This window comes from Schistocerca gregaria, chromosome 1, assembly GCF_023897955.1.
Source record: "Schistocerca gregaria isolate iqSchGreg1 chromosome 1, iqSchGreg1.2, whole genome shotgun sequence".
Lineage (NCBI taxonomy): Eukaryota > Metazoa > Arthropoda > Insecta > Orthoptera > Acrididae > Schistocerca > Schistocerca gregaria.
In genome coordinates this window covers 242967587-243196476 of record NC_064920.1, presented here as the reverse complement: position 1 = coordinate 243196476, position 228890 = coordinate 242967587, and the positions used below count along the sequence as shown (strand labels likewise).

At 40.1% G+C, this 228890-nt stretch overlaps 2 protein-coding genes and 1 pseudogene across 3 annotated transcripts; 2 read left to right on the top strand and 1 right to left on the bottom strand.

Annotated features, from left to right (window-relative positions):
- Positions 1-47954: 47954 nt before the first annotated feature.
- On the top strand, positions 47955-48072 carry LOC126288512 (5S ribosomal RNA; annotated as a pseudogene).
- A 35458-nt stretch (positions 48073-83530) lies between these two features.
- LOC126339068 (spermatogenesis-associated protein 22) lies at positions 83531-209376 on the top strand. Of its 2 annotated transcripts, XM_050001601.1 has the most exons (7): positions 83814-83896; positions 83978-84054; positions 144844-144931; positions 176085-176604; positions 178752-178860; positions 189809-189950; positions 209138-209376. In XM_050001601.1, exons 2-7 carry the CDS (start codon positions 84006-84008, stop codon positions 209298-209300), a joined length of 1071 nt encoding a protein of 356 aa, XP_049857558.1. In that variant the 5' UTR covers positions 83814-83896; positions 83978-84005; the 3' UTR covers positions 209301-209376. The 2 variants fall into 2 exon arrangements, with proteins under 2 accessions (XP_049857557.1, XP_049857558.1); XM_050001600.1 differs by lacking the exons at positions 83814-83896; positions 83978-84054 and adding an exon at positions 83531-83672.
- On the bottom strand, positions 119207-127776 carry LOC126339052 (uncharacterized). Its single transcript, XM_050001598.1, has 2 exons — positions 126322-127776; positions 119207-121704 (listed from the first exon to the last, which is right to left on the bottom strand). The coding sequence occupies exon 2, from the start codon at positions 121700-121702 to the stop codon at positions 119810-119812; it is 1893 nt and encodes a 630-aa protein (XP_049857555.1). The 5' UTR covers positions 121703-121704; positions 126322-127776; the 3' UTR covers positions 119207-119809.
- Positions 209377-228890: the final 19514 nt, after the last annotated feature.

The window sequence follows — 228890 nt, the reverse complement described above, 5'->3', positions numbered from 1 at the left end:
AGAAATAGAGAGAATGGTTGTGGTGGTGGAATGACGGCTGTGTAGTGCTGGAATGGGAACAGGCAAGGGGCTGGATGGGAGAGGACAGTGATTATTGAAGGTTGAGGCCAGGAGGGTTACGAGAATGCAGGATGTATTGCAGGGAAAGTTCCCTCCTGCACAATTCAGAAAAGCTGGTGTTGGTGGGAAGGATCCATATGGCACAGGCTGTGAAGTAGTAATTGAAATGAAGGATATCATGTTTGGTAATGTGTTCAGCAACAAGGTGCTCCACTTGTTTCTTGGCCACAGTTTGGCAGTGGCCATTCATGCGGATAGACAGCTTGTTGGTTGTCATGCCTACATAGAATGCAACACCGTGGTTGCAGCTTAGCTTGTAGATGACGTGACTGGTTCCCCAGGTAGCCCTGCCTTTGATAGGATAGGTGATGTTAGTGACTGGACTGGAGTAGGTGGTGGTAGGAGGATGTATGGGACGGGTCTTGCATCTAGGTCTATTACAGGGGTATGAGCCATGAGGTAAGGGATTGGGACCAGGGGTTGTGTAAGGATGGACGAGTATATTGTGTAGGTTCGGTGAACGGCGGAATACCACTGTGTGAGGGTTGGGAAGGATAATGGACAGGACATTCCTCATTTCAGAGCACAACGAAAGGTAGTCAAAAGTCTGATGGAGAATGTAATTTAGTTGCTCCAGTCCCAGGTGATACTGAGTTACAAGGGAAATGCTCCTCTGTGGCCGGATGGTGGGACTCTGGGAGTTGGTGGGAGAGTGGAAAGATAAGACACAGGAGATTTGCTTTTGTACAAGGTTGGGAGGATAATTACGGTCAGTGAAGGCTTCAGTAAGGCTCTCAGTATATTTAGAGAGGGACTGCTCGTCACTGCAAATATGATGACCAAGGGTAGCTAGGCTGTACGGAAGGGACTTCTTGGTATGGAATGGGTGCCGAAGTGGATGTATTGCTGGTGGTTAGTAGGTTTGATATGGACGGAGGTACTAATGTAGCCATCTTTGAGGTGGAGGTCAATATTTAGGAAGGTGTGTTGTCGGGTTGAGTAGGACCAGTTGAAGCAAATGGGGGAGAAGTTGTTGAGGCTTTGGAGGAATGTGGATAGGGTGTCCTCACCTTCGATCCAGATAGCAAGGATGTCATCAGTGAATCAGAACGAGTTGGGGGATTAGGATTCTGGGTTTTTAGGAAGGATTCCCCAAGATGGCCCATGAATTGGTTGGCATAGAATGGTGCCATGTGGGTGCCCATAGCTGTTCCCTAGATTTGTTTGTAGGCAATGCCTTCAAAGGAGAAGTAATTGTGGGTGAGGATATAGTTAGTCATGGTGACTAGGAAGGAGGTTGTTGGTTTTGAATCCATTGGGCATTGGGAAAGGTAGTGTTCAATAGCGGTAAGGCCATGGGCACTAGGAATGTTAGTGTACAGGGAGGTGGCATTAATAGTGATGAGCAGGGCACTGTGTGGTAAACGGACAGGAACTGTGGAGAGTTGGTGGAGGAAATGGTTGGTGTCTTTTATATAGGAGGGTAGGTAATAGGTTGTAATTGTTGGTCTACGAGAGCAGAGATTCTCTCAGTGGGGGCACAGTAACCGGCCACAACGAGGTGTCCTGGGTGGTTAGGTTTATGGACTTGATCCTTTCTGGGATGGGGTCACAGTGGCAAGGTTTGTAGGTGAAAGTATCTGACAGCTGGCTGAGTCGTTCCGCCAGGTACTCCTTGCAGTTCAAAACAACAGTGGTGGAGCCTTTGTCCACAGGTAGGGTTAGATGGTGGTCAGCGGTTCTTTCTTCTGATGTAAGGTTAGTTTGCATGTTGAGAGATTTGGGGAATTATGGTGAGGCAAGATTCAAGGTAAAGAAATTCTACAAGGTTAACAGAAGGTGGTTTGGCGGAAAAGGGGGTGGATCACAGTTGGATGGAGGAGTGAACTGAGCTAGGCTAGTTTCAATGTTGATCTTTGGTTGAGTCTGTTGGTAAGTTGGTGGCGAGAAAGTGTTTCCACTGTAGGGACTGGGAGAAGCAGAGGAGGTCTTTAACAAGTCCTGCATGATTGAATTTGGGAGTGGGGCAAAAGATGAGGCCTTTGGAAAGGACTGATATTTCTGTGGGGCTAAGGCTTCTGGAAGATAAGTTAATGACTGTGTTGTGGGTCTCTTTAGGTTCTGGGATCTGTGTGGTGGTCGAAGGGAGTTTGAGAGGGTGGGGTAAGTGTAGTAGGTCTGTGAGACATGGTTTTTCAGCTATGAGGGGAAGTGGAGGTGGTTGTAGAGGTGGTGGACAGTGGTACTCCAAGGCAGGAGTAGGAAGTGAATGGGATGGAGAAATTTTTGAGGTGGCATTTTTCATGTTGCTCAAGTCCCTGCAAGTCAAGAATTTCAGTGTCTGTTATGGGTTCCAGGAATCTGGGATTTCATAGGAGGAGGGTTTTGCGAATGGAGAGAAAGTAGTGCAAGAAGATTTTGGGCTTGGTTGATATGGTGTTGTAGGACTATATTGGTGAGGGCTAATGATTGACAGAATCTGAAAAGGCAGGAGGAGGGGTGGCAGCCAGAGATGGGTAATTTGATGGTAAGGCCATTAGGGGGGATTCCATGAGCCAAGCAACAATGCAGAAATAGTATGTATGACTGGGCTCTGGCTAGGAATAAGGAAACTTTTCCGTATTGACGCAGATGAAAGGAGCAAGGATCCATGGTGGTGAAAGAATGCAAAAAATAATGTAGAAGTATGCCCGAACAATTTCACAAGAATACACCCAAATATGTGTGAAAATTCACGAAAAGTATGAAATGGGTGCAAAGGGGGAAACAATATGAAATCTGAGGGAGTCGACGATAACGAAACGCGAAAACCTTCTAATGTGTTGGTCGTTGACAAGCACCTTCAATGGTGGCTCTCCTGAAGTCATCCCATACGTGAGGAGAGTTCCGGCAACAATGCATTTGTGGTTCCAGTTCTTCTCAATGATGTTTAATTGGGTTTCTCAGCTCGTATTGCAGGCCATTCAGTTCCATTTTATTGATTGTTGTCTCCAGGATGTTGTTCACATATTGGATGTGTTGTTCCCGTGCGTTATCGTCTTGAATGGTGAACCCGTCACTGAAGTTTTACATGTAAGGCTGGACAAACTGTAGGAAAATGCTGCCCCAGTGCTGCCTGCACAGCCCAAAAATTATGTTTAATAGAGATGAGAGGCACCAACAACAATATGTAATACTCACTGTACCATCTCCCTACAGAACCGGAACTGCATGCCTGAGACATTCATTGTATTCTGCCACCTCCACACTCGTTTGCAGTAACATTCAGGTGTCAAACATATTCCACACTTGTCTTTGGAGCTAACCTGACAGCATTGCTCAGTTTTCATTTGTGGTGTTCTCTTGCCAACTTTCTCTGAGCACTTTGGTACTTGAAGGTTTGTGCTGTTGTTTGCAGTGCATACCTAGAGGCCAAATTGATTGTTTGGAGACAACTGTATACTGCCTGGGTTGACACAGCTGTCCCAGTCAGACCTGTGCATACTGCCACATTTACCCCCCTGAGCCCACATGGGCCCAACTGGGAACAGAGTGCATAAGCCACAATGCACCATTGAGGCCCTCTTCTCGTTCGGGTAACAGCCCGTACCTGAGAGCCAACAGGATGTGGTGCAGCACAAAGACAGGCAGCACTGGGAGACGGAAATGACTGGCTGCTGACAAGTTGATTAGCTTTCTGAATCATCGGCGCTCCTTTGAGAAACATAAAGGTTTGAGGATGTTCTTGATGCCTTGTAAAGGAAAATAACTTGTAATGTAAAATAATGGATGTAACACAATAATGTGTAATACTATAATGAGTGTAGCATAAGTAACTTTTTATTGGTTTATACAATTGTTCCTTTAGTTTATCTGCTTATTTCTAGGGCATCCACCTTTCTGAGATCTTTCCTGAAACTTGATCTTAAGTAGCTAATTTCTTATTACGTGTTGTTCCACAGTTGGAATATCACCTAAAAATGTTTTTTATGTTTTTGTTCATGTAATGTTCTTGGGTCTTTTTCCACAAGCTAGTTTTTGTGTGGTACAGCTTTATAAGTTTTTGAATGTGATCAGTGGTCCAGCCCTTTGACATACTGAAAGTGGATAGAACTTGCTGTCGCATGAAATCCACAGTATAGCTCATGGAATTTTCAAATGTTAATGAGGCTAGATCAGTTGTTCTGAGAAATGTTGTCTGCCTCAAAATCGTGCCTTCACTAATGCACAGGCATAGGTTATGGGTCTTCCAGGATCTGTGGCCCATCTCTAACACCCACTTGTGTGGCCAGCTAATGCAAGTCTATGCAGACAGTACAGCATGAGACACTAAGGTGATCAGTGTGTAAAAACACAACAATTGTTTTGGTTTTAGTTTGGGTTACTGTACATTATAATTATAATAATAATTATTATTATTATTATATGTCAGAAATACATATCAAACAGAAAAGGTCCTCCCGAAGTCTAAGAATTAGAAAATGTATGGTAGAGAAAAAAGAACTTTCCCTGGAACTAAAAAAGGAAACTTACACCCATCTGAAGATATCAAGAAATAACATGGTATGGCAAAACTATACATAAGTTATAGATGCTTTGATGGCAGTTATCAGTACTCTGTTGCGGCACCTGAATATCCACAAAGCTTCTCTTAGTAATCAGATCAATAGTAGTAGCAACCTTTTGGTGGAAGTGAAGGTAACCCACTGCATGTGTGAGAGATGCGCTTCTCACCCTTCAACATCTCTCGCAATGTAAACAAAAAGGCTGATGAATGTTGTGTGGCTATGATCCTCCAAATGTCGCAGAATATGAAGGATGGTACATGGGCATATACAACTGACATGTGGGCAGATGTCTACACTAAAGGGGTTATTTGACTATGCATACACTCTTGTGAGGGTGACTATGCATGCACTCTTGTGAGAGTTGCAGTGAAAATATCGGGTCCTGTTTATTGTCGAGTTCCCGTTTGATATGAAGAAAAGTGCTGCATATATGTATACGGGGGAAACTGAAAGTAAGGTGAGTGTTTTAATTATATTTACAAACCATAAGTTGAGTGTTTTATCACCAATCAGGCAAAAATGTACAAAAGGTACTTGAGAATGATTGTCTCCTTCCATGAACAACCACTCTCATAGTGCTGTTATATGCCACACCCTTGATAATAAATGGTTGCAGGATTATAGTCCAAAAGTTAATATATTGTTGGAAGCAATGAAAAATGTCTTATTTTGTTTAAAAGGAGTGGCCATGTAAAAAACTCATAGCAGCAGTTCACTGAAAAGCAGCTTATTGAGACTTGCTGGAATACTTTGTGTGTTATGCTAAAATCTGGGTTAATGTAGCATGACAAATTACTGAAGTATTCCATGAATTTGGGAAAATGCACTTACTTAGGAACTGGAATCACCAGGTAGCTGACAAATTAATTCAGCTTTTCTAAGTTTTTCAACAGGCTGTCAGGGCTATGGAAGCTGACAGTAGTATGAGACTTTAGTTGATTGTGACATGGTTGTACCAGCAGGAACACTGTGCTAAGAATGTGATGGACAGTGAGGTGAGCACTCCCCTATACATAAAACAATGCATTTATAAACAAATAAAATTTAACTATTTGGTTAAATATTTTAAACACCCGGAACTGGATAAGAGTTTTTCCAAGTCCCTCCAAATGTTCTTTAATCCTGTTCGTGACAATTTCGTCTGAAATAAGTAGTAGTTCTATTGTAGAAAATAGTAAAGAGTATTAAAGCACTCAATTTGATTGGAATTTATACAGATTTCCCTAGCTGTAAGGTTTTTAATCAATGATTCAATATGGTCTTGCACAGTACAAGGGTTTGTGTTGGGTCCCTGAAGTAATAAATTTAAAACTGTTGATTTTTAAGAAAATGGATGCGAAATAAGCCAGATTATGAAGCCAGATTTTCCTTGGGAAGGGCATACAGTGTTACAAAAATTCGATAATTAGTTGGATGAACTTTAATAAAATTAATTATTTTCACTGTATCGTAAAGTACGCTGTTTTTTAACATGCACCTAACAATACATTGATTTAACAATTAGAAACAGTGAAAGAGATTTAAGGTATCATCTGTTACCTGATGTTACAGCCACCAGCCAATTCAATATCAACCAGAAGAGAAATACTGTGTGAAGTAAAAAACTACTTGCAAACGGGCCACAGAGATTTGGTTTCATGCTCACAACTGTGTAGTGCCTGGCGGGCATGCGACTCAGTGAGCAGGTGACTCATACGGACCCGTGGCAGGACTCAAGTTCTGGCAGGGCACTGCGCAGCCTGGCGGGCCTTGTTGCCACTCCACCAGCTGACCAGGCAGCCCGAGTCGAGGCTCCCCTGGCAGTCGTGGCTACTAGCTGCCTCCAAAAAGGCAGCCCGAAGTTGTGGCACTGTCTTCATGGTACTTAAAGAGCCAAAATTTATAGATGGCAGTTTTAACCGCTCATGACCACTAAGTCACATTTCCAATGTTTTGCATGGTAGCAGTTGAATGCCGAAGTGACATTGCTGTTGTGTACGCCAATTTGGTGGGCAGCTTCACATGTTACCAATCCCTATTCCCATAAATTGACAATGTGTGTATTGTCATGCTTGAAATGACACTTCAGGCCATGTTGACAGACAGACAGCATACACAAGTTGTTGTGCCATATTCTCAACTGTAGACCTTGTGTGTGTTACGGGTCTGCACTGGGAATGCAGGTTTACTTAATACCCACATTGAAATTTGACAGCCTGCAAGGCATATTTGTTTCAAGATGAAACTAACTGGGCCAGAGTTAGAAATGAATCTACCCTAATATCAGTCTGCAGGGTGCAAACATTATAAGCTGTCAAAAAAAAATCCTGCCAGTAGAACACAAGTAATTGATTTAAAAATCTAGTAACATATTTCTCCATTTCCTACGGTTGTCTTGGGGGAAAGAGGAGGGGGGGGGGGGGGGGGGGGAGATTCATCTCAAGGCAGTGTTTTTGGACAAGTAGACTCTGGACAGTACACCCGTATTAGATGTGACTTGTGTAAACATTATGCACAGTAGACTGGGGAATTCATTAAACAGGATCAAAACACTACGGGGTGCCTGCTCTGCCCACAGGTGCACTTACGTAAGCAATTGGATCATGTTATTTACTGCTGTGCTTACTGACTTCGTGAGCATGAGTCGCAAACACATAGGCAACTACAGCTTGCTTGGTTGAGTCGTAGTAGCCTATTGGTGGCAGATGTTAAGTTACCTGTGCAGACATTATCACAGTTGTGTTCAACATTAGGATGTAAGGGAGATTAACTAATGCTGAACTACACGATTTTTCTTTAAAATGCACCTTCATAGTCACAACCACAAGAAACTCTTTTTTTTTTTAAAGGAGGTTACCTGTTTCAGTGTGTTTTAGACAATCTTCAAACCTATCACCAAGATGGTAGATGGTGGCGGTACACGAAGCATGCATTACGACTCCACAAATACTAACTTCGTGTGCCAAGTAGTAGCATCACATATTCAGTGTTACTTTTCCGTAAACTTATGGGCAGGTATAATTGAGGATTACATTATTGGGCCTCATGTTTTACCTGCACAATTGATTGGTAACAATTACCAAAACCCTTCTGGAGGAAACATTGCTACTGACTTCATTAGAAGATATTCCATTAGCTGTACATTAACATTTCGTTTCTCCATAATGATGCTCTCCCCCCCCCCCCCCCCCCCCCCCCCCCCCCCCCCCCTCCCCACATTCGTCTCAAGAGTACCAAGATTTTTGGGCAGACAATTTTCAAGATGGTGGAGAGGACTTTTTGGCCCATGTCAATGGCCATCTCGTAGTCCTGATTTAAGTCCACTGAATTTTTACTTTTAGGATCATATGTAGGGATTTATTTCTGCTCAGTAAGTAAATAAAGAGGACGAACTTACACAGAGGATTTTGAAGCAGCTAGTACCATAAATACAAATGTGCATGTGTGAAAATGAGTGTGTTGAAACTGATTTCACCATAATAAAGCATGTGTCTAATCGAATGGTGAGCATTGTGAACACTTATTGTAGTATAGGTGTAAGAGGAAATAAGGTAATGTGGGTTTCATTATGGTAATGTACAAAAGGAAAGTAATTTGAATTTAATGTCCATTGTGGTACTGTTGTAAAAAGAGGAAACAGTTGATTTTAATGACCACACATGAATTATGAGGTAGCCAGTTGATTTTGTATTAAGGGAAACATGTTTTGTTTGATGTTAGCTCTGCGTTACTACCTCGACCTTCCTTATGATAATGTTGTAAAACAGAAAACATCTGGTTGTACTTAATTAATTATTTATATAAAATGAATTACGTGTTGTTGAAAACCCAATGACTATTTTCATTGCCTGTTTCCTTAGCGCCATATCGCATTGGCATACACATCCAATGTTCACATTGCTGCAGTTCGTCTGTTATCTTTCTCAGATTGCTGCATTAATGTCGGTAACACACAAGCATGGTTGTATACTATCAGTGTGTGACTACTAGCAGTCTTCCAGATATACAGAAATAAAGAACATCATACAATGGAATTTCATTAAACTTTTTTTTTTTTTAAGACACACCAAGCTGTTGTTGTTGTGGTCTACTCTATCCTGTGCAAGCTTCTTCATCTCTCAGTACCTACTGCAACCTACATCCTTCTAAATCTGCTTAGTGTATTCATCTCTTGGTCTCCCTCTACAATTTTTACCCTTCAAGCTGCCCTCCAATACTACATTGATGATCCCTTGATGCCTCAGAACATGTCGTACCAACCGGTCCCTTCTTCTTGTCAAGTTGTGCCATAAACTCCTCTTCTCCCCAATTCTATTCAATACCTCCTCATTAGTTATGGCATCTAATCTTCAGCATTCTTCTGTAGCACCACATTTCGAAAGCTTCTATTCTCTTCTTGTCCAAACTATTTATCGTCTATGTTTCACTTCCATACATGGCTACACTTCATACAAATACTTTCAGAAAAGACTTCCTGACACTTAAATATATACTCGATGTTAACAAATTTCTCTTCTTCAGAAATGCTTTCCTTGCCATTGCCAGTCTACATTTTATACCCTCTCTACTTCGACCATCATCAGTTATTTTGCTCCCCAAATAGCAAAACTACTTTACTACTTTAAGTGTCTCATTTCCTAATCTAATTCCCTCAGCATCACCCAACTTAATTCGACTACATTCCATTATCCTCGTTTTGCTTTTGTTGATGTTCATCTTATATACTCCTTTCAAGACACTGTCCATTCCATTCAACTGCTCTTCCAAGTCCTTTGCTGTCTCTGACAGAATTAAAGTGTCATCGGCGAACCTCAAAGTTTTTATTTCTTCTCCATGGATTTTAATACCTACTCCGAATTTTTCTTTTGTTTCCTTTACTGCTTGCTCAATATACAGATTGAATAACATCGGGGAGAGGCTACAACCCTATAGCCTTTCGCTCCCTTTATTTTACTCCTGCCACCTTCAGAATTTGAAAGAGAGTATTCCAGTCAACATTGTCAAAAGCTTTCTCTAAGTCTGCAAATGCTAGAAATGTAGGTTTGCCTTTCCTTAATCTTTCTTCTAAGATACATCGTAAGGTCAGTATTGCCTCACGTGTTCCAGTATTTCATACATCTTGCTCACCAGATGGTAGAGTTTTGTCAGGACTGGCTCTCCCAAGGACGTCAGTAGTTCCAATGGAATGTTGTCTACTCCGGGGGCCTTATTTCAACTCATGTCTTTCAGTGCTCTGTCAAACTCTTAACGCAGTATCGTATGTCCCATTTCATCTTCATCTACATTCTCTTCCATTTCCGTAATATTGTCCTCAAGTACATCGCGCTTGTGTAGACCCTCTATATACTCCTTCCAACTTTCTGCTATCCCTTCTTTGCTTAGAACTGGGTTTCCATGTGAGCTCTTGATGTTAATACAAGTGGTTCTCTTATCTCCAAAGGTCTCTTTAATTTTCCTGTAGGCAGTATCTATCTTACCCCTAGTGAGATAAGCCTCTACATCCTTTCATTTGTCCTCTAGCCATCCCTTCTCATCCATTTTGCACTTCCTGTCGATCTAATTTTTTAGACATTTGTATTCCTTTTTGCCTGCTTCATTTATTGCATTTTTATATTTTCTCCTTTCATCAATTAAATTCAGTATTTCTTCTGTTACCAAGCTGTACCGTCTGTATAATTTTGGCTGCTTATATCAGTTATGACCCATATTTTGTGGAGTGCCACACACACACACACACACACACACACACACACACACACACACACACACACACACACACACACACACACACATGATCAGATTTTGAAACAAAGAGGAAAACATAATGAAGGTTTGCTGATGATTGCCCCTTGAGAATATTGTCATGGTGATAGTCTGGAAACTACAGTTATTTTGATATAACTATTATCTGTTAATGGTCTGTAAAATGGCTTCTAGTGACAGAAAAATACTCTGTCTAATGATCAACATAGTTGACAAATGAGGCACTGAAGCAAGAGTGAACTAACCCACATTTGATGTCGTGTTAAGTTACCTGCATGAAATGATGCCTATGTGAAGTATAAACACCCTACAAGACCACATATATAAATTCTGTATGGTAATGCACGCTGAGGCTTTGTCACATTTTCATGGAGCAATAGTGGACTATGATTCAGTAGTCCACTGATGCACTGACAGCAGTTCCCTGAACCACCCCCAGCGTTCGCTAGGTGCAGTCATGCCAAGCGCTTTGCGACGATGTTGCCTTGTGTAGTAGTTGCTAATTCGCGTCACTCTGCATTGATTCACATCACGTAGTAACAGGTGTAGCGTGTTGGTTGGGCAATAGTTGTTGTAGTTACAATGATGGATCAAAACACAAAACCTAGAACTATAGAAGAACAATTACAAGGAATGTTGTTATTGTTTGTGTGTGCATGTTTGACATTGAACTTCACATATATGTTTCAATCGGATGAGGAAGGTAACGATCAAGAACCTGATACAGAGGGGCTCAATGTTAATGACAGTTTGGAAATGTCCTCAATACCAGGACCATCTGCATCCTCATCATCCTCTAATAATGTGAACAGTATGAAAGGCAAAAAGCATTTGAGGAAAGAGAGACATTGAAAACGGAATGTAAGAAAACAGAGATGAGCCAAAGACAAAGAATATGTAAATGGTAAGGGCAAGATTACAACTCAAAAAGAATGCCGAATGGGACCATGTTCTTGTATGAAGCAATGCCACCTAAAGATAAGTGCAGACGGGCACTTTTTATGGACTGGCGAACTTTGATTTGCAATTGGCCTTTCTATTTAACAGTATCCGTGTTTGTAAAAAATCACGAATGTATACCACATTCCTTTCTCAACGGGAAATACCAGGCAATACTTTTTGCTTGATATTCATGGTTATGATGTGCAAGTGTGCAAACCATCTTTTCAGAACACATTGGCAGTATCTGCAGGACGAATAGACAGAATATTGAAGCAGAAAGGTGTTAGCGCAACTGCTCCACTTGAACGATGAGGACAATGTGAATCTGCCAACAAAACACCGTCAAATAAATAGCTGAAGTGAAGTATTTTGCTGACAAATATCCAGCATATGACAGTCACTATGCCGTACACAAATTGAGTAGAAAGGATTTGTCACCTGATTTAAGTATCAGTATTATGTATTCATTATATTCCAAAGAAACAGAGAACCCAGTATCCGATCATATGTTTTGCAAAACCTTCAATGCACAGTTTAATTTATCTTTCCATCCACCTATTTTGGATTCATGTAAGAAATGTGATTCTTTCCAGCTCAAAATAATGGCTTTACCAAACGACAGTTCGTTCATCTCGGAGAAAGACGAACATTTGAGGACAGCTGAGTGTGCACATAAAGGCTTGCAGAACGATACTTTGCTTGCTGAACCAAATGATGATATTACAGTTATGATATTTGACCTGATGAAAACTTTGCCTACACCTGTATTGTCAACAGGGGTATGCTGTTACAAAAGGCAAATGTGGACCTATTGCCTCAGTATTCATAACGTAGGGAATGATGATGTTCACGTTTCTTTGGAACGAGTCAATAGCATCTAGAGGTCCTCAGGAGATTGTTTCATGTTTGTTGTACTATGTGAACCATTTTGTGAAATCTTCCCAGTTAATTATGTGTTCGAATCAGTGAGGAGGTCAAAACAGGAATATTAAACTCTCACTTATGTGCCAGTACATGATTTCCAATCCTATTTACATAGCAAATGAAATTGATCACAAATTTTTAGTCAATGGTTATTTGTATTTACCTTGAGATCAAGATTTTGGCTTGATTGAAAAACAAAGGAAGTATTTTAAAAGTTTTTACATTCCAGAACACTGGAATGAGATTATTGACTGGTAGGAAGAAAAAGTCTTTCTATTTAGTTCACAAGGGTAAATGTGACTCTTTTCAACCAAAACACTTGAAAGGAATATTACAAAGTGCAAAATATCAGTTGATCAAACCAAAGTATAGAGTTTTTCAGGATCCATTGGCTACGATTTGTGGAAAATCTGCCTTTTGATGTACTTTTTAAATATAGCAGTGAAACAGGTGACATGTTTAATAAAGTTGATGTGCCGAGCGGACATCAATTCTTATAAAGGAGTTAGGACAGCTGTATCCAGAAGGTAATGCCATGAGTGAACTGAAGAAGAAACATTTACTGAGTCTACTGGACTTTATTCCACCAGTTCACTGTGATTCTTATAAGAACCTGAGGACAGCTGTTGCAAAGCCTGCAAATATGTTGCCCATATCATATCTTGATAGTGAAGATTATGATGTGTAATAACAGTTTGTGGAAACCTTTGTAGTTGTTGTAATCACATTATTTCATGACATTGTTTCTTAAAGCTGTTCAATGATGTAAACAAACTATTTGTATTCTCGCTATTTTGTAGCTGTTTCAATGAGTACATTGTATTTCATTCCTCATTGTATTTGCTTATGTCGATGTTTTCATACTTGGATTGGAAAGAACTCAGTCTGAAATACCTTTGAATCCAAAAGCAAATAGAAATCCTTTTGTGAAAGAGGCTGTACACCTAATGCAACAGTGACTATCTGATGAAAGTCACGTTATGTGTAATGCAAAAGTGGACTAACCCACATACAAAACGGGAATTTTAAAGGTCAAGATGTAATTTGGTTGTACAATCCACTTAAGAGTCCTGCAGTACTCCTAGAAGCTAAAAGTTGTAACATACAATGACCAGGTAAAGAACAGAATATGTTTGCTAAATCCAGTATCTTTCTACCTTGATTATCTCTGTTGGAGGAAGGTTGGGGTTAGTCCACTATTGCTGTCAGTGCCTCAAATACAAGGTGAAATCTGGAGGGGTCATACTTCTTTGTCACAATGAGCTTGAAAGGCGGCAACTAATGATTCAGAACTTCCAGCACCTATCCAAGAACCTAGGAGGAGAAGGAATTTGTCTCCACAAAAAAGAAGAGTAGCATGACTCGTGCAAAGTGTTAAGTTCTCATTTTCCGTTTTCCAGCCTTTTATGAGTCAGTAGAACATTGGTCTTTTCATATGTGGTCCAAAATTTCCAGTTGATTCTTGAAGATAAACATATTGCACAGATAGCAACTATTCAGCATTACTGTGCATGAATGACACTGTGAGAGCAGTCCCATCTTGTCTGTTTCCCCTCTTTGAGTGAAAGTGTCCTTTCAGCTCTCACTTTTTCAAAATTGCACTGATGTGCATTGTATATGCAAGATTCACTAAAAATAGCAATCTCATGCTCTGCATTTGTCATCAGTTAAAGGGAGTTAGAATGGGAAAAAAAATTTCACATTTTTGGATTTTTACCTCATTATAAAATTTGCAATTTTCCAAATGAAATCATATAGATATCACTTATAAACTCACATATGAAGAATTTTATTTTATTTTTTTAAATATAATCTCCACCGGTTGAAAATGTTAAAATTTTTACGTGCATTACATGTTTGTATTGGTAGCACTGTCAAAAACAGTATCTATCATTTCATAGTATAAAAACGCACTGTGTCATGCTAACATTTTTCCGAGGAAAAGTGACGAATAGATTGCTAAATCTCTCAAAAAGTAAAGTGTGATACCAAAACTAGATGTTTTTAAGAAACGTGGGTTTCATGGTAATAGATTTTCGAATAAAGGGAAACATTGTGTTCAGCATGTGGTGTGTGAATTTACAATCAAATACAGGCAAACTCGTCAGTATCTGGAGAGACACCTACTAGTGCTTCGAAGATTAAAATAAAATGTTCTTGATAAACATTTTTCTCAAAGTGATGTAAATGGTAAGTTACCTTATATTCTGATAGATTTACGCATCCTAACAAGGGTGTTCGGTGAATGTGTATATTGTAAAATATATGGAGGGCCAGGTAGTTTACATGAAGACGATGAGGTATCAAATGGACTAGCCAGGAAACTTATCATTAATGTACCAGTTGTAAATATACTTATTCATTTTGGAATTATGATAAGTGTAAAGATAATTATTTTGAAGTAAATGTTAGGTGGTTTTATGGATTGAGAGCTATTGGCAAAGGACACACTGCAGCAGAAACAGTGTGTGCCATAATGAATATGCCATGCCCACCTTGTAAAATTGCCAAGTATGCAGGATTTATTGGAGCTACTGTGGAATCTGTTGCATGTGAGTCAATGAAGGGTGCTGCAAATGTAGCTGTTGAAATAAATGATGGTCTGACTGACACACCAGTAGCTTTTGATGGCACTTGCAGAAGTGTGGCTACAGTTCTAAGAATTCTGTTGCTATGGTGACCAGTGTGGATAATGGAAAGGTAATAGATTTCCAGATTTTATCCAAACATTGTTATAAGTGTAAATCAGGGAATGAAGAAGGGCATATCTGTCACAGAAATTGTGAAGGAACAGGTGATGGTATGGAGGTCTGTGCAGCTATTAAAATTTTTGGTCGATCTGTGAATGAAGGGTAAGTGTGTTACACTAAGTTATTAGGTGATGGAAACACAAAGCATATAACAGTGTAGTAGCCGCTCAGCCTTATGGTGAGAAGATTATCACAAAACTGGAATGTGTTGGTCATGTCCAGAAGAGGATGGGCACCAGGTTGAGGAAGTAGAAACAAAGTTTGGGAAACAAGAAACTTTCTGTTGGCAAAACCATAAGAGGCAGGCTGACAGACAAAATGATTGTTGAACTACAGCAGTATTGTGGGATGGCCATTAGAAATAATACTGAGGATTCGTTAAAAATGAAGCAGGCAGCATGGGCTACCTTCATCCACAGACTGTCAACTGATGAAAAACCAGTACACCACCTTTGCCCTCCTGGACCTGATTCATGGTTCAATTACTGCAATGCCCAGTACCCAAACAGCTCATACAGCCATAAACATTCCATCCCAGCAGCAGTCGTGAATAGCAAACCTGTGTATAGAGACCTGGCAAATTCTGAATTTCTGAAGAAGTGTCTGTGTGGTCAGACTCAAAATCCTAATGAGTCGTTCAATAATCTTATATGGACTCGCTTACCAAAAAATGTTTTTGTTGGAATGAAGACACTAAAGAGGAGGGTCGGTGACGCTGTTATTGATTTTAATGATGGCAACATTGGTAGGGTAAAAGTGCTACAACATATAGGAATTAATCCTAGAGCAAACTGTATCAGAGAACTTGAATGATGGACAAGGTTCGCATTGATAAAGCAGAGTATGCAGCACAGTTGGCCACTAAGGAGTCCATAAAGAAGGAAAAACCTTGAAAAAGATCAAGAGGATGATATACAGTATGGTGCAGGGTGCTTCTGAGTGACTAAAAATAAAAAAAAATAAGTATATAATGATTTCCAGTCTTTTGAAACTTTCGAAGCCATTCCTAAAAATTTACATTTTCTGTTGCATTTTTCCCTAAATCTCAGAAACCACTTCGAGTAGAGTATTCAAATTGTCAGGGAGTAATAACATACATATCCTAAGTCTACTGAACTAAAAGAACAACATAATGTTATGTATAACTAAAATTATTTAGGATAACATACCAAAAAATACACACAATTTTAACTGTGTAATTAAAAAATTGTATTTCCAAAAACAATGGCTGAAATGCAATTATTGTAGCTCAGTAGACTCAGAACACACAGTTTAATGTCCGGTAAAAGTTTCATGTCAATGGCTACAGAGGTTCTTGAAATACAGGGAAACCAAGTAACTAAATATGACATTGTCGGAATAGGGCATTCCAACTCCCCTTAACCAATTTGAATAATTTCATTTTCCAACCTGTTTCAAGAAACTAATTTTGTTATGTAATTTTAAGTAGTTCTATGTCATTTTGAAGCCACTAATCTAACTGTGAGGAGCAGTAAATTCTTTTGGACTTATCTAGTTAGCAATACCTAAAGCTGTGTCACGTAAGGTGATATCGCTGAAACTAAGAGACTTTTGCCTGGTTTTGGAATAAAAGTTCAAAAATACCATCAAATGGTGTGAAGTGGACTGAGTGCAGACTTTAAACTTAAATATTTCTGAAACCAGTAGATTGATTTCTCTTTCAGAGCATGAGTTTACTACCATTTGTTCTAAGAGGCAGAAAAATGTAATGGAAATAATCTGCACCTGTCTCCTTCACCCCACCTGGGCGTCAATTTGAGCGATGACTTGTTACGTGATAATTGTGAAGTGTTTTACGGGAAATAATGTGATCACAAATATGTTTTATGAAATTATAAGGAAGCTCACAGGAAATATGTGTTCAATGTACATTGAACCCAAACATGGCAACCTCAAAATAAAAATTTCCCTTCCTTTAACTATTGGGTTTGTCAAAATTTTTACATCTGAAACCTCAATTGTGTGCATATCGTCAATTACAGGACACACAAAATGTGTAACTTTTGTTGCAGAATTTAACATTTGGCTGTCCGTGGCATTTCGTAAGAACTTTCCTCTCGTTGTGTTTCACTGCTTCTTTGGAGTAGTATGAACCTACCCATTCAGACTGATTTGGAGTTTTGATCTTGAAAGAATATATAAGGAGGAGGAAATTTTTTTTACAAGCAAAGAAAAAATAAGTAATGAACAGCCACCTCTCTTACTTACCACTATCAACTCCAACACTTTCTTCATCTTCTCCATCATAACTCGAAGAGCAATCCCAACAGAAGTTCCTTTGAGCATTCTCAGTGTCTGAACTATCACCTTTGGAACCAGTGGAATAATTTTTCACTAGAATGGCCTCAGTTGGAATTGGAATTGTGTTCAGTTTCTTCCTTTTCATTGATGTGATGTCCTTGTTGATCTGTCTCATTTCCTGTAGGTATTCACTCAGTGTAGTCTCAACATTCGTTGCACTTAGGATCAGTGCCATACGATGCTGGTAATCTATTACCTCTTGTTTGTTAAGTAGGTGAACACCACAAGCTGAAGATCCACTTACAGCATTCTTCTGAATACTTCAATTCCCCTAGGATGCATAAAGCATTTCCTCAGCATTAAACAGCAAATGAGGCTGCATTTACTTGCATTCAGTCTGTTAGAATTTTCCTCCAGCATTTCTTGAGAGTGAAAAGAAGAAAAGAACAAAATGTCCAGAGGTTGACAGACATATGTTGCATCAGATGGTAAACATACAAATAATGTATTATGTTCTTCACAGCCCATAAAATGGGATGACAGATTATTTCCAATTAAAAGTTTCTGTTCCTCAATTTCACGCATGTCAAAAATACTTTCTGGGACTAATCACTGAAAGTTAACAAAACTATCCTTGAAGTGGTACAATTGTTACCTGACCCTCTTGAACAGCAACACTTTGTGCAGAATGAAGCACCTTTTGGACCTCCTTCATGCCAGAAATACCACAATGTAGCTGTGTTTATACACAAAACAAGAGGGCAATGCTTCACGCAGGTATCACATCATAATGATTACCCAGCTCTTTAAGTAGTTTAACTACATTCAGAGGATTTTTGACACCTCTTTTTGAAATGAGTGTTTTTTCCTCGGTGTGATCACTTCTTAAGTTCCTCTCATTATAGTTAAAATGGCATCAAGACTTAACCCATTCAGTGAAACGTAAGTTCGCCATGGAAATCTGACAAACTAAGAGTGACCCACACCAGCTCTAGCTGTCTTTAAAAGCTTTGGCTCATTAAAAAAGTTAAAAAAGAAATTCCTGAAAACGATTAGTATCTAAATAGAGGTTTGGAACACTATACATTTATCTGTTGCCACAAATTAAGAATATTCAAACAGTAAATGTAAGTCAAATAAAAGAATTTTCTTCTTTTTGAATAGTAACTGTGCATTTTTTCCTACTGTTATTGACCCAGTACACCTCCCTGCTATTTCTTTGTCTGATAGGTAATTTTAGTTTTGAGCATTTCTTTTGGAGTAAATTAATAATTAAATGTGTCACTATCACTCGATAATTCTTTACAATTATAACTCCCTTCATTTTCTTCATCGCTGGTGGATTAACAGTTTGCAACATGAACTGTTTCAGTGATTTCTGATCATACACTTGCCCTATTTAAACACCATTTCTGATGTCACATAATCAGCAAATATTTTCTGCTGATCCCTTGAATAGAAAAAATGTTAACAGAGCTCCCCAGCACCTGCTGGGTGAGATTGAATGGGCAAAATATTTTTTAACTCTTAACTAGGGACAGAAAGTGTATTTCAAAAAACTCATTGAAAATCAAGAGAAACAGCTCCAAAAATCATATTTACCTTCCCTTTGTAATAAACTTTTCAAGCAATATTCCTCACCAACGAATGCTGCACTGATAACAAGACAGCCGCTCTTCATGATCATGTAGGGAAGGTTTGCCATAATGACAGCTATGCTGATCCCAAGCAAGGAAGTAACAATTTTTGTGATGTTTTTTAGGTAACTTTCAGTTCTAACTGAAGTTAGCTATGAGTAGCCAAACAACCACATCTAGTATATACAGGGTGAGGCAGCTAAATCATACCACACCTTGTGTCTCCCCAACCGTAATAGATACAAAGATGTCATTTGGACAGTGAATTGCAGGGACAGGGGCTACTTGAATATGTCACATTTCATGTTTGTACTAATTTTTTTTATTACAGGGATATGAGGCCATCTTTGACTTTTTTTTTTTAAATAGAACCCCATATTAAATTTTAGCGCAACATGATGGGCTTAAAAAGGCGGTTTGAAATATGTTTATATTATAATATGTAGGTAAAACTTTTTTGAGACACAGATAGGTTCTCATATTGTGTTCATCCTTTGAAGCGGCGGCATCCAATGCGACCTTTCCTGTTGTGTTGAATACATGGTAAACATCACGAGTCCTTCCTTACACAAACACGCCCATTTACCTGTCAATAGTAATACAGTACTGCGATATTTTGCGCAAAAATTAACTGTGATGTCACACAAATATTATTCAGTTATTTGACAACTGTGATACCAAAATAGGTAGACAACATACAGTATTAAAATACTACAGGATGTTAATAGATTTTAAGTAACAGAAATACAAATTTAAATGAGGAGGCCCTTATTGATCACAATTATTTTGTAAGTATTTGTTTTTTATTTGAAAATATTTACTATTGATCACGATATGAAACAAATAAACACAAAGATGCTAAATACACACTGTACGTGATACAAAACTTTACTGAAGCATGTTCTTGAAATACTTCTACAATGCTGCAATGCACATTTGTAGTCGCCATTCGAATGGTTTGTGAACGGCTGCTATGTGAGTTATTAGCGCACGCTACGATAATACGTTGCTTCATATCGTCTGGCGGACTTGGTATTTGAGCATACACTTTATAGTTGATTGCTTCCCACAGAAAAAAAATCAAGAGGGGTCAAATCAGGAGACGGGACTGGCTACTTCACTTCAGCACGTCGTCCTATCCAACAATCTGGAAACTTTTCATTTAACAGCTCTGTAACCGCGAGAAGAGTGAGTAGGACAGCCATCATGTTGGAACCACATGCACTGACGTGTAGTTAGTGGTACCTCTTCCAGCAAAATGGTTAGAACGTTTCGCAGAAACTGTGCGTAGTTATTGCCATTTAGTATTCCCGGAATTACATGGCCCCACAATGACATTTCCGAAGATGACACACCACACGTTAACACTCCACGGTTGCTGATGCTGTACCTGTCGAAGCCAATGAGGGTTCTCTATTGACCAGTAATGCATATTATGCTAATTCACTTTACTGTATGTGGGACGCTCAGGATCAGGATACAACTCTCCATATCGCTATATGGCTCTAACAGCATTTCTTCTGCTTTTGCCATACACTAGAAGCATATCCAACTTTTCTTCATTGGTGTACATCATGTCTGCTCCAAGAAACTGTGGCAGAAATGCAATGTCTCGTTACCCCAGCAGCACATTTATACCCTTCTCTCCAGCTACCTTGTGCATGATCTTGCAGCGTTATCGAGAAGCAGGAAACAAGGCGTTCCCTGTTAAGTACCTCAGTGGTGAATAGGAAAGGTTGCATTGAACAACACCGCTTAAAAAGGACGAATACAATACGAGAACATATCTGTGTCTCAAAGGGTTCCATTAAAAAGAAAAAAAATACAAGATGGCCTCATATCTCTGTAATTAAAAAATAGCACAAACATGAAATGTGATGTATTCAAGTAGCCCCTGGTCCTGCAATTCACTGTCCAAACAGCACCCCCATTCATTTACAGACAGCAACTTCGTGTGTGTGTGTGTGTGTGTGTGTGTGTGTGTGTGTGTGTGTGTGTGTGTAAAAACAGTGGATGAGAAGGCTGAGATACCACATGTACCGGTATGTAATACTAAAAAGATAAGTTACAGTAATGAATAAGATTTGTTTTTTTCCTCAGAGTATTACGGGAACATATTAGTATAGCACAGAAATAAGTTACCAAACTGTACTTCAACATGTCAGAAGATCTGAAAAGATATAAATGCAGTAACAAAGTATGTGTATTGTCAGATTATAATCATTAAATGACAATTTACAGCTAGATATATAGTAGAAAAGAAATAGAAATTTGGGAAAGACTTCATAGTTGCATTCATAGCTATACAAAAGGGTTGTGACACTGTTGGAAGGGTAGAGGGATGACGTGGTCTGATTAGAGTGGAACTATCAAAAAGGACTGAAACTTGGAATCAGAAACACTAACAACAAAAGCCTGGATTTTGTTATAATAGGTGTCAAAAAATCAGAATGGTTTAGAATAGATGGAAGTGTTGGATAAGGATGTGTGCTCTTCCCAGTGCTTTTCAGTGTACCACAGAATTATGAGGAAAGTTGGCAATAGCTCAGATAAAAGGAAAATCAGAGCATAAGCATATGCTCTGATGATATGGGAAGACATTGAGCAGAAACTGGAAGAACTACTGACTACCTGGCAGGGAGTAATTGAAGAAGCAGCAATGGAAATATTCTTGAAAAAAGTGGTTATTTAAGTCAGCAGGGAAATTGAAGGATATAAGTTGTAATGGAAGTATTGTTTAAGAAGTAGATGCTTTCATGTACCTATGAAGTAAGGTAAATGGAAAAGGAAATGTCAAGAAAGAAATTTCAGAGAGGATAAAAAATTGCTCAAGATTTTATTATTGTATATCAGACATAATTAGGAATTGGAAAATACCTGCCAAAGCAAAAATCATGATATACAAATCATATTACCTACCAGTGTTGACCTATGCATCAGAATGTTTGATCTAAACAAAGAAAGGTCTCAGTACAATGTAAGCGATAGAGATGCACTTTCTACAAGGGATCCTGAATGAGACAAGAATGGACAGGACAGGCTAAGAAACGAAACAGAGAGAGAAAGAGGCTGACATGGTTTGGCCACATTAAAATAATTGGAAAAGAAAGACTGCCAATAAGACCTCGGGAATGAACAGCACCTGAAAGACCACAAACAAGATGGAGAGACAATGTGAAGAATGATGTGAATTGGAGAGGACTACAATGGGGGCAAATGAACACCTCTTTTTTAATTATTTCTTTGTGCAATTATTTGATCCGTTTAAATTTGGATCTGAGCAGTTTCCTCTTGCACCAGAACCCTTGTTGATGGTGGATGTTGAGGGGTAGATCATCAACCTTTTTTAATCTTGTTTTTCTCTTTCAAGCTTTTTTCGCTCTCGTTGAAGTTGGGCCCTTTCAGTATCTAGATTGGCACTTAGTTTCTGGATGTGTTCTTGGCCCTCTTAGAAACACTGAACCACTCAAAAACTTACATACATGATAAACAGGCTTCACAATACCCTTCTTTTACTAAAAAGCTAGGTTTCAGTTGTAGTTTTTCCAAGTTTCATGTGGAACTTAATGACAACTTGTTCTATTATTACCCTTACCATTTTTCTGGCAAAAACAAAATGACAGCTGTTACACAAACAAAGGACAGACACCAGAGATGCCACTTTAAATTGAAAGGGCTTTGCACTTCACAGCTATTGGTTATTCATCTGTTGCGCATGTTTATTTACTCTCTGACAGCATCAGTCCCGTTATTTGATAGCCATATGTAGACTGCTAGAGTCTGTAGACAGTTTGTTGGGGAAAATTCTGAGGCAGTTGTAAGCTCTGCACAATTTTGCCTAGTACAGTGGATACATACCATCAATGTCATTTCTGCGATTCATGTTTCTGACAACATTATAATAGCACCATAGAAGAAAGATCTGGTGAATGAAGTCAGTAGAACAACAAATCCCACCTTGTCAAACTAACTTGTTTCCATGGTCAACAGCTATAGTAAAATAACAGACATTTTGCCAGTAATGCAGATTGTAAATTTACGTGCCGTATGATCTACTTTACACCTAGGAAAGTTCACAAGTGTGTACTGCAAATTGTATGAAGTAACTATGGAAAGCTGTGTACAAGTGTGTGAAGTCTGTAAAAAATAACAGGAATTTTTGTTTTTTGGGAAAAATTGAATTCATTCCCTCCACCTCAATGTTATCCCCTTCAAAATAGTCCCCATTAGATATTGCCCACTTGTGCCAGCAGTTCTTCCAGTCCAAAAAAACATGCCTGATACTTGATTTTGGGATAGGTTGTAGCACTCTCAGCAATGAATTTTTAATCTCACCTATGATTGTAAAACTATGCCACTTTAAGGTTTTCTTTATTTTTGGCAACAGAAAACTGTTGCATGAGGCAGTGTCTGAACATGGAGGCTGGGGCATCATTACAGTATTGTTTTTGGCCCAAAAATTCACGAACAAGGAACAAAGGTACATTAGTGTCGTATAGAAGCCATGAGTTGTTTCACTGGTACGGAGTACGTGTGGTTTTCTACCCTCCTCAGAACTGTTTCCCACAAACAGCTTTGTAAGTAGTACTTCGTACTGATTGATTGCCCTTGTGTCAAAAGCACATTGTGCACCATACATCTGACCGCACTTATGCTTTTTTTTTTTTTTCAATCGTGGTGTTCCAGATTGCTTCCATTGGAATAATTGAGACATAGTTTCAATGTCTCATCCATAAACACATGTTTCAGTAGTTCTGCATTGTTGTTAACTTCATCTAACAACTCATGAACCACTTGCATTTGTAGCTGATTTTGTTCGAAATTCAACAATTTTGGAACAAGTTTTTCTGTCATACATTTAATACCCAATAAATTAAAAAAAAAGTCATTGTGTGAGGCACCTGATTCACCATCATCAGCAGCAGCTTCGAAGACTGTGATTCAGTAATCATTCATAAACGTTTCTTTCACTTTTCTACGATTTTGTCAGTTTATAATGTACAGGGGCACCCAAGACACTCACCTTCAATATCTCCTTTGAAACACTTACACTGCTTGGAAACAATGCTTGTACTCAAAGCAGACTACTAGAAGCAATAGTTTATCATTTCTGCTTCAATTTCAAATTCTCTGGCCAATTTTTATATCAAAAAATAATTGCCAAAATTACCAACACAGACAGAACCTCTTCGGCAGCTGACAATAGGTTGCATATCTGATATAGTTAACACTGCTGCATAGATACTCATATTATTTCAAACTCCAGAATCAAATTCAACCATATTTGGCACACAAACAGCACATTTCCTGACTATCAGCACTGTGGGGTTTATAACCACCTGGCTCCAGTAGAAACAGAGATTTGGGCGCACACACACATTTTTTCACTGTCTGCCATATAACCTGTTCTGCAGGACTGGCATGTTGTGGCAATATACCTCAAAGTCACTCCCCCAATCACCGTAAAGTTGGCAGTATAACAGACAAACAAGTGAAGAATGCGAGGTGTTGCATCTTCTGAACCAATAACAGCACCGAACAAAAGTTGGTTCCAGCGTCGATCCTACCATGTGCCGGCTTCCATGTAAACACTGTATGTTAGTGTGTGAACGCCTGCTTTTTCTTGTGTCGTGCAGTGTTACCATCTCGACTACAGTTTCTGTTTATTAAACAATGGACAGCTGTTAAATAGTCGGGCTTTGGAATTGCTATGGAGGATGTGTGAGTTTTATAAGTAAGAGTCGATTCCTGCCAATAAAGTTTTAGAGCGTACCTAGAAAACTGTAGGACTTAGTCAAAGAACTGTTATAAGGAAAGGAGTACTACTTCATGACTTACAAGACACAGAAGTAAACAGTGTGGAAGAAAGCACCTGTGGGAGAAACAGTGTGTTTTTAAGTACTCCAGGATAGAAAAAAAACAGCCTCATTCTTTTACAAATATTGATTCTTTCCAATCGATGCAACACATCGGCACATGTATGGATACTATAGAAGGAAAGAATAGCCCACAGTAGTGAAGTTGCCAATTTCTTTAAAAGAAAGTGAACTTTTCTCAGGGGAGAAAAGTCACTTAAGATGGCATTAAAAAGTGTGGACTTCTGTTTTAAAAAGTTAGGTGGACGAAAAGTGTTTCTTGAAAAAGCTCATGTCATTGCAGCTTGTACTATTTTCATACACAGCATTGTAGGGAAGGTCATACACTCAATCATATGGTTAGACGAAAACTGCATCAACGCAGGAGAATCAGTTGGGAAATGCTGGACAGATGATACTCCAAATAGCAGTAGTCATTGGCCAACAGGAAGAGGATCCCGATTAATTGTGGCCCATGCAGCATCTTCAAACGGCTTTGTGCCTGGTGGACTTTTAGATTTTCAATCGAGAAAAACTGGTGACTATCATGAGGATATGGACCACCCATGGTTTCTACAGAGGCTACAAATTTGTTGCTCCACTTTAGTGTTGAAACAGTGTTTGCAGTGGACATTCCATGATTTTAGATAACTACTACCACTAGTGACCGTAAAGGAACTAAGGTGCAGTGGATGCAGGCGACAGACATTGCTGTGGACATGAGCATGACAAAGCTGCTGTTATAACTGCTCATAAAACAAAATAAGCCTGCAACACCCAAATATGTTTTAGATGAAATTGCAAGCAAACATGGTCACTTGGTAATTGGGCTACCACCTTATCACTGCCATTTTAATCCAATTGAATTGGTTTGGAGTGAAAACGAGGTGTGCATTAGAAGTAACAACAAGACAGAGGGTGGGCTTACTGGTAGTTGGGAGCTCAGAGGGTGGGCTTACTGGTGCTTGGGAGCTCCAACGTCAGGCGCGTAATGGGGCCCCTTAGGGATATGGCAGCAAGAGAGGGGAAGAAAACCAATGTGCACTCCGTGTGCATACCGGGGGGAGTCATTCCAGATGTGGAAAGGGTCCTTTCGGATGCCATGAAGGGTAGAGGGTGCACTCATCTGCAGGTGGTCGCTCATGTCGGCACCAATGATGTGTGTCGCTATGGATCGGAGGAAATCCTCTCTGGCTTCCGGCAGCTATCTGATTTGGTGAAGATTGCCAGTCTCGCTAGCGGGATGAAAGCAGAGCTCACCATCTGCAGCATCGTCGACAGGACTGACTGCGGACCTTTGGTACAGAGCCGAGTGGAGGGTCTGAATAGAGGCTGAGACGGTTCTGCGACCATGTGGGCTGCAGATTCCTCGACTTGCGCCATAGGGTGGTGGGGTTTCGGGTTCCGCTGGATAGGTCAGGAGTCCACTACACGCAACAAGCGGCTACACGGGTAGAGGGGTTGTGTGGCGTGGGCTGGGCGGTTTTTTAGGTTAGATGGCCTTGGGCAAGTACAGAAAGGGCACCAGCCTCAACGGGTGTGGGGCAAAGTCAGGACATGCGGGGACCAAGCAGCAATCGGTATTGTAATTGTAAACTGTCGAAGCTGCGTTGGTAAAGTGCCGGAACTTCAAGCACTAATAGAAAGCACCGAAGCTGAAATTGTTATAGATGCAGAAAACTGGCTGAAGCCAGAGATAAATTCTGCCGAAATTTTTACAAAGGTACAGACGGTGTTAAGAAAGGATAGATTGCATGCAGCCGGTGGTGGAGTGTTCGTCGCTGTTAGTAGTAGTTTATCCTGTAGTGAAGTAGAAGTGGATAGTTCCTGTGAACTATTATGGGTGGAAGTTACACTCAACAACCGAGCTAGCTTAATAATTGGCTCCTTTTACCGACCTCCCGACTCAGCAGCGTTAGTGGCGGAACAACTGAGAGAAAATTTGGAATACATTTCACATAAATTTTCTCAGCATGTTACAGTCTTAGGTGCAGATTTCAATTTACCAGATGTAGACTGGGACACTCAGATGTTTAGGACAGGTGGTAGGGACAGAGCATTGAGTGACATTATACTGAGTGCACTATCCGAAAATTACCTCGAGCAATTAAACAGAGAACCGACTCGTGGAGATAACATCTTGGACCTACTGATAACAAACAGACCTGAACTTTTCGACTCTGTATGTGCAGAACAGGGAATCAGTGATCATAAGGTCGTTGCCGCATCCCTGAATATGGAAGTTAATAGGAATACAAAAAAGGGAGGAAGGTTTATCTGTTTAGCAAGACTAATAGAAGGCAGATTTCAGACTACCTAACAGATCAAAAGGAAAATTTCTGTTCCGACACTGACAATGTTGTGTTTTTATGGAAAAAGTTCAAGGCAATCGTAAAACGCGTTTTAGACAGGTACGTGACGAGTAAAACTGTGAGGGACGGGAAAAACCCACTGTGGTACAACAACAAAGTTAGGAAACTACTGCGAAAGCAGAGAGAGCTTCACTCCAAGTTTAACCGCAGGCAAAACCTCTCAGACAAACAGAAGCTAAATGATGTCAAAGTTAGCGTAAGGAGGGCTAAGCGTGAAGCGTTCAATGAATTCGAAAGTAAAATTCTATGTACCGACTTGACAGAAAATCCTAGGAAGTTCTGGTCTTACATTAAATCAGTAAGTGGCTCGAAACAGCATATCCAGACACTCCGGGGTGATGACGATGGCTTTGAAACAGAGGATGACACGTGTAAAGCTGAAATACTAAACACCTTTTTCCAAAGCTGTTTCACAGAGGAAGACCGCACTGCAGTTCCTTCTCTAAATCCTCACACAAACGAAAAAATGGCTGACATCAAAATAAGTGTCCAAGGAATAGAAAAGCAACTGGAATCACTCAACAGAGGAAAGTCCACTGGACCTGACGGGATACCAATTCGATTCTACACAGAGTACGCGAAAGAACTTTCCCCCATTCTAACAGCCGTGTACTGCAAGCCTCTAGAGGAACAGAAGGTTCCAAATGATTGGAAAAGAGCACAGGTAGTCCCAGTCTTCAAGAAGGGTCGTCAAGCAGATGCGCAAAATTATAGACCTATATCTCTGACGTCGATCTGTTGTAGAATTTTAGAACATGTTTTTCACTCGAGTATCATGTCGTTTTTGGAAACTCAGAATCTACTCTGTAGGAATCAACATGGGTTCCGGAAACAGCGATCGTGTAAGACCCAACTCGCTTTATTTGTTCATGAGACCCAGAAAATATTAGATACAGGCTCTCCAGTAGATGCTATTTTTCTTGACTTCCGGAAGGCGTTCGATACAGTTCCGCACTGTTGCCTCATAAACAAAGTAAGAGCCTACGGAATATCAGACCAGCTGTGTGGATGGATTGAAGAGTTTTTAGCGAACAGATCACAGCATGTTGTTCTCAATGGAGAGACATCTACAGACGTTAAAGTAACCTCTGGCATGCCACAGGGGAGTGTTATGGGAGCATTGCTTTTCACAATATATATATAAATAAGTGTCGGAAGTTCCATGCGGCTTTTCTCGGATGATGCTGTAGTATACAGAGAAGTTGCAGCATTAGAAAATTGTAGCAAAATGTAGGAAGATCTGCAGCGGATAGGCACTTGGTGCAGGGAGTGGCAACTGACCCTTAACATAGACAAATGTAATGTATTGCGAATACATAGAAAGAAGGATCCTTTATTGTATGATTATATGATAGCGGAACAAACACTGGTAGCAGTTACTTCAGTAAAATATCTGGGAGTACGCGTGCAGAACGATTTGAAGTGGAATGATCATATAAAATTAATTGTTGGTAAAGCAGGTACCAGGTTGAGATTCATTGGGAGAGTCCTTAGAAAATATAGTCCATCAACAAAGGAGGTGGCTTACAAAACACTCGTTCGACCTATACTTGAGTATAGGATTGGGTTGACGGAGGAGATAGAGAAGATCCAAAGAAGAGCAGCGCGTTTCATCACAGGGTTATTTGGTAACCGTGATAGCGTTACAGTGATGTTTAACAAACTCAAGTGGCAGACTCTGCAAGAGAGGCGCTCTGCATCGCGGTGTAGCTTGCTCGCCAGGTTTCGAGAAGGTGCATTTCTGGATGAGGTATCGAATATATTGCTTCCCCCTACTTATACCTCCTGTGGAGATCACGAATGTAAAATTAGAGATTCGAGCGCGCACGGAGGCTTTCAGACAGTCGTTCTTTCCGCGAAGCATACGCGACTGGAACAGGAAAGGGAGGTAATGACAGTGGCACGTAAAGTGCCCTCCGCCACACACCGTTGGGTGGCTTGCGGAGTATAAATGTAGATGTAGACTTTTACTATAACAGAAGGGGAAAGACTACATGAAGGTCTTGCTACCGATGGTAGTGAAGGAAAACTGGATGGAATTGCACCATTGACATCGTAAATTAGTGAGTGTAAACGTATACAGAATTAATTCTCTCTCTCTCTCTACAATCGTATAGGCTACAGATCTTTTGCTTTATTTCTTTCTGTGAGTGTGGATAGCGTGTTGCATGGTATGCTTAGGTTTATATTATTGTAGGATTTTTTATGTGCAGCTATTACAGTAACAGTTTGGAACGACTTTTCATAGATATTGTCATTAACTTCGGGTGTTTTTATTTCCCGGTTTCTTATATTATCAAACACTTAGTCTCCATCTTCATTCTCTCCATAGTTAAAAAAACATATTTTGTTGCACTTGTGTATAAATGTTGATTGTAGCTTACATTTACAAAGCATACTTCGGAGTTGTGGGCATGTGGCGGTGGCAGCTATTGCAACCTTGCAATTGCAGAATAGCTAACTACATGCGAGCCATGAAGTGACATGTTTCACTGGCCCAGGTATAGTATTGGCCTGCATTATCAATCTGCTATGCAGTGCATCCTACTAGTCGGGCAGAAAACTATTCTCAAGCTTCCTAACATGTCAAGCATTCTGTGGCAATAGTATCGGCCAGCTTTGTCAACCTGTTTAGCAGGGCCTATACACTGATTCGCCAAACTCTTATGATCGCTGCCCAACGTGACATTGGGTGTCACCTGGTGGTGTTGCAGGCACGTGACACGGCTACAAATGTTTGTAAGCAGAGCACACATGGCTGGGGACAATGTAACAAAAATATGAGCTGCAGATGGGGAAATCCATTGAGATAAGTGACATTTATAAAGGAATGATTATTATTACACAGAGAGTGTGAACGAGTATCTCGAATACGGCAAAACTGGTGAAATGTTTGTGCGCTACTGTTGTGAGTATCTACAGAAAGAGGTAGGAGGACAGTGAAACTATCACTAGGCACTAGGAGATTGTGTGTCCTTGTCTCTTCACAGAACGCATGGTTCGGAGGCTTGTCTGCTCTGTAAAGTAGGATAGATTGTGATCTGTGGCATCTCTGCTGAAAGAGTACAATGCTGATAAGAGCACAAGTGTTTAAAAGCACACTGTTCATTGTATACTGTTGAATATGGAGCTCCACAGCAGATCACCAACTTGTATTCACATGTTGACCCAACAACATCGTCAATTATGAATGCAGTGGCTACAGGACCATCGGAATTCGACCGTTGAACAAAGAAAATGTGTCAGCTCTGTGAGTGAATCATGGTTTTGCTACACTGGGTCGATGGTCACCTCCACAGACACTTGTTATCAAGGTGAATGGCAGCTAGAAATGTGTAGCACGCTACAGAGAGAGGCTGCGAACAACTTGCATTGCTTCATGCTTGATGTCTTCCCCAATGGCTGCGTCATGTTTCAGCAGTGTAATTGTCCGTATCTCGGAGCCAGAACTGTGGCTACAGAGGTTTGAGAAGCAGTATAAACAATTCTTGTTGATGTCTCGGTGAAATTCATCCGATGTAAATCCTATGGAAGCCATCTGGGTTGCTATCGGGCACCATCAAGCGAAATATATGAACTATGTGCCTCTAATGCCACAAACCTACCAATATACTATCGGATCACTGATAAATGGAATCAATGGTGTATTTCATTCCAAAGACAGACAAAAAAGCTATTAAGCAGGTGATCATAATGTTTTGGCTCATCAGTGTATGTGCCAATGGTCATGGCTGGGCCAAGTTCAAGGTGGGTAGATGAAGTGAAAACAGAGGGTAGATGTATAGGAAAAGGGGATGTAGGAGGCGATAGAGGGTGCAGGAATGGATGGATAGAGAGGAGTGGAGGAGATGGGCAGGGGGAGGAGGAGGAGGAGGAGATGAAGAAAGAGGGGAAGGGGAGTAGATGGACAGGGAGGGGGGAGGATGAGACAGACAGAGAGAGGGGAAGGAGGAAGGTGTGGACAAAGAGAATGGGGAGCAGGATATGAGTCAGAGAGCAAGAGGACAGTACAGAGGAAGAGGAAGGAATGGCAATATGCATATGTGGCAAATTCACAAGGGAAAGGCATACAAGGGAAACATTTATAAAACCAGCAAACTGCAGGGACAGGTTTCTGATTGAATATGAAGGGGAAAAGGTTCTGTGAACATGGAACATGTGCTTGGAAATGAATGGTGTGCATGCAATGACAAGTAGTCCCAGAACACAGTACAGAACTGCACCGTATCCATGTCACAACAAATGTTCATGGGACTGTGGGTGACAGGGATAGTAGTGGCTGTCATGCAGGATATACAGGGTGTTTCAAAAATGACCGGTATATTTGAAACGGCAATACAAACTAAACGAGCAGCGATAGAAATACACCATTTGGTGCAATATGCTTGGGACAACAGTACATTTTCAGGCAGATAAACTTTCGAAATTACAGTAGTTAGAATTGTCAACAACAGATGGCGCTGCGATCTGGGAAACTCTATAGTACGATATTTTCCACATATCCACCATGCGTAGCAATAATATGGCATAGTATCTGAATGAAATTACCCTTAACCTTTGACGTGTCTGGCGGAATGGCTTCACATGCAGATGAGATGTACTGCTTCAGCTGTTCAATTGTTTCTGGATTCTGGCGGTACACCTGGTCTTTCAAGTGTCCCCACAGAAAGAAGTCACAGGGGTTCATGTCTGGCGAATAGGGAGGCCAATACACGCCGCCTCCTGTATGTTTCGGATAGCCCAAAGCAATCACACGATCATCGAAATATTCATTCAGGAAATTAAAGACGCCGGCCGTGCGATGTGGCCGGGCACCATCTTGCATAAACCACGAGGTGTTCGCAGTGTCGTCTAAGGCAGTTTGTACCACCACAAATTCACGAAGAATGTCCAGATAGTGTGATGCAGTAATCGTTTCGGATCTGAAAAATGGGCCAATGATTCCTTTGGAAGAAATGGCGGCCCAGACCAGTACTTTTTGAGGATGCAGGGACGATGGGACTGCAACATGGGGCTTTTCGGTTCCCCATATGCGCCAGTTCTGTTTATTGATGAAGCCATCCAGGTAAAAATAAGCTTCGTCAGTAAACCAAATGCTGCCCACATGCATATCTCCGTCATCAATCCTGTGCACTATATTGTTAGCGAATGTCTCTCGTGCAGCAATGGTAGTGGCGCTGAGGGGTTGCCGCGTTTGAATTTTGTGTGGATAGAGGTGTAAACTCTGGCGCATGAGACGATACGTGGACGTTGGCGTCATTTGGACCGCAGCTGCAATACGGTGAACGGAAACCCGAGGCCGCTGTTGGATCACCTGCTGCACTAGCTGCACGTTGCCCTCTGTGGTTGCCGTACGCGGTCGCCCTACCTTTCCAGCACGTTCATCCGTCACGTTGCCAGTCCGTTGAAATTTTTCAAACAGATCCTTTATTGTATCGCTTTTCGGTCCTTTGGTTACATTAAACCTCCGTTGAAAACTTCGTCTTGTTGCAACAACACTGTGTTCTAGGCGGTGGAATTCCAACACCAGAAAAATCCTCTGTTCTAAGGAATAAACCATGTTGTCCACAGCACACTTGCACGTTGTGAACAGCACATGCTTACAGCAGAAAGGTGACGTACAGAATGGCGCACCCACAGACTGCGTTGTTTTCTATATCTTTCACATCACTTGCAGCACCATGTGTTGTTGAAAATTGTAACTACTGTAATTTCGAAAGTTTGTGCACCTGAAAATGTACTGTTGTCCCAAGCATATTGCAACAAATGGTGTATTTCTATCGCTGCTCGTTTAGTTTTTATTGCCGTTTCAAATATACCGGTCATTTTTGAAACACCCTGTACATAATCGTACTCTGGCTTACACCATATTGGTGGGCCACTTGCCTGGAGATTGAACTAGGATTCGTCTCGACACCCTGCAGAACTTGGCCCTCCAAATCCAGTGTATGCATAGCCCACTGCCTCTCTGCACATTTGTCAGTCTGAAATGACCTATGATCACACAAACACTCAAAAAGAGCTTGAAATGCTGTGTGATGTGGGTTGGTGTCTGTTAGGGTTCTTGTTTTGATATAGCTGTGCTGCCTCTCGACTGTTTCCATCTGTGTGACTGTACACAAACACCATTTCAGCCTGTTTCCTGACCATTGTGCTGCTTACAGTACACTGCCTCAGTCACAATACCTGGTCAGAGGAACCATCATTCGTCAGCACCATCTACCGTGTTAATGATGCATTTCTGGACACATGTTCATAGGACATTTTTCCTCCATTTCCAGTCTGGAATCTATCCCTGCAGTTTGTTAGTTTTATTAATGTTCATGCTGTATACAGAATGAAGAAAAAATGCTGCACTTGGTGTTCAGCATCCTATTCCTCATCCCAGCTGTAGGCAAAAATGTATCTAGCAAAACCTAGACCTGCCAGTCGGTTTAATAGAAATGTAATTTAAAAAACGAGGCTCTGACAACTGCTTGCAGTACGGCCAAGAACAATTGTTTAAAGTGATCACTTTGCTTTTGCTAACACTTCGCCACTCACTGGATCATACTTAGCTGGACCCTATGCAACAAATTTGCATCCACCAATGCTGAAACGGCAAGCACGAGAGCTATTAGGTCATATAAATAATTGGGTAGAGTATTATAAACTTGTTTCTTCAAGTGTCCTCACAAATAAAAATCTAGTGGATTAAGGCCTGGGGAAAATGGAGACCAGAATATTGGACCTCCAGGACCAATCCATTTCTCTGGAAATGCTTCATTTAAATAGTTATGCACATTCGTTCCAAAGTGCTGAATACTGAGTGAAATGTTTTCTATAACATCAGACGAAGTATTGTAAAGAAATGTACAACACAGGAGTCAATTCAACTTGTCCAGCAGTAGGTAAGGGCCCAGAAGCACTCCTCCCATGATTCCAGCCCACAGGTTTAGCCAAAGCATGCCTGAAATCAACATTAATAGGCAACATTTAGGTTGTGTTCCAGCCAGTAATGGCTGTTGTGAGATTGAAAATACCTTCACAAGTGAAGTTAGATTTGTCAGTCCATATCACATTATTTATAAAATGTTCATAAGCTATTCACAAACTGTACTTCACAAATGTGATCTTCTGGCTGCTAGGGTAATGATATGAGTGTAATAACATGGATGCAGTTCTTCATTGTACAACACATCAACAACCAGTCTGAGATATCTGGAACTGCCTTGCAGTATTACAGGTACAGCACTGAGGTGATTGGTGAATGATTTCAAGAATCACATCCTCAGTTTGTGGAGTATGTCTAGTCCTTGGATGACCTCTGTCCATTACTTATGGACAAACATTATAGGTTTCCCAAAGGCATTGCTCCTAGTGGGAACATCTTATCAAGGTGGCGCATTTGAGGGTACTGCGCAGTATGTACAAGAGTAGCAGCAGCAGCTAGGTTATAGGATGCACCCAGCATCAAAAGTATATCGACATATTCATCGTTTGTGTATTCCATCAGGAAGCCGCCCGATATGAACTTGACAGAACCAGTTACAGTGTGCACCACACTGTTAGTAGACACATGCATGCAGTTTAATGAATCCCTCTTGCATGTGATAGGTTACTGTCATGTGACAAAATGATGGCCTGCTTATAAACAACAAGAACAAGTGAATGGACGTCTAAAAAGTGAAAAGGAGCCTTACGAGGATTCAAGCCATAGCTCCGTAGTGGATTTGGGATTGACGTCCCAACAGCCTACTTGGTGAGCTACGATGGCAGTGAGGGGTGATGTATGTTCCTCTATACATTCCAATGCACTGCGTAATGTGACAGTGTTGCCAACTCCTCGTTTTCACACATGTGTTTTCAAAATGCACCCAATGTCATTTTGCTTGACAAGCTTTTGTCTTGCATCTGGATGAGCAATCACATGCTGACCTCCAAGTGCAACAATTTTTCTTCACCTCATATATAAAGCAACGCTGCTTATGTAAGTTCAGGATTTCCTCCCAAACCCCTGAATCGATTTCAGCCAAATTTGGCACACTAACAGCAAACTTCATGAGTATCAGCATTGTGTGATTTATAAATGTATAAATAGGATGGAGATTGGGCAAGAAAGGTTTTTTTTCAGTCGCTGCCATGTAGGCTGCCCCCCATGGCAGGTGTGTGGTGTGGAATTAGTATAACCCTGCGTTATCGAACTGCTTTGCAGGGCTGCCTACCTGACATGAACAAAAGCAGTTTTCAAGCCTGTAACACATATACTGAGCCGCACAATAGGTGCGGCTGTGGGAATAGTTTTGTCCTGCTTTATCAACCTCTTACGGAGGGACTACATATGCGGGTGGGATTGGCTGGGAGAAGTTTGAGATGAATAGAGGAGAGGGTGGACAGTGACTGGGGCAGGATGGAATGAATAGGGAGAGAGGGGGCAGGAAAGGATTAATAGGAAGTGAGCGGACAGGAAGGGATGCACAGAGAGATAGCAAAGAATAAGATGGATAGAGAGAGATACATGGATAACAGGGACAGATATGGGTGGGAGGATGCAGACAGAGACAGTGGGAGGAGGAGGTGGACAGACAGAGTGGAGAACAGCTGACAGGCAGAGAGGGGTTATTATGTGATGCTCACTGTCAGGAGAAGGATGAGATGGGAGACGTGGACATAAGGAGGATGGGGAGGAAGACATCCACAAAGAGATGGTGCAGGGGGGGGGGGGGGGGGGGGTTCAAACTCTTCACAACTGGGAACACTTGAGATGGGTTTCAACTAAGAAGAACAATCAACTAAAAAATCAAAATTTTATCCATTGGTGTACAGCATGAGCAACACAGGAGTTTCCACAGAGACGTTTGTGGCTATGACTTAACCAGTGTCATGAGCCAGGCGCATGCTGCTTTTGCACCCTGCAGGCTGTATCAGACCCTATTCATTTCACACCGCCATGACAATATGATTATGTGTAAGGTATTAATAAACAATAACTTACGCTTCTGTGTTCCAATGTAGCATTCCTGAACCCATACAAATGCACATTTCTCACAGCTTGTACATGCAGTACATCACAGTACTGGCACACACCAGCAACAGCTTACATAAGCATTATCCATTGTCATAGCTCCAGCCTCACTAAGGAGTTGACCCTGAGATGTCCACACACTTGCATCATGTAATTGGAACCAGGTGCAAGTAGAAGCAGTGCTACACCCACTCCACCTCTGGCATTGCATGACAACTTTAGGAATACATACAAAATAGCAATATACGGCTGCCTTCCACTTACTTTTGCGTCTTACCATTTCTTGCATCTTAAAAGACACTGCTGCCATCACAGTGCCCTATGAAATGTATGGCAACCAGGAAGTGTGTCCATGGTCCAAGAAATATAAACAAGAACACAGACAATAGTATCCATGAAATGAATATAAAATTATCAAAGCTGTGTGCCATGGCCTCCACTCGTAGAGCCACGGAGATGGACCAATAGCGTGGCACCCACTTACAATATAAGAGACAGTACACTGCTGCATCCTGATCTTCAGAGCCAGTGGAACAGCATGAAGCAAGTTTATGAGACAGACAGTGTCATCCTCTACAGCCTCAGAGACATTACAGCAGTATGGGACTCGACTACAAGCAATGAGAGAGACAGCCATACGAACATGAAGTTTCACATTTATACTTATAATAAGAAGGCTTCCTCTATGATCCCAGTAGAGATATTGTGATCCCAATAGAGATTTGGTGTGGTATGTTGCTGTAACCATTGGGGAAATGAATACATTGTTCGTACTGTAAGGACAGAATGTTTGCATCAGACCTTCCTGGCATTTGTTGCAATAATGGTAAAGTAATTGTGTGTCAGCTGCAGTCTCCACACTACAAGAACTCCTTGACTACACATCACATGATATGTCCCAGTCAATGTGTTTCCTTCATTAGAAAATACAATTCCTGTTTCCATTTCAGTTAATGAACAGCCCACATTTTCAATTCCATATTTTACAATACAGGAGCAGATTTATTACGGAGTGGGTTTGCTGATGCCAACCACCGAAATTTCTTGAGCTGGAGAGAGGAAATGGAAAAGGACAAAAACAGGTGTGCATACACTTCAGAACAAGACCTGAAATTGTGTTAACAGTACAAAGAATATTTCATGAACTTAATGATCTCATCAAAATGTTTACAACTGTATTGAAACATATGCCAATAAATGAGAGCAAAGCAGTCATACAGGCTGGTCAGTGGTCACCAGACAAATATGAATGGTATGGGTGCTTCAGTATGCCCCATGTACATGAGGTTGTGATGGTTATCACAACAAATGTTTGCCACCACTGTGATGTCATACTCCAATGCCTTAGTGATGCATCACCCAGCAACCATATGACAGTCAACAGTACACCCAGGTAACCCCCCCCCCCCCCCTTGGTGAGGATAGCTATCACTCCAATGTAAGAGAGGTGAGACTGTCAAATGGTGAGTCAACCAATAAAAAGGTGTCTGTTATGGAGTTTTATCCATACTGACTTATGACTCAAGATAATGGTCCGAATCACATATTAAACTGCCAACAACAAACAGCCCACACAAACTGATGCTGTAATATCCACTGATTTCCCACACCCCACACAAGATCCTGAACTATCTGAGCCAGTAACGTAGCGCTTGACCCACAGTTCTTGTGGCAACATCAGTCCATAATCACTGTGTATGAAGGATTGAAAGTGTTCCATGGAATATCCACAAATGATGGTTGAGTGCACGCAAACAGGAATTGAGGAGTATCCAGTATACAGATATCAGTGGCCAGACAATGTAGGATAGGGTTCACTGTGAGAATAATACATGCAGCTACACAGAAATTGACAATAGGTTAATTGTGCCACATTCACCACAACTGACAAAAATTTTCAACGCACCTATTAATGTGGAATAGTGCAGCACCATAAATTGATTAACTGCTTATGCAAATATGTGACCAAAGGTATCAACATATAAGTTTTTGGTATTTGCAATGAACAAAGACTAGATGAAATGATGCTGTATCACTTGGGGAGGTACACCAGCAACAATGAAGCCATTTGGAGAATACTTGGATTTCCAGTTCACACAAATGACATGCAACTGTCATTCGCCTGCAAGTCCACTTTCAAAATGATCAAAGAGTGTATTTCATCAAAGAAAATGCCCTGAGTGTGATCGATATCTCTCCATACACAATGTTGTTTCATCTATATCAACAGGATTCTTTTACAAGGGCTTTATGTATCCTTACAAACATACGCCCAAGGACTCATGATGCTAAAGAGACTACAGCACACATATGGGATAACATTCCCACGCCGCACTTACACAGGGAATAAATCACAAAAAGTATTCTGCAGAAGAAAACTTGATGAACCCATCCCCAGAAATGATACTCTCAAGAGTGCGCATTGAGTACAATGTACCCAGTTCACCCCAGTAACACACTGCATATGCTTCTGCACTCACTCTGAGCACCAAAATCCTTCAGAAAGCTGAAAACAGTAAACGATAAGGTCTGCCAAACATTTAGGGAGGTGCATCACAAGTTGGGATTACTGGAAGGGATTGGGATGATACATTGCACATTGCTGAATTTGTCTCCCTTCCTTAGCACATAAGAAACCTTTTCAGTATAATATTGACAACGTATAGTCCATATAATCTGAATCTGCTGTGGGAGAAATCTAAGGAGGCAATGAGTGAGGACAGGTGATAGTCACTGGGTGCCATGTGGTGACTGTAGGGTGGGTGGGTGATTATGTTCCACTGAAACTGCTGCAGGAGAGCAACGGTTTGCCGAGTGATGTGTGGGCGAGCGTTGTCATGGAGAATATGTACGCCCTTGCCCAATATTCCTCTTCTCTGGTTCTGAATTGCCTGTTTGAGTTTTTCAGTCTCTCCCACTCCTGTGGGAGAATACAACACTAGCTGTTATGTTTGGTATGGACATTTTCAACACTGCTTTGATTAAAATTGAGTCAACAAAATGTTACCTCAACTCGGTGTGCTTGCACCAGTATACGATCAACAACAGATCTTCGTACTGATTATATATGGGAAATGATTTACAATGTTGACAGTTTAAGTGGATATGTAGTGAACAAGAAACCACAACTGAGTGATGACCAAAAAAATCAAATTATCATGGATTCCATATTGCAACAACAGGATGGTATAATTTTTCTTGATTCACACAGAGGCACAAGGTAAATGTTTTTAGTAAGTTCTGCCCACAGTCAGAGTTCAGAGAAAGGTTGCTCTTGTTATCACCACTCTGGCAGTGTGGTGACATTACTAGAGGAACAGAGGACTGCCCATTCTGTGCTTAATTTTCCACATGATATAGCAAGACACGAAAATCCATATTACAACATAAACAAAGCAAGTGGTTGTGTTTTGGAGCTAAAGTCATGTTAAATCAACATCTGAAGTGAGTGCTCCAAGACACATGAGAAGCTACCAAGATGCTGTATGTAACTTTGAGAGATTTTAGAGTTAACAACTACACGATGGAATGAGCTGTGGAACTCCTATTAGGAGACTTTCATCAAATTTTACCAGTCATCGCAAAGTTGAGAATACAGATGTGGTTCATGCACGATGGCGCACCGGCACACTTCCGTCACAACACAATCAACACATGAGTTTTTTTTTTTTTTTTTTTTTTTTTTGGCAAATGTGAAAAGTAACAATGAAACAACACATGAGAGTACATCTAAGAGATGACACTGCACAATTGTTCTCCAAAAAGCTAATAGCAATTGGAGAAGGAAGAGTTCCCAGTGATTCATTCAGCACTATACAACTGACATCTGATTTCTGCACTTTGACATCTTCCGTTGTAGAGCACACAGGCAGGGTAATCCCAAAAGTAAGGTCTCATAGTTTTTTTTATAAGTACAGAACTCTGTTTTTGTGGCAGTTGGTCACACTGTTATGAAGAGTGCTTCATGCACAGTGTGTAAACAAGCGCACACTACGCTGAGGCGCTCGGTCTTGGTTTGGCAGCCGTTGAGAATGGAGCTCCTGTTGGATGTTACCACCAAGTGCGAATTGCACGCAGTTATTCAGTTTTTGAACGCAAAGGGCACTGTGCCAATTGAAATCCATTGCCGATTGATGGAAGAGTGTGGTGAGACAAGCATGGATGTCAAGAATGTTCATAAATGGTGTAGAGAGTTTGCAGCTAGTCGCACCAAAATTCATGACGAACAAAGGAGCAGGAGATCGGCGGATCACCCCAGATGATCTCTGCACATTGGTTCCTGAGGTTTCCCAAAGCACTGCTCACAGAATTTTAACAGAAACATTGAACTACCAGAAGGTGTGCACAATATGGGTGCCACGCATGCTGACTGAGGACTACATGCAGCAACAAGTTGAGGCTTCCCACAGATTTCTTCACTGCCTTGCAGCCAAACAGGACAAATTTCTGGACTCAATTGTCACAGGTGACAAAACATGGGCATACAGCTTTACACCTGAGACCAAGCAACAATCACGCCAGTGGCAGCATCCTTCTTTGCCAAAGCCACAGAAATTCGAACAAACACAGACAGCCAGTAAAGTCATGAGAATCGCTTTTTGGGATCGGAAAGGGGTATTGTTGGTCGACTTAATGCCCACTGGGGCCATAATTAATACTGAGAGGTACTGTGAGACTCTGAAAAACTCAAACGGGCAATTCAGAACCAGAGAAGAGGAATATTGGGCAAGGGCGTACATATTCTCCATGACAACGCTCGCCCACACATCACTCGGCAAACTGTTGCTCTCCTGCAGCAGTTTCAGTGGAACATAATCACCCACCCACCCTATAGTCCTGACTTGGCACCCAGTGACTGTCACCTGTTCCCTAGCGATTCATCTCCGACAGTGAGCTGAAAGAAGAGGTTCATAACTTTCTGAATAGCATGGCAGCAAGCTGGTATGACATGGGCATACAAAAACTGCCACAGTGTCTACAAAAATGATCGATATTTTGAATAACTTCCACACTATGCATTGGTTGCCAGAGAAGGCCAGTCTTGTGCCTATAATTGGTGCTGTTAATGAAATAAATCACAAAGTACCACCCATGTTATCAAGTGCAGTTACTGAGTACTAGTCTGTTCACACTGTGGTAGATGCTGATGAGACCATGCAGTTCCCAACAGAGTTCCTGAAATTACTTGATCCTGCCATTTAGCTGCCTCATAGTCATTCCTCGAAGTGGTAGCACTGATTACAAACACTACGGAAATCTTGCAACAGAACATGGCTATGTTTCTTAAGAAGGCATAGGTCATTCTGATTGAGAATGCCATAATAATAATAGGAAAGGGACAGAATAGGGTACATACCACAGATACTGCTTATTCCAATTGACCTACTGTTTGCCTTCCAGAGAATGCAATTTCCTCTGTGACTTTGATTTTTGATTGTAAGTAAGACAAATGGGCAGTCTAGAGTGTTTGCTATCTCTGTGTTTCAGCCATGGACATCTATATGTTGCTTGCTCTAGGTTGGCTCGCGCCAGAATCCTTGCACCTGGAAGGTCTTGGGTTAAATATATATTACAGTTGGAAGAGAGAGAGAGAGAGAGAGAGAGAGAGAGAGAGAGAGAGAGAGAGAGAGAGAGAGAGAGAGAGAGGGGGGGGGGGGGGGGGGAGGGTGGATAGACAGAGAGGAGGGAGGAGAAGATGGACAGACATAGAGGGGCAGGAGATGGAAAAATAGGGGTGAGGATGAGATGAACAGATACAGGGGAAATGGACACAGAGAGCAGGCAGAGAAACGGTGCAGAGAGAAATATACAGAGAGATGATGGTGGAGGAGATGGACAGACAGATGGTATACTATTACATGGGCCACAGATACATATACTGTAGTTGATAAAGTGTAAGGAACAGCTGGGAACACTTCAGAAAGCTTTCAGCTATAAAGTGCTGCTGACTAACAAAAGCAAAATGATGTTGAACAAAATAGCACCAGCAACACTGAGACATTCACAAATTCACTTCCTGGTGTTCTGTGGCATGAGGTAGCAGGACCCTGCACACGGCATCTGCCTATATTCAGGTCCCTGAATTCAGCCACCACAACAATATAGTTATGTCCAAGGTAATAAGAACTGGATTAACTATTGCTTATTTGTTCCGACATGGCAATCCTGTATCAATAAAAATATCATTCATTCCACGCAGTTGTGCATGTTGTACACATCACTGTATAGCCAGGCACATACGATAACATACAAACCATTGACCATCGAAGTAGCTCCAGCAACACTGCGACCTGCACAAATACATACCTTTTATTTGGAAGTGGAGGTCACATCTAGAAGTGGTACCACACCCACTCCAGCTCTCTAGCTTCATATCATGTCAATGAGACCACTGTAGTTCATCTGAGGAACGACACTGCACAATTGTTCTCCAGAAGGCTGCTAGCAGTTACCAGGTGCAGTTACTGAGTACAAGACTGTTGTTACTGTGATAGATGCTGACGAGGCCATTCCATTCCCAATTATGTTCGTGATCTCACTTGGTCCTGGCGGTCTTCCACTGTATCACCTTTTGCTGAAAGCGAGAGCGCCAAATACTTTATTTCGAAACCGTGATACACTGAAAAGTTGCAATGGAACATGGCTGTGTGTTGTGAAGATGCTGGCCAATGCGATTGAGGCTGCCATCTCAATATTCCAGAATTTATACATCGTAGCACCTGGAGGTGTTACAAAAAGATTGTGTAGAAACATGTCAAGTTAAATAAACATTCCAATCAGATTTACATATTGCATACTACTTACCTTAAGTCGATATTTACCTACAAATGTGCTCTTCAATCTACATAACTCTCTCTGTGAATAGTTCATATTTTCTACATTTCCATCTCAATTACATGACATTTTTTTGATATCTCAGTACAAAGACAGTTTATATTATTTCATTAACAAATGCAGATTGGAATAAATAAACGCTCCACATCTCCTGCACAGAGAGACAGATGGAGGAAGAAGTGGACATAAAGAGCAAGAGGAGGAGTGTGGGGCCCTGACCACTCATCTCTTATAGGGGACTAAAGGATGCCGCTGCTTTCGCGGATAGCTACACAACAATTCAAGCAAATCACATTAATGGCTTTCATTACAATGAAGGAGATTGACGATACTTAACTTTGGTTTACAATGGTGTCACAAGTGATGGGCGACATGCAATTAATCAATGTCCTTCAGTATGTACAATGTCCATGCAAGTAATGGTTATGGATCACTTTTCACAGGTTTACTAGTGTCCGTCTTCTACTGTCTGGCTGAAGCTGGCAGGAGTAGCGCTTGTATCTCTTCGGCTAGAGGCCACTCCTGTTATGGTGTGGTCCTAGTTAGCAAACCATTGGCTGACATTGTCACACAGCCTTCTCTGTTCTTGCAGTCTTCATCTTCGTATCGTCACTTGTTGTTACGCCGGAACAAGGAGATATGGCAATATATGAACTGATCAAAGCTGAAGGGCATTAAGTCCAAAGTTGCTTTTCTTTGTTGAACATCATGAACTACTTGGAGAAGAAGTATTGAATGGCACTGAAAACCATTAAGTCAGCCTTCTGCTTTTATGTTAAACTCATGCTGCACAAAACGTGTGCAGATCAGAAAAGTTTTAAGTCACAGACTTATTACCTTTCAGCTCCATACCATTGTGTATGTTGTCAATGCTGTTAGGTGCTGATTCCAAGGAATCATTTCCGCATGGTTTCATATTCTATCATCCACTATGTTCACATGAGGCTCCCAAAACTGAATTTTGTAAAAGAATTTCTCAATACCACTTCTGGTTGGTCGTAAAACACTTCAGAATAGATTCTGGAAATCTGGTTCTAGCAGCTGGTTTTCCACTTCCACAATAAGTTTTCACTCATGTGTAAACACAAAGGCTTTTTTGAGATGTGCTTAAATTGTCAGGTTACATCTTGTTTTTAAAAATGTTTGGCTAACATGGATGGAGTGACTTTTTCTGCAGTGAAAGAAAAGTAGAATTAAACTGCCCCCGAATGTGTCTACATTTTTGACTAGGCTTACTAATCCACTTCAGGCCATAACATGTAAACATGACAGTGAAAAATCATTTCTGGTATTCTGTTTTCATATTCAGGAAGATGTGTCGCATGTAAACATAGTGATTCAGTTGTTATTTGTTTGTCATGCTAAAGTCAATGTTCCACAATGTTGCCCAAAAGAAACATAAATGATTCTGCTCATAAAAAAATGTAATAAAGCAAGCCATTATTAAAGGTATCATACCTTATACCAGCGACAGTGGAAAACATGTCACAGAAAAGAAAACAGGAGAATATTGCAGGTCAGTAGAAACTTTTCTACAGCAGCATTGATGATAATAAGCTTTATTTCCACCATACCATTTTCTGGTGCAGAATTAGCTATGCTGGTATATCCTGTATTCTTTTCCAATGTATGTTTAGAACACTTGATGAAATATATCAAATTTTTAAACAATTGTTTTGATTGTAGGTGGCAGAAAGGCTCTTTCAAGACCATCAATGACATTGATGGAATTGATATCCTGGCAAACCTTCTAAACAAAGATACTGAAGATCTGTCCCTCAAGGCCCTTATTGAAGCATGTGATGTCAAGAAGCAAAGATCCTGGAAATTAGATGATGATGAACAAAATAAGCATTGTTCCTGTTTGAAAATGTTTTGCAATGTGTGTGCCACATAGAGTGTAGGTGTCTCAAAAACATTTCATAATTTCCATTCTGTAGATATGATGAGTTTTCTCCATAATTCAAATGTTAATAAATGGGAAACTATCACAAGATGAAAGTGAAAAGACCAAAAAAAGATACAAAATTCCTGAAAACAATAGGTGACCATATACAATCTTTTCATCTGCAGCTCTCGTGTTACGATCGATAGGAAATTTAGTACTTGGGTTCTTGGCTGTTTGTGAAAATTATTTATCCAGACATAGCTGTGAAATACAACTTCTGCAGGGCAGTGCTTTTGGGAATATTATGATTATAAATTCAGCAGATGACAGGTATAGATGTTTGTTCTCTTTGTGAAGAGCTTAAGGCAAAGTTAAAAAGTCCCTGTTTGTGTGGAGCTTAAAAACTTGTAGCTAAGACAGGTTTGCAGGCTCATCTTTGAAGTCCAAAAGCTTCACAAGTTCCTGTAGGAATTCAAGTCCCAGTGTCTTCAAAATGAAGAAATTGGTGCCATTCTTTGCCTATATGCAGAAATTGAACTTAGCAGAAATTCATGTGCAAGAAATGTTTTACATGTAGTAACTATGGATAAATGTGTTCAATATTCACAGTTTAAAAGATGATAGCACTATGGCTCATCTTTATCATAAGTGTGATGGATGAGAAGGTGCTAATGATGTGTGTATTTTCAGACATTATCAAAGATCTCTGCTTGTTCTCAGATGGACATAATGGCCAAAACTGAGATCACATTATGGTGAAAAAGTATATGGGACTGACCACAACTGGCAGATTTTAATCAATCATACACAAAAAAATGTTATAGAGGTTATAGTCCAAAAGCATATGTTGAATTAATAGCAAACAGCAGAAAAAAATGTGTGAGTTCATGTTGCAGAATATGATGAAACCACTAATTTTTGTAAATGGTGACCCTCTTACTTTAAGAAGACTGTTATATCCAGGGAAAGTGAAGTATTCCCAAGGGATAAGCAGCAGGCATTCTCCCCCTTAAAATTCAACTAATTCAAATACCACAACAAGACTAGACTGGTTAAAACATCTGCTGACATCATATCTCCTATTAAACAAAGATGTTTTACTCGGAAAGTCAAGGACACTGCTAAATATTACTGTGCCATCTGAAAAGGTATACAGTACAAGGAAAAAGTTCCTATAAACTTTTAAAAAATACAGGATGTAGTAAATATAGTAAAATATGATCAACAGGATACTATGCAGTTTCATGAGAATATAATGAATTGACCAAAAACAGGTAGATAGTGTAAATGAATCTGTATAAAACCACAGGTAGTCTAAATGAATCTGTGCCAAAAGCATCCCTAATGAGTCGTGTGTTTGTTTGTTTATTTCTTCATGAGTTAAAATTACTTTCAGTCACACTGACAATACATTTTATAATTAGCATTACTCTTCTCCATTAATGTGTATTTCATAAACATAGGTATCGGCATACCTTATCAAATTTACTAATTAACACAGGTCATGAATTTACTAGTGATTATGGAGCTGAAAAGCACTAAATCCATTTTTTAAAAACAAAAATAAATGTTAAATTGTATTTTCTCTATGAAAGTTTATGTTCAAGGAAATTATTTTATACATAAAAGCATTAATAAGCTATGTTTATTTTGTTTTGTTACATTTATGAAGTTTTACCTTCTCCTGAAAAGTTTTAAAACTCGACTAATTCAGCTCCAATTGAATCATATGAGTCAACTTGTGGGTGGAGCTACAAGGAGAGGTCAGTTTCTAATAAAGAAGAGAGTAAGACAGTCATAGTATGTAGAATAATAAATTGTGTTGAATTTGACCAGTTTAGGCCGATCACAAGATACAGGTACCCAGAATTAAATGCCAAATTACCATTATTAAGTAGTTAGTAAGAAATGTTGTATTATAGTTGGATCAGCACAGCATGCTTTTTCTCTTATTACAATGAGGTTGCGTGAGGTTTTTCCTATAAATTATCCTATTATTTACTTATCTTTTTTCCTAAACGTTATATGTATACTTATAACTAGTTTATGGAAGGAAAAAAACACACACTTTATGCTGGAAATGCACCTCTTTACTGGAAACTATATCTATATTACTGCTTCTTTTTTATTGCTACTTAGTTTCTATGATATGAAGAATAAATTTATTAAGTCCTGTACAGTACACCATTACAGTTTGTTATGTGGATTATCGTTTAAATACTCCAAGGTCCATACTTTCCCCTACAGCATCACAAATATACACAAAAAGTATTGCATTTAATAAAATTAAACAAATACTATTAGGTTCCTAACCTGGTGGAAGCCCATATCAAAACTTCACAGTGGCAGCTGTCATTTATGTTTCATTATTTACTCACAGACTACAAAAGTCATCAGATAGCAATATGCACATATACAGATGATTGTAATATTGCTTATACAAGATATAAAAGAACAGTCTATTGGCAGAACTGTCATTTGCACTCAGGTGATTCAAGTAAAATGGTTTCCGATGTGATTATGATTGCACGATGGAATTCATAGATTCTGAACATGTAATGGCAGTTGGAGCTAGATGCATGGGACATTCCATTTTGAAAATTATTAGGTACTTCAGTATTCTGATAATCACAGTATCTAGAGTGTGCTGAAAATACAACATTTCAGGCATTACTCCTTACTTCAGACAATGCAGTGGCTGGTGGCCTTCATTCAATGACCGAGAGCAGCTGCACTTGCATAGAATTATCAGTGCTAACAGACAAGTAACACAGCCTGAAATAATCACAGAAATCAAAGTGGGTTATATGACAAATATATCCATTCTGACAATGTGGCAAAATCTGGCATTAATTGGCAATGGCATCAGATGAATGATGCAAGTGCTTTTGCTAAAACCTCAAAATCACCTGCAGCACCTCTCCTGGGCTCATGAACGTATTGGTTGGAATTAAGATGACTGGTAAACTATGGCTTGGCCATATTAGTCCCAATTTCAGTTGATAATAGCTGAATAGCTGGTGGTTATTAGTGTTTGAGTGCAGGGCAGACCCCATGAAGCCATGGACACAAGTTGTCAACAAGGCACTGAGCATGCTGGTAGTGGCTTCATAAAGGTGTGAGCTGTGGTCACATGTGCCAACAGCCTTCCTGCAGTGGTAACACCGGTTCCCATCAGATCACTGAAGTTAAGCACTGTTGGATTGGGCTAGAATTTGAATGGGTGACCATCCTGTCTGCCGAGCGCTGTTGGCAAGTGGGGTGCACTCAGCCCTTGTGAGGCAAACTGAGGAGCTACTTGATTGAAAAGTAGCTGCTCTGGTCTCGTAAACTGACATACAAGCGGGAGAGCAGTGTGCTGACCACATGCCCCTCCATATCCACACCCAGTGATGCCTGTGTGCTGAGGACGACACGGTGGCTGGTCCGTACCGTTGGGCTTTCCAAGACCTGTTCAGACAGAGTTTAGTTTCAGTGTTTCATGTAATGGACTGGAAATTGTTATATTTGGCTACTTGGAGACCATTTGCAGCCAGTCATGGACTTCATGTTCCCAAAAAAGGATTGAATTCTTGTGTATGACAATGTGTCATGTCAAGACATCACAATTGTTCACTATTGGTTTGGAAAAAATTCTGAACAATTTGTGTGAATGCTTTAGCCATGCAGATCACCTGACATGAATCCCACCAAACATTTATGGCACATAATCAGGAGGTCAGTTTGTGGAGAAAATCTTGCATCTGCAACACTTCCACAATTATGAACAGCTATGGAGGCAGCATGATTCAATATTTCTGCAGGGTACTTCCAGAGACTTTTTGAATCCATGCCACGTTAAACTGCTGCACTATACCAGGCAAAAGAAGGTGCGACACAATATTAAGGAGATATCCCATGGCTTTTGTCACCTCAGTATATGTTCTCAAGCAGCATCTCATTTGGTTTCATGTGGCTATATGGACCCCATTCCAGAATCCCTCACAGCATAAAAATTGTTTTTGATTACTGGAAACTGAACAATGGACTACTCATTCACAGAGGCCTTAGTTGTACTAAATTCAGTTTTTTCATATTCACATCAATTGATTGTTATGGTTCAAATGAAATAATTTATTTCCTTCAAGCATTGTATGGTATTGCAAAAGTTTTACGGTACCATATTACATATATACTATTCACTGTGAATAGAGGACTAAACTTCCAAGTATAATCAGGCACTGTTGCTTGCAATATCTTGTCATAAGTGTAATAATAATATAATGTATGGGTTAGATTCAGAGGCTTTCATTTCTATGATATATTGAGAAATGAGAAACTCTTGGTAGCTACAAAATCATTGTTGTTTGATTTCCTAAACTAAAATTTGTACCTGAAACCATGCTAATTACACTGATGAGCCGAAACATTACAGCTGCTGCCTACCGCAAATTAGAATGCAGCCTGATGGCATTACTGGCACATGATGCATTAAGAAATGTAATAAGCATAGCAGATATGACCAGGGAATCATTCTAGCCCCAATACAAGCTACAACTGAGTAAATCCATTGACAGAAGCAACTTCAACAGAGTGCAGATAGTTATGGGCCAGCACCTGGGAATGAACAAAATAGTAAAACTTGTCGACTATTCGTGTGCTTCTGTTGTGAGCATCTACAGAAAGTGGTTGAAGGATGGTGAAACCACAAATAGGTGACAAGGTGTAGAACATCTATGCCTCATCACAGAAAGTAAAGAAAAGTAAGCAACATTCTATGTCATGTCTGATGACAGAGTACAGTGCAACATTCTGCACCAGACCTGACGACGGAGTACAATGCTAGAGCGCAAGTGTTTCAGAGCGCACTTCAGTGTACCCGGTTAAACATGAGGCTCCACAGTAGACAACCACTACATGTTCCCATGATCACCCATTGACGTCATCAATTACAGTTGCAGTGGGCATAGGAATATTCAGATTGGACCATGAACCACTGGGAATGTGTCACCTGATAAGATTACTCATGTTTCTTTCTACACCTGGTTGATGACCATGTCCAGATATGCTATGACCCAGGTGAACAGCTTTCTTCAAACATGCATCTCAACAAGGATACAGTCCAGTGGGAGCAGTAGTGTGCTCAGATGGACATTCATCTGGGTAGTAATCAAAGCAACATGACAGCTATGGATAAGGTGAACAATACTAAGGACTATTTGCATCCGTTAAAACTTCTGAAGCCATCCTTGACTGTGATGGCACCTTCCATCAGGATAACTATGTATGTCACAAGGCCAGAATCATTCTACATGGGTCTGATGGGCATGCTAGTGAACTCATGTCGATGTCTTGGCCACCAAATTCATCTCATCTGAACTTGGTGGAACACATCTGGTACACTATTGGGCACCAGCTTTGTACCCACAAATGAATGGTTGTATTTTAATGGAATTATTATTATTATTATCTAAGTAAATAATTAAGTTTGTATGTGTAGACATCTGGTGCTACATATCTCCAGAAACCCACCAAGAAATTGTTGAATCTATGCCACACAAAATCACTCCTGTACTGCGTTCCAAAGCTGGAGCAACATGCTACTAAGCAGGTGGTCATTATCTTTCGTCTTGCCAGTGTTTTAACACTGTTCCAGTTTCTAGAGTATGTCTTAGTTATCACCACCTTTGGGTGGAGACACAGCATATTACTCTTTACTTATAGCACCAAACTGTGTTAAAACATATCAGGTATGAAAGAATTAATGTTTTATTCAACTCACATCAGTGATGCATGAACAATGTTCTGCAAACAACATGAATGCTATCCTGTTTCTTCATAGGGTAGGCATGTTAATCTAACTCTGATCATCACCCCCCACCCCTACATTCCCAAGCTCACTTCCCCTGGGATGGAATTTGTCTGCACAACCACACCCCCTTCCCCTGAGATGAAATTTGTGTACCAGTACTTCATCTGTCTTCGTCTAGTGTTATCTAATGTGAACGTTTGGGAACATTTTCAGAGTGTTTGAGAATTGTTTAACAAAGGCAATCACCTAATCAGATGTGGTCAAGTTTCAGTCAGAAGAAGCAAAGGTATAAAAACCTCAGACACACTAATAAGATTTTGTCCATTGACACACAGACACTGCAGCTCATACTCTTTAACACTCCCACTTTTGTTTGCTGGATTTAAATACACAACTGATAGTTATCTATAATTAGTTTGGTGTTTTTCTTTGGTAAGTGCTTTTGTTAACACCTGCCAACTGATCTTCTGTCATGACACAGGATAGAAGAATAGAGCTATAATTTATCTTTACATCAATTTAATGAAACTTCATATCCATATGTTTAGTCCTTTTGTTGTGATGTTCTTTATTTTTTAACAATTGTATTGCACTGTGGTTGTCCACAAAGAAATGTCGGTTTTTCCACGATGACACCGAGTTCCTATGAGAACATGCAAAGCCACATTGTTTCAGCAGCCATGTCAGATGCTGCAACATAACTCACTTCCATTGCAGATCCGCCAACAGAGCCCCCAGGGGGATCACATCTCTTTTGTGAGTATGTGCTTGGCCAGCATAGAACCCCAGCTCTGCCGTTTCCCTTTCTGTGCTACAATTCCATACCCTTGACCAATTCACTTATCAGGAAACTATGAAGAAATATGTACATTCGCATTCTGGATGTATGACAATGATATTTGCTATGGCTATGTCGTCACCTTTTCTAGTGACAGTACCATCACCCACTGTGCATTCTTTATCAGACTCTCATGATTGCTCAACTATAACTGTTCCCCTTGATGGCCAGAGGCCCTACTTCTTCAGCTCCTCCCACACTCACTTTGGAAGTGTTGACTCCTCATCCATTGAGCACATAGATCCCCAACCCCCAGGCAGAGAAACAATACCCTCTTCTGCCATTCCTAACTCGGAAGGGGCCCTTGGGATGCTTCTTCCCATGATTCTGCTGACCTGCAACCAGAAACGAGCCAGTTGTTGAAAGAGCGACAGATCGCTAGTTGTAGAGCTTTACATTCCTCCTCTGTCCCTGAAACTAGGGCAGGCAAACCTTCGCAAACAATGAAATCATCCAAGGAAAAAAGAGACAAAAAGAAGACCTCCAAGATGAATGAGGTTCTGGTGGTCTCTGTGCCACCAGACCTCACATGTTCTGACTCTGTAGCTGAGATGAAGTGCCTGCTGATCCCTGTGGTACCAGATCTCCCTAAAAAGTCTGCTTTAGAATTGAATGTGCATTGATGTCATATCATTGTGTCTGGTGGCAGCTGGTAAAAAACCTAGAGCATGACCTGCCTCCTTAACCATTTGTGCCCCGTAAGGGTACTGATAGTGTGTTCCTCCAGTGGAACTTTAATAGTTTTCTTCCACCAGCTGGCTCAGCTATTATATCTCCTTCCCCGCTTTCTGCATTGTCCTCCAGGAAATCTGGTTCAAATACTAACAAAGAGATAGAGGGGCTGGCCAGTACTTACCTCAGCTCAGTACAGCCGATAGATACACAAAAAAAACAACCGAAAATTTACGTTCCTAGCTTTTGGAATAAATTTTCCTTCATCAGGGAGGAGAGAGGGGAAAGAAAGGGAAGAAGGGAAAGTGGATTTAGTTACTCACAACCCAGGTTATGAAGCAACAGGTAAAGGAAAACAGGGAGGGTAGCAAGGATGGAGGCATGGTTGTCAGAGGGCCGTACTGAGCTGAGGTAAGTACTGGCCAGCCCCTCTATCTCTTTGTTAGTATTTGTTTCACATCTTTATATGAGATTTTTCATTAATTATTTAGGAAATCTGGTTCCTATCATTGCGAACCCCTACCCTCCACAACTATTGGGGCTATGTTAAGAATCGAGCTGGCTGTGACATAGAGGCAGGTGGAGTTTACAAATACGTTGTGGACTCTTTCTACAGCAAACTCACACCACTCGATACAACTCTGGAGGCTGTGCTTCTTTGTGTGAGGATGTATCTGGATTTGACTGTGTGTGGTGTGTATCTTTGAATTGAATTGAATTGATCCTGTAAGATTAGATTGTGTACAGTAAATGTATGTGTAATATAGGACATGTCAAAGTGTTAACATTTCTTATCACTTATTTTTCTACACCTTTAGCTTACATTTTTACATTACTGATAATGAGTAACAATATATACAAATTTAATGGCATAAGTATTCTGCAACACTGTAAAATTCTTTTTCAATGAGATAGTCTTTAAGTTTCTTTGGAAAGTCATTGTGAAGTACACTATCTTTCAGGGTTTTGGGCAGACTTCTTAGTAGTCTGATACCAAAGTACTGGGGTCCTTTTTCTAGCATTGCCAGTCGGTGGGGTATGCTCCGTATTTCATTCTTCTTTCTTGTATTGTGGGTGTGTACACTAGCATTTGTAATCCAGCCCTCACTACCTTTTGTGACGTCCATTATTGTTTTGTATATATACAACGATGAAAAAGTTAAGATATTTAAATTCTTGAAACAGTTTCTGTATGTTTCAGAGGTCTTTCTTCTTAAAATGGTCCTAATTGCTTTTTTTTGTAATGTGAACACTCGTTTTGTCTCTTGTTTGTTTGAGTTTCCCCACACAGTCACTCCATACTGTAAGTATGGTTCGAAAAGTCCATGATACACTGTACACAGAAGGTTCTTGTCTGAATGCTGTGATAGCTGCATCATTAAGAATATGAGAGAGCTCAGTTTCTTACAGACATTATTAATATGTTTTTTCCATTTCAGTTCATTATCCACAAGAATACCTAAGAATCTAGCAGATTCTACTTCTTCCAGTCTTGTTCCATCAACCTCTAAATCCATGTCTACAGCCTTTTCCTTGTTTTTAAACACTGCATACATAGTATTTTTTAGATTTATAACCAGTTCATTTTCCAACAGCCATTGAGCTGTGACATTTGCAGATATGTATGCTCTTCTCTCAAGCTGTTCCATATTTTGGTCACTATTTAGTATTGTCATCAGCATACAATATTTTCTTTTCTTCCTCCTCAACACCTATATCATTAACAAATACATTAAATAACAATGGCCCCATTACCGAACCCTGCGCCACTCCATATTTGATGGATTTGGTTTCTGATTGGTACGAGTTTCCTAATGATACATACTGCTTGCAGTTGCACAAGTATGATTTTATCCATTCACCTGGTTGCCCCCGAATGCCATAGTTGCTTAATTTTTGTATCAGCATTTCATGGTTAATGGTGTCAAATGCCTTTGAAAGATCCAGAAACATTGCAGAGACAACCATTTTCTCATCCAAGGACTGTAAAATGTATTCTGTTAGACTGACAATTGCTGATTCTGTAGATTTACCCTTTCTGAAACCATGTTGTGTTGGCATGAGAATGTTATGTTTGTCCAAATAGTTAACTAATCTGGTATACATAAGCATTTCTAGGATTTTTGAGAAACCTGATATCAGTGAAACTGGTCTGTAGTTGTTGGGATCATCCCTACATTCTTTCTTGTACACTGGCACTACCTTCGTTATCTTCAGTTTTACAGGAAAAATTGCATATCTGAAAGAACAGTTTGCTATGTTCTTCAGTGGTGTTATTATCTCCTCACATACCAGCTTTATCATATGATTTGATATTTCATCATCACCAGCTGATTTCTTGGACTTCAGTTTCTGTATAGTTTTCCGTAATTCATCTTCTGTGACTGGTCTTAAGAACATAGTACTGCATGATCTTTTTGGTACCTTAATATCATTCTGTTTTTGACTATTTCTTTCCAATTTTAGGTTTTCTACTACACTGATATAGTTATTATTCAGAATGTTTGCTATTTCCATACCATCTGTGACCACTGTGTTGTCTATTTTAATTGACCTAATACCTTTTTCTTTGTTTGACCCATCTTTTTTCTTTCTTTCAGCACTGATTGCATTCCAAGTTGCCTTTGCCTTGTTTTTTGAGTTTGCTATAGTGGTGTCAATTGCTCTTGCTTTCGCTTCTCTTATTGTTTTTCTATACTTCTTTTTTAACATTTTGTTTTCAGCTTCGCCCATCCGTCTCACGTCCTGAAGCTTCCTTCGCTGTTCTAGTATTTCACTGGTAATCCACTGTGTTTGATCTTGCTGCCTTCCTTGTCTCTTTACTTTGGGAAATGCTACATTAAAATGGTACTTAATTGTTGAAATAAATGCATCATATTTTTCATTTACACTCTGGACCTGTAGGGTTTCACTCCAGGTTTCCTTACTTAACATTGTTCTAAAGATGTTGATATTTTGTTCACTGATGATCCTAATTTCTTTGGTTTTTTGTTTTGTTTCTGATACTGAGTCATTACTTCTGCAAAAGCTGATTAGTTGTCCATGATGATCAGATATTTCTGTCTGAACTACTTGTGACTCATAGTTACACATATTAGTAATTATGTTGTCAATAATTGTCTCACTTTGTGAAGTCACTCTTGTTGGTGCAGTTACTGTCACTTTCATGTTATGCTGTATTAACAGTTCTTCAAAATCCTGTCTTATTTTGTGTCTTTTCCCATGTCAGTGTTGAAGTCTCCACATATAATAAGAGTTCTCTTCATGTTCATTCTCAATAGGCTAGCAATTTTTTTTTAGAAAGATGCTAATATTGCCACATGGTGACCTGTACACACAAAACACACTAAAATCCTCTGCCACTATACCAGTAACTTCAAAGTCTTTTTCTCTAGCTATGGGAAATGTAGCAGCTTCACTGTTTACATTCTTTGATAGAGTACCTGTTTTAATATACATACAAACGCCACCACCCTTATATTTAGATCTGCAGAAGTAACTAGCTAGTTTGTAGTCCTTTATTGCCACATTATGTATTTTACTTTCAGTTAGTCCATGTTCACTTATGCATAATATATCTGCTCTTACTCCACTCAGGAGTACTTCTGCTTCTAATTTTTTGTTACCAAAATATTGAATATTTTGATGAAGTACTTTTATGTAATTTTTCTTTTGTTGGTGAGCTGTATTCTGGTGCAAATTCTTTAGTATCATCTTTTTTTGTATGGTGCTTATATTTTTCCTTTCCAGCTGGAGTGTATGATTTTTCACCCCCTGCAGGCCATATTAGTTTCCCTTGCATCTAATGATTTTGCAGACATCTGCAAACATTCTGCTGAATGTTACAGACCCCAGTCTATTTAAATGAAAGCCATCCTTCGCTAGTGAAGTTTCACATAGGAATTTGTTTGGGTCTATAAAAATTGCCCCAAGACGATCACATTGCTCTTTAAGAGCACAGTTTATTTTGTCGATATATTTTTCACTCACCGACCTTCTGTTTATGATTCCGCTAAGTATCAGACGAGATCCTGCATACATATTTCTTGCCGAACGGATCATGTTTCTTGTTTCCCTTGCCATTTCTTTCTCACTGCTGCTCCTTAACGAATTTGTTCCAACATGTATAAACACCCCATTATAGTTATGCCTGGTTTCAGAATCTGGTTCTGTAGTATCTTGTCTTGCATTTACCATATTTTTAAAATGTTTAGCGAGTTGATGCGTTCTAATACCAGGTCGTACGTCGATCTTGCAATTGGGGACAGCTATATTCTTCGGCAGCGAATCGCCAATTATTAAAAAGTCATTTTCCTTTTGTTGCGTATCTGTCGCCTTGTATTTCCTTTTGCTGTATGTCACCACCTTCCATTTATATTTATCTTCCGGTTTTTGGCTTACTGAGTTTACCGAGACATCAACGGGAACACTCGAAATAGTGTTTTTAAAGTACAGTATGATCGGTCATTCGTATTTTCGCGATCTTCTTGCTTTTCCGTTTGATGGCTTTTACACACACAGGACTTCTTTTCTTGTATTAATGTATCGTTTTCTTTCTTGATGTTCGAAAGTTCGGTTTTTAATACCTCAATGTCACTTCGTAGTAACTTTATAATATCGTTTTTTGTATCAACTGCACTTACAAGATCGGCCGTTTCGTCACGTAAACAACCATGACATGTCCACGAAAAATCATCGCTGACGAACTTTAGATTTACTTTCGCGCACTTTTCGTGTAACCAGAAGTTGCATTTGATACACAGAATACCCTTCATCACACGCTTTTTACATTCTCTACACGAATAACTGTTCATTTTTTGCCTTTTAAACGAGAGAGAAGCGTCTCTACACTTTCCTATCGGCTCCATCTTCAATATGCCACCCAGTGGTGAAATGCTCTAGAATATCTCTGCACTGATTTCTCAGCTCCCCCACATTTCCTCATTTTGGGTGACTTCAATGCCCACAACCCTTTTTGGTGTAGATATACAATCACTGAGAGTCATAAAGCTTTCAAAACTTTGCTCCCAGAGCAAAATCTTTGTCTCTTAAAAACCAGTATGTCCACATACTTATGTGTGGCAATGGATCTTATTCAGCTATTGATCCTTCCATTTGCAGCCCTGGTCTTATTCCCTCCATCCATTGGGGAGTCAATGATGACTTGTGTGATGGTGATCATTTTCTGATCGTTCTGTCCATTCCTCAGTGTCAATTGTCTGAACATCCACTCAGGTAGCCTCTCAACAATGCTATCTCGGATTCATTCACGTCTGCCATAGATCTTAGCACCCTGCCATGTAGAGGTATTGATGCAGCTCTCCAGAGCATAATTGTAGCCATTCACTGGCAACAGTCTTAGTAAAATCCTATTCCTTGGGATCCCGATGTTGGAAGACAATACCTAGGTGGACTTCTGAAATCACTGTAGATGTTACAGATTGCAGTGGGTTCTCTAATACCTTAAGTGACATCCATCAATGACAGAAACAACAATGATGGGAATGGTATGTTACTACCATTGGACTGTGTACCCTTTCTTCACAGCTTTGGGTAAAGTTTTGATACCTCAGTGGACACCAAAGATGTACCTGGTGACAACCTGAATGGTGTTGTCTACGCTGACCCAGATGCTGTCACTTAACATTTTGCTGTGCATTACAATTGAATCTCTACATCTGATAATTATAAGCCTGCATAATATATCAACAAACAGCAGGTGGACCACATGCACTTACCTTTCACTACAAGTCACCTGGAGCCATATAATGTTCCAATCAGCGAGTGGGAATTACTCAGTGCCCTAGCTCTTTGCCCTGACACAACTCCAGGGCTAGATTGTATCCGCAGTCAAATGATCAAACACCTATTGGATGGCTGCCTGTGTAAAATCCTTACTACTTTCAACCATATCTGGAGCAAGGGAGAGTTCTTGTCTCAATGGCAGGAAAGCATGATAGTCCCAGGACTGAAACTTGGCAAACAGCACTCTTGAGATGGACAGGTATCACCCAATTAGTCTCACTAATGTTTCCTGCAAGTAGCTCAAGAACTTCGTTTGCTGGTGACTGTGTGTTGCCTTGGTATTTTGGCTGCATCTCAGGTTGGTTTTCACCATAGCCACTCTACTGGTGCCAATTTGGCCTGTCTGGAATCTGCTGTCAGGTCTGCTTTTGCCTGGTGTCAACACCTTATTACATCTTCTTCAACTTGCACAAGGTGTCACACATCCTCATTACCATATATGAGTGGGCCTGCTCCCAATTTTTGTCAGAACTTTGCACACACTATTTTCTGGGTTCAAGTTAGTACTTCCCACAGTTACCCCCATTTTTAAGAGAGTGGGGTCTGTATTGAGTATGCTCCTTTTTTTTTTTTGCCAATTATCAATCATCTAGCTACAGCTGTGGTGCCTATAGTGTCTACATCACTATATGCTGACGAATTTTGCATTTACTTTTGCTCCTTAACTGTGGCTTTTGCTGAACCTTGACTGCATGGTGCCATACAAAAGGTGCCGTCCTGAGCTCTCACCTGTGGCTTCCAGTTTTCACCCATCAAGACATGTGTCAAGCACTTCTGTCACCATCATACTACCCATGTACTACTGGAACTTTAACTCAATGATCAGATGCTCAATGGTGGTGGAGTCTTAAGGCTTTTGGGATTGGATTTTGATGCTAGTTGATGTGGCTTCTCCATCTTGGCCAACTTAAGCAAACATGCTGGTCATACCTTAATACTCTCGGCTGCTTCAGTAACTCCAACTGTAGTGCAGACCACTCTACACTTTTGCACCTATACACAGCTCTGATCCTGTCCCATCTTGATTATGGTAGTCTGAAATATGACTTGGCACAGGCTTCAGCATTGCAGACGCTGGACCCAATACACCAGTGTGACTGATGTGCGTCAGGTGCCTTTTGGACCAGCCATGTGAACTGCATATTCACACAGGCTGGCATCCCTTCACTACAGACCAAGCGGCAACAACTACTACTCAACTATGCGATGCACATTCACTGCTGCCCTGAGCATCCAAACTACCATGTCCTTTTTCCTGGTGGGAAGCTCCAACCTCCACAACAGTGGCCCAGGACTGAAGTCACGATCACAGCTTTTATGTAGTGTCTCTACTCCGAACTCCGACTGCCCCCACTGTTGCCTCTTATCAGTGTGCAATCACGTACACCCCCATGAGCATACCCTATTCTTGGATCTGATTTGATCCATCCTTTGATCCAGAAGACTCTATTGATCCTACGGTGTTTCAGCACTACTCTTGGATGTCCTTGATGAATTTCCAGGTTTACAAGTGGTATATACTGATCACTCCATGATCAATGGATGAACGAGTTTTGTCTACACACATGCAAGATGTAGTGAACTATGCTACCTGCCAAATGGATGCAGTGTTTTCACTGCAGAATTGGCGGCCATCACTGAAGCCTCCTCCTGTCATGTTCATTTTTGCATTGGTGAGACATTCTTAATCAGCAGTGACTTCCTGAGTAGTGTTTGGGTTACTGACCAGGGCTACCCCAACACCCATTGCTTGTGACTGTCCAAGATTAAGCTGGACAGTTGGTCATCTTTATCTGGACACCAGGTCACAATGGGATCCTAGAGAATGAACATTCTGACTGGTTGGCCAAGTTAACTATGAAGATGCCTGCTTTTAAATGGGAATACAGGAACTGTCTCTGTCGTCTCTACACTGACAATTGTTGCAGGCTTGGAACATGGAGTGAAGTGCCCTGTTTTTGCTGAACAAACAACGAGCAATGAAGGGGGACCATGACCATATGGCAGTCTTCCCCTTCATGCTTCTCACAGGGCATGTACTGATCTCTGTTGGTTTTGCATTGGTCACACATGACTAGTCCTTAGCCACATTCTACAACATGAGGATCCATCCCACTGTTGATGTGATGTCTGTCTGATCGTGGCCCACATCCTACTGGACTGCTAGAATTTGGCCACCTGAAGCAAAACCTTAAACTTGCTGACATTCTACCTCTGGTGCTAGTGGATGGCGAAAGTGGATGATTTTGTGTTACGTTTTATGCAGGAAGGTGGTTTGTACTCCTCTCTGTAACGAAGGGGCACATTATCCTCATCAGATACTTGAGGGATTGGAGAGACGCCCCATAGCTCGCTCTTACCCAGGGGGCACACTGCCGCCCTTGTTCAGTTGCCCAGCCTGGCTCCTCCCCTTTGCATTTAATTCTTCTTAGTCTTTTCCACCTGTTGTTGGTTTCCTGTCTCATCGTTTTTGTTCTCTCTCTGAAGATTTTGTCAACTTGTCCATATTGCTAGTTTCTTCTGGTAATGTAGGGTGAGGAAACACTAAGTGGATGCAGTGGGTATGTTTCCCGATTCGTAACATCCCAGACGTCTCTAGCTGGTTTTTGGGTGGACCAACTCACCCTCTAACCCCTCTCTCATTTCTACATCTTCTCCAGCTTTATTTTATTGATTCTCAGTTACATTCATATTCATGAGGATTTGTTTTCTGTCCCTTCCTCTCTCAAGGCTGTTCCCAGCATGGCACATATAGGATGAAGGGACTGATGCCCATGTAGTCTGGTACCTTTAATCATATCAGTCCAGTCAAAGCAAATCCAATCTGACAAGACATTTTTGTGTATGACTTGTCCCGGTTACAGGTCCACTAGTTAATATACTTATGTAACCTATTGTTGAATGATAAATATCACTGTCTCCAGCCAAATAACCATTGTGGGTAGGAAGTTCTCACTTCATATTGCTTCATGTCCACATCACACACTCCAGCCAAAGATAAAAGAATACAAATTTTTTCATATCTAACAATAGATAAAAAAAGTTTCTCCATAATCAAAAGTCAAAATTTCTGGGAATATCCTTTTGCCATAGTCTAACTTTATTATACTACCATCTGGTTTAGACATTTCATCTTTCATTGGTTTTTATTGCTTCTCAGAGTTTCTGGATGCCTTTGGCTCCTTGAAAGATTGTGATTCATCAGTAACTAGTATGCAAGCCACATAATTTTGGAGACGAGCCAGAGGACAACATTCATCATCATTTATTTAATCTGCAACAAGCTTTCAGTAACCTTGCTGTTAAATTATCGAAAATCAGCCATTTTTTGTCATAGGAGTCTCAAGCAGTAACAAATGAACCACTGCTTTCCAAGAGTCCGCCTAAATCATTGTCAGTCTTATCTGTAACTCTCATTGGTTCATCTACATCTGCAAGAGACTCTGCTTCAATTTTACTAATGTGTTATGCAATAGTGTCAGAATGCGAGATTTTACAATTGGAGAACTATTGTTTCAATGTAACTTATTTATTGCACAGTGCTCTCCATGTATTATCTTAAGACGAATCCACATACATTTTGCTGTAGCACATGACGTAACAGTTTGCAGCTGGTCAAATTCTATATCAGGCAAAATAAAAAGCATTGCTTTTGTATTAAGCCCTTTCAACTAGTTGTGTGCATCTGTGCCTCGAGGTTGTCTTACTTTGTTTCTGTCAACAATGTCCCACAATTTTTCAATGTGGGAGATAATTTACATTTGACATATCTGTAGATGAAAATTACCTTCATTGAATTTCTGGATACAGTACTTAAGTTTTGTTCAACCTAAGTTATATCTTTTCACTTTCCAAATGAATAACTTCGATGTTGTTCAACTCACAGTTAGTGCAGATGGTATGAAACCATGGTTTATAAATCCATTAACAGGTTAAAAGTACATATTCTGTTAGATGCTTGCCACATGAGAAAACTGGTAAGAAATTGTTTTGCCACAAAAGGGGCTATTTCAGTAAAGAAGGCCCAATTAAATGAGGTTATTTTGTGGAATTGCAAAAATTACAGGTGCAAGAGGGTTTGCATTTGGGGACAAAACTCGCATCAATTGGCACAAAGAGAACCCATGAAGGTTAAACTTCCTGCACAAACCTTTTGTGAAAGTGTAGCCAATGTGCTTACATGCTGCGACAAAAATTTATTGAACATATATTTATTGGACATATTAAACAGTAGGACATATTAAACAGTAGGAAATTACTTTGCAAGGGATTTAAAAGACCCTTGGGTCCAACTATATAGAGTGATGTATGCAAATATGCAAAGGAAGTGAAAGATTGCCTGTTTACATTAAAATTATCTGTAGTGGGAACATTACTGGAGCAATTCACAAGAAGAAATGGGCTTACTGGCATTGTCCTTAGTCTGTATTCATACTTAGCTGTGTATGAGGATATTACAAATAAATTTTGCACTAGGAATTACATTTATATTGACATACAACCTTAGTCAAGGCCATTAATCCCAAAGCTCGACAATTTTGAAGCTGCTTTCAAGAGACCTCTGGTGTACATCCAGATTGGAACACCTACATTTTGCAAATTGTTCTGCCATTGATGCTGCCACAGTTCTCAGTGTAACATTAACTATACTCCATTCATCATAAGAATAAACCTCACGTAAACATAACTTCATTCGATTTCGTTTCACACGGAGCGGACGCCAAGCTGCCTCGAATTTACTTAGGTACATAATGAGGATACGTTTTATGTTGTGCGTTTCATGTACATCGACTAAGCGATGATATGGGGAACAGATTTACCGACGCATTTAACTTGGACGACACTGGTCAGACAAGTGAGCAAACTAACCTGCAGGGATGTGAACAGTTGCAGTAAAGACGTAAAAAGAGACGAGTAGAGAAACAATACAGCTTTTCATTTATTATAATGTTGTTCTACCAAGAACCGACGGAAGACTCTGTTAACATGAAAACAATGCAGCTTTGAACATCATTAAATTTATAAACAAAAAGAAATAATATATGACAAAACTTGCAGTAAAGGCGTAAAAAGAGACGAGAAACAATACAGCTTTTCATTTATTATAATGTTGTTCTACCAAGAACCGACGGAAGATTCTTTTAACATGAAAACAATACAGCTTTGAACGTCATGTAATTTTAAACAGAAAGAAATAATATATGGCAAAACTTACGCGATACGCTTCTGAGGTTGACCGGATGAAAAACATAACATGCTCTCGATCTCAGATAAAATAGTATTGTAATTAAAAACAAGAGTACTGAAAATTCCTGATTTGTGACAAGGGTAATTTTTCTGCATGAGCTAAGTGAGGCGTAAAAGCTCACTGTTGATTTCCCACGCAGTTAAATATTGAAGGTATCACAGTCAGTCGTCTAATAATATCTGCACTTAGTACGCTCCTTACATATCGGACTGAGGAATACGGTACATTTCAGTACAGCTACGTTGATAACGAGGCGATCAGCAACAGAAACCGAAGCCATCGAAAATTCCACATCTCCGTGCTGTTCTGTATTTCGCAATCGTTCGGCAGAGACGTGTCATAAAGCTTTGTGCATTAGTTCCAATACGTTTGGCAGCTTAAATGTCTTATTATTCCTCACAAAAGTCCCTTAACTTGGCTCCTGATCGGTTCTATTGTGTTCACATTGCAGTAGTGCTGGGCAGGAAATCGCGTATCTGTTAGAAATCACAGTGATTGAGAAGTCACAGATATCACAGTAACAACTTTACTAAATCTAACTGCGATTTCAGTCACAGTCGCAGTAGCATTTCACAATAAACGCCGTGAGCCATCTGTTGGCCGAATTCCATACTGCTTTCTGCGATTTCAGTAACAAATCGCAACTAAGAGTCGCAAGTAGCAACTAAAAAGCGCAGTTAACAGTGCCATCTGTTGGCCAAAATCGTACCACGCTCATCTCTGCGACACGCTATCGAGTCTAACTGCGATTTCTGTGACAAGTCGCAACTAAGAGACGCAAGTAGCAACTAAAAAGCGCAGTTAGCAGTGCCATCTGTTGAGCAAAGCTCATACTATACTACTCGCTACCGAGCCATCTGCGATTTCCGTGACAAATCGCAACTAAGAGTCACAAGTAGCAACTAAAAAGCGCAGTTTTCCTAGTGCCATCTGTTGAACGACGTACGTACTTCGTTATAATAGCCTTGTGCCTCACGAGATCGGTGTGCTGTGTGTACGTATGAAGGACTTATTTCATTAGTGGTACAAGTCCATTTTTGTTCATTTTGAGATACGGAGTCGTAAAGTTAAATGAGCGCTGAAAAATCTACAGTTGAGATACCAGAAATATTCAAGCATATGGCATCTTGCTAGAAATGAACCTTTATTAATGTTTGTTTGGATCATTAATTTCAGAAGCATTATAGACAGAAAAGTGGAGGTAATGGACTTGTACCACTATTGAAATAAGCCCTTCCCATTATATGACGACATGCACATTCAGCATCAGTTATGATTGCTCAAACATAGCTGTGACTCTGAATGTATTATATTAATAAGAAGCAACATTGCCTTTTTCTCCTGAAAATATCAAGTAACGTAAAAAAATGTTATTCTGCTTCCAATATGACAATTTTGGTTAATACTTCACATGTCTACAGGACTTTGCAATGTTAACACAGCAGAACTCAGACATCTGTATAAGTGTAGTAAAATGAAAACAGCATTATTGAGTCATATGAATGCCTCACTTTCATTCCAGCACAGTTCAAGACTCGGGATAAAAGTTTTGCCCCTGGTGTTCTACATGGCAACTTCACACACGCGAACTTTTTGCCAACACTACAACCACATACATAAGTAAGCTTTTCCTGTGTTACTTTCAAGTACTGCACTTAAGCTATTCCTGATTTAACTGGAAGATCTGTACTTCCCACTTTCATATCAACAGCCTCAAAATGCATATTCTACACCTCGGGCTATGTTGCAGGTCAGTGTCACACCAAGATTGTAGAGAAGGGGTGGGAAGGGGGGGCGGGGGCGGCGGCGGCATGTCACTCTTGAACTAGTGTTTACCAGTAAATATGTGGCGGAAAATTACGGGAATAGGAAGGCTTAAACATGTGGAAAATGAGATTTTCATTATTCAGTCACTCTATTTAACATTTATTATTCCTTTAAAATCGCATAACAACTTCAATAAAACACAGTTTAATCACTCATCTGCACACTTATTTCACAATTATGTAACTTTTAAACTGCAAATCCTCTAAGAGCTGTCTTGAATCTTCACGAGTCTCTCTCAATAGCCTTGATGTGGATAGATACGTACAGCAACCAGTAATCAAGAGTCAGAACTGTGTCTGCCAAATCACAAGGATTATTAAACAATTTTTGCTGTCACTAATTACAAGCAATATAATTGACAGAGTAGATTGCTAATATTTGCTGTAATGAAAGCCACTCAGTGGGGTATATTTCACATTTGCAAGAACGATCTCACTGAAGTAATTAAGTCCATCGAAACACTTAGAAACTAACCTCTCGTCTGATGAAAACCGTCTAAAGACGGAGTGGCAATTTCTCCGGATCTGTTAACAATGATATTTTGAGTTATTAATTTACTGAGTGACTGAAATGTAGTTCGGGTACCTGTGAACATAACAATATGTTAGAATTCATTTTCTAAACACTAACTATTACGCTACTTACATATTAATTACACTATTAATATTTTCACAGTTGTTTCTTTAATACATAATTAAAGCCATCAGAAGAACAAACGTAAAACTTACTTACCAATGACAGATTTGTTGGGATGCAATTTTCTGTGTGGACAGATGTAACTTTTTCATACGGTGGTAAATCGCAGAAGCCACAGAAATCGCAGAAGAAGCAGAAGTCACAAAAATCGCAGAAGTCGCAGAAATCGCGGAAGTAGCAGAAATCGCAGAAATAGCAGTGGCGGAGGGATACGCGACCCGCGTTCCTTAACTGCGACTCTTAACTGCGACAAATCACAGTTAATAATAGCAGATACTGAAAAGTAGCATTCACAGAAATCACTGATATCGGAAAACCGCAGTTTAGCCCACCACTACATTGCAGTGTTAGGGTGACAACTGTAAAAATGCAGCATTTGTACATGTGCTCGACGCCACGAAAATTATTGTTTTCCATGTTTCTATAACGCTTATCACTATAAATCGTATGAGACCATATCTGTCCTACAAAACAATGTGTATATACAAATTACGAGTATTTGATTTTTCATTTTTCTCCAAAAAATTTAATTGTTTAATGTTTTCTTAACTTCAACAATCTTTTATAAAATACCGTTAAATAAGAATGCATATCTGCAATGACAATCTGAATATTAGGTTAATTAAAATGTAATTGATGAATTTCATATTTAAATGTGTTGGGTATTCAAACCGACTTTTTTTTAAATTACAACGAGTTCCGAACTGCCACACATATAATAAATATACGATTTCTTATATTCATTACATACTGTTACTGGAAAAACTTCAGAGCTCATTTTTCCTTGTAATCTTATGAAACATATAAAGAAAGACTTATTTCTCTCTGTTAACGATGTTCCACGTGCGTTTTGCACCAGGGTGCAGCGTCATCCATCTCACAATATTGAATACTGAATAGTGAATACTGATGAACAGTGAGACAGAGCACAAGTAGCATTTACAGAGACTGTGACAATACACGATTTTTGAAATAAAAATTACATAGCTAAAGTATAATTAAGAAAAAACATTAAAGCTGTTAATACATCAGAATGTCTTAAAGGTTCATTTATACTCACATAGCAAGAAGATATTAATATGTAAGTTGGGTCTACTTGCAACAGCGGAACAACACCAGTGTTCGATAGATATAGCTGCTGACCAATCATCTCGTTTCTGTTTGTTTACATCAGCTTTACTCTTGTGGTGAACGAAGTATAATGATCTAAATGAGGACGTTGAGTGCAATAAGTTGCCATCTGTTCCAGGCGTGGCATTAGTAACTCGTGACCATTGTTATACTGCATTCAGCTTCCCTCACTTTGAATATGAATGGTGTGGTAAAATTCGTTGCTGGATTTGCCGCCAGGAATGTCATCAAAGTAGTGAAGCGTAATACTTGCGAATGGACACTACGTCCCAATGTTCCAGGCTGAGGGGTCTTGAACATAAAGAACAGAGGTAGCTGGTCTGTTGCATTGCATGATGTTATTTATCTCTGTTAAAGTGCCGTCACATTGAAAACCAATTCCAACAAACTCTGTTGACAATTGTTTTCAACTCGAAGTTGGGGCTAGTGAAGCAGGGGATACAGCCCGTCGGATTTGACCAATGACGTCAAGGTATGAATTCGTGCAGGACGTCATACAATACTCATAAATAATAATGTCTTCACTTTCAGCGATAGATAATACACTCCTGGAAATGGAAAAAAGAACACATTGACACCAGTGTGTCAGACCCACCGTACTTGCTCCGGACACTGCGAGGGGGCTGTACAAGCAATGATCACACGCACGGCACAGTGGACACACCAGGAACCGAGGTGTTGGCCGTCGAATGGCGCTAGCTGCGCAGCATTTGTTCACCGCCGCCGTCAGTGTCAGCCAGTTTGCCGTGGCATACGGAGCTCCATCGCAGTCTTTAACACTGGTAGCGTGCCGCGACAGCGTGGACGTGAACCGTATGTGCAGTTGACGGACTTTGAGCGAGGGCGTATAGTGGGCATGCGGGAGGCCGGGTGGACGTACCGCCGAATTGCTCAACACGTGGGGCGTGAGGTCTCCACAGTACATCGATGTTGTCGCCAGTGGTCGGCGGAAGGTGCACGTGCCCGTCGACCTGGGACCGGACCGCAGCGACGCACGGATGCACGCCAAGACCGTAGGATCCTATGCAGTGCCCTAGGGGACCGCACCGCCACTTCCCAGCAAATTAGGGACACTGTTGCTCCTGGGGTATCGGCGAGGACCATTCGCAACCGTCTCCATGAAGCTGGGCTACGGTCCCACACACCGTTGGGCCGTCTTCCGCTCACGCCCCAACATCGTGCAGCCCGCCTCCAGTGGTTTCGCGACAGGCGTGAATGGATGGACGAATGGAGACGTGTCGTCTTCAGCGATGAGAGTCGCTTCTGCCTTGGTGCTAATGATGGTCGTATGCGTGTTTGGCGCCGTGCAGGTGAGCGCCACAATCAGGACTGCATACAACCGAGGCACACAGGGCCAACACCTGGCATCATGGTGTGAGGAGCGATCTCCTACACTGGCCGTACACCTCTGGTGATCGTCGAGGGTACACTGAATAGTGCACGGTACATCCAAACCGTCATCGAACCCATCGTTCTACCATTCCTAGACCGGCAAGGGAACTTGCTGTTCCAACAGGACAATGCACGTCCGCATGTATCCCGTGCCACCCAACGTGCTCTAGAAGGTGTAAGTCAACTACCCTGGCCAGCAAGATCTCCGGATCTGTCCCCCATTGAGCATGTTTGGGACTGGATGAAGCGTCGTCTCACGCGGTCTGCACATCCAGCACGAACGCTGGTCTAACTGAGGCGGCAGGTGGAAATGGCATGGCAAGCTGTTCCACAGGACTACATCCAGCATTTCTACGATCGTCTCCATGGGAGAATAGCAGCCTGCATTGCTGCGAAAGGTGGATATACACTGTACTAGTGCCGACATTGTGCATGCTCTGTTGCCTGTGTCTATGTGCCTGTGGTTCTGTCAGTGTGATCATGTGATGAATCTGACCCCAGGAATGTGTCAATAAAGTTTCCCCTTCCTGGGACAATGAATTCACGGTGTTCTTATTTCAATTTCCAGGAGTGTAAAACAGTTCTGTGTTCCGGATAAGCACTATCATTGTACATTAAAATAATTGAATGTGATTTTAAAAGAGATCGCTACATATTGCTCGAAATATTCTTCACATACATTTGTTTAAATAATTGGTTATTTGCAATTTATTTGGTACTTAATTTCATTCTTAGTGATATTGAAGTAATTTGGACTATTAGTTTCTTATTTTACGAAAATTTTTAGTATCTCATTTTCGTTTGTAGGTATGGATTTATCTGTGTGATGAACTTGGATGGTTTGAGAGACGCAATGGGCGTAGACATGTTGGCCACGATTTGTTTTCTACAAATGTGTGGTCTCGTTGCCGAGTATGTTCGTTGTCGTGAGTGCGACGAACATATGCGCCTCACAAGTGTATCTCGTCGTCGTACTCACGACTTATTCGTTTGGCGCTGCAGCAAAGACCGGCTGTGGCGGTCCATTAGATGAGGAACGTGGTTCGAAAAATCTAAGCTCGCCTTGAGAGACGTTATGAAAATCACGTACTGTTGGTGTTTGAGATATCCTGTGTGGCTGTGTGTCCATGAATGTCGTGTGAATAAGCGTACAGTTGTGCATTGGTACTCGTTTTGTAGGGACGTTTGTGGGAAATACATGAAATATAGGGGGCCGGATGTTATGGTCGAAATTGACGAGCCGCATTTTAGCAAAAGGAAGTACAACAGGGGGGAACCTCCAGTGGGATTATGGGTTTGGGGGGGGGGGGGGGCTGTAGTTTCAGTTCAAGAGTGTGACGATATAGTGTTTAAAGTAGTACCCAATCGAATGAAGGAAGTTTCGGTCAGCTTGTTTGAAGATCACGTTGCAGAGGATTCCATTGTAATTTCAGATCGTTTTTCTGCATATAGGGATTTAGGGGAATGCGGTTATCAGCATCTCATAGTTAATCACAATACTGAGTTCGTATCAATATCCATAGGGGCTTGCACAAATAGCAGAGAGGTTATTGGTCAGCTGTGAAATCTCTTGTAGGGAAGGGGAAACGCCGAATTTCCGCACTTCCAAGTCACTTAGACAAATATTCATGGAGACGTAGCATTCCCCAAACATATTGCCCATTTAAATCTTTTGCTAAACGGGTTGGGCAAATGTACCCCCCCAAGTATGTTAGCTAATTTCACATTAGGATGGGGGGGGGGGTGAATGTGTGTGTCTGTGTGTTTATATGTGTCCGTGTCTGTGTGTGTGTGTGTGTGTGTGTGTGTGTGTGTGTTTTAGTAATGTTTTGTTTGTTGTATATATGGGTATGTGATTTTTGTTGATGTCTTTCTAGACGTATTTCATTGTTGTATTACACCATTACGTTTGTTTTCGTGTGCTCTAGTACGTAATAGAAATTTCGCAGCTGTCGTTCTTCTCTCATTTCTCATTACTAGTACCAGTACGATTTTTTCGAATCTGTACTAACAATGTTAAAGGCGAAACGCCCGACACAACTAAAATTTGTATCTTCTCCTTCAGTTGACCTGTACACTGACACTACCTATTCGAAAAGAACGACATATGTAACATTGATGAGATTTACCTGTATATGTCAAATGGAGAGCAGGATACAAATGTTGTGTATAGCTACATAGCTCAACTAAAGAATGGGATACTTTTGTCACTGTTGTGATCAAAACTGTAACTTTCAGTCGATACTATTAGCATCAAAGGTGAAAAAAAAATTACGGCCCATAGTGAGGTATGGGATACAAATTGTATATGTGTCGTCTTATTGCCTCTTCGCATAGTATAGTTCAACTGACGCACAGGTTGCAAATGTAACGTACGTCCATTTCCACATTTCGTTAGTAGTATTTGTCAACAGAAGTATAGGATGCAAAAATTATGCACGAGCTCCTTCTGCCATAGGTAGTACTACTATCTACGTAAGAACAGATTATTGGTAGTAGCGGAGGCGGAAGAAACAACACATGTAAAATTTGTATCCCATGTTTCAGTTGACCTATATAGTTCAGCTGAATGACAGGATATTAATGCTAATGAAAACGAAGAAATCGACGTTATGCTAAACTTGTATCCCGTACTGCAGTTAACCAATACAGTTCGAATGAGGTTCGAGATACAGCCCATATATATTTGACGTCAGGTATTCTATGCTACCAATATTTCCATCCATTTTTTCCCCTTCACTTTCCACAGAAATAATACGACTACAAACACGCGATATTCTTAACGTGCAAATACTGCTTGCCTTGATGTATGTAAACTATATTTTTCGCCTCTCGTACTAGCAGAGTTTTAGATAGCAGTTAGAGGATGTTTCCACAAAATAAAAATCTTCAGAGAAAGGGAGGCAATGCAGGAGGAACCACAAAGAATTTAAGGGATGAATTCGCAATATTTTGTATCGGATGTCGGTAAAGTGAAATGGCAAGAGAAATATGAATAAATAAAGATCGAGTGAAAACACAAAACCCTTATAGCTTTAGTTATCAAGAATTTAAGCCATTAATTTACAAACTACTTTGTATCAGATGTTGACAAAATGATATGACAAGAAAAATGAAAAAATTCGAGTGAAAATGTAATTGTAATTACAAAATCTCCGACCAAAAGTCTTACGGCTTCAGTTACGCTAGTAAATGACATTTTCCTTACGATTGTAAATATTTTTCTCCCTGGCTTGACCGAGCGAGGTGGCGCAGTGGATAGACACTGGACTCACATTTGGGAGGATTATGGTTCAATCCCGCATCCGGCCATCTTGATTTATGTTTTCCTTGAATTCCGTAAATCGCTCCAGGTAAATGCTGGGATGGTTTCGTTGAAAGGGATTGGCCCACTTCCTTCCCTGTCCTTCCCTAACCCAATGAGATCGATGACCTTGCAGTTTGGTCTCTTCCCCCAAACAACCCAACCCAAGTCCTTGGCTTGTTCACGCCTTCCAAATACTTCATATACTGGTATAATATCATATTTGTCCATTTCCTTTCACTTTCTGTGAGTGGTATACCAAGTTTATCCAAAACTTCTTTCAACAAATACTACCTTTTATATCTGTCTTTATATGCAGAATCAGAAGGATCCTATAAACGTTTCCTCATTTTAATTTCCTACAAAAACCGAATTGTTGTATCTGTTGTCGACTCGTGAGCTGCTATTATCGAAAGAAACACAGCAGATGAAGGAAGAAACAGCAGATAACACAGCAAATGCACATGTGGAAGTCACATAACTCTGACATGTTTTTGCTCACTGACCATAACTAAAAACTCGAGAACAAACTTCACTCAACTAGTTGTTCAGATTCGCACCTTCAAACAGCTGTTGACAACAGTTGAAAACTAAGTCAAACTTCGAGTTGAAAACAGTTGGTTGGAGTTGGTTTCCAGTGTGAAGGTTTCTTAAAATGGGAGTGAAGGTGTTAAAGCAAACATCAACTATAAATGTGAAAAACCACTTGAACAAATTGTTCACAGCAGTTTTGCAGTACTTAGGGAATGAGGTTTTTCTTCAGTTGAATGAAAATGCCACAAATTGTCCTCTGCCCAAGAAACAGATTCACCAGTTAAAAAAAGTTGTACTCGGTGTTAAAATAAGGCTGCATTATGAAATGAGACTCTGCAGCAGGAGACTACATGAAGCTTGGATTAGGAGTTCCTACACCAAAATAATATTTTTTTTTTAAATTGGTGATTGTGTGTTTTCAAAATGACTTAATTATTGGTCCTGCTTCACCCATACACGTTTTCCACAGTATCGAAGAAAAGAAATAAATAAAATTGATTGTAAAAGATTTTTCTTAAATGGTTGAGTAATACAAAATTTCCACAATACAGGGATATAAGTTTAGCATAAGTGCTGTGTTAAATTAAATACTTGTTTCACCCTTATGCGGTCATGAGGCTTTCGTAACATTAACTGTCATGCGAGGTGTTGCTAACACTCCAAATAAAAGTAGCTATAATGACATTGTTGCGCATTATGTCACTGATATGAATATGTTTACTTCACACATGGCTATTTAGAATGTTATCTCCTGGTACGTTATTGTTTTATTTAATATTACCTTAGTATCAAATTGGGTTATTTGAAAAGCGAAATAATTCCCATTTTCTTACAATATTTTGTTTAGTTATTTATTTCTGTTATTCTTCATACTGTATTATAGGTGTAAGACATTATACATATAATTAAACATTTATTCAGTCAACTCATACAAATATTTTATGAAATCAGTCACTATCACTGGCTGCAAGAGGTGTGTTATCGTAACACTTTCCAAACACATTTCTCATGTGCTTTACACACATAACATTCAAACATCGAGCACAGTGTGATTTAACTTGTATATCTTTACTCTGAGGACAAACTGTGCAGCGCCTGGGCTTAAGTATTCTTTGTTCCAACGGTGGTACATTGTTGCAATCTTCAATTCCCATCATTATAGCGGCTTTCTGCCTAACTTGTTTAGTCAGGGATTCAGTGGCTGCTCTCTAGCACACTTTGGGATTTACTAATGACCTTTTGACATCACGTAAAAACATTCTTCGGGAAATCCTCTCATTGTTATTATTTGTGTATATGTTGAAAGCATTAATGCAAGCAATGTCAATCATTCTAAAAAAATAGGGCAAGCATCTAGTTTTTCTTGAGGTTGAATGAGTAGTGCACATGTCATCTATTGTGTCCGTACCTGTTTTGGTCTTATTGTACATTTTTATAATTTCTGGTTTCTTTTCCTCCTCATTATTAGTGTCAGTGGCACCATATAGACCCAAAGATGAAAGGAGAATAACGTTTCTGCCCTTCTTTGGCACATATGAAACTATGGTTATATCCTTTATGAATCCAAAAGGGCTGCATCTAAGTTCACAACCTCTTGTTCAAACAAAGTCTGGAGGGAGCTCCCTCTTATTCTTTCTAAGAGTTTTTACCACTGTAAGTTTCTGTTTCAAGTGCTCTTTACCCAGTGGTATGGAACAAAACCAGTTGTCACTTTGCATCGTGTACCTTCGATACTCTGGACAAGTCTATTTACTATCTCCTTAGGCGAGTATGACAGTGCAAATGGACACTCTGCCTGTTTTCCAACAGATAGATTTCCATCCCAAAAGTATACCATATTCTTGCATCACATAATGTGAATATTTTCAAACCATTTTTCGCAGGCTTGCTTGGTATATACTGTTGGAAACTGCAATTGCCTCTAAATGCAACCATTTTTTCATTCAGTGTCGTATATTCAGACACAGTATAATTACAGACGCAGTTTGATATGAATAATTCAAACACTAATCTGAACGCAACTAGGCATGTGGTCTGTCTCAAATATCATCGAATCTCAAACAACGCAACAAGAAACGAAAACACTGTAAACTCATTAATGCATGAAATATTGCAATTCCAGAATAATTTGTGTCCCAGAAGTCTTCCAGATTTTGGTGTCCTGCCCCATAATGCCCAGCCAATATCAAAAGACCCAGAAGAGGTTTGATTTCTTCCTCATTTGTTGGTTTGGCATCAAGGCCTCTTGTGAAATTTGATGCAATGTGTTGTATGTAAAGATTTGTGCACGATGTAATCGTACTAATTGTTATGTCATTTATAAATATCGAAAAACAGACCACAGCGGTTTTCACAGATTTTGGGATAGCTTTCACACCAGGATGATGAAAAATGAGGTCTACATTTCTAGTTCTAACGTTGCTACTAGGACAACTTTTCATCCATTTTGTAACCTTATCCTTACCAATAAAAAAAAATCATGCTTGCTTTCATTATCCACTGCACTTACCTGCGGTTCCAGTTTCAGGTTGTCTTCATCCTCCGTTTTCGTGTCACTGTGATGAGAGAGAACCTCACAGCTGTCTGTTTCCTCCTCTTCCTCTTCTCCTCCTCCTCCAAAAGTTTCGTCTAAGACTCTTCCATAAACTTCCACGCTCTTTCTTGTTCTGTTTCGTAACGATCCATAGCTGTTTTAACTGCACAGAGCGACAAAATACAAGCAGCTCCTACAGAACACAACTGCGTGCTTTTTCACAGCACTGCAACATAATGAGGCACGTGGGGTGCTGACCACACCCCAGAGCACATTATTGCGTGTTTTCTTGGAACTTGCGCTTCCATTGTAGATTCTGTTGTTACTCAAAGCTTTCATATTACGTCTTATGAAGGTACCAAAGAACATGACGTTATGTTCCTATCCATTATGTAATAATCCATTGGTGACTGGGTGTTCTGAACACTCCGCACGACCCCTTAAGGGTTTATTTCATCAATACTTTCATTTTTGTCTTATGTTAAGTGTTTGTTTTAGAATTCCATTCAACTTTTTGGCACCATGTCAGGAAGTGACAACATTGTTATCAGAAATTCACTCACCCTCCCCCCCCCCTGACATTTTACCAGACAAAGTTGCAACCTAAAACACATAATATAGCCTCTTACAGATCCTAAAGAAGGTATGAAACTGATAATGATCCTGTTAAAAAAAGGGTGTTTACCTTATTCTTTCAAGAGAGCAGGTCATTTCTAAGAAATATACAAGACTATTAAAACAAACATCGTGATATCAAGCTTGATAAATATCTCCATAAAGTGTTTAGGGTGTACATTGATGTCTGTATAAATGATGATCTTTTTTAAGAGGGGGAGACGTTGGACATTGGTGTCGTCATATTTTCACTGTGGTGTAAAGGAATCCTCTGAAGCAGAGAACTTTAAGTAAATAAATTCCTTGGGCATATGCAGTAAATACAGTGTACTCAACACAAGTGAGCAGCACGATTATTGTGTAAAGCAAATTCTACACATTCTGTAGAAAGCTTTTTAAGGCTTTTGACTTCATACTCCCTAATATATGTATTCCTTAATGGTTTTTCTTACTGACAACAAAAACAAGTTTCAGCTGAACTGTGATGTACGTAACACAATACAAGGGAATGAAATCATTTTCATGTGTACTTTGGATTCTGCATGCAAAGGTATGGTATTCAGCAAGCACCCATCTAACATAAAGCAAGAAATTGGGAATTTCTACAATTCAAAAGAAAACTATACTTAAATGAGCTACTCTTTTTATTACTTGAAGATCTAGATTCAATAACTAAAAAGTACTGTTTGTTGCTAGGTAGGTATGAATACATGTTGAACGATATATGTTAAATAGTAATGCACTGCAAGCAAGACTCAGTTTTTGGAGACATAAGTATTTTGTCAAAAAAAAATCAAGTTTAATCAAGTTAGTAGTAAGCAACCATTGGGAGGCAAACAGCAAAGCAACTATTTAGTGTAATTGAGGATGAGGCAGCTTTTTCAATGTAGCAACCTTTTTTTACTTTAAGTAATTAGCTGCTGTAGGTATCAGTATAGATACATTTAAATTAATGTTCAGAAAAAGGTCTACAATTGGTTTGTTGTTACTCCAGATCCTGATCATTCCATATCGCTGAAGATATCTACAGTGTGATTTTGTTACAGATCAAATTTTGCGTTTCACATCAGCAGAATAATTCATTTCCATTGTATATACCCAGAGATGTCTTCTTTTGACCCTACACATTTCAAAAACGGTTGAAAATCTGAATTGTGAAAGGGAACTATTTCAAAATCCTTGCAGTGGTATTTCCATGAGTTGATAGTAAGGATGGATGTTGGTCTTTGGATGTAAAACTCTATGAATGACTAAGATTTTGAGACAACATATCCTTAAGATCTAGCTCACTGTACAAGTATAACCAACATTTCTTAATACACTGGCATCCAAAATTAAAGCAACAAACCATTATTTCTCTCTTCTGTGTGTAATTTACGATACAGTCATACAAACTGTCAACAGATTTCCGATCGTGTTCTGCATTGAAGATGGCATTCCAGTCAATGTACAAACACGCCAACAATGACGTTAGGACACCTATCAAACAGGGTAGTGTTTTGTGTACACAGCCATAGACGGTGCTGTATGGCACAGTGAAGATGCCTCCTAGACTCTCTGCGGTAGAGGGACACAGGAAGAATAGAAGCAGGACACTTGGAAAATGATTTGGTTCGATGACTTAATGTGAATCGTTTCATTGTTTTTCAGATGTGGTGACAGTTCATAGAGACTGGAACTGTATCCCAAAAAGTAGAGAGAGGCTGACCACGTGTGACATCAGAAATATACGACCATTATTGGACTGTAAGAGTACGGCATCTGATTTTGCAGCAGACCTGCCATATCTGCACCTCTGATACATCTTCACAGAATGGAATGTCTAGAGTGGAACTGTCAACGTGCCACATGGATAGTTGAACAGTGGGCTAATGTTCTTTTCACAGATGAGTCCCGATTTGGTTTGGAAAGTGAATCCTGACTGATTCGCATCTAAAGCGAACGTGGAACACGATTTCAGGGCCCAAACATTGTGGAAACAGACCAATATCAAACAGGGTCTCTAATGGTGTGAGCAGGATCTATTTTGACCACTCAGATGTTTCTTCATCAATGTGTACTGTTAAATTGGCAAGGTTTAACTGCTCCCAAGTATTGTGACGATATCTTGGGACCTCGTGTGGGGTTGTTGTCAGATATTGTGGGTCCATGCTTCATACTGACAGACGATAATGCTCGACCTCATAGAGGACAGGAGGTTGACACTTTCTTGGAAATGGAAGAATTTACACTCATGGTGAGGCCTGCTCGCTCTCCAGATTTGAGCCCATAGAGCATCTCTGGGATACACTAGGGAGGTGAATTGCGTCACGTCAGCAACCACCAACCATTCTCCAAGACTTGTGTACAATGCTGCACGAAAACTGGATGTTATTGCCCCAACATGAGATTGATGACATCATTTACAAGCCTGTACTGCTGCTTGGGGTGATCACACCCCATACTGAGCATATTAACCAGTTGTCGGAATATGTGTCTAAATCCAATGAAAATATTTGTCTACTGTTATGCATGTTGCAGTTGCTTAAGTTCTGTATTTTTTTTTACATTGTTTCTACGTCACGTCTGGGATTGACGGAGGACATCGAAAGGGTGCAAAAAAGGGCAGCTCGTTTTGTATTATCGCGTTATAGGGGAGAGAGTGTGGCAGATATGGTAAGCGAGTTGGGATGGAAGTCATTACAGCATAGACGTTTTTCGTCGCGGCGAGACCTTCTTACGAAATTTCAGTCACCAACTTTCTCTTCCGAATGCGAAAATATTTTGTTGAGCCCAACCTACATAGGTAGGAATGATCATCAAAATAAAATAAGAGAAATCAGAGCTCGAACAGAAAGGTTTAGGTGTTCGTTTTTCCCGCTCGCTGTTCGGGAGTGGAATAGTAGAGAGATAGTATGATTGTGGTTCGATGAACCCTCTGCCAAGCACTTAAATGTGAATTGCAGAGTAGTCGTGTAGATGTAGATGTAGATGTAGATCATCTGCTGATACTGATTGTGGCAAAATAAACAAAACTTTCGAAAACTTCTGTTTCTTGCTTTAATTTTGGACATCAGTGTATATTATGCTTCTTATCTTGATACTGTTTTGCTATCTGTACTGTATTAAGTGAAAGTCAGAAAATATATGCACTTATTTTGTGTAAGTACATAGCATTGTGCTCATAAACGAATTTCCTTTCTTACAAAACCATACTAAAATATTTCACATGTATTCTTATGGAATCATTATAAAACTAGAGGTGCATGCGAAATTATTTTTTTGTCTTCTCTAGAGCTTCAACTTGTATCCGCTTGTAACTAGCCCTAAAAGTGTAACAAGGCCTTCAGAAAGTGTATAGATATTTTCTTCATGAATATACGAGCCATAGATACAGATGTAATTAATGTCGACCTAGGAATATCCATTCACCATGCACTAATTCTAAAAATTGTCACAGTCCCGGTGACTAAAGATTTTTCACATCAAATGTGCAAAAGAACTTTCTCCTCTAGCATTTGCAGTCATTTCGTAACACACTGGTTAACCAATCATCGGCAGAAGTATTGTTTAAACAAGCACAAATGCTGCAGATAATGTTTCCTCTTCCCTCTTTATGTTAAAATTCGATACGTGTTTTCCTAAGAATGTTTGTCTGAATAAAATCATATGGGCATTTACATACTAATTCCTAGATTACAATATATATTAGAAATTCCTCCCAGACAATGAAAATGCTTACCTCTAAATTGAAACCATATACTGGCCCCAAGTTTAAAGTACAAGTAATAAACTACCAAAAATATAGAAAGGTAACTATAAAAGCAAACTTACTAAGAATTGATATATTAAGTTGGAAATCAGGCAATAAATTAAGAACTACTTGGGAAACAGTGAAAAGGGAAACAGGTAAGAGTCTCATGGAGCACAAAATAGTGCTAAAAATAGTAAAAATGTTCAGTTAGAAGATGAAGCTCTGGCAAAATACATTAATGACTATTTTAAGTGTACCTGTGTCATTAAACAAAAACTTTACCAGGCATAAGAAATTGGCAGCTTCAAAAGTAGATGACAGTATGATGTTATTTATTAAAGGTGGCAAAAAGTCTGAAACCAAACATGTCTGCAGGTGTTGATAAAGTGCCTGTGCCACTAATTAAAAAAAGTTACCCAATAAATTGTAAAGCCATTAGTACATATTGCCAGTTTGTCATTCAGCGAAAGGGGTGTTTCCATAGAGGTTGAAAATCTCAAGGGCTAGACCTCTGTTTAATGAAGGAGATCCATATATGGTAGAAAATTACAGACCATTTTTCATTCCTCAATCATTTTCCAAAATTTTAGAGAAATTAATTAAAATCAGACTCATAAATTACTTAGATGCATACAAACTTCTGAACTACTATCAACATGGCTTCCATTCAGGTCACAAAACAGAATCAGCTAACCGTGGCTATAGTGAAGAAAATGTCAAGAATCTGGATAAAACATGTGTAGTGGAAATATACTTTGATCTAACTAAAGGCTTTGATACAGAAAATTAACAAATTTTGTTAAACAAAAGGGAGGCAACAGGAGTAAGAGGAGTTTTTGGAAATGGTTTGAACCTTATCTTCAAGTCAGAAGTCACGTTGTAGAAATCATTTCAGATCATAACATCCAGAAGATCAAGTGGGTTTCAGATGCAAAAAATGTGGAAATAGGCTTCCTACAGGGCAGTGTTATTATTTTTGCTTTATATAAATGAGATATAGAATCCAAATATTGCTACCACAATCATTTTGTTTGCAGATGACATGAGCATAATTGATGATAAAAAGCTTATCCACTACAACTGACACAGTCCTGAAATATTTACATCAGTGGCTACTGCAAACGAATTAACACTTATCTTAAGCGAAAAAAAAATGATGTACAGTATGGCAAAGCAAACCACGGGAATGACCTCCAATTACAACTCAATGACACATAAATAGAGAATGTGCAATCCACAAAGTTTCGGGGTATGCACATTGATCAAAACTTAGGCTGGAAAGAACATACAAAGTATTTATCCCACAGGATCAATTCGCCTTGTTTCACATTGAGGATAATATCTAGAGTTTATAGCATAGAGTGTGCTTGATTGCTAGATTAGTGTAGCTTGTATACTTTCAGTCTATTGTGCCTTATGGTATAGTATTATGGGGTAAAACTAAATCACACTTAATAGATACTTTGAAATTACAGAAAAGAGCCATTTGATTTATAACTCACAATTCTCCAAGAACTCACTCTGGCCCCTCTTCAAACAATTACAAATACTCACAATACTATCACTGTTTATGTTTAAAAGTATTCTGTCTACAAGAGCACATCTGAACAATTTATGTACCAATGAAGACTGTCGCAATTATAATACTCGCAATTGTAAAAATTCACATGTAGAAAAGATAAAGATACCACAAACCCAAAAACGTGTAAGAAATTTTGGAATAAAACTTTACAATGGTCTTCCAGTGTAGACGAAGGAAATAACAGATTAAGTAAAATTTGAGATAGGCAGAAAAATTACCTTTTAAGCAAAAGTTTCAATGAGATACATAAGTACTTTGAATGTGTCTAAAACTATTGTCTTAACATTTATGTACATGTTCATGACAAATGTTGAACTCACAAAAATGCATTGAAAATAGCTATTTAGCGATATTCTGTTATTATGTTTGTATTACATGTACTTAGCATTGGTTAATTACACTTGTGGCAACACCTGCATCGTGTAAGCGATTTACATGAAGATGAAGTGAAACTGAGCTCACTGCAATTAACACTATTCCTGCCATCACACAGACATAGCTTAGGTCGATATTACACTATCATTTTACTTTCTTAAAGTTGATGTGTCAAATATTTATGTCAAAGGAATTTAATAGTGGAATAGAAAACTTTCTCAAATCACCCCTTTTATCAAATAAATATCATCAAATCTAGAGCTTTGCCATAGATTGTATCATAAAAGTCGTTCATCTTCTATTCACTGCAATGTGAAATGCAATTGTTTGGAGCGCTATTATCGCTACAGCTATTTGAGGTCTGTATTGTGTTTGCAAACAGGAATAGGGATGAGGGAGTGAGCAAGGGGCACACTGCATGTTATTAAAAGTGTGCTGTAGGGTAGATAGGATATGCTGCAGTTACAGCCATCCATCTCTACATCTGGAAACGTCTAAGCAGTTTTTCAGCAAGCAAGAATAGAGGACAACACACTCCAAAATTCTTTAATTCTTTTTATTCTCCATTCTAGTTTGTCTATTTTTGAACTCTGGATGCCACAAGTTAATACTGCCTCATGTGTTTCGTACTTTTGTTAATTCTTTAATAACTGGTATGCTAATTCAGTTAATTAAATTATTCAAAAATAAAAATATATATCAAGGCCCATACAGTGAATTAAACATATATTTGTCTTTGGCTATTTCTACTTCAGTGCTTTATAAATCACTTCACACTTTTCTGGAATTATTTTAGTTAATGTGCTCTGTGGTATTCAAGTGCTCTCTACTGTAACAAGAAATCACAGAGCAATGGTGAACATGTCTTTCGGGAATATAGCATTACTCAGGTGAGTATTTTGCTCTGTAGTATGAGGAGCCACTTTACTGAGCAAATACTGAACTGTATTTTCCTCCATTCGTAATTTATACAAGACCTGATGTTCTACTCTTGTAGCTCTTGTAACAAATTTTGCTGAATGTTTTTATTGTCTCGACATAAGACCCACAGCTTCACCCCAGTGTATTTCCTGTTTTACCACCGCTTCTCTTCCAGGTGCACATACAATCCAATTGTGGTACAAGCGACTATAGCGTATAATAAGTTGTTATTGTCTAGCTAGCTTGAATTTGACGAAAAATACCCCTTTTGAGCGTCACATGGAAGATCTTTGTCAAAGAAATTTGACGAATATTTGATCATAATTCTTTGTCAAAGTAATATGATAGTGTAAATACCCATGGAGGTAGAAAAAGAATTGTGGTGCATTACGTCACAAACTTGAAGCCGACATGCACCATCTTGACTAGCTCAAAATATTAGGTTCACCACTTTCATACCCCCATAGAACCGCGATGACACTTCCCCGTGAGGCTGCTGTGACTGTCGTATTACCAGAGCAAATAGGCATTCAAGAACAGAAAATCGTTCGAAATTGTCTTTCTGATGCTTCACCGAGCGAGGTAGCGCAGTGGATAGACACTGGACTCGCATTTGGGAGGATTATGGTTCAATCCCGCATCCGGCCATCCTGATTTATTTTGAAGCACATTTAACTGACAAAGAAAAGATAGCACTGGACTCTTTCAAGATGATGTCAGAAAACTTCCTCGGAAGAAGAAAAAATACAAACTACAAAGCAATGGTGAATGACAGGATAAAGCATATCAAGATATGGGGTACAATGTGTCTTGAAGGTACATATGATTGACTCTCATCTGGATTACTTGACTGAGAGTTGTAGTGACATATTGGATGAACTTCTGCGACCTTGTCGTAAGCAGTTGTTACTTGTGCTTTCTTCCATCTAATGGCGACGTTTTTTGTTCGAGAGATCTACGAAAGACCACAGTTAAAGAAAGGGCTAACTCTTCCATAAATTGGGTACAGAATCTGACAGGGATTCCTTTGGGACCTGGATCTATGTTTAGTTTTAACGATTTTATTTGTTTCTCAGCGACACTGGTACTAGTACCTATTTCGCTCATCTTTTCAGTGGTACTGGAATTAAAATGGGACCACACTTAGGTGTTTCCCTTTGTAAAGAAACATAGAAAAACAGAGTTAAGTATTTTTGGTTTTGCTTTACAACTCTCAGTTTCAATTCCTGTCTTGTCCATGAGTGACTGGACACTAATTTCGGTGGCACTAACTGAATGGTAGAAATTGCATGGCAAATTGCTTGTGTGCTAGGGGGTCTAGCCGTGTGACCGATTGCAGCGATATCGCTCGTGGCCTATCGCTGCTCGTATGTGGGGCCCTTGGTTCAATATATTAATCGTTCCTTCTGCATTTATGCTCGATTTTAAGGAGGAAGAGACAATTACTTCTAGGAAACCAACTGCTAGAAATATTTTTCTGTATTTGTCCGGTACGCTGATGAATCTGAAACAATTTATGGTATTGTTGAGATGCCAAAATATAAGTAGGCAATATTTATAAATGTATGATACAGAAAAATCTTTCTATACATGTTACTAGTTCGATTTTTAATCTATTTTCTAAGGAAACAAGAGTTAAGAAAAAAAATGTGAACATTGTGTTTCGATTGTGTTCTTTCAGGTTGGTACAAGACCAAAGTAGTTCAAAAGATATGTATGCAGTTGGTTCCTGGCATTAGTACGGGAGGCGCGAAAATCGAATTGAGGACGAATCTGATTGTTGTAAAGAAGAACTAGAAATCAATTATGACTTTTAATTTTCCGTCAAATCAGTCACCAGGCAATTACTTTAGGCAAGGTAATTAATATTTAAATATTAAAAAAGACGAAAAATGCGTTTGATAGTTTTTAATATCGTTATCACAAAGTGTTAATTTCAAGGCATTTCACGAATTAAGACCTTATGCTATTTTATTTGTCAAAATACACTAGTGCTCACGTTGTGTTTGTGGCAAGAGAGATTGAAGCGATGTAGACTTGAGTAATCATTAGTCTACGCGAATATTGGGTCTTTTGAAATTGGTAGGACGTTACGAAGTTGAGTTTTATTGTATATGGTCTAATTCGTATTGGCTTACTTTTGTATTTGTGATGTTAAAACAGATATGAAAAGGGTGAAGAGTACCGTAGAATGAATGAAAAGTCGACCATCTTTTGTAAGTGGCACATTCTGGGTACAGGTAGGCAGATTAATATTTCATTTGCGCTCATTCCAGTTATAAGTGAAGCAAGTGCTGATGATATTTTTAATTATAAAGAATTGCTGTACATTATGTCAGTCAAACATTTACTTGAGAATGTTCTATTTAAGATTTTAACACCTGGAAATGTTCGGAATTTCACCATGCCCATAAGACATAAATCTGTAGACAGTTTTTCCTGCGATAACGCAGTCAGGATAAATATCTAAAAAGTGTTATAAAATTTTACTTACTAACATATTTTCGTAAAAATTTATGAGTTGTTTCCTGAAGAATAGACAAAAAAATTGGCTTTTGGCTATCTGGTTATGGCGGTTTATGAGCTTAAAAGGTGACTATTGACTTGCTTTCTTGAGGCAATTTATTGTATAACCTTATATAGTACAGAAATTGCACTCTTATAGGTCCGGTTTTCTACCTGTACAGTCCACAAATTTGCTAATTACAGTGTGTCAAGGAATCCAGTGTCTCAATGGATAGCCTTTGATGTTCTAATTGCTTATGCATTAACAGGTATAATTACCTCACAGTTATAAACTAGGTAATAGTGAAATAGAACAATAATCTGTTGCAACTTATTTCTTCTTATACATGAATAATGGATTAAGCCTTCTATCCTTTATAATTAATTGGAAAAGTGTGAGTTGACAATGGCCTTGTACATAAATGGGCAGTGACTGAGTAATAAGAGCATCATAGTTCCCAATAATGTAATATTATTTGCCTTCTACTGCGAGTTTAATATTCTAATTATTTTTGTATAAGTCCTCTGTAAGAGGCAGAAGAAAGAGGGAAACAGAATCACTGCTGGTAATATTTCACTATTATTACTGATAGCTTTAAGTCTGTTGCTTAAATGCTTGCTTGCATTTTAAAAATAAGTATTCAAGTCATTCACAGTAGAAAATTGTGGTCCATTACTGCCGGTTTGCTGTTCACTACTCTTGTTATTAACATTAATTATATTTCTAGTCTCTTTGTTGCCTTTTCTTGGCCTTACTGCCTTGTATCAGACAAGTTTAACTTAGGTCATGTGTGATCTGCCTATCCTCTCTCTGAACCTACCAATGCAGCATGTTTGCATTGACTCTTAACGTAATAATGATCTGCTGTGTGACATCATACATGTGTAAACAGAAAGAGAACAGAACACTGACAATATTTTTTTCTGTTTATATTAGTTTTTGGAATGTAGATTGTGGTGACAGACTGATCTGTAGCATAACCCAAGTTCTAGGATAAGCTAGAAGGTGAAAGTTTGGTCGTGAGTTGGGTCTCGTTTTTCAAAACGTGTATTGAGATTCCAGCATTTACATCTCATATCACTTGGTCACCTAATTTTGAGAAGCGGTGGAAGAGTATGAGTCTACATAATTAGGCCATAATGGAGTTTTCAGAATTCACTCAACATTTTATCAGTAGTCAGTCATTAAGACCTTTTACAGCAACCGTTTTGTATTTCTAATGTCATGTTACTCCAGATGCAGATCTTATTGATCACTTCTAAATCTTGAAATTCCTTTCATCCATAATATGTACTGTTGTTTTTGGATGTGGCAGGACTTTTTCTTCCAGCCATTACTTTTATAATATTTATTTGCTGTGCCCTTTCTGCTTCCTTCCACCTAATGGCAGACCTACTTCCAAAAGCTTGTGAATGAACATCTAACTTTTCACTTGGCTGCTGTTGGCTCTTATCCACTATTTGGTAATTAGATAATCCTTTGTCCCAAATAGTGTTCAATGAATCATAATGTATTGTTCTATGGAAGTAACACTGGCAGAAGGGAAACAGAAATATATGTTGATGTTCATACATAAAATGAAGCATATGTGTAATTACAAAGAAGGTCAGTGCTGACAAATGTGAGTACGACAAAACAATCAGTTTAATAAGTAATGATTACAAAATTCTGACACATATTATTTACAGAATAATCGAAAGACATAGAGAAGCCAACATCAAGGATGATAAGTTTGGATTTTAGAGAAATGGAGGAACAATGGAGACAATAATGTATGTACAGCTTACCTTAGAATATAGATTAGACCCAATAGAAAGATAAACCTCTATTTATAGCTTTTGTGGATTTACAGAAAGCTGTTGATAATGTTGACTGGAAAAAAATTGAAATATGGGATGAAGTACAGGGACTGAAAGATTATCTAAAACTTGTACAGAAACAAGACTTCATTTATAAAAGCTGAACATCAAAGAGAAACAATAATTGAGAGGAGGAGCCTGTCTTCGATGCTATTCAGTCTGTATATTAAGTAAGCAGTAAAGAAGACCAAGGAGTCATTTAGAAAAGGAGTTGAAGTATAGGAAGAAGGAATAAAAACATTGAGTTTTAACGACGACATTGTAATTCTGTCAGAGATTTTGAAAAAGTGGAAGATAAGTTGAATGGAATGGCTAGTGACTTCAAAAGAAGCATAAGATGAATATCATCAAAAGTGAAACAAGAGTAAAGGAATACAGTCAAATTAAATCAGACCATGCTAAGGAAATTAGATTAGGAAATGGGACACTAAAAGTAGTAGGCCTTGATCAGATTTGCTCTTTGGGCAAGAAAATAACTCAGAGTGAGAGAACTAGAGAGGACAAAATTCGAGAAAAGCTTTCCTGAAAAGGGTAATTTGCTAACATTGAATACAAATTTAACACTAGAACAGTAAAAGGGTTCAGAAGACCCCTTTCAATCTTTATTTCCACAATAATGAATTCCATTTTTAACATCTTTCCGCCATACCTTTGTTACTTCTCCTCATTTCTTCTACTTTTGGCAAAAGAGTACAGCAATTTGATGAATTTTCGCAATTTCATGAAAATTTTATGATGTATACCTAGAACAATGGGAGGGGTCAACTGAGCTCTTGTGTAACTCCTTTTTATAACGCTTCTGATCTCATATTTACAAAAATACCTGCATTTCCTCTTGCTTTGGTCAACCATCACAGCTTTGAATGATGATATGCTTACTGTTGGAAAGTTTTCTGGTGCTCAATGTTGTAATATAACTTTAAGGTGGAGTTTTGTGTGTTGCTGTTGTTACATGTCTCAACAGTTAGTTCATTTCCACCCCCCTCTGTAACAAGCATTTTCAATTATTTTGCGTCAGTGTGGTCTTACTAATGAAACTATTTTGTGTGCTCTGGAGAACTTAGGTAGTGAATCAGAAAGTGACTCAATCAGATTCAGATGGCAATTTCCTGTTAGAGACAACTGATAATGGAAATAGTGAGACTGAGGAGGAGTTATTATCGATAGATGACTCCCCATCTTATTTCAAACTACTGTCTCAGGAAGCTGACTGTTAGAGATGGAACAGAATGGAAGACTGCTAATATGGAAGAAAGGCTGATCTGAATGTGCTGAAGCAGAAAGGAGGCCCACTGCATGTGCCTGCCACCAAGTGGGTCACTCCCTCACCAGTGCCTTCTGACCTCCTCACGTATTTTTGATGAATCATTGATGTATATCAAAACACAAAGGTTCAAATGCTTGGAATGAAATAAATAAATAATAGTAATAAAATACTACTTGTACTGTATTTTGGAGAGATAAAGCAATGATTGGTATCATGTATGCTGCAGGTGATTTGTGTGCTAGAGTTGTTTCCATGAATGACCTTTGGTCAGGCTGTTTGGGGGCCTAATTTTGTCAGGGATGAAATGACAAGAGACGTATTCCACTAACTTACTCTATTCCTCCACTTTGATGAGGATTCGTCCCAACGTATACCTGCTGACAAACCCACTCCTGTGTCTGAAATATGGAACAAGTGTGTGCCACCACTCTTACTGCCCTGGTGAAAATATTACAATTGAGCAGTTACTACAAGCTAAGCAAGCTGCAGTTTCATTCTGTTTATGCAAAACAAGAGTGAGAGATAGGGACTCCAGTGTTGGGTAGCTGCAGACATAGCATCTAGTTACATTTGCAATGCCTTGCTGTACCATGCTAAGGAAGAAGGCCAACCAGACAACAACAGGTTATGTCTCTGAGTCGCTCATTTCCCTTTAGCAAATTACGTTCAATCCTCTGTTAAATTTTTTGTCTTGGACATGGAGATAAGGTGGTTTGTTATGGATTTTATATTGACTGTGGCACGCTTCCTTGATCGTGTTGACAAAGAACCATGTTTACAGATGCAGGCCACACCACCTGCTTTAATGGGTGAAATTACAGTGTTGTATGGAATGTCTGCCACATTCATTCAGCCACACATCATATTAAGCCCTAAGCAAATCCCTGATAAAGTCATTCATTCATTCACTGATCATATGAAGCAAATCCTTTGGTGAGCATTCAGGGATTTGGATTGAGTCAAGTTGTACCGTAATTTTTATCACATGACATTTGCTTCTCAGTAAAGGCATCAACTGTGAAAAGTTTGAGATTATAATCATTACATCGATCTGGAGGGTTCAAAGTTCTTTCCTGGATGTATGAGTGGTGAACTTGAGAACCCTATTGTTTTAATGTTTGCAGTGCTACTTTCTTTTCTATGCTGCCAATCTCTATTTTTTAGCCAGGTGTTTGAGCAGAGTAAAAACAAAACTCCCCGTAAATTACAGAATGGGTTATTTTACAAATTTTTGTTGCCAAATGAAGCGTGGGAAATGGACTAATGTGGTATTAAATTGACCAACATGAGGTCTGGTTTTGCAAAAAAGTGTTTATTTTCTTGAATATAATAAGAGTAATTAAAAAATAATTAGTGATGTGAAGAAAAATTATTGTCTGAATTTTCATAGTCAAAAGAAGAGTGGGCAGTGAACAAATGAGGTATCAGAGTGACTAGTGTGGCGTGTAGTAGTACAAAAAAATATTTAAGTGCTTGAAAATAATCAGGGCAACCGAGAAAAAATTAATTTGTGATTGGGGCTAAAATCAAGATGCTTGTGAGCAGCTGCTGTTAGCTATGTAAACGATGTACCAAAAAATTTATCTCTTCAATTCCTACCTATTTTGCGCATAAAAAGTTACATTGGTGTGCTATTTTACTGTCAAAACATTACTTCAAATCAAATTCTGAATTTAAGTCTTTTGTGAACAGAAAATGCCAGGAAAGCAAATGAGGTGTCAAAAACTTTCTCTCTTCAATGCTTAGCTATTTTCCATGAAAAAGTTGCGTTGGTGTGGTATTTGATTTTTAAAATGGCCGCCTTTGAATCAAATACTAAATTTAGGACATTTCGAGAATGGCAGACATGAAAAGACATATGAGGTGTCAAAAAAAAGTTAATTTTCTCAAGGCCTAAATATTTTATGTGTAGTTCACATAACTATTGAGGAGGTATTGACTAAAACAGGGAAGAAGAGAAATTTGTGGCACAATTTGACTAGAAGAAGGGATCAGTTGGTAGGACATATTCTGTGGCATCAAGGGATCACCAATTTAGCATTGGGTGGGGAATTGTAGGACACCTCTAGATAGGTCAGGGGTGCTCTACACAAAGGAAGCGGCTACTCGGGTAGAAGAGTACTTGTGGCACGCACATGGTTTTTTTTTAGGCTAGACTTTAGTGCGAGGTGTCTTGATGAACACTCACCAGTCGACATGCAAGCAGAGAAATCAGGGCACGCTCAGTGTAAAGACACTTCAGCTATCAGGATATTAGCAATAAATTTTCAGAGTGTTCCTAAGAAAGTTCCTGAATTTACTGCCCTCCAGGAAGCGTGTGGCACACAAATTATTCTTGGGACTGAGACCTGGCTGAACCATGAGATAGGAAGTTCTGAAATATTTAGTGAGGTTTGGAACGGGTATCGGAAAGACAGATTAGACGGCGTAGGAGGTGGTGTCTTCATTGCAGTTGACAAAAATATTGTGTTTACTGAGATCTAAGTAGAGTGTGATTGCGAAGTTATCTGGACATGTTGAACAAGACTAGGGGAAATAAAGTTAATTATGGGGTGTTATTACCGGCCACCAAGGTTCCACCGTGACAGTTCTAGAATCATTCAAAGGGAGTCTACATTCTGTATCGCAGAAGTACCCGGATCATGCTATATTAGTCGGAGGCAACTTCAACCTACCTAGTATAGACCGGGATGTCTATGGATTCATTACAGGTGGTACAGACAAGCCATTGTGTGAATTACTTTTGAACACATCATCGACAGTGCAGCATGTGACTCAGCTTTCCATTTCCCATGACTCTAACATAGACACGAAAACAATTCTCTGGATCAGGAGTGCAAAATATATTATTTGTTTGGACACTTTTAAATTATGCAGAACATTGCTAATGACAATTTCAGAAAGCCAATTCCTGCTTCCTTAACATTAGCTTTCATAATTAGCAAATCCTTTGAACAGTGGTGGTGAATTACTTAACCTTCAAATATTCTGGTAAAAGATAACCACCTCAAGAGATGTAAGACTTGTTGTTGTTGTTGTGGTCTTCAGTCCTGAGACTGGCTTAATGCAGCTCTCCGTGCTACTCTATCCTGGGCAAACTTCTTCATCTCCCAGTACCTACTGCAGCCTACATCCTTCTGAATCTGCTTAGTGTATTCATCTCTTGGTCTCCCTCTACAATTTTTACCCTCCAATACTAAATTGGTGATCCCCCGATGTCTCAGAACATGTCCTACCAACCGATCCCTTCTTCTAGTCAAGTTGTGCTGCAAATTTCTCTTCTCCCCAATTCTATTCAATACCTCCTCATTAGTTATGTGATCTACCTATCTAATCTTCAGCATTCTTCTGTAGCACCACATTTTGAAAGCTCCTATTGTCTTCTGGTCTGAAATATTTATCGTCCATGTTTCGCTTCCATACATGGCTACACTCCATACAAATACTTTCAGAAACGACTTCCTGACACAAATCTATACTCAATGTTAACAAATTTCTCTTCTTCAGAAACGCTTTCCTTGCCATTGCCAGTCTACATTTTATATCCTCTCTACTTCGACCATCATCAGTTATTTTGCTATCCAAATAGCAAAACTCCTTTACTAGTTTAAGTGTCTCATTCCCTAATCTAATTCCCTCAGCATCACCTGAGTTAACTCTGCTACATTAAAATCAAATAGGGGTAATGCAGCATTAGGTTTAATAATGAATAGGAAAATAGGAATGCGGGTAAGCTACTACAAACAGCATAGTGAACGCATTATTGTGGCAAAGATAGATACGAAGCCCACGCCTACTACTGTAGTACAAGTTTATATGCCAACTAGCTCTGCAGATGACGAAGAAATTGAAGAAATGTATGATGAAATAAAAGAACTTATTCAGATAGTGAAGGGTGGCGAAAATTTAATAGTCATGGGTGACTGGAATTCAAGAGTAGGAAAAGGTATAGAAGGAAACATAGTAGGTGAATATGGATTGGGGCTAAGAAATGAAAGAGGAAGCCGCCTGTTAGTATTCTGCACAGAGCATAAGTTAATCATAGCTAACACTTGGTTCAAGAATCATAAAAGAAGGTTGTACACATGGAAGAATCCTGGAGATACTAAAAGATATCAGATAGATTATATAATGGTAAGACAGAGATTTAGGAACCAGGTTTCAAATTGTAAGACATTTCCAGGAGCAGATGTGGACTCTGACCACAATTTATTGGTTATGATCTGTAGATTAAAACTGAATAAACTGCAAAAAGGTGGGAATTTTAGGAGATGGGACCTGGATAAACTGACTAAACCAGAGGTTGTACAGAGTTTCAGGGAGTGCATAAGGGAACAATTGACAGGAATGGGAGGAAAGAAATACAGTAGAAGAAGAATGGGTAGCTCTGAGGGATGAAGTAGTGAAGGCAGCAGAGGATCAAGTAGGTAAAAAGACGAGAGCTAGTAGAAATCCTTGGGTAACAGAAGATATATTGACTTTAATTGATGAAAGGAGAAAATATAAAAATGCAGTAAATGAAGCAGGCAAAAAGTAATACAAACGTCTCAAAAATGAGATAGACAGGAAGTGCAAAATTGCTAAGCAGGGATGGCTAGAGGATGTAGAAGTGAGTATCACTAGGGGTAAGATAGATACCGCCTACAGGAAAATTAAAAAGACCTTTGGAGATAAGAGAACCACTTGCATGAATATCAAAAGCTCAGATGGAAACCCAGTTCTAAGCAAAGAAGGGAAAGCAGAAAGGTGGAAGGAGTATATAGAGGGTCTATACAAGGGTGATGTACTTGAGGACAATATTATGGAAATGGAAGTGGATGTAGGTGAAGATGAAATGGGAGATACGATACTGTGTGAAGAGTTTGACAGAGCACTGAAAGACCTGAGTCGAAACAAGGCTCCCGGAGTAGACAACATTCCATTAGAGCCTCTGATGGCCTTGGGAGAGCCAGTCCTGACAAAACTGTACCGTCTAGTGAGCACGACGTATGAAACAGGCGAAATACCCTCAGACTTCAAGAAGAATATAATAATTCCAATCCCAAAGAAAGCAGGTGTTGACAGATGTGAAAATTACCGAACTATCAGTTTAATAAGTCACAGCTGCAGTACACTAACGCGAATTCTTTACAGACGAATGGAAAAACTGATACAAGCTAACCTCGAGGAAGATCAGTTTGGATTCCGTAGAAATGTTGGAACACGTGTGGCAATACTAACCCTACGATTTATCTTAGAAAACAGATTAAGGAAAGGCAGACCTATGTTTCTAGCATTTGTAGACTTAGAGAAAGCTTTTGCAATGTTTTTTGGAATACTCTCTTTCAAATATGAATGTGGCAGGGGTAAAATACAGGGAGCGAAAGGCTATTTACAATTTGTACAAAAACCAGATGGCAGTTATAAGAGTCGAGGGACATGAAAGGGAAGCAGTGGTTGGGAAGGGAGTGAGACAGGGTTGTAGTCTCTCCCTGTTGTTATTCAATCTGTATATTGAGCAAGCAGTGAAGGAAACAAAAGAAAAATTCGGTGTAGGTATTAAAATCCATGGAGAAGAAATAAAAACTTTGAGGTTCGCCGATGACATTGTAATTCTGTCAGAGACAGCAAAGGACTTGGAAGAGCAGTTGAACAGAATGGACAGTGTCTTGAAAGGAGGATATAAGATGAACATCAACAAAAGCAAAACGATGATAGTGGAATGTAGTTGAATTAAGTCGGGTGATGCTGACGGAATTAGATTAGGAAGAGACACTTAAAGTAGTAAAGGAGTTTTGCTATATGGGAAGCAAAATAACTGATGATGGTCAAAGTAGAGAGGATATAAAATGTAGACTGGCAATGGCAAGGAAAGCGTTTCTGAAGAAGAAAAATTTGTTAACATCGAGTATAGATTTAAGTGTCAGGAAGTCATTTTTGAAAGTATTTGTATGGAGTGTAGCCATGTATGGAAGTGAAACATGGACGATAAATAGTTTGGACATGAAGAGAATAGAAGCTTTTGAATTGTGGTGCTACAGAAGAATGCTGAAGATTAGATGGGTAGATCACATAACTAATGAGGAAGTATTGAATCGGATTGTGGAGAAGAGAAGTTTGTGGCACAACTTGACAAGGAGAAGGGATCGGTTGGTAGGACATGTTCCAAGGCATCAAGGTATCACCAATTTAGTATTGGAGGTCAGCGTGGAGGGTAAAAATCGTAGAGGGAGACCTAGAGATGAATACACTAAGCAGATTGAGAAGGATGTAGGTTGCGGTAGGTACGGGGAGATGAAGAAGCTTGCACGGGATAGAGTAGCATGGAGAGCTGCATCAAACCAGTCTCAGGACTGAAGACCACCACAGCAACGATTGCATCTTTCAACACGATTGAGCACCTGTTCATAATGCATGGCCTGTGGCGGAGTGGTTACACGACAATAACATCCCTGTAATGGAATGGCCTGGAGAGTCCAGACCTGAATCCTATAGAACACCTTTGGGATGTTTTGGAACGCCGACTTTGTGCCAGGTCTCATCGACCGACATTGATACCTCTCCTTAGTGCAGCACTCCATGAAGAATGGGTTGCTATTGTCCAAGAAACCTTCCAGCATTTTATTGAACATATGTCTGTGAAAGTGGAAGTTGTCATCAAGGCTAAGGGTGGGCCAACACCATATTTAATTTGAGCATTACTGATGGAGGATGCCACAAACTTGTAAGTAATTTTCAGCCACGTGTATGGATACTTTTGGTCACATAATGTACATGAAAGTAATAATTTTCACTTAATTAATGTTGTTCTGTGAATAATTCGTGGTCCATACACCAGTCAAGTTGTCTGGCCATATATACTTAATGGTACCAATGCTATGCCAGGCCGGGTTGCTTATTGTATATAATTTCAAGTTGGCTCTTTGTGTCTGTCTCTAGGTGCAGACTAATCTCAGAAACTACTGTAGGGATTTTGATCCAGTTTTCACTAATAGATATGCAGATTCATGAGTACATTTTTGTATATAATTTATAAATATTTTGTACAAGCTGCCTGAATTATGATGAATTAAAGCTATACATCAAGTAAAATGAAAATGGGTTGCAGATTTGCTTTCTTTTAAGTGAAGAATGTTTGACAGGAGAATGTTTGACAGTATATGACTCAACTTTCAGCTTTCTGCTTTCCATGAGTCAAACGTAAATGCAAAAGTAATTCTCTGCATATTGTGTGAAAGATATTATTTATTTTGACACTTTCAAATTATGCAGAACACTGGTAAACAAATCTCCATTGGTGAAACATTTCAAAATATGACAATTTCAGGCAGCTAGGTGCTGCTTCCCTCACATTAACATCCACAATCAGCGAACTCTTTGAACACTGGGCAGTGAGTTACTCAACTTTCAGATATTGTAATAAAAGATAACCACCTCATGAGATGAGAGACATACAATTTGCAATTTTGGCAAACATTTTTGGAATACAGTGATAAATAGATTATTATATTTTAACTAAAGTTCAGTCTTGATCACAACACTTATGCCTCAATAACATAGGTGACCAGTTTCGGTTATATTTATATAACCATCTTCAGACCCATGGCTTCCTTGGAGGATGGTAGTTGACTTTGTAGCAACTGAGGAGAGCTCTGCCTACCATCCTCCAAGTAAGCCATGGGTCTGAAGATGGTTATATAAATATAACCGAAACTGGTCACCTATGTTATTGAGACATAAGTGTTGTGATCAAGACTGAACTTTAGTTAAAATAAATACGATTTCAAATAATAAAATATTTTTAACCAATAGATTCCCTGCAGTTTTTTGATAACAGTTTTCCGAAAAACCGCTGTAGCAACTTTGCTTTTTTTCTCTCTCTCTCTCTCTCTCTCTCTCTCTCTCTCTCTCTCTCTCTCTCTCTCTCTCTCTCTCTCTTTTTTTTTTTTTTTTTTTTTTTACGTGCAGTATATTACTTCAGCAGTGCAAGAGATGATTCAATTTTGAGTTTTCTGCTTTCATTGAATCAAACCTATATTTAGACATGATTCTCTGTGTGACACTGTGAAGAAGTTGGCCATAAGGAGCCGTGACAAAGAATTGTGGCAATGAGTCTCAACAGCGCATCACAGTGCATACTAAGCTTCACAAGAAGTGTGCTGTAACATGACCTAAATGTGTACATCATGCATGTTATTTTTCTTTTTTCTTTTATTGTGCCACCTTAGCCAACCTCCAGTACATATTAAATCACCAACACACACATAACTCATGATTCACATACAGTATTTACAGTGGTTCCTTACAATACAGTGTGCTCCCATCATTGCTGTGAGATGCCTCTCCAGATGCTCATTCTATACGGAACACGTAATATTCATGGCTCCAGTTTCCTTGCCGTGCCCTGTTTACATCACATAAGCTATATGAAAGTGATGATACTCGCTTACTTAATGTTGTTCTGGGAATAATTCATAGTCCATATACCAGTCACGTCTTGCGGCCATAGAGAATTAATGCTGTGTGTTTGAATCTGGGCCAAGTTGCTAGTTATATACAGATTCAAGTTGCCTCTTCATGTCTGTCTGTAAGTGCAGGCTAATCTCAGAAACTGCTGTAGGTATTTTATCTGGCAGCCAGAGACTGTGCTCATGTGTGTGTTAGTTGCTTTTGCGTGTGTGTGTGTGTGTGTGTGTGTGTGTGTGTGTGTGTTTTACCTAATTGTGAGAAGGCCTGTTTGACTAAAAGCTTCATTTGACAGACTTTTAGTTGTTTCCATTTGTAACTGAGCTTCCCTCCTATATGGTGAGTAGCAACTACCCTTTTCATAATATTGTCATTTATAAATATTGTGTACAAATTGCCTGAATTATGATGGATAACAGTTAAGTTGTAAAAATGGTGTCACTCCCACCTAGTGAACACCAGTCATAGCTTGAGAGAGAGCAGCGCCTTGAGGCAGCAGAAAGCATGACAGAATTTGCATTTGGTATGATGGTCTGGTGCTCAGTCAGGGTTTCTGGGTGATTGGCATACGTCAAGGATTTAAGATAGCCCCATAAGGAGAGCCATAGGAGACTAAATGTGCACATGTGCCGGCCACTGAAGATCATACCTCAAAGAGATGAGATGGTTGTGGAAGTGCCATGTGTGCTGTGGTGCTGTCTGTTGGATCCAGACGTTCCCCCCATCCATTTCTTCAAGTTTGGGAAGAAAAAACTCCTCAATAATCTGGACAGAACATTCAGGAGTGACCGCAGCTATCCTGTCATTCTTTGTGAAAAACCATGGGCTAATAATGCCAATTTGGGATAATGTCCTCCAAATAGACATACATTCTGTATGCTGGAGCTGCTCCTGAAGTTCTCAGGGGTTCATGTCACTCCGAAAGTGTATGGTTTGTTTATTTATGCATCCAGTCACGAGGTATGTTTTCGTTCAAGGCATCACATGCATTTTTTTGTGAAACAAAATTGTGTGGATTAACTGTGTGAACGACTGCCAGTTTGTATGGATGAAATTTCAGGTCATCATGAAAAATTCATCTCCCAGTGCAGCTGCATGTTTGCATGCAGGTCACTTGGGGGAATTCAAAATCGCCAACCTTACTTTCTTGATGTTTTCTGGTGTCCTTGTAGTTCTGGAAGGCCCTGGTTTCTTTTCATACACACTACCAGTATCCATGAACATGTTCACCCACATAAAAATTGATTTTTGATCAGGAACACAACCTGAAGTGCATTGTTGAACAGTTCTCTGAAAGCACACTTGGTTGTGGTGAGTGAATGGCCGTTGGAAGAGTAAGTTGCCACGGCGAACATGTACTTCTCTCTCATTCACTGCATGATCGCTGCTAAACTAACCTAAAATAAAAAGTTAGGTTCTGCCATTTCAAATGTGCTCAACCCCACACGGCACTAAATAACTGCCACTGTGTCGTATGTATTTCAAATAAGTAAGTTCCTGTGCTGCACCCTGTACACACTGAGGTGATAAAAGTCTTGGAATACCTCCTAATATAGTGTTGGATATCCGTTTGCCTGGCAGAGTGCAGCAACACAATGTGGCATTGACTAAGAAATCAGAAGTCCCCTGCAGAAATATTGAGCCATGCTGCCTCTATAGCAGTCCACAACTGCGAAAGTGTTGCCACTGCAGGATGTCAACTGTGAATTGACCTGTTTATTATGTCCCAAAGTGTTCAATGGGATTCATGGCCAGATCATTCGCTCGCATTGTCCATAATGTCCTGCAAACCAGTTGTGAAAGTTGTGAACAGTTTGTGGCCTGGCACATTCTCATCCATAAAAATTTCATTGTTGTATGGGAATATAAAGTCCATGAATGGCTGCAAATGGTCTCCAAGTAGCCAAACACAGCCATTTCCAGTTAACAGTCAGTTCAGTTGGACCAGACGACCTAGGCCATTCCAAGTAAACACAGTCCACACCATTATTGAGCCATCACCAGCTTGGACAGTGCCTTGTTGACAGCTTGCGTCAGTTGCTTCATGCAGTCTGTGCCACACCCGAACCCTACTGTCAGCTCTTACCAACTGGAATCGGGGCTTATCTAACCAGGCCATGGTTTTCCTGTTGTCTGTTATGCAACCGATATGGTCAAGATCCCAGGAGAGGTGCTGCAGGTGATGTCGTGCTGTTGGCAGAGGCAATCACATTGGTCATCTGCTGCCATAACTCATTAACATACAGTGAGGCCATCAGTCCCATCGGATTGGGAAGAAGAGGGAAGAAAATCAGTTGTGCCCTTTAAAGGGAACCATGAAAATGCCAGTTATTTGTTCATTAACAATATAATAAAGTATTAACACTTCGTCTACAGGCCACGAGTGGCCTACCTGGACCATCCGACTGCCGTGTCATCTTCAGAGGAGGATGTGGATTGGAGGGGCATGGGGTCAGCACACCGATCTCCCGGTCATTACGATGGTATTCTTTACCGAAGCTGCTACTATTCAGTCGAGTGGCTCCTCAATTGGCATCACGAGGATGAGTGTACCCCAAAAAATGGCAACAACGCATGGCAGCGGGATGGTCACCCATCCAAGTGCCAGCCATGCCCAACAGTGATTAACTTTGGTGATCTCATGGGAACTGGTGTATCCACTGCGGCAAGGCCGTAGAATAAAATATTTAAATGGCAAAATATCACCTATTAATAACATCCAAGTTCAGTTCTTCAGCATCCTAATAAACTTTGTTATCTTCGTAGGCATTTTATATTTTAAACTAATGTCTGTTGGTGGTATATGAAATACTAATAATGTGGGAAAGAATTGTTTGTGTTGATAATGCAAGTGGCATAAATAAGTTGATCATAAATGTACTTCCGTAAGGGTTGATAACTATTACTTAATTCAGACATAGCACAGTTCATGTGGATCTGTACAATATAGTCTATAATTTCAACAAAACCAGTAGAAACAAGGCAAGAAGGCAATATGTAAAGCAGAATGTCATATTGTTAAGAACTTCACAGGCATCTGCTGGTGGAAATGGAAGGAGTGGGTCAGCTGGGAGGAGCAAAATCCAGTGAGACAAGGAAAGGTTGGCAATTATAAAACAGAGAGAGAGAGGCTGGGATGGAGTGCAATATCAGAACAGGAAAGGAAGAGAGATATTGGCTGGGAAATTAAATGAGAGGAAATGATAGAAAGTTCTGGGCAATTGAGTGCAAATTGGTGGCCAAGGGTAGAGAGTTTTGGTGACTTAGGAGAGTGATTGTGTGAATGAAGAATGTGATGGAGAGATAGTTCCAACTTGAAGAGGGCAGAAGAGCTGGTGCTTGGGATGGGTAATTGAGTTTGCATTTTATCACAGTTTCTTGGTGGCCATTCAGACTGGAAGGCAGGAGGTTAGTTATCAATTCACATAGAACACTGCATGACAATTGCAGTATAGATAGTTTGTAGCATGGCAACTGTAACAAGTGACTCTTCTTTTGATTTAATATGAAATTCTTGTGACTGGATTACAATAGAAAGGTTTTTGTGGGATTGGCCTTGCACCTAGGTCATTCACAGAGGTGATTCGTGAGAGGCAGGATTGGGAGCAGATGTGGCATAGTGACAGACTTGGATGTTACATAGGATAGGCAAATTAAGGAATACCTATTTGGGAGTTGCAAGCAGGATTTTGAGTAGGATATCTCACCTCAGATCTCAAGATGTAGATGAAGTTCTGGCAAAGGGACTGGTTGAACTTTTCATGGCCAGAGTGATGTTTGGGTAACAGGAGGAATATAGTTGATTATTGGTTCATACTGGTGGCTGGTTTGTTGGCAGTTCAGGAAGAAATGGAGTTGGAAATCTTGTTTGTGGACTAGTTGGACTGAATTCAACAGCTTGTAGAGTCTGGTAAGGTTGTCTTCATATTGAGATGACTCCTTTCTTCTCACTACAAACATGGTTCCTGTAGGTGCCAAGAGTGTAGGGGAGCTTGTTTTGTTTACTGATGAGATGAACATGGCAATAAATAGCAAATCGAGTATAGTTTTAGAAAGATCAACTAATGATATTTTTTCACTAAAGTTTGAAAAGACGTACTGTGTAATGTTCCATGCTTGTAAGAGGTTTCCCCCAGTATATATCTAAAATATAATAACAGCAGATAAAAGAGGCTGAAGTGTTAAATTCTTGGGATTTCTACTTGATAGTAAATTCAGTTTATTTTTCGACGTAAAACCCCCCCCCCATGAACCATGGACCTTGCCGTTGGTGGGGAGGCTTGCGTGCCTCAGCGATACAGATGGCCGTACCGTAGGTGCAACCACAACGGAGGGGTATCTGTTGAGAGGCCAGACAAACGTGTGGTTCCTGAAGAGGGGCAGCAGCCTTTTCAGTAGTTGCAGGGGCAACAGTCTGGATGATTGACTGATCTGGCCTTGCAACATTAACCAAAACGGCCTTGCTGTGCTGGTACTGCGAACGGCTGAAAGCAAGGGGAAACTACAGCCGTAATTTTTCCCGAGGACATGCAGCTTTACTGTATGATTAAATGATGATGGCATCCTCTTGGGTAAAATATTCCGGAGGTAAAATAGTCCCCCATTCGGATCTCCGGGCGGGGACTACTCAGGAGGATGTCGTTATCAGGAGAAAGAAAACTGGCGTTCTACGGATCGGAGCGTGGAATGTCAGATCCCTTAATCGGGCAGGTAGGTTAGAAAATTTAAAAAGGGAAATGAATAGGTTAAAGTTAGATATAGTGGGAATTAGTGAAGTTCGGTGGCAGGAGGAACAAGACTTCTGGTCAGGTGACTACAGGGTTATAAACACAAAATCAAATAGGGGTAATGCAGGAGTATGTTTAATAATGAATAGGAAAATAGGAATGCGGGTAAGCTACTACAAACAGCATAGTGAACGCATTATTGTGGCCAAGATAGATATGAAGCCCACACCTACTATAGTAGTACAAGTTTATATGCCAACTAGCTCTGCAGATGATGAAGAAATTGAAGAAATGTACGATGAAATAAAAGAAATTATTCAGATAGTGAAGGGAGACGAAAATTTAATAGTAATGGGTGACTGGAATTCGAGTGTAGGAAAAGGGAGAGAAGGAAACATAGTAGGTGAATATGGATTGGGGCTAAGAAATGAAAGAGGAAGCCGCCTAGTAGAATTTTGCACAGAGCACAACTTAATCATAGCTAACACTTGGTTTAAGAATCATGAAAGAAGGTTGTATACGTGGAAGAACCCTGGAGATACTAAAAGGTATCAGATAGATTATATAATGGTAAGACAGAGATTTAGGAACCAGGTTTTAAGTTGTAAGACATTTCCAGGGGCAGATGTGGACTCTGACCACAATCTATTGGTTATGACCTGTAGATTAAAACTGAAGAAACTGCAAAAATGTGGGAAATTAAGGAGATGGGACCTGGATAAACTGAAAGAACCAGAGGTTGTACAGAGTTTCAGAGAGAGCATAAGGGAACAATTGACTGGAATAGGGGAAAGAAGTACAGTAGAAGAAGAATGGGTAGCTCTGAGGGATGTAGTAGTGAAGGCAGCAGAGGATAAAGTAGGTACAAAGACGAGGGCTGCTAGAAATCCTTGGGTAACAGAAGAAATATTGAATTTAATTGATGAAAGGAGAAAATATAAAAATGCAGTAAATGAAGCAGGCAAAAAGGAATACAAACGTCTCAAAAATGCGATCGACAGGAAGTGCAAAGTGGCTAAACAGGGATGGCTAGAGGACAAATGTAAGGATGTAGAAGCTTATCTCACTAGGGGTAAGATGGATACTGCCTACAGGAAAATTAAAGAGACCTTTGGAGAGAAGAGAACCACGTGTATGAATATCAAGAGCTCAGATGGCAGCCCAGTTCTAAGCAAAGAAGGGAAGGCAGAAAGGTGGAAGGAGTATATAGAAGGTTTATACAAGGGCGATGTACTTGAGGACAATATTATGGAAATAGAAGAGGATGTAGATGAAGACGAAATGGGAGATACGATACTGCGTGAAGAGTTTGACAGAGCACTGAAAGACCTGAGTCGAAACAAGGCCCCCGGAGTAGACAACATTCCATTAGAACTACTGACGGCCTTGGGAGAGCCAGTCATGACAAAACTCTACCAGCTGGTGAGCAAGATGTATGAGACAGGCGAAATACCCTCAGACTTCAAGAAGAATATAATAATTCCAATCCCAAAGAAAGCAGGTGCTGACAGATGTGAAAATTACCGAACTATCAGTTTAATAAGCCACGGCTGCAAAATACTAACGCGAATTCTTTATAGACGAATGGAAAAACTGGTAGATGCAGACTTCGGAGAGGATCAGTTTGGATTCCGTCGAAATGTTGGAACACGTGAGGCAATACTGACCTTACGACTTATCTTAGAAGAAAGATTAAGAAAAGGCAAACCTACGTTTCTAGCATTTGTAGACTTAGAGAAAGCTTTTGACAATGTTGACTGGAATACTCTTTTTCAAATTCTAAAGGTGGCAGGGGTAAAATACAGGGAGCGAAAGGCTATTTATAATTTGTACAGAAACCAGATGGCAGTAATAAGAGTCGAGGGGCATGAAAGGGAAGCAGTGGTTGGGAAAGGAGTGAGACAGGGTTGTAGCCTCTCCCCGATGTTATTCAATCTGTATATTGAGCAAGCAGTAAAGGAAACAAAAGAAAAATTTGGAGCAGGTATTAAAATTCATGGAGACGAAGTAAAAACTTTGAGGTTCGCCGATGACATTGTAATTCTGTCAGAGACGGCAAAGGACTTGGAAGAGCAGTTGAACGGAATGGACAGTGTCTTGAAAGGAGGATATAAGATGAACATTAACAAAAGCAAAACGAGGATAATGGAATGTAGTCAAATTAAATCGGGTGATGCTGAGGGAATTAGATTAGGAAATGAGACACTTAAAGTAGTAAAGGAGTTTTGCTATTTAGGAAGTAAAATAACTGATGATGGTCGAAGTAGAGAGGATATAAAATGTAGACTGGCAATGGCAAGGAAAGCGTTTCTGAAGAAGAGAAATTTTTTAACATCGAATATAGATTTATGTATCAGGAAGTCGTTTCTGAAAGTATTTGTTTGGAGTGTAGCCATGTATGGAAGTGAAACATGGACGATATCTAGTTTGGACAAGAAGAGAATAGAAGCTTTCGAAATGTGGTGCTACAGAAGAATACTGAAGATAAGGTGGATAGATCACGTAACTAATGAGGAGGTATTGAATAGGATTGGGGAGAAGAGAAGTTTGTGGCACAACTTGACAAGAAGAAGGGACCGGTTGGTACGACATGTTCTGAGGCATCAAGGGATCATCAATGTAGTATTGGAGGGCAGCTTGAAGGGTAAAAATTGTAGAGGGAGACCAAGAGATGAATACACTAAGCAGATTTAGAAGGATGTAGGTTGCAGTAGGTACTGGGAGATGAAGCAGCTTGCACAGGATAGAGTAGCATGGAGAGCTGCATCAAACCAGTCTCAGGACTGATGACAACAACAACAACAACAGTCTCCTTTTAGACTTATACACTTTGTACAGTGCTGTTCTAATTTGTTGATCCGTTCCGAATAATAGGAATTGTCCAAGTCTGCATAATAGCTATTAGTTGCTGCAATCACCTCCTCGTTTGAATAAAATCTTTGTCCCGGCACCCATTTCTTCACATTGAGGAACAAACAGTAGTCTTAGGGAGCCAAGTCTGGAGAATAGGGGGGATGTAAAATGAGTTGGAATCCTATTTCCATTAATTTTGCGACCACAACTGCTGAGGTGTGTGATGGTGCATTGTCATGATGGAAAAAGACTGTTTTGCGTTTTTCTTGCAGCTCGGTTTTCAGACAGTCCAATAATGATGAATAATATTCACCTGTAATAGTTTTACCCTTTTCCAGATAGTCGATGAAGATTATCCCTTGCGAATCCCAAAAGACAGTCACCATAACCTTTCTGGCCGAAGGAATGATCTTCTCCTTTTTTGGTGCAGATTCTTCCTTGCTCTCAGGAGTATAGTAATGTATCCATGTTTCATTCACAGTGATGAAATGATGCTTAAAGTCCTGCAGATTCTTCCTGAACAACTGCAGACCGTCCTTGCAACACTTCACACGATTCAATCGCGGAACGCATCTTGCGGATAGCTTTCTCATGTCCAAATGTTTATGCAAAATATTATGTACCCATTCATTTGAGATGGCCACAGCACTAGCAATCTCACACACCTTCTCTTTAGTCCCCTGAGGCATTTTGCGTATCATAAAGTAATATTTAATAACCACACAAATTTTTTTTGTCTAATTTTTGACAATTACTTGACTTCCTTGATTCACACGAATGCCAAACACAAAGAAATAGACTAATTTGGCTGAAACGTGGTGAGCACGCTCTTCAAAAACGCTACTAATTAAACATGTCCTTGATACGTGCCATTGGTGCCATCTGTCGGACTTAACAAATGCCCCTCGTACACGATTAATCTTCAATTCATTCTTAAATGTTGGGCAGGGGGTTTGTGGAAGCACTTTCAGACTATTTCTCTACTGTTCCACACTTGAATAGCATGAGAAAAATGGATTTCTAAATCTTTCTGTGTGAGATCTAATTTCATTTATCTTATCAGAATAGTTATTTTCCATATGTAGATGGGAATTGACAAAATGTTTTAGCATTCAGAAGAGAAAGTTGGTGATTGTAATTTCATAAGATATCTTTCTGCAATGAAAAACACCTTTGTTTCAATTATCATGACCCCAGCCCACTTATCATATCTGTGACACCCTCTCCCCCCTCCCTTTTTTTTGTAATACAAAGTGAGCTAAAACTTCTATCCTGATGCACTGTAGTCAACCACTGTGTATAAAATTGTACACAGCCTTCAGTAGAAAAGACAAGCTGGGGGGAGGTGTAGCAATTTTGACTGTAAATGAAAGTAATTTTAATGTTATTGATGTGAGTGTCTTCTGCTTGGAAGGAGTTTCAGAATTTGCTACAATGAACCTAAAATGGGGTAGAGATAACATAACAGTTATCGGTGTTTACAAACCACCTGCAGCAAATACAGATACCTTTTTTTGTTAATCTTTCTGACTTGCTCGTATATATAGACACAACATTTTCTGGGCCAAATGGTCATGTAAATTTTATAGTTACAGGGGATATAAATATAGATTTATTAACAAACAATGTCAGCACCAAAAAGTTTCATCTCCTGTGTGATGAATTTAACCTGACCCCACTTATTCGGGAACCCACTAGAGAAATTGGCAATAGTAAAATGTGACTTGATAACATAATAACAAACATGACCTACCTATCCCACGACCAAACTGCATGGTAGCGTGTATAAAATGGTTTGAAAATAGTACCTTTTCATATGATAGCTTTGCTGCTGACTTCTCTTACTGCTTTGATACCACATGCCCAGTTGTAATCACAAAAATGAAACAAACAAAAAAATATAAACAAAAATATTTGGGTAAATTGAAGCTAGACAAAAATTAAAATGACTCCACAGTGCAATGCTGAATAATAGAGAGATTCCTGAGCTAAAGGAAGCCTTCAGAATATATCAAGCACACTATAAGGACTTACTCACACAGACCAGGAGCAACTACATTGCAAATAAGCACCAAAACTTGCACAACGTAACAGCTGGCACCTGGGCAGTCATAAACACTTTTAGAACCTGCTATTACAAATCCTGTATGGACTTTACTATTAACCACAATGGCATGCTGATAAAAGACCAAATGGAAATTGTAAATATTTTTAATGAATATTTTTCTTCCACATGGGAAGCCATAAATGACAAACATAAAAACATGCACTATAGTTTTAAGGTAATGCATGTGACCATAGTATATATCTAGCCCCCACAAACTGTGCAGAAATAATGGACATCATTAGCTCTCTAAAACCCTCTAATTCAGCTAGGCATGATGGCCTAAATATTAAAGTTTTAAAAGCCTGTAGCCAAAATGTCTCTGTACCTCTGTCTGTAGCAGTCAACAATATAATAGAATCTGGCGCCTTTCCAGACAGACTAAAAATAGCACAGGTAACACTCGTTTTTAAAAGAAAGTGATAATAACAAAATAGAAAACTACAGACCAGTCTCAATCCTTCCTGTCTTTTCCAAAATAGTTGAGAAAGTTATATACAACAGGATTATAAACTTTCTTAACAAACACAAACTGATGTTTTAAAATCAAAATGGATTCCTAAAAGATAAATCAGCTAGCACTGCAGCTGCCCAACTAATTGAAGAAGTGTTAGGGGGTATCGAAAGCAAGGAATATGTGGCGGGTGTATGCCTAGACCTGGAAAAAGCCTTTGATTGTGTGAATGTTGACATCCTATTAGACAAGCTATGGAACATGGGCATTAGAGGTACTACTTATGACCTGTAATAGAAAACAGTCTGTTCTGCTTGAAATGGAAATTGGTGTCTACAAATCAGAGTTCACTTACATAAAATATGGCATGCTCCGGCTCGGTGTTGGGCCCACTTCTGTTCTTGATCTATGTAAATTATATTAAATACTGTTCTATAAATTCAAAAATTATTCTGTATGACTATGACACGTCCATTGTGTGTAAAAAGGAATCATGTAATGAACTAGACACCAAGTGTAATAACGTGACAAAAGAAATTGTACAGTTTTTAAATGAAAGCCACTTAAATGTAAGCACCAGTAAAACATGTTTGATGGAGTTCAACAAAAGTAGTTTTAATAATGAAATTAAATTATACATTAGCAACAAATTGGTATAGAAAGAGCCTAGTGTAAAATTCCTCGGCCTAACAATCCAAAGCAACCTGAAATGGGACATACTTATTGGCTCCCTAGCAACTAAATTGTCAAAAAATATATTTGCAATCAGTACTATTAGCAAGTTCTGTAAAGACACTGTAGTCCTAAAGACTGCATACCATGCTCCTTTCTCCTCCCACTTGATCTAGGGTATTGAAATTTTGGGGGCAATGACCAAAGCTAATCTAGATAAGCTACTCATTCTTCAAAAAAGGGGTGTGAGAATAATCTGTGGAGCAAAATATAGGGAATCTTGTCACAACTTGTTACTAAAAACAAGGGTGTTAACTGTTATAAACACATACATTCTAAAAGCCATATTGCTTGTGAAAAGAGTGCACCCAAACACTTATTTGGATTTCCACCAGGACAATACTAGAAATAAAGATTTTACATCGGCAGCCACAGAACAGCACTTTACGAAAAGGGGCCTCAGTATGCAGGTATAAAATTAGCTAATGCACTGCCTAGTGCAGTCATGGATCTTCCTACAATTAAACTGAAACATCAGCTTAAGAAACTTTTAGTAAAACACCCTTTCTACACATTACAAGAGTACCATACTTATATGAAGAACAACAAATGCTTTGTGAAATTATGTAAATAGAAAGCAGTAAACATCTTATTGTAATTTTGTTGTAAATTAATGACGTATTCAGAAGAATGTGTCTTGTGTATCGTGCAAATAACTGTAATCATAACTGTTTCTTTGTACATGCACAATGTACCATTCGACCTTGAATAAAGCTATTATTATTATTATTATTATTATCTTCACTGCATCAGTCCTGTCTGGTTAGGATCCCATACTGTGCAGCAGTACTCCAAAAGAGGACAAGTGTGGTGTTGGCAGTCTCTTTGGTAGATAAGTGTTCCACCAGTCAAACACAGTCTTTGGTTTGTCTTCCCCACAACATTTTCTGTGTGATTGTTCCAGTTTATACTGTTTGTAATTGTAATCCCTAGGCATTTAATTGAATCGACAGTCATTTAAGTTCACACAATTTATTGTGTAACTGAAATTTGATGGAGTATTTTAGTACTCATGTGGAGGACCTCACAATTTTTCTCTTTTTTGTGAAGAAAGAATAAGCAGCCAATCACGTACAAGACAGAAGGTTTATTTAAAGCCCTTGACCATGGTTTAACATCTGCTAGTACATATAGGTACCCAGCTAACTACACAGTGAGTCTGAATAATTTTCGTATCCGTGACGAGTTACAATTGTTCCTGTACATACATCTTAACATGTATCCACTGTTAACCTGGTAAGGTTGTAACTAATATTCTTCTGAAGGAGACGTTTTTATAAATGATGAAACAATGGTCAAAAGGTTTAAATAAACCATACATTTTGCACCTGATTAGCTGCTTATTACTTCGCCGTGAAGATTTCTTTCTGTGGTTGCTGCTCCAGCAGTGTGATGTACAAAATTAAAAAAAATTTCGTTTTATTGTTCAGGGTCAATTGCCACTTTTAGCGTCATGAAGATATCTTATCTAAATCATTTCGTAATTCTTCTTTGATCTTTTGATGAGTTTACCAGAGGGTAAATGACAGTATCATAGGCAAACAGTCTAAGAGTTCTGCTCAGATTGTCTCCTAATTGTTTAGATTAAGAACAGCAGAAGGCCTTTAACAATTACTTGGAGTACCACAGATATAACTTCAGTTTTACTAGAGGATTTTCCATCAGTTACTGACAACTGTGACTTTTCTGACAAGAAATCTTGGATCCAGTCACACAGTGGTAATTATACTCTAATTGGCACATGATTTGATTTGAAGTCACTTATGAGGAACAGTGTTGAAAGCCTTCTGGAAATCTAGAACTATGTGATCAAGTTGAGAGTCCATGTGTATAGCACTCATTACTAAGAGATAAAGAGCCAGTTTTGTTTCATAAAAATTATATTTTCTGAATCCATGCTAGTTATGCGTCAATAGATGATTTCTTCGAGGTATTTCATAATCTTGAAACACATTATACAATCCAAAATCCTAATGTGAATCAATATCAGTGATATGGGACTATAATTTAGTGGATTACAACTATCTCATATCTTTTTATTAATGTGACCTGTGTAACTTTCCAGTCTTTGGGTACAAATCTTTCGCCATGTGAGCAATTGTTTATGATAGCTAAGAATGGAGCAATTTCATCAGCATTCTCTGAAAGGAATCTAATTGGTACACAATCTGGACAGGTAGCCTTACCTTTATGAAGTGACTTAAGTTGATTTGCTTCAAGGAGGATATCAACTTGTAACTTAACTTGTGTTGGCAGCTGTTTGTGATTTGAATACTGTTTTGTTTGCTGCATCTTTTTGTGAAAGAATTTCTTGAGTGGTGCTGTCATCGCTGACATCACTGCTATCACACTGTTGAGGCATTGATGGTGTCTTGCCACTGGCATACTTATATCTTTGGAGTTTTTGCCAGATTTCAAGACAGAGTTTCTTTGTGGAAACTACAAAAACCATCCTGCATTGAAGTTTGCTAAGTTTAAGGCATCTGTAAACTATTGCCAGTCATGGAGATTTTGTGTTCTTTTAACTGTAGTATTTGTCAAATATTGTGCGTAAAAATTGAATTAAAAATAACTGTGCACTTGCCACTCTCTTGGAATATTGCAGACAAGAAAAAATGAAGTTAAAAAACAATAAAAATAAACAACTTTAGTAAAAAGGTAATACAGATAGATACAATTAACGGACTGCACTGACCAGCCAAAATTAATATTCAGTTCATAAACAGTTCACTAACATGTAAGACTGACTTTTGGTGTCATCTGAGTAGTACTTGACTCGAGTAAGTAGACTGCATTACAGCCAGGGTTGGCCATCTGAATAGGGCGCTGTCGACTGAGTGATAACATCACTTCATCCAAAGTTTCAAATAAATTAGAGAGCATCTTCTCTGGCAGTGATCACAATACCTTGAATGGTGAAGCTTGGGGACCATATTGATATCAAGACTGTGTCAAATACTCTCCTGAATGGGTCTCGAACATATGGCAAGAAATGGACAGGTTTCTGTCAGGGGATGTAAAACTGTTACATTGGTTGCAGGATGATAAGAACCACCTCACCCGGAGGTGCTGATGGTTCTAGAGTATTTGTGTCACTGTAGTTGAAAGTCTCTGACTACCTGGAAGGAGATTCTGGACCTTTAAGGGGGCACGCCACTGGTAGGGGTGCCCAAACCAGCAGGGGAAGTTACAGACAGTTTCCTTTTACTGGATCTTTGCTGGTAGCCATCATGTATTCTTGGCCATGTTGATGGTGCCTGACCAGAGCATCCGGTGCTTTGTGGCTGTGGTGCCAGGGGGCCACGAATGATGGAGGTGCAGTTGGTGTTCACATAACTGTTATGTGGAACACTTATTACTACAAGGTGTACAAATTGAGAATTGTGGAGAGCATTTTGTCAGAGGTGGTAAATGAATTTAAAACCTTCTGCATACCACTTCTGAAACTGTGCACCACGTGTGCAGCATCATTGTTAGACTCACTTTTAAAAGATGTCAGAAAGGGTAAGTGATTTCCAGGTCAGTTATCAGTTGGAATTCTACACTGTAGCAATAAAAGTGAAATTTCTGGATCATGCAAATGATGGCCATTTCCTCTTTTTCAGTCTACGTGTAATTCCATCTGCTGGGTTTAATACTTCAGATATATGCAGCCTGTGTAAAAAGTATCCGACCTTTGGCCAGAAAAAATATTTATAGTACCTGACGGGGTTGGAACCCTAATCCCCATCAAAGTAGGCCCATTGTGCTTGCATACACTTAGCCCACTGAGCCTTCCGCTGCTGGAAACACCTCTGAAAGTCTTCTTTTGGAATGGTATTCAGCTCTGTCATCATGTTCCGCATTATCTCTTCTCTACTCTCAAAACGGGATCCTTTCAGTGGCGTCTTCAATTGTGGAAACAACCATAAGTTGTAAGGTGCCATGTCTGGAGAGGAGGGAGGTTGATGAATGGCTGTAATTCCATGTTTGGCTAAGAAATTTTGTATCAAGTGGGATGAATGTGCGAGGGCATTGTCGTGATGCAGTTACCAGTTTTTCGCAGTCCACGTCTTGTCTTTTGTGCCGAACTGCGTCATGGAGTCGCTGGAGAACATCTTGATAGTATCCCTTTGTCACTGTTTGTCCTTCCGGTGCATATTTGAGATGCACAATTCCACGGACATCAAGGCAGACAGGGAGCATCACCTTGATTTTGCTTCGCACCTGCCGCACTTTCTTCGGCCTTGGAGACTCAGGATGCTTCCATTGCGATGACTGTCTTTTTGTTTCTGGGTCATATCCGACACCCATATCTCATCTCCAGTTATCACGGTGTTCAGAAACCCCGGATCAGTGTTGGTAGTGTCCAGAAGGTCCTGTGAAATGTCAAAACGGAGGTCTTTTTGTTCTGGCAACAACAACTTGGGCACGAATTTTGCAGCCATTCAGTGCATGTTCAAATCATCATGCAAAATTGCATATGCAGAATCTTTACTCACTCCAACCTCTTGGGCAATCTCCCGCACAGTCAAACGACAATCTGCCATCACCAAATTTTGCGGCCTCTCAACAACAGCTGCACTCCGAGCAGTTTGGGGCCTGCCAGAACGTTGGTCACTCTCCGCTGATGTGCAGCCATTTTTTAATTGGTTTAACTACTCCTTAATTTGTGTTACACCCCTTGCATTTTCTCCAAATATCTGCTGAATCTTATGAATTGTTTTGCTTTGAGAATCACCAAGCTTTTGACAAAATTTGATGCAGTATCTTTGCTCAACACGTTCAGTCATCTTGAGAGAATCGATAATCCGATGAACACATTGCATAGCACCTCACTGAGTGACCGATAGGCAGCGACTGACACGCGGGAAGGCGGGGACAAAATTCACGCATGTGCATAAAGGTCTCTTACTTTACTGTGTACAGTGGCGATACGCTGTCGTCTCTATTTTGGGCGGGAAAATCAAAGGTCGGATACTTTTTAGACAGACCTCGTATATGCTGTGAGGTTCTAAAAATTTGATCTGGTTTCCTATTAACAAGAACTTCTCCTATGCCATAATCTGATGTGTCAGCAGCTATTAGAGAGGGCATGACATGGCTACACAAAACAAAGACTAGTGTGGATTTTAATTTTAATTTCAGTGTCTGAAAATCATTTCAGTAATTGACACACCCAGGAAATGGGTGAATATTTATGTATTTAGTACTTTGGTCATCTATAGAACAATGTACAAAACGGTAGTGGACTTAACTCTAGTCATTGCGGAGAACAGTTTTCAAGATGATATGTATTTCCACAAGTTAAGTGTTACAAAAGTTACTGATCCATGCATTCATGGTAATTCAGTATTTAATTACTGAACAAAAACAACAGTACTATTGATATTCTGTAATAGATCTCTAGAAAGTATTAGTATTTAGTATACATTTTATATCATTTGGCAACTTATTGAATAGTTTAATTCCCATATAGCATGTACCTTTCTGTTACAAACTTTTATTGCCTGGGAAAAAATGTAAGTTACTTTTTAATCTAGTGTTATGATTGTATAAGACACTATTTTTCTAATACTATTATCATTTCCAATTACATTTTTAAAATATGCATTAGTGTGTCAGGAATAGCATGATAGTGGTAGAACTTCCAGTGTTTTAAATATGACTGTCTAACTCTACTGCATAATAATAATCCTAATGGCTCTTTTGAATTCTCAAGACTCCAGAGTTGCTGGTGATTTTCCCCAGAATATGAGTCCATCTTTTAAATGTGCATTAAAATGTGTGTAATAGGTAGACACTAGTACCTATGCATTTATGTATCCTTTTAGAGCCCTCAGAAGATACGAGCCTCCACTCAGCTTGGCATTAATATGTTCAAAATGCTTGTCCCATTTGAGGTCACTTTACATTCAAATACCAAGAAATTTTGTTACCTCTTTATTCACAATGGTTTTGCTGGTTGTTGGTGATATTTGAATAATGCAAGTTAGTGTTTTGACAATTATGAAAATCTAACGCTGCTATTTTCCTATTGTCTATTATAAGCTGATTCATTGTTGGCCATTTACTTAGTTGATCTGTAATCAGCGTTGTGGGTAAAATCTTCTCAGGTATTGTTGAAAGGAAAGGGCGAGTATTAGTTGAGGACCAATTGGATGAAAATCAGTGTGGGTTTAGGCCTCTTAAAGGTTGTCAGGACCAGATCTTTAGCTTACGGCAAATAATGGAGAAGTGTTATGAGTGGAACAGGGAACTGTATCTATGCTTTATAGATCTAGAAAAGGCATATGACCGGGTTCCTAGGAGAAAGTTATTGTCTGTTCTACGAGATTATGGAATAGGAGGCAAAATTTTGCAAGCAATTAAAGGTCTTTACATGGATAGTCAGGCAGCAGTTAGAGTTGACGGTAAATTGAGTTCATGGTTCCGAGTAGTTTCAGGGGTAAGACAAGGCTGCAACCTGTCTCCACTGTTGTTCATATTATTTACGGATCATATGTTGAAAACAATAGACTGGCTGGGTGAGATCAAGATATGTGAACACAAAATAAGCAGTCTTGCATATGCGGATGACTTTGTTGTGATGGCAGATTCGATTGAAAGTTTGCAAAGTAATATTTCAGAGCTAGATCAGAAATGTAAGGACTATGGTATGAAGATTAGCATCTCCAAAACGAAAGTAATGTCAGTTGGAAAGAAATATAAATGGACTGAGTGCCAAATAGGAGGAACAAAGTTAGAACAGGTGGACAGTTTCAAGTACTTAGGATGCATATTCTCACAGGATGGCAACATAGTGAAAGAACTGGAAGTGAGGTGTAGCAAAGCTAATGCAGTGAGCGCTCAGCTATGATCTACTCTCTTCTGCAAGAAGGAAGTCAGTACCAAGACTAAGTTATCTGTGCACCGTTCAATCTTTCGACCAACTTTGTTGTATGGGAGCGAAAGCTGGGTGGATTCAGGTTACCTTATCAGCAAGGTTGAGGTTATGGATATGAAAGTAGCTAGGATGATTGCAGATACTAGTAGATGGGAACAATGGCAGGAGGGTGTCCACAATGAGGAAATCAAAGAAGAACTGGGAATGAACTCTATAGATGTAGCAGTCAGGATGAACAGGCTTAGATGGTGGGGTCATGTTACACACATGGGAGAAGCAAGGTTACCCAAGAGACTCATGGGTTCAGCAGTAGAGGGTAGGAGGAGTCAGGGTAGACCAAGGAGAAGGTACCTGGATTCGTTTAAGAATGATTTTGAAGTAATAGGTTTAACATCAGAAGAGGCACCAATGTTAGCACTGAATAGGGGATCATGGAGGAATTTTATAAGGGGGCTATGCTCCAGACTGAACACCTAAAGGCCTAATCAGTCTTAAATGATGATGATGATGATGATGATGATGATGATCTGTAACAGAATTTGCTTAATGTTGGATATCTTCAATTTTTTTGCTGCTTTTACTAATACCATTGCGTCATCAGCAAACATGATTATTTTGTGTGATTCACCATGTACACCCAGGTCATTGATATACAGGGTGAGGACAAAGTCTTGCCCTGATTATAACAATTTATTACAGAATAACCGTTTGACATAATAATTTACGTTTGATGGGTTAGTGTTACTAGCCTTTTTTAAGACCACTTACGTTAGTAAACTTCAACGTGTGGTCCCTTGGTAGCTCGAAGAATTTCAAGGCAGTATTCCAGTTCCCGCCAGGTGTTTCGTAACGTGTCCTGTCACAGTATCCACAGCAACTTGTATCCTAGCCTTCAATTCGTCAACGTCACCAACTGGTGTGATGAAGACTCTGTCCTTGATATAGCCCCAGAAAAAAAAGTCAAGGGGTGTAATGTCAGGAGAGGAGAGTAATGTCCAGATCAGTGGATTGGAAGGATCGGGAACGGTCCAACACCCTGGCTACCCCGCTCTCCAGACATTACGCCCCTTGACTTATCCTTCTGGGTGGTATATCAAAGACAGAGTCTTTGTCACACCAGTTGCTGACATCAATGAACTGAAGGCTAGGATACAAGCTGCTGTGGGTACTGTGACAGAACACGTTACGAAATAACTGGCGGGAACTGGAATACCATCTCGACATTCTACAAGCTACCAAGGGAGCACATGTTGAGGTTTACTAATGTAAGTGGTCTTAAAAAAAAAACTAGTAACACTAACTTATGTAATGGCATCAAATATAACTTATTATGTCAAACTGTTATTCTGTTATAAATTTTTATAGTCATGGCAAGACTTTGTGCTCACCCTCTATATGAAAAAAAGAAGAGGTCCCATTACTGAACCTTGAGGTACCTCATAGACTGGGCACTCTTCTGACAGGTATTCAGAGACAATTTGTGCTTTTTCATGAATATGTCTAATGCACACTTTTTGCTTGAGGTCACTGAGAAATGAAGGAATCCATTCAAGCTGACTATGTGTGGGATGCACAAAAGGACTTTTTAGGTTAGGTGACACTCCATCCAATTCAGATAATGTTAGCTGTAGGGAACACAGAAGTATCAGTGTAAGATTGAAAGAAATGCCTCACATAGGTGATAGTGCTAAAATCCCAATGGTAAACTGCCAAAGCATTCGCAACAAAGTGCCAAAGTTTGAAGTGCACATAAAAGCAGTGAAGCTCACACAATACTAGGTACGGAGAATGCTGAAATCTGAAATTGATAGCAGCGAAATTTTTGAAGAAAATTTAAGTGTATATTGAAAGGATAGGCAACTGGGAAATGGAGGTGGTATATTTGTTGCATTAGACAAGAAATTCAGTTCCATTGAGATAGAAACTGAAGTTGCATATGGCGCTTGTTTGGGCAAGACTTAGTCTCAGGGGGGGCATAAAATGATAATTGGACCCTTCTATCGCCAACCATACTCGTCTCCTAATGTAAGCAGAAACTTTAGAGAAAACCTTATTTCACTTGTACATAAGTTCTCCAATTATACTGTAATCATTGGTAGACACTTTAGTCTTCCAACAATTAATTGGGAAAATTACAGTTTTGTTAGTGGTGGGCGTGATAAGATATCCCATGAAACAATACTAAATACCTTTTGTAAAAACTACCTAGAACAGATATTTAGAAACCTCACTCATGATGGAAACATATTGGGTCTAATAGCAACATATAGACCTGATGTCTTTGAGGATATTCACGTCAAAATTGGTGTCAGTGACCATGATGCGGTTATGGAAACAGTGTTTACTAAAATACAAAGGACAACTAAAACAAGCAGAAATATATATATATATATATATATATATATATATATATATATATATATATATGTTCAGAAAACTAGATAAAAAAAAATCAGTAATGCCATATCTCAATGAGCAACTTGAAACTTTCAGCACAGGGCTGGAGCATGTAGAGGAGCTATGGCTCTAGTTGAAAAGAATTGTTGACCAAGCACTGGATAGATTTGTACCCAGTAGAAAAGTCCATAATGGGGTGGAACCTTCATGGTATGCAGTCAGTGTAAAGAAACTTCTGAAGAAATAGAGATTACTGCATAATAGGTTTAAAACAAAGCATATGACTATTGATAGAGAGATGCTGAATGAAAAACATTTGGCCGTCGAGAGAGCAATATGTGATGCCTTCAGTGACTACCACAGCAGAATATTGTCAAATAAGACACAAGCAGACATTTGTAAAGGCAAGGTAAGTCTTTCAATAGAAGGAAACTTCCACATGGGAAAAATGTATTAAAAACAAAGATTCCAAGACTTACCAAGCAGGAAAGTGCCGGTAGACAGGCACAATAAAATAACACACAAACACACACACAAAATTACGAGCTTTCGCAACCGGCAGTTGCTTCGTCAGGAAAGAGGGAAGGAAAAGGAAAGATGAAAGGATGTGGGTTTTAAGGGAGAGGGTAAGGAGTCATTCCAATCCCGAGAGCGGAAAGACTTACCTTAGGGAGAAAAAAGGATAGGTATATACTCGCGCGCGCACACACACACACACACACACACACACACACACACACACACACACATATCCATCCATACATACACAGACACAAGCAGACATATTTAAAGGCAAAGAGTATGGGCAGAGATGTAAGTCGAGGCGGAAGTGTGGAGGCAAAGATGATGTTGAATGACAGGTGAGGTATGAGTGGCGGCAACTTTAAATTAGCGGAGATTGAGGCCTGGTGGATAACGAGAAGAGAGGATATATTGAAGGGCAAGTTCCCATCTCCGGAGTTCGGATAGGTTGGTGTTGGTGGGAAGTATCCAGATAACCCGGACGGTGTAACACTGTGCCAAGATGTGCTGGCCGTGAACCAAGGCATGTTTAGCCACAGGGTGATCCTCATTACCAACAAACACTGTTGGAATTGGCCAACTCATACAGATACCTAGGTGTAACATTCTGTAGGGATATAAAATGGAATGATCACATAGGCTCAGTCACGGGTAAAGACTTCAGCTTATTGGTAGAATACCGGGGAAGTGCAGTCAGTCCACAAAGGGGATTGATTACAAATCACTCATGTGAACCATCCTAGAATATTGCTCAAGAGTGTGGGGCCCATACCAAATAGAACTAACAGCAGATATTGAACACATACAGAGAAGGGCAGCACGAATGGTCACAGGTTTGTTTTATCTGTGGGAGAGTGTCACAGAAATACTGAAGAAACTGAACTGGAAGACTCCTAAAGATATATATAAACTATCCCGAGAAAGTCTATTAACAAAGTTTCAAGAACTGGCTTTAAATGATGACTCTAGGAATATACTATAATCCCCTACGTATTTCTCACATAGGGATCATGGGACTAAGATTAGAATAATTATTGCATGCACAGAGGCATTCAGACAATCATTCTTCCCATGCTCCATACGTGAATGGAACAGGAAGAAACCCTAATAATTGGCACAATGGGATGTACCCTCTGCCATGCACCTCATGGTGGTTTTCAGAGTATAGATGTAGATGTAAGTGCAAATTTGCTGTCCCCTGTTGCCATAGTACTCAAGCTTGTTAGAAGAATTCTGCAGTTTACCATGTCGAAAGATTTAGTCAAGCCTAAAAGTGTACCTGCTGTTTTCTGTTTTTGGTCAATAGCTTTTAAAACAGTGGTTATGCATTCATCGATTGCCGTCTCAGTTGATTTCTTAGTATGAAAGCCATGGCTAATACTCCATTTTTGTTCATAAACCTTACTAACTTATTGCACATTATTTTTTCCAATACTTTTGAAAAACAGGTTGTTATTGGAATGAGACAGTTGTTTATCACTTTATCTTTGTCACCAGCTTGTATATGAATAACTTTGAATGCTTTTAGCTGATCAGGAAAAATGCATGACACTCATAAGCAGTTACACGTATGAGTGAGGGTGTCAATTATATGTTAGAGGGAAAGCTGTAAGATTCTGGTGAGTATAAGCTGTACTAAGGAGTATTGAAAGAGGAAGTACCGGCCACACTGAAATGGACCCTCTGATACTGAAATAGGCTGAAAGAAGTATTAACTACAAGAAAAAACTTAAATTTTGCATCCAGCATAATATGGAGGTTCACAATTCATAAATCTATTGTCATATAACATGTCGCGTCCCAAGCGTGGGTTTTGCGAGGGATTGAGCGACACGGTTCGTAAACGGGAATTAGCCGGTTGACCTAATTGAGAGGGAGACTTTTGATCTGGCTAAGATGTTAAATTCCCTGGTGTGAAGGTACAAGGCTAGGATGTTGGTAGAAGTAAACTCGTATGGACGTTATAAAAGTTCTAATTTATTCATAAAGAATACAGATCACCCTAACTGCGTAGTGATTGTACCTACAGAATAGCCAAGCCCATTACAGAGACGGTGACTGACTTCCACCGTTCTGGCTGCCTGATAGAACTTTCCAGCACTTTGCTGCCCACACTAGCACCCTACGTCAGAGTCCCGCGGTCGCTGCCTAAACGCTCATCGGCGACTATCTCCAACTGTCTGCCTGCAGCCCGCCCTCAGCCCAAGTCGGCTGCTACTCACGCTGACTACCGTCGCTGCCTAAACCCGAGAGAGAGAGAGCTCCCCGGAGCGGGGTGCCTCCGAGTTTTGTTAGCTCTTCCCCTTCGACCCCGCCAGCGCTTGGCATGACGTAGCGTCGAGTGCAACTTTTCCTTATTAGGGATTGTTTTAGTATTAACTTCAGTACTTTTCTTCAGAAGCTGGGTGGAGGGGTAGAGGGGCCTCTCCCTATATGGTCACGCACTGCGTCCTGAGCCCTTCATTGGCTCCTCATGACGTAGTGCGGTCCCCACCTAGGGCCCTCTTTCTTTCTCTCTCCGCTCCCAGACTTCTCCCTCTAGCCAAGAGTGTTGATACTGCAAGTTATTGTTTATTAAGGGACCTGCCCAGAGCGCCCTGTTTATCTTAATAGCTGAGTCTGCTTCCTTGCTTATCACGCACAGCTGCCTGGCCGCTTGGACCGCCGCCTCGGCTATATGGCTGCGTCGTTATCTTTTGTGACCCCTCTGACACGCCTGGCGTCCCCTGTTAACTCTATCTCCCCGTATGATTTCTGGTGTATCGTCTGAGAACAACTGCATTTAGACTTGGCTTTTCTGCGGTTACAACACCTCCCCCGCCAGGGAAATTGGCGTTACTCCTCAGAGTAGCGTCAATTGTGACTCTTTTATTATTTTTTTTCCATTACATGCTTTACAGATTTGTTTATTACATTAGCATCTGATATGTTATATTTTTCATTTTCATTTAGTAAAGTCAAATTCATTAAACACACAATAATACAATTACATTATACATGCCTAACATTCAGTTATGTCAAAAGCATTTGCATTAAAATCAAAAGACACTTTCATTGATACATACATTCACATTTCAATTAGAATTACATTTCAAATACAGTTACATTTCTATTACATATTTCAAATACAGTTACATTTCAATTACACATTTCAAATACAGTTATTTAACGTCTGTTTCTGAAAGCGACCGTATCACCTTGGTCTTTTCCACATCTTTCATAAATTACTGTCTCTTCAGTTTCTTTATTACTGTGTCTTCTAGCTCAACTAGTCTCTGGGTATTGGTTCACTATGGTATTTCTTATACATACTTTTCCACAACAATCACTGTCTTCAAAATATTTCCATATACTTTTAAAACAGTCTTTACAACATTTACAGTTTTTACAACAGCATGTTATTATGATTAGAATAACTATTGATATGGCTACATACGTAGTTATGGAGTAATGTGTGAAGTACCTGGAGTACTGCATTTCCTCCTCTTGTCTCTCTACCATCTTCTGGACATCATCCAGTCTTTTTCCTGCGACTTTCAAGTCGTCTAACTGTGTTATTACCTGGTCCAATGGCAAATCTAATGCTAACGTTGAGACATTCCTTTTTTCCTTGTTTACCACGCAACAATCGAATTCTAGATTGATCTGCGGAACTATGTCTTTCTTCGTCACATTACTCTGAATCACTCTATCTGTTTGTATGAACACTCTAGTGCCATACCCCTTACATTTACTGTAAAAACTAATTTTTCCTACCCCTTTTATTACTAGGTCCTTTGGTGGTTCCCTTCCACACAATACTGTTAAGCCTTCTTCCTTCGGTGCTACATATAGCCATTCGTTACTGTTTAGATGAGTCCAAAAACTCTGATTCAGTGCGACTATTTTTCGCACACAATCTTCCGGAATTTCTCTTACCGGTTGCAACAATTTGGCTTCGCACTCTTCGTGGTCGAATGTTGACAGCAAGGCGAATGCTTGTTTGCACAGTCTCCTATTTTTACTTAGCTCCTTGCATTTTAGTTCCTCCGCAGAAAGTTTCGCGAACTGCCTTTTGGATTCATCTATTAGTAAGAATTCTTTCTCTGGCTGTATGTACACATATTTACCTTTCATGTTTGGAATTTCTTTTGGTAGTGGGAGTACTCTATACAAATTGAAATTGTTATTATTTATTAATGGAATATTAATTACATATCCTAGTATGCTACCCGAGATGAAAACATCTAAATCAATTATTCTTAACAATAGATAACCTGAGGACTCCGTAAGAGGAACAGGAAACTTTACATCTTTTAGTTCTTCCCGTATTAAACTTAGGTATTTTACAATTTGGACTGGATTAATTATATGAGGCTGTAGTATTCCCTTCTGAGCATTTACAATGGCATTTATCATTTGTTCGTATTCCTCTTCGATCTGACCAAACACTGCCGATAGTTGTAATACTTGCTCTGTTACTGTGGCGAAGGACGCTACACGTTTAAACCCTATATCGGTTTCCTTCACGTATTCCGTCATGAATCGTTCTAGTCTTTGCATACCTGTCTTCAGAACGTGCTCATTTGACTCTAGTGTATATACCGTCCTGTTTACTCCCGCCAATGTGGCTCTTACCACTGCCACCTGTTCCTTTGTTAGCCTCAACAACCCTTCTGAGTTTTTCTCCATAGCGTCTATTCTTTCCTTATAGTATGCTGCATCTGCTTCGTCCAACGTCCCGAACAGTATTTTACTTACCTGCCCGACGAAGTTGAATACTCCTCTCTTCCTTCTGGTCTCGTGTTTCGTTAGCTGCTGTACTAAAAGTTGCAATCCTGTGATTTTTTCCACATGATGGGTTACTTGTTGGTCTAGGACCCTGCATTCTATTAATCCTACATTTAATTGTGTTAGTGTTTCTCGGCACCTTTGTACCGCTGCCCTACCATACCTCTCTGCATCCTGAAACCTTTCTGTTATTATATCTAGATTTACGTATGTGACTATTCTCCATGTGGTACTGTATATTTCTACCTGTCCTCTATTATCGTAATATAGTCCTGATGAACTCGGAAATGGCGTCACTTGGTACTCATTTGTTGCATGCTCTGATGCAGTGATGTAGTATGCTGTTATCACTATGACGAATTTCACGACCTGCCACTTGAGTGCCATACCTGAAATTTAAAAGAATTGTTTCAGCCTGTTGGCATGTACTTTTGTTTCCTTATTTCTTTTAACTTTTATTACTACGTTAGGACCTTCCACTTTTACTACTTCAAATGGACCTCTCCATTGTGAATCTAATTTCCGAGATCTACCCCGTCTCACCGACTCATCGTGCAGTAATACTTTATCTCCTACCTTGAAGTTTTTTGGATTTTGTTTCATGTCATACTGTTCCTTACTGATTTTCTTACTTCTTATAATCGAGTCTCTGGCCACTCTGTGGGCTTCCTGCATTCTCGCTCTTAGTTTATTTACATACATTTCATAATTGTAACTTACCTGCTGTGTTTCTTGCTGCAGTACTCCTGGTATGTTAACCTTTCTTCCGTATAGTAATTCAAATGGTGTGTATCCTGTGCTGCTGTGTGGTGTAGTGTTGAACACAAAAATTGCATACGGTACCCATTTGTCCCAAGAACTTTGATCTCCTGTTACAAAGTGTCTGAGATACTCAACAATAGTTCTATGACTTCTTTCTAGTGCACCATTTGATTCAGGGTGGTACGCTGTAGTATTTATACGCTTTACCTTCAACAATTTACATACACTTTTAAATACATCACTCAGAAAGTTAGACCCTTGATCTGTTAATAATACTGATGGAATTCCATACCTTAATACTACGTTTTCCACAAATGCCTCAGCTACTGTTTCGGCATCTTGTTTGTCAATTGGGATTGCTAAGGTAAATTTACTCAGATCGTCTTGGAATGTTAACATGTACCTTTTTCCTGTATTAGATACATCTAGTGGACCCACTATATCCATCGCACACTTTCCGAATACTGTTTCTGCTGTGTCTGTAATTTCTAAGGGCATCCTAGTTTTCATTTGCGTGTTTTTATTCTTTTGACACGATGGGCATTTCCTAATGTAATTTTCAATGTCACGCTTCATTCCGCGCCACTGCTTGTATGCTTTAATTCTTTCGAGTGTCCTGTGCATTCCTTGGTGACCTCCCAAGGGATTGTCATGCATTTCCTTTAGTATATTTTCTTTTTCTTCGGGACTAATTTCCTCACCACTATCCGTTTCCTGTTCTATTTCACTCGACACTTGTGCTTGCCGCACGTTTACGGAACTTTCTTCCCCATTTGCTTTTGCTGCCGAGATCTCTGTCTCCACCTTCTGCTCCGCATCTATCTCTTCCTTCCCTTCATGCCTTATTCTACTCAGCGCATCCGCATTACTATTTAACTTTCCTGGCTTGTATATTACTTCATAATCATACTCCTCGAGTTTCAGTCTCCACTTCAGGAGTCTCGAACTCGGATCTTTGACACTAAATATCCACGTTAGTGGCTTATGGTCTGTCACTACAGTGAACTTTCTGCCATATACATATGGTCTGAACTGTTTTACTGCGTAAACTATAGCCAACAACTCTTTTTCCGTTGTGCTATAATTTAGTTCGGCTTTGTTCAATGCTCTGGATGCATATGCGATGGGCAAGTCTTCGCCAATCTTCTTACCTTGCGATAACACTGCACCCAAGGCTGCGTTACTCGCATCCGTTGTAATGATGAACGGTTTCGTAAAGTCAGGGTACTGAAGTAACGGAGGGTTTATTAATTTCTCTTTTAGTTCTTCGAACGCATTGTTCTGACGTTCGCTCCATCGGTACTCCACTCCCTTTTTTAAGAGCTCATGGAGAGGTTTCGCAATCTTGCTGAAGTTAGCAATGAAACGGCGGTAGTAACCTATCAATCCGAGAAACCCTTTTAGTTCCTTAGTTGTCTTTGGCTGTGGGAAGAACTTCACCTTCTCCACCTTCGCCATATCTGGTGATATTCCTTTGTCAGTGATGCAATGACCTAGGAAGATTACTTCCTTCCTCAGGAATTCACACTTGTCTGGTTGCAGCTTCAAATTGTGCTCTCGCAACCTGTCAAATATTTCCCGGAGCTTTTCGTTATGCTCCTGCAGGTTTTTCCCATAGCATACTATGTCGTCTAGATATACAAAGCATTTCACTCCTTGTAAACCTGCCAAGACTGTATTCATCAGTCTCTGAAAACATCCTGGGGCTCCCTTCAGTCCCATCGGCATTCGTTTGTATTCGTAATGCTGATAGTTTGAGCTAAATGCCGTTTTCTCTCTGTCCTTCTCGTCCGTCAATATTTGATGGTACCCGCTTGCGAGGTCAAGCGTCGAGAAGTACTTAGCTTGCCCTAACTGATCCAGTATCTCGGAGATATTCGGTAGTGGAAATGCATCGCCTACAGTGATATCATTTAATCGTCTGTAGTCCACTACGATTCTCCATTTCTGTTTACCACTAGCGTCTAGCTTCTTTGGAACTAACAGTAACGGTGCGTTCCAAGCGCTCTTACTCTCGACAATTATGTCATCTCTTAGCATCTGCTCTATTTGCTCCCTTAGCACTTCCTTTTGCGCTTCCGGGATCCTGTACGGTCTAGCGTTTACTACCTTTCCCGCGTGTTCCGGTGCGATCGGTATTCTGTGTTCACTGCGGAAGTATAGGACAGGTTGTCCCCTGGTAGATGAAATACATCTCCGTATTCCGCGCAAATCTCTGCTAGAGCGCTTTTCTCTTCAGCGTTCAAATGATCCATTCTTAATTGCCTTCGCAACACACTAGTACGACTTTCTGTCTTTCCTATGACATTAGTACAACATTTTACTTCGCGTATTTTCTCTACTTTTTCTAATTCTTCCGTCATTAACCTGACGTTTCCTAACTGCACTCTGTCTTCTGACAAGTTTAATGCACTTACTATGCATTTCCCATTTCGCACTTTTACTAACGCTTCAGGTACATGTACCCCTTGTGCAATCTCCTGCCTAGGAATAATCATTTCCTTTTCGATTCCCCTTTTTACATTTCCTTCCACCTTTAATAACATTATTTTTTCCTCTCGGGGCCCTATTTCCCCGCCTACTTCTGAATCTTGTTCGTTCTCATGTCCCTTTGGCTCTTCCTCTACTACTAAGGGTATATCTCGCCCTTTTAGTCTCACTATTTTACCTGCATAGTCTAACTTAACTCTATGCTCTGTCAAGAAATTTCTGCCTATCAGTCCGTCGTACGGAATATCTAATCCTCTCCCGTACACGTGAAATTTTTGCCCTACTTGCTCAGAACCGTCCACACTTAAGTGTACCTGTACCGTACCTATTGTGCTGACGGCCTCACTGGTTACACCTTTTAGCCGAAGCCTTTCCGCTTCATTAATTGCAAGTGTACTACTTATCGGAATACTCGTTCTCTTGAGCAGACACAACTGTGCTCCAGTGTCTATTAGCAACTTCAAATATCTTTTTAATTCTATGCAGTATAAAACCAAAACGTCATTTTCTGTTGCACAGTCGATTACCCCAACTGAGGGTTTACCTATCGCAACAAGGCCCGACTGTGCGGCCTTGCCGCCTCTTAGTTTCCCTGCACCACTTTACCGGTTTTGCTCGATACTGGCACCCTGCCTTTTCTCCATGCGTGCCAGGGCCCTGCGTGACAATCTTTCGCGTAATGTCCCGGCCGCTTACACTTGAAACAAGCAACGTCTTTTACCCTCGTACACGGAACTCCACAGTTCCCTGGTAGATTACATTGTGGGCACCTCCACTCTCGTAACCCTCCATCAGCTTCCCTATGATTTCCTCTAAAGTCTCTTGTATCTATCGGTTGAATTTTTCTTAATCTTACCCGGCATTCCGCGTCTGTATGTCCTGGCTTGTAGCACCCGTAACAAAAATTCGTAAACTCTTTGCCCGTCATTATCCGTACTCTTCCCTCTGGCCTATTCTTTCTACACTTGCTTGCCATGTGCCCTCTCAATCCACAATTGAAACATTTCAAATCTCTAATATCTCTGGTATTCTTCACCGTTTCCTTTCCCCGGTTGAAAGTTACTCTTGGGGCTAGTCCCCGCTCTTTCATTGACAGTATTGCATTTTCTTCTTGCAATGCTAGTTCCACGGCCGCTGCTAGCGTGATTTCATCGCCTCTACTTCTTACCATCGTCTGTATTCTATCATTGCTTAACCCTTGTATAAAGCATGCTCTTCCTAGTGAATCAACCAGTTCTATTGCGCCCTTTAAGTTCTCCCTAGCCGTAACTCTGCTTACTGCTTCCCTGAAATCCCTTTGCATTTCATCTATTCGGCTTGCCCATGTCGCAATTGGCTCTCCTTGTCCCTGTCTCGATTGAAATATCTTGCACGCGTAGTAGTCAATGGTACGCTTACTCGCATAATTTTCCTCTAGAACATGTTTTACTTCCTGCCATGTCCCCGTGCGTTCCCTTACTTGCAGCCTCGATCTGGCCTCTCCGGTTATTTTGGCTTTAACAAACTTCAGTAACGTTTCGTGTTCCTCCGGTTTCACAAGTTCAAATGCAGCGTCTACATTTTCAATAAACTCCCTAAGATCTCTCTTATTTCCTTCGAACACTTTTGGAACTATACACAAGGCTTCTTTCACTGATATCTTACCGCTACTGGAGGATGACGGAACTTCGTTAGTTTGGGCCATCTTACCAACTTAACTATGTTAGCACTTTACAATACAAGATACAAAATTCTTAATATAATTTTATATGTACCGCTTCTCTTGTGGTGCGCCGTCTGTTCCGCTGATCCGCGTTGTCCCGCGTTGTGCCGCGCAGCTCCGCGCTGTCTCTGTGCTCTCTATGCCCGCGCTGTTCCGCGCTGCCGCGATGCGTCGGCCGCCGCTCTGCTGGGCTGTGCCGACCCCGTCGCTCGCCTCGGCTGCCGCTGCTCGGCCCGGACCCCCGGTCTCGAACGCTGGCTGCTTAGGCACCTCTGTGCCTCGTCGCTCCGCGTCGTGCTGCCGCTATCCTGCGTTGCCCTGCACCCGCGAGGACTACTTCTCTGGACTCTGTCGTAGTGGGGCTACTAATGCTGAAAGTTGCGAGTCGCCACAACTTCCTGCTAATTGCCACAGTCGCTGTAGCAAAATCTGCTGGCTCCTATCTCCTTTTTGCCTATATGCCTTTGTGGTACCCCACACCTGACACCAAAACTTTTATTTATGTCGCGTCCCAAGCGTGGGTTTTGCGAGGGATTGAGCGACACGGTTCGTAAACGGGAATTAGCCGGTTGACCTAATTGAGAGGGAGACTTTTGATCTGGCTAAGATGTTAAATTCCCTGGTGTGAAGGTACAAGGCTAGGATGTTGGTAGAAGTAAACTCGTATGGACGTTATAAAAGTTCTAATTTATTCATAAAGAATACAGATCACCCTAACTGCGTAGTGATTGTACCTACAGAATAGCCAAGCCCATTACAGAGACGGTGACTGACTTCCACCGTTCTGGCTGCCTGATAGAACTTTCCAGCACTTTGCTGCCCACACTAGCACCCTACGTCAGAGTCCCGCGGTCGCTGCCTAAACGCTCATCGGCGACTATCTCCAACTGTCTGCCTGCAGCCCGCCCTCAGCCCAAGTCGGCTGCTACTCACGCTGACTACCGTCGCTGCCTAAACCCGAGAGAGAGAGAGCTCCCCGGAGCGGGGTGCCTCCGAGTTTTGTTAGCTCTTCCCCTTCGACCCCGCCAGCGCTTGGCATGACGTAGCGTCGAGTGCAACTTTTCCTTATTAGGGATTGTTTTAGTATTAACTTCAGTACTTTTCTTCAGAAGCTGGGTGGAGGGGTAGAGGGGCCTCTCCCTATATGGTCACGCACTGCGTCCTGAGCCCTTCATTGGCTCCTCATGACGTAGTGCGGTCCCCACCTAGGGCCCTCTTTCTTTCTCTCTCCGCTCCCAGACTTCTCCCTCTAGCCAAGAGTGTTGATACTGCAAGTTATTGTTTATTAAGGGACCTGCCCAGAGCGCCCTGTTTATCTTAATAGCTGAGTCTGCTTCCTTGCTTATCACGCACAGCTGCCTGGCCGCTTGGACCGCCGCCTCGGCTATATGGCTGCGTCGTTATCTTTTGTGACCCCTCTGACACGCCTGGCGTCCCCTGTTAACTCTATCTCCCCGTATGATTTCTGGTGTATCGTCTGAGAACAACTGCATTTAGACTTGGCTTTTCTGCGGTTACAACAAACATTCACCTCCTTTGAGGTGAAAGAATAAATATTATGTGCAGATTGAGCATTGATTTCTCAAAATAACCACATAATCTGAATGACATAATCCGTATCACTTCAGACACAGGGGTTACCTCCATAGTCTTGGATGTCATTGAATTCAGCATATGTTAAAATTCAGGAGTAAGTAAGAAACACGTGTTTTTTTTGTTTTCTTCAAAAAAAATTCCTGCCCCGAGATACTTTCTGTTTCCAAAGATGACACTGCAAACACCATTTTGAAGATGAGAATTTGAGAAAAATTTTGAAAACGCTATGTCTTTGTGAGGTGGATGCTCGATTGAGATACACCAAACAACACCTTATAATCAGGAGTTCATTTATTTACCTCTTCACACAAGCAGGCTTACAGAGAACTGAATGGCGGAACTACACAAAGATAAAGTTTTGCTATGTTCAAAGATGATGCTCAGATCGATACTGGTGTCGATCTCATCGGTGCCACATAGGACCCACCTCCCACCTCCCCTTCCCCCCTGCAGTACGGAATGCTCCTGAGAGGCAGGGGGGGGGTGTGGGGGGGGTGACTATGGCATCGGCAGGAGTGGTCCGCGGTAGCCGAACCACGGTCAGCTCGACAGCGTCGTTGGGGAGCTGTGTTGGTAGATGAGGTGAAGGAAGGTCCGACCACGGAACCTGGAAGTCGTTGAAGTGCGCCGAGCGTCGTACAGGGCGTGCTGGTCGTGCGGTGACAGGTAGGCCGGCAGTTTGCGGGAGGAACGGATCGATGACGGATCTATGACGAGATGTCTCCAGTGGGCGTGGCGAACACACGAAGCATGTCCAGGTTGACGTCGGGCGAAAGGGGAACACATTTCACCAGGTGGCAGGGAATGGCGGAGGTTGTGTCATGAGCACCAGATGAAGGGAGACATACGACGAACAATGTGTCATCGCGTAGTATTGTCGCATTGTCGTGGATTATTTCTGGGGGGACAGGCACAAACACAAACACCTTGAGCGAGGGCACGTTCAAGATGGGGGGGCGTGAGAAACCTCGACAGGGCGAGGCAGGCGACGGGGGAGAGGTCGAAGGGACTGGAGAAGGGCCCGGCGGTGAGGGCGTGATAGTAGGTAAGCTCGACTTGGGGAGCATGTGATCACTTGACGAAGTGCATGAGACTGGAGTAGAGGGTGAGGTCGTAGAAGAGCTTGACAATTGGAGCTGGAAGTCACTCGACTGAGTGTGTAAGTCCGACGTGGAGAGAGTGGTCGGAGTGTTGTGAGCCACGACAATGAGTGGCGTGGTCGTGGCCTGAAGGGGGGTAGAAGTGGGCTTGACATGAGCAGGCCTAAGTCTGTTGAGAGAGACTGTAACAGCTGAATCTTTTATCTGGATGTCATAGGTGTTGGCTGAGCGTTGGAGAACTTGGTATGGGCCAGTATATGGGGGTTGGAGGGGAGCACGGACAGTGTCATCTCGGAGCATGACATTTTGGGACATGAACCTTAGGGCGGGAATGGCTAGCAGGTGGAGGGATGTGGAGGTTGATGATGTGGCATCTGACGCGGTCCACAAAGGAAGGTAAGTCAGACTGAGGGAGAGAAGCGGAAGGGCCCACAAGTTCGCTAGGGAGAACAATATTCTGGCCGTATACGAACTTGGCTATTGTGCCTTTGAGGTCTTCGTTATAGATCTCATGAATGCCCAGTAGCACGAGTGGAAGGTCCTCCGTCCAAAGAGAGTCGTAGCATCGAAGAGCTGCCCTGAAAGTGCGGTGCCAGTGCTCAACTAGCTGGTTACTTTGCAGGTGATATGCTGTGGTATGGATGCGCCGGATGCTGCAAATGTTACAGATCTCATTGAACAGGGCTGACTCAAATTGTCTGCCCTGGTCAGTTGTGATGATAGCTGGACATCCGAAACGCGATACCCATGACTCGACGAAAACTCGAGCAACAGTTTCTACCATGATATTGGGGAGGGGGACAGCCTCGACCCAGCGAGTTGTTCAGTCGATAGACGAGAAAACATAACGAAAGCTGTTAGAGGAGGGGAGAGGGCCGACAATGTGAATGTGAATATACTGGAAACTCCCAGGAGGGATCGAAAAGGCGCCGTGGGGGGGGGGGGGGGGGGGGGGTGGTAGGGGCAGTGTTGGCGCGCGACGCAGGAGCGTGCCCATTGCTGGCAGTCCTTATTGACATTTCTCCACAAAAAGCGCTCCGCTACGAGGCGGGCGGACGCACGAACACCGTTTGCAGTGCATTGAAGACACCTCGACGGAGCGTGGTTGGGATGAGAGGGTGTGCCCGTACTGTCGTCGCACCAGATCTCACCAGAAATTCCAGGGAAGGTGGTGCGGACGAAGTGTAGTGAATAGGTAGAGTCTGAAATCAGGGAGGTCTAACAGCGAATGAACGGCGTCGACTCGTGAAAGGAAATCAGCAACTATATTGTCAGCACCCTTTATGTGTCTGATATCGGTGGTGAACTGAGATATTAAGTCCATGTATCTGAAACGGCGAGGAGGCGAGTCAGCTGGCGGATTTGAAATGGCCGCAGCCAGGGGTTTGTGGTCTGTTAAAACATAGAAAGGGCGTCCCTCAACGTCAATCTTAAAATGCTTGATCTCTTCGTAGACCCCGAGCAACTCCCTGTCAAACGTGGAATATTTCCATTGTGCATTGGTGAGCTTGCGCGAGAAGAACTGCAGAGGCGAAGTTTGGCTGTCGACTGTCTGGCTAAGGACAGCACCGATGGCAGTATCGACCACGTCTGTGGTGATGAAAACCTGTGCATTGGGATGAGGACGCGCGATGTTGCAGGCCTCGGCAAGAAGATTTTTGAGGACAGTGAAAGAGTCAGTCATAGCAGGGGTCCAAGGAACGGGCCGAGATCCAGAAGTCTTGGTGCCTGCCAAGGCGTCCGTCAGTGGAGCCTGAATCTTCACAGCCTGAGGTAGATGACAGTGATAGTAATTAACCATCCCCAGAAAGCGCCAGAGCTCTTTGAATGATAAAGGTCTGGGTAGGTTTAGTATTATTTGTACTTTGTCAGGGGTTGGTGAAATGCCGTCGGCAGAGACCCGAAAACCAAGAAAAGTGACAGCAGGTTGATGTAGCTGCAATTTGTCCTGGTTGGTCTTGATGCTAGCTGCCACGAGAGTGTCCATAACAGTTCGCACATGTCGAATGTTGTCCTCAACAGAGGAGCTGAACACAAGAATGTCATAAAGATACGCAAAGCAGAATTTTAGGCTGAATAGCACTTCATTGATGAAGTGTTACCAGGTCTGGGTTGCGTTTTTTAGCCCGAAGGGCATGAATAGAAACTGAAATAACCCGATTGCGGTTGTGATTGCTGTCTTCTCGATGTCTTCAGGAGCCATGGGGATCTGGTAGTAGGCCCGTTTGCAATCAGTGACAGAGAACGTGGTCGCACCTGCGAGGGAACTGGTAAAGTTGGCAGTGTTGGGAATTGGGTTGGTGTCCATAATTGTTTGTGCGTTTAGTCGACAGTAGTCTCCGCACATGCGCCAGGATCCATCTTTGTTGGGTGTCATATGAATGGGTGTAGACCAGCTGCTGGCAGCTTAGAAGTTCAGAAATCTGCTTTTTAAGGTTGGAAAGGCACTGGGGACAAAGTCGATGTGGTTTACTGGAGATCAGGGGGCCTGGCGTGAGGCGAAGCTCGTGAACCGTGCCGTTGGTGACGACAGAAATGTTGCCGGAGGCAGTTTGTTTACAATGTGAAGCGGGCGGGGCAGGCGAGGCGAGGTCGTGGTGTTCGGAGCCACTCGGCGGATTCGACGGGAGCCGAGACGCTGAAGTGTTCCAGGAATCAATGTGACAAGAAGCGGTGGCACCGTGGTCGCATGAGCTCGGTAGAGCTCGTGAAGCATTAGTGAGTCCATTGTCCGAGGGCGCGGCCTGTGGCAGCCGGGTCGCGGGCGAAGCACTAGGCGCGAGTGCACTGTTTGTGTTGTCAGTGGCGTTCGCACGGCGGCGCGCAGGAGCCGAAGTTGCATAATTTGAGGTGCTGTCTGCGAGGGGAAGGGTAGGAGCTGTCAGTACGGGATAACGTGACGCTTGTTGCACATGCGCACTTGTGTCCGTCCAAGTGTCAAAAGCTGCCATGTTAGGGGGGTGGGGTCCTGTGGAACTGTCCGTACATGTTATGGTAGACTTGATAGCACAGTTGCGAGGGGTAGTGGGAGGTAAGCACACGGAGGATCGATTGCTGGGACTACAAACAGATTCAGCACACTTGCTGACCTTGCTTTGTCCTTGCTGCAGTGTCTGTAATTCTTTTGCTGCGTCAGATAGCTGGAGCTGAGTTTCGTGGAGCCGGAGGGAGAGCTCGAAGTTTTTCTTGCGTAGGCGAGCGACGTTTTCAAGCTTGACAAGGCACTAGTGTGTTGTTCCTTGTAACGTCGTCAACAGAGCCGAGCATGTACGGATGAGATGAGCCCGGACCGACGTGTCATGAGGGGGGGGTTTGCTCGACAGAGTACAAGGGAAGTGAGCATTGGACGGGTGATGAAACGTGGTGTTTCGCAATAGGTCTGGTGAAAGTTTGTGGTGTCGTAAGAAGTCAATGCCTAGTATAGTTTCCTCAATATTGCACACTAAAAAAGTCCACTCGAGTTATCAGTTTGCGGAGAGTGAGATGACGTGCGAGGTTGAACCCGAGCATTGTAGTTTATTAGAATTCACAGCTTGCAGTGAAGTATGATGAGGGCAGCAGCGAAACATCATCCGTAACTATCCGATGGTTCCCGGACAGAATGGAGCACTGGGAGGTGCCTGTCATGTTGTGCACAGGAGGCGGCGTCCGGACTTAGCTGCGATTTGTGTTTGGGAAGCAGCAGGGTGGCCTGCAGTTCCATGCCGCCTCACCAAACCGTGTGTGGAAGTAACAGTATGTGTAGTGCGGCTGCATTTCTTGTGGAAAGTTCGTTGCCAGAGGCGGTGGCCATGGTTTGGAAGCCACAGCCGGTTCGGTTGCAGGAGGGGGCGTGACCGAGGGCGGAGCCAGTGATGTCCAAGCTGTTTGTATACTGCGTCCCGAGCGAGCAGAATGGTCGGTACAGTGCGGCCCCGGCCGCGTCTGGGCTCAGGACGAGGAGCCTGAACCTGAGACTTGCCAGGTAGGCAGTGGCTGGCAAAATAGAGCAATGATGCCTCATGTAGTTTGTTAGCAATTGTCATTCGTTGCTCGACAGGTTCGGGAGACCTCCGAGCCAGAGCAAAGCGGATGTGAGGAGGTAGTTAATCTCTCCAGATGGCGAGGAGAGCTATGTCAGAGAGTAGATCGTCGCTGACCGGGGCCCGTAGCCGTCTCCAAAGTTGTGAAGGGTTGTCATTGCCTAGTTGCTCTACGTGGAGCACTTGCCATATTGCTGTCTCAGTTGAATGCACAAGCCGACGTAGAACTGTCTTTTTGGCTAGAGTTTACCAGGCAGCTGAGTCCGGGGTGTCGACCAGGTCAGCAATCAAGTCTTCCTGGTTGTGCAGGTTAGGCACGGGTAACAAGCCATTGTTCCTGTTGCAGGCCAAGGTATTGAAGCAGGAAGGCATGTGCTGTTGCCGAACCGAGGCAGGCGCGGGCGTGGTCGGATGCTGAGAAGGTTGACCTGTGAACAAAGCAGTTCTGGCCATGTGGCAGGAATCAGCGTGGTACTGCACAGATTGCAAATCGTTGTCCTGGCGGTGGTAGGTTATCCAACGGAGCATTTGTAGAAATCAGCATTGATCCCGCACTGCATGGAGATCTGTAAGAGGTAACTGCACATTTGATGAGGGACGCACATGTGGTGGGAACAAAGGCATCTGATAGCCGGAGTCATGCACACTCCTAACCTCACTTATTGTTGCAAGCATGAAAACATCTGGCGAAATTGGCGTATTCGACGAGTGAGAGGCATCATGTTGCAGTCCTGGCAGGTCTACATCGCTCGCAACACGATGCATGTCGCTCACAAAATCCGGCGTTAGGCGTTGGGCCGAAGCCATTGTTCGAATGTTGTGTTGATGTAATACACGTGAAAATAACCGACGCGGAGGCTGCGGACACAGTAAAACGGTGAAAACGGAATACGTTACAACTCGGGGTCACCAGTGAGGTGGATGCTCAGGTGATATACACCAAACATCACCTTATATTCAGGAGTTCATTTATTTACCTCTTCACACAAGTAAAGGTTACAGAGAAGTGAATGGCGGAACTACACAAAGATAATGTTTTGCTATGTTCAAAGATGATGCTCAGATCGATACTGGTGTCGATCTCATCAGCGCCACATCTGTAACAGTTCTAGATATTTAGTTAGAGTTTATTTGAGAGAGAATGTCTTTATGATTACAATGGTATCCTCCATTTGGACATATCTGTCAAAGTTCTTTTACAGTCACCTTTTGAATTTATTTTTATAATTTACAGAAAAGTGTTTTTTTCAAAAATGCCAATCTAGAAAAGTTCAATTTTTTCTGTTGATTATTACCATGTACTATATTCTCTGTAAAGGAGAGCTTCCTCTTTCAAGTTGGACAGGTTTTATTTTAAGACATCATTTTTTTTAACTTTCAAGGGTAATGTAGGTCCTCACCTAAGTTGTTACTTACTAATTTCTTTGTTACAAGGATTATTTCTATTGTCTTTGTTGCAGTTGTTTCTGATCACTTTCTTTGTTGCAGCTATTTCTTTTCACTTCCATTTCTGCAGATATTTCTTACCCTTTGTTGTAGTTTCTTGTCACTTTATTTGTCGTGGTTGTTCATTACAGGTTTCTGTATTGTAGTTGTTCAGTGCTAATTTGATTACTGAAGAGGCTTCTAAGAAGTCTGAGACCATCCAGTGAGTTTTTTTTTGTTTTTGTGTGGTATTTGCCAGTTGACACAGTTGCAGTGGGTTTTGTGAAAAGGACTGTTAGAAATGTCTTCTGACTGGGACCACTGGAGAGCGTAGTGTGCTGACTATCTGCATTTCCGTAAAAGAGTGGTTAGGAATAAGTGTTCTCATTTGAAGACTCTGTTTGAGAGTGAAGATGTTTTGTGTTCTAAATGTTTTGACAGAATAACAGCAATGGTAGTATCTGAACAAGGTGAAGCCTCCCACGGTGCATATGATGCAGATTTTGAACCAATAGAGGAAGAATTAAATACCCTGAATCAGTCAACTACAGAGGTAGGTGTTAATCCTGTTAAGAAACCGTGGTCAGTGATGTCGAGTCATAAGCTCTATGCATCAAGAAAGTGCAGAGAAACTACTTAAGCCATGGATGAATACACTACAGCAAAACTGACCACACTCTTCAAATTAGAAATTCCATCTTCAGAAGAAAATGAACCAAAGCACTCTTGCACCTTTTGTCAGGAATTTCTTACAAATATCAATTCAGCTGTTGAATATTGTGCATCCTACAGTGAAAGGTGCAAGTTTTAACTGTTACTCGAAAGACTTTTCAGAGGAAACAATTTTGAACCAAGTTCCATCAGTATCAAAGTACATGGTAGATAAATCAAGAAATGTGGGGTCTGTAAAAGGAGTCTTTGGAAGACCAGATCCCTATTACGGTCATCCTCCAGAAACAGCTCAAGTTCAAATAGTGCAGTCATTTTATCTGGTATATAAGTGGGACTGTTCTCGCCAGAGTGCCAACAAAAAAGACACTATAACTGTAACAGTTGAAGGTCAAAAAGTTGTGAAAATGAAGAGGTACATGACTCGCAGTATTAACGAAACTTTTGCAATTTATAAGAGCAACTATACAACTTCACATATTGGAAGATCAAAATTTTATGCATTACAAACTAAGTGGGTAGTTCAACACCTACCTATAGATGTCTGTTTACGTGTATAGTGCGCGAATTTTGAACCTTGTTTGGTAACTTTGAAGAACTTACTGGAGCACGTGACATATGACACCTTGGTTGGGTGTGTGAAGTCATTAGTAGTCTGTGATGTAAAGTGAGAGATGTGTTTGTTTCAAGAATGTGGTGACTGCCCTGGCACGAGAGGACTGTCTTTACAGACACTTGGCCTGGAAGACGAAGCAGGTAACTCTGCAGAAGTTACATATGTGACATGGGATGAAAATAAACTAATTAAGGAAAATGTTGTCCTTGACAGTTTCCTTGATGAACTTGATAAATAGTCAGTGAAAGCAGTAACACACCAGCATCTGATGAAATTGCAACAACAATACATTGCTGAAGTGAAAGGGTGTATCTTTTGAGTAACCACCACGTTTCATTTTTTACAGGAGTGACATATTTTCAAAACAAGACCACAAGTGCTGCAGTTATAAGCAATGGCACAGGACATGACTCTGTAGATGTTTTGCTACCAATGCACAACATTCTTCAAGTGCAAACAGGGGCAGAGAACATCATCATTATTTCTGATGGTGCTTCTAGTCATTTTAAAATTCGTTACCAGCTGTTTGAATTGAGTAATTTGCTTGTGCAACTGAGAGGGTGTACAGTGCTATTGGTCATGGGAAGGGGCCTTGTGATGAGGTATGATGTAGGAGGCGTGCTGAAGGACTGTGCTACAAGACATACTCTTTCCAGACCAAATACAGCTGTGATTCAGCATGCTGAGGATTTTATGAGAGATGTGAAATCTTACTCATCCACAGATCTCATTCTTTTGACCAAAGATGGAATAAAAGAATTCTGTTAGCAGAAAAAAGACAAATGGTCCAAACAAACTACTCCTGTGAAAGGAATTCAGAAGACACATTTTTGGACTCAAAGTGATGGGCGGACTGTTTTTGCATGCCCTTTACAGAGCAAGAAAGAAGAAATTTCGTTTGTTTGGCCATCACCTCAGGAACAGCAGGATAATATTCAGATTCACAACCTGAGAAGGGGGAGTTCGTGGCGTGTGTGTATGACTGTGACTGGTGGATTGCAGAGATTATAGACACCAGTAATGAGTTAAACGAAATTGTAGTGAACTTTATGCTACCACATGAACAAGCTGCTGGATATAGGTTTCCAGCTGAAGGACAGCAACAACACCATCAGTGCTCATTTCCTGTTCATAACACTTTGGATATTGTAAGTGCTCTAGTTCCTATTGGTTCAACAGGAAGGCATCGCTCTATATCAAAGGAAGATACTGACACAGTGGAACACATTTTTAGTTCATTGACTGACTAATTTCAGCATAAAACAGAGTGCACAGACGTTGTATAAATTAAAACCTTTAAGTCTTTGGACCTTACATGGGGAGAAGTGGAAGAGGCACTGGGCAAGATGAAGGGAGGGAAGTCACCAGGTCTGGATGAGCCAAGTGTAGAGATGGCGAGAGCAGCAGGAGAAGTGGGGATACAATGGCTATATTGAGTAATGAAAATTGTGTGGAGACAGAAGATGATCCCAGAAGACTGGAAGAAGGAAATAATTGTCCCGATCTTTAAGAAGGGAAATAGAAAAGAGTGCAAGAACTATTAGGGGACATCATTGATGAGTCATTGTGCAAAGATTTTTGAGAAAATTTTGAAAGCATGAATTCGAGCAAAATGAGAAGGAAGAATGAGAGAAGAGCAATATGACTTCAGAACAGGAACGTCCACGATGGATCTAATTTTTGCTGGATGACATCTGCAGGAACGGGACTATAAATATGGAATAGATCCACTAATGACCTTTGTGTACATTGAAAAAGCATACGATAGTGTACGTAGAAGTAAAGTGTGGAAAGCTCTGGAGAATAGAGGAGTAGCAAAACAGATATTTGGAGGATAAGGGAAATGCACCATGGAAGTGTGAGCTGTGTGAAAGTGGGAGGAGAAAGATCAGATTGGATTGAACAGAGGAATGGCTTGAGGCAGAGAAGTGAACTTTCATCATTAGTCTTCATTGTAGTGATGGATTTTATAATGAGTTCAGTAGCACAAGTAATTGGTGAAAGGAAGATGAAAGCTATGGTGTTAGCAGATGATCTGATGATTTGGGGGGATAAGGAGGAGGAAGTACAAGAGCAGAATGAAATATTCACTCTGCAGCGGAGTGTGTGTTGATATGAAATTTCCTGGCAGATTAAAACTGTGAGACTTGAACTCGGGACCTTAGCCTTTTGTGGGCAAGTGCTTTACCAACCTGAGCTACCCAAGCACAACTCACACCCCATCCTCACACCTTTAATTCCACCAGTACCTCGTCTCCTACCTTCCAAACTTCGCAGAAGCTCTCCTGCATACCTTGCAGAACTAGTTCTCCTGGAAGAAAGGATATTGCGGAGACATGGCTTAGCCACAGCCTAGGGGATGTTTCCAGAATGAACTGTTCACTCTACAGTGGAGTGTGCACTGATATGAAACTTCCTGGCAAAAACAGTGTGCCGGACCGAGACTTGAACTTGGTACCTTTGCCTTCTGTGGGCAAGTGCTCTGCGAACTGAGCTACCCAAGCACAACTCAGTTCGAGTCTTGGTCCTGCACACAGTTTTAATCTGCCAAGAAGTTTCAGTACAAGAACAGTTGGATGTATGGGAATGAATAGTACAAGACTATGGGATGAAATTTGGTATAAGTAAGAGTGAGATGAAGGAGAAGGGGACAACGGGAATAACAGTTGGTGGGGAACGATTGAGGAGAGTGGAGAGTTTCAAGTACCTAGGAAGCCTGATACAGGAAGATAGAAAAAACAACAGAGAAATAAATGAGCGGGGGAGAAAAGCAGAAGCAGTTCGGAAGAATGTCAGAAACCTGATATGGAGCAATGATGTACCCCAAATCAGTAAAAAGGTTATATACCAGTCATACTATGTCCCGATCCTGACATATGCATCAGAAACCTGGGTTATGAAAGGAAGAGAGAAAAGCAAAGTACAAGCTAGTGAGATGAAATTCTTGAGAAACAATATTGGAGTGACAAACATAGACAGGTTAAGAAATGATAGGATCAGAGAGTTAATGAAGGTGGAACCGTTATGGGAGGGGATAGGGAAATCAAGGCTGAGATGGTATGTACACGTTAAGAGAATGGAAGAGAAGAGGATTCCCACGAGGATGTACGAGATGAAACTGGAGGGAAAGAGACCAAGAGGAAGACCGAGAGACAGATGGCTGAAAGGAGTAGAGGAATGCGTCCAGAAGAAAGGAGAAGACTGGACCAAGGTGAAGACAGAGAGATGGTGGCAACACAGAAGACGATGGAGAGGCCTGTGTTCCTTACAGACTTGTTCAGAGGCTGGAAACTATCCAAGATGATGATGATGAAGTCTTTGGACCTTTCACGTACATTTTTGAATCAATTAAAATGCTTGAGTAATGAGTCTCTTCCTCATCTTTCAAAACTAAAATTATGTTAAATGAGGCTAGGTTTTGATTTTTATGAGCCTTTTGTGTGATAATGTGGTAATAAAACAGGTTTTATGTATGGCAAAAAATTCAGTTGTTCATAAACCTGTTCAACCTAAAAGTGGAAGCTGTCCTTTTCAGAGAATGTAGGACTATATGGTACTAACCAACAGAAAAAAAATCAAAATTTTATGGATTGGCATTTTTGAAAAAAACAATTTCCATAAATTATAGTAAAAGTTCAGAACGTTATAGTAAAAGAAATTTGACAGATAAGTCCAAATGGAGGATTTCTTTGTAATCATAAAGCAATTACCTTTCAATTAAAAAAAAAGCCAACAAAATATCTAGAACTGTTCCAGAGATACAGCATTTTAAAAATTTTTCCAAAATTCGCATCTTCAAAATGTTATGTGCCCTTTGGAGGGCTATATCTTGGAGTAGAAATTTTTTTAGAGGAAACAAAAAAATACATGTTCCTTATTCAGTCATTCATTTTAACATACGCTAAATTCAACAACAGCCAAGACTATGAAGGTAAGATTTTTTCCTAGCCTACCTGAATTGATATGGACTATGCTGAACCATTTTGTTTACAAATCACTTTGACGGGTGCCAGCCACTGGCTAGATTGGAGTGGACAAACAACCTTTCATTCTGGTTCAGTGTAGTTCAGCCATGTTCATGTGTTACATGAGGAATAGAATGAGTCTAAACAAACTATATTGTAGCTAACTCTTACATTGTAATACACTCCTGGAAATTGAAATAAGAACACCATGAATTCATTGTCCCAGGAAGGGGAAACTTTATTGACACATTCCTGGGGTCAGATACATCACATGATCACACTGACAGAACCACAGGCACATAGACACAGGCAACAGAGCATGCACAATGTCGGCACTAGTACAGTGTATATCCACCTTTCGCAGCAATGCAGGCTGCTATTCTCCCATGGAGACGATCGTACAGATGCTGGATGTAGTCCTGTGGAACGGCTTGCCATGCCATTTCCACCTGGCGCCTCAGTTGGACCAGCGTTCGTGATGGACGTGCAGACCGCGTGAGACAACGCTTCATCCAGTCCCAAACATGCTCAATTGGGGACAGATCCGGAGATCTTGCTGGCCAGGGTAGTTGACTTACACCTTCTAGAGCACATTGGGTGGCACGGGATACATGCGGACGGTGGCACGGGATACATGCGGACGTGCATTGTCCTGTTGGAACAGCAAGTTCCCTTGCCGGTCTAGGAATGGTAGAACGATGGGTTCGATGACGGTTTGGATGTACCGTGCATTATTCAGTGTCCCCTCGATGATCACCAGAGGTGTACGGCCAGTGTAGGAGATTGCTCCCCACACCACGATGCCGGGTGTTGGCCCTGTGTGCCTCGGTCGTATGCAGTCCTGATTGTGGTGCGCACCTGCACGGCGCCAAACACGCATACGATCATCATTGGCACCAAGGCAGAATCGACTCTCATCGCTGAAGACGACACGTCTCCATTCGTCCCTCCATTCACGCCTGTCGCGACAGCACTGGAGGCGGGCTGCACGATGTTGGGGCGTGAGCGGAAGACGGCCCAACAGTGTGCGGGACCGTAGCCCAGCTTCATGGAGACGGTTGCGTATGGTCCTCGCCGATACCCCAGGAGCAACAGTGTCCCTAATTTGCTGGGAAGTGGCGGTGTGGTCCCCTACGCCACTGCGTAAGATCCTATGGTCTTGGCGTGCATCCGTGCGTCGCTGCAGTCCGGTCCCAGGTCGACGGGCACGTGCACCTTCCGCCGACCACTGGCGACAACATCGATGTACTGTGGAGACCTCACGGCCCACTTGTTGAGCAATTCGGCGGTACGTCCACCCGGCCTCCCGCATGCCCACTATACGCCCTCGCTCAAAGTCCGTCAACTGTACATACGGTTCACGTCCACACTGTCGCAGCGTGCTACCAGTGTTAAATACTGCGATGGAGCTCCGTATGCCACGGCAAACTGGCTGACACTGACGGCGGCGGTGCACAAATGCTGCGCAACTAGCGCCATTCGACAGCCAACACCGCGGTGCCTGGTGTGTCCGCTGTGCCGTGCGTGTGATCATTGCTTGTACAGCCCTCTCGCAGTGTCCGGAGCAAGTATGGTGGGTCTGACACACCGGTGTCAATGTGTTCTTTTTTCCATTTCCAGGAGTGTACATACTGCAAAATCCTTAACATATCCTAAACTGGGGACAAATAAGTCAGTAAATTCCATGCACAAATTCTCAACTGCTTGGTTCAACACAAATGGAGAAACTGGGGAAATCTGTTCATGTACCAAGAAACCATACTGATTAAAAGAATCTAGTTCAAATATCTATAGAGCATTTGTGGGCAGTAGTACCAAAAAGGTTATGTTCCTGTAAATGTGTTTGTCAATTACTGGGACTGTGGACTGATCTTTAATTGGATTTGAACTTCCTTCCACTTCATGACAGTCTGTGAGGTACCGACTTTGGAATCCCTATGGCAAATAAGTTCGCCAATGCGTCAGTGAGAGTTCTTCCCATATCAACCAGGAATTGCCTCCTTGGCCCAGAATAAGTAAGTAAATAAATAACATGTGAGGCCTACCCATTGTCAGATGCCACTGTATGTCAGTGCATTGTTCTGCTCAAAACAAGGTACATGACAGACGACAAGAGACTGACAAACTGAACAAAAATGACTGAACTCCTAGTAGCAGAAATAATTTAGCCCACTTCTGTCCAAAGTTCTGGTGAGAATGTGTGACAAAATTACTGGACCATGACAAAAGATAGTTGTGAGGAACCAAGGAAATATGATTTGTTGATGAACCTGTTGGCAGTGATGCAGAATTCAGGTGAGCTGAGCTTATATTATGACTTACACTGAAGAGCCAAAAGAACTGGTACACCTACCTAATATCATGTAGGACCCCCACAAGCACACAGAAGTACCACAACATGACATGGCATGGACTCGACTAGTGTCTGAAGTAGTGCTGGAAGGAATTGGCATCATGAATCCTGCAGGGCTGTTCATAAATGGAGATCTTTTCTGAACAGCATGTTGCAAGGCATCCCAGATATACTCAATAATATTCATGTCTGGGGAGTTTGGTGGCCAGCAGAAGTGTTTCAAGCTCAAAAGAGTGTTCCTGGAGCCACTCTGTAGAAATTCTGGACAGGTGGGGTGTCACATTGCCCTGCTGGAATTCCCAAGTACATCAGAATGCACAATGGACATGTATGGATGCAGGTGGTCAGACAGGATGCTTATGTGTGTGTCACCTGCCTGTGTTGTATCTAGATGTATTAGGGATCCCATATCACTCCACCTGCACATGCCCCACACCATTACAGAGCCTCCACCAGCTTGAACAGTCCCCTGCTGACATGCAGGGTCCATGGATTCATGAGGTTATCTCCAGACCCGTACACGTCCTTGCACTTGATACAATTTGAAGTGAGACTTGTCCAATCAGGCAACATGTTTCCAGTAACCAACAGTCCGTCATAGGTACTGATGGGCCCAGGCAAGGCATAAAGCTTTGTGTTGTGTAGTCATCAAGGGTACATGAGTGGGCCTTTGGCACTGAAAGCCCATATTGATGATGTTTTGTTGAATGGTTTGCATGCTGACCTTGTTGATTGCCTAGCACTAAAATCTGCTACAATTTGCAGAAGGGTTGCACTTCTGTCGCATTGAACAATACTCTTCAGTCTTCATTGATTCCGATCTTGCAGGATCTTTTTCTGGTTGCAGCGATGTCAGAGATTTGATGTTTCACTGGATTCCCGATATTCACGATACACTCATGAAATTGTCGTACGGGAAAATCCCCACTTCATCACTACCTTGGAGATGCTGTGTCCCATTGCTTGTGTGCCGACTATAACACCAAATTCAAACTCATTTAAATCTTGATAACCTGCCATTGTAGCAGCAGTAACTGATCTAACAACTGCACCAGACATTTATTGTCTAGTACGGGCATTGCCGACCGCAGTGTTGTATTCTGCCTATTTACATATCCCTGTATTTTAATACACATGTCTATACCTGTTTCTGTGGCGCTTCAGTGTATATGTGGGGTTTGGGGAGGGCCCAAGTGACTTGTGTACGTTCCATGATAGGAGGAAGTACCACAGCTAGAAGTGGCATGACCAGGACTTGACTGTTCATTATGGCCACATGCTGACAGCACTGAAGATGCTGTTCTAATGCCTGAACTGATTCATTACTTTATGCCAAAACTTCAGATAATGGTGGGTTTCACTAACATAATGCCTCTACTCGAACCTCTACCTGAGGCTTTTTTTATGATGCAATCATGAATCTTGGAGCGTGCATAAGATTGTCCCCACGGAGGATTCTTGCAGACAGATCCACAATATTGACTTCAGTGTTTCAATTTTGTCACCCAGTCTGAGTAGGATCGTGGCAGGAACTTCTATAATTGAAGCATCTGCAAGCATGCTACAACTACATGTGTATGTTCGCTACAGTATTGCAGCCATCAACCCACAAGTACTGAAATAGTGTGGAGTATTGGAGTTCTGCAGAGAGCACAATTTGTGAAGAAAACTATTCTCTGAGAAGAGCAAGCAAAAAGCAGTGTCTGCTGAACTGTTGGGTTCATTTCCCAGTGTACATCAAAAATATGATGAGGGTACTTCTGATAGTTCTCTTATTAAAAGGGGGTAATGGGGTTACTGATGATATTGGCTGCAATGCAGTTGGAGAAGTTTCCTCTGTTCCTGTTAGTTTTATAGCAGCCCCAACGACATTTGTTGCTTGATAAGTCCATCTTGTAGAGGAGTCCATGTAACACAGTTTATTGCAACACATGACAAAACATATTTGAAGCACTGATAAAAGTATACTGACACTGTTAACTGAGACTAGCCTAATCATCAACAAAGTATATAACAGGCCCTGTCAGAATCAGTATCTACTTTGTAAACTGTTCCACATCAATAATCATAGTAAGATTAGCTTCCATGTGGCATCTGAACAGTGTATGGCTGGAGTAAGCAAACCGACTCCATGGCCTCGGTTGCCTTCTTTATAGGGTGTGCTATAGTTATCGTGGTGATGCTGACTTCAGAAAAAAAAAAAATTAAAATAAATAAGAGAGCAATGCTGTTGGCAGCACTGCCTGTGTCAGTACTGGTCACCACATTTACAGTGAAAGATAATGTAAGAGGAATTTCAGTCTCTGCATTCCCTGAATTTCTTGACTGTCCTCATCACAACTGTCACAGCTTTCTACGTCAATTTATAGATTTGTTCTGAAGTGTCCATTTCCCTTAGTCCATCATCCAGTGTGAGAGGATGACTTGTGCTTAAAATATTAATTGGCATTGCAGGAACACAATGGTTCTGCCAGTGTAGCATATTTATTTATTTTCTCTGAATTCATGAATTGGACAAATGTATGATGTATAATGGAGAGTATGTTAAAGGTGACAAGGTTATGAAAAACTTTTTTAAAAAAATGACTGCACCATTTGCACCTCATCGTTTTACGTGCATTCATTCTGATTGTAATCATCGCCACAAAATGTAATTTGGTTGTACTTTTGGATATCTAAGGAAGGACAATCAGTTTAATAGATTTTATGCTTAGTTGCACATTGCTTAGATAGCCACAGTGTATGTGTGAATGCTTGATTGCTACATTGCTTTCTTTTACCTGCTCTTGGCTTGCGTTAATCTGGTTAAAAGATTTTTTCCCTTACAGGCTTGTACCAGAATCCACAACCAGGTCCATCATCTGCTTATAGTTGCTACAACCCACCAGTTGGATATCCTCACGATAGTCAGATTAGGTAAGAAAAGCATTTGTTGCAAGGTAGATTAAAACAAGGCCTGTTACATTTTCTTAAATACGCTGTCTGACAAAAAGAAAGTGAAGCAACCAGAAGATGTCTTTATTCATCTTTGGCCACCACTGACCATGTGTATAACAAAATAGCCTTCATCTTGCCTACATAACATCGATATACTTAATTACACGATTATGGATGTTTGGTAAATGTTTTAAATTTTAACACATGTTCACCATCTATACCAAAAAAAAATTCTTTTATGTAATAGAATGGATTTTCAGCCAACCATTTATACGTTTTTGCAAAAATAATTTAGACAACATGGACTAGGGATGGCAGTTTGTTAGTGCCCTTTTAGGGTGCTTACTCTGGGGGAAGTAGGCTGCTTTTACCAGTCTTTGTCTTGGAATAGCTATACTAATTTTCCCCTCTGTGTTGTGCTGGTATTTGTAGCCTTTTATATGAAATTCTTTTGCATTCTGTTTAATGTATAGCAACGAGACATAAATTTTCTTAAAGCGAGTTGGTTTTATTCAAGATTCCAATGCACCATATTATTCCCCACTCTTTTTCTGCAAAACTCTATTTTTCAACATAATCTCCATCCAGTGTAACAGCCTTATGTCACCATACTGGGAGGGCCTGTTTACCCACATGGTACTGCACTACTGGTCGACATTGGAGCCAACATCTTGCTAATGAATAACCTCCTCATCATCCATGCACTGCTTCCTGCGGAGTGCATCTTTCATTGGCCCAAACAGGTGGATGTCGGAAGGTGTGAGATCCGGGTTGTAGGGTGGATGAGGATGAAGAATCCAATGAAGTTTCATGCAATACGACAGCTAGGCATGGACTTTCTCAATGTAGATGTTCCTTGTCAGCTTTTTGACTCCAGACTTTGCAACATTATTTCAGATACCAACAGAGGTGTTCATTTTTTACAAGTGCACCCAGTACTGAGTATTTATGGTGGGGTTCAACTATTTAAAGACTAGTGTAAATATATTTATTGATTTTGAGAACTGCATAATCATTTGAAAAATGACTAGGTTAAATTTTGCTGTTTAGATATGACTATAAGTGCTAACAGTAATTTGGCTTGTGAAATATGTGTGGATTTCAGAATGTAGGAAACCTCATCAAGCTATTGTATGGATCTACCCTGGAAGAAGTACCCTACTTACAATGGCAGCTGACATTTCAAAAAACATGTTATGTGATGTTAAATTCTGCATAATATTAATGAGATACTTAATCAATTACTGATGTATATCATGTAGTTCATATAAGTATAGTGTTGCAAGCATTGAGGCAAAATCTGCTGTAGCAAATTATCACAGTTTGCATCATTAGTTTTCAATTAAATTGGAATATGTTATTGAAATGTTGCAGTGTCCCTTTTGTCATCCTTTAATAGGTGAGGTTTTACAGATGGTGAAAAAAAGAATTCCATAAACCATTCTGTGTATATTATACTGACCTTTCAGGTGCTCTTTTATGAGGTGTAAACAAATTGGCATAACAGAAATCTTAACTTGTTTGAAAAAGCATGATTTCTTACTTTTACCAATAATAAGCATAGGCACTTGGTGGTTACCAGCAGTAAAGAAATCCTTGCTTATTTTATGACTAGGTGCTGCTAATTCATGATATGAAGCAAGAGTTTTTCGTGGTAAAAATTTCGAATTGAGCACAGTTTTGTCAGCATTGTAAACGTTTTTCAGAGCACAATCCTCTTTCTTCAACACATCCCTTAGGTTGATATTGAAAGTATCAGTTGCTGAAGAATCAGCAGACAGATTTTCTCCTTGTATTTGGAGCTCACAAATGCTGTGCCTTGACTTAAAGCTTTTTAATCAGCCCATGCTTGCTTTAAAATTTGATAGGCCGGCAAGGTTTTCATTAAATTGAATTCCCTTTCCACATAGAATGGGACCAGAGATAGGTTGCCCTTGTGATCTTTTTTGTTTAAACCACTTGCAAACAGCATCATCTGGATCTGTGTTCTTGACAAATTTCATAGTTTTATGACATGCCGATCCATCAGTAGAATTTATAATGCTTATATTTTGCTTTTTATACCAGTATTTGTGTCGACTTACCATCATTTTAGTTATTCGATAATTTGTTTGCAGATTCATATTCCTCTATCCCTTTAATAATCTTGTATTTATTTCTCATAGAAATGACAATACATTTACATTTTTAGACATTTTACATTGCAAATTTACTTTACATGACAATGTTGATGCAAATGATCATAACAGAGTGCAAATGGATACTGTTGTTGGCAGCTTGTTATTCGAGGGGGAAGGGCAAGACCATAGCAGGTGAGGGCGGCACGTGGGAGTGAGTACCAATTTGGTTAAGCAATCATTCGGATAATTGTCACTAAAGAGCACCACCAATGGGTTAACAATGAATGTGACCTCTCTGCTTGCCCATCTAGTTTTAGAACACTGAGCGGAACCTTACTCATATTCAAAACCTTACCCATTCCACTACAAAACACCACAAAATTTCTGAACATTTCACAACCAGCTATGTCCACATTGTGAATTGTCTTTTGCAAATTTATATTGAACATGTCTTTCCGAAAATTATCTACTTTTCTGTCAACTCCAGTAAGTCTTCTACATTCACCAGATCGTTCCCTCATTATCAGCTTCTAACAACTTTTCCACATCTACAGTTGGAAACTTAGTGATAAGCGTCTTTGTTTTAACAACCTTTCTCTTTTCAGTTTGCTCACCTTTCATCGCAGCAATGCTTGCCTTGACTTTTACGAATTGCTTTTTGTTCACTTTGTTACTAACTACAGAAACTTAACACTTTCCTTTAGCAAGGTCATTTATATTATTACCACTTTCATTGACTACCTGTACACTTTTCAATTCAACATTTTTTCCCTTATACACTCCTGGAAATGGAAAAAAGAACACATTGACACCGGTGTGTCAGACCCACCATACTTGCTCTGGACACTGCGAGAGGGCTGTACAAGCAATGATCACACGCACGGCACAGCGGACACACCAGGAACCGCGGTGTTGGCCGTCGAATGGCGCTAGCTGCGCAGCATTTGTGCACCGACGCCGTCAGTGTCAGCCAGTTTGCCGTGGCATACGGACCTCCATCGCAGTCTTTAACACTGGTAGCATGCCGTGACAGCATGGCTGTGAACCGTATGTGCAGTTGACGGACTTTGAGCGAGGGCGTATAGTGGGCATGCGGGAGGCCGGGTGGACGTACCGCCGAATTGCTCAACACGTGGGGCGTGAGGTCTCCACAGTACATCGATGTTGTCGCCAGTGGTCGGCGGAAGGTGCACATGCCTGTCGACCTGGAACCGGACTGCAGCGACGCACGGATGCACACCAAGACCATAGGATCCTACGCAGTGGCGTAGGGGACCACACCGCCACTTCCCAGCAAATTAGGGACACTGTTGCTCCTGGGGTATCGGCGAGGACCATTCGCAACCGTCTCCATGAAGCTGGGCTATGGTCTCGCACACCGTTGGGCCGTCTTCCGCTCACGCCCCAACATTGTGCAGTCCGCCTCCAGTGCTGTCGCGACAGGCGTGAATGGAGGGACGAATGGAGACGTGTCGTCTTCAGCGATGAGAGTCGCTTCTGCCTTGGTGCCAATGATGGTCGTATGCGTGTTTGGCGCCGTGCAGGTGAGCACCACAATCAGGACTGCATACGACCGAGGCACACAGGGCCAACACCCGGCATCATGGTGTGGGAAGCGATCTCCTACACTGGCCGTACACCTCTGTTGATCGTCGAGGGGACACTGAATAGTGCACGGTACATCCAAACCGTCATCGAACCCATCGTTCTACCATTCCTAGACCGGCAAGGGAACTTGCTGTTCCAACAGGACAATGCACGTCCGCATGTATCCCGTGCCACCCAACGTGCTCTAGAAGGTGTAAGTCAACTACCCTGGCCAGCAAGATCTCCGGATCTGTCCCCCATTGAGCATGTTTGGGACTGGATGAAGCGTCGTCTCATGCGGTCTGCACGTCCAGCACGAACGCTGGTCCAACTGAGGCGGCAGGTGGAAATGGCATGCCAAGCCGTTCCACAGGACTACATCCAGCATCTGTACGATCGTCTCCATGGGAGAATAGCAGCCTGCATTGCTGCGAAAGGTGGATATACACTGTACTAGTGCCGACATTGTGCATGCTCTGTTGCCTGTGTCTATGTGCCTGTGGTTCTGTCAGTGTGATCATGTGATGTATCTGACCCCAGGAATGTGTCAATAAAGTTTCCCCTTCCTGGGACAATGAATTCACGGTGTTCTTATTTCAATTTCCAGGAATGTATTTACTGTGCCATTTCCTTTCACTAAGCAATCTTGCACTGGGTCTAAGTTAGAACAAAAATTAAAGATGAAATCATACAATCTCTCTATTATTTAACTTCTAATATTATTACCAAGTTGCTTAAAACATTTTGTTATCACTTTCAACTGTCCCTCAATGGTTAACTTACTTTTAAATATGTCCATCCAATATGAATGAAACATCTCCTCTTTCATTGTGTCATTGTGAGTTTGGCACTCATACCATTTACTAACTGCTCACGAGGTATCTCACCATCACTTACATTACATTCAGTTAATGGCAAATTATTTACATTATTGTTAATCTCCAAGATTCTGTACTCATTCTCAAACTGACATTCATTTACACTGCCATCCACTCTTTAAATAAATTCATTCACTACTTTCATACACACTATGTCAACAGAAACTGTATAAATATTTATATGAAAAACTGTTTGGGCTAACAGCAAATAACTTAAGGATGGGTGCTATCGCATGTGGTAAAGTATCAGTGGTTACAAGTGAGAGAACAGCAGTTTTTTGGAGGGTAGGGGGCAGAAACAAAAGATATTCAGAGACAGGTTGAAAATGACATTCAGTTGATAAAATAGCTAGCCAGAAAGCAAATTTTAATGTACACATTTCATGCAAAGAGCCTCTGATGAGTCCGCCACAGTTAAATTTGGCTGTGGGGCTGAATGTAAGGTCTTTGGATAGGACTGAATCTTTTATGGAGCTGATGATTTTGTTGGAAGGGTTAAAAACAGTTTTCCAGGTTTGTTTTGGGTTGGAATTTTTAGAGTGTTAGCAGGAAGTTTTGGTGGATGTGGCAAGTTGAAAAGGTCAGCTAGGCAGTGTACGGATGTTATGAAGGGTTGAAGATGAGAAACACTGTGGATAGGGCAGAGGTTGGACAGTGGTGCCGCAAGGTGACAGTAGGTTGTCAGCAGGTTGGATAACTGGTAGAGATGCTTTCTTGAATGCTCGTCAAGGTGCTGGAGAGCAAAGGATTCAGTTTTCCGAGATGTGATGTATGTAGTATAAATTGCACAGTATCAGTATCTTATGGAGGGAGTGGAGGCTGTTATGGGATGCCTGTGTGTTGGAGATATGTTTTTGCAGTACAGGTTTTGTGAGGAACAGAGACTGATGGAATTGAAGAAGGAGAAGGTCATGTTGAAAGGAGGGTTGGTATCCATGAGGCAATTCTATGGTTATGACATTTGGGGGGGGGGGGGGGTATTTTACAGCTTAAGCAGCATTTAAGGATCAAGATGTGGGACTAGGTTGTAGCTTGGGAAACGAACACTTTTGTGAACTGGTGCATGCAGAAAGATGGAGGAGGGGTCAATTGTGGTAGGGAAGGTGTTAGGGAAACAGGAAATGACATAGGAAATAGGCAAATGAAGGTGTTAGGTGGTTGTGAGGGGGACTGGATAATAGAAAAAGACACTTAAAAATATGTACAGACAGGCAAAAATGTGCAAAGATACCTAAAAATATGCACAAATATGTGAAAATATGTAAAAATTACATAAATACTTTAAAAATATACAAAACAGTGGGAAAAAAGAATGAATGGAGAGGGGGGGGGGGGGGGGAACTGCGGATTGGTTATGTCAAGGTTCACAAGTTTGTGTGTGGCACTGGCAGTTGTGGAAAATAACATACGAAAATACATTATGGGATCAATAGGAATAATTAAAATTATTGATGGGAAGAATTTGGGACTTGAGACACTGCACCAACAATACCACACAGTCACATAGTTCTGTGCTGTGTGTGGACGAGACTGTGGATAAAGAGTGGCTCAGATGTCAGAACGCGTGCGATGGGAAGGCGATGGGTGACGGGGGGGAAGGGGGGGGGGACTTTAGAGAATACTAACAAAGGAAAACATTACAGGATTGTGGGATGGAAGGAAAGCCAATAGGCAAAATCAAATAAGGGAAAGCTCAGGTCAGAATATCAACAATTATGAAAAGAATAGATTGTGACTCACCATAAAGATGACTGTCAAATTGCAGACAAGCACAATGAAAAGACTGTTACACACTTAGTTTTCGGCCAAAACTGTAATCAGAAAACAAAGGAAAACATTTACACATTCACACTAGCAGATACACCTCACATACACATGACCACTATCTCTGGGTGCTTTAGCCAGACTGCAACTGTTGCATTGAACAAAAGCAGAAAACGGGAATGGACTGGGTTAGGGGGTGAGGGGTTGGGATAGCAGAGTACAGGTTGTAATCTACCCTCTCCTTTTTAGCTGCAGCTATTGTCCACATTACTCTTTTATGAAGATTTGAGAGGAACAAAGATTACAATAAACTTTCTAGTTTACTTACCTTTTCACGTAGAGTTGGCTCCAGTTCTTTTTTTCTAGGGGTCTGATTTTTGAAGCTGAAATTCTCACATTTTAGGTCCTCATGGTTGAATTGATCTAAATAAATTTGAAGATTGTTGTTGCAGAATTTTTGTTGTTATGTTATTATATTTTGGCACTTTTTAGTCTATCATACAGTCTTTTGATTTTTCACATTAACAAAGCCAAAATATCATTGTTTGATCACATCAGAAGCATGTTTATTACTGTCTCACTCAGCGGAAATAACAATATGCCAGAAGGTTTACAATTTTTCTTGACAAATGAATTTCTATTATTTTCGATTATTTTCAGAAATGAATCCAGAAATGAAACATAGTAAACAGTGCTAGACTGCGTAATTAATAATAGAAATTTTAGGTGTGCCAAATAATGCATAATTTCAGTTGTATTTAAAAAAGGTAATTTTAACTGTACATTCAGAGCTAGTACTTGTTGGTTGTAACATCGAACATAAAGCAATTCCTTTTCATAAATTTTAGCTTGAAGTATAACATATTGTGTATAAAATTATATGAAAGTTTTCAAAAAGCAGAAAAGTATCTGACCAAAATGTGAAAGATAATACTGCCATCGACAACTACTGTTGAGAAAAAGTAATGGTAGAGGAGGACGTCCTGTTACAAGGTGCGCAGAGAGAAGAGAGCTGTGTGGTGTGTGAGCATGGACTAGAAGGTGCCTGAACAAGACTGCCTAGTGCATCTCTGAGAGGCAGTGGTGGAGGGGGTAGAGTGGGGGTGAGGGGAGAAACGGGGAGCGTAGAAGGAGTGGAGCAGAGAGGGTAAAAGACTGGTGGGTATGGTGGCAGAAAGAAGTGCAAAATGAGACAGAGGGGATGAGAACTGGGAGGAGGCGATAGAAAAGAGTTGCTGGAAATTGTTGGGCGGAGGTCATGACAACAGTAGGTTGTTGTATGCTGAGACTGGGATAATTTTGGGAGCAGAGAATGTGTTTTGAGGATAACTCCCATCTGCACATTTCAGAAAAGCTGGTGGTGGAGGGGAGGATCCAGAAGGCCCAAGTTGTGAAGCAGCCATTGAAATCAAACATGTTATGTTCAACTGAATTTTGTACCACAGGGTGGTCTATTTTGCCATTGGCCATAGTATAAGGGTGGCCGTTCATCTTGGTGGACAGCTGGTTGGTAGTCATACTGGTATAAAAAGCTGTGCAATGACTGCAGCATAGCTGCTATATGACATGTCTGCTTTCACAAGTGGTTTGACGTCTGCTGGTGTAGAATAAGTCTGTGGTAAGACTGGAATAGGAAGTGTTAAGTGGGTGGACTGGGCAGGTCTTGAACCTAGGTATTCCACAGGGATATGACCTTCCCCTTTTCTGATTCTGCCAATCTTTGTACCTCACAAAACTGGTACCAAAAAAACACATCCCCATGGCACAGGCATCCCAGAATGACCACGGCACACCCCGCAAGATACTGAATCTGTGCAATCCTTACTACATACATCACACCTTTGGAATTGAATCCCTTGCTCTCCAGCACCTGGATAACCATTCCAGACAGCACCTCCATAAGTTATCCAGTCTGCTGACATGCTACTGGCCCCTTGGTGCACCATTGTCCGATCCCTATCCTACTCACAGTGTTTCTCCTCTTCAACCGTTCATAGAACCTAGACCCTGCCCAGCTAATGTTCTCGTCTTGCCAATCCCACAAAACTCACTACCAACACTCCAATAAATCAAGGACAGAGACAATGATGGAGCTCTTTTGTTACCCTTCCCATCAAAATCCGTAGTCCCATAGAAGTTTCAGTCCTATCCAAAGGCCTGACTTTCAGCCCTATGCCCATATTCAACCACGTTGGATTTTTCAGAGACCTACTTTGCCTTCTCCCGAACCCTCCAACCACAGCCAACATAACCCCCGCACTGAACCCTGCCTCTCCAAGTTCGTACCACCATCCAATTGTGACCCTCCCCCACCTCCTCCCATCTCACCACCCCCTGCTTGTTTTCCAGGAATTCCTTACCTCCAACTTGACCTTACCATCCATCCCCAAGTCCCTTCTTAAGAACACTAACCTTTCAGCAGAAAAAAGGACAGCTATACACAGTCTCAAAACAGATCCCAACTAATCATTCTACCTGGGTACGTAGGTTTCACCATCATTATGAAACAAATGCCTATCTAGCAGAATGCAGTGGCCAATGTCTGACTCCTCCACCGGTAAATCTGCCAGAGTGATCCCATCCCAGAAGTCCAACATAAACTCCAGTCCCCTCCCAGAACCTCTCCCTTTAATCCATTTCCCTTCTCACCCCCTATGACACCCCCAAAATCCAAAAACCTAGTAATCCTGGTTGCCTCTCTGTAGCTGGTTGGCATTGTGTTATGTGTCGACAACCATTACGCCCTTCATTGCTAATGACAAATGAGTGGAAGGTGGCCAAAGGATCCTTCACCATAGGAATCTGGACAGGCAAGCAAACGATTAGTTGACACAAATGCAGTTTGATAAACATATTATATTCAACTTATTCTGAAGAACTGCTACACCATTGAGAACTTGTTACAGCCACGGTTAGCAATAAGAAGAGGCTTGACACTGGTGTGCATTTATATACTGAACGTTTGCCAGTAGAGCTAACTATCAACAACTTGGGGTAAGTTGGGCACCAACTAGCAACACGGAGCTCTCATTAGAAGCATGGAACTACAAGTAGAAGTAGATGTAGACTTAGCTAACGGATGACAATGTGGCTGCCTCTTATAACACTGTCCTGATGGTCTTAATTGGTCATTGGTCAGCAGGTTTTTCATTGATGGCGATGTCCAAAGTGGTGCTTGTGGCACCTGCAGTAATCTTCGCCACACCAGTTCTGGCAGTATCAACAACCTATTGTACTACAGTTAGCTGTTTATTGTGCTGACTGGAAGAAATTCAGCCTTCATTGGCCAATACCTCCAATTCCAAAATCTAGCCTCCCATGTCAAAGATACCAACCACTTCTTGCAGTGACTCTCCACCATCCCCCAACCCTTTAAGTCACTGGATCCCTGTTAACCACTATTGACACCAGTTTCATGTAGTTTAATATTCTTCATGCCCATCGTTTTGCCACTATTGATTGCTACCTCTCCAAATGTCCTTCATACACCAGAACTACTATCTCATTCCTCATACAACTTGCTAACATTACCATCACACACGACTACTTCTCCTTTGAAGGGAAAGTATAGAAACAAATGCACCTCTCCTATGCCAACCTGTTTATGGACCATGTAGGGAAAATCTTCATAGCCTCCCAAAACCACAACCCCTGATCTGGTTCAGAATCATTGGTGATATATTCATGATCAGGTCTTAGGGACAAGACAACCTATCCTCATTATTTCACAACCTCAGCACCTTCTCTCCCATTTGTTTCACCTGTTCCTCCTCAACTCAGCATGTTACTTTCCTGGACGTTGACCTCCTCCTCTCTGATGATTCCATCTACATCTCTGTCCACATTAAACCAACCATCATTAATTGTACCTGCATTTCAACAGCTTCCATCCCCTCCACACCAAAAAATTCCTCCCATACAACCTGGCCAACTGGGGACAGCATATCTCCAGTGACAAGAATTCTCTTGCCCAGTAGGCAGAAGATCTCACAAAAGTCTTCACAGAGAGGCACTATCCTGCAGACCTAGTCTGCAAACAATTTTCCTATGCCATTTCCTCACACACCTCCAGCTGTCCTACCACCCTCAAGAACCAATTACAAAGGAGTGCCCCTTTTGTCACTCAGTAGCAGCCCAGACTGGAATAACTGAACCACATCCTTTGTCAGGGCTTTGACTGTCTATCTACATGACCTGAAATGATGGACGTTCTACCCAAGATCCTTCCCATCCCTCCTAAGGATGTGTTCTGTTGACTACCCAACCTCCATCCTTACGCCACTCCCAATCCCAGGCCCTTGTTACAGGGGTCATATCTCTGTGGAAGATCCATGCGTAAGACCTGCCCAACTGACCTACCCAGCACTTCCTATTCCAGTCCTTTCACAGACTCATGATACTCCATCAGAGGCTGGACCACCTGTAAAAGCAGACATTTCATATACCAGCTCTACTGCAATCATTGCCCAGCTTTTTGTTAGTATGATGGCTAACCAGCTGTCCACCAAGATGGATGCACTGCCAAACTGTGGCCAAACACAAAGTGAACCGGTGCACAACATGCAGCTGAATGTAACATACTGGATTTCAATGGCTGCTTCTCAGCCAGGCCATCTGGATCCTCCCCTCCACCTCCAGGTTTTCTGAACTGCGCAGATGGATGTTAACTTTACAACACATTCTCCACCCCAGAAATCATCCCAACCACAACCTACAATAATGTACTGCCCCCACACCTTCCACCCAAAAGTTTCCACCTCCCCCCCCCCCCCCCCCTCTCTGTCCTATACCTTCTCTCAATTCACATCCCCTCACCCTCACTGTGCACAGCTCTCTGACAATGCAACCACCAGTCTTCTCCCCTTTCTGATCACCTCCTTTTCTGACCCCCCCATTTCCCCTCCCCTAACCCCTACAGCCTCATGACACTGCATCAGGCAGCCTTGTTCTGGTGCCTTCTAATGTCTGCTTGTTCTGCCAGGCATCTCTCTTCTATTCCCCCACTCGTACCCTGCTATCCCTTCCCCTTCCTTGTACCACTCCTGACTGCTGCTTTCATTCAACACAACAGTTGCAGTCTGGCTAGATCGGCTGTAAATAATGGCCACGTGTGCTTGAGGGGTGCCTGCTTGTGTGAATGTGTGTATTCTTTCTTTTTTGAAGAAGGCATTGGCCAAAAGCTAAATGTATAACAGTCTTTTCATTGTTACTGCCTCCAACTCAATGTGTCATCTTCAGGCTGATTAACAATCTACCCTTTTCATAATTGTTGATATTCTGACCTGGAATTTCCATTGTTTTGTTCTTGGTATGTATATTTCGATTCATTTCCATTAACAGATCCACTTATTGTTATTCATCGAAACACTCTGTTCCAAATGCCTTTCAGATTGTCCCATTAATTCTACATTTATATTACTCATCATTCCTACTTCATATTTGTCTGTATGTAATCACAATATTCGTTAGGTGAAGTCCTTGATATTTTGTCAGCTAGTTGACTATCTGTTACGTCACCATAAAGGGTTACTTCTTCTAATTTACCCCACAATGATTCTGAAGCTCACTTTTAATTACTGCGCTCTGTTCCTCTATGAATTTTTGTTCCTGATATGTACCTTCAAATATACTGCCATTACAAGGTTTACTGTTGATTTTCTCCATTTGTTCCTTAAAATTAAAAACACTCATTTTCCTTTTTGTCACTCGTTGTGACCAGATAGTACACAACATTCGCTAACAAGAACACTTTTATCTTAGATTATTTTAGAGTAGAATGCAGCTGCTGTCAAACTATTGTCTTCTAGAAATCCATATATATTTCCGTGTTGGTGTGTAGGTATGGGCTTGACTCTGCACCAATTGGCTGTTCCCTCTGGCAATAGTGCTCTCTGACCCTATCTTTGTATTGGCTGAAAGAATATGAATCCACCAGAGCAGCACGTGGTTGTTGTTTGCCTTCACATCTCGGTGGTTCATTATGTTATTCCATTAACATTATTTGCACTGCCCCACTGTCTAGGTACACCTTTGCCACATACTAATGTTGACTGACTGTGCTTCCCAGTCTATCTTTCCTTACTCATTTCTTATCTTATTTTTATTGTCCATCAGTTCATAATGTTCACATGTCAATGTTTTCACACTCATGTGAGTTAATTAAACATTGCTTTTGCTGTGATATGCACTGAAAACTGGGGTATCAAATGTGACAGTGCCCTGCTTGCACATTCTGTCCAGTCTTCAGCGCCTTGTAGCTTGACATCTTTGTCAGATAGCAGAAAACTGTTTTCTGTATTCATATTTATGGCTTACACTACACTTATGTTAGAATATGTTGTTCTTCCACACATTTATTAGCACTGTAGACAGTGCAATGAAAAGGTACAGTTTCGCATTCACACATGTTGTACACACTTCTCTCTCCAGATATAAACAGTTGTGGCACTTGTGGAAGCATTATAGTGAGCCATAGTTCTCAGAATGACAATAATCTCTTACTGCAGTTCTTATAGAATATCCTAGCCACATAACACAGGAACAGAGAATCAACACAATAACCTAACACACTCTGTGGCAATGTATCATAATACACATTTTCATCATGGTGGAAGTCAACAATGAGACCAAAATAGTGAGTAAATTTTATGGAACAGTTACACTTAGATATTTTATGTCTTCTTTCTGAATATGAACTTTACTTGCCAGTGTTGCATAAAGATGTCACACATTTGGTAGCTAGGTGCAGACTTCATATGGACTAGTTACATACAAGTGGTACCATTACTATATCTGAGGCCATACTTTCTTGTGCACTTTTCATAAATAGACGCTAGCAATATGACAGTTGGGTGTGGACTTTCTTGACATAGATGTTTGCTTGTCAGCTTTCAGACTGCAGACTTTGGAACATTTTTACAGATACCAACAGATATGTTCCTTGCATACTAGTGCACAAAAGATTGAGGATTTTGGATGGGGTTTGATTATTTAACTCTTTCAAATCTGGTGGTACAATTTGTGTACCACCTTATGTTGCACCGAGGTTGTATGGTGGTACATTATTTGTACCACCAATTTGGATGCGTAGAACAGCGCATTCTCGTTGTAGATTACTTGAAGTACTAGCAGGGCATGTTCTTTGTAGTTCTTAGATGTATGCACTAGATGGCAGTTGTTACTGGGTTCTTGTAGCAGCACCAGTACTTCATATTTCTTCATAAGGTGCGTACAAGTACACTGGAGACATTGTTTGTGCAACATTGTTATTTGTTACGTGCTAACAGAAGTTTCCAACAAAATTTCTATTGGAATATGTAAGTACATTTGTTTATTGTAGTTTTTTGTGTTGTTCAGACTATTTCTATGAGAAATTATTAAAATGAAGCTAATTATTCATTGGTTCAAAATATGTACCACTGTACCACAACAGCCAGTCTACTTCTAACATAGGTAAATCTTACTCTTTACTTTTCAGTAATAATGAAGGGTCAGAGAAAGCTGACTGAGTCTGAAATTTTGAAAGCCCTTGAAGAGGATATTCCATCTGACATATCATTTGATAGTGGGGACAGTGATGACACCAATGACAAGTCTTATTATCTTGAACCAACTACATCCAAAACTATTCTGTTTGATTCTGATACGTCAGGTGATTCTGAGGATGAGTGCCCAGCTACCGTTTCAGTGATTAGGTCACCAGAGACTGAGCTAAGTCAAACCGTCACATTGCATCAGACTCCGTCTGAGATTGCTGATCATCAGTCAAAGACTGAACATAAGTGGAGCAAAACTGAACGCCATGCTGATGCCCCTGTATTTACTTCTCAGTGTGGTCCCAGTGTTTTTATTGTGGAGTTAGGCACACCATCATATCAGTTATTAGGAGTTATGCTTTCAGATGATATTATGGATTTATTTTTGTTCAGATGAACTTATATGCGCAACAGTCGTCTCTGACTACTGGTAAACCTTATGTGCCAGCATCCATGGAAGAATTAAAAACTTTCTTAGGGATAAATATCTTGATGGGCATAAAACCACTTCCTAGTTACAGAGACTACTGGAGTTCAGGTGCTGATCTACATGATAGTTATGTGAGTCAGCTGATGTCAAGGAGGTGTTTCGAATGGTTTCTCACTAACTTGCATTTGAATGAGAATAGTAAAATGCCACAAGGAGGGGACACCATCTGTGATAAACTTTATAAGTTGCGTCTTTTCCTAGAAAGAATTTCATATAACTTTCAGAAAGGACTTTATCCAAATGACTGTATGGCAGTGGATGAATCTATGATTAAATTTAAAGGAAGATCTATAAAACAGTACTTATCAAAGAAGCCTATCAAGAGAGGCTACAAGGTGTGGGTATTAGCAGACAAATCTGGCTATGCAAGGGAATTGGATATTTACACAGGAAAGAAAGATCATGCTGTGAAAAGGGAATTGGGAGAAAGAGCTGTGAAAGACCTCATTGAAAATATTAAAGGTAAGGATCACAGAGTTTACTTTGATAATTATTTCAGTAGCCCAGATCTCCTTCAAGATTTGAAAGAAAACAAAATACATGCTTGTGGTACATTGAATCCAAGTAGAAAATCTTTACCTATGCTGAAAAGTGACAAGGAAATGAAAAGGGGTGACTATGATTGGGCTACTAACAGTACAGACCTTAGTGTGATGAAGTGGAAAGATGAGAGATCTGTCCATCTGCTTTCAAATTTTCATGATCCAACTCAAACAACAGAGGTTACAAGAAAGGAAAAAGATGGAAATGAAATAAAAGTTTCTTACCTCATTGCTCTCTCCAATTACAATGCCAACATGAATTGTGTAGATAAATTTGACCAGCTGAAAGGCTTATATGAAACTGACAGAAAGAGCAGAAAGTGGTGGCACAGAATATTTTGGTACTTTATTTATGCCACTGTGGTGAATGCTTTCATATCCATAAAGAAATGAAGTTGCCTAAGATGACTCAGAAGGACTTCAGAAGAGAAATCGCAAGGGATTTAGTGGCATCTGCCTTGGTAGTTTCAAGAGGTAAAAAGCGAAGTCTGAGCAGCCATCTCCAGTTCAACAAGAAGAAACCCAATGTTCCGAAATCTGTGCGTCTTGAAAGTTCATGTCATCAGCCAGAAAGATCTACAAGGAGGAGATGTGCAACATATAATTCCAAGAAACAACAAATTCGCACCGACTGGATATGTAGTGTGTGTAAGGTTCCTCTATGCTTAGGGAAAAGGAAGACATGCTTCCAAGACTATCACGCATCTTGATGCACGGTGGTACAAAAAATTAACCACCTCCCTTGTGACCACCAATGATTATAAAAATTGAATTTTTGTGTACAATGGTAATAATTATGTTTATTCTATTATAAATATGTTGCTTGTATGAATTTTTGACAATAAAAGTAAGTCGTGTACTTCTAGAGCTGTTTTTTGGTCAAATTAGTTGTATGTGAGAGTTCAAATATTTATTGATTTCAAAAGCTATATGTTGTTGTTGTTGTCTTCAGTCCTGAGACTGGTTTGGTGCAGCTCTCCATGCTACTCTATCCTGTGCAAGCTGCTTCATCTCCCAGTACCTACTGCAACCTACATCCTTCTGAATCTGCTTAGTGTACTCATCTCTCGGTCTCCCTCTACGATTTTTACCCTCCACGCTGCCCTCCAATGCTAAATTTGTGATCCCTTGATGCCTCAAAACATGTCCTACCAACCGATCCCTTCTTCTAGTCAAGTTGTGCCACAAACTTCTCTTCTCCCCAATCCTATTCAATACCTCCTCATTAGTTACGTGATCTATCCACCTTATCTTCAGTATTCTTCTGTAGCACCACATTTCGAAAGCTTCTATTCTCTTCTTGTCCAAACTAGTTATCGTCCATGTTTCACTTCCATACATGGCTACACTCCAAACAAATACTTTCAGAAACGACTTCCTGATACATAAATCTATATTCGATGTTAACAAATTTCTCTTCTTCAGAAATGCTTTCCTTGCCATTGCCAGTCTACATTTTATATCCTCTCTACTTCGACCATCATCAGTTATTTTACTTCCTAAATAGCAAAACTCCTTTACTACTTTAAGTGTCTCATTTCCTAATCTAATTCCTTCAGCATCACCCAATTTAATTTGACTACATTCCATTATCCTCGTTTTGCTTTTGTTAATGTTCATCTTATATCCTCCTTTCAAGACACTGTCCATTCCGTTCAACTGCTCTTCCAAGTCCTTTGCCGTCTCTGACAGAATTACAATGTCATCGGCGAACCTCAAAGTTTTTACTTCGTCTCCATGAATTTTAATACCTACTCCAAATTTTTCTTTTGTTTCCTTTACTGCTTGCTCAATATACAGATTGAATAACATCGGGGAGAGGCTACAACCCTGTCTCACTCCTTTCCCAACCACTGCTTCCCTTTCATGCCCCTCGACTCTTATTACTGCCATCTGGTTTCTGTACAAATTGTAAATAGCCTTTCGCTCCCTGTATTTTACCCCTGCCACCTTTAGAATTTGAAAAAGTATTCCAGTCAACATTGTCAAAAGCTTTCTCTAAGTCTACAAATGCTAGAAATGTAGGTTTGCCTTTTCTTAATCTTTCTTCTAAGATAAGTCGTAAGGTCAGTATTGCCCTGACATTTCGACGGAATCCAAACTGATCCTCCCCGAGGTCTGCATCTACCAGTTTTTCCATTCGTCTGTAAAGAATTCGCGTTAGTATTTTGCAGCCGTGGCTTATTAAACTGATAGTTCGGTAATTTTCACATCTGTCAGCACCTGCTTTCTTTGGGATTGGAATTATTATATTCTTCTTGAAGTCTGAGGGTATTTCACCTGTCTCATACATCTTGCTCACCAGCTGGTAGAGTTTTGTCATGACTGGCTCTCCCAAGGCCGTCAGTAGTTCTAATGGAATGTTGTCTACTCCGGGGGCCTTGTTTCGACTCAGGTCTTTCAGTGCTCTGTCAAACTCTTCACGCAGTATCGTATCTCCCATTTCGTCTTCATCTACATCCTCTTCTATTTCCTCAAGTACATCGCCCTTGTATAAACCTTCTATATACTCCTTCCACCTTTCTGCCTTCCCTTCTTTGCTTAGAACTGGGCTGCCATCTGAGCTCTTGATATTCATACACGTGGTTCTCTTCTCTCCAAAGGTCTCTTTAATTTTCCTGTAGGCAGTATCTATCTTACCCCTAGTGAGATAAGCTTCTACATCCTTACATTTGTCCTCTAGCCATCCATGTTTAGCCATTTTGCACTTCCTTTCGATCTCATTTTTGAGACGTTTGTATTCCTTTTTGCCTGCTTCTTTTACTGCATTTTTATATTTTCTCCTTTCATCAATTAAATTCAATATTTCTTCTGTTACCCAAGGATTTCTAGCAGCCCTCGTCTTTGTACCTACTTTATCCTCTGCTGCCTTCACTACTACATCCCTCAGAGCTACCCATTCTTCTTCTACTGTATTTCTTTCCCCTATTCCTGTCAATTGTTCCCTTATGCTCTCTCTGAAACTCTGTACAACCTCTGGTTCTTTCAGTTTATCCAGGTCCCATCTCCTTAATTTCCCACATTTTTGCAGTTTCTTCAGTTTTAATCTACAGGTCATAACCAATAGATTGTGGTCAGAGTCCACATCTGCCCCTGGAAATGTCTTACAACTTAAAACCTGGTTCCTAAATCTCTGTCTTACCATTATATAATCTATCTGATACCTTTTAGTATCTCCAGGGTTCTTCCACGTATACAACCTTCTTTCATGATTCTTAAACCAAGTGTTAGCTATGATTAAGTTGTGCTCTGTGCAAAATTCTACTAGGCGGCTTCCTCTTTCATTTCTTAGCCCCAATCCATATTCACCTACTATGTTTCCTTCTCTCCCTTTTCCTACACTCGAATTCCAGTCACCCATTACTATTAAATTTTCGTCTCCCTTCACTATCTGAATAATTTCTTTTATTTCATCGTACATTTCTTCAATTTCTTCTTCATCTGCAGAGCTAGTTGGCATATAAACTTGTACTACTGTAGTAGGTGTGGGCTTCGTATCTATCTTGGCCACAATAATGCGTTCACTATGCTGTATGTAGTAGCTTACCCACATTCCTATTTTCCTATTCATTATTATACCTACTCCTGCATTACCCCTATTTGATTTTGTGTTTATAACCCTGTAGTCACCTGACCAGAAGTCTTGTTCCTCCTGCCACCGAACTTCACTAATTCCCACTATATCTAACGTTAACCTATCCATTTCCCTTTTTAAATTTTCTAATCTACCTGCCCGATTAAGGGATCTGACGTTCCACGCTCCGATCTGTAGAACGCCAGTTTTCTTTCTCCTGATAACGACATCCTCCTGAGTAGTCCCCGCCCGGAGATCCGAATGGGGGACTATTTTACCTCCGGAATATTTTACCCAAGAGGATGCCATCATCATTTAATCATACAGTAAAGCTGCATGTCCTCGGGAAAAATTACGGCTGTAGTTTCCCCTTGCTTTCAGCCGTTCGCAGTACCAGCACAGCAAGGCCGTTTTGGTTAATGTTGCAAGGCCAGATCAGTCAATCATCCAGACTGTTGCCCCTGCAACTACTGAAAAGGCTGCTGCCCCTCTTCAGGAACCACACGTTTGTCTGGCCTCTCAACAGATACCCCTCCGTTGTGGTTGCACCTACGGTACGGCCATCTGTATCGCTGAGGCACGCAAGCCTCCCCACCAACGGCAAGGTCCATGGTTCATGGGGGGATTATAAAAATTGAATTTTTGTGTACAATGGTAATAATTATGTTTATTCTATTATAAATATGTTGCTTGTATGAATTTTTGACAATAAAAGTAAGTCGTGTACTTCTAGAGCTGTTTTTTGGTCAAATTAGTTGTATGTGAGAGTTCAAATATTTATTGATTTCAAAAGCTATATAACCATTTGAAAAATGAATATTTTAAATTTTGTTAGGATGAAGCATAAGTATAAACAGTAATTTTCCTTGTGAAATATGTGCAGTTTTTGGAATGTAGAAAAACTCATTGGTAATTACATTGAAAATAAAATAAAAATCAAAAACATATTGATTATTGATGGGAGTAGAAAAAATAACAGATTGAGTGTTTCCAATTTGCTATAGTTCATCACCCCCCCCCCCCCCCCCCCCAACAATATCAAAATTCAGTTACACAGGCAGATATTAAGAAATAGCCGACTGGATAATTAATGCTCTCTAAGGAGGTATTTCATTTCTCGGCGCAGTCAAGCTGACTGACTGTGCCGGTGTTGTGTAATTTAACATGAAATTCCTGTCCTATTTGTCTTCATCAAGTACTTCTAAATTAACACTCAGGGCACTGTGTGATAGTTGTACCTCCTCAGGGGTAAAGGTATCATGCTTCCTTCAATTTCCTCTGTGTTGAATAAACTATTTGCAAAACACTTCACCATGTCCAGTTCTTCATTTTCAGATAAAAGTTCAACAACATACAAAGAATTCACCAGCAAATCAGCTCCTACAGCAACCCAGATTATCTTTCCTGTACCTTTTGTTATGATATTGCACGAGTTGACTTTAAAGAGATCTTGTATGCAATTTGAATGGCTGCCTCGGGCATAGTGGTGAACCTCATAAGAGCAATGGTTTCTGGCTGTAGAGCCAAGATGAAACTACTATACATTGTTCCAAGTCAACTTAAGTGCGAAGTGCAACTAGAAACTAAACCGAGTAAGACTTCATAGCCACTGCTGAGTAAGGAAAGAACTTCTACCTCAACGCAGAAATTACCTCCCCCCACTCGGAACCTATTATTGTTGAACTCAATAAACCTACACAACCACGACCTACACTGGTTAATGCCTAGTGTGGCAAGATTTAATTTCACTTTACCAAGTATACCCTTAATTGCCACAGATACTGGAGATCCAGTACCTAGTAAAAATTTACACAATTTTCCTTTTATATAACCTGTCAGGAAAAAGGTTGCTACTGATTTCCCACTTGTGCTAACTCTTACAGGGAGCATTATACACTGTTTAACTATGTGGTCTTCCATGCCTCTGTGAATTTCTGTCCTTACAATACTGTTCAAATAGCCAAACCGACAACGTATCTGGCACTGCCATTTTCTGCAATTATGCTTCATAAACCCCTATGTCCACAGCTAAAACATCTATTGTCTATATTAAGCATGGTCTTGGCGATCTCATCAATTTTGGCTAGCAGTAATGCTGTTTCTACAGTGTTGTTTAGAGTTTTCGGAAATTCCACCTGAACTGCCTGTAACCCTGTAAAAACATGTCAAGTGCTCTCTGCTCAGCTTCCTGCATGTTGGCTTTGTTAGCATTATCATCTTTCATATGTACTGACATTAATTTTGTGAATACAGTGTACAAGACTGTATATTCATTCCCCATACTTTTGAAACATACTTTAAGTTGCTCACAGTAGCAGGTCAATGTGTTCTTCCTCCTCTATCCGTCTACAAACACTTTCCTGGAGACGTTGAACGACTGTGCTTCCCTTAACTTTTCATGGGACATCACATATGTGTTAGCATCCCCTGCCAATTTATGTAGCTGGGCTATAGTCAACTGTTTACTCATTACTCCAATTTTCCAACCTAGGGGCTATGTCCAAATGATCAAAAAATAAAAAGGTATTCTCCCCTGATTTACCTGAAAATGATGTAACCAATGTAGTGCTGTTGGTATCCAGGATAGGTGTAATAGGAAGTGTCCATTCCCTCCTTTCCTCCATTAGTTGCCCTAATTATGCAGGTTACTGGGCTACTTGATTTATTACCTACTGAATTGTGTCCTGAGGTGAAACTTCTTTCTCCATATTGCCTTCTTACCACCAGCCCAAGTATCAGTACACCCAAAAAATGAAATAGTGAATAAAGAACAGGAAAACAACCACACAGGCTCAGACAAAACACTGAATTTGGTACTGATTCATATTTTTGCATAAGACACCCCTGCATCAGGAGATTCAAAGTTCTGGCTGCTGTCTTCTGGCTGTACATACTCTCCTTTATGTTCACCCTCAGCGGTTGTTCTGACACCAGTTATAACAGGATGGATCTGATAGCTCAGTGTGGGCTAGAATTCTCCATTGAGGGAGTGTGTTGGGCATCTGAAGAAAGTTCAATAATGGTTACAATGACTTGTTTATTGGGGCTTGATTACAACCATTATTGGGCAGTGTGGAGAATGTGATGGTGTCTCCCCAAGGCGGTAGCCTCCAGCTGCTAACTGCGCATTCTGCTGCTGGGCAGTTGCTGCTGCATTGACAGGTTCTTGGTCATAATGAGCGTGGTTGGCAGCGGTGGCTACAAGGACATTGGGCTGCGTCATGTTCATGGGTTTCGAGCATAATGGTCTTCTGTTGGTGCCCTGGGGAGGGCAGAGATCGCTGGGAATCTCCCACCATACTCCCAAGACGGTAGCCAAGTGCTGAGCTGCCCCTGGTGCCCAGAGGCTTAGGAAGCAGGTAGCAGTTAATGCCCTGGTTGAGGCAGAAGCGCCTGCACCATAGGCAAGGTGCAGTGTAACACAGGCTCAAAATCTATCACTGACCAGTTTTTCAATGATGACAGGCTGGTTCAAGTTTCCTTAAATACTGCTTCTTTGCGCTGATTTCTGGTGTTTCCCATGTTTAGTGTGTCACACTGAATCATCCGGAACATGTCATTAAACCCTCCCCCCCCCCCCCCCCCCCCCAGCTATTATAATTGGGTTACAATACTCCTGCAGGCAGCAAGTGTGTTTGCCATCACAGAAGTGTTGCAAAGTCACTGACTATGTAATTCCATCAATAGTTGCGACAACTTGATGGCCTGGTTTTAACATGGCTTTCTTCTGGTGGTTCCAACTCCCATTTTATAACTTTGTCCCTTTACTCTAAATTTACCTCTGTTGAGCAGCACTGTGAACTGGAGTCTGACTGCCACCTGGCATGACTGTTTCTCAAACACACTGTTTGAATGTGGTCATACCTCCCACAGGAAAAGCACTGCACCTCCCTGAATGGGCATTGTTTTCAGTTGTGCTCTGTGTAACACTGCAGGCATGATTCCTTTGTACCACACTGCAATGCAGTGTGTGCATGGCACCTTTGACTGTGTCCACTTTGAACTACAGGAAAGACTGGAATCTCTAAACCCGTCTCTGCTATGACTACAGTGTTCTGAGACTCACTGACAGAAAGCACAGTTTCTAAATCAGGATTAAATGTCTTCAAATGGAGCACTTATGCGAGCATCTCATACATTTTGAGTAACTGCATCACAGAGTATGACATCACTATAGAGTAATCCACATGAACACTTAAATTTGCGATGACTGAAGTGTCCTCATTCTGAGGAGAGATTGAAGACACTTTTAAAAGACTAACTTTATTAACAACATGAAACTCAGTTATAATGTCCTTGAATGAATATCCACACAACTATGTATGACAGAAATATCTCTCCTGTGACATTGTCTGTGATGTGCTTACACTCGAGAGTTGAAGTAGGCAGTTGTGTGAAGACCTGTGATGTTACGGGGCCAATGCTGCTGGCATATAACAGCTGATGTGCTGCTGGACAGCTGGTGTGCTGCTGGTGCAGACCAGGATGAGCTGGGCCATGTTTTCTAGTGTGGAGTACTGAGACTGCTGGTACTGCCAAATGGTAGTGCTGGAACTGAACTGTTTTGCAGGTGGGTGGAACTGCTGGTACTGCTGACTTGAGACATAGGGTGTAACGGAGTTTGTGCGGTGACGTAAATAGTCTGGAGCGGATGGATATCCCGATGGGGCTGCGAGGGCATGTGACCTAGCATACCAAATTAGTGCCCTGCTAACATTGCTCTCTGCTGTAACAGGCACACTCCCTGTTAGTGAGGTTGGTGCTATCAGATGCAATGCTGGCAATGTGTAACTCTGTGGTAAACAGCCCAGATCATAAAAGAAAAGTATCTGTATTTTAATGAAGATCATTCACCCATGTCCTCCAGGTAGGATGGCTGCTGTTACAGCCTGGCTAATGTGCTGAGGAATTGATTACCAGGTGATACAACAAAAACCTCTTAGTTCCACAACCCACAGTTTATTTGTGTGAACAGATTGCTTCCTAAGCTTAAAAAACTTGTATTTGGCAGCTGCTACATGCACCTGAGCATCAAAGTGCTCATATAACTTCTGAAGTAACTGCTCATAATCAACTTCCTCTGCATCAGAGTCCAGAAACAGTTTGATGCTTAACCAAAACACTTCAACACCCATGTCAGAAAGGAAATAAGCTTATGCTTCATACCTTTTATGTTGTAAGCAGAGAAATGGGCTTTAAGTTGAGCATGGTATTCAGCCTAGTCTTCTTGCTGGCCATGAAATTATTGGTATTAGGGTGTGATGACTGTACTTATGTCAGCAAGTACCTGTGTCAGTTGAGTGATGTTCTGCACCAGTTGTTGATCTGTTGCCCCTGCAACTGAACCACATCCATCAGAGAATGTTCTTGTGATGGCACAGACTGGATAATTCACTGAAGCTAATGCTCACAAAACAATATAAACCAATAACATTGGCCTCAATTGGGGAAGAATGCAGCACTGTAAGTTCACCAATGTCATGTCACTGCTTGGAGGTACAAACAACCAGTCCTAAAAAGAGTAGAGAATGGAGACACAATCTTAACTAAAATATACTGGTTTTGTAAGACTGTTGACTTGATAGGAGGGTGTCAACCACGAGTGTGTTCTCTTACATCAATACACTGTACAAAGAACATAGTGTCCAGGTCACTGATAAATGTTCAATAATATGTAGAGTCCTTTCACATGGATTAGGCAGACTGTACTGAGTGCATTGTAGCTTGTTGACTACTCTAGAGCACACTTGATAAGCTCTGTAATAATGAGACTTGAGGCAAATACAGACTGCCCACTCAGCTCTGTGGTCAGAGGTAAATACTAATTGGCAGTGGTGGCACACTGAAGCTTTCTTGGAGGTGTGCCCAAATGCCATGTCATGGGTAGTCCCTTCGGCACTCAGTGACTTGATCGTGCTAGTGATGTCAGTGGTCATTACATCTGTGAGACTTGCTCTTTGATGTATCGATGACACCATAAGAACCTCCCTAACCTCAGCTAATTCTTTATTTACCATCTCGATTTGTTTGCTAATGGCATCATCTAATTGCAAAAAATTCTTGTGTAACTGTTTTTCATCTCTTGTAGCTTGTTATTCATTGTGTTAGGAAAGATCATGCTCACCTGAGACACGATCAATTGCAGCCTGAACTTTACTGTCAGTTTCTTTTGCAGTTTATTTGTCTTTCCGAGATGCCCAATTTGCAAATTCGGTTGCAAACTCTTTTCTTTGCAAATCATACTGTTGTTGATTATTCTTTCCTGCTCAAGCTATAAATTGCTAACTCGCTCACATAATCGACAAATGGTTTCTGACAGTTATTCCTGTATGTTTTGTTATTGCTTCAGGCAAACCAGCGTGAACTTACCTCAATTCATTAATCTTGTTAGAAATTTCTTTGGCCATATAGCTGGTAAATCACATCTTTCCTTCACCAGAGCAGCTGGATTTTGGAATCTTCCTCCACAAATGCAGCTTGGATTTTGGAAATCTCCTGCTTTGTTCGCAAAGCTTCCTGTTTTTCTCACAAATTTTCCAATTTTTCTGACAAAACACCTTCTTGATTCAATACAGTGGACATTGTCCCTGCTGGCACCTCCAGTCTTTGGAATATTCCACCACTGAATCTTTTTTTTTTTCTGACTGATCTGAGCAGTTTGCTCAACATTTTCAATGATTGGCTTAATGTTGCCTTCCTCAGTTAATCCATCTTTGTCTGTTTTGTAGTCTTTACCACAATAAGTCAAACATTTTCCATGAGTTTGAAAAATCACTAACTAACCATTGATTCAATATTAACTAATCCTATCACATATATGTAATTGCTTGTTATTAGTAATTAACTTCTAATACTAATGCCAAAATTAAAAGAATAAAAATAAAATTTTTAAATCTAGTACACCTCATGATTAAGTTTATGCAGCATGGAACTTCTTAAAAAAGTTCTGTACTTTGTATACAACTGATCACAAAAGAACATAAGAATAAACACAATAATTTTCCAAGACTTGGTTTGTAGCTTCACTGACAAAGTCCTGCACTGCAGGTACCTTTCCTCTGATTAATTTTCCAGTTTTCCATAGTTAAGTACACAAAACAGAAAAAATACAAAATTTTGTTGTACAATACATACAATGATGTTGTTGTTGTGGTCTTCAGTTCAGAGACCGGTTTGATGCAGCTCTCCATGTTACTGTATCTTGTGCAAGCTTCTTCATCTCCCAGTACCTACTGCAACCCACACCCTTCTGAATATGCTTAGTGTATTCATCTCTTAGTTTACCTGTATGATTTTTACCCTTCACGCTGCCCTCCAATACTAAATGGGTGATCCCTTGATGCCTCAGAACATGTCCTTCCAGCCGATCCCTTCTTCTAGTCAAGTTGTGCCGCAAATTTCTCTTCTCCCCAATTCTATTCAATACCTCCTCATCAGTTATGTGATCCACCCATCTAATCTTCAGCTTTCTTCTGTAATACCACATCTTGAAAGCTTCTATTCTCTTCTTGTCTAAACTATTTATCGTGCGTGTTTCACTTCCATACATAGCTACACTCCATACAAATACTTTCAGAAACGACTTCCTGACACTTAAATCAATACTCGATGTTAACAAATTTCTCTTCTTCAGAAACGGTTTCCTTGACATTGCCAGTCTACATTTTATATCCTTTCTATTTCGAGCGCCATCAGTTATTTTGCTCCCGAAATAGCAAAACTCATTTATTACTTTATGTGTTTCATTTCCTAATCTAATTCTTTCAGCATCACCCAATTTAATTTGACTACATTCCACTATCCTCATTTTGCTTTTGTTGATGTTCATCTTATATCCTCCTTTAAAGACACTGTCCATCCCGTTCAACTGCTCTTCTAGGTCCATTGCTGTCTCTGGCAGAATTACGATTTCATCGGCAAACCTGAAAGTTTTTTTTGCTTCTCCATGGATTTTAATACCTACTCCGAATTTTTCTTTTGTTTCCTTTGCTGCTTGCTCAATATACAAATTGAATAACATCGGGGTTAGGATACAACCCTGTCTCATTCCCTTCCCAACCACTGCTTCCCTTTCATGCCCCTCAACTCTAATAACTGCCATCTATTTTCTGTACAAACTGTAAATAGCCTTTCACTCATTGTATTTTACCCCTGCCACCTTCAGAATTTGAAAGAGAGTATTCCAGTCAATATTGTCAAAATCTTTCTCTAAGTCTACAAATGCTAGAAATGTAGGTTTGCCTTTCCTTAATCGAAGATAAGCCATAGGGACAGTATTGCCTCACTTGTTTCAACATGTCTACGGAATCTAAGCTGATCTTCCCTGAGATCGGCTTCTACCATTTTTTCCATTCATCTGTAAAGAATTTGTGTTAGTATTTTGCAGCTATGACTTATTAAACTGATAGTTCGGTAATTTTCACATCTGTCAACACCTGCTTTCTTTGGGATTGAAATTATTATATTCTTCTTGAATTCTGAGGGTATTTCGCCTGTCTCATACATCTTGCTCACCAGATGGTAGAGTTTTGTCATGGTTGGCTCTCCCAAGGCTATCAGTAGTTGTAATGGAATGTTGTCTACTCCTGGGGCCTTGTTTCAACTTAGGTCTTACAGTGCTCTGTCAAACTCTTCACGCAATATCATATCTCCCATTTCATCTTCATCTACATCCTCTTCCATTTCCACAATATTGTCCTCAAGTACATCGCCCTTGTATAGACCCTCTATATACTCCTTCCAGCTTTCGGTTTTTCCTTCTTTGCTTAGAACTGGGTTTCCATCTGAGCTCTTGATATTCATACTTCTCCAAAGGTCTCTTTAACTGTCCTGAGGCAGTATCTATCTTACCTCTAGTGAAATATGCCTCTACATCCTTACATTTGCTCTCTAGCCATCTCTGCTTAGCCAATTTGCACTTCTTGTCCATCTCATTTTTGAGATGTTTGTATTCCTTTTTGCCTGCTTCATTTACTGCATTTTTATATTTTCTCCTTTCATCAATTAAATTAAATATATCTTCTGTTACCCAAGAATTTCTACCAGCCCCCACATTTTTACCTACTTGATCTTCTGCTGCCTTCACTATTTCATCTCTCAAAGCTACCCATTCTTCATCTACTGCATTTCTCTCCCCCATTCTTGTCAATCATTCTCTAATGCTCTCCCTGAAACTCTCTACAACCTCTGGTTCTGTCAGTTTATCCAGGTCTCATCTCCTTAAATGCCCACCTTTTTGCAGTGTCTTCAGTTTTAATCTACAGTTCATAACCAATAGATTGTGGTCAGAGTCCACATCTGCCCCTGGAAATGCCTTACAATTTAAAATCTGGTTCCTAAATCTCTGTCTTACCATTATATAATCTATCTGAAACCTTCCAGTATCTCCAGGATTCTTTCATGTATACAACCTTCTTTCATGATTCTTGAACCAAGTGTTTGCTATGATTAAGTTATGCTTTGTGCAAAATTCTACCAGGCGGCTTCCTCTTTTATTCCTTACCCCCAATCCATATTCACCTACTACGTTTCCTTCCCTTACTTTTCCTACTATCGAATTCCAGTCACCCATGACTATTAAATTTTCGTCTCCCTTCACTACCTGAATAATTTCTTTTATCTTATCATATATTTCATCAATCTCTTCCACAACTGTGGAGCTAGTTGCCATATAAATCTGCAGTACTGCGATATGCATGGATTTCGTATCTGTCTTGGCCACAGTAATGTGTTCACTATGCTGTTTGTAGTAGCTTACCCGCATTCCTATTTTTTTATTCATTATTAAACCTACTCCTGCATTAACCTTATTTGATTTTGTATTTCTAACCCTGTATTCACCTGACCAGAAGGCTTGTTCCTCCTGCCACCGAACTTCCCTAATTCCCACTATATCTAACTTTAAGCTATCCATTTCCCTTTTTAAATTTTCTAACCTGCCTGCCCGATTAAGGGATCTGACATTCCATTCTAATCTGTAGAATTCTAGTTTCCTTTCCCCTGATAATGACATCCTCCTGAGGAGTCCCTTCCCAGAGATCTGAATGGGGGACTATTTTACCACCGGAATATTTTATCCAAGAGGGCGACATCATAAATTAACCATACAGTAAAGCTGCATGCCCTCAGGACAAATTATTGCTGTAGTTTCCCCTTGCTTTCAGCCGTTTGCAGTACCACAACAGCAAGGCCGTTTTGGTTAGTTTTACAAGGCCAGATCAGTCAATCATCCAGACTGTACACCTGCAACGACTGTAAAGGCTGTTGCCCCTCTTCAGGAACCACATGTTTGTCTGGCCTCTCAACAGATACCCCTCTGTTGTGGTTGCACCTATGGTACGGCTATCTGTATCACTGAGACATGCTAGCCTCCCCACCAACGGCAAGGTCCCTGCTTCATGGAGGGGGGACATACAATGATTCAAAGAATATTTCTTACTATCTACTACTAACTACATCCTGAAAGACATTAGACAACTAATGAATAATGGTTGACAAAGAATATCATAACAATTAAAGAATATCTTTTAATTTTTATATGTGGTGTAAATGCTGATTCAATTAGATATTTTGTGGAATTGTGGTTTATTCATCTCATGATGTATATTTACAATCCATTTGGTTTGCGCACAGCACACATGTCAATAATTTATAATACGGCTACAATGATTTTTACATTAATCAATAATATAACTAAAATAAATAATACACTATAATGACATTTCTTAGAATATGTAACACATTGTATTCATCTCAAATTTCCAGTTTGTTCTAGAAATTTTCATCCTTATATTTTAAGTTTTCTAAACAATGGGTGACATGGTTCCTTATGATTTGCAGTGCACATATTTCGAATGATTTTTTCTGTCTTTTTAGTATCCACAGTATTTTTTTTTTTCGAGTTTTCACAGAAAACAATAGCATAGCTGGATTCAAAGTAGCTTGTAGGCAGCTTGTTGTTATCCTTTTATTATTTAATTTCATGTATATTTTTTTGTTACCTTCTGCAGCTGGTGACGTGTCATGCTCAATGCAGTGTATGTACACTTTGCTGAGCAATGGTTATGGCAAGAGTTTTATTTGTTAATAGTAATAAATTTATAAAATCTGAAGATGCAGGTCCTATTGTGCTTCACCATTAGCCAGCAACAATAACATACCACTTATGGATGTGCAAATATGAAACATAAATCATTGACATGAGGTTAGATTATTATTTAAGAACTAATACTTAAGTCAAAATAATTCTCAAATTGTAATACACAAAATGGCTGTATCTGCCAGTAATTATCAAATATGTCTTTCTCAGTCAGAAAACTAGGCCTGAGTAGTCTTTTATTCATTGATTTTCAAGTAAGAAATCATGAAACAATTGAAGAGCAGCATACAAGGGCTCTCAACTGTTACTGCCTACCCATACATAAGAGTGTCTGGATACTAACTTTGGAGCCACTGACAGACTTTGCATACAACCAGAATTTCTTTGGGTTTTGTGAAAGATACTTCAATCATTTTCTGCTACAACAGCAGCTGAAGGCTTAACGCTTTGTCTTCTTGACAGCTGAATGTATTTCATTCAGCATCTCACCATCTGTAGCCTTGTGCTTTCTTTTACACCAATTATGAAGTAGTCTCTGTTTCTTTAGAAATTTAAGTGATTATACACTATGGAGGACCCCTCCCATCATAAACTGTTCAGCTAGGTACATATCTATCCAGTGCATGGTCAGCTATTCTTTTAAATTTGAGCTATAATTCCTCAACATTCTCCTATTCTGAGCTAAAAGTTTCAAGTTCTCTTTGAAATATGACGCTACTGCCTCTTTATCTAGTTCATTGAACATATGAATCTTTCTAATTGTTTTATTGTCCTCCTGTGACTTTGAAAAGTTTTGTGCCCATAACTGGTCTCATCACATTCAAACCATGCCTTTTCACATGGTCTTAAACACTCATGTAGAATAATGTATCTGCACCTTCAAAACCCAGCTCCACAAGGAAATCATATCTAACACTGCACATAATTCCCTCTGAAGCTTTCTTGCTGCTTAGAAAGGGAGGAGATGTTGTGTCACCTCCCAATTGTCACTATGCAAACCAAAAAGCTGGCAAAGCATTACTGTCAACAGCTGTGTTACTGCTGCTACCAAGAGGGTGATTGTTATGAATGCCCTCTAATGAGACCACACTAGAATCCATCTTATAAGCTGGTCCAGGCCCAGTCTGACTCAGCTGCAATGTCTTCTATGGAGTGTGTGGTGAGTGTGCCATCAGGCTGGCTGAAGTATTTATATTGTAGAGTTAATTTGTTACAGGCAGAACTTTGATCTGGCATCAGCTGAACTTTGCTTTGGAACATGGACTTAAGATAGTTTGCACTGTTTCGGAGGAGCATACTGTATACATCTCTTATTGTGAATAAAATGGGGCAAGCTCCATTGGTTGCGTGTGTAGATTGTCTTTTACAAAAGTACAGATTATAATGGCTTGATAGGTGTAAATTTAGTCGTAGCTGTACATATTGTCCCCTATAACACCCATTTCTACCATTTACTTAGATATAATATTTTTATGTGGTAAATGTACTTTTATAAGACATATTTCATGATATGAAGTATTTCTTAGTTTGCATTTTCTTACCAGGTTTGGTCTGGAAGCTCCTGAAGCAGCTGTTGCAGCTTCTCCCCACAGTATGATGCAACATTCCACACGTCCATACCCATACCGTCCACAGCCTAACTATAGTTATGTTTCAAATGGAGAACTAGCATTGGGATTTGGCAACCCTTTGAGTGTGGCTTCAAGACCTAGTCCACAGTTATATTCACCACTGTATAATTCAAATGAATTGTCAACATCTATAACTGATGATGACTTAAGAACAATAAAAATGCCAAGTGCCTCTACAACAGCAACAATGAACAAGTCTTATGAAAGAAGTACCAAAGTTATTGGCACAAAGCCAGTATCTAAAACTGTGCAAAGTGCATTTAAAGACAGCTTTGATTCTTCATCAAGGAAAAATCTGAATGCCTCACTTTCCAAGGAATTTCATGCAGAAATGCCTGGTACATCTCAGATTCGAATAAGTGGCTTAAAGAAGCATGAAATCAACTCTGTACCAACAAAATTTATCGCAGTAGATTCAAATAAAATACCACAGGTAACTACAAATTTATTATTTTGCAGCTGAGAAATTAATTTTCTCACTAAATGAGTTTACTTTTACTATTTCTGTCTCATTTCATGTTATCCTGTCTGTCCTTTTTCCATTTAATAGCTGCTGGTATCTATTTATCAAAATTGGAATACTTTTTTAACAAAATTTACTGAAGTTATTCTTGAGAAAAAGATTGTTTTTTATTAATGATGTTCTTTGAGGTGTTCAGCCAAGGTATTGACCCAAAGCATACCATTAATAAATCACCCTGAGAAAATCTAAGGGATCACAGTTTGTTATTATTCCACGTTCATACAGACATGTTTTATAGTACTGTTGTACCATTATAAATGGGTTATTTTATGTATGTATATACTATGTATCTAATGAGCTTCCTAGTTTATGCCATTTGGGGGGGGGGACTTGCATGTATGGTGTCTTAACTGCAATTATCTTGTTTAGGCCATAGTAATGAGGGCATGTGCAATTAGTTTCAGTAAAAGTGTATTATGTTACATGAAATATTTACAGGAATGGATATGCCTGTCATACACACAGAGCTGAGTAAATTTGATCTTGTAACACCTTTGGTTGGCACATTATACAACTGTTGGTTCTAGCATGCCTTGTGCTTAAGAATTATGGAGCATTTTTATATTTGTTCTGAATTCTGTCTTCTCAGAAGCAATTTGTAACCCAGACTTTTCCACTGTGTCTTTCAACGGGTTGATTTCCTCAGTTGCAGTAGCGATGTACTCAGAAAATATTGCTAAATCATCTGTAAAGACAGGACAGTTAAAATTTGAGCTTTTGTAATGTTAATTTTTGCTAAGTCCTTTTTCACTCCCCTGAACAAACTGTTTTGCATCTTGGGATTTTTGCCAAAATGGTCAAATATTTCTTTCAGTCAGTCTTTCTGGGTTCACTGAACCAAGTGACCATAAAATGAAGTTCTTCTTTTCCTGAGGACATCAGACCGTTTTCAGTTTGAGTGCAGATTTCTTCATTATGTACTCTCTATTCATCCGTGTATTCCCAACTTTTCTTGGACTTAGTATTTTCTGCAGTATCTTTTTTCCTCTTTCTCCAACTCAGTCAGTTCCTCCCATTTTGTTAAGAACTTAACATATTGCTGCATAAAGTCTCTCCACTTATATGACAATGTTGTAGCATTGGATTTTTGTTTTTACTGAGAGTGATTTTTTATTGTAAATGTCCCTCATTATTTGATAAGCCATATCCATTTTCTAGACTGTGTTTTTTTTTTAAATCTAGACTGTGGGTTTTATTATTTCTCAAGAAATTAAATTTATCCACTCTGTTGATTCTAACATATATTGTGCTTAAGAAATTTAGAGGATGTTTAATGTTTATTTTGAATTCTGTTGTCTCAAAAGAAATGTGTAATCCAGTCTTCTGCAGTCTCTTTCAAAAGGGTGATTTGCTCAGTTGCTGTATCAATGTTTTCAGAAAATATTGCTAAATCATCTGCAAAGGCTAGATAGTTTTATTTTGGACGATGTTTCTGTCCATGTTTCTTCAATTATTGCCAAAGTTTTTTGTCTGTACTGACTTTTTCTAGCTTGTATGACTGTTCCTGTTTATGAAGTTGTGGTATTTCATGAAGTCTATAGAGGTTACACCGAGATTCTTGCTTATTGTACAATGGTTTGAAATTCATAATTTGTTCTACACAGAACTGGCTGATTTTAAAAACTAGATGGTATTCATCATGCTGATGGTCTAATTGTCCTAAATAATTTTTAAGGGCCCTGGATAGGATTTTATATGTAACAGCCACTAAACAGATACCTATATTTTTGTCCATCTTTTTTTCTTGTGTAAAAGATATTTGAGAGTGCATTTCTGTTTGTGTGGAATTTTCTCTGTTTCTCAAATTTCCCACAAAAGTGATTGAAGTTACTCAGTTGCTGGCTCTTTCCCACATTTCTGTGATAATTGAATCCTCTCCAGGATCTTTGTTATTTTTGAGTTCTTTAATTAGGCTTCAAGTTTGTTAAAGCTTTGAATTTATGGGTCAGTTTATTGCAGCATTGCTTGTAGTTGTAAATTTCGTGGTACAAAACAGATGTTTTTTACTGTCCAAATGATTGATGTGCTATCCCATGCTTTCTTTCTCTGCTGAACAGGAAGTTGTATCATCTACTGCAAGTTTACGAGTTCTGTCTGGCACTGTGGACAAGATAGTGAAATGGGAAAAAATACTGAGCTTTGCAAACTTGTTATTTGAAGTCTTTGGTAAGTAAACAGGAATCCATTTTTGGTTAAGTATGTTTCTATGGGATCCACTGGACCCACTTTTCAACCATATTTAAATCAAACCTCTATGTGGTTCTGGAATATTTTCACTTGTATATCTACGTCACTCACTGACAGAACTATTAATCTCCTACCTATGTTGAGAACTTAATTGCGAAAAATTAGCTGGAAATCAACATCTGAGATATTCTCAATAGTTTCTATGACAGAAAATAAACGTTAAAGTCTTCACAAATAAAGAGTCTTCAGCAACGTTTGCTTAACTTTGTTAACTCATTTGTTTCAGTTTCTGTCAGATTTGTGTACAATTTCTTGGTGGGGACCAGTTTCAAATGTAAACATTCGCTCTCAAACCAATGCCTGCATTGCAAGTGCTTGCTAGAGAATAATTCCATTGATACACTTATGACACATCTCCAAAAACAGATTTACACAATAAGTGTGGCATTACTATAATACATTCAAGGTACTAGCCTGATACTGAAGGTCAGTATTAGTTGGAATTCCATAAATTATATTTTATTTGAAAATGAAAATGTTGTCATTTTTAGCTTACTACTTTAGTTAAAATCTAGGAACTATTCAGTGGGGAACAGGGCTATGTTTCATATACTGATATACATCATGCTCAGCTGTTTTTGGTGGAGTCCGCCTTAAGCAAAACACAATTTCGTTTTCTATCCCAAACATGTTTCATTGCAGTTGGCAGCATCAGCAGTGAAACATGTTTGGGATGAAAAACAAAATTGTGTTTTGCTAAAGGTGGACCACAGCCAATAACATATGTATTGTTAAGGCAAACACAGATAAACGAGCTTCAACCTAAAGTTGACTATGTCATACTCATCTTTTGTAGCATTGAAACTGAAATGAGTGGAAAGAAAAAGAAGTTTCTACATAATATAAAATTATTTCAGCACTAATATACATGTTTTTGATTGATCCAAGGTGAAACACGAAATAGAAAATAAATCATAATAAAAGACGGATAATTACTACTTCACTTGGAATGGAAGAATCAGCTTCTTCTGTCCTATGAAACTTTGTTTTGTTTGTTCCTCTGTGCCCTTGCAACATCTCTACTTGTTTGCAGTATAATATTAGTTAAAACATATTTCTTATTTTTATATATGCATGGGTGTAACAATGCCTCTAAACCATCCTGTTGGCACAAATGTCACTATTCTAGCTTGAAGATAGGTGCTTGACTGGGAAACTGGAAAGCTGAACCCTGTGAGAGGAAAAGCTTGCCAAATGGGTCAATCTATGGGGAGTGGAGAGAAAGAACTCTATGTAGGCACAGAGAAACCACAAGCACAACTAGTGCAAATGATCGACGCAACTCAAACGTGAAACCAAGAATACAACACACTTTGGAAGCCAGATCCCTTTTAGTTTATCTCATTGTAAGAACTGACTGACTATCATTGACTGCAAATAAATACCTGTGTCAAGGAGTCTGCCCAGATAACACTCTGCATGTGCCATATTTCTATACTACTCTGCCATGAGACCACTGACAGCTTACCTGTGAGCATATGCATGTCCATTGGCAGGTGTACTAAATCCCTCTGCTTTGAAGGTCACATAGGGCTGGAAATGGCCTGTTTTCTGCCTTGACCACTGTCACAGAACTGGAGAGGGTGTGTTATTCCTGGGCAGAGGGTCTACCACTGAAGTTAACTAGTTAGTTACATGTTGCATATATCATTTGAATGATCCTTTTATCGAAATGACGTGGAACGACTTACAGGATATGTAACATGAGTCGTGTTAACATCAATCAACACATTATTTTTTTAGTCTGACTCAGCTGTGTGTTTTATTTTATTTTATTTTTTTCAGTCTACCAGTTTTTAAATGAATGTCATCCATGGAATAGAATGAGTTGTTCAGGAAAAAATATTGCAGCTTAGGTTTAAAGTTTGCTCTGCCATCTGTCAGGCACGTTAAGCTATTGGGCGAGTGCTGAAAAAATTTTATTCCTGCATATAAAGACCTATGACCTACGGCAAGCAGGGAGTTTGGACACTGCATAGGTAGTTGCAAAAATGCAGCCAACATGATTGATCAGAACAAGTAACATGTAGAATCAAGAGCTTGGTGTGATGTGGAAGCCACGTCCTTGTTAGTCGATCTCAGTACAAAAGCTGACTGCTGACAAGTAAACACCTGGGGCAGCAGGTCTGCCCAAATGAGGTGTGATCAAAAAATGAAGGGAATTTTTTAATTCCATGGGCTACAACATCTGATTTTCAACTTTTTATATCCTGTTGCTAAATGTGTTCCTGATGCATGTTTACATTTCCAACTGTTTTGATTATTTACTTTATTGTTGGCAGTCAAAAAGTTATACGCCTTTCCAAGAGCTTGGCAGATTTTTAAGTTCAGAAAAGATGGATCAAAGAATTTGGATTAAATTTTGCTTGAAAAATTGCATAAAGTGTAACACTGTATTTGAAATGTTGACTGTGGCTTACAGTGAATCCATTGAGAGTGAGACAAATGTTTAGTTATGGTATAAACGTTTCAAGGGGGTTTAAGATGCCATTGGAGACAGCAACCATCTTGGATGCCCTAGCACATCAATTACTGATGACAATGTGCATGAAGTTAAGAAAATGGTTCTGGAAAATTGCCAGATCACAATGAGAGAAGTTGCTGATGATCGTGTGTCCTTAAGCTCATGCCAGACAATTTTTTCGGTTGTTTTAGTCATTAAACATGTAGCAGTGAAGTTTGTTCCGAAATTGTTGAATTTGGGCCAGAAATTATTTAATGTATACATCACACAAGGAACTGCTGAATGAAGTTGATAATGATCCAGAACTTCTAAAGAAAGCTATAACAGGTGACGAAACATAAGTATATGGGTATGATGTTGAAACCAAGGCCCAATAGAAACGGCCTGAAGAGCCAAGACTGAAAAAAAATTGACAAGTTTGATCACATGTGAAGGTTATTCTCACAGTTTTCTTTGATTACACTGGGGTACTGCACCATGAGTTTCTGCCTTGTGGTTCTATGGCCCATAAGGAATAGTATCTGAAAGTTATATTCCATTTGTGTGAAGCAATCAGAAGAAAATGACCAGAATTGTAGCAAAACCGCTCATGGAAGTTGCATCACACTAATGCTCCTGCTCACACTTTAATGCTTATTCATGGTTTTTTTGGCAAAAAACAAAATCGTTATGTTGCTTCAGCCACAGTACTCACCAGACATGTCCCCCGTGTGTCTACTTTCAGTTCCTGAGGCTAAAGAGAACAATGAAAGGATGCCATTTTGCCACCATTATTGAGATAAAAACAGAATCGTTGAAGAAGCTGAACACCATAATGAAAAGTGACTTCCAAAAGTGCTTCGAAGATTGGAAAAAGTGCTGGCACAAGTGTATTATATCTGAGGAGGCTACTTTGAATGGGACAAAGTTGGTGTCGATGAATAAATTAAGATTCTTCAAGAAAAACAAAAATTCCCATTACTATTTAATTACATGTTGTACTACACACTTGCTGTCTGTTATAGCTTTCTACACTGCTTTGCCACAAGTCTCATAATAGCTCGTCTGTGTCCATACAAATGTCCACTGGTGGGAATAGTAAACTTATATTTCAGACAGAATTAACTGAATTACATAAAAGTATTCAGAAACATTTATGAGACAATCCGAAAAGTATAATAATAAGACTATAACATAGCCAATATAAAAAAAATGGAACAGGCATTTGGAGTGTGTAGACATCATATCACATGTCAGGATGTCAGATGGACCTGATGAACTGGGAGACCATTGTAAAGGTACTCATGAAGACTTTTGGAATGTCTTTGCTGTATTAACCATTCTTAGTGCACTTGTCACATTAATCAACACCACAAGTCCAGAGAGAATAGTTAATTCATACTAAAAGTATTCAAATTGTTGTGGTTGGCTGGAGAGCCAACCCGTATAGCTAAAGGAGGCCGATATGCACTCGTTTTAGCTCACGCAGGCTGACATGAGGTCTGGAATATGACAAGGGAATTAGAAGTGAGAAAAACTGACATAGCTGGTGGAATACTTAACTTTAATCCATTCATGACAAACGTCGCTCTTTATGGTACATGATTCACAATATCAATAGTACGGATACTGGCACCTTGCTAGGTCGTAGCAAATAACGTAGCTGAAGGCTATTCTAACTATCGTCCCGGCAAATGAGAGCGTAGAAGTCAGTGAACCATCGCTAGCAACGTCGCCTGTACAACTAGGGCGAATGCTAGGAAGTCTCTCTAGACCTGCCGTGTGGCGGCGCTCAGTCTGCAATCATTGATAGTGGTGGCATACGGGTCCGATGTATACTACCGGACCGCGGCCGATTTAAAGGGTACCACCTAGCAAGTGTGGTGTCTGGCGGTGACACCACACAAATATTTCTTCAAAAATCTATTTCGTTGCACCTAAGGAAATGATCATTCAGATAATAGAGTGTAAGAATGGTTGCATTTCTAAAGTACTGCCAGAAAAAGAAGAGAAGGCAATTTTGTGCACTGGAAGAAAAAAGAGCTCTGGAAGGATAGAGTAGCAGTAGAAATGATTTGAGCAGGGAGGCAGGTGGTGAAAGCAAAACTTGTGCAATTATTCACAGAATGTTTGTGTAAGCAGACAATACTAGATAGTTGGAACAAAGCTGTAATTGTAATTCACAAGAAAAGAAGCAGAGAGTGTGAAGAACAACTGGTTCATTTGGATTTTATCAGTGGTAAACAAGATTTTTACAAAATTTCTTTCTGAACAACTAGAAGAACTTCAGAAATTTACCAGTGGAAAGAACAAGCTGCTTTTAGAAGTGATTGTAGCTCAGTGAGCCATCTGTAGTACCCACAGATTACTTTGTATGGAATATGAGGTTTGATCAACGGGTAACAAGAAGTTTTGATTTTGTTAAAGAATCTTCATTTATGCATTGATACCAGCTTTATACCCTTCAAAGTAATCCCCTTCAGGTACAGTACACTTGAGCCAACATTTTTTCCAATATCGGAAGTACTTCTGGAACTCACTTTTTGTCACGGTGTTCAGCTCCTGCCGCAATTTTGTTTTTATCTCATCAGTGGTGCCGTAACAACATTCTTTCAAAGTTCCTTCAGCCTCAGCAATAAAAAGAAGTCATGGGATCATGTCTGGTGAACACAATGGCTAAGGCAACATAATGGTTTTGTTTTTTTGGCAAAAAAGCACGAACAATCATTGATGTGTGAGCAAGAGCATTATCATGATGCAATTTCTCATTGTTGTCGTATGTCTGCTCATCACAAATAGCACATAACTTCCAGGTATTATTCCTTATTGACTGTAAGACCATAAGGCAGGAACTCATGATGCACTATGCCACTGTAATTGAAGTAAACAGTGTAGAGAACCCTCATATATGATCAAAACTGTCGAATTTTTTTCAGCCTTGGCTCATCAGGCAGTTTGCCTTGGTCTCGATGTCACACCTGTACACACGTTTTGTCAGTTGTTTAACCTCCTTTATAAATTCTTGATTGTTGTCAGCTTCTTACAGCAATTCGTGAGTGATGTCTACACAATGTCGTTTTTGGTCGATATACAAGAGTTTTGGAACCAACTTTGCTGCTGAACGTTTCATGCTCAAAACATCTGAAAAAATTGGTTGGCATGAGTCAGAGGATGTGCTGACATTTTAAGCAACATCTCTGATTTTTCAGAACCATTTCTCTACTTCTTTCACAGTGTCATCAGTAATTGATGTGCTAGTGCATCCAGGGTGGTTGTCGTCTTCAGCATCTTCTCGATTTTCTTTGAAACATTTGTACCACTCACAACCTCTTGTCTTATTCACAGTAATTTCACGTGTATAACCTTTTTAACTGCCAACAATAAACTAAGTTTATACATGTGCACCAATAAGATAAAAAAATGATAAGCAGATTTATAATGCTCGCAAAATTAAAAAATTCTCATTACTTTTTTTATCAAACCTCATCCCTGGACTACGACAAGTGTTTGATTCTGCTGCAATAAAATCTATGCTGGCAGCATTTGAGAATCAAGGAATAGAATCAACATACTTCAGTTTGTTCAAGAATTTATACAAGGAGGTTACTGGTTCCATTTTATTATATCAAGAGAGTGAAAACTTTAAACTTGAGAAATAAATTATACAAAGTGAATCCATTCCACCGAAAGTATTTTGTGCAACCAAGGATAACATAATTTAACAATTAAATTGGGATGAAGAAGGAATAGGCATAAATGGTTTATGCAAACCACCTATGATTTGGAGATAACAGCTTTTTGGTTGCTTTTGATACAGAAGAACTCCAGTGAACGATGGAGGAACTGAATAGAGCAAGTGTTATAGTGGGCCAGATGTAAGATTAAAGTAAGATCAAAATAATGGTCAATTAGCATGCTGATAGCCTTTGTTGTTGTTAGAGTGGTAACACTGTTTCCTGTCAGATCACAAGAGTTAAGCAGTGTCAGTCTTGGCTAGCACTCGGATAGGTGACTGTCCATGCTTGCTCAGCACTGTTGGCAAATGGGGTGCACTCAGTCCGTGTGAGGCCAATCGATGAGCTACTTGACTGAGAAGCAGTGGCTCTAGTCATGAAAGCTGGCAACGGCCAGGAGAACAATGTGCCGACCACATACCCCTCCATATCTGGTGACAACTATTGGTGGAGGTGGCAGTCACTCATACCACTGGACCTATTTGGAAGAAGAGTGTGCTGATAGGAAAGTAGCAAAGATTAATGACACCATTGACAAATTTGTGTGCTTATGACACATGACCACAACAAGTGAATGTACACTTAGAGGGCACTTTTCACAACTGTCCATAGTTTTCATGTTACATTCATATTAAAGTTAGAAACAAAATTTATTTTAACTATCTGACATAATCAGAATGACGACAGTGATCAGTCAACTTGAATGTTGTACTTTTATTAAAACCTGAATTTGGCAAGGATCACAGTTAGAAAACAATAATTACTTGTTTCGACCACTTAAATGGTCATCTTCAGATCTGGAAATTGTAGAAGGTCACAACTCAAAAATACGTTGGATCACAGAAACATTAATAAGAATAATTATATGAAAGTACATAACAGGATAGAAACATGTGGTGTTTAAATCAAGAGAATAAATATGACGCTTTGTGATTATGGTGTTCACATTCTTAAGGAAATGACAACTGTAAAACAACGTAAAATAAACTTACATCAGTGTAATCCAAAGCCAATAATACAAATTTCTGTGCAACAAAACAGTGAAAACATACCTCACAGTCATTTTTACATATATCTTTGCTTTGTACAAACATCATTGCAGTAATATATATATTTGAATTGTTGTCTGTTGTATTGGACATGTCCAACAGAGTAGATACAACTTGTGATGACATGGCTGGTGCATACATTTATATGAAACAAATAATGGGGAAAGAAAGGGAAGGGATGAATGGCATTTTGTGACTTCCAGCTGCACAAGGCATTGTGGTAATGCAATAGCAAAAGTTGAAAATTTGTGCTTGACCTGGACTCGAACCCATGACTGATTGCCAAAACTGCTTCAGCCATCCGAATATGACTCCTGACTGACTCAAATTTCCAACTTATCACACACTGAAATGCAATGTCTGTCACCCATTAACCTCCTACTTACAAATTATTGACTGTCATAGGAGTATGGATGATATTAGTGCGTCCACACTGAAACAAATGTCAAGCAGCCATTGCGCTCTTACAGAAATGTACATATTTGAGTAGCGTCTATCAGACTTGTCCGATGGAATGTGGGGTCACAGGTCAGTGAAGATTCCATTGCGCGGCAGTACAATTCAGTACAGCACAGTACAAACTGTATAGATAACATTGTGTTACATTATCTTTCACATCAGCATAGTTCAATAACTATTGTCTTGTACTTACAAAGAAACTGTTTACATCTAAAGACTGTTTGCTGTTTTCCAGAATTTTATGCAATGTTTGGCAAAACTGAAATATGTTGAAGAACCATAAAAGTAGAAGAGGTGGTATTTTAATTGTAAAATGGATAGACAGTAGTGTGGACATTGTTGTCTCGGATTTGCTAGGGGAAAACCCACTCAAGTTCATAAAAATATTTCGTTCCCAGCATGAAAAACACACAAATGTCCTGAACCAGCAGTAATTCATGTGTACAATAAAAATAGGGGTGGAACCAGGGCGTCAACCAGTATTGTGTTGCAGTCAGTACTCATGTGGCTTTTGGATTCCATAATAAATAATGCCTGCCATGTACATGAGACTGAAAGAAAAGTGACAAAAATTTCAGAAGACTTAGTTTTGATGTACCTCACCTAGTAAAAAAGTTGGTGAAAGTGGAGGAATCAATGGCACTTTCCACAAAGGGCTCATCAGGAGTTCTGGGTGGCATTACGTTGTGATGAGATATGAAAATGAAGGTTGTAGGCTTCTACAGTACCCACATGTATAAAATATGATACAGGTTTGTGCACGAAATGGAGTATTCTGTCCCGTCATCATCATCAACCAATTGTCATCTGCTGTTGGATAAAAGAATCTTCCAGTCTTCTCTATACACACAGTCTTCAGATTTTGCATATAAGTTCTTTTATGTCATATCCTCTATGAGGCTGTCTTCTAGGTATTTTCTTATCACAAAGAGCCCAACACATAACCTTCTTTGTCCACCTCCCATCATTTCATTAGACAAAGCTTCAATTTCCTGATGAATGGAAATCTTGAGGTCATCGATTGTATGGGGCTTGTTCATGTATACTCATGATTTCAAGCAGCCTCACAAGAAGAAGTCACAGATCAACAGATCTGGTGAATATGGAGGCCCAGGAACATCACCATATGTAAAATGACATGTCCTGGGAACATTTCTCGAATCACTTCCATGGATGCTCTCGCCATGTGTGCTGCATCACCGTCTTGTTGGAACAAAATTTCTCCCATGTTCACTCAGTACCTTTCAAGTTGTGAGTGAAGAAGGTTGTTTAACATTTTGACATAGTGCACTGATGACACAGTAACTGCAGTTCCTCCCTCTTCAAAATAAGTAAGGTCCAACAATTCCTGTCCAACAATCCCTATTGTGAAGATACCACATCACACTGTTACTTTTGATCTGTGAAGAGGTTTTTAGTGAAGTTCATGCGGGTTCTCCAACGGTCAATACCAACAGTTCGTACATTAACATAACCATCCAGATGAAAAAGGGATTCATCACTCACGAATACTGGGAATCTACATCTTCCACAAGAACAGTGTCCATTACACTGCAAAATTGTTTCTACTAAACAAAATCCATTTCATTTAGCTACTGGATAATCATTGTTTTGTACTGGTGAAATTTGCCTGTCGCCTATTGGATCCTTTTGGACTTATAAGAAATGCCATTCTCAATCTATATGCATTTTACTGGAGTTCGAACTGAACGGGAAAGACCAAGTGGTTTCTTCTCCATCACAAGTCAAATACTTCTAAATACTGCAACCCATTGGCGTGTAGTGTTTTGATCTGTGACTGTATCTTCACATCCAATATTAAACTTTTGACAGAAAAGACATTGAACCATGATTGCAGAATCATTGTTTATAAAGAACTGCTTGACCATGAACACATGGATCTCTATGCTCAACCAGAATCTTGGGCCGTATGTTGGAGTTGGCGATCATGTGTGCTTACTTGAGTGTGTGAATGGTATGTGTGTTTCTCTTTTGCTGGAGAAGGCTGTGGCCGAAAGCTTTGTGTAATTGTCTTTTAATTGTGCGTTTCTGCAATTTAACGTGTCTTCTTTATGGTAAGTAGCAATCTGTGTTTTCCTGCATTGTGGAGCATAGCGACTGAAACTGCATTGTCTGAACTGTCTGCCAATAGTCGTTCAAGGTCAATACCCTGACTTGTTGCCGAATACTAGTACCATTTTCTCTGCTCCACACTGTATTTGTTGTCAACAAATTCAAGTTCTGATTGATAGGTGGATATCTGAAGTGTAACATCATACTGCCTTGATTTTCCTTCCTCTGCTAGTCACTTGCCTAACAATTACATCTACATCAGTTTAGCTGTCAATATGAACACCAAGTTATTAAAAATATTAATGATTTGAGACATTTATTGTATGCTTTTAAGTGCTTAGAATTCAAGTGCGTGCACTTTAGACATTTTTAATTCATATGTATAAACTGACAAATAGTCAGGCACTTGCTGTGATGTATTTGCCACACAAGTCCTTAGTGGGTTAATACTCTTATTTAACTACTTTGTGAAACTGGAGATATTTCCTGTTGATGGCATTTGTGTACCTACAGTTGCTTATCGTTCTTTATTTATTTATGACCCAGAACTATTTGAAACATACTGATATGGTAATAGAAAGAAGATATATTAAGTTGCAGACAGGTACAATTAAAAGATACATACATAAAACTTTCGGCCACAGCCTTCATCAGCAAAAGGGAAACACACACCATTCATACATACAAGCAAGCAAGTACACCTCATCCACACATGACCTCCAAATCCAGCATCTTGGGCCGGATGCTAGAGTTGGCGATCATGTGTGCTTGAGTGTATGAATGGTATGTGCGTTTCTCTTTTGCTGGAGAATGCTGTGGCCGGAAGCTTTGTGTAACTGTCTTTTAGTTGTGCACTTCTGCAATTTAACATCTCTACTTTACGGTAAGTAGCAATCTGTGTTTTCCTTCATTGTTGATATTCCTACCTGGAGTTTCAATTGTTTGATGTAAAATTGTGTTATTTTACATATTGTTTTTGAACTTGTACATACTTTTTACAGCTCTGTTGTTTAGTTTTTTTGTAAGTGAAACCCACAGCAACACATGTAAATGAAGAATAATTTTTCTCAGTAAGAATTAATTTTGTCATGTCTTATTTATCTTTACAGGTTCATTAGTTTCTGTTCAGCCAGGGATGAAGTACCCTCAGAAAGTCCTTATGCTTCGGGAGCCAACAGGGCCTATCTTGCAGTGTATCTTCTATGAAATTGACCGTAGGCTGCCATCCTTACAGACAGGTGACTACATAAGGTACGCTATAAGGCAACGTAATCTGGTAAGTGACTGAATTAGAGACAGCTTTTGTACTGGAAGGAAGGCAATGCTATCACCTCAGTTCACTGAATATGATGAGTGAGGATGACATTGTCGGATCTAAAACTGGTCCTGTCAGCAAGAGACATTGACACAATAGTCAAGGCAACAGATTGAACATTGAACTGTAATGATGTTTAAAATTTTCTCAGTGAACTAGCCATGTTAAATGTGTATAAAATGATGGAATTTCAATAGTATAATCCATTGACTTTGCCAGGAAATGTACTGATTGTAAAAAAAGTGGGAGAATTCCACAAATTAAAGATGATGTAGCAGTGGCCCATGAAACCAAAGATTATGTTGGCTTGAATGTGAACAGGCCATTCACTGCAATATTGGTCCCAATATGGTGTGTAATATGAGATATTTCACTTTGTAATATCTTGGGATCAAATACCTGCATCCACATGTCACTGAGTGGCAACCCTTACATTGTTACAACTGTTGACACATCTGCTTTGATGTCCTGAGTCCCAGTAATTTTGATGTGTGAGCTCAAACAAAATCTTGTGCATATTCATAAATCTGAGTTCAGTTACAAATGATTGTATTAGAAATATACTGCTGTGTTTCAGTACAGACAATGTAGCAATATCACCAGTGTAGGAAAGACAGATTGCTACTTATGGTAAAGAAGACACTTCAAGTTGCAGATAGGCACAGTAAACAAACACACACACACACACACACACACACACACACACACACACACACACACACACACACACACACACACACCTCATGCATACACGACTGCCAGTTGCATCATCACAGGCCGGAATGTTGTGTTTCAGTACAATGTTGGGAAATTGAATAGGCTGTCACACATAGCTCCTACCACACTAATATGAAATTTTATAAATACATGGCACTCTAAGGCCATGACTATCCTTCACAGGATGCAGAATCTCTTCAGTTCATTTAATCAGATGAAAATGTTATCCATTTCGTGTGATATTGCTGCACAGATTGGAAGCATCACATCATAATGTTTCTTGGAACATACTTTTAGCTGTATGTATCACAGTGTTAAGCACAGCTCTCTTTTGGCTTGAGTGATGAAAACTATTCCCTTTAAAGTAACAGTTTGTGTGGGTCAGTTTTCAGTACACAAAATGGCCAAGCTATGCATCTAGCTTCCACTAAACTGGAACAATTAAAAAAAGCCTTTCCTTTTCTCCACTTGCGAGGTCTGTTCAAAACATTCTGGAACATTTTCAATTTTGCACCAGTGGTGTGTTGGAGCAAAATGCGGTTGGCATCCCTGCACATGCCTGTGTTTAATGTAACTGCCAGAAGTTGCACTGTTGTATGTTTGGTAGTTATTGTTCAGTGCTATATTGAGTAGCATGCTGTGTTGCACAGTTTGTAAATTTTGAGATGGCATAGCTAGAGGAGCAATGTGTCTACACTAAATTCTGCATGAAACTCAAGAGAACCTTTACAGAGACAAACCAAATGATGCAGGAAGCCTACGGTGATGAGTGCTTAAGCTGTACTTGGTGTTATGAATGGTTCACACGGTTTAAAAATGGATGGGCAGAAGTTAAAGATGACCCTTTTTCAGCTGTAGTCATCCTGCACCTACGACGAGTCCATTGTCTCAATTTATGAAGTATAGGACATGGTTTCATCCAGCGAAACATCCCATATCGACTGTGATAGGGACATGGAGAGGTTGACACGTCCATCTTCTCTTTAACACAAATAAAATGTCCAATGTGAAAATTAGCACGTACTACTAACAACATAGAGAACAGGGCCTCATCACAATTTGCCATTTCGTTTGAAACATTGGAAATTACTTTTTAGTGTGACATATTAATTTTTATGACTTTTTGGATATTCAGTTTTACTGTGTTCAAAGTGTTTTTGAGTGATCTGAAGGTGTTTGCAGGAAAGAAATGAAAATAAAAACCATATGAAGTGGGTCTTTTTCAGCTAGTATAAAATAAATACATGAATACCAAAAACCAAATTTTCACATGTCTCTGGTAGTGCTCAAAATAAAATTAATCAAAACTAGCTAGAAAACAGTTGTTAAGTTTAGTGGTGATATTCATTTTCTCTCAGAAGTTAATTGACCATTTGAAAATTTTTCTCTATTAGGTGCTCTTTGAGAATTTGTTTGAATTTTGGCATTTGTTTCTGAAGACGTATGACGCATGATGGGATAGCATTAAATGGCTTAATGCCGGAGTAATAAACTTCTTTTTCAACCAGATTAAGACTATTCAACGCAATGTGCAGACTGTTTTTGATTCTTGTGTTGTAACCATGATATTTGCTGTTGTATTTGTAGAGAGAAAAAATATGCAGTGAGGAGATGGTAAGAACCCCCTCTTTTGAAACAAGTACCAGCAAGAGTGCCTATGATGGATACCAGTCATTATTCTGACAGCTATTTTCAAGAAATGATTTTTTATTTTTTTTATTTATTTATTGCAAGAGATTGATTCCCCCAGAATATAGTAGCACACAACAATAATGAATGAAAGTACCCAATATTTGCACCCACAGTGCAAATATTGTTGAGATGTCTGTTAAAAGGTTGAAGAATGTGGAATGACTGATTAGATTTGCTCCCCATATAGGCACCCAGCAGTTTTGTCCTTTCAACTTTTCAGATTGGTTGATCTATACACTTATGTTAATTACTTCAAGATTTCTTTGTGGTTTATGGAACCTCATATAATGGATTTTATCTGCATTGAGTGAGAGACTGGAGAAAACCAGTTTAAGATATAAGTGAAAACTTTATTCACAGTTTGTTCCAAGATTACCTGACAATTCACCACTGATAATTGCAATATCATCTGTGAAAAGGGTAAATTTACTCTTTGTGTCAGATCAAAGATGAAGGTTGTTAATGAACTTAAGAAATAGCAGTGAACCTAAAGTAGGGCCTTGTGATACACTGCAGCTTCTGCTGCCCCACTCAGACGAGCCAGGTTCTCTGGATGAGCCATCCAGCATTACAGTCTGCTTTCAGTCCTTTGGGTATGACTGAAGCCATGAATTGACGGTACCGTCTAAATATGATATACTGCATTTTTCGAAACAATTTGATGGTTTACACAATGAAAGGCTTTTGAGAGATCGCAAAAGATGCTAGAGATTTTTCTTGTTAATGGCTTCCAAAACTTGATTGTTAAAGACGAAGATTGTTTTTTCAGTACAAAGACCAGCACACACCCCAAATTGACTTTTGTTCAGGATATTGTGGAAGGTGAGATAATAAAGACTCAGTCTGTGCCTAAGTTTTTGAAAAGATAATTAAAGGGAGACTTACAGTAGTTTGTGACATTACTTATATCTCATTTTTGAAAGAGCTGTATCACTACAGCCAGTTTTAGTCTGACATGGACAACTACTTCTTGTGGAAGTGTAAAAACTTCAAGATTTCTAAAACTCTATTTCAAGTGTCTTTAAAATATTAATTTCTGTCTGTGTGTGTGTGTGTGTGTGTGTGTGTGTGTGTGTGTGTGTGTGTGTGTCATGTTCTCGGTTTTTATGCCAGTTTCTGTCTTCATCACATTCCATATGGTTTTTGTTTTGTTTTCTCACTTCTCAGTTTCAGATTTTATCCATGTACTCTTAGAGTATGTAAGTATAATGTAATTGGAAAGATAAAAAATCTACTCACCAAGCAGCGGCAGGAGAAAACACACACACACACACACACACACACACACACACACACACACACACACACACACAAAGGTTTAACTTCAGAGAGAGTGATGCCTTCTTTCCACAGAAGAGTTGGAGGGGAAGGATTAGGGGTGTCGGAAAAGCCACCCAGAACCCTGGGTCAGGGGAGACTTACCGGATGGGAAAAGGAAAGACTTCTCATCCTGTCCAGTAAGTGTCCCCTGACCTGGGGTTACGGGTGATTTTCCGAATTGTTCCCATTTTCCTAAACCTCTCCAGTCCTTTTCCTTTACCCCTCTTCTTTCCAATTCAACTCTTCTGCCAGAATAAGGAGCCACTGGCTCCAAAAGCTTGCATAAGTTAAACTTTTTTGTGTGTATGTGTTATACTTCTTATTTACATCTTTTTAAACAAAAAATGGACTTCAGTCTATCTCTTGCAGGCTATAGTTGAAAATTATAAGGCTCTTATCATTTATTGTCCTAAAATATTTCCATAACTTTACAGAATTATTCCACAGATTGATGTCAGTGAGGATAAAGATATGAGTGTGTTACACACTCAAAGGCATCTGGAAGTAGGTGTTTGGTCCAAAGAGATTGCAGTGGGGTGTTTACCATATTACACATCAAAGTGGGAACAATATTGCTGCAGATGACATATTAACAATCAGCCAATGTTGGCTGCAGTGGCCACCTCTGCATCATTTTTCAGCTGTGGAAATCTGTATTTTTTTTTTTTTTTTAATAGTCAGTAGATTTCCTGATAAAGACAGTGGTGGATACTATTGAAAGCTTATAACTTTGTACATATTTAATATGGTAAGTTCACTAAGAACATCTTCAACATTAGTGTAGATCCATGCTATATAAACGTACAGTATTTGGGCTCAGTAGTGGAAGCACTCTTGAGTTTTCTGGCAAATTTGAAAACATGAAAGGAAAGAAAGTTTAGGTTTAAAATTCTGTCATAACGACGTTATAAGATATGGAGCACAAGTTCATATTACACAAGGATGGAGCAGTAAATGTTCAGTGTATTTTTTTTTTATATGAATCTGTCTGACACTCACCTTAACCAACACAGAAAACTTAGATGAGAACATGTATCTTGCACCTTAACAGCTGCGTCACTTTACTCAGTATTGTGCACATCAATTTTGAATCTTACACACGTGTTTACTGTGTAGATCTGTTGAAGATAGGAATGTGCCAGTTGTCCCCATGTGTGTTACTTGGACAGCGATACAAAGATAATGCTTCAAATGTGGATATAAATAGCAATGTAGCCTGCATGACATTTAGAACTTAACATAAAGAACTTAACATAAAGAAAAGTATTAGCCCCTGGCAGGAAATTCAGAGTTTATGCCGCAACTGTAGACTAAATGAAAGATTTGAATTAATGTAGGGTCAGATCCCCTTCACTAAATAACTACTCACTCAGTCTTAAAGAGCTTAAATTGTTCAGCAGTTCCCCATGACAGAAGAGACATTTCTCTTATTATTTGGTAAACCCTAACCTTAAATATGTTAATCACCTTTAATTCCGAATGTGTTGTGTCTTCTCTCTGAAATCATACCTCCAAATGCAGTTTTCCCCTCAATCACAAAACATGTTAAGTAGCTTATGATAACTCAATTCATTCTGCAAAAACAATCTAGTTTGTTCATGCAACTTTTCATGCAATTTGCTGTTTTAATCATTTGCAAATGAACATCTTATAGCAGCCTATCAATTCTTGCACTCAGCAAGACATATACTCACAAATGTGAAACTATCCCAATTATTCATCAACTCTCATTAACTGGTCATCATACAAGACATGAAAGCAGTAGTAGTGATGCTCTTCACAGGATTTCATTATTCTGCATAGATATTTCCACACAGTACGACACTGGAGAACAAACTCAGTGACTCAATGGAAGGAACTTTGGTCAGAACTCTAACGCTTCAGAATTCTGCATATGAGTCGTGTCTCTCCTGGCTCATTAACAACGTTTTGGGACTCAGGTGTTTACTTATAATCCATTTAACCTGGACAAATTGCTTGAGGAATTACATAAGCACAATTTACAAAGATGATTGAATCTCTGGATTTTTAATGTTTTAAATAATTAATTTGTATTTATGATAGACTGTGTGCCAAATGATCATATTTTATACACACCAAGTCAGCTGCTGACTTGACAGGTTGAGGAAAAAAAATGCTGTTTTTTGTATTGCAAACGATGTTAAACATCTTGGGCAATATACCCTTTCTGTGGTAGATTCTTGACACTTTATTCTGATGAGACTATATCTTAAAACCAGTTTCGTGGAATTTTAAATTTTTTACATAGCTCAGATTGTTAGTATGTTAATTACATGTTATATGGACCATAATCTGTCACTACGATGTGGAATGTGTCGACTAGTTTAGTTACGTAATAAATTTCGTCAGTGAAGAAAATATGGCAGTATGCTGACCAGGTACACATTTGTCTTTTGCTTTAATCCCAATGTATCTTTTTTATTTGTAGAGTACATGGAGTTGCCAGACAGATAAGATTTCACTTTACGTATGAAGAAAGTTTTATTATTTGACAGATTCTTCACATCACTGAGTAAGTGGTGTTGTTGTTGTGGTCTTCAGTCCTGAGACTCATTTGATTCAGTTCTCCATGCTACTCTATGCTGTGCAAGCTTCTTCATCTCCCAGTAACTACTTCAACCTACATCGTTCTGAATCTGCTCAGTGTAATTATCTTTTGGTCTCCCTCTACGATTTTTACCCTCCACGCTGCCCTCCAATACTAAATTGGTGATATCTTGATGCCTCAGACCATGTCCTACCAACCAATCCAATCTTCTAGTCAAGTTGTGCTACAAATTTCTCTTCTCCCCAGTCCTATTCAATACTTCCTCATTAGTTATGTGATCTACCCACCTAATCTTCAGCATTCTTCTGTAGAACCACATTTCTGAAGCTTCTATTCTCTTCTTGTCCAAAATATTTATCGTCCATGTTTCACTTCCATACATGGCTATGCTCCATACAAATACTATCAGAAATGACTTCCTGACACTTAAACCTGTACTCGATGTTAACAAATTTCTCTTCTTCAGAAACGCTTTCCTTGCCATTGCCAGTCTACATTTTATATCCTCTCTACTTTGACCATCATCAGTTATTTTGCTCCCCAAATAGCAATACTCCTTTACTACTTTAAGTGTCTCATTTCCTAATCTAATTCCTTCAGCATCACCCGACTTAATTCAACTACATTCCATTATCCTCTTTTTGCTTTTGTTGATGTTCATTTTATATCCTCCTTTCAAGACACTATCCATACCATTCAACTGCTCTTCCAAGTCCTTTGCTGTCTCTGACAGAATTACAATGTCATCGGTGAACCTCAAAGTTTTTATTTCTTCTCTATGGATTTTAATACCTACTCCAAATTTTTCTTTTGTTTCCTTCACTGCTTGCTCAATATACAGATTGAATAACATCGGGGATAGGCTACAACACTGTCTCACACCCTTCCCAACCACTGCTTCCCTTTCGTGTCCCTCGACTATTGTAACTGCCATCTGGTTTCTGTACAAATTGTAAATAGCGTTTTGCTCCCTGTATTTTACCCCTGCCACCTTCAGAATTTGAAAGAGAGTATTCCAGTCAACATTGTCAAAAGCTTTCTCTAGGTTTACAAATGCTATAAACGTAGGTTTGCCTTTCCTTAATCTTTCTTCTAAGATAAGTCGTAGGGTCAGTATTGCCTCACGTGTTCCAATATTTCTACGGAATCCAAACTGATCTTCCTCAAGGTGGGTTTCTACTAGTTTTTCCATTTGTCTGAAAGGATTCGTGTTAGTATTTTGCAGCCGTGATTTATTAAACTGATAGTTTGGTAATTTTCGCATCTGTCAATACCTGCTTTATTTGGGATTCGAATTATTATATTCTTCTTGAAGTCTGAGGGTATTTCGCCTGTCTCATATATCTTGCTCACCAGGTGGTAGAGTATTGTCAGGACTGTCTCTCCCAAGGCTGTCAGTAGTTCTAATGGAATGTTGCCTACTCCGTGGGCCTTGTTTCGACTCAGGGCTTTCAGTGCTCTGTCAAGCACTTCATGCAGTATCATATCTTCCATTTCATCTTCATCTACATCCTCTTCCATTTCCATAATATTGTCCTCAAGTACATCACCTTTGTAGAGACCCTCTATATACTCCTTCCACCTTTCTGATTTCCCTCACAACGGGCCTAGCAGTAAATGGGTAACTGTATAATTGAAGGGGAGTGCTTACAAACACATTAACAATAAACATAGGCAGGACTTTGTGTTACCATTAAATAACAAATATAATTCGCTTCAAGACACAGACGACATAGAAACTGTATCAGCACACTCATCTGATAAGGTGGTGCAGGAGTCTCAAAACTTAGCGAACAGCCAAGTAACGTATAAGAAAAAACGTAAAATCAAGATTTATTCAGACAGTTACGCCAGAGGATTAGCAGCTACGTTAACGGAGAGCGGACCTCATGTGATTAACGAGTTTGAAATAGAAGGTACCGTTAAATCAGGAGCTGGTTTACGAGATGTTTCAACATCAATCAAGAAAGAAAGCTCAGTCCTCGCAGACAGAGACTTTGTAGTGGTAATGGCCGGAGCAAATGACGTCAGCAGAAACGAAAGAAAGATTGCTACTGAAGAAGACTCTCGGAATGTTAACCCACGCCAATGTGATTGTTGTTTACCAAGCATGGTCAACATTTCAGTTATCTAGGTAAACGTGTTTTAAGTGATACAATTATCGGAATAGTATTGGATAAGCTAGAGAAGGAAAAAAGACCAGTAATGTGTTTTGATTATGTTTCAACTGAGATGACAAAGAACTTGTATGCATAGACCAGGTTGGGTGTTCTAATAACATAAGGACACAACCTGGTCAACTTTCATGCAGTAACAGTAGGTCATGTCAACTAAGAGAATATGCAAGAAAAGAAATGCCTAAAGTAGAGTTTAAAATATGCTACCTGAATATTCAGGACATGGCAGATAAAAACTTAATTGTCTACGAATTGTCAAATGAAAACGTGATAGATATTCTATGTTTTAAGTGAACATTGGTGTAAAGAGGATGAGATTGGGTACAAAGTATTGGATGATTACACACTACTTAGTTGCTATTGCAGAAAACAGCACTTACGTGGTGGGGTAGCAATATATGCAAAAACACCTCTTGCACCAAACTATGGCAGGATAGATCTCAATACCCTTTGTGATCAAATGCATTTTGGAATGTCAGGTCTAGTAATTGAGAGCCTTAAGCTAATGGTAGTAGTAGTGTACAGGCCACCTAGTGGTGACCCCCATATCTTTCTGGAGAAACTTGAGGAACTCTTAATGTACATATGTATACCGAAATGGAAAAAAATACAATGTTGTCATTGGAGGGGATATCAATTCAAGTTTTGATGTCCTGCTGGACAGAAAAACTGTGACAGAGCTCAAAAACGTGCTTCGACAATTTAACCTGTACTATGTTAACTGCAGAGGCTCATCCTGTCTAGATAATATATTTACAAATATTAAGAGAACTTGTATGTCCACTGATGTAATTAGTTTCCCTTTCTCAGACCATGATGCAGTATATCTTAGTCTTAATAATGTAACTTCAGACTGTGATTACTAGACCAGTGAGCAGAGAGAGGATGGATAGGTTTAGACATACCCTCACTTATTTCAGTTGGGACACATGTTTTATTAGGCTTCAACACTGTTCAGCTGATGTTGTATTCACAAAGTTTTTCTCCGTCTTTTTAAATGTATTTGAAAATAACATCCCTCTGAAAAAATGTACAGTGAATATTAGTAGTAATTGCAAGAAAAGGAAAACGAAGGAATGGTATACTCCACAGTTAGGGCAACTGAAAAATACTGTTATGTTTTATTTTAGTCTTTACAAAACCAGTAAATCAGAACTGTATAAAGACCTGTATGCTAAAGCTAAATGCAATTATAGGAAGGCAATAAATGAAGCAAAGAAACTGCATAACATAGTAAACATTGAAAAATCTAACAATAAATGCAAGAAGGCCTGGAGTGTAATAAACTCAATTGCACAAACTAAACACAAAGAGGAAATTGCCATTACCCCAGAGGAATTTAATAAATATTGCATTCAGTCCATTGAAGAAATTAGTAGTTCAATAATCAAACCACCTGAAAATGCACTTCGTATTATGGACAGCTGCTTTGAAAAGCTTCCCTCAAGCACCTTCACTTTCACAGAAGTGAGCCCAAATAATATTCTAAAAATAGTGAAAAATTTCAAACCTTCAGTTAGTGTTGATTACTATGATATGTCATGTAATTTGTTGAAAGATGTTATTGATTGTGTGATTTATCCTTTAATATTTTGTGTTTAGAAATGCCTGGTTGAAAGTAAGCTCGCCGACATACTAAAAATTTCTAGAGTTGTGCCCATATACAAAAAAGGGGAAAAGAACTTTCCCGCTAGTTACAGACATATATCCATAACCCCAGTTTTTTCAAAAAGTTTAGAAACGATTATGTATGAGCAAGTTAGTGCCTATTTGGGTAAACTAAATATAATTAGTGATAAACAGTTTGGATTTAGGAAAGGTAAATCAACAACGGATACAATGGACTCCCTCGTAAAATTAGTCCTAGATGTATTCAAGCCTGGGGACTATGCCCAGGCTGCATTTTGTGACCTGAGCAGAGCCTTTGACTGTGTAGAGCATGACACTGTGCTGAATAAGCTAGTTTACTATGGTTTTGATGACAACAGTATAAATATGTTCAGGTCTTTTCTAGAGAACCGTCAACAAGTTGTATGCATTGGTAGGGAGAAATCAAATTTGGTTAATGTTAGGTACGGAGTGCCTCAGGGGTCGGTGCTTAGACCTTTACTGTTTATACTAATGATTAATGACCTGCCCTTATTCATAAATTCTCATACAATATTGTATGCTGATGACACAACTTTTCTACATAAAAGCTCTGATTTAGGTACACTGAAAACACTGACTGAAAATACCCTTGCTCAGTCCTCATTATGGTTCAAAGCTAATGGCTTCTTGCTAAATGAAAACAAAACCCAGACACTTTACTTTAGCCTCAAAGAGATTCCTAACTACCAGGAATTGGAAACTGTTAAATTTTTAGGTGTTACTATTGACAATAAATTGACGTGGGAAACGCACATTAAAAATATATTGGCTAGGCTTTCAAAAGTTATTTATCTAATTAGAAATTTAAAAAGTCATGTTCCCAATGACTATGTGAGATCAGCGTATTTTGCCTTCTTCCAAAGCATCATCTCTTATGGAATTTTACTGTGGGGTAGTAGCTGTCATGTAAATGATATTTTACTTTTACAGAAGAAAGTAATAAGAATAATAACGGATTCTGATAAAACAGATCATTGTAAACCTCTGTTTATTAAATTGCAGTGTCTTACAGTAGTAAACTTTTTCATCTACAATGTTTTAATGTACACCAGAAACAATGTGTCTAATTTTGTGTTGGGAAGTGATATTCATAGCCATAATACTAGAAACAGAACATCTGTAGATGTACCATATCATAGATTATCAAAATCGCATAACTGTTACCTAGTTCTTGGACTAAGGATGTTTAATAGACTAAGTGCTAACTTTAAAGAACTGCCTGTAAATATCTTTAAAGCTAAATTATACATGCTACTAGTGAACAATCCGTTTTACACCACTGATGAATTCTTTGAATATGAAAATACTGTATTGTAATGTGTACCTGTTTTATGTAAACCAGTTTACATTGATATAGTAGTTTATGTAGAAATATATGCTCTTGACTTTGTCTATTGCTGTAATCAGCTGAACGACAGTAAAATTATTATTATTATTATTACTTCTTTGCTTAGAACTGGGTTTCGATCTGAGCCCTTGATATTCATGCAAGTGGTTCTCTTTTCTCCAAAGGGCTCTTTAATTTTCCTGTAGGCAGTATCTATCTTACCCTTAGTGAGATAAGCCTCTACATCCTTACATTTGTCCTCTAGCCATCCCTACTTAGCCATTTTGCACTTCCTGTCGATCTCATTTTTGAGATGTTTGTATTCCTTTTTGCCTGCTTCATTTACTGCGTTTTTATATTTTCTCCTTTCATCAATTAAGTTCAATATTTCTTCTGTTACCCAAGGATTTCTAGTAGCCCTTGTCTTTTTACCTACTCGATCCTCTGCTGCTTTCACTACTTCATCCCTCAAACCTACCAATTCTTCTTCTACTGTATTTCTTTCCCCCATTCTTGTCAATTGTTCCCTTATGCTCTCACTGAAACTCTGTACAACCTCTGGTTTAGTCAGTTTATCCAGGTCCCATCTCCTTAAATTTCCACCTTTTTGCAGTTTCTTCAGTTTTAACCTACAGTTCATAACCAACAGATTGTGGTCAGAGTCCACATCTGCCCCTGGAAATGTCTTACAATTTAAAACCTGGTTCCTAAATCTCTGTCTTACCATTACATAATCTATCTGAAACCTGTCAGTATATCCAGGCTTCTTCCATGTATACAACCTTCTTTCATGATTCTTGAACCAAGTGTTAGCTATGATTAACTGGTGCTCTGTGTAAAATTTTTTACCAGGAGGCTTCCTCTTTCATTTCTCCCCCCAATCTATACTCACCTACTATGTTTCATTCTCTCCCTTTTCCTACAACCAAATTCCAGTCACCCATGGCTATTAAACATTCGTCTCCCTTCACTATCTCAATAATTTCTTTTATCTCATCATACATTTCATCAATCTCTTCGCCTTCTGCGGAGCTAGTCAGCATATAAACTTGTCCTACTGTCGTAGGTGTGAGCTTCGTGTCTATCTTGGCCACAATAATGTGTTCACTATGCTGTTTGTAGTAGCTTACCCGCATTCCTACTTTTTTATTCATTATTAAACGTACTCCTGCATTACCCCTATTTGATTTTTATTTATAACCCTGTATTCGCCTTACCAAATAGTCTTGTTCCTCCTGCCACCGAACTTCACTAATTCGTACTATATGTAACTTTAACCTATCCATTTCCCTTTTTAAATTTTCTAACCTACGTGCCCGATTAAGGGATCTGACATTCCACGCTCCGATACATAGAATGCCAGCTTTCTTTCTCCTGATAACGATGTCCTCTTGAGTAGTCCCCGCCCAGAGATCCGAATCGGGGACTATTTTACCTCCGGAATATTTTACCCAAGAGGATGCCATCATCAGTTAACCATACAGTGAAGCTGCATGCCCTCGGGAAAAATTACGGCTGTAGTTTCCCCTTGCTTTCAACTGTTTGCAGTACCAGCACAGCAAGGCTGTTTTGGGTAGAGGGGGGGGGGGGGGGGGGGGAGTAAGTGGTAAAAGCATTTATTGCTCAGTGTCCTATCTTTTGTGATATTCATTGTGGCTGAATGTGGGTTTTTAAGACAGTTTTCTTTTCTTTTTCAAGTAATAAAGTTTCTCTATTAGGACTGATTATAGTTCTTGCTAAATCATCAAAGAAGACTATTTCAGCTTCTTGAATATACAACAGCAGATCATTTCTACAAATACATCTATACTCTGCAAACCATTGTGAAGTGTATGACAGAGCAAATGTCCCAGTCTACCACTTATGAGGGCTTTCTGTCGTCCAATCGTGACCATCCCTACTGAAACAATAAATGTGGAGTTGTTATATATTCCTTGATTCGTCACTTTAAGTTGGTCCTAGAAAGTTTCTAAGTACGTTTTTGTGGGACAGTTTGCTTCTATCTTCACACACCTGCTAACTCAGTTCTTTCAGCATTTTTGGGACACACTATCATGGGTTGAACAGTGCTGTGACCATTCGTGCTGCCGTCTTTGTATCTGTTCCGTATCCCCTTTTAGTCCTATTTGGTATGGGTTCCACACACTTGAGCAGTATTCTAGGATAGACTGATTGCATTTGACCTAGTATTCTGTCACTTAATCACAAGCTGCACTTGCTTTACCTATGACTTAAACTATGTGATTGTTCCATTTCAGGTCCCTACAAATTGTTACACCTAGGAGTTTGTATGACTTGATTGATTTCAGTTGTGACTCTTTGGTATTATGGCCATAGGATAATGCAATTTTTCATTTTGTGATGAGCACAATTTTACATTTCTGGACATTTAAAACAAGTTACCAACCTTTACATCATTTTGAAATATTATCAAGATCTGATTGAATATCTGCATAGCTTCTTTCAGACAGTACTTCTTTATAGATAACTGCCTCATTTGCAAAAAGCCTAAGGTTACTATTAATATTGTCTGTAAAGTCGTTAATATACAGCATGAACAGCAAATGTTCCAACACACTTCCCTGGGGCACACACAACGTTTAACAAGAAAAAGATTGGAGACATCAGTGAAACATGTGGGGCACCTGTAGTGATTGTTTCACATTCTGAAGATACTGTTTCATAGTGTACCTTCCCTAGGTTTATTAATGTGATTTTTCATATTCTTTTAGTTAGATAAGATTAAACTCAATAACCAACAAGATTGCTTAATCACTCCAAGCATGAGAATACACTGTACCAATATGATCCAAAAAAGGTATGTGCAACAGTGCGATTTTTAGAGGTCGTAAGTCAGGTTCTATTGAACACAGAGGTGAGAGAGCCAAGCCCTTGGCCTAGTGACAGTTTGTATACCTACTAGAAGACTGGGCATACTGTAGGTGTCCTATAGTAAAGTGTCCTTTTTTTCCCCCCCATCTGGTGTGGTCTTATAATAGCACAATTTGTTTGTGGGTGATTCCTATGGTTTTTGGTTACCAAAAGTGCTGGTTGTGGGTATGGCCACTTCTATTCATGGGAAATCGTTGAAATTTTGACCATATGTGTTTGTGAAGGCAATATTCTTGGAGAACCTTCAAACTTATTTTGATAACATTACCCATTATTGAGATCCAGAGATTTTAAGTTACCGTACTTATACTTATGCAAATAATATCCAGACTTAAGTGACAATGTAGTTTTGAGTGATGTAGAAAACACATGGCAAAGATTCTAGGATAATTGTGAGGGTTATAAGTTTTTTTATTTATTGATCCATTTTCATCTACAGCTGCACAATGTGCAAGAGGTATTTGGGTTTTTATGTTAATATTAACAATTTTACATATAATACGCTTTTGTACATAATAATACACATTACTGTATCAATTAATGATGAATACATAAATAAATGTTGTTACGCTATATGCTGAGAGATAATATACAAATGTTCTTCTGTATGAGACTGCACTGGGTTAACATAGAAAAATTAATTTTTGTAGATATTCATTTACTGTGTAAAAGGATTGGGCAACCTAGTACAACTTCAATTTAGATTTGAAGTGACCAATGTTTTGTATGTGTTTAACGGTATCTGGTGAGGTATTGTATAGTTAGATACTATGATGGATAAGACTGTTTTGAAATAACTTTGTGTTGGCGCTTTGAACATGCACATCCAATTTTTGTCTGATATCATAGCTGTGTTGTGTGATTTTGAGTGATGACTGGTCTTTTCATGATTTGCAATTATCTTCTCCTACCATTATTCTTATAATTTTTTTCGAATTTTGAATGTTTTGGTGGCATCTCCAGAATTTCCCCAGAAAATAATTCCATACTGGGGGTGAGAGTGTACGACTGCATATTATACATACTGAAGAGTGTTTTAGCAGGTACAATTTTTTAATGTACACAACACAAAACAAGTCGTACTTAATTTTTTATTCATTTGCTCAATATGTGCTTTCCATTTGAAGTTGTCTTGTAGATGAAGTCCAAAAAATTTGGTACAGGCTGATTTGGTAATTGTATGTTCATATAGCTCTAGATTGGGAGATATCAGATATTTTGCTTGTGCTGTGTGTATATCCATAGCTATAGTTTTTCCGTTGTTTATTGTTAAGTCATTGTAATCAAACTAATGTGTTAGCCTGTCAGTGGCTTCTCTTGTGTTTTTTTACAGGAGTTTCTTCTGAGTTTCCTGTAATTATAACACTCGTATCATCAGCAAATTGAAATATTTTACTGCTGCCATTGCTTATGTTTAGGTCATTTACATAGAGTAAGAACAGAGCAGGACCCATTACTGATCTTTGTGGCACACCATATTTAACAGTCAGTAGCTTGTAATTATATTTCCTAACCCTAGGATACATGGTGAATGCATATGCAGGGCCTCCAAGGCCCAGCCCAAATTTAAAATTTTCCCCTTTCATATAATTATTCTTCAGAGTTAAATTTATTTCTGTCAAATTTATTGTCATATTGAAAGATTCCTAAGATACAGTAACAGGATCTGGTGGGCCTGTATATATATATATATATAAAGAAACTTCCACATGGGATAAATATATTAAAAACAAAGATTCCAAGACTTACCAAGCGGGAAAGCGCCGGCAGACAGGCACATGAACAAAACACACAAACACACACACAGAATTACGAGCTTTCGCAACTGGCAGTTGCTTCGTCAGGAAAGAGGGAAGGAGAGTTTTGTCAGGACTGGCTCTCCCAAGGCCGTCAGTAGTTCTAATGGAATGTTTTCTACTCCGGGGGCCTTGTTTCGACTCAGGTCTTTCAGTGCTCTGTCAAACTCTTCACGCAGTATCTTATCTCCCATTTCGTCTTCATCTACATTCTCTTCCATTTCCATTATTTTGTCCTCAAGTACATCGCCCTTGTATAAACCTTCTATATACTCTTTCCACCTTTCTGCCTTCCCTTCTTTGGTTAGAACTGGGTTGCCATCTGAGCTCTTGATATTCATACACGTGGTTCTCTTCTCTCCAAAGATCTCTTTAATTTTCCTGTAGGCAATATCTATCTTACCCCTAGTGAGATAAGCTTCTACATCCTTACATTTGTCCTCTAGCCATCCCTGCTTAGCCATTTTGCACTTCCTGTCGATCTCATTTTTGAGACGTTTGTATTCATTTTTGCCTTCTTCATTTACTGCATTTTTATATTTTCTCCTTTCATCAATTAAATTCAATATTTCTTCTGTTACCCAAGGTTTTCTAGCAGCCCTTGTCTTTTTACCTACTTTATCCTCTGCTGCCTTCACGACTTCGTCCCTCAGAGTTACCCATTCTTCTTCTACTGTGTTTCTTTCCCCCATTCCTGTCAATTGTTCCCTTATGCTCTCCTTGAAACTCTGTACAACCTCTGGTTCTTTCAGCTTATCCAGATCCCATGTCCTTAAATTCCCACCTTTTTGCAGTTTCTTCAGTTTTAATCTACAGGTCATAACCAATAGATTGTGGTCAGAGTCCACATCTGCCCCTGGAAATGTCCTACAATTTAAAACCTGATTCCTAAATCTCTGCCTTACCGTTATATAATCTATTTGATACCTTTTAGTGTCTTTCTAAATTATTTAGTGTCTTTCTGAATTATGACTAAGATACCAGTAATTTTTGCATTCAGGGACATAATTGTGAGTGTGTGTGGAGAGTGGTCAGCTGCATGTTGTACCACAAGTATGTATAATTAAAATTGTTTTTTACATGGCAGATAGAACTATATGATGGCCTGGACTTACTGTGTTGCACAACGGACCATTTGGGCAATTCAGGATAGCCGTCTGGCCTTTCTTTATAGTAACTGTAAAAAAAAAAAAGGACTCGATTCAGATAATGATACTGAATGAATTATAACCTGATCCATAAGACTGCCCTGTAACAATACTCTAGTTATGACATGTAACCAGATCAATTTGTGTGCTTCTATCACCAGTCCTTCCTTCTATCATGAATCCTTTCAAAAACAAAGCTGCAATACCTTTGGAGGGAGGGGGGGGGGGGGGGGGGGGTTACATGCTCTGGATGAAGCAAGAGCAGGTGAATAAAGAAAGCTAACAAGATGCAGAGTCTTACCAGGCCAAGTACTGTGCCCTGTATGCCAAAATGAGTTCCATAAGAAACTTGCTGCCAAAATAAGTTTCACAAGAAACTTGCTGCTCTGTTATTTTCTTTGAAGGCTTCAGATGTGGATGGTGATTGACAAATGGAAACTATTGAGAGGGTCAACTCATGTTTGTCAGGCCTTGGCCATTCTCTTCTGGAATGTCAAAAACTCTTAAATGAAGGTCCACAAGGCTACATAAAGCTTTAAAGCTTTGGTTTTGTCAAGTACAAATTTAAATGTATTGTCAGGTTGCCATTTCTGATGAGCTTAAGCCAGATATAATACAGAAAATTTCTAATGATCAGCAGTGTTGAAGCTGTGTTATCATAAGAAAGATGGATAGATAGATAGATAGATAGATAGATATATATATAGAGAGAGAGAGAGAGAGAGAGCAATGAGTTTTTACAAATAGTAAAATTTGCAAATGTTGACACTTGCTCTAAAGCGTGGCTGAATGGTCAAAAGACCGAGAAAGTTTAAGCAGTAGGTAGTTCTATTAGTAATTCCTGGCAAGAAGAAAGGAAAAGTCCTTTCTGATTACATAAAAATCAGTGTTTTAGTTTTCATGTAGGACAACAAATATATCCAGAATGAAAATGAAGTAAGTGGATCATTACTTTTTTTTTAAAATCAAAAAGCTATACTTCATAGTCTGATTAAATAATATAGCTAGTAAAATTAAGGTTTTTATGCTTGTTATACAAAATGTTCTTGTTGAAATATGGTTTGCAAACATCTGGCAGTAGGATTTTCAAGCTCATTCTTTAATGTAATCTAGAATGTCTCCAAAACAAACTGACCTTTCAATACCCATTCTTTCTAATGAAACAAAAATAGTGAAAACATGAGGTGCTTATAATTAGTAATGATAGCAAAATGAGAGTAAATTTCATGCAAAAATGTTTGATGGAAGTTTATAACAATTTCTAGATGTTTATAACAATTTATAGAATACTCACAAATAACTTTTGTAGTTCAGTAGAACTGACAGCATGTAACTTCTCTGCTAAGGGGCATTCCTCTGACTTCATTTGCCCAAACATTATTGCAGTTACAAAATAACATCAAAATTGTTGCAATTGGTTTTTTCTCAACTTTTGCCACATGTAGAATGGAAATTGTGAATGACACCACCTTGAAACTTTAGTAGTGTGAAGAGCACAATAAGCTGCGAATCTGATCCAAATATATCCTTTCGACCAGTAGGAGTTTCATCTTTAAACCATCTTAAATTTTGTCAAAACTGTCAAGAGCTCACATAAAACATTTTGCATCCCTTCACTGAAGCTCTCATTAAACAACAAATGGTTTTGCTTTTTGAGTTCAAATTTTGCACAGCTTTATTTTAGTCTGTAAGGAATATCTGAACAAAATTGCATTCTGTTTGGAGATTGTTAGATGGGTACCAATGGTCCACATTGTGTAATGACCTATAGGTTATTTACTGCACTTATAGTGATATGTATACAATTCTGATATTGTTTTTTTACTTTTTTAAAGGTGTGTGGGGTGGTTTATTGGAAAAACAAAGATGCAGATTGTGTCAGTACGAGAGGTGACCCCTGCAGAAAGATCCAGTATACAAAGACTTGGATTCATATCTCAAAGAGCAGCTCAGGATATATTTGATAATTACAACAAGAATGAGAATGTTCAGAAGTGAAACTCTCAGTTGGACTCTGTCAATGCTAAGTTATTAAAGTGTATCCTTTGTAATTATATGTTCTGCTAGTCAAACACTTTTTGCTTCTTCACTGCCTTAGTGTCGTTAACATTACATGTTCAAGCAGAATTAGAATGCATTCAAGCAGAATTAGTATCCTTCGTCAAGTTCATATTTCAAATGAAATATAATCTCTTTGTACTTTCAAAAGTGTGACATATATTACAGATTGTTAAAAATTTATCCCTTTTCCATAAAAGATTTATTCATTTCATCTTTATCCAAAATGTATCACCAATAAAAATGAAATTTCTTAACACTAGATGATATTTTTGCAAAAATTGTTTGACATGTTGCTCCTATATAAAAGAAAATGGATCTGTGTCTTTGGGATGTGGAATACAGCCATCTTTGAGCACATAAGAGGGAAGACTGCTTGTAACATAATGATGTGCACTATTGTGCTGTATTAGGCATTGTTGTGGTGTGCCAGGCATACAGATGAATGACATTTTATTGACTGTGTCTATCTTGTTTATCAAAACTGATGTGTAAGAGTTTCTGGTAGGAACTTAACCCTAACGGTACCAATGGGATGGGAGAGTGGAGGAGGGACTTCATGCCCACCTTTTGTAAATATTGCAATATAATTATGTACTTCATATTTATAAAGTATGAAGAAAACATTTGTTTTGAGTTATACGAGGTGTGACAATAAAGCAATGAGACTAATTTTTTTTTGCAAGATGTGGCAATCCTGCAGGCTTGCATGCGCACAATATCTTTGACCTTGGTCTATAAGGTGCTTCTAGTCCAAGCAGCACATTGATGCAACTGCTCAGTTGTGAGTTGTGCTGTAATAAGTTAACATGTATTTGTCTCTCTCGTCACGGAAATGGAACCGCATAATATTTCACAACGGTATACCATTTCTTTTTGCGTTAAATTGGGTGAAAAAGTGATGACAGAGTATGGTAAGCTTCAGAAGGCTTTTGGAGAGGAGGTTATTTCAAGAGCTCAAGTTTTTCATTGGCATAAAATGTTTAGTGGAGGCAGAACCAATGTTGAAGATGAAGACAACAGTGGACGACCATCAACCTCACGGACAGACATCAACTTGGCCAGGGAATTATTCATAAAGAGTGGGTACCTCTTGGACAAACAGTTAACCAATATTACTACAAAGAAATTTTAGAAAGACTTTGTAAAAGAGTTCTTCGTGTCTGTGCCAACATTGCTGATAATTGGATTCTGCACCATGATAATGCGTCATCCTATACTAGTCTGTCAACACAGAAATTTTTAACCTCAAAACAAATTTCAGTATAATCACATCCACCTTATTCACCAGATATTGCTCCGTGCGACTTTTTTTCTATTGCCAAGAGTCAAAACAGCGGTCAAGGGACACCATTTTCAAACAACACAAGATGTCCAAAAAGCTGTGATGGGGATCTTGGAGGATATTATAGAAGATGAGTTCCAGAAATGTTACCATCAATGGCAGAAGCACTGGAAAAAGTGTGTGCAATCAGAAGGGAACTACTTGGAAGGAGACAACGCTAAACTTGAATAGAACGGTAAGCAACCTTTTTTTTTTTCTCCTCCCCCCCCCCCCCCCCCCCCCCTCCACACATCAGTCCCACTACTTTATTGTCCGACCTCGAATACAATCAAAAAATTGAAATCATAAGTGGTGTGTAGTTGTAGAAATAATTTTTCATAAAGAATGTCGTATTCACTATTTTCAGCTTATGGACCCTTCGTACAAATCAGTAAATCTTTAAAAAGTATGTCATTAATAGCAGGGAAAAACAATTACATTATTAATATACATTATGAAGAAGGATTTGGTGCTGCTAGAGCTAGTGTTGAGAAACATGAAGAAGGAAATACTTATCGTCCACAAAGAAAGCAAAAATATGTTGTGGTGAACTAAGGTTATATTTTTTAGCAAGAATAGAACGTGACACCCTTAAGTGAATGATGCACTTTAATACTTTTGCATGGAACAATCATCAGTGATGCACACAGAGCCAAAGCATAAACAGTAAAGCAAATAATACACACTTTTAGAGCTGAGAGGCTTCACAGAACACAAAAATAGGTGCCACAGTAGGAGGGAACTATAAACACAGAAAAGTTTGACTTATTTCCTTCAGTACAATGCTGCTAATATAAAGGTCATCAGAAATGAAGCCTTATCTCAGTTAGACAGTAGTTAGGAGGAAAGATCCCAAGACCTCCTCCAATTAACCACCACTGTATTTACATTAAATGATTGAAGGAAGTCATGAAAACCTCCATCAGGATGCTACAACAAAGGTTAAGCTTCACTCCCCTCCAAGAGACTCCTCTATTTTAACCACAGCAGCATGTGACTAAGTATTGTCTCCACAGTTAAATTATTTTAACCTCTAGTTCTGGCAAGCCAGGTGAGGTCCAGATTGTGCTGGCTTGTGTGCCTGCAGTATGATAAACATAAAGCCATTTGTTGTCCCTGTTTTGTTCAGGTTTCAGAAACTGTTGCACATACCGTATCTGACTGCTTCTCATGCAAAGTTACGAAGACAGTATCATGTTATTGTTTCTACATTATTTCCAAAGCATCCACTGTTATTTTGACAATATTCTCTTGCAGTGTCAGCTGCTGCTTAATTTTTAGCACATAGATAAACCTAATAATATTGAAAAGTTCACTACTTTTGAGCCGCCTCTTGTACAGAAAACTTGTAACTGGAATACTTTTTAAAAAAATATTTTTACCACTTTTATTTTTTATTGCAATTTTGACATTTGTGTCATTTTCAAGGATACGATTTGCTGTAATGTTCAGACACAGAAATAGGTTAAAAATAATGTTACTGAAGGACTGTGTTACTATTGATGATAAAGTAGTAGGTAGTCATCGGTTGTTATGAATGAAATCAGTAGGTTTGTAACAATATTGTGAAAAGGACAATTGCTTCTCATGATATAGCAGAGATGCTGAGTTACAGATAGGCACAACGAAAAGACTGTCACAAATATAGCTTTCGGCCAGTAAGGCCTTCGTCAAAATTACACTACAAACACACACATACATACTCGCGCAAATGCAACTCACTCACACACACACGACTGCAGTCTCAGGCAACTGAAGGCACACTATGAGCAACAGCACCACCGCATGATGGGACTGTCGAGTGGGTGGTGGTAAGGAGGAGGCTGCGGCGGGGAGGGGGAGGATAGCAGGGTATGGGTAGTGGACAGTGACATGCTGTTGGACAGTGAGCAGGGACAAGGTGGAAACAGGGTGGTGCAGCTGTGTGTACTCAGGAGGCTAGTAGGGGGCAGCAGAGAGGGGGAGGGGGGGTGTAGCAGAAAAGGAGAGAACTACAATGACTGGGTGTGATGGAGGAATGTAGGCTGTGTAGTGCTGGAATGAGTACAGAGAAGTGGAGAGGACAATGACTAACGAAGGTTGAGGCCAGGAGGCTTATGTGAACATAGGAAAGTTTCCACCTGTGCAATTCAGAAAAGCTGGTGTTGGTGGGAAGTATCCATATGGCACAGGTTGTGAAGCAGTGGAACAGGCTGTGAAGTACTCATTGAAATGAAGGATATTATGTTTGGCAGCATGTTCAGCAATAGGGTGGTCCACTTGTTTCTTGGCCACAGTTTGTCAGTAGCCATTCATGTGGACAGGCAGCTTGTTGGTTGTCATGCCCACATTCAATGCAGCACAGTGGTTGCAGCTTAGCTTGTATATCACACGACTGGTTTTACAGATAGCCCTGCCTTTGATTGGATAGGTGATGTTTGTGACCAGACTGGAGTAGGGTGGTGGTGGGAGGATGTATAGGACTGGTCTTGCATCTAGGTCTATTACAGGGATATGAGCCATGAGGTAAGGGGTTGGGAGCATGTAGAAGGTGGGAGTGCAGAGAGTGGTAGGAGTGAACAGAGAGATGGACTCTGGGGAGAAGTTCTGGGATGGGCCTAAGGATTAGAGATGTGACTGGATTTCTGGAATGTGCCTGTCTTATTTGTTATGTCTATCTGAGACTCAGCATCTCCTCTATATGGTGAGTCGCAACTTTCCTTCTACAATATTGTTGCATTCCGTCCTGGATTTTCCATTTTTTACCAATAGATTTGTTATTAGTGTGCACATGGAAGGAATATTTCAGCTTTCTAAATCACACATGTATTCCAGTTACAAGTTTTCAGTTCAAGAGAAGCAGCTCTAAATGTAGTGAACTTTTTATGTCATTAGATATATTTGTGTACCTCACATCAAGCAGCAGCTAACACTGTAAGGTAATATTATCAAAATAACAATGGATGCATTGGAAATGATGTTGAAACAGTAACAATAGCTTTGGTTGACGAGTTTGATTGTGAAGTAACAATTAATTAAGGCAGTATTATACATAAATAGGTAAATTAATACCTATTATTACATAAATAGGTAAATTAATACCTATTATGAGCCATCAATTGAAGGTTTCACATTTATTTGTGTATTTTTTGGAAAAAGAAAGAAATTCATGGGTGTGAATTTTGTACAAAATTTTGTTTACATTATTGTATACTCTAAGTTACATGATTAATTCAGTAAAGTGCAGTTTTTCTTGTTAGTATATTCTTACATGCTGTCCATGTGATTGTCTAGTAAGTAGCCAAAGCGAAAAGTTTAAATAGTGTAAGCTCAGTTCTTTGGGAAATATACAAGTCTCATTGGTTGTGTAGGATTTGCTGTAGAGATAGGAAGATAGTGGAACATGAGGAGAAGATTGCTGCTCTTCAGATGGATTTAGATAAGGTGAAACAAGACCTGGAAAGGTGAAGGGGGAGAAAAAAAAGAGAGGTGGAAAGTGACAAGTTATAGAAGAAATAGGAATAGGACTTTCTCAGACAGTGTTGTTGTCAGTGTGGAAAACATGTTTGATCTGTTGTCACCATTGGAAAGTGATGAGCCACAAGTAGATGCAGGAGTAGACAGAACACAAAAAACTTTCAAAAAGAGTTTGAGAAGTAAGAACTCAGAAAAAGTTGTGAATACGAAGAAAATTTTGTTGTTAGGACATTCACATGATAGAGGTGTTGGCCAACTGTTGCAGGATGAACTAGGGACAGGTTGACAGGTCACAAGTTTTTTTAAACCTAGTGAAATTACCGAGCGAGGTGGCGCAGTGGTTAGCACACTGGACTCGCATTCGGGAGGACGACGGTTCAATCCCGTCTCCGGCCATCCTGATTTAGGTTTTCCGTGATTTCCCTAAATCGCTTCAGGCAAATGCCGGGATGGTTCCTTTGAAAGGGCACGGCCGATTTCCTTCCCCATCCTTCCCTCACCCAAGCTTGTGCTCCGTCTCTAATGACCTCGTTGTCGATGGGACGTTAAACTCTAAGAGCCTCCTCCTCCTCCTAGTGAAATTCTTGATCAGGTGATAGAGGATGTGCGTTTACTTTGCAAAGACTCCACAAAGGATGACTCTGCGGTAGTTATGGGTGGGGTGGGCAGCAGCATAGACAGGGGCCCTAATTATACAATTGAGGCTGACCTGGTACAGATAGCTTCAGCCATGAGGCATACTGGTGTTGGGCTTGTATCTGTTCTGAGTGCCATGACCAGCCTCATTTGAACCCTTCTGTTAGGAGAGTTAATTTAGAGGTGTAACGGCTGCTTGGATCACATGTGGGGTCTCTTAGCGGTGTAGTTCCTGTTGAACAGTAGATGGGACTATACTAAGCATGGCTGTCACCTCAACAGGAAAGGGAAGGAAAAACTTTCTGGCTAATAGCAAATAACTTAAGGGGTGGACACTATCACAAGTGGCAAAGTACCAGTGGTTAAAAGTGACAGATCAGTGGTTTTTTAGGGTAGGGATGGCAGAGATGAAAGGCATTCAGAGACAGGCTGAAATGACATTCACATTGATAAAACAGGCAACCAGAAAGCAAATTTTGATGTACACAATTGATTGAAACTGGAGATATTCAAAAATTGACAGAAAAATTAGGTTCATCCAGTTGTAATTCAGCCAGTGAACAAAATCAGTTGCCCTTATTGCATCAGAATATCGGAGGAGTAAGGGGTAGGCTTAACTGAGTCACTTATTTGTGTTGAAAAATTAGAGATGAGGAAACCAGTTGATAGAATCTGTCTCTCTAAACATCATGTGACTACTGTTATGGATATGTTAAATGTTACATGATTCAAGTTATCTTCTTACTTCTATAGAGAAAATATGGAGAAAGGAGGAGTTGCCACATTTGTCAGAAAGTGTTTTGATTTCAAGAATACTGATATTAATAAATTCTGCTCAGAGAAGCACTTAGAAGCTTGTGCAACAGAAGCAGTATTTCATAATAAGTCCTTTATACTTCTAAGTATATATACAGCACCTTCATGAAACTTTAATCCCGTCATTAAAAATTTGGAAGCTCTGTTGCCCTATCTCACAGTAAAAAACCCGTAAAAAACTTGGTTTCAGGTAAAGCTCAGTTTAAACAGAGTTTCAAAGATTTTTCATTGGCAACTCCTACTCTGTAGATGAATATATTAACAGTCACAGTGGATCAGTTCTTCTTTGTCCCCCGAACAGAAAAAAAATATTGAAAGCTCAAGCATTCCATTTAAAAGTTTACATAAACAACACCGAAATTAACGTGCATTCTGTGGTATATGTACCTTCAACATGCAAATTACTCAAGATGATCCAAGTAAACATGTGGTTTAATTTTACCAATGAATCTTATAGAATTTTACTTTTTCAAACATAGGTAAAGCTTAATAGAATATGGTAGCTAAAGAGTGACAGTAATTATTTACAAAAGTATGGAAAGATTGGTAGAAGGTGACATTGGGGAAGATCATTTTGAAATGTAGCTTTATACCATTACATGGTCTGCAGCCCTAGAAAGGGTCTCAAGCAACGGGGAAAAAAGTCGCCAATTTATCTGAAGTTACAGCTTTTGAGTATTTTTGCACACTGGCACCACCACAACCACCATCACCAGTGCCTTCAGCTCCATTTCTGAGTGTTTACAACTTTGTGTTTGTATTTAGTTTGATTAGTATCCAAATGGAGAAAGGTTAAAGAGACCTATTGAGAAAACAGAAGCATCTGTGTGAAAGTAAGAGTTCAGATGACAAACTTGGAGACACCTTCATAGAAACAGAAGAGGAAGAAGATGAAGATGAATGGGAGATATACTATTGCAAAAATTCGACGACAGAGCACTGAAAGATTTTTGAAACAAGGCCATGGGAATAGATGTCATTCCCTCAGAATTACTGAGAGTCTTTGGAGAATTAGCCATGGCAAAACTACAATATTTACCCAACTCCAAGATGAGATTCTTCCCAAATTTGTTATTAGAAAAATACAGAGTTGTCTTACATTCACAAATAAAATTATTGCTGTTGAGATCAACATTTTTACATTGTGTAGTAGATTAATATAGATTTTGCTGACAAAGCTTCAGCATTTGAGGTCACGCCTGTCGCTTGGGTTTTGAGACCATCCTTAGTCCATACAGGCAGTGAAGGCTTGTGTGTGGGATGCAAGCACAGCTTGCAATCTGCAGCATTGTTCCCAGATTATTTTGAAGAATTCCAAAGGATTAGAGGGGGACAGTGACACCAACATAGCTCAGCACTTGGGGAGAGAAGTGGTGAGTGGGCAGCAAATTTTGTCCTACTGCCAACCTTGGGAATGTATACCACACACCTTAGCTTTTTATGAACATGCCCCACATTTAAACTGCAGTTTGCCTGACTGTTTATAGTGGGAATTGAATTCACTTTAAAATTGGACAAACACTAAATATTGGTACACATTTCGGTAGGAAATGGTAAATGTCTGGACCAGGCCAGTGGCATACTTACTTGTTTTGTGCAGCAGTGTTGTCAGTGCTCACTATGAGGTGTGATGAGAATGAAAGAAGGTGCATTAGCTATTGGTTCTGTGGAGCTTTTCAGAGAGCAGCAGGCAGATGACATATTTGCCTACAATGTAAATCTGTAGCAGTACTATTTCTACTGATTCAGTTGTCTTCAGGCCACTGTCTCAGGGTGTAGCAGTGGCGGAGAACCTGCTGCATTGTATGAGACATCTCAGGTGTCACTTATTTTGTCCATGGGCACTGCTGTCGAGGCACCTCCCAGTGTACAAGACACAGTTGATCTGCCCTCACAGCAGAATGAGTGGCCGGTGGTAACGTTTTCATGTCACTCAGAGTGGAGGGCCCATGTGGAGGCTGGCCATCTGGCCTGACCCATTCACCCTATGAGTGGACAGGTGTATGTTCCTTTAGCAGGCTCCAAGCAGACACATGGGAGGGAGGGTTTACTAGTTATTAGGAGCTCCAATGCTAGGTGCATTGTGGAGACCCTTAGGCAGATAGCGTTCAGGGTTGGAAAGAACGCTAGTGTGCTCTTGGTATATCTGCCGGAGGGCCTCATTCAAGATATGGGCAAGGCCTTACCTGCATTTATTGAGCACGTTCAATGGAGGGTGCAGTCTGCAAGCTGTGGCTCACATCAGTACCAACAACACCTGTTGCTTGGGTTTTGAGACCATCCTCAGTCCATACAGGCAGTGAAGGTTTGTGTGTGGGATGCAAGCACAGCTCACAATCTGCAGCATTGTTCTCATATTCGACTAGGGTCCCTTGACTCCTCTTGATGTGTCAGGGGTGCACTACACAAAGGAAGCAGCTAGTCAGTAGCAGAGTACTTTGGGCGTGCATATTGTCCCCCCCCCCCCCCCCCCCCCCTTTTTTTTGGCTAGACAGTACATGGAGATTCTCTGATGAACACTGACCTGACAACTCATAGATAGTGAAATCAGACCACATGCAGAGTAATGATACTTCAACTATCAAAATTTTATCACCAAAATTTCGAAGTATTCATAACAAAGTTCCCAAATTTACTGCACTCCAGGAAACTTCTTGCACTCAAATAATTATTCTTGAGACCAAGAGCTGGGTGAAACCTTAAGTAGAAAGTTCTGAGAACACTGTCTCGAGCAGCTAGTTTGACATGCCACATGCAGTGGAAATATTTCGGAACTCGTAGCTACAAATAGGCCCGACCTAATTGACAGTGTCAGTGTAAAGACAGGGATCAGTGACAATGATGTCATCATAGCAATTTTGGTTACTAATGTTAATAAATCAATCAAGATGGCTGGGAGAGTATTTCTGCTAGAAAGAGCAGACATTAGCATTCCACTTAGGAAATTAATTAACATCATGTGTTTCAGTACAATGGATGAAGAATAATTATATGCAATATTTAAATGGACTTTAAATCATGGACTGGAGAAGTATGTGCTGATTAAATGTATTAAAGATGGACATGACCCATGATGGTTTAACACCAAAATTCGAAAACTGCTGAGAAAGATTAGACTGTTGCACTATCAGCTCAAAAGATAATGGACTAATGACAGCAGGCAAAAGTTAACAGAAGTATGTGCTCCTGTAAAAAATTGATGCTTGAAGCTTATAACAACTACATCCATCATATGACAGCAATAGATCTTGCCAAGAAACCAAGAAAATTGTGGTCCTACATAAAATCACTAAGTGAGTCTAAGGTTTCTATCCAGTCAATCGTTGACCATTGTGGCGAGGCAGTAGAAAACAGCAAAAAGTAAAGCCTAAATTTTAAATTTTGCATTTAAGAAAACATTCACATAGGTGAATCACGAAAACATACTGTCGTTTGACCATTGCATAGACTCTCATTTGGAGGACACAGTAATAAGTGTCCCTGGTGTAGAGAAACAACTGAAAGAGTTGAAAGCAAATAAGTTGCCAGATGCTGATGTAATCCCAATGTGATTTCACAAAGAATATTCTACAGCCTTCGCCCCGTACTTAACTCGCATTTATCATGAGTCTCTCACCCAGCACAAAGTCCCAAGCGACTGGAGAAAGGTGCAGGTGACTCCTTCCTGTATAAAGGAAGGAACCCACAAAATTACAGAATGATATCCTAAGCATTGGTTTGCTGCAGAATTTTTGAACATATTCTCAGTTCGAATATAATAAATTTTCGGAGAGGGAAAAGGTTCTGTCCATCCATCAGCACAGTTTTAGAAAGCATCACTCCTGTGAAAATTAGCTTGCCTTTTTGTCATGAGATCCTGTGAACTGTGGTAGAAGGGCAACAGGCAAATTCCATATTCCTAGGTTTCCATACAACATTTGTGCGGTGCTACCCTGCTGACTGTTTACGAAGGTTCAGGCATACATAATAGATTCCCAGGTATGTGAGGGGCTCAAAGATTTCTTAAGGAACAGATCCCAGTATGTTGTCCTTGATGGTGAGTGTTGATCAGACAGTGGTATTGTCAGGAGTGCCCCAGGGAAATGTGATAGGATCACTGTTATTTTCTATATTCATAAATGATCTGGCAGACAGGGTAAGCAACAATCTGTGGGTATTTGCTGATGGTGCTATGGTGTATGGAAAGGTCTCATTGTTGAGTGCCTTAGACAAAATTTCTAGTTGGTGCGATGAATGGCAGCTAGCTGTAAATGTAGAAAGGTGTAAGTTAATGTAGATGATTTTTGGGGGGGTGGGGGGGGGGGGGACACCTAAGGTTTGAGTACAACATAACTAGTGTGCTGCTTGACACAGTCATTCTGATTAAATATCTAGTCATAAAGTTGGAAAACAATATTAAGTGTAATTGGCAGAATTTTAGGAAAGTGTGGTTCATCTGTAAAGGAGACTGCATATAGGATACTAGTGCGACCCATTTTTGAATACTGGATGAGTGGTTGGGATCCACACCAGGCTGGATTAAAGGAAGGCATTCAAGCCATTCAGAGGCAGGCTGCTGGATTTGTTACCAGTAGGTTTGGACAACACATGAGTATTATGGAGATGCTTCAGGAACTCAAACTGGAATCACTGGCGGGAAGGTGAGATTATTTTCAAGGAGCACTTTTGAGAACTTTTAGAGAACCAGCATTTGAGGTTGACTGCAGAACAATTCTACTGCTGCCAACATACATTTTGCATAAGGGCCATGAAAATAAGATAAGAGAGATTAGGGGTCATATGGAGGGGTGCGGACAGTCATTTTTCCCTCGCTCTATTTAGGAATGGAACAAGAAAAGAGATGACTATTTCTGGTACAGGATATTATCTGCCATGCACCATATGATGACTTGCAAAATACACTCCTGGATATGGAAAAAGAACACATTGACACCGGTGTGTCAGACCCACCATACTTGCTCCGGACACTGCGAGAGGGCTGTACAAGCAATGATCACACGCACGGCACAGCGGACACACCAGGAACCGCGGTGTTGGCCTTCGAATGGCGCTAGCTGCGCAGCATTTGGGCACCGCCGCCGTCAGTGTCAGCCAGTTTGCCGTGGCATACGGAGCTCCATCGCAGTCTTTAACACTGGTAGCATGCCGTGACAGCGTGGCTGTGAACCGTATGTGCAGTTGACAGACTTTAAGCGAGGGCGTATAGTGGGCATGCGGGAGGCCGGGTGGACGTACCGCCGAATTGCTCAACACGTGGGGCGTGAGGTCTCCACAGTACATCGATGTTGTCGCCAGTGGTCGGCAGAAGGTGCACGTGCCCGTCGACCTGGGACCGGACCGCAGCGACGCACGGATGCATGCCTAGACCGTAGGATCCTACGCAGTGCCGTAGGGGACCGCACCGCCACTTCCCAGCAAATTAGGGACACTGTCGCTCCTGGGGTATCGGCGAGGACCATTCGCAACCGTATCCATGAAGCCGGGCTACGGTCCCGCACACCGTTAGGCCGTCTTCCGCTCATGCCCCAACATCGTGCAGCCCGCCTCCAGTGGTGTCGCGACAGGCGTGAATGGAGGGACGAATGGAGACGTGTCGTCTTCAGCGATGAGAGTCGCTTCTGCCTTGGTGCCAATGATGGTCGTATGCGTGTTTGGCGCCATGCAGGTGAGCGCCACAATCAGGACTGCATACGACCGAGGCACACAGGGCCAACACCCGGCATCATGGAGTGGGGAGCGATCTCCTACACTGGCCGTAAACCTCTGGTGATCATCGAGGGTACACTGAATAGTGCACGGTACATCCAAACAGTCATCGAACCCATCGTTCTACCATTCCTAGACCGGCAAGGGCACATTCTGTTCCAACAGGACAATGCACGTCCGCATGTATCCCGTGCCACCCAACGTGCTCTAGAAGGTGTAAGTCAACTACCCTGGCCAGCAAGATCTCCGGATCTGTCCCCCATTGAGCATGTTTGGGACTGGATGAAGCGTCGTCTCACGCGGTCTGCACGTCCATCACGAACGCTGGTCCAACTGAGGCACCAGGTGGAAATGGCATGGCAAGCCGTTCCACAGGACTACATCCAGCATCTCTACGATCGTCTCCATGGGAGAATAGCAGCCTGCATTGCTGCGAAAGGTGGATATACACTGTACTAGTGCCGACATTGTTCATGCTCTGTTGCCTGTGTCTATGTGCCTGTGGTTCTGTCAGTGTGATCATGTGATGTATCTGACCCCAGGAATGTGTCAATAAAGTTTCCCCTTCCTGGGACAATGGATTCACGGTGTTCTTATTTCAATTTCCAGGAGTGTATATGTAGATGTAGATCTGGATTAAACTACAGGGAGGTGGGAGGACATTGTACTGTTGTCATTCAGTTCGCTTATAATGTCAGTGCTTTTAGAACAGTGCTGCCAACAGTTTTTGGCTGCAAAAGATGATGATAAAGTGATAAAATTTGGCAAAAAAGTGTCTTAAGTTTATTTAAGATGTGACAATATGTATTTCAAAAATAACATTTATTGATTTAAAGAGAAAAATATCCCCTACCAAAACTCAGGTTAAGTTCATAATTAACTATTTACAAACAAGAAGAAATCATTTCTTTAACATTTACTTTATGTCTGTCAAAAGTGACATGCTTCATACTTACTTTACCCTTTTTGCACTGTATATGCTGAAGATTAGATGGGTAGATCACATAACTAATAAGGAGATATTGAATAGAACTGGGGAGAAGAAGAATTTGTGGCACAACTTGCCCAGAAGAAGGGATTGGTTGGTAGGACATGTTCTGAGGCATCAAGGGATCACCAATTTAGTATTGGAGGGCAGCGTAGAGGGTAAAAGTCGTAGAGGGAGACCAAGAGATGACTACACTAAGCAGATTCAGAAGGATGTGGGTTGCAGTGGGTTCTGGGAGATGAAGAAGCTTGCACAGGATAGAGTAGCATGGAGAGCTGCATCAAACCAGTCTCAGGACTGAAGACCACAACAACAACAACAAACTGAATATCAAATTTCAGTATTATGAAATGGATAGATTGCCAATCTCCATATAGCAGAGATGTTGAGTCGCAGATAGGCACACAAGAAAGATTGTCAACCAAGTAAGCTTTTGGCCAAAAGGCCTTCTTCTGAATTAGACAGCACTCCCCCAAATGCAATTGTGTTTGCATGTGTGTATGTGTGTGTGTATGTTGTCTAGTTTGGAAAAGCTCTTTTGATTGAAACCTTCTTTGTTTGCCTATCTGGGACTCAGCATCTCTGCTGTATGGTGAATAGCAATCTATCCTTTTCATAATATTGTCATTATTCCATCCTGGGTTTTCCATTGTTTGAATCCGATTTCAATGTACTGCATGGGTATTGATAGTAAATTCATGACTTTCGATATGGTTTGGCCACTATTAACTTATAATTACGTAAGTTTGGTACAGTTTATAAATTTTCTACTGTTATAAATAAAAATGATGTATCATAAGATATGTATTTAAGTAAGACAAGATCAGGAAAGAAACATGTAATTGCATAGGAAATTACATTTGAGCAATTTACACTTTTAATTCTTCGATTTTTTATTAAAAATTTATGTTATTAAAGCTCTTTTTCTTTCATCAGCTGTGGACATGAAAAGCATTTCTCATCACGACTTGGGCAAGTCTTGGTACTTGGAAGTTTTTCTTCTCTAAGGCTGCTTGAAATCTTTCATTAGCTTCAGAGGTTAGGTTATTCATTGCCATAAGTTTTACCTGTTTCTGCTTTTTTTTTTTTTTTTTTTTTTTGACATGATGAAATCTCCCTTTTCTCTGCTGAAAGTTTATGTTTACTTTCTTCTTCGTGAACTACTCTTTTTTCCTCTTCATATTTTTATTTTTCCTTTTCTTCCTTCTTTCTTCTTGTAGCTAGTGCTGGTATTTCTTGTATGCACACTGTATTAAAGGAAGCAGATCTTTTGTCATAGGTACTTTTTCTGGCTTGTTGTCATACAGTTTTGTTATATCTTATACTGTCATAAGTGCATTGACAGTTTTTTTCTGAGAGTGATGCCCGGTCCTCTGTAAGATACCTTCTTGATGCAAAGAAACCCCTCCAACCACAGTGTTTGTGTGAGACAGATCTAGAGCTCCTTACACTATTTTACTTGTCTGAGGATATTTTGGTTCTCTTGTCGCACATTTCAATCTGAAGAATTGGTTTCAATGACTGTCAGCTGATGCTTATGTTGTACTTGAATGTACAATAGTGTATAGTTGGAGAAGCTGTATTCATCCACTAGCTGATCACAATTAATATCTAGCAGTAATGCTTTTCCAATGCTTACAATAGCTTTCTGCTGATGTTCTGTTACGTGGATGAAGACAACAGAAATGCTACGAATTCCTTCATCCCGCCAGCTTGGTTTTAAGAAGAATGTATTTATGGGCCTCAGTAAAATCCGTCTTAACATTCGTCAAGAACTGAAGACAGTGCTTTTCAGGTACCTGCTGGAGAGCTGCTGCAACATCACCACAAAATGTTTTGTAGATGCAGTAAATTGTATTTCTGTAAAATATCTTCTAATAGCCGGCCGCGGTGGTCTCGCGGTTAAGGCGCTCAGTCCGGAACCGCGTGACTGCTACGGTCGCAGGTTCAAATCCTGTCTTGGGCATGGATGTGTGTGATGTTCTTAGGTTAGTTAGGTTTAAGTAGTTCTAAGTTCTAGGGGACTGATGACCTCCGATGTTTAGTCCCATAGTGCTCAGAGCCATTTGAACCATTCTTCTAATAATTCACAAGTGTTCAATATTAATGGTTCAAAAATTCTTCCTAGCAACATCTGAAAAAGTCTCTTGATTTCACTGTGATGTAAATGTATCAATGGCTCCTTTTTTCTGGAATGTTCCAGTGAATTTGGTAAAAATGTGCAGAGGTGCAAAGAAATATCAGTTAAGCTTTCATATTGCGGGTTTCTTCAGATGCTGAACAAAGTGTCTGTAGCAATTGTTGTAAGATAGATCAGATATCTTTGCTGGAAAAAAATGAAAGCAGTATTTTTGACATCACCCCACTGCTGAAGATTTCTTTCTGCGGCTGTTTCCAGGGTTAATCATCTGGGGAGACTGTGCTTTATGAAATGAACCCTAGGCAATTCCAGTGAATATAGCATGCCTCAGAAGTCTTCCATTTTCATTTGCCAGCCACTGAAAAAGTTGTATACAGACACAATAAGGTCAGAAGCATCCTCTCCTAGATGATGCAGTCCTTTTAAGAAAGCAGTATGTAGGAGGTGAATATTACACAAGGCTACACCAGTAAGCTTCTTTTTCTTACAAGACAGATTTGTTCATTAAACAGTCTCATTACTGTCTTATTAACATTTGGACCATCACTCCCAAGCATTAATAATTGATGAAAGTAAAGGTTTCCTCAATCTAACATGCTTGTAAGTTTACCAACATTTTCTTCAGGTGTTGCTTTACCAGTGAAAACTGACTGTAAATGATGGCTCTCAATTTTATTTCGTACTGGTAACCAAGTGAATAATGCATATTATCTATATCATTTAGCTTCTGATTTTTGAAATAAGACATTTGTCTGGACTGGAGCCTTGTACAGAAATGAAATGCACATAATCAACAAAGGCTCTTGGAATGTAGTTGTGGGAAAGAATGAAGACGATTAGATAGGTACATTGAATAAAAACAATGAGGAGGTACTGAACTGAATTGGCAAAAGCCTGACTGAAATGAGGGATTGGTTGATGGGACACATTCTGAGGTGTTACAGGAATTCTGAATTTGGTAATGGAGGGATGGGGATTGCACAGGGAGACCAAAGAACAAATACAGTTAACAGGTTCAAGTGGCTGTAGGTTGCAGTAAATTCATTCATTCATTCATTCATGCCTCCCTGTCTCGTATGTCCTTGAATTCTTCACATATATAAGGGGCATTCAAAAAGAAACAAGCTGGAATCTGGAATGCTCAAACCAATGACAGGAGGGTAATATTGTGGTGTGTGTTATAAGATATGGTTCCGACCAGAGTGTGGAAGTTCACGGCCTGTTGCTAGAGGGTACATGTGCATATCACGTGACTACACAGAGCTAGCAGCAGCATGCATCAATCGTCCAACCGTGTCAGTCGCATTGCAAACAATGACATGGAAGTGTCAAAAGAAGAGCAAAGGGATGTTTTTCATTTTCTGACCGTGGGAAGAGTACGAGGAATGGACATTCATCGACGAATTCACAAGTGTACAGCGAACACTGCTTGTCCCTTGCAAGAGTCAAGGCGTGATACAAGCACTTCACGGAAGTACAGGTGTCGTTAGCCAATGATGCATGGTCTGGAGCACCACACTGCATTACCGATGACATCATGCAGCTGGTGGGTGCCCCATAGTCTTCAACCACACCAGGAAGCATGTTGAATGGGCCACTGTCATTCATATGCAGCGCTATGCTCAGGAAGGGAATGCATTCCTGGCATGAGTGGCATCTGGAGATGAGTCATGGTGTCATCACTTCGAACCAGAATTGAAACGACAAAATGTCCAGTGGAAGCATCCAGGGTCACCATCACTAAAAAAAGCCAAGGCCATCCACACAAGAGCAGGAAAGGTTATGCTAACGTTCTTCCCTGACCAAGATGGCCCCCTTCTGAGTCACTTCCTGCAGCACAGGACAACAGTGAATGTCCAGCATTACTCGCAAACCTTGACCACCTTCGCTAAGCGATCAAATCAAAACGTCCAGGCAGTCTCACCTGTGGGGTCATTGTGCTCCATGACAATGCAAAGCCTCATACGGCCAACACAGTCAAGGGATTTCTGCAGAAATTCAAATGGGAGGTTTTCTGCCACCCTCCATACAGTCCGGACCTCTCTCCCTGTGATACACCATTTTTGGTCCCTGTAAAAAGACTCTGATGGGCAAACGATTCACCTTGGACAACGGTGTCCAGCTGTATATGTGGAACTGGTTAACATCGCAGCCCCGAAAGTTTTATGAGACAGCCATTTACCGCCTTGTGTCACAGTGGGACAAGTGTCTCAACAGCCAGGGTCAATACTTCTGACTTACAGGTACTGGGTTCTGTAGTTATGCCTCCTGCCTGTTTCTTTTTGAATGCCCCGTATATTTTATCATTCCAATTACATTTCACTTGTCATAAGTGTTCTAGAGGTGAATTTTATACTATACATCTCAGTAGTCATACATTAGTCCCACTGAGAACTAACATATTCATTCAAACCATAAAAATTTGATGCTTCTATTACAGCTGCTGCTATTACTACTACTACTACTACTACTACTACTACTACTGCTACGACCACCACCACCACTACCACTACTAATGTTGTTGTTGTGGTCTTCAGTCCTGAGACTGGTTTGATGCAGCTCTCTATTCTACTCTATCCTATGCAAATTACTTCATCTACCAGTACTTACTACTGCAACCTACATCCTTCTGAATCTGCTTAGTGTATTCATCTCTTGGTCTCCCTCTATGATTTTTATCCTCCACACTGCACTCGGAAGCTAAATTTGTGATCCCTCGATGCCTCAGAACATGTCCTACCAACCGGTCCCTTCTTCGTGTCAAGTTGTGCCACAAATTCTTCTTCTCCCCAATTCGATTCAATATCTCCTCATTAGTTATGTGATCTACCCATCTAATCTTCAGTATTCTTCTGTAGCACCACATTTCGAAAGCTTCTATTCTCTTGTTGTCCACACTATTTATCGTCCATGTTTCATTTCCATACATGGCTACACTCCATACAAATACTTTCAGAAATGACTTCCCGACACTTAAATCTATACTCGATGTTAACAAATTTCTCTTCTTCAGAAATGCTTTTCTTGCCATTGCCAGTCTACATTTTATATCCTCTCTACTTCGACCATCATCAGTTATTTTGCTCCCCAAATAGCAAAACTCCTTTACTACTTTAAGTGTCTCATTTCCTAATCTAATTCCCTCAGCGTCACCTGACTTAATTAGACTACATTCCATTATCCTCGTTTTGCTTTTGTTGTTGTTCATCTTATATCCTCCTTTCAAGACATTATCCATTCCATTCAACTGCTCTTCCAAGTCCTTTGCCGTCTCTGACAGAATTACAATGTCATCGGTGAACCTCAAAGCTTTTTATTTCTTCTCCATGGATTTTAATACCTACTCCGAATTTTTCTTTTGTTTCCTTTACTGCTTGCTCAATATACAGATTGAATAACATTGGGGATAGGCTACACCCTGTCTCATTCCCTTCCCAACCACTGCTTCCCTTTTCTGTCCCTCAACTCTTGTAACTGCCATCTGCTTTCTGTACAAATTGTAAATAGCCTTTTGCTCCCTGTATTTTACCCATGCCACCTTCAGAATTTGATAAGAGTATTCCAGTCAACATTGTCAAAAGCTTTTTCCAAAGTCTAAAAATGCTAGAAACGTAGGTTTGCCTTTTCTTAATCTTTCTTCTAAGATAAATCGTAAGGTCAGTATTGCCTCACAGGTTCCAACATTTCTACAAAATCCAAACTGATCCTCCCCGCGGTCCGCATCTACCAGTTTTTCCATTCGTCTGTAAAGAATTCGTGTTAGTATTTTGCAGCTGTGACTTATTAAACTGATAGTTCGGTAATTTTCACATCCGTCAACACCAGCTTTCTTTGGGATTGGAGTTATTATATTCTTCTTGAAGTTTGTGGGTATTTCACCTGTCTCATACATCTTGCTCGCCAGAAGGTAGCATTTTGTCAGGACTGGCTCTCCCAAGGCCGTCAGTAGTTCTAATTGAATGTTATCTATTCCCGGGGCCTTGTTCCGACTCAGTGCCTTGTCAAACTCTTCACTCAGTATTGTATCCCCCATTTTGTCTTCATATACATTATCTTCCATTTCCAGTATATTGTCCTCAAGTACGTCGCCCTTGTAGAGACCCTCAATATACTCCTTCCACCTTTCCCTTCTTTGCTTTGAACTGGGTTTCCATCTGAGCTCTTGATATTCATGCAAGTGGTTCTCTTTTCTCCGAAGGTCTCTATAATTTTCCTGTAGGCAGTACCTATCTTACCCCTAGTGAGATAAGCTTCTACATCCTTACATTTGTCCTCTAGCCATCTCTGCTTAGCCATTTTGCACTTCCTGTCGATCTCATTTTTGAGACGTTTGTATTCCTTTTTGCCTGCTTCATTTACTGGATTTTTATATTTTCTCCTTTCATCAATTAAATTCAATATTTCTTCTGTTACCCAAGGATTCTCATTAGCCCTCGTCTTTTTACTTACTTGATCCTTTGCTGC

What these genes read in the sequence shown, in the direction of transcription:
- LOC126339068 (XM_050001600.1), top strand. Translation starts at nt 83,621, where the DNA reads ATGACTTTTAATTTTCCGTCAAATCAGTCACCAGGCAATTACTTTAGG. An exon ending in ATTCAAATAAAATACCACAG is followed by an intron (nt 176,605 to 178,751) that starts GTAACTACAAAT and finishes TCTGCTGAACAG; the next exon opens with GAAGTTGTATCATCTACTGC. An exon ending in CAGACAGGTGACTACATAAG is followed by an intron (nt 189,951 to 209,137) that starts GTACGCTATAAG and finishes ACTTTTTTAAAG; the next exon opens with GTGTGTGGGGTGGTTTATTG.
- LOC126339052 (XM_050001598.1), bottom strand. Translation starts at nt 121,702, where the DNA reads ATGGCACTCAAGTGGCAGGTCGTGAAATTCGTCATAGTGATAACAGCA.